Raw genomic sequence first — 288,358 nt, 5'->3', positions numbered from 1 at the left:
GAATAAAAACAATACAGCAAAATTATAAATACAATGGGCTTCCTCACATTTCCAGGCCTCCATGTTCAATGACAAAACCAGGTCTTCAAGACCTTGCAAATGGCCAGCAGAGTTAGGATGTGTCTGATCTCCAGGGTATGATGCTCCAAAGGGCAGGTATCTCAATAGAAAAGACTGTCTTCCTGGATCCTGCCAGATGGTATGGATGGGAGCCAGAGCATGCCTCTTCTGTCAGAAGTAGTAGGATGGGTAGATACAACCAAAGAGAGACGGTTCCATAAATATGACAAAGGCTTGTTTCTTCACTATTATCTTGTTGTTCTTTTGCTACTACACAATAGGATTCTCAGAAATCAGTGGAAAAACAGTGGCACAGTCTTACAAGGAATTTTTGGCAAAATAAAAGTCCTTTGGTAGTCCCTTAGACAGCAGGAAGACTAGTCCTAGTCCTTCTTTTCATTAAACTATACATACCCAATTCCTGCAACCGTTCTTCATGTATTTTAGCCTACAGTCCCCTAGCCATCTTTGTTGCTCATCTCTTACTCTTTCTAGGATCTCAACACCTTTTTTATATCAAGCTTGGTTTTACCAAGACATCATAAAGCTGTAGTAACACTTCATGTGATTTTGATTCTATCCGTCTATTAATGCAGCCTAGGACTGCATTGGCTTTTTTGGTGGCTACAGCACATTGCTGGCTCATATTTAAGTGGTTGTGCCCTAGGACTCGTATGGTAGATTCCCCTCACAGTTACTGCTATTGGGCCAGGTACCACCTAGTTATATCTGTGCCTTTGGTTTTTCTTGCCTAAGTATAAAACCTTACTTTTCTCACCACTGAATTTCCTTTTATTGGGTAGGACCCAGTGTTCAAGGCTGTCGAGATCCTTCTGGATCTTAAGCCTATCTTCTACAGGGAAGTTCTGCATTTCAACAGATTAAGCAAAATCAGAGACATAATCAGTTGCATAGACCCCCCCCCCCTTCACTGCAGGGGAAAATTCAGGGGAAAATTTGACAAAGATTGGAGGGTGGGAGGCGTTTGAAATATTAAAGGAAAAGGAGGTGGGAGGGAGAAATCCCTGGGCAGGCAGAGGGAGCCATTCAGCCCTGCTGACCCAGCTCACCCTCCATGACAAAAGGCAGCCTAGATTGGGAATGGCAGTCACATCTGTTAGGTGGCATCTATGGCCTCTTTTTTCTTTGGAGGAGGGCTGCAGTCACTGCCAAAGAGGTAAAAGGAAGAAGACATCTTTTCCACATCAGCCTCACTCTGTCAATTCTAACGGGTGTCACACGGACACGAATTTAGTGTTCCAATTTAGCTGTACTGCACTTTTTGTAACATTTATTGAAAATGTTACCATCTGTGAGACACTATGCAAAACATAACTTGGTTGTTTCGTGTGTGTGTGCGCGCATGCGTGCGTGCACATGTTTTAATCAGTTGAAATCCGGCATTGCATGTCTTTTGATTGAGCTACTTTCTTCTGATATACGTTTGCACAGATTTCACAGTTCTTTTCTCAGTTCTTTCATCTCCCGCACAACCAACCACACGCAGCCTGTTTGAAAGTTGGCCTTTAGAAATGAGGACTCCAAGCTCCCAGTGGCAAATTATGTGGCTATATACTTTTTCTTTTAGTAGTTGGATTAGGACACTGGTGCGATGATTAAAGTGATTAAATGAGTATCATTAAATCATTAATATCACTTGCTTATAAAATTAACACCAAAGTTAAGTATGTAATGCTTAATGCTGGGCATGGCTAGTCTAGTGAAGAGAAGGACCAGGGGAGACATAATAGCAGTGTTCCAATATTTGAGGGGCTGCCACAGAGAGAAGGGGGTCAATCTATTTTCCAAAGCACCTGAAGGCCAGACAAGGAATAATGGATGGAAACTGACCAAGGAGAGATTCAACCTAGAAATGAGGAGGAACTTTCTGACAGTGAAAACAATCAACCAATGCAACAGTTTGCCTTCAGAAGTTGTGGGAGCTTCATCACTCAAGACTTTCAAGAAAAGATTGGACTGCCATTTGTCAGAAATGGTGTAGGTCTCCTGCTTGAGCGGGGGGGGTGGACTAGATGACCTATAAGGTCCCTTCCAACTCTGTTAATCTGTTAAGAATCACAACCAATACGCTAGGCACAATAAGGACTCCTGCCTTGGGCTGAGGGTTGGTCTAGAAGATATCAGAGATCCCTTCCAGCCTCATGATTCCATGTTCTAGCTTATCTATGCCCTTTTATTGGATTGCACAAACAAGCTCTGAAATTTATACTAAAAGTTGTCTATGGAAATTCTCAGTCATCCAGGTCATGGTTGTCCCAAAGGTGCTTATTCAAGAGGCAACTGGACTTTCTTGTTTTTCTTTGAAGATGTTTCACTTCTCATCCAAGAAGCTTCTTCAGCTCTGACTGAATAGTGGGGAATGGAAGGATTTATATTCCTTGCAGACAGCTGGTCATTTGCATTCTGTTAGAGAGTCACTGAGGCCATTTGGAGGTTTGTCTGTGTCCTCAGGGTCACCTGAGTAGTGCAAATGGGCGTGGAGCTTTCTTGGAACTGCTGAAAGGACTGTGTTGTGGAGCTGAGCATTCTGCAGGATGTTTTCTGCCCTGGGTCCTTTCACTGTTAAACACAGATGTAGGCTGTTGGGGATGAGTTTGTGTGGTCTGCATTACAGACTGAAGCGCAAATGGTTCCTGTAGTCTGCAATTTTTCTGGAAATCTATTCATACTCCTGCACCATTCCAAGGGTGTTCATCCCAAAGCACATGGCTAAATGTCCCCACAACACAGTCCTTTCCACAGTTCCGAGCAATTCACCTTTAAAGTTGGCACCATTCTAAATCCTGTTTCAAAGCTTATTATTACTAGGAAGCCAAAAGTGAGACATGACAACTATTATTCAATCTGATGGGAAACAGATGATATGATTTAGCAATTTATCTAAGTTTAATGTTATATTACGTTTATTTTATATTACTCTATAAGTGAAAGTAGATTTTTTTTCTTTTGTAGCTTTGCCAAGTGGTTTTATAATTTATTGATTTAATCTTAAGTATTAACTTTTTAGCAACTCAGTACTAGTATTTTATGTCTATGTTCCATGTCTTTTCTAATTTAATCAGAATGTTTGATGTATTTCTGTTTGATCTCTGTAATAGCTATTATAAAACTGTATACAGTTCTGATCAGTGATTGTAATAAAGACAATCTGATTCATGTGCCAGTATCTGACTCAAAACCTCTTAAAAATCCTTTTCAAAATAAGATGAAAGAAAGTAAGGTAGCTTCTTCTGACTACTGACTTCTCTAGGAAGTAATTTGCATGCCTTCTGAGCTAGGAAGAATTGAGTATTGCTCAAGTTCCAGCCCCAGATTTGTCACTAAAAGGGTGGATGGATGGATGGATGGATGGATGGATGGATGGATGGATGGATGGATGGTAGGATGGATGGTAGGATGGATGGATGGATGGATGGATGGATGGATGGATGGATGGATGGTAGGATGGATGGATGGATGGATGGATAGAGAGATACAGTCATTTGTCCTCTTGCCTCCTCACTTTCTTTCCACAGAGCACAGAGAGTGTGATTCCACCCTCAAAAGAGAATAGTAATTTCTTCAGTTTGATTGGTTTTCCATCTCCCATGATACTTGCATTTCTTATGAGCAAGAATGAAAAAGTCCAACATTTGACACTGTATATCTGTCTCTAGACTAATTAATCTGGTGTCGTTGATGCTTAAAACTGAACATGATTCTACAAAGCATTTCAACATTTTTGCACAATAACCCTCCTGACACATCACAGAAATGAGCGGAACTCCAAAATAAAACAATAAGCAAATTGGTGACCCATTGACATTTTGGATTTCAACTCCCTATAATTCCAAATAGTAAAGGAAATACCAAGTAGCTTTCTCCTGTGGTTGTGGATCTACTACGGCAACCTTTGGGACACAAAGTTTACAGTAGAGCATTTGCAGAATATAATTTTGACTATGCTTACACAGAGAGCCATTTAGGCCATTTAACTCTCTGCTCTTGGTCAGAAATTAGAGCATCCACAATATGTTACAGGCTGATCTCTTCTTAAATGCAGATAACAAAATTGTCTCTGTGGAACACTGATTTAACTCTTGAACTGTTCTTACCATTATAATGTTTCCCCCTTAATGTTTAGTTGGAATCTACTTTCCTGGAACCTCAACCTATTATCCTGTATCTTGCATATGGGAATGACAGAAAATGGGTCTTGACCTTCTTTTCATCACCAAAAAACTTTGAAGAATACTTTTCTGTAATACTTAACACTCCATTCTTTATTATTTTGATTTCATATTTTCTACAATAAATAATAATTTCTGCGCATCCACTTCAAATACACATTTAATAACATTCTGTAAAAATAATCTAAAATCATAAGTGATCATTTAATAAATGTGCAATCTGACTATAATTAGAAATATACCCTTTTAATACCATGTAGAAAAATGGTAGACAGGATGGGATGGGATGGGATGGGATGGGATGGGATGGGATGGGATGGGATGGGATGGGATGGAATAGAATAGAATAGAATAGAATAGAATAGAATAGAATAGAATAGAATAGAATAGAATAGAATAGAATAGAATAGAATAGAATAGAGAATTTGTCTCTAGTGCATAAGCTCTCAGGTACATACAAACACCAAGGTAATACGATATAATCATAAGATACCATTAGGAGAAGGTAGTAGAAAAGATGAGAATGAAGGATAATAGGTTATAATGAGAAGGGTAGAGATGAGGAAAAAATTAAGAGAAGGCAATAACAATAGATTCAGCATTCCAAATAAAGTTAGACTCAATCTAATATAATGCATTTTTTCTGTTCAAGTAAAATATGCACAGCAATTGTTCTGGGTAAGAAAATCTGAAAGGACATTTTATATCTCCTGATCAGCTATTACCAGGAAAACAGAGACTAAAGATTAAGTTTCATGTATTTGTGGCAAACTAAAATCAATAAAAACTGATCCTTTACTGGAGATGGATGTTTTTTTTCCCTACCACAGTGCAATTATCACAGTTTCTGATGTTAATAGCCTAGCTAGCCAATCAGATAACCATTTTCAAGCTAGAGGCAGTTCTGCTGTAGCTCTGAACTTAGATGTTGAAATAATTGTTTAGTTTTTAACTAAATGAACAATGAAAAATAATTTAACTTCTGAGGAGTGAGAAGTTGAGAATAAGACATCTATTGATGAGCTTCCTAGGGGAAGAGGTATTGAAGCATTGGCACTTTAAGAAATAGTGTTCAGCATGGAAGTGTCCAGTATTACTTTGTGCTGAGAATAATTTTCACCACATCACATGAAGCTGTCTAGCAAATGCCAATGAGGACCAATGAGTTTTTAAAGCTCTGCTCATAAATATCTCTAGTCCTTGATAATCTGATGGATCTTAAAGTGAGATCAGAATTCATTGCTTTCAGGACCAATCTCATATACAGTAGGCGGCCCTTTAAATAATCTCGTCTCATATTATTTACAGATTTAAAAACTGTGTATCAGCACTTCAGCCTGATACTAAAGCTAACTCATCAGCAAGATTGCACTTCCCCAGAATAAGTGTAACAGAAAGAGAAAGAGAGATCCTTGAATGTAGATTGTAGGTTTATGATTTTCTAGCACAAAGAAGTTGACTTCCCAGATTTTCCTATAGGAGGTCAATAATGCAAGATACTGGCATCTGAAGGGTCTACCTGCCTCCTAAAGTGGAAGGCCATTAAAAAAAGAGAAAGAGAAGGAGGGAGGGAGGAAGAGAGAAAAACTGAAAGGGTAACACAAAGGCATGAAACATCTGTGCCTGCTGGACTATCTATCTGGCAATCTAATCTGAGGCATTGTCTCAGCTACTTTATTGTGCAACTTCTTCAGGTTCATTTATATTTTTTGTAAATAACCACAATGTTACAAACATCTCCAGTGATCCTTCTTCAGTTAACCTGTAACTAATTAATCTACAACAGTTGGTGCCAGAACTTGTTAAGTTCTGCTAATGGAACTTCTTACTGTTCAATACATCCCTTAAAGCTGGGCCATGGACCAGCGCCGGGCCACAGCCCGCCAGGAACTGGGCCATGCAACAAAGCAAAGCCCTGTACATGCACATGTAGGATCCAGGCAGTGTGTGAAACCATGCCCCCCCTCCCCAATCTGCGTAAAACTTGCCTTCCAAAGAACTGGTCCCTGGTGCCCAAAAGATTGAGTATCACTGCCTTACAGTAAGACTCACTATGCCCAGTGGCTAATTTGGTTTGTTAGGCTAAACTTCTAAATATACAGGAGTCCATTTTTGATTGAATCTAATAGGATTTTTGTTTCAACTACGGAGAAGAGAAGAACCTTGTAACCTTGTTGCTAGTATCCTTAAGATTTATATTGACTGTTTCCCTATGACTATCATTAAGTGTTGTACCTTATGATTCTTGATGAACATATCTTTTCTTTTATGTACACTGAGAGCATATGCACCAAGACAAATTCCTTGTGTGGCCAATAAAGAATTCTATTCTATTCTATTTATAGACCTGGAGGTCTCAAATGCCTTTTATAGGTTTGGTCCAAGATAGCAATAGCACTTAGACTTTACAGCCCTCTCTAAGCGGTTTTACAGAGTCAGCATATTGCCCCCAACAATCTGGGTCCTCATTTTACTGACCCTGGAAGGGTGGAAGGTTGAGTCAACCTTGAGCCTGGTGAGGATTGAACTGCTGAACTGCTGGCAGCTCTAGTCTCACTCAGTTCCTCTTTTTTCCCACTTGCATTTCCCTCAATGCCAGTTTGTTTTATAAATGTAACTTTTGCTCTTAATTATTTGGCACTGAATTATCTCTCTCATGTCCTCTTCTGGACTGCACATTGACTATAGTTTTACATTGTTGGGAGAAGGAAGGATAAGCAATTTCTCTGGGTCTCTGAATAGGGACCTATGCAATAATGTGGGTATAGGGAGATCCAAATACGCCTAGTGTGATTGTGTCCAGCACAAATGAGTAAAATCCCATCACCAGCTCTTAATCAGTTCCTGCCAATTATGCCCTTCCCATTTGATCCTTGTGACTCAAATCAAACTATATCAATCTGTCTTTCTTTGACAGAGTTTCCAAATGCCAGGCATTGAGGAGAGATTTGTTAATAAGAGTGTACTCTGGCCTACTCGGAATTTGGGAGCTGTGGGGAACCTGTGAGTCATGTTTGCTATTTTATGTTGCCTTTTGGGAGAATTATAGTTGCAAAGTGCTACTAGTCTTAAAGGAGAAAGAAAATTTATAAACCAATATCCGGAGGTTAGACAGCACTAGTGCTTGAGTAAGTCTCTATAACCAACCATAAATCTGGAAGCTGGAATACAAGCAGCATCTCCAACGAAAAATTCAGATTGATTACCAAATTCCACCTGTGCATTCTTCCAATCGCATTTCAACCTGATTTGAAAAAGCAATTGTTATGGATGATTTTCGCCTTACCAGATAATCACACCAAACACGTTCAGATGGCAGTGCTCCCAGAAGAAAGTCAACTTTTGTGGGTGGGGAGGTCTGAATCAAGTTGCCAGAAAGCTAACTTGTGGCTGCCTATAAACCCATGAAAAATCATCCAGGAGGCAGAAGGATGAGTTAATGTCTGGAGTGGATTATCTGTAACTATCACATCTGAAAATGAAACGAAAGGTCTCATTTTCTTTTTCCAAAGGGATTGCATCAGTTTTTGCAAAGCAATAATTTTCCAGGACTTTTCTTCACATCTTTGAAATATCTTGAAAGAGCACTTCAGCATATTTGCTGAGGACACTTGGTGACTCAAATGCAGGTTGTGGAAGGTTGGGGTTTTCATTAAAGATAGAAAAGAATATGAAACCTTGAAGTGTATTGCTGTGCATTGCTAATGTGCAAGGAATGAGTTATGTTCCCTTTAAAAGGTTGGAGGTGGGAATGTAGCTCACATATTTTACAAAATATCTATCTTGCTCTGCAATTGGACATCCTTCTCTATTAGAAGAACCCAGCAGTGCAACACTTCAGAAAAGCTTCTTAGGATTGTAAGCAAAATTAAGATAGCCCCTTTGTATGCGAGGGAATCTTCATTTAATTAGGAAACAGTGCTTTCTTTGAATGTTAAAATATCTCAGATTTGGTCTCTGGCATATAGTGAAAGGTGATGGGAAGGATCCTGGCCTGGGATCTAGAGAATCAAATACCAACCAGAGAGCAGAATACGGAATTAAATAGGCAAACAGACTGATGTTTGCATAAATGTAAAAGCAAAAGATATTGATGACGCAAGGAAAAGGACATAAGCCACCTCATACCTTCCGATCCTTCCTTGCAGGTTCCTTCTTTTCAAGGTAGGATTGCTTCACGTCATTTGAGGGCATTTGCAGTAGAAACTGAAAGCTGAAGATAACTCTGAATCCTCTTCTTATATCCATATGTTTGTTTTCCTCAGCAAGTGCCTCCCCTCGTGCATTAGTATTAAGAGATAAGCACAAAGTAGCTTCAATGGGAGGCAGCTAATCTGCCGGTGAATTCAACCTGTCACCGCTTGTTCTCATTTCTTCTGCTCTTATCCTGCTAGATTCTTCTTTTTCATGATCTGAGTCCACTTCAAATAAGTTATCAGGCAAAAGAGAAGCATGTAGATCTCATTCAGTCACTTGCCTTTACATATATAGTAGGACACCTTTGTTGGAACTAACCACCAACCAACCAAGAAATTTGCCATAGCTTTTAACCAGCAATAGCTACCTTCCTGTATTCTTTTTAGTAAAAATGAATGGTACTCTATCCTGGTTTTTTAACCACATTGTGTAATTAAAGACTATGAACGATGCAAAGCAGAAATGTGAAAGGAGGAACTGCTAAGCTTCTGCTATAATTCTTCATTTTGTCTATAGCTGATGGTCTGTTTAGGTAAGGTGCTCTATAGATTTTTGTGTGTGTTTATGTGTGTGTGCACGCGTGTGCCTTTGAGTAAGTGTTGGCTCGGTGTTGAGAGGTGACTTTGTGCCTAAGGCAAAACTAGAACTCACTGTCTCTTAGTTTCTAACAAGGTGCTTTTAACCATCCCAGTTTGGCTCATAGCTCATTATTGCCAAGCAAATTTATTCATTTCAGAACATTCTCATTAGGGTTTTGTAAGAACTTTTTAAAATGAACAATAATGCTACTGTATCTGCATACAGGATCACATATTTCAACCTGGCATGGAGTACTTTTTCGTTCTCCTTTGTTGGAATAAAGCAGAACAAGAAAAGCACAGAAAATAGACTGAATAAAATATATGACAAAAATAGACCGAATAAAATATATGACAACTATAGTCATTCCCAATTCATTTGCAAGTCATTTCTATATCAGGTCAAGTTGACTCCAGGAATTGACTCAAACTGCCCCAGTTCTGACTCTGAGGTTGCTCTGACCCTTTTTTCCAAGGAAGAATCAAGTTGGGTTAAAATCAGGATTGAGCCAGATTGAATGAAACTGTTTCTCCCATGCACCAGATGAGCAGCCAGCAGAAAATCACAAACCAAAGTCAATTCTCTAAAGCTGGATAAAGCAGGTAACATAAAAGGCCTATAGAATACCTAAATGGAACACCTAGATGGAGAGGCAAAGGGCGGGACTGGAAGACAAGCAAAAGAGATTCATTTGGAGAAATGTGGGACCCTTCCAAAACATAGTGGTGGACCTAGAATATTATACTTTGTTCATCTTTCAGTCACTTTCAATCAGATGAAGATTGTTAAAAACTTAAGACGGTTGAAAACCAGCCTAATTGAGAATACCTTATCTTTACCTTACCAATGCAGCAATAGCAATAAGCACTTAGGATTTATATACCGCTTCACAGTGCTTTACAGCCCTCTCTAAGTGGTTTACAGAGTCACCATATTGCCCCCAATAATCTGGATCCTCATTTTATCGACCTCCAAAGGATGGAAGGCTGAGTCAACCTTGAGCCAGTCAGAATAGAACTGCTGGCCGTCGGCAGAGTTAGCCTGCAATTCTGCATTCTAACCACTGCACCTTACCTAACCTAATGCAACCCAACCGAAACAGAGAGAAGGTAACCCTCTAACCCTGATGGAAATCTTGGTAATTGAAGATGCTTTCATTAGAAAAGGAAAATCATTGCCTAAAAACATTCTCATGTAAACCTAGTTATAAGAAGGAATGCTAGTCGAACTATAAGCCCATTTAGCTCATGACTGTCAGCAGTTTTCCACAGCATGAAACTGTCATATTTCTTAGCCTCTTAATAGGAGATATTTCTAGAAACAGAACAAAGGACTACTGCTTACATGTAAAACATGTGCTGAACCACACAGCTGGGATGTTCCTGCTTCAAGTTGTCGTTCGTACAAGGAAGGATTCTGGCCTCAGTAAAAGCGGTGGCTGTTCATATTATTAATTACATCTTGCAGACAGCCAGTTCAGTGAAGCAGCACAGCAGGTCTCTATCAGTTTTGAACCAATTCAAACAGAATTTTGATTTCAAGAAAAGCTTTCTCCATTCTGCACATCATTTCTTTCAAATTAGCTCTAGATGCAACGGAGAGCTGACGCGTGGAGAGGAAACCTGGAGAAGAGAGAGCTGAGAAGAACAAAGTTTGATATCTTGTTTTAAAAGCACAGATGCACAGCAGGTTGCTGCTTGTTAGATACCGATTTCCACCTGTACCATTTGAGCGTGTGCCAATGGTGGCATGGGAACACACACAAGGAGGGACTATGAAACACAAGTGGCTTCGAATTCATTTACAAAAACTACAAAGAGAAAAGAAAAACAGGACAGCTTTAGGAAAGATCAAGGGTTCTTCTTGCATAGGGTACTATAGCAGCACTTGGGAGGCTTTTCAATTGTCTCATCCCATGTCACTGTGGTAATGTTTGGAAGTTAGAATTATACAAATGGTGCAAAACTGTGATCAGATGCCACTGGCTTTCAAACATTAGTGCAGGGCAGAGGTGGTATTCATCCGGTTCGGACCAGTTCTGGAAAACCGGTAGTGGAAATTTTGAGTTGTTCGGAGAACTGGCAAATGCCACTTTTGGTTGACACCGCCCCCACCTGCCCCTCCCTTTCCAGGAGCCCCCACATGCCCCATTTTGGCTCCCAGGGGGCTGCAGGGAGGCCTAGCCTGTAAGGCTGGGGCATTCAATAGATCTATTTGCTGCCTCCCAGCCAGGGGTGGGTTCTACTTACTTTTACTACTGGTTCACAACGGGGGCACGCGCATGCACAGGAGCTTCTGCACATGCGCAGAAGATTTTCATGACATCAGGGTCAGTGGGTGGAGCCTCCCGCCGGTTTTACTATCGGTGTGAACCGGGAGTAACCCACCACTGCTCCCAGCCTCCCAGGTGATCGGCTGGGTCTTCTTTTGTTGCCCTGCACAGGAGAATGGACCTGGAAAGCGGGTTAGTGGAGTGGGGTGGAAGTGGGGATTTTGTAGTATCCTTCCCCTGCCATGCCCACCAAGCCACACCCACAGAACCAGTAGTAAAAAATTTTGAATCCCACCACTGGTACAGGGATCTTGGTTAGCACTTAGAAAAGTTGGAAGAACAGCTATGTTTTAAGCACAGGTGTCAGGTTAAACAAACTTTGGGTTAGTTTTGTTCTATAGTAAAGGAGATGAGGAAAGCTACTAGTATTGTCTACAGTGAAAGGTTATGGTTCTGAAATCTTCCAGCTTCTCAGAGGTGCTATCACAATACTGTAAAGATGAGAATGCACCTGGTTAGACTCGACTGAACGGCAACAAAGTAGAAGGCATGTCCCATTAAACATTTCAGTTCATCCTGGAGGATATGGAAATTAGGTCAAGTAGAGAATAAAGAATTCATGACCAATTAAATTAGGAATTTGGAACAGGGAATAGTCAATTGTGACTTTGTTTCCCATTGTGAGTCCAGACCAGGGATCAGTAGTCTCAGAATAAAATTCCCAAGCAACTTCAATAAGAGTTCTCTCCCAAATGCATAGTAGCCATTTAACCCAGGAAATGAAGGCACTAGAGTTGCAGTCCTTACCTCTCCACCAAAGTTACAGTTAAAATGTCTCTATTCTCTCCAATATTTATTTTTGAAAGCTTTTACTTTTTACTATTCGAATCTCCATTGTTGACTTGTTTTCCTGGCATAAAAAAGCAAACAACAGGGAATATACCGGTAGCCAATCCACCTTTAACTGGGGACAAACTCCACTGAACACCCAGTGAGACGTTGTGCTCAGATAGTAAGAAGAATGGGTTCTAAATAGCACAGGCATTTAGGTCTTTATAAAGTCTATGAAGAACACAGAGAAATCCATGTTGGGAATATCTCTAAAGAGAGCCAGCAAGGAAAGCTTGTGTTCTGAACCATGCTTGTCCATCTTTGATGTTTCTTCTGTTCCTCTGATAATTGCGGGGAGGCGGGTGGGTGGGTGGGAGAGAGGTAGTAGCCATAACTGAAATCTTAGATCAAGAATTGTGATCTGATTAGTATTTCACTTCAAGCTAACAATTTCAATGCCTGTGAAAAATTATGGCAAACATATCTGAACTGCCTAAAGCCAAGTAACCTTATATGGAGCTTTTTGTGGCTATTTACTACCCTGTTTCCCCAAAAATAAGACATCCCCTGATAATAAGCCCAATCGGGCTTTTGAGAGCATGCACTAAAATAAGCCCTCCCCGAAAATATTTAAACGCAGAGCTGAAAATCAGGTAAGACACAAAGAGGAACCCCATCTTGCTCCACACGCCCCAAAATAATAAGACCTCCCCGAAAATAAGGCCAAGCGCTTATTTCGGGGTTCAAAAAAATATAAGACAGGGTCTTATTTTCAGGGAAACACCGTAATACCTGCTGATCATCCTCCAAATTTTTTTCAGTCAATGTATGGTAGTCCTAGAAAAGTGCTACAAACCTGCTTGGGTTTCCTTCTCATCTCATCATGATACTTTGGGAAAGAAATATTTTCCTCCTTTAGAATGTTTTGTTGAAATGAGACAAAATCAATTGAGAAAATATCCAAAGTAATTTATGTTTTTTTCTTAGATTTATACCTCACAGTTGGAGATCAATGTAATACACCATCCTTCTGATTTGATCATTCGATGACATCTGAAGAATAGCAACTCGTGCATTGAACTGTATAAGTTAGGACTGGGAAGTTCACTGCTATTAGATGCAAACATCAAATTATTGCGTTGAATCACTAAATCCTTTGGTCTGGAAAACTCTTTATGATTACTGGATCGGAACAAAGAGTCTTAGCTTTCTTCATCTCATTCTTCATCTCATTGGGGTTTTGCAGCCCATATCGGTTGGTCTTAATTTAGACATTACATTCAAAACCCTGCAGAGTGTTGGGGTTCAAATTAAAAGATCCCCTACAGATGTCTATCTAGTCTACATTTGCATATCCAGTGAAAAGAAATCTACCACTTTTCTAGGATAAACAGTAAAAGAACAGTTAAACTGCTCTTACTGTTAGGGAACTTTTTCTAACTTTCAGTTGAATCTGCCTTTCTGGAACTGAAGTTATTACATAACTTACATTCTGGATGAATAAGGCTAGGTCTTCTTGGCATTAAGTTAGGCATCTGGACAAATTCATAGAAGACTTAGCTACAAGACTTGATGGATGGCTGCTGTGTCCTTCACAGTCAGAAGCAGCATGCCTTGAATTCCAATTACTATGGAGCAACAGCAGAGGACGATTATCTGAACTCCCTGAAAACAGCTGGTTGTTTCCCACATGCCACAAAATGTTGAACTAAATGGACCATTACCAGGGGTGGGCTTCAAAAATTTTAGCAAGGGGTGTGACCATGGTGGGTGTGGCCTAGTCAGCCTCCTGCACCATAGCAGGGTGGGGGCATTTTTACTCTCCCAGGGCTCTGGAGGCCCACTGGAGGCCAGAAACAGGCCCGTTTCCAGCCTTCCCAAACTTCTGGTAGGCCCATTTTTTGCCTCCCAGAGCCTCCGCACATGCCCTGCATTACCTGCATCCAAAACAGGCCACGTGGGGACTCCTGGGGAGGGGCTGGGTGGGCAGGGCCAGCCAGGAGTGGGATTTGGGGGTTCTCAGAACGGCACTGAATCTTAGCTAAAGGTCTCCTGAACCCCTGCGAACCTCCAGCAGCCCACCCCTGACCATTACCCTGTTCAAGGAGAATTGTATTCTTACAGGAATTTGCCAGCTCTGATTTCCATGCACATGGCAGACTTTCAAGCAATTCCATCTTGCATTGATTCTAGATTATTATCTTCTGTGAATCTGAGTGTTCCAGGCTTGTATAAACCTCATACGGAAGTTTCTGTGACTCTTTCATACCTGAGACAAGCATTCAAAAAAGAATGGGGGTGGGGGCATTCTTCTAAGACTATTACAGAACTAAGTGTCCTCAGGTCAACTCTCCCATTACACATAATGCAGTAACCAGCTCAGGCAGCTGATTTTGAATACCATGAATTGTTAGCAGAGTGCCAATTCATTAATTTCTTACTGTTGTGTTTTATTTCATGTCAGGAAAGGAGAGGGAGAGACACATGCAAGATATCCTATTCAGGTACTCAAATTAGTGTCAAGCTGTGACTTCTATGAATAACCTTGATTTGGGCAGGTGGGTGTGATTTGTTTCTCTACCCCAGGCTGGAATGGCCCTTATTGGGAAAACTAGCATAAATCAGTCCATTCGAGTTTGCACTCTAAAGCCTTTTCAGCTTGCACATTTATTTACCATTATCATGCCTTTCCTTTGCAAGTTGCCTTGGATAAAGAGGTCCATCTAAAGTGGTTAGTCTGCTGATGCTATGTATAGTAGGCACCTACAAGCTGCAGTGCATCAATTATTGAGGCCAAGAGCTGGGCCTTCTGACAGGCCAGCCATCTATAATACATGACGGCAGTAGGAGGGCAGGACAGGCAGAGGCCCTCGGCAGATAAATTAAGCAGTCAAGTCCTGTTTAAGAAGCCACATGAAACAAAAGGCAGAAAAGTTGGAGGAAGAGTTAGATGCTCAAGACAACTCATACAATGCAGAGGGTGAGGAAACTTATTTGCAAAAATAGTGCTTATTGGAATGCCATGAAAAAGAAGAGAGGGATCAGAGTGACAAGAGGAGCGTCAAAATGAGGCAAATCACCAATGAGTTTTTTGGCTCAACACAGTAGACTTCTTTAACTGCTGATCAAGACCATGATTTATTTAGAAGGAAAGACTCCCAGAAAATCGCAGTTCATTATTTGGTAATTCTCCCGCCTGGAAAAGAAGAACAACAGACTTTCTGATAACAGACAGATCTAGTCAATCTTCAAGAGCTGAGAGAAGATAGTGATGGATGGTGCAAACCCACCCATCAGAAAGAATCAAGAACTCTTCATGTTCTGTCTTCAGGTGCACACAACATATGTGTGCATGCACATACACATACACAGTTGCATACATATTTTTGTGACTGTCATGTTTTAGTCAGGCTTCAAATTATTATTATACTGTATAATATCATTCTCTCTCTTATACACACATACACACACATGAAATTTCAACTTTTGGGAGAAATTCTGAATTGAATTCTGAAAAACAGTTGTTTTCATCAAATGATTCATAGCTTCAGTTTATTTCCTTCCACCATTAATTAGTACAATTGGCTTTAATTGGTTTATGGCTTTCATCCAGCATTCTCTTCAAATTGTTAATGATTTTCATACTATTTTATGCATGTTGCTGGAAAAATCAGAGAAGCCTCAGCCAATTCATTTTGTCTACATAATTGCATAGATTTTTTTAAAGAAGAAAAAACAAAGTTTCTTATTCGCATATGTTTCAATGCTCATTAAAATAACTTAGATTTCAGACATTTGACATATTTTCCTTTAGATCCAAATATCTGAAATCCGAGTTATTTTAGTACATATCCATAGCTCCATATCCATTTTCTTGAATACAAATTCTCTATAACTACAGAATCTGAGTGCTATTATATTTGAAATTTTGTAATTCTGTATGTGCTTACTGCAATAAATTCTATTGGGCTTTATTTTTAAATGAGGGAGTATTGGATTACAATTTGCAATCCCAAACCATATATAACTAGATTATGTATTGATTTTGCCTCATGGACTTGTCTTGTCCTGTGGACTTGCCTTGCCTTATGGACCTTGACTCTGGACCTTGCCCTCTGGAGCTTCCACCTTGTCTTTGGACTTCCTCTCTGGTTTTGTGAATTGGTTTTGTTGCTTACTGGGTTTTGTTTGTAGGTCTGTGGGTGGCTGCCTTCAAGGAAGTATGAAGTGGAGACCTATCAGTTTTTGTAGGGCCATTTGTTGGGGAATTTAACAGAGCAATAAAGTACTTTATCAATGTCTGCCTCTGCATAGGCAACCTGGGTCAGAACAATGGAATAAGATAATGTGATCCTGTTCTAAACAGGTGATATTATATTTAAACATGGCTGATAAGCAGCTGAACTTAAATTTGGGGTACCAATTAATTAGGGCTACATTTAATACCATTGAAACTTCTGTACTCTCACAGTTCATCCTCTTGATTTTATTTAAAGGAATGACTCTTGAAAACAATAGAACATATTGTGCCACATATAAATTTATAGAAAACAGAAGTACTCATCCAACCAAATCCAAAATCTAGTTACTTTCCTTCATTACCGATCATCAATTTATGCATATTGAAAAGTTCATCTTTTGATTTGTCAAAACTCACTTCAAGGATGCTAGTAACAAGGCTTAAAGGCAACATTTCCAAAGCATCTGCTGTTTTTGGAACACTCATTAAGAATCATAGAAGCAAGTGCAAAACCACATTGAAAAAAGCTGGTTCGCCAATTTAAATATTGCTATTTATAATTATCATTATAAAGGTGTGAATTCTCATAATCCTGAAGTTTGGCACCAAAAAACGCTCAGGGCCTTCTGGACTTGGCATTGTGATCATTGTGAGGACCTGGTTTGTGGGGGCAATAAGCTGACTTTGTATAAAATATACAAAAGTATGAAGGCTATTGCTTAACGCATTGTAAGCCGCCCTGAGTCTCTGGAGAAGGGCGGCATATAAAAATAAATAAAAATAAAATAAATAAAATAAATAGTGCTTGAAAGAAACGCCTCCATTCAGAGATTTCCTTAGGGGAAAGAGGGAAACAAACAGGTTGAGACTGAAGCCATGACTGTGCAATGGTAGCCCTTTTCTTTTACATGTGTCACATGTGAGATACATGTCAAAGGAGATGGAGCTTTGGTTCCATGGCCATTGATTGCTATCTTGACATTTTCAATCCCACACAAAGGTGCCTCTGTTTCCACTCCAAACATATTCAATTCTTCCCTAGCAGTAAGTGTGTCAATATGCACAATGCTAACATCAAAAGCAGCAGTTCATGTATTTATTTTATTCAATTTGTACACCGCCCACTCCCAACAACTCTGAACAGTTACCACTTCTTCTCTGTAACGTTAATTAAAATCAGACTAGTAGAATGACATGATTGTGTTGGAAAGTTACATGCTCTGAGAAACAGCAGGCTAGAAGAACAACAAAATGTCATCATTCAGCTGAAACTACCATCAAGCTATAACATATTAAGTACATTTCAAACTTATTTAGCTCTAATAGTCTTAAACCTAATCAGACACTATTCATCCTTTTTTATTATTCTAAATCCCACTGTCAGTCAATCATATGGAATTCAGCCTAAACTTTTTTGTTAGACATATCAACTTTTTAAAAACTAATTAGATCAAGTATAATCCTTTGTGTCTCTTTGCCCACAACACACCAAGATACACTTTCATATCTCTCCTGTCCAGGAGTGAAATCCAGCAGGTTCTGACAGGTTCTGGAGAACCAGTAGCGGAAATTTTGAGTAGTTTGGAGAACCAGCAAATATCACCTCTGGTTGGCCCCAGAGTGGGGTGGGAATGGAGATTTTGCAGTATCCTTCCCCTGCCACACCCACCAAGCCACACCATGCCCACCAAGCCACGCCCACAGAACCAGTAGTAAAGAAAAATTGAATTTCACCACTGCTTCTGTCCCTAAATCTGCTTCCCATAAATATCTGTGCAAGGGAATGGCAGAAAGGAGGAGCCTGGTTTAGTTCAACAGACAGAAGCACTCTAATTTAACACTAGCTGTCTGCAATTAAAGTAAGATCGAATCTCGCCAGGCTCAGGGTTGACTCAGCCTTCCATCCTTTCTAAGGTAGGTAAATTGAGGACCCAGTTTGTGGGGGCAATAAGCTGACTTTGTATAAATATACAAAAGTATGAAGGCTATTGCTTAACGCATTGTAAGGCGCCCTGAGTCTCCGGAGAAGGGCGGCATATAAATCAAATTAAAAAAAGAAAGAAACCACTTAATCATACACAGGATTTATGCATCATAATAAACAGTACAAATAATTCATTTTTTGTAAGGTATGCCATATGAAACCAGTGATTATGTTACAAAAGGCTTATATAATGCATTACAATAATTCAACAATAAGTTACAAGGCATGGATTGCTCTTGTGAGGCTATATCTGTTCAAAAGTTGGCACATAACTCGGTCTGATGAACGATGGCTCACGTCACAGAGTTCACATAACACTAATGATAAGGATGACTCCAGAAGCAAACCCGAGCTACGAGCGTGGGAAACCCTAACTATACAGGATTAACTGAACTAAACATACCCCACTTCCGAAAAGAAAACAAAAAATCTAATCAATAAAAAATAGATCCATGCATAACCAGTATAAATGCCTATGGTATATAGAATTAATTCAATTGTGGACTTATCAGTAACCTGGACCAAGCAGCATTAGGTGTGTCATCTTCTCATTTATTAAGCACAAAGGCTTTCTAAAAAGAGAAAACAAACTTATCCTGGATCCATTCCTTACAATAAGAAGAGTGACTTTCTTTCCAGTTGCATTGGGATTATCCTCTTTGCTGTACCTCAAACTTGACAAAGACAAAGCTGTTTGTAACATGACAAGCCCCATAATTCAACCTCATAAGAATCCTTAAATATAATGTTTCGTCCAAAAATGATATTAAAATACAGGCAGTCCTTGACTTATGACTGTAATTGGGACTCGAACCTCCATTGCTAAACAAACAATTGTCGTGCCTGATTTTACCTTTTTTTTTTTTGCTGTGAACATTGAACAAATCATGTGGTTGCTAAATGAATCTGGCTTTCCCCATTCACTTTGCTTGTTGGAAGCCCCCTCGGGAAGGTTGCAAATGGTGATCATATGATCCCATGACATGCAACCATTGCAAATACATTCCAAGCATTCAAATTTTAATCATATGGATCCGTGTATACACTGTGATGGTCGTAAGTATGAGAACCAGTCATAAATCTCTTTTTTCAGCACTGCCATAACTTTGAACAGTTGTTAAACAAATTGTCATAATAAGTCAATTTTCAAATTTCTAACATCACTAACATTATAAATCTAAAATTAATCTCTTTTAAAATATTTGAGGGATCCAATAGACCCAAAATAATATTTCCTGGATGAATTAGTTTCATTTTTAAATCAGAAGGTGTATATTTCACATTTTTGATCCAACAAAGACAACTCAATTTAAGATTCTGGTAAAGTTAATTAATTTTATGTAAAATGCCACAGTAAAATGCACAGGGCCAAGCTAAAATCCCCTATCTTCTGGGGCAATTTTTCAGTTGAGTGGATTCCCTTGAAATAATGTATTTGAAATAGCCTAAACTAATAACAGAACTTCCTAGATACATAAATTGTTTTACCCAGGTATTCGAATATAATCCACCCACATTATTTCTCATCTTTGCTAACAAACATAGTCATGATTTAAGAAAATTGTCAAGTACACAATAAAAATCACTTGTTATTCTCCTCCTCACATCTACTTGTAAAGAGGTGACAAGGACAGAATCATTACAAGTTGCAGCAAAAGAGAAAGTGACTAATCTCTCAATTATATCAAAGGGTTCTTGATAAGATTTCATGAATATTTTTCCATATAGATTAAACTAGATTAAACTAATGCCGTGCCAAAATCAGCTTCATAAATCCCGAAAGATTTTTGTTCCCTGTGAAAGAGGTTTCTGGGTTTGTATCTTATTCTCAAGGTGCTTAAAAATATTTTTTACATTTCTCTCAGTAGTACTTGTCATCACTTTCATTTTGTCTTTAGAGAAGGCTGAGGTTCCAATTACTAGTGTGATTCTTTTCTGAGAGATATTAGGGTACCACCCCTTCCCAACTGAAAAGATGCAATGGGAGGAGCTTTCTTAAGGATTCTGTTGAAGCCTGAGAAGTCAGGAGGAGACCAATCATTGGAGAATTTAATGAAACACAAGGCATCCACAAACGCACCTTGGTTCCCTGCTAAGATTTAGTATTCAACTCAGGAGAGTTTTACCACGATTTTCTGCTCTTTGAAAGACATTTCAGAAACAAGTTATTTTTCATTAAACTGAATAAAAGATGATTGGGGGGGGGGAATGCAAGAAATATGTTCTGCACAGGACAAGATTTCCCAGCAGGAAAATTCCATTATGACTTCTTGAACCTTCTTAGATATTGGCATTCTGCTTCAAACTCTCCGATGGGTTCTACCTGGTCTTATAGTGAAGTTTGAATATGGAATCTTATTATTAAGTGGAAAAGATTGTCATCTATATTTACATGGTTGCTTCACTCACACAGATATCCCCAGTAGAATATGGATTATAAAATGTCACATACTTTGATTAATTGAAAAGAAAGGGTTGGGTGAGTTTGGCAGGTAGGGAAAGAAAACCATTATGCTAAGTCATGGCCCACCAGCAGCCAGCAGAGCTGGCAGCAGATTCGGACAGTGAGGAGATTGGGGAGGAACATGGGCCAATCCTGGAGCCTGGGGAAGGCTCAGATGAGGGCTCTGAGTCGGAGGCAGAGAGGGGGCCAAAGCCATCTGGTAGTTCTTTGCTGCCTCCGGAGTCTCAGGAGTCTGACATCAGCGAGGCAGAAGAACAGCATTAGCCTGTTCCCAGTGTGTGCATGCACAGAGCTGCCAGAAGACAGGAACAATTAAGAAAACAGGGTCGATTTGGGAGTAAGGCTTGGAGATGATTGGCCCCTCCCATAAGACATAAAAGGGAAGCAAATGGGACGCGACCTTTTGCAGGAAGTAATTAGTTCATTTGGTCGGTAAAAGCTCTGTTTGACTCTGTGCTAAGTTTGGCCTTGCCCTGCGTTTGGCAATTAGTTGTCTGGCAGCATTCCAAGAGAGATAAAGTGAGTGTTTGTAAACACTCCCCTGATAGACTGTTTAAGAATCCTTTCAGACTGGGAATGACAATAATTCACAGCCATTTGAATTAAAGAGGTTTGCCGGGACTATGTTTGTGCTGTATACTTTCTAAGGAAGCCTAGGGCAGAACATCAACATTAAAAAATACATTAAATCCTGGTTAAATGCTAAATAAAAGTAGAAGTATCTAGGAATGTATTGGTGGTCAAACAAACACTACCAAGAACTTTGAGCATGACTAATGGAAATCTTTTTAAAAGGCAACATTTCTATCAACATCTGAGATAGCACTTAGAAGTATATGTAACTCTTTGTTACATATTCTATGTTATTCCTAAATAACTTTTGATTTAACACAATACTGGTTATAAGATTAATTGTAGTATGCTGTGCGTTATTCAAAATAATTCAGAAAGAATCTTTTGGACTTCCCATAAGCAACAATAACCTTCTGTTATTTGTTAAAGCAGGCAGGTTTTCAAGCAAGTGTGAAAAAAGATGCCAGTGTCTTAAAATCATTAAAAATGCACTCCTATAATGATTCAGTTCATTAAAGCAGCAACACTTTCCTTCTGGCCCATTCGAAAGACTGAAGAAACATGGGCTTTCATGAATAGCAGAGAGGTGTGCTTAGGGGAAGCCCAAAGCACCAAATAATTTTTAAAAATGTGCTCATAAGAGTCAAACACAAAAATCAGCAGAGATCTGCATACAGCACAGATGTATTATATAACTTGACCAAACTTGGAGTATTATGTCTAATTTTGGTTGCCACTGTTCAACAAAGATGCTGAGGGACTGGAGAGAGTACACAGAAAAGCAACAAAGATTGGAGCATAAGCACAAAGCTTAAAACGCCAATTGCAACATTAGTGGATGGCCAATACAGAATAGCAATTTCTTTAGTGTTAGCTGAGCGGAATTTAGAATTAATATCCTTTTTAAAAAAATTGATGCTTTAAGGCCACCCACAGAATAGAAGCTTACTGGAAATATAGCAGGCCAGTGATGATGCTCTTAACAAAAAATTCTATGGTACTTAAAAGAAACTGACTGCCACGAGGAAGAGAACAAAACATGAAAACAGCACTCTGCCTGACAATGTCAGGAACAAATGCCCTTGATGTATAAAATGGATTTACATTCAGGGATGTAGAAAGAAAGAAGGAACTTTAAAGCCTATTGGAAATTTTTTAGATCTATTGTGTGCTCTAAAAATGTTAATGATGAAAGGTTTGTCTTCAGATAACATCCACAAAAGGAGACCATTAAAAAAATTGTAAAGATTTGAAAGGAAACAGTAAATCTTGAGGCTTTGGTGTGTCAACTAAATTTTTGACCAAAGATCCATATATCTTAGGAATAATAAAAAAAAGAAAAGAAAGAAAGCTCAAGGAGATTTACTTAGAGATTTGAATTTGTCCCTAGAGAATTATATTAACAGAAGCAGAAGAAATGAGTTATTCACAGTTGGAAATTATCATAGTGATGATATTCTAATATTGGCAATCACCCAGGATCAAGACATGGAAGGGAAGAAGACTTAAACTCTATTGAGAAACAAACCTTTGGCCTAATATAAGAACCAGCAATGGGGGTGGGGGAGAGAGCTTGAAAACAGACATGTATGCAAACAATGCAGTTAATGTGGTATGAAACATGGCTATGTCCAGCTTATGTGAGGCAAAGTAACAAATGTAGAAAACATAATGTCATGAGTTAGATGTGAAACTCTCAAAAAGCAATTCAAGAAATAAGTATACATATGACAAAAGATTATAAGCCTAAAGAACAGTATTTCTGATCATCAGATCATCAGAAAGAGAAAGAGAAGCAGAGAAAGTGCCATGACAAGATAAAATCCTGCATGTGGGATGTATCAGTGACAGACATCTGAGGTGAATCCTACCAGTGAATGGAAAAGGCTGACCTAAAAGGCAACATTGAGGGATGGATCATAGCAGCACAAAAACAGGCACCAAGTATCAGATGAATAAAAGTATGGGTCTACCATACTACACAAGACTGAGGTGCAGACTGTATAGAGAGGCCTCAAAGACAGTCCAACAAATAATGGCAGTGTAAGATGTAGGCAGAAATAACATACACTAAACAACATAGTCACAATCTCTGCATTCCAGGCTTCCGGAATGTTAGAAAGGGGAAATTTATTAAAACATTAGGCCCAGACCTTGCCATCTTTAAGGCATGTGGACTTTGGGAATTGAAGTCCATACGTCTTAAAGTTGCCATGGTTGAGAAACACTGCACTAGACTATGTCACAAATGCATGTGCAGGATGCATAAATACTCCGTGCAGAACAGTGACAGGTTGCCCATTTGCCTGAGTTGTTTGCACAACAACATTCAGAAATATCCTTATCTGTGCAATAGAGTGTCAAGACGTTTTCAGTGTAAATGCTGCAAGAACAAATAGGTTCCTTTTTTTTACCTTGTGTATGTTTCTTAATGCAGTCAGAAGGAGCATATTCTTGCATATTCTTAAAGCAACTCAAAACCTATTGAAGACTTGTGGAGGGGATGGGGGCGTTATAGAAGGATGCTATTTCCTGTGGAATATTTGTGTCTGTTACTTGCAAAACTCCAGCCTATGAGAGTGGCGGCCATGTGCTTGCCAGCCAACAATTGTTAGAAGCACACTGGGCTATTTTTACAAAAGCTTGTAATCTCATGCTTGCCTTACAGGAATAACAGCCAAGGTTTTTATTTTGTTAGTTTGTTTTGCTTGAACTCCATATTTACAGACGGGCAGCAATGAAGGACTTGTTTTCTGACAAGGGGTGCAGCATGAAGAGAAACTGGATTTCAAACCTAACTTGCTTCTGTAATCTGAATTGGGTCTCCAACCCGCCCCCCTTTACTCATTGTGCCGCAAAAGCCAAATTGCTGGATGAAAACAGTTTGTTGCTGTGTTATTTGGAAATCTGAGTGTAGAGCAGTTTTAGCTTTCTCTCTTGCAAGAACAGGGCCACTATACAGACACCCCTGGAGTGGAATGAGGGGAGGCAAGAATCCTTCTTTTTTAATTAATTTGCTTTCAAAAATATCTCCCATTAAAAAAGAGATCAAGGACACTGCAACGGACATAGATACAAACAAAAGAGATGGCAGGGTTTGGATATTTTAAAATAAACTGAAAGAATTTTTTGGAGCAGATTTTGATCTGGAGAAGTGCCTTTGTCTCTCATTTACCCATGAGGATAGGGGTCCTTCAAAATTTCCTTGGTGCCATCACTTGGAACTGAGATGCCCATCTTGCTATTGTATGACACTGCATTTTTTTTGTCTTGTTTGTGTATATATACTTTAGGTCAGGGTAATAGGGACTAAGGAGGAGGTTTTTGTTTGCTGGCTTATTAAATTAGTTATTTAACATCCCATCTTTCTGATTCTGCCATCATTCAGAGCTATTTTTAAATTAAATATACATGACAGCCCTGGAACATGATACTCCTGGATCATCAGATGTTTTGGGACTGCAGTTGTTATCATCAGTTTCTCCTGACCCATGATGGGAAGAGCAATGGATATTGGAAGAACAAAAATCTGGGAGGCCACAAATTACCCTCCAGGGCTATCATGTATATTTAATTTAAAAGTAGGTCTGAACTTTGGTAGAATCAGAAAGATGGGATGTTAGATAACATTGTTTCAGCATTTGATTTCAATATATCAAAATCAATAAACATTTAACATGTAAACATGCCACCAGCCTCTTGGGAAGGAAAATAAGTAAACAGCCTACTTCAGTAGAGTAGGGTTTATATTCAGGATTTATATTTTAACTGTGTTTCTCAATTTCCAGTGATATAGTAAAGCGTAGTAGGCAACAAATACTGCTTTTCCCAAGTTGGAGAAAGATTATCTTATCCAATAGGCTAAGATGGATCAATAGCTGTGTTTGAATCAAAACTCAACCATGCGTGTGTTGGCCTTTGGCAAATCACTTTCATAATAAAGTATAAGCTTTATCACTAAAAATCAATAGAGCAGGAACTGCTTTAGATCCTGTCATGTATACAAAGCTAAGTTGAAATGGCATCACACAGTGGTGTTTTTTTTATTATTTCACTTACTCATATATAATCTCTATTACTCTCTTCTGGTGCTAACAGGATGCCATTAGGATGGATTATAATTGAGCAAAGGAATTTGAGTGCAGACACATCAGGAGTTCTTAGGATAAATGTCTAAGAATTTTGAATAACACTCTTCTCTCCACAAAAGCATTAACATTCTATATTTCTGGATAAAAGGGGTGATATCATTGGGGTTGGTTATTATTGTTCAGACAAGAAAAAGAAATAGCAAAGCAGAAGGTTGGTCTCCATCTATACACTGTCAGATTCTGCTTTCTCATTTTATGACATTGATTAATATGATAATTAGAATAAAGTTACAGCTGCTTCATATATTACACTAATATTCAGAATATGATTATTTGTTGTTTTGACTTAGTTGATGTGTGATCTCAGACATTTTATATTATTCAACCAATTGCGGTTTAGAGTTCTAGTGTTTATCATACTGCTGACTGGTTCTATCATTTATATTTTTTATGAATCTCCCAGAATAATTTGTGAGTAGGTGGCATATCTATATAAACAGTGAAAAGATACATACATAAAATCAAGGTATGTGAAAGCAGCCAATATCTGAGCTTGTTCTTTATCTTGAGCTACATGAGAAGATTGTAACAGAATTTGCACAAAAGAGTGTGCTTTGGACAGCCACTCCCAAGATACTGACAATCACTTCTTTGAATGACTTTCTCTGAAAAGCATTTTCGGGAACATAAAGGACAATTACAAATCGAAGATATTACCTGTAACAACATTGCATGAGTGAGGCAGTGAGCTAGCACAAAAAAGAGCATCGTTTGGGCATGAGGAAATATGTTCAACTCTGTAGCCAATAATTCCTACACACACACAATTTTTAAATCATCTTGTTTGCCAGTATTGTGTGGCCTAGCATCTCCTAAACCAGTGATGGCTAACCTTTTTGCCATCGTGTGCCAAAAGCGGGGGTGGGGTGGGGGGTCATGCATGCGCATGCCCACACCCATAATTATATGCACCCCACCCCCCGTGCATGCGTACAACACCCCCCCCCCCCCGCTTTTGGCACGCAATGGCCCGGTAGGCCTGTTTTTTGCTTTCCCCAGGCTCCAGAGCCTGTCCAGGAGTCTGGAGAGGGCGAAAATGGCCTCCCCCCCCCTCCCCGGAGGCCCTCCAGTGGCCAGAAACGGCCCATTTGCCAAATTCTAGTGGGACCCAGAAGGCTCAAAAGTCAGTTGGCTGGCGCGCGCATGCACGCCGGAGCTGAGCTTGCGTGCCCACCAATATAGCTCCGCGAGCCACCTGTGGCACGCGTGCCATAGGTTCGCCATCACGGTCCTAAACCATCCTGTAAAGAAACGTATGCTGTGCATGCAGAACTATAGATCTAATATTAGCCATGGACAGGCTTCCTGCTGTTGTCTTTTAACTTTCCGTTTGCTCTTTTGTAACCTGGATCCCATCAATAAAGGGCTTTGCTTTATTTCCTTTGAATTTCCAAGCCAACCAGCTAGCCATCTCTTGGGATACATACAGATAATGCTTTCTATGAAAGTAATTGCCAGAAAGAGATAGCAAAACATCTTCTAGGAGCAAGGGCAAATCATTTATGGGCCACAATCATATTCAGAAGGGAAGTGTGGAGATACAAGCAAAAGGAGTCTCACTGCACCAGGCAATCCATTGGAATTTGATCATTTTGGAAGCAAACATGTTGGGCTGATATCCTGCGAATAAAGCCTGTTCTAAATAAAACCAGCCCTTTTTTGGGCCCCTGTCAGATTTTCAAGGTATATCAGGTCAGGAAACTAAAGAGTACTACAACTGTATTGTTGTAGGGTATAATAAGAGAATCTTAAAAGTCTGGCAGAGTTTCCGTCTACTAATCCTCATACCAAAGAAAATCAAAGTGATGGTATCTTTTTCACCCCTTCTCCTTTCCATAGCTAAGTTGATGTTTGCTTAACAATTCCTGCATTCCTTTGCCATAATTATCTCTGTCTTCTTTTACAGCTCCAAGCCATTGAGAACAGTGAGGAGCTTCTGGAAAAAAGAAGGTGAGAAAGAGTGATTTTTCCCAGCACCCAGGTGACCTGGGCTGACCTCAAGACCATCATGAAATTCCAGGACTGTACCTTGATAGGAAAAAAGCAGTAGATCTTTCTGTACTGCTGCCAAAAGAAGCCTAAAAGGATGTATTCATGTATTATTGCTTTTTAGTACATCCAGCAAATGCCTCTCTTAAAACATGGGAAAATACAGTGAGTTCTGCGGTGGTTTATTATATTAAGACTAATTTGGCTTAGCCTCAAAGTTCTTATAGGCACTAATTCTAGAGGCACTAACTATGGAAAAAAATCCTCTAGGGCAGGGGTGTCAAACTTGATTTCATTGAGGGCCGCATCAGGGTTGTATTTGACCTTGGGGGCAGAGGGGGCATGGCCAGTTTGATGTCACTTGTGTCAGGGGCACCTGTGGTGGCCCAAGTTCTCTGCCAGCAAAAACGGGCTCCTGAGCTCCGTTTTCGGCTGTGATGGCTTCCTGCAACCCTCTGCCAGTAAAAACAGAGCTCAGGAGGGCTGCCCACAGCCCTCCTGAGCTCTGTTTTTACTGGCAGAGACACCACAGGCTGGTCCTTTGCTGTTTCCAGGACAGCCCCATGAGCCAGATCTAAGCACTCCACGGGCTGAATCCGCCCCACAGGCCTTGAGTTTGACACTCCTGCTCTAGGGAATACAAAATTTCAACTCTGGGTCCTTAAGATTCAAAACCCAATTGTATGAGCAAATTTACCTCCCCACTAGCAGTTTCATTTTCTCATTTACCATAACAGTTCCTTGCAGGATAGGGTAGAAAGGAACAAACCATGAAAACATCTAAGGTAATTTACAAGTTGTGATATACTGAACAAAACACATAATCAAGCCATAAATCATTGTGTACAATCCACATTCCTTGGTTTGGCATGGCATGGGTAAACACCCCTTCCCCAGTTTTCCAGGATCTATTTTCCAGATGGATCCTGGAAAACTGGCATCTTCCTATCCTAAGTCACCAAGACTTAATGGGCAAGTTGCATTCTCTCTTTCCCAATGAATGCTGGCTTCTGAGAGTTGCTTATAACCAACTCCTGTGAATAAATCCAGTCAACAGATACTGCTGAAGGACAATTTATTGTTGGTGAAGTCCCACACTATGACACTGGTTATTCAGCAAGAACTCTAATCATTGAAACCCAGTGAAATTAACAGGGATGTAGGTCCATTGAATTCCTCATAGAACTAGGCTGCTATCTTTGTATAGGAAAGAACAAAATGGCACTGGAAGCTGTCCTGGAAAAGTTGGTACATTTCTGTTCTGGAACTATTCGGAGGGAACAGGCCATTTTTCTTAGCAGCAAGCTCCTCCTCTAAGGTAATAAGTTAATGGTGCTAAAGAAATGCATTAAGTCCTCCTGAGGGAACAAGAGAAAGTGTTGGAGTGTGCTTTGTGTTAGCTAACGAAAGCAGTCACAGCTTATCTGTGATCAGGGAGATGCAAAATTGTAGAAATTGAGAGAAAGATAGGGAAGAATATGCAACCAGACAAATCAATGGGTGGTGAGAAGAATGCTGAAGATTCTAGAGGGAGATTTCCTTTGACATTAATCTTTAAGGGTGAAGGTTTGTTCTCCAAACTTCTGGGTTGGTTTCCAAACATTTCATTACAAGGTTAGGAACATCTTCAATGGAGATTTAGGGGATGTCAGTGTTTCTCTGTTTATAAGGGATTCATGTGGTCAGTAGGTCTTGTCATGGGTTAGGTGTGGGTGTGTCAAGTGAAGGTCTTGTGAAGGGTCTTATGATGAATCAAGTGTGGGTGTGTCAAGTGCGTAATGGGTCTTGTGATGGGTCATCAGTGAGTCTTGTGATGGGTCTTATGATTACATCAGGTCAGGGTAATTAGGAGGTGAACTGATGGGGGAATTGTGTGGGTTGGTTGAGGGTCATTGCTGTCTCTGGTTGGCTGTGTGGTTGATTTGGATTTTGAGGAGTTCATAAGTTGTTGTAGGTCAATGTGTCTGTTGATAGAATTACTTGTGGAGGCTTCAATGAACTCATGAGCATGTTGGATGGTATTGTGGCCAATGATTTTTGTGTTGCTCCAGTCAAACTGGTGCCAGTTGGTGTCAGTATGGGTAGAGATTAAGGATTTGGGATCATGATGTTTGACTGCCATCCAGTGTTTGTGGATCCTGGTTTTTAATTGACATGATGTTTGTTCCAACTGGATTAAAGATGTTAATCTTTAAATATATGCTAAGAATTTCACTTTTTTAAGGGCTACCTGTTTTGCCTTATAGATAGTCCTCAACTTAAATGACTGTTTGAAGTTACAACAAACTTCCCTGGAGTTACTTATGACCCATTTCCAAAGTTACAATAGCTGCAACCACCACCACCCTGCCCATCGTGATATCAAATTTTAGACACTTAAGTACTAGCTCACATTTACAACCATTTGCAGGATCCCAAAGTCATGTGACTGTGATTTATGATATTTTTGCCAGCTCCTGGCATTTACTTCTGGTTTCTGATAAAGACTGTCCAGTGGGGAAAATGGATTTGCTTAACATGGCTGACATTGTGGTGTAATGAAAATAATCTCAAACTTAACACCACAAAAACTAAAGAACTTATAATTGACTTCAGGAGGAAGAGAGATGTACATCTACCATTGTACATAAATGGTGAGGAGGTGGAGAGGGTGGGTAGTTTTATATTTCTGGGCATTTATATCTTGGAGGACCTCTCATGGACTATGAATGCTAACATGCTTGTGAAGAAGGCACAGAAGAGGCTGTACTTCCTGAGAATGCTCAGGAAGATAAATCTATCTCAACATCTACTTCTGTCCTACTATCGCAACACCATTGAGAGTGTCCTGACATACGGCATTCTTGCATGGTAAGGGAGCAGCTCTGTAGCAGACAAAAAACCTCTATAGAGAATCATTAAAACTGCCCAGAATATCATCGGACTCCAGCTACCAGCCCTGGACGACATCTTCGAATCTCGCTGTTTGAGGAAGTTGCATAACATTCTCTTCCCATCCTGCTTACAATCTTTTTGGACTGTTGTCTTCTGGCAGAAGATACAGAACAATTAAAACTCGGACCACACGTTTTCTGAATAGTTTTTATCCCAGAGCTATAATTGCACTCAACAATGAACTAAAGGGCCACCATCAGTGAGCTGTTGGACAGCATTACTTGGTCTCTTGTGTGGATGTTTGGGTGGTTTAGGGGTGGAGAATTGTGGTGGGTGGGAGTGTGTTTGGTGATTGTTATGTGTGTTGGACCTGGTCTTTGGGTGTTAAGTGAATTTCGTTGTATGGGTATTCTGTGTATACACGTACAATGACAATAAAATTATTTATTTAACAACAGCATGTGCCTTTAATGAGCACCATGTTTGCTTAACAACCACCACAAAAAAAGTCAAAAGTTTCTGTCCAGTCACAGGATACCTCACCTTATGACTGCAATGACTTACAGTCATAATTCTGGGCTCAATTTCAGTTGTAAGTTGAGGACTGAAAGCCAGATGGGTGACTTGGGGCCAGTCACTCTCTTTCAGCCTAACTCTCCTCACAGGATTTATTGTTGTGGGGAAAATAAGAGGAGGAAGGTGTGTTGGATATGTTCTCTGCCTTGAGTTATTTGTAAAAATAATAAAGATAGGATATAAATAAATTAGCAAGCTAAGTACTTATATATGCTTTTGGTTTCATAACTACTCATTTGCTACTTCTTTATTATATAATCATTTCCATTCTATCTGGACTCATCAGTTATAGGTTCTTTAGGATTTATCCAGGTCCTGGATCTCAGCAGTTGCATGAAAGGATGTATAGAAGGTATGTGTGTAAGGGAGCTGAGGGGGTGTAAAATTATGTAAAACCCCATAGATAGGGACATGACATAATGTAATATCCCTATCCCTCTGTTCTAAGAAATCAAGGGAAAGTGGATTATATACTCCATTCCCATACCTGCTTTCCAGTACTTGGTTTTTGATTAGGACAAGAGTCCAGAGCTGATGTCACAACTACTAAGAATTAGGATCTAATTTTTCTACAACCTGGAAGCAGAAGCAAAGAATGAGAGCCAGCTTGGTCTAGGCTAGAAACTAGGAGACTGTGAGTTCTAGTCCTACCTCAGGCATGACAGCTAACTTGGGCGACTTTGGGCCAGTCTCGGCCCCACCCATCTCACAGGGTTGTCATTTTGGGAAAATAGAAGGAGGAAAGAGTATTAGGTATGTTCATGGCATTGAGTTATTTATAAAATAATAAAGGCAGGTTAAAAACATCTAATAATATAAATAAAAAATAAAACGTTAAGGTAAATATACCTATAGCTTACTGTTCACTTCAAAGTTTCTCTTGATATAAAGAACATCATGAAAAGCAGCCAACGTTCCTCCAGAGATGAGAGTTCCACCACTGGAGTAGAATTCTAAGAACCAAGTCAGCAGAAGGATTGAATACTGCAGTTTCCAAATCAGCAGCACATCTGGCCTTTCAACACTTCACAGTCATGGTGGTAAGCGATAGGATCATTTAAAGAGGAATGCTTTGATAATAACACTAATAAACCCATTATTTAATGGAGCCAGGGGATTAACAGGATGTTCTCAGGACTCGAAGAGGAGACCTACAATCAAACATTTATATTTTCAGTTGTCTAGTTTACGCAAAGGTTTCTCCATTTCCCTCAGCTCTTCAGACTGTTCCCTCAGTTCCCTCAGCTCTTCAGACTGTTTAGATGGTGAAAAGGAAGTCAGAGGAGAAGAGACAAAAAGGCAAATCTGGGTAGTCTTCGCTGGGTAGTTTTTTTCTTTTAATCTCTTAATAAACACATCAAAAGCCAAATGAACAAAATTGGGTTTCATAGATATGTGCAACATTTTTTGTCTCTTTTAATTGCATGGGGATGGAAAAGGAGATTTTGTTTTGAGATGAATCTGTCTTGTTAGATAACAGCTTTACTAATGAACGTAGATCAAAAAGAGGGTTTGAGTCTGCATTTGAAGAGGAGAGAAATATAAACCAGCAAAAATATAAATGGGGTTTTGTGTTGTGTTGTGTTGTGTTGTGTTTTGTTTTGTTTTGTTTTAGAACTCAGAAACTTTCCAAAGGTTTTCCAAAGGATCATGAGAATGGCACACATAATTTGGAGAATGGCAAGAGTCAGGGTTCTTGTGAAGCTTCAGAAGGCCTCAGAAGCTTTCTTGAAGACTTTTCAAAGCTTTGTGAGAATGGCACACACTATTTGGAGAATGGCATGAGTAGCCTCAGGAAGAAGACTTGGAAGAGCTGTTTTTCATAGGGTCAGGTTGGTAGTAGCAGGAGGAAGATGGCAACATTAGCAGGGCTTGGTGGAGCACAGGGTAGTGAGGGTGGCTGGGGCTTTGTGGGTAGTTGGCCATGGTGTGGGGCCTGAGGCAGTACTAGTTGATGGCAGTGAGACTGAAGAAGATACTTGGGGGATGTTGCAACCAGCTGGGACTGCTAAAAGACTTGGTCATCTACTTCACTCCACTGCTGCCGCCAAGGAGTGTCACTGTGCAGAACAGACAAAAGGACAGAGATTGGGATTAATAGATGAGGGGGGAGTTGATTTAACCCTGTGGTAATAAGTGTAGGTAGACTGCCGAGCACTTAAATTTTGTTCATGTGACCACAGGGGTGCTGCAAAGGCTTTAGCTTGGGGATCGGGCATAAGTACCATTTGCTCAGCCCTGCTGTAATGTTGAAATATCGCTGAATGAATGGTTGCTAAGTGAGGACTACCTGTACTCTCTTGGCATAGACCTTTACTATTCAGCCTTCCTTTTAAGCTCCATGTGCAAAGATTTGTCACAGATAGCCTCTGTCAGGAGCCAATGGCTGATCCTACCAAGGAAATCTTTTCCATATGGCAGCAAGGCAGGCAAGCAGAGAGTTTGTTTGTTTGTTATCCAGCTGTGTGATTCTGTATGAGAGGTCATATAACTATGACCAGCATAACTACACTGCTATAATTCATATGACCATTAAAAGGCAGCAGAGAGATACAGAAAACTCTCCCTCTTTTCTGTATCTAGTGGATATCTAAATTTTTCAGCCCAGATATGGAGCTTTGATGTAATTTGTGTTGTCAAATAAGCCAGGTATTCTACATAGCTCTTCATTCTTGTTTTTAGAAAATGCTACTCAGGCTGATAGCAATCTTTTGCTATGCTTTATCTCACTAACATATTCTGTCTCGCTGTCTTGCAAGATTACTGCTCATCTGTAATACTATGATAATGCTATGAATTTTGCTTTAAACATCTATAAAACTTCAAATTTATCATGCTCTGTGAAGATGACAGGAGTGTATCATGGCAGGGAGCAGTTAAGGCAGACATTCCATAAAGGGATGTCAAAGTAACAGGAAGAGACTCTCTTTAAATTGACTTCATAACTACTTTGGGGATCTGTCATCATTTAGAAAATCTGGGAGTATCTTCTCATTCCATTCCAGTATGTGACAAAAGGAGAACTTGACTTCTGTTTGTGTAAATGATATGGAAGGGAGGAAGGGAAGCTCTTGAGTCTGAAATACTAAAGTCCTAACATCTCACAGCATTTGTGAATAGCACAACTTTATATAACATTATGGGGACACACAACATTTAAGACCGTATCAGAATGCATGATATTTGTACAGAAGATGAGCAGACAAAGAGTGGAAGAGAGAGTAAGGAACCATTAAGGGCAGGATTTAGTCTTCTTACACTATAATATTTCATGGTTTTCACACAAGCCCAGGGAGCAAAAGAAATAACAGCCAAATGTACACCTCCTGCACAGTGTTGGAGCAATATTATTCTCTTGCTGTGATAGACCAGACAGAGGAGCTTGTGAGATGCTGGACTTGTTCGTATCTGTTAGCACTTTAAGAACAACTGCTCACAGCCTACCCCTGCTGACACTCCGAAGCAGCTTTTTAAACTTCATTTTTTAATGTAGGCCCTAAAAATGCCACCTGCTGACATCTTTGCATTAAAAATATTTCACAAGTCTCTTCCTTAAACTTGCAGGAAGTGGGAGATAATCAAGACAGTTGTGCACAGAGAAATCCATAAAACCAAAACTGAATTATTTTTTAATTCACATTGCAATTCAATTCTCCGAGAGCCTTTGGAGCCAATCATGGAAGATGCAGTCTCATGGCTTTGCTATACCATGATCTCCATAATGTAGGTTATTTTGAATTGTTGAGTGAGACAACATTGAAGACAATTACTATATAGACCAAAAAGTTTAGATCAGATGATTTTAAATTAAACCCCTATTGAACAATAAGGGACAAATAACAGTAAGAAGACATCAATAATGGAGCCATTTTTTAAAGGGATCATTCAATAATAGTAATATTCCTAAAGTATGGGATATCTGTATAGAAAAAGAATTAATATAGATCTACTGTCTCTTGCTTCAATATTAAATATTTATTTTCAAGAAGGAGAAAGTGCAGAAAAATTGACCAGGAAGGGACAATTATTTGCATAAATTGCAAAACATAATTATTAAGACAAGGATGAAATATTTCAAGATTCAGATATTGGGTTCAATAGGTAGTATAGTTAAAAAGGAATTACAAAGCAAGTTGGAATATGAAGACGTTTGACTGGACTGACCACATTTATTACACAACATTCAGATTATTGACCCATGGTGGTGCAGCGGTTAGAATGCAGTATTGTGAGCTGACTCTGCATTCCACTGCCAGGAGTTCAAGCCTGACCAGCTCAAGGTTGACTCAGCCTTCCATCCTTCCGAGGTCAGTAAAGATTGTCAGTAAACAATCTGAGAACCCAGATTGTTGGGGGAAATATGCTGATTCTGTAAACTGCTTAGAGAGGTCTGTAAGGCACTATATATATAAGTCTAAGTGCTATTGCTATTTTATTGGGGCTTATTTATAAATTGCTGCTGAAGGTTGACTCACAAAATGAAAAAGTCAAAGACTATGGTTAAATAAATACAGAATTTAAATGGAACAATTGATTGCAACAATGAGAATATCAATGGAAATAAAGTGTCAAATTTACAGTGAATATTTCCCTTGGAGAAAAGTGTGACAAGATGTTCCACGATTGGTATATTACTTCAATATTGATTGTGGAAATAGATAATTAATTTTCTAATGATTGTTGGAAATGTAGTTATTAGGTTGTATCAATTTTGGGCAATATTGTAAAGCTCCACAATTCTGGAAAACAATATATAATAGAGTGAAACAAATTTTAAAGGTGAATTTCTCTTTTCAGGCTGCTAATTTTTCATTAAATATTACTAAACCTTACTAACCCTTACTTCCTAGAAAGTAAACGTAAATTGCTTTGTACATGGTAACAGCTGCTAGGTTTCTTTATGATTCTGAACTGAAAATTACAATCACTGGTAATCCCTTCCATAGAAGAATGACAAATTAAGTTATGGAAGTAAAACATAATGTTCTTGTTTGCTTTTTGGCCCTTTTAAAAATTTCTTCCTTTGTCTTTTATTGTTTTTGCAAAATTAATAAATTATTTTAAGGATAAAAGGAAAAAGAAGCAGAATAAACCCCCCTCCCCCAAACTATCTCTGTTGAAGCAGAGACTGGACAATTATCTATTGGGGCTATTTTAATTTGGATTTATTTAATGAACAGAAGATTAGGTGCTATAGTTTCTTATGATTCTATAACTTTATTGGTTACTCTGTTACTGACTGATGGGAGCTGGTCTCCAATAACATTTGGAGGGTCCCCGATTTAGAAAGCATTGAAAAAACATTGATCTAGTGGTTCTATAATATGCCACAGTGTAAATGCATCTTTTAGCTTTCATAGAAGTATTTGGTGACATTGCAATTCCAGTACTGTACAATCAAACATGAATATTGAGAAGTTTAGCCAAATAAAAGTATTGCTTAATATTTTAGAATTATTAGGAGTTATTATTATAATTTAATTTCCTTAATGCTAGTAAGGCTATTAATAAAGTGCAGTGAAACAGAATTAGGATTCTATGAAGGCAGGAATGCAGAATAGATCAATATATCTTATGAGGTTTTTTCCTTATTAAAATCTCTCTGTGTAATAAACCTCAGGAAATGAACTTAAAATGCATTGAAAGGGTTACTGGTGATCTTCAAAAGATTTGATTTTCAAATTTTCATAGGGATGCCTGAAAGCCTCAGAACGCTTAAATTAGTGCAGAAGTGTCTAAAATACTGGACTAGCATCTGGAAGACCAAGGTTCAAGATCACTTTCAGCCATTCGCTAGTACTGTCCATGGTCCTGATTTGGGGTTCTATCTAAACCAGCCTTGTCCCAATGGATAATATCCACATACGCTTTATTTCAGCTGCCATAATTCCCAGATAACTTGGAAGGATATAAGATTGCCTTTAAAGGGGATTAAAATGTATTGTAGCCTCTATTTCTGCAATATTAATCACTATTTATAGAAATAACTCAAATTGGATTCACACAACACACCAAATCTTATTCATTTAATTCATTGCATTTTGGTGCTACCCAAATCCAGACAAACTATGGGGCTTGCAATATGACAAAACAAAATGTAAAAATGTAATACATGATAAATAATGAACAAGATGGGAAATCTGGCCAAACAACAGAGAAAAACATATGCAAAATGCAACCAATAAATGGTACCATCCACCTTTACAAGACGTATTGAATCAGCTGCATTTTAGCTTAGTATATTCTGTAAATCCAGCATAGAAAGTATCTATGGACAGCCAACCATTTAAGGCTTTCCAGAACACCACTGGGGTAAGAGTCATACAGATCTTGAGATAGTGGGGTTCATTGCAGAGGTGAGGTGCTGCAACAGTCCAGATAAATGACAGTTTAATTGAAAGGACCCTGAGTGTACCCACTCTGTTGGCTTGTAACCTCTGGGAAGAATGCATAGGAGGCCCTCAAACAACTTGGTCCTACACCATGTAAACAAATATCTGTGCTGGATTTTCAGAATATACTGAGCTAAAATGCAGCTGATTCAATATGTCATATAAAAACAAAGAGTAAGGCTGTTGAAAGCTTCAAGGCATATTAATATTCAGGATAAGCGAAATCTCATTTAAACAACACCAACTTATCAGGAATACTCAGAAGAAAACAAAAATGATTGCTGCCCTTATCTGCTTATAGAGTTTCCAAAAGGCAACTGTTGGCCAATGGGGAGAAGAGAATGTTGGAATGATACTTTCTGATTTTTTTTTTAAATGTCATTTTCTGAGGAAGCCTGGCATATTTTTGAAGAAAATATCTGTAGTGTAGTCCTACAAATCCTTAGATTTTTAGCTGTGGGGAACAGGGTGAACTTAGAACAGAGCAGAGAAGAGAAACAAAATGGAAAAAACACGACAGGTATATGTCTATCACTTTTATATGATAAAGAGTTTTAACTTATGTCTTCCTCCAGAATCTGTGTCCCCCAAGAAACAATGCAACCATGATACACTCCCCAACTTTTTGTGATTGCAGCGTGATCTTCTGCAGGTTGCTATAATCATTTTAAAAGGGATACGGTGGCTCAGTGGCTAAGACACTGAGCTTGTCGATTGAAAGTTTGGCAGTTCAGTGGTTCGAATCCCTAGTGCCGCGTAATGGGGTGAGCTCCCATTACTTGTCCCAGCTTCTGCCAGCCTAGCAGTTCTAAAGCACGTAAAAAATGCAAGTAGAAAAATAGGGACCACCTTTGGTGGGAAGGTAATAGCATTCCGTGTACCTTTGGCGTTTAGTCATGCCGGCCATATGACCACAGAGACATCTTCAGACAGCGCTGGCTTCTTGGCTTTGAAACGGAGATGAGCACCACCCCCTAGAGTCAGGAATGACTAGCACATATGTGCGAGGGGAACCTTTACCTTTACCTATAATCATTTTTGTCTTGTTGCTCTTCAAGCAAACAATTGACCTAGCGCTCTGTCCATCTAGAATTTTATCTTATTCTGATTCTTATATGGCAATCTATAGTATTTAAAATCTTATATTAATGCTTGAGTTAAAAACATTTCCCAAGCTATTTGCTTAAGTAGTCTGCTTAAGTAGACTGCTTAAGTAGTCATCCCCCATAAGATTTCTTTTTAATTTCAGGGTTAGATAATGGCCAATGGTCAGATGTTCTGTGTCTTGTACTTCAAAACATGTGCACATTCCAGATTCTCTATTTCTATGTTATGCTGTTGTCTAAAATTAAGCAAAGGAGTGCACAGAACAACTGCTACCTGTTGCCCTTTCCCTAAGGAACACTGTTGTGGATTTGCTTATGCTTCCAATCTGGTTCACATTTTTCAGAGGTTTAACTCAGCATGCACAATTAAGTGTAATGGCAATGGGTTTTTTCATATATACTATAATATCAGAACTCTGAATTTCAGGCAAATGGAAGTCACAGAAGTAGGGTATTAAATAAGGTCAGATCTCCAGCAGTTCACACTTATGTGGACTCCATGCCAGATCACAGGAGTAACTAACAACAGTATTATGATTGAAGTGGAGCGGGAAAAAGTACATCCATCAAGTAGCTAAGTATCTTCGTCTCAAGATTTGGCATTTGCATCAGAAAATCCCTTAAATGCTTTTATTTATTCCAGTGGATAAATCATAATCTTAATAAATTATATAACTAATCATTTGTGGTCAACTCACATGACCTCCTTACTCAGCATAAGGGTACAATCGGTGCAGTATTTCTTATAAGAATATTCAAATTAGATCTAATTAAGATCATTGTTTGTGCTTCGTAGATTCTGCTCATCCATCCCACCGCATATCCTGATGGAAGGTTTTCTGCAGCAAAAGAAAGTCATTTTATTATTCAAGTCCACAGGTGAAAACTACACAAAGGCCAGTTTTTAGATTCTCTTCTTGCCATGACTGCCACATCTCTTCCATGCATTAACTATCTCACGTGTGCATTTATACTGTCAGAGTTTCTTGCAAAAATCAAATCCAGAAGCATACAAAGATAAACTGATTCAGCTGGATTCATTAACTTCTTTATATATATAATAACAGATTCTTCTTCAACATAGTAGCAGTTACAACACAAGACAGGAGAGAACAGTTAGCTTCATTTCAGCAGAGCAGACAAGCATGCACAGACACTGGTTTCAGTTTCTCTTTTACAGACTCAGAAGCTGCAGACTAAGATACGCCCTGGCTCCAGTCTGTCTCAGCTCCCAGTTGGCTGACTTAGTTGCTATGCCTATTCATTGGCTGACCTTGTTACCATGTCTTCCCAGTCATGAATATTCTGACATATACTTACCAGTTGCTCTAGATATCAAGTTCTAGATATCAAGGATCACATTTTGTAAATGCCATTCTATCAGTTTCAGATTGATTAACTTAGACCTGATCCCACCATTCAGGAATGTCAAGCACTGAATTGTGGATGAAATGAAAGGCTAGCCAATGTCCAGTGTTATGGTTATATTTTGACCACAAAGTTGAGTGAAAAATGGATGGGGTTTCCAAGTGCCAGAATAACTTGGCAAACCTTGGTTGTTCTTTCCCTTTATTTGGGGAAGGGTGATGAGTGCCATTTGCTATTCATTATGAGGCAGCCACTGACCTCAATGTGACAGTGGGCACAAGGAATGGGTGTTCCTACAGGATACCATGGAACAAAAGCATGTCAGTTTTAAATATCATCAGGATAAATCAAGCTGTTTGCTATTGGGGTTCTCCAGAGCCTCAAATGGTACCTCAGAAAAGGAGGCAGCCTCCGAAGAGCTGTGCTTGGAAATATATTTTCCTTTCCTTGCGAGCATGAGAATCCTTTGCCAACAATGAACAGAACAATGTGATTTCAGAGTGGGTTAAACTGTCAAGGACTATTAGAGTTGCCGTAGCAACCTGTACCCAACCCTCGCACCACACATTCATTAAGTTCTGAATCAGAAATAGGAGGCAATTGCCTGTATGTTTCCTAGCAATAATTTCAAAATAACTGGGGGAGGGAGACTGCATAAAAAAAGGAGGGGCAATATGGGTGCAGAGTTGCCCCATTAGTAAATCCTGCACCCCGAAGAGGAAGTGACATCTGAGAACTTGAGAAGTCAGATCAGACAAGTTTGGAGACAAAGCCAAGTGATCTTTTGCCAGGACTGAACACAAACGCATAACAATCTAGAGGGAGAACAGGGCAGCCTGCCTTGCCATGAAGCAGACTGCAGGCCCCCCTCACAACAGAGAGGTTCAGTTCAGCCTTCATGCTCCTCATGCGGTTCTTTGACTGCTTCCTTCACTGCTACTGTAACCATCTAAATCAAAAGTTGCAACTCAGCTGGAGGTCAAGCGGAAGACAGATTGTAATGCAAGTTTTTAAAGGAATAATTGGTTACATTTGGTATTTTCTTACAGTATTACTTAATTGCTATACTTGATGATGTTCCTATCCGGATATGAAGGCTTTTTCCTTTGCAATGAACATGCACTGCATATTTCAAAATATGGCTAATCTTTTTTTAAATGAGTTTCGGTTATTTTACGATGAGAGCCAAACTAATGTTAAGAAGAGACTGGGGTCAGGTTTCTGATGAACATCTTAAAAGGAGCAGCCATAGACAATTGGAGGAGAGGAGAAATAAGTAAGGGTGGAAGGCTTAATTGATCCCGCACTTCTCCTCTTGACTCTATTGTTGTAGTGTTTTTTGTTCCAGTCTTGCAAGGAATTATGTTGAAGTAGGATGGTATATAATGGCATAGAACCCTAAACTTTACTACAATCCCGGAAAGGGACACTAATTTTACAAAGGATACTAAAGGACCTGTCAATCTTAGAATTTGTGACAGGGTGTTCTTCAAACTACAACTTCCATGATTATCAGCTGTCCATGGTGCTGGACATATGTCTGGAAAGCATCTAGTTGTGCTTAAGGTTATGTGGTTATAAGGCTATATGTCCAGCACCATGGACAGCTGGGATGAATTTTAAGAGCTTCTAATATCCCGCACAGACTTATACTTATCATTGTCCCAGACCCTAAGCTCTACCAGCTGCCAGTTGATGCAGGTATGTATCTCATTCTCCCTTGTCTGCTTTTACATCTACGCTACCGCCTGGAATTTGCTGTTCTGCTCATGATGAATATGGTTCTGTTTTGACTCATGATGTTGAACAAATCATCCAAATTGTTGTTTGCCAACTGTGCAGAATTTGTATTTTTTCCCCCATTTATATTAGAAGAACACTCTATCCATTTCCCTAAATAGAGAGAACTCCCTAGGCAGAACTACCTTTAGCTTTTCTAGAATGAGAATAAGCACAAAATACTTGCAGGAATCTTTGTATTTCTACTTTTTTATTACTAATACAAAAGATACTGTATAAAAATAAGGGAAGGAAATACAGTCCTAAAAGAGGAAGCAGCAGCTTGTGTCCTGCAACAGATTCCCAGACTGTGTATTCTAAGGCTTCTTCAGGCCCAGCCTTTGTTTTGACCTAAAGTTATTTCAGCTGAAATAACTTCAGCTTTCTTTTCTCTTTCTTTCCCAAACCTAACTCAAGTGCAAGGAAACATCCACAATTATATCTGGCTATTAGCAAGCAATTACTGCACTTCCCAATCCTAGAAAGAATGCATTTTAAATAGTTCTGTAATCCATTTTGGGAAAAGAAGATAAAGTGTACAAAACTAAGACTGGGCAGGGTAATGATGTTTGGATGGGTATTTGTATTTAGATCGTTCTTTTCCTTTTTCCAGATTAAAAAGGTCCATCTTCATAATTAAATTTCCTTTTTCCTGTGTCGGCTGGAAGCATAACCATTAACAAAACTAAAAGGCAATCTTCACCGTACTACACAAAGCTATTTCCCATTTTAAGATACAGTGATGCTGGAAAGAAATCATTTCTTCAGGATCAAACTACATATCTTTAATGCTCTTGTAAATGATCAGCAACATCCCACTCCTTTACCTCATCCCTCATTACCTACCTTGCCAATTTTCTAAGATGAATGGAAAAGCTGCAATATGACTTAGGGGTAGCAATTAATGGGCCACACAGTTACTCTGAAGGAGAGGAAAAAAAATAGTTTCACCTAAGTCAGTAATGGGAAATCTGCCATTTCTATTGCAGAAAACCTATTTCTCAGTATATTTGCTATTAATTATTTATATCTTGGTATCTTCAAGTCAGGGAGAATCTTGTTCTTCAACTCAGGTAGCAAAATGTCTTTTTCTACTTGTTGAGTCCATGCATTTCATAGTATTATCAAAGTTAAGAAGGTATGGCCAGCCTCATGCTGTAATCAGGTGGGAATCTTTATTCATTAACATCTGTCCTCTCATTTTTCTTCTTGTTCTGCAGCTGGTTGGTTAACATCAATGGAGAGTCTACAAAAAGATAAACTGTAGAGAAGAAAATGTTCTGATTTTACAGATTTTAATCTCCAGCCAAATCTTGATAGACCTATTTCTGTCTAAGCAGAGATGAATTCAGGTTTCTAACTAGTAAAGCATCTGGACTCTTCTAGAACCAATGGGAATTTGTTAGAGTTCCTAAAGATAGGAGTCTGAAGTAAAGTGAAGTTTCCAACAATCACCTCAGAAATATCCTGAAACTGCTTGCTGCTGTTTCTCTAATGTTTGGGATAATCTTCCATTTAAATGACATAAAGATGGATGTCTCTTGCTACTATTGGAACATTGTACTTTTTGTTTAACTATGTATTTATCTATCTTACTATGCAATGATGAAATACAAATAATCACAGCTCATTCATCACCTCTATGGAGGTTCATAGCTTCAGTGTTATCCACTATTTATCAGCAGTTCAGCTGTAATCTAATATTAATGTAGCAGTTAATGTAATCAGGAAAAAATTGCTGTCTCAATATAAATAAACCTCAACATTTAAAAAGTCTGTGTATCCTAGAATTATTAAAAGTAGCTGTTTAAGAATATGATCATTAATCTTGAAGGAAGATCCCCTGCCCCCCTGGAAATAGAAAACTTTTAACTTTTAAAAAACTTAATTATTTGTATTCTTTGAGGATAAAAGATTCATGCCACAGGTTATGGCTACTATATCTGGTACATCTTCAAAACCTGGAACGCTGCTAGATGGTAGCAAAGACATGCAGAAAGCTAACTCCATGCTGCCATCTAGCAGCTGTGAGGGCCTTTGCAAATATGGCTTCCTTTATCAGTGTTCCCAAACTTTTTCTTTCATTACCCAAAACCTCTTGTCAGAAACTCATTTTTACCCAATGTAGGTAAAACACTTCCAATCAATTTAAATGTCCTGTTGTGATTGGCTAATGGGTTTCTCTGTCATTACCCAAAGAAAAACCACGTTTACTTGATTTGGGATAATTTGCCAAGGTTTGGGAAACGCTGATTTGCTTCAGTGCTAAGACCATGGAGATAGTCTTTTTTGGGTGGGCATATGATGACATCTCCCAAGGGGGAAGGATTGATTTTTTCTGCCCCGCCCCCCACCTTTTAAAGTCTTTGTGGTTGGTCAGAGTTTTTGAGATGTAAAATTGGCATGCTAATTTAAGAAATCTAATTTGCTTTCCTAATTTTTTTTTAATGATTTCACTGCACTTTCGGATTACAGTTTAATGAGATGTGAGTAGTAGATAAGTGATAAAGAGATCCATGGGTTGTCCACAACTGCAAAGTTTATCTCATTTTTTTTTTAAAAAAATCACCATACAGTTGAAGGCTGTCTATGCTATGTGACATTTTTTTCACCCAAAAAAAGACTATCTCCATGGTCTTAGCACTGAAGCAAATCAGCGCTTTCCAAACTTTGGCAAATTATCCCAAATCGAGTAAACGTGGTTTTTCTTTGGGTAATGACAGAGAAACCCATTAGCCAATCACAACAGGACATTTAAATTGATTGGAAGTGTTTTACATTTCCTAGACTGGGATGCCCTTGCCACGGTCACCCACGCTCTTGTTACTTCTCGGTTGGACTACTGTAACGCCCTCTACATGGGGCTGCCCTTGGGATGAACCCGGAGGCTACAGCTAGTCCAGAATGCGACCGCGTGGGTTGTTACAGGGGCTTCTCGTTACTCCCGTGTAACACCTCTCCTGCGTGAGCTACACTGGCTGCCGGTGGTCCTTTGGGTCTGTTTCAAGGTGCTGGTGCTCACCTATACAGCCCTACATGGCTTAGGCCTGGGGTACTAGCAGGATCATCTCTTGCCATCCTCCCATCGTCCTGTGTGCTCCCACAGAGCGGGCCTCCTCAGGGTGCCGTCAGCCAGACAATGTCGGCTGGTGGCTGTCAGGGGGAGAGCGTTCTCTGTGGGAGCACCGACCCTCTGGAACGGATTGCCCACCAGCCTTAGGACAGCCCCTGACCTCCTCTCTCTTCGCCGCGAACTGAAGATGTGGCTCTTTCATCAAATGGGCTGACACGTTGGGGGATTTTTACATTGAAATAATTTTAATTAATTTTAATTGGATTTTAACTTTTATGTAATTTTCGAATTTGTTGAATGACTCTTTGTAAGCCGCCCTGAGTCCTTTGGGAGAAGGGTGGCATATAAATTACATAAATTACCTACATTGGGTAAAAATGAGTTTCTGACAAGAGGTTTTGGGTAATGAAAGAAAAAGTTTGGGAACACTGATAAAGGAAGCCATATTTGCAAAGGCCCTCACAGCTGCTAGATGGCAGCATGGAGTTAGCTTTCTGCATGTCTTTGCTACCATCTAGCGGTGTTCCAGGTTTTGAAGATGTACCACAGTGTTTCGCAAGGATTTCATGATATACTTAAGGAATAAATTAATTTTATACAGATACTAATGGACATTATATGGATTTTTCTTTCCTTTTTTGAAACTGTTAATTATGACACTTGCGTGCCCCCTCTTTTTTGTCATATTCAGTTTATTTTAATTATCATAACTAGTTTGCTAGTTTTTTTCCCTTCACAGTGTAACTACTATTTATTCTTTCTTTTCTTTTCTGTTGCTGTTGCAGTTTCTCTATTTCATGATTACAAATAAGAAGCACATCTCCAAAATGCCCCCTGCTGCCTTCAAAGCCTGGCTATCCATGAAGGGTAGATCAAGAAGCAAATAAAAATAAACATTCATCATAAAGTGTAAAAGAAAAACTCAACCACAGTGCAGCCCTATTGGCAATTACCTTTGGGGTGGGCTTGCTCAGATGACTTATGGCAGCAGATAAATGCTAAAATATTCCTATTGAAAAGGTGCACATAAGTGTACTGCATGGACACAAACATTTGAAAGGTATGCTATATTCAGTGGTGGGATTCAGCCAGTTCGCACCACTTCGGGAGAACCGGTTGTTAACTTTCTAAGCAGTTTGGTGAACTGGTTGTTGGAAGAAATCATTAGGGCAGAGAACCAGTTGTTAAATTGTTTGAATCCCACCACTGGCTATATTTCTTATGATTTCAGAATGCTTATGTACAACAGGCCTTCTATGCACTTTTTACAAGGACTCCATTTCCAACTGATCAAAAAAATGGAAACAATAGAGATCTATTGAACTGGAAGATGGATTATCCAAAAGCAACTCTCCTTGACCAGAGAAGATTCTGGGTGGCAGAAACTAAATATAAAAGCCCTTCTGCCTAAGTCAAAGTATTTATAGCTTTTGGAAGAGGTAGAAGGCCATGTTATGTATGACATGAGACATCCTGAGAAAATCACTAAACTGAAAAATCTAAAAGGAGTCATTGGGCCAGGAGCATTTGGAAAGGAGATTAATCCTTTTCTCTGTAGTATCAGATACACCATAAACTCAACTTTGCTATAATTTCAGCTGAGGATAATACAATAACAGAGTTGGAAGGAACCTTGGAGGTCTTCTAGTCCAACCCCTTGCTCAGGCAGGAAACCCCATACCAGTGATGGCTAACCTTTTTGCCGTCACGCACCAAAAGCAGGGGGAGTGGGGGGGTCGCGGGTGCGTGTGCCCACATCCAGAATTCAATGCGCCCCACCCTCCCACGCATGCGCACGTGACCCCCACACACTTCCCCCTGCTTTTGGCACATGATGGCATGATGGGCACGGTAGGCCCATTTTTGCCCCTCCCCAGGCTCCAGAGGCTTTCTAGGAGCCTGGGGAGGGCAAAAACAGCCTTCTCCATCCTCCCGGTAGCCTTCCGGAGGCCGGAAACAGCCAGTTTCCCGACTTCCAGTGGGACCGGAAGGCTTGAAAATCAGTTGGCCGGTGCATGCATGCGCGTTGGAGCTGAGCTAGGGCAACACTCGCATGCCCACCAATATGGCTCCGCGTGCCACCTGTGGCACCTGTGCCATAGGTTCGCCATCACAGCCCTGTACCATTTCAGACAGATGGTTATCCAACATCTTCTTTAAAACTTCCAGTGTTGGAGCATTCACTTCTGGAAGCAAGTTGTCCCACTGATTAATTGTTCTAACTGTCAGGAAATTTCTCCTTAGTTCTAGGTTGCTTCTCTCCTTGATTAGGGTGAAATGATATGCCTCTCATTTTACTCTCCAAAAGATTTATTAGCAATGTGGATTAGCAATTGGAAAAACTCCAGGAACACTTCCATCAGCACCATTGTTTTGAGTTTCACAGAGTATCCCCCAGGGGTGCTATTCAGCAGGTTCGGACAGGTTCTGGAGAACCGGTAGTGGAAATTTTGAGTAGTTTGGAGAACCAGCAAATACCACCTCTGGCTGGTCCCAGAGTGGAGTGGGAATGGAGATTTTGCAATATCCTACCCCCAGGAGTGGGGAGGGAATGGGGATTTTGCAATATCCTTCCCCCAGGAGTGGGGTGGGAATGGAGTTTTGCAGTATCCTTCCCCTGCCATCCCCACCAAGCCACCTCCACCAAGCCACACCACCCCCACCAAGCCATGCCCACAGAACCAGTAGTAAAAAAAATTGAATTCCACCACTGGTATCCCCCCATTTTACTGCCTTGTGTGCTCTGTTTTCTGATAGACCCTTGCTTTTCTGCTGAGAATTTCTCCTAATATGTGGCTGAACCAGCCTGCTCAGTATGTTCTTGATCTTGAAACATGCTGCTCCTTCTTGTCCCCATTTGAAAGACCTTTGTTGTCAATAAAGTAATGGCCTTCCTGGAATCAGAGGCAAATCATTAACTTCATCCTCATCAGAGAAACCTGGTTACAGCCAAGCACATTAGGTGATCACTGGGTGAGAGGCTGTCCCCTGTTCTGCAGAAAACAGGGGCAGAAGAGCTGAAGGCCTAGGGCCGTGATGGCAAACCTATAGCATGCGTGCCACAGGTGGCACACGTAGCCATATCGGTGGGCATGCGAGCTCAGCTCTGGTATGCATGCGCATGCCAGCCAGCTGATTTTCAGGCCTTCTAGCCCACCAGAAGTAGGGAAATAGGCTGTTTCCTGCCTCCGGAGGGCCTCGGGGGTGGGGGTGGGGAAGGCCCGTTTTCCTCTCTCCCCAGGCTCCAGAGCCTTTCTAGGAGTCTGGGGAGAGCAAAAAATGGGCCTTCCGGTCCCACTAGAAGTTGGCAAATGGGCCGTTTTCGGCCTCCGGAGGGCCTTTGGGGGTGGGGGGTGGGGAATGCTGTTTTCCCCCTCCCCAGGTTCCTAGAAAGGCTCTGGAGTCTGGGGAGAGCAAAAAACGGGCCTTCCGGTCCCACCGAGCCATCGCATGCGGGGGTGGGGTGCATAGAATTATTGGTGTGAGCACTTGCCCCCCCCCATGCTCCCCCAACTCCTGGCATGCAATGGCAAAAAGGTTAGCCATCTCTGACCTAGGGAGATGGAACCAAGGTAAGTCAGAGAACCTCCAACCGAAACAGTTTCCCTTTGGCTTCCGTCACTATTTTTAACTAAGAACTCCAGAATTATGAATGTGCAAGGAAACAAGAAAATAATCAACAGACTGAACAAGACCACAGCAACAGAATTCATTGTTAGAAAAGAAGTATAAGAAGGGAAGCATTTATGTTCTTAAATATTAGGATGGAGAATCATATCAGGGTAGAAAGAAGGTAGTTAAAACAAACTATACTATTGGATTCCTGCTGTATAAAATATGAATAGAAAGGAGAGGTAGATAAAATGATTCTGGAACCTCACACTATAGAGTACATAAAATTACAGTGTATGTGTTGCCATGATTTTATTGTTACTGAAGTGAAGTTCTGATTTTCACAATATGTCGCACTTCACAATATCTGCTGGCTGCCTATCTGGAAAATGAGGCCAAATTCATGGAGATGGCTGGAACTTTGTAAGGCAAGTACCGGTAGCATTTTGGAACCATAGGATACCTGAGTCAAGAGATAGCTATAAGGGAAGATGCCTTCTCAAAAGTTACACTCAAATCGTATCAGGGAAGCTCTCAAAATAGGCTTTATCCATTCTATGCCCTTCTGTCCCCAGGAAAATGGCTTTCCTATTTTCTCTATCATTTTAAGAAACTATTCTATAGTTATTGGAGACAATTTTGTTGCCGGTTTTATTGTGATTTTTATCTATTCTGTTAAATTTTACTTCTATAATGCTCGTGTTTTTATTTATTTTTCTTTGAAGATTTTCTCCCTAGTAAGATTTTGACTCAAGGATTAGTAGCTTTACTAAGTGTACTGTTTTCACTTTTGCTTGAGAATCTTTATGCCATTGCATTACTGTCTGTAAATGTGTACTGTGTGTATCTATTTTATATTTATATGTGCAAGTATGCATTTGATCGTGCAGGCTGCAATTTGTGCAGATCTAAGAGAAACTAAACTAAACTACTGCTGAGAAGAACAAATAATCTCAACAGGCTTTAGAATGAAAGTCAATAAAAAGCTATATAGCAGCTAGTATGTTTCACAGGGTGGATGAGCTCCAAGTCCCTCCATTAAACCTTGTGATCTTGTGAAACAAGGAAGTATGCTTTGTCTGTTGCAATTTCCATCCTCTGAAACATACTAGTTGCTATATAGCTTTTTACTGACTTTCGTAGTGAATGTTGTGGTCCGCCAGCAGCCTGCAGAGCTGGCAGTGGAGTCAGACAGTGAGGAGGCTGGGGAGGAACATGGGCCAGTCCTGGAGTCTGGGGAAGGCCAGATGAGGGCTCTGAGTTGGAGGCAGAAATGGAGCCAGGGCCATCTCGGAGTTATGCGCGGACTCCAGAGCCTCCAGAGTCGGACAGCAGAGAGGTAGAGGAACAGGAAGACTTGTTCCTAATGCGCACATGCACAGAGCTGCCAGAAGGCAAGAAGAGCTAAAGCAAAAGGGATGACTCAGGAGTAAGACCTAGAGATGATTGGCCCCTCCCATAAGACTTTAAAAAGGAGCAAAGGCACATGGGCACTTTGCAGGAAAGCAACGTTGTTAATTCTGTTCCCATTCAGCATCTCTGTTTGCTTCTGGACTCTGTATGGCTTTGCCAAGTAGGTCTTTGGCAGCGTGTCAAAGAAGATAAAGGCTGGTGATTATCCCAAAGGACTTCTCCCGAAGGACTTTTTGCAACTAATTGGGACTCAGCTGTGAATGAAAGTAATTCATGGGTGTAGCAATAAAAGAGGTTTTTGGGATTACTTGTGTGTTTTAATGACTCAGTAAGCCTAGGTCACAACAGTGAAGCCTGTTGAAATGTTTGCTCTTCTCAGCAGTAGTTTAGCTTAGTTTAGCTTAGATCTGCACAAATTGCAGCCTTCACAATCAAATGCACATATAAATATAAAATAGCACACAATACACATTTAGAGACAGTAATGAAATGGCATAAAGATTCTTAAGCCAAAGTGAAAACTTAATGCGCTCAGAGATACAGAAAGAGCCCTCTATTCTTAGGTTCGGGAAAGCTTCGAAAAGCTGGTTTTGGTTCAGGCCTGTCTGGGGTTGACGTTTGTTATTGGTCTAATGGCCCTGTTTGGTTTTGCTGTTTATTAGATCATTTTAATCTGGGCTGTCCATACATTTTTTTTAGCTGTTTTTACATTGTGTGGGGTTTTTTTTAGTTTTATATGCCACTCAAAGTCCATTGGAGTTGGGCAGCCAATACGTTTTTAAAAATAATAATAGTAACAGCAAACAGATACTGCCTTAGTCTGTTGAGTGAACAATTAATAAACATGCCTGAAAATACAGAAAATTTAATTTCCTTACATTTTAAGGTCCAGTCATCAGTAAGAACTGGAAGATGTTTAAGTCTGTCTTCTTGAAAGATAAATGAGATAAGATTACCATCGCTTCTGTACCATATAAATGTCTGTACCATATAAAGAAAATCTCTATAAAATGTTTTATACGTGGCACTTGCCACCAGCCAGATTGCCAAGAATGTTCCCCGGCACGCCATCAACATGTTGGAAATGCAACCACCACAAAGGCACCTATTACCATATGTGGTGGACCTGCCCAATGGCGAAACAATATTGGCAAAGGATCAAAATACAAATAGAGGAAATAACACACCAAAAGATAGAACTAAGACCAGAAATCTTCCTAATAGGCATAGTGAATGGACACTACGAAAAAGAAACAACATATTTAATTATACATATGATAACAGCAGCACGAATACTATACGCGCAACACTGGAAGAGTAGTGATATACCAACACCAGATAAAGTAATCAATAAAATTATGGAATGTGCGGAATTAGATAGACTCACAAAGGAATTACAAAATAGGGAAGAACATGACTTTTACTTAGTATGGGAAAAGTGGTATAGTTGGTTGAAAGATAGGAAAGAGATGAAGCAATAGGAAGTAAACAAAATGACCAAATATAGTATGATGGAAACAAAGAACAGACATAGGTCAACAAAGATCTATAGTAGATAGACAAAAGGGAACGACCAAATAAGGAAGAGTCAAAATACAAAGAGAAATGTATATTACAGTTGCGACAAACTGGACATATATTGAAATGGGTGTTTATATCTTTTTATGTTTTGTACATTTCATTGTTCTGTTTAGTTTGTACTTATAAATAAAAATTGAAAAAAAAAAGATTACCATCACTTCTATCTTCCTTGAAATTAATGCCCAACGATTTTACTTGAGCCAGTAGGTTTAGCCCAAGCTCCCCCTGGCATTTAGTGATTGAAAGAGATCCATTTTAACTGTACGTTCCAAAGCTGGCCCATTTTTCTCCGTCTGCTTTTCTGCTTTTTAATTATGAGAGTCGTGTGTCATAATTAAAAGCAAAAAGTAGTTTCTTTTTTTATTTTCATGCCAGAATTTTCTAACTATTCCTGTTTAGCCTATCCGTCTCCTAATTTCTCCTTCTACCTTGGTAATCAAAAGAGTTGAGCTTTTTTGGGCTCCTAGTGAGCAATATACAAACATCAATCCCAGATAGGGCTAAATGGTTTCATCACCCACTGAGTCCTACGCCCTTCATCCTGGCTCCTGAGGAGAAAGTAATCTATATGTTAAATACATTTGTCCTATAGAACAGAGAGATGAGGCACTTGGCTGATGAATGGAGGCATTGCGCTTCCTTAGATTCAGTGGGTCCTAGATGTAGCTTTCTCCCGTTAATCCATATAATTTCTTATGATGTCTTTATCTTTGCTTGATTCCCCTGGGAGATATATATTTTGTTTTTATTAAATATTTTATTAAATATAAAGTTCTCTATTATTTCTTCCTACATAATATCAGTTAGCCCTAGAGCACACTGCTATCATCAAAGCCCGTTTACTAAAACTGATCCTCTTCTGCTAAATGCGGCTTCAGTTTAAACCCTCCTTGTTTCCTATTCTGATTAAAGATTATGAAATTTAAATCCGACATCAGATCAGAGAAGCTAAAGTCTTAAACTTGAAATGCCCACACCACACCTCTATGTCACTTGTTCTTTATAAACATATTTCCATACTGCTTCTGATGCATTCACATAACAATTTGCAATAGAAGCTTAAAATATAAAAATAATAAATTGAAGCAATGTGATCTTATTATATTCTAATTTGATAGTATTTAAACAGATGAGTGGAATGGAAACCCCCCCCCCAAAAATGGAACCATTCTTCCGACCTGGAAGTGAACATCTGGGTAAACAAATAGACTTCTAATTATCCCCTTTTGGAGTGGGAGAACATTCTAGAATGCAGAGGCCAGGACAGAGATGGTCCACCCATGAGTAATCACATTATGACACACAGTAAATTTCATTACCTTTCATAACCAAGGGTGATCATCTTTGACTGAAATAACCACATGTAACAAGTATTGCAGGTCTTTTAATCCATTTTTAAAAGCGTGCTATTTGTGCCAGAGTAAAATATTTGATAAAGTTCAAGGAACAAGCCGACACTGGAACTTAAATCTGTTGAATTGTCACGAACTGTTTGCTTAGTGCTATGGTCTCTGCACCAATGGGTTAAAATTGCACAGGGCACTGTTAATTTAAAAGCAATAAATGCAGAAATAATATTGTAAGAAGATAAAATTAATATAACAAGCAAACATTAAACATCCTTTTCAGCAGTCTCAAATTATTTTTGATTCTTACTGAAATGTATTATTAATGAAAGTTCAAAATATGTATCTCTATTTTGTTTTTTTTACAGTGCTGGCACTTTAGTTTAAGTATATGCAACTTAAACTAAAGTGTGCAGTATGCTGATGTATAAAGATATGTACCCTTGCCATATGATAATTTTGTGAACACCCTGTTAGCATTTTTGTGTGTACTTTTTGACTTGCAAAGTGCATCACCAAATCAGAAAAAGTGTGGATTTTGGCACATCATTGTTTTCCTGTTTGAATACACATTTGGGACGTGTGAATTGAGTATGTTCACGCTGAAATGTGCACTGAACAATTTCTCACCCGTTCTTAGTTTTAAACAGAAAGCAGAATCATTCTGTTATTGTTCCAGTTAATTACCTCCAGGGGAATAATCTGTCTCTTAAATAGCTTCCATTTTGTTGAAAGCAATATATATTATGTTCGATCACACATCCAGGATGCCAAGTACTTTGTAGAGAGACAGGCACTGAAGCAAGGGAGGAGAACATGAGCGTCTTTTGAAACCCAGTTAAATAGGCTAAGTTGTTCTTTGGGCATCAGGAACATCAAGCTTTAAATGGTGATAGCACAGCCCTGGTTTTGCATTTTAAGGACTTAGAGCTATTTTTTAAAAAGGACATAAAGCATATATTACAGTAATCTGAAATCTCCAAACTGACCAAATTCCATAAACGCATCAAAAGAAACGTATCTTCTGCTCAAAAAAACCCATATATTTGTTGAATCTTCCAATAATTTCAACACCTATTGTTTGTCAATTATTCAATTTGTATGCCACTACAATCAATCAGACTTTGTGATTCAGTAAAGCAAAAATAAATAAATAAACTATAATTCAAGTTAAACCATTAATAAATATATATCACAACAGTCAGTGGCATCATCTCACTTTTCTTATACTCTTCTGTTTCCAATCATTTTTAGCAAGCACATAATTTATCAAGCTTGATAACTACTGAGATTCTATTGTAGAGCACAGGCAGCCCCTTTTTACGACAGGTGGGGAGGTGGGTAAAAAGACAAAATACAATGGTATGGTCATTGTTGCCATATTGAGGCTTTTTACCTTCTCTGTGGATGTCTCTGTCCCTTTAGTTCTTAAAACTGGGGTGACTACAGAAGTTTGTCCCAGGATAGTTCAATTCTGGTTAGAAAAGGTAGGTCTTAGTGCCAAACCACTATGGCGTTATGGATTAAAATTATAACTCTGAATCACTCCAAGAAGCCAATACATCACCAGTACACAGAATATCCAATCTAATGTACTTATGACAATAAACACTGGCCAATAACTGGGCTTCTGCATTCTGGACCAAGTATTGCTTCCAAGTGGTCTTGGGGGAAAAAACTCCATATAGATCACAATCCAATAATTAAGCCAAACAGTGATAAGAATGGAAGTAAGCATCTCACAAATGGGCCTTCATCAAATCCCCAAAAGACCCAGTCCAGCAGGAGCTCCTCCATAACAGACAAAGAAAAGAACAATAAATGAAGCAATGTTGTCATTCCATATGTTGCAGGAATATTTGAAAAGCTCAGCAGGATCTTCAGCCAACACAACATATGTGCACACTTTAAACCCAAGAATACACTAAGGCAGAAGATTGTCCACACCAAGGATAAAACACCCAGACACAAACCAAGCAACGTGGTATATTCAATACAATGGAGTGAGATGTGCAAATCTGTACATTGGGGAAACAAAACAACCATTTCATAAACACATAGCACAACATAGGAGAACAAACCAATCAGGACAAGATTCAGCAATCCATCTGCATTTCAAAGACAAAGGCCACTCTTTTTAAGACAGCAAAGTCCACATTTTGGACCGAGAGGACTACTGGTTTGAAAGAGGGGTCAAAGAAGTCATCTATGCCAAAATTGAACAGCCCTCTCTCAACAGAGGGGGAGGGATATGACATCGTCTATCTCCAGTCTACAATACTCTCCTTTCAGCAGTTCCAAGAAGGCTCCACACTCTGCACTACTTCAGGTGACCTTGAAGACATAGATAAACCTCCAAGTGGCCTCAATGATCCTCTAAAAGAATGCAAGTGACCAGCTGTCTGCAAGGAGTATAAATTCTTCCATTCCCCACCATCCAGTCAGAACTGAAGAAGCTTCTTGGATGAGAAGAGAAACAACTTCAAAGAAAAACAGGGAAGTCCAGTTGCCTCATGAAAAAGCACATTTCGGACAACCATGACCTGGATGACTGAGAATCTCCATTGACATTTAACTATCTCACAGTTCCTACCATTTCAGTTACAGCTGCACCAGCAAGATCTGGGCGAAGAGCTTCCTTGCCATGGCTTCCAGGCATCCATATAGCAATAGCCACAAGTCCAGAAGGTTCTCTAAATTATAGACCTACTCCTTAAGGGGCAGTCCTATCAAAAAAGAACACCAGAGCTGACAAAATACCAACAAAGTAACTTTGTGGTATTTGAGTCCAGATTCAGTCTGTTTCATTCCAACCAGATCCTAATCATCTCTAAACACTGGGACAAGATGTCAACAGTATTCCTGCATTACCTGGAGTAGTAACATATAACTGAATATCATCAGCATAATAATCATACTATGCCCTCAACTAAACCAATGGATGGCCTTTTCCCAACATCTTCATATAAATTTGACAATCAGAGCCAAGTCCTGAGTTACCCACAAAGAAGTAGCACTAATCCAACCTCACGTCCTCTGAAGTCACCAAATGGAACTCCCACTAAGGAAGGAGCCAAATCACTACAGATAGTGCTATCCATCTCCAGTCTCCAGATGTGATCCAGAAGGCTACCTTGAAGAATGCTTTCAAAGGCCACTGAGAGATCTGAACAAACCAAAAAGGATCTGCCAGGTGTTAGTATTTTACCATAGATCGGGATTTACCTTGTTGTTTTTACAGAATTTATTTATTGGAGTTTTAATATTTATTTTGTATGGTGTTTTTATATTATAGCCACTCAGAGTTGCTACATTGAGATGTGCAGCCCTATAAATCAAATTCATAATAAGCACAATCTTAACACTTAAAATGTGACAAATGCTATCCATAGGAGCAATCAACACATCTTTATCCTATGCCCTGGCCTTGACTGAAAATAATCCAGATCAAGGGTGTCAAACTCAAGGCCTGGGAGCTGGATCCAGCCCACGGGGTGCTTAGATCTGGCCTGTGGGGCCGCCCTGGAAACAGTAAAGGACCAGTAAAGGGCCAGCCTGAGGTGCCTCTGCCAGTGAAAATGGAGCTTGTGAGGGCCACATGTGGCTCTCCCGAGTTCCGTTTTCACTGGCAGTGGGTTGCAGGTGCCCGTCATAGCCAAAAATGGTGCTCGAGAGCCCATTTTCGCTGGCAGAGATCTCGGGCCACCAACATGAGTGATGTCGAGCTGGCCATGCCCACTCTGGCCATGCCACGCCCCGGCTCCCCCGAGGTCAAACACATGAAACACAGATATTCCACTTCTTTTAGGAAACACTGTTAGGTGAACCTCAAATATTCCCTCAATTTTTTCCTGTCAGGAGAAGTTTAAAGATTGAATGAGAATTGTCAAGAACAGCTGGGTCAAGCCAGACATTATGTAGATGGATTGGGTTCATGGTCACCATTATTCTTATTACCACAATTTAACATGCCTTTATTTCTTGAAATGATCTGCCTACCTTAATACAGCCCCCACCCTCTACATAAAATAGGGAAAATAAGTTTTAAAAATGCTTGCCTTAGATCTGGATTGGAATATATCCACATGGCCCTAATTCGGGGCTGTCAGCCAGCAAGGTAGGAAAGGATGAATCAATCTCAAGAATACCCAATATTCTTGATACCCAATATCAAGAATATTGGATAAGCACTGAAATTTGTTAGTTTTTATTATGTGGACTAACTTTGGGTGATTTTCGGTTGGATTTCAAGTTGTGCCTGGTGTCTCTGGGATTGAAGTTAGTTTCTCAGTTATATACACTGACTTTTCAAGTCAGGAGCCATTCCAAGCATGGACTTCTAATTGCAAACAAATCACCTCACAAACATCTATTAAAACTGGATATTCTGGCTGGCTGCTACATGATCTATTAACACAGCAGTAATGGGGTCATCTATTATATATGCCTTTTACATTACCACTGATCATTTTGTGAGAAGCACCGAGACAATGTGGGGAAAGAACATTTTGCAGTGGTTTCATTTAGAAGATACTACTGCACTGGTATTAGTAAAAAAAAAAAAAAGTTGAACTATTTTTTAAAATGCTTCTGTCCAAAACTGCTTGTATGAAGTCCTTTCCATGCCATATAACAACCTGGTGACATCTTCTTTTATATATCACAACCCCAGAAGAAGAGCTTCTGTCTAGATCATGCACAAGAAATTTTCCAGTTTCTCAGTGGTTATGGTTACAGTTCTCATTATCTGGAAATCACCTGAAAATATTTAGTTTTCCTGACATTTGCAGCAGTACCTATTACACTTGCCTTTTGAGATGATTTCATCAATGCTCCTTACGAAACATTCACATTTAACTTTCAACTTACTTAATGATGTCATCATATAGCTAAAAATAATTGTTCAGTATCATGATGTCCTCCTAGGCACCACGTGATATTAGATGGGTGAGATGACATGCAATTCATCAAAACATGAATTTCTTTCAATGTTATCATTGTATTTCAAATTCCAAATTGACTGAGGATTCCATCATAAAATTAATCCAAAAAGGAAGTATCATTGCTGTATGCACACCTGGATGACACCAAAACAAGGAAAGCTAAGAAAACTGATTATACTTAACAACACTCAATCATTCATAAAATAAAATAAAATGTTACATTGGATATTAATTATCTGAACATCCTTATAATGGATAGGAAGTCGAGAGACAGCATGAAATCTGCTTGTTAGAGCATTAGAAGTGGATTTTTGCAGTTCTCTTTTTTTATTGCTAATTTAAATTACAGTTGGTCTTTTGGCGGGCTTTTTTTTAAGGTATTCTTACTTTAAATTAGTAATGATAAGCATTGTGCCTCTTGCAACAAACTGATGTCAGAAAATCTTTTTTCACATTGTCAACTTCAGTGCCTGCATTACATTTCATTCCCAAAAAGTAGGCGATGTCTAAGTGATTGTAGTATTTATATCATTCTGCAATCACTCTTAAATGAACTGTATTCTAAGGATAATTAATTTTAGGCCTTTGACCCATTCTGAGTTGGCCAGAGGTGCCAGTAGATGGATGCATGGTCTTTTCTAATATTTATTTTTATTGAAATACTGGTTTATTTCTATTATTATAGGCTGTATCAAACATTTACAAAGAAGTCATTATCTGCTTCTTTGCATCTGATTTCCTTTTCTTGTAGTTATGTAAATGTTACTTGCAGAAAACAACGGGTTTCATTTTAAGACACATTTATCTCGTTCTAAAGGTGCAGCTAAAGCATGGTGAAAGGAACCCAGATTTTTAAGAAAAAAGTAAAAAATGATCTTCAAGTTATAACTGGGCAATCTAATCTGGTCTCACATTTTCCCAATTTAAGATTGAAACAGAAAATATATATATATTTGTGTAGTCTTTCATCATGGCATGTCACACTGCTAGGCAGCCATTTCTTTAAAAAAAATTGCTAGTCTGCCACATTTGAGTGTTAAATAGTACACAACATGAGGTTGTACAAGAAAAGATGGTAGGTGGGTTACACACACACACACACACACACACAAAGGATTCTCACTACAGACCTACCTGCTCCACAGATATGAAAACCTGAAGAAAGAGACTGTTTTGATGAACCAAAGTCTCTTCTTCTAGCTTGTTGCCTGCACTTTAGATATGGGGTTTGTCAGTGTAGAACCATCCCTTTCAAAAGCCATGTCTACACAAGCAGAGATGTTGTGTTCCTAGTATAATAATGGCAAAAAGAAAATGAGCTATACTAATCTCAAAGTGCCAGTTAGATTCCTTGACCAGCTCACAGGTAGACTCAAAAACATATTTTAAGCTAATTGCCTTATACCTACCAAGCTCCAAAGACTTGGGGCTGCGTTTACTTGAATGCTAGGGTCAATGTGCAAGAAACTATATTTTGCATGCAACTCTCTGGTTTAGATAGAATTTAAATATTTGTTCTGATAGCTATCACCAAGTGGCATATGCACACTTTTTTCTTTCCAGTATGAAAACCTATTTCAGCTATTGATATTTGTTACTGAGGTTGGCAAAAGGATAAAGCTTCTTTTGATGTATTCCATGGACTCTGAACAACCCATTGGAGATAGAACACCACAACCATTTTTAAATTGAGAACCTAGTAAATTAGTGCCACCCTTCCCTGTGAAGTAAATTAAAACTACTCTAAATTGATCTATCCTAGCTGAGATTAGAATTTGTGCTGAGTTTGGGAAACAACTATAATTACATACTGGAGAATATATAGTTCCAGTCAACTACAGGAAATTATCTGAAATCCCACCAAGCAATTATTGCCTTTATTCTTTCTGGTATTAATCTGCTGTAACCAATGTAACATTTGTTAAAGATACACACACAAAAAAGAACAATGTTTTAATGTTTGGAAAATATCTAAAGAAAATTTGGTTCCACTGATCCTTCAGCCAAACATCAAAAAAAACATTTCTCTCACTTTATTTACAAAACCAGGAACAAATGCTAAATGAATCTGGCTTTCTATATTAGAACTGCCCCAACCTGAGTTCTGCAGACTCAGCAGAATATACTACAGAAGTATAGGGAAATAATTGTTAACCTGAGTTGCCTCTTGAATGTATTGCAGCACCTGAATCAGTGCTACATAAAAAACCAGCTTTTATCTGGATTTGCGTATTATCCCCCAGGATAATTTTCACAAGGATTGGGATGGATAGAACTTGAGATGAAATCTATAATTGCTGTGCTACATGAGAAAAATATAAAGAACCAAACGATAACATCAAATCCAAAAATCTTTTTCATGATGAGAGACAAGCTATGGTATCTTATAAATACAAATTGAAACTCCAGAAATTATAGTACTTAATTTATGAAGCACCAATTGCTTTTGTCAGGTTGCTTATAAGCCTCAGTGGAAAATGAAGTTTCAAAATAAATTGATGGGAAGAAAGAAATATTCTGTCCATTTTGGAGAGCAAACACTGGAGAACACCAAAAAAGGTACTTTGTGGAGAATTCGGCTAATGGGCAATAAACAATTGTGTGGCTGGGAGATTTGTAGCATATTCTAAGTTGGGTGCACAAAAGCTGAGAAATCTGTTCCAAACAGCAGCTAGTGAGTCATATATGAAGCCCCATGGGATTATTCTGCTGCAGTGAAGGGGGAATTTGAAGGCCGTGAAATCACAGTCACCATATCAACTGGATAGATTTGAAAAACGCAAAAGTTGGGGGTGGGGGAATAGTCAGCATTAGAATTTCCACATAGTATTTCTGAACTAGTATGTCCCTTAGGGACCATTTTCCTGATGCACAAAAAAAATGTAAGCATACCACCGATTTGGTGAACAGCGTGCCTTATTTTCACTTCATTTCTGTTTCACCGACTCTGCAGCTTGCCGCATCTAGCAGCTTTCTTTCTCCCCAGTTCTAAGATTGTTGAACACTGAAGCTGAATTATGGCTGCTCATGCATTTTTAATCCTCAACCAGCCAGCCATCCTGCCTGCTCATTTTCTTCACCTCATTATCAACTATTCTGGCCTCAATATACTTTGGACTATAGCGGTGTACTATCCAGACAAGCAAACCGACAGCCATGCATATTTTCATGTAAATCAGACTTCATGAACCTGGTACCTTTCAAATGTGTTATGTGTTATTCAAATCTGGTACCTTTCAAATGAGCCATGGTGGCGCAATGGTTAGAGTGCAGTGTTGCAGGCTACTTCTGCCAGCTGCATGCAATTTGGCAGTTCAAACCTCACCAGGTTCAAGATTGACTCAGCCTTCCATCCTTCTGAGGTTGATAAAATGAGGGCTCAAATTGTTGGAGGCAATATGCTGACTCTGTAAACTGCTTAGAAAGGGCTGAAAAGCACTGTAAAGCGGTATATAAGTCTAAGCGCTATTGCTATTGCTATAATTCTGTACATCTAGAAGAATTATCGTGTAAATCTATAGCTTGGTGATACACACTCTCTAACACATACTCTCCAACTCAGAGAATGTAGGTATTTGATGGTTTAAGTGTAAAGATGTAGCTTAGATCAAGGAAACAGTATTCTCGTGAATAAAGGTTTATTTAATTTTAGGGGCTGTCTCTATCGGCTCCCTGAAACTATTCCTCTTGGCAGGTTGTCTCTGGAATCCAGCTATGGACACTGAATTAGATTCAATATGCTTACTGCTACTTGAACCCTGTGTCTGAACTCTGCCCTAGACTGCCTGAGAGTTACAGGTTGCTATCTCTAGAATTCCCAGCAAAGATGACCATAAGCCATATTCAGTGGCAATTCTTGGATGAATAAATGAACACATCAAGGACACTAGATTAGGGATGCCTGACATCAATCTTCAGCGATATTGATTATAAAACTTGGAAAGAAGTCCAATCAATGCTTTAACTATAGAGAAAGGAATGGTAGTTGAGTGGCTGGAAAGACCTAAATTTTTTTTTTAATTTTAATTTTTTATTTTATTTTCAATTTATATACCGCCCTTCTCCCTGAGGACTCAGGGCGGTGCACAGCCAGAATTAAAAACATGAAATACAAATATTAAAAACAATTAAAATCTATATAAATTTGGCCCAAAAATTTAAAAAAATCACAAACCAATTAAACATTTAAAAAATTTAAAAAATTTCTTCCTAGGCCAGCCCGGCTTGCTGGAAAAAGTGGGTTTTCAGGGCACGGTGGAAGGCACTGAGGTCTTGGATTCTCCTTATCTCTGGGGGCAGCTGATTCCAGAGGGTAGGTGCCCCCACAGAGAAGGCTCTCCCCCTGGGGGTCACCAGCCTACATTGTTTGGCTGATGGCACCCCGAGGAGGCCCTCTCTGTGGGAGCGCACAGGTCGCTGGGAGGTCGTCGGTAGCAGCAGGTGGTCTCGAAGATAGCTAGGCCCTATGCCATGGAGCACTTTAAAGGTGATAACCAACACCTTGAAGCACACCCGGAAGACCACCGGGAGCCAGTGCAGCTCGCGCAGGAGCAGTGTTACATGGGAGCGCCATGCTGCTCCCATCACTACCCGCGCTGCTGCGTTCTGGACCAGCTGGAGCCTCCGGGTGCTCTTCAAGGGGAGCCCCATGTAGAGAGCATTGCAGTAGTCAAGGCGAGAGGTGACGAGGGCGTGAGTGACTGTCCACAGGGAATCCCGATCAAGAAAGGGCCGCAACTGGTGAATCAGGCGAACCTGGTAAAAGGTCCCCCTGGTTACAGCCGTCAGATGTTCCTCCAAGGACAGCTGCATATCCAGGAGGACTCCCAGATTGCGAGCCTTTTCTGTGGGGGCCAAGGATTCGCCCCCAATAGTCAGTGATGGAGTCAACTGACTATATCAGGATGCCGGGAGCCACAGCCACTCAGTCTTGGAAGGGTTGAGCCTGAGTCTGTTCCTCCCCATCCAGATCTGCACAGCCTCCAGGCACTGAGACATCACTTCAAGGGCATCGTTGGGGTGGCCTGGGATGGAGATGTACAGCTGGGTGTCATCAGCGTACTGATGGTATCTCACCCCGAAGCCACGGATGATCTCGCCCAGCGGCTTCACATAAATGTTGAACAGAAGGGGCGAGAGGACTGATCCCTGCAGCACTCCACAGACGAGAGGCCTCGAGGTCGACCTCTGCCCCCCTGCCAACACAAACTGCGACTGGTCGGAGAGAAAGGAGGAGAACCACCGCAATACGGTGCCTCCCACCCCCAACTCTTCCAGCCGGTGCAGCATGATACCATGGTCGATGGTATCAAAAGCCGCTGAGAGATCTAACAGGACCAGAACAGAGGAGCAACCCCTGTCCCGAGCCCTCCAGAGATCATCAACCAACGCGACCAATGCCATTTCCATGCTGTGCCCAGACCTGAAACCCGACTGGAATGGATCTAGATAAGATGTTTCCTCCAGGAATTGTGGAAACTGTCACGCGACCACACTCTCAACAACCTTCGCCATAAAGCGAAGGTTGGAGACAGGACGATAGTTGGCCAATATTGCCGGATCCAGGGACGGCTTCTTGAGGAGAGGCCTCACCACCGCCTCTTTCAAGGCAGTGGGGAAGTAACCCTCACTCAACGAAGCGTTGATAGCACCCTGGAGCCAGCCTCGTGTAACCTCCCGGGAAGCCAGTACCAACCAGGAGGGACACGGGTCCAGTAAACATGTGGCCGCTAGATGGCCACTAAATAACCGCTAGATGGCTTGTAGGAGTTAAGCATTTTCTGCTTTTCTTTGCTCCCATCTAGTCATCCGAATCTTTGAATGTGTTTTATTTAAAGATAAAGTAGGTTAAAATGAAGGAAAGTATACAGATGATGTAAAAAATAGTTGGGTTGTTTCACTTCCAGTTTATACTAGATCAGAATATTTTCTTTTTAAAAAAATATTAAAGAATTTATTTACAAAGTAAAAGCAATGCAAATTTAAAGGGAAAAAAAGAAGACGAAAGGAAAAGTGATAATAAGAAGGAAAGTAAAAAGAGAAAAAAAGTGTGTGTGTATCTATGTGTGTGTACCCATATACATAAACATATACATATATAAATTATGAATATAATTTATCAAATTATAAATCAAGGATCCCTTAAATTTCAGCATATACTGAAACAAATACTAAAAACAAATATGTTTTTAATCTCATAGTCAAGAATATATGCATCTTCTTACAGCAGTTATAAATCAAAACAGGAAATATCACCCATCAATGCCCAAGAACAGACAGACAGGCCCAGCCAGTATCTGCTGCATGAATAATTATACGTATGCAGATTAGAAAAATAATGTAGCAAATACCACAAAGTCCAAATGCAGCCAAAGAAGAGCAACTGCTTCACAACTTCTCCCAGCCTTCTGGGATAGTTTTATGCATATCACTGCAGAATACCGCAGGCAATTGTGGCATTACTTATGGCAATAGGTTTTTAGCCAGAACTTTGCTAGCATCCAGGTAAAGAATCCATCAATTTTTGTATAACCAGGCTGAATCTGAGGGCAGGGTCAAATGCACCATTAGTTTGGAGTCTCTGTGTCCCAGGGTTGAAATCCAGCAGGTTCTGGAGAACTAGTAGCAGAAATTTTGAGTAGTTTGGAGAACCGGCAAATACCACCTCTGGCTGGCCCCAGAGTGGGGTGGGAATGGAGATTTTGCAATATCCTTTCCCCAGGAGTGGGGAGGGAATGGGGATTTTGCAAAATCCTTCCCCTGGAATGGGGTGGGAATGGAGATTTTGCAGTATTCTTCCCCTGTCACACCCACCAAGCCACACCACACCCACCAAGCCACGCCCACAGAACCAGTAGTAAAAAAATTTTGGATTTCACCATTGCTGTGTCCCATAAGAGACCTAAGTCTAGCCCCCCCCCCCTCCAAAGTCCATTGACTCTTCTCTGGCGCCAATTTGCCTTGACCTTTAGTAGATCAGATCCTGGTGAATAGGTAGCATGAAACAAACTTGTAGTATTGTATTTCCTGATTTCTTGCCCCTGACATCTTCCCATGTTTTTTTTCCATTAGTAAGAGCTGATCTACTGCTTAAGATTTTTCTCTGCATCCATCTCCTAGTCCTACTTTTCTATCCATTCAGTTACTAGACTTCCTCCTTGGACGCAGGCCTTACTTTTACTCTGACAGGTTTTACTTGATCCTTAAAATGGCTTTAATAGGATTATTAATATTTGACAACAGCTTGAGCTTTTCACAGAACTAGATCTTTAGAACATTTAGAGCATTATAGGAACTGTTCAGAGAAATAGGCTACCCTAAAGGTGGGGAAGAGCCAAGAAGGGGAAGGACAGGGCCAGGTCAGAGAAAGAACAGATCTTGCTGGCATTAAGATTTGCTCTGCTAGATCAAAATAAAGCCAACTAAATTCTATATTCTATATATAGTAGTGGCTCAATAGAAATCCTGATGAAACCCCTAGGCAAAGAAGGAGAGACAGGTACTAGTTTCTGGTAACCAAAGATTAATCACATGACTATTGTGTTGTAACCAATATTAGATACATCTTTATTCAATGGATCTGTGAAGTGTGTGTGATATATATGTGTATATATATGTGTATATATGTATACACACACACACACACACACACACACACATACATACATACATACATACATACATACATACACACACAATATTAGGGGTCTGACTTGCTTTTGCAGTCTCCTCCATACAATATATAGTAAAAATTTCTAATCTTTGTCATTACAATTCCATTCAGTTTGGTCAAAGATCCCCTTAAGTTTCAGCATGTTTGAAACAAATATGTTTTCTAATCTCATAATCAATTTCTAGAACCCTACTTTTACCGGGAGTCTTTCTCATGACTCAGTCTTCTACCTTCTCCATTCTAGTTCTCAACCAAAATCGTGCAGAATTGGAGCAGCATAAACATAAATGAACTAGAAAGCATTGAAAGAGTCATCATAATGTTATGGGATTGTCACTTTAAATCAAAAACTGAATCAGTTTGATGCATTAAACACATTGAGTTCCATCACATTCACATTCAAAACAGTTTTGTTTTTCAGGCACATCAACTTTTTATCAAATAAACAATTTGAATCAAATGCATCTGAAGGGTTAATTTGAATATAGTTTATATTCTTAGTATCTGTTCCCAGTCTTAAAAGAATATTGACATCTGAAAATGCTAAAATGTATTTCAGAGAAAAATAAATATGTGTAATTACTTGTTCCCAAACAGAACAACTTTAGAACTTTGTGAAAACGTATGTTTTAATGATGTGTAATTGCATCTCCAACATCACAAAGATGTAAATACCTGTTTTAAATAAATTCAAAGGGGCTCCATTAATTCTAAAATATTATTTTTGTTGAACAAGCTAAGATTTACTGAATTATTTTATAAGGATGTTAAACATTCCAATTCCTTATTCCATTCAGTATTTTACATTTGCATGTCAAATTAATTTATCAATAACAAATATTTACATAGAATAGTTAAAGGGAATGTCTCATATTTACTGATCACTTCTAATGAGCTGAAAACACCCCCAGCCAAATGAAGATGTTAATTATGGTAATGATGTTGTAAATATTGCCAATGGGCAGCAACAAATATTTACCTTTAGAATAGGAATGATAAAAACTCACAATTATCATAATTGGTTTAAAGGAAAAATCCTAGCATCATCCAAATATACCATATAACAGTGGTTTTTAAAATCAATTATAAAATTTATTTTACTCTATAGCAGGGGTGTCAAACTCAAGGCCGGGGGGGCGGATACTGCCCATGGGGTGCTTAGATCTGGCCTGTGATGCCCCCTTGGAAACAGTGAAGGGCACTGGCACAGGGTTGCAGGAAGCTGTCGTAGCTGGAAACGGAGCTCAGGAGGGCTGTGTGTGGGTCTCCAAGCTCTGTTTTCTCTGGCAGAGGGTTGCAGGAGCTCATTGCAACCGGAAACAGAGCTCGGGAGCCTGTTTTCACTGGCAGAGTGCTCGGGCCACCACAGGCGCACCCAACACATATGATATCGAGCTGGCCATGCCCCCTGTACCTCCCCCCTCCGAGGTCAAACACAACCCTGATGCGATCCTCAATAAAATTGAGTTTGACACCCCTGCCCTATAACATCTGAGATGAGAAGATTTAAAAAGCAATTTTCAAGTAATAATGTCGATAGCAATTTTTGAATAGATACAATAACAAGAGGAGAGACATCTAAGCTACTATATTTTGAATCCAATTAACTGAAGAACCTATGTGGGAATATTCCAAAAGGGGTCCTTGGAGGAAGTCTCAGGTATGTTATTCTGCATGGTTGAAAAGTAGGATCTAAGTAAACAAACACTGAAATTCCCTTGCCTATCCATCCATCCATCCATCCATCCATCATGCATCCATCCATCCATCCATCACCCATCCATCCATCCATCTATCCATCCATCCATCCAGGAGGAATATGTCTTTAAAATGTTGAACAAAGTACTGTGGTAAGAAAGGCTGAATTTTTTAAGACCAAAATGTTCTCTAAAATGTAATGGAACCTAATCCACAGGACATGGAATCTGGCATGATTTGTAACCTATACTGAACTGGCTTGGGGAATCACTACTTCCTTTTACTATTAAGTGTCACTTGAACACACTGAGACTGTACAGAAAGCTCTGACAAGGAATATAAGCAAATTTATCATTTGAACCTTGATTTACCTGGAGAATATATTAAGGATTCCAGTTGCTGCTTTGTCTCAGGCAGTGGTATGTCTTGGGCTGGCCAGGTCATAAGCTTAAATAAAAGCAGTAGGAATGATGACTAATATACCTTGAACCAACTCCCATAATTCTTGAACTATCATGGTCAATGGATGAGAGATTGTGAAGAATGAAGTTCAGCTCATCTAAAGGGACCAGTCTGAGATTTAAACTGAGTTTCAACCAACTTCAAAGTTGCAGTTTAAAATGACCAGTCAGAAACCAACCTAAATAAAGGACTAATCAGAAATCAACACTATCAAAATGACCAATCAGGATCAGGTACAAACAAAGAACCAACCAGAAACCAGCCCTTGTCAACCAGCATCAATCAAAAACCAGATTGGCTAAAGACCAAAAAGCAGTCAAGATATTTGGCTATAATGACAGGAGCTCAGTTAGTTCCAGTTCAGTTGCCTGAGGCTTGCATAGCAGACCACCTTACCTCTGAAGATACCATCCATAGTTGCTGGCAAAACATCAAGACATATGTTGTCTAGACCATGGTCACTAATCCTAAAGCCCAACCCCCCCCAACAAATATCTGTCATGAAAGCCTACGCTATTATATTGCCAATTACACTTTTCTAGTCTGATATGGAGATACTATGGCTGATCCCAGTGCCCTTTCACTAAAATATGTGTTCTAATACTGTGCAGATCTACGGACCCTTCTCTATCACAGTGCACATATATCCAATTCTCCTAAAATTATACTTGCCCTAAGGATTCCTTCAATGAAAAAGAGGTGAAATTACATAATTGAATCTAGGATGGGCCTCTGAGCTTTTAATTTTTAAGTTGTAAGAGTTAAATGTAAAGCTGTGGTGAATTTGAATGAAACAGAATATTTTCAAGATCAAAGATCTTAGGTTATCATGATAGCAACAACAAGGAATGTCTCAAACTTCACTATGTACAGTATATGTATATAATATGTGTATGTATGTATGTATGTATATACACACACACACTTACACTAAGTCTCTTATTGCTTCAACATCCAATACCTTTGGTTCTGTTGCTTAACCTTGACTTTGTCACAACACACAAATCTGTATTTCTGAATCTTCCTGGTGTCTCACTTTGGATGGTCTATAGATACCCCTTTTTAAATATTACTTTTTTTACTTCCTTCCTCAACCTCAGTGATTCTAGATTCTTTACGAGCTTGCAGTTGCTTCTGCTGAGGTCTTAATATCAGCTTCAGCCATGAAAGTGACACAACTCCTCCTCTCCATTTGCAGGAACACTTTAATTTTGGCACTAAATGAAGTCTCTTGAAAGTCCATAGACAATCATGCAACTTACAGCAAGCATGACTGACAGGTAACTCCGTTCTCCTGAAATGGAGAGAGGTTTAATCTTTTTACAACTGAGACACCAGGATAAGACAATGAAAATTTATCTCTTGATTAATGCTACCAGAGTCTTCAGATGTTTTTCAGTATTCTAAAGCTGCAGTTCTGGAATATCAAATTAGGGTCAATCAATTTTTTCCTTGGCATTATTTTAACCAAGAATGTGGTTTGCATCAGTCATGACATCTGACAGCTGAACAAGGCTCAATCAGAACTACCATAAGGTTAAAAATGATGTGGCATCATCAGTAACAATGCATTCATTTCTAAAATGCTACAGAAATGACTTCATGTGACTATTGACCTATTGCTTCAAAGCCCTCAAGTGGTTTCTAACTCAATTCCTCTGCATGTTGCTTGTGCCCGTGTTTTGACCAAAAATAACCCTTATTTGCATCAATTGGGGCTCAGTTCCCAAAGGCAAAATCTCCCATAGGATGAATATTAATAAAAATACCTTTCTTGGCAGCTCTTGATATATTTGCATTTGTATGCTTTTTGAACTCTGCTTTTTCCTTCTCATACCCACTTTATTAGAACTCAGTTGGCTGGAAATAAATCTAAGAACACATTCAGAGAGTAAATTCCTTGGACCAGAAAATACACAAAATACAATTGTGGCCTGTGTGTTGAAGTGACCCAGTTACACCCAAAGAAAAAATCCCTCCTAGAGCAAGAAGAGAAAACTTGTATGTTCTCATTAAAAGGTGCTAATTCAACAGCATTTTCAAAATAGATGCATACAAGTGAATTTGAGAGGGAAGAAAGTGGCCTTTAAAAGAGGAACCATATCTACAAATCATTCAAGATTTTCTGGAAACAAGTACCAGAAAGGCCAATAAACTGAGAGCAAAAGACAGACTCGGGAAAGCCAGTGCATGAGGAGATTGGTAAACCTAACCACCTAACCACACACGTTGTCCCCAAGTTAATTATTGTTAAATTATTATTTACTAATTCGTGCTCTAAGCTTGCAATTAATTAAGGCACATTTGTAAAACTTTAATTAATCATATTGGGTTAAGGCTTCTATTAAATCCACATGTCTGTTAAATCCAAATATGTGTCCTTTTCATCAATTGACAACATTTGTGCAATTGGAGAATTGATATAAATGATTGCATTTGCAGGACTTGACTGTAATGACAGGAGATGTGAGATCTGTTTAACAGATTTGACTCTATTTGACCTCCTCATAAATAAATTTTGGTCCATTCACTTTTGGAGTGCTGCATTTGACTACCCTTGAATTGATGGAAATTGTTCAGTTGTCAGACCTGCCTCAATCTGATCCCTTAGGAAAGAGAGATCCTCGACTCCATTGGGTTGAAGCAAAAGGTTCTTTTACTAAAAAGACATTGGCTACAGTAAGATCAGACTTTGGATTTCACACACTCAAAAGATACAGAAAGGTTTCCCCTAATTCCAACCTTTCCCCCCAATGACCAGTCCATCTTTAGCCAGTCAGAACTCACCAAGATGTTTTGAGAACACTAAAATGTTTTGGGGCAATAGGCATTCTTTCTCAGGGTGTCTGGCCTTGAATTCTGGTACAAACTGGTGCCAAGCTTCTTGGGTTTTCATCACCTGTCATTCCTCCCTCCCTATTTCCAATCACACACACAGAGAGATACATACAGAGCTTTACTGCCCATTTATCCCACCATCATCACCCTTTCTGATGCCATCCTCTGATGGCAGGATGCCTGTAAGGCACCAAGCTGTGCCTGGCAGACCTGAAAACAGCTCTTGTGTACTCTGCTCAAAGTAGCCACCTATATCATCTAACTTTCTTAACTAGAGATAATCCTTCTGCATACAAATTTTCTGTCTGCCAACTGAGCTATGGGCATTTCTCTAAAAGACTTGTGGAGGGTGTAAATAAGTGAGTTCCCATGTTTTCTATCATTAAAAGGATTATACAGATTTGCTATTAGGTAACATGGCTCACAACTAGTAGAAAATTCACAGTCAATAGAAAGCAATGGTGTAAAAAATACTGATTGAACAATTCATCTCTCCTTGATTGGTGGCCCCTTCTGTAGTTCTTCAAGAAGTTCATATAGTAAAGTAATATAATTGATCTTAGCCATAGCAGTAGGTGTTATCTACAGATCGCTCAAGCCAGGGAAGAATTTCATGTGAAATTCTGAATTAGTAAAGTGGCCCTGCCAAAACTTTTTAGCATCTGGCTTTCTGTGAGGATCATGGTGAACTAGACATTTCTGAAGGAGATGACATTTGATAAAATACAGCAGCCAAGAGCTGAATGCTGGCTGCCAAAGCCTCTCCAGATATAGGAAATATTATAAAATTACCCATTTGTACTCCATACTGCTGCTCCTCATGAGTAAACTGCAGAAATGAAGGTATTCGCAGTTGATTCATGCATTGAATGATTGTGAGTTAAGGGATTCCATCTAAGCTCACAACCGTAGTATATCCTATATGGACACAAAGTTCAATGAAACCTCATTTATTAATCACTTTGGATTCAATTAATTTATAGCTAAAGAAGGATTTTTTTTGAGCAGCAATAAAAGATTGTATTTGGTGAGTTATCACTTTTTCTGGATTGCAAAGCAATAAAAGAAAAAATGGCTTTAAAGAATGAAGAACTAGCAAAAAAAACTTAATCATGAATTGAATAAGAAAGTTTTAAAAGGTTAAAGGATATCGTTATCTGAAAGATTACTTTTTAGTAAAGTACTTTTGAACCAATTAAGGTAAATTAAATTAGACAAAAGAATGAGATCTTTATGGTAATGCTTCTTTCTTGCTGTTAAACAGTGCAGACAATTGGTGGATTTAAAAAAATGAAAGATAAGTTTGTTAAAATGAATAAGCAAGTATCAGTACGATTATTATGATTATAATAAAATGAATATCAATGTAATGAACATTGTTGTAAACACTTTGATGATCATTTCCTAAAACTATTTGTACCCACACAACATACTGTTTAACCAAAAATGGAATTTTTATATGTTATAAAATAAAAAAACTTTATGCAAGAAAAAAAAAGAAAGATAAACATTGAGATAAGCCAGAGTCTGATGTTGATCATATGTATGGAAACATGAATTATGATCTTGAGTGCAATAGAGATGAAAGTTTTAAAGGCACAGGGACACCTGAATTGTGCTGTTTATTATAACTATGGAATGCCACAAGAGAGTAACGTTTTAAAGGCACTGAAAGACAAAAGATGGGGTGGGGAGTTTGCTTTTCTTTTTCCCTTAATTTGAAATTTATAATGGCAACTATTCAAAGGTGGCAAGAATGGAGGGGAAAGGGAATCAATAGAGCAATCTGCAGAGAGAAAAATTATATCAGATTTGCTGCAGAAATTATTTGATCAAAGAAATAATAAATTAGAAGCAGTTAGTTAGAAAGAGAATTAGACAACCTGGTTCTATTGGAATTGAGATAGAAGGAATTGTGTTGAGATTTAGAGCAATTCTAAAGACTCCTGATGAAGAAAAGATTATTAATGTCTTGACAATATTTTTTGAATTGGAAGAAGGAGGATATAGAGGTAGAAATTGATAATGTATAGAAAAATATGTTCAAGATTTTCAACTACAAGAAATATTCCAATGATTGTTTTGGTACACTTTGCCAAGGCTCAAAGTTGACTCAGCCTTCCATCCTTTCAAAGGTAGGCGAAATGAGGACCCGGTTTGTGGGGGCAATAAGCTGACTTTGTATAAAATATACAAAAGTATGAAGGCTATTGCTTAATGCATTGTAAGCCGCCCTGAGTCTCCGGAGAAGGGCGGCATATAAATTAAAGCAAAAAAAAAATCCATCTTAAAAATAAATATTTTAAAAACAAATATACAAACCTTAGGCAAAAGAGAAAAGAAGAGCCTCCTCAGTGGAGCCATCAAACTATGTATCTGGTTCCCTGGGAGAGCCAAGTCTGATAAGGTAACCAGGCCTTGCGGATTTTTGGGATATCAAAGACATGAGCTAGTCTAATCTCAGGAAGAAGAATGTTCCATTAGGTAAGCACCACAGCAAAAAAGGCATGTCTTTTGGGACACAACAGATGTAGGTCCTTAGTGGGTGATACATGCAGCATACCTTTGCGCTGGATCTAATAGGGTGGGCTAGGCTGATGTAACCAGGAAGAGATGCCCCAGTCCCATGACATGAAGGGCTTTATGGGTAATTCTAAACTTGCAGCCAAATGCTTAATGATTGTTTGAAATTACAATGGACTTCAAAAAAGCTATTTGCAGCACATCCTCGAAGTTGTGACTGCCACATTCCATCCTCCACCATCATGTAACTGCATTTTGGATGTTTGCCATTGGCTTGCATTTGTCACCAGCTGTAGCAACCCACAGACACAAAACCATGATTTGCAAGTTACTTATTAGATTTGTGTGCTGCCCATCTCATCTAGAGGCAACTCTAGAAACTGGCAAAAAATACCCATTCCAAAGAATGGATTTGCTTAACAACCATAGAATTTATTTAAAGGCCACATGACTCACTTAACAATCATGATGACTTGCTTTGTGACCATTGTGAAAACAGTCATGAAATCAAGTCTGCTCATGTGGTGACTCAACATGTGACTTTAACAACTTACAACCAAAATTTCAGGCTCCATTGTGATTGTAAGTTGAGGAATACCTGTAAAAGTTAAAACTAGCCTTGTCCAAAAAAAAAATGGAAAGACCAGCCTCTATTTAAACTAGGCAAAATGACCTAATCTAAGAACAAGAAGCAATGGGTGGAAACTAATCAAGGAGAGAAGCAACGTAGAACTAAGAAGAAATTTTCTCACAGTTAGAACAATTAATCAGTAGGACAACTTGCCTCCAGAAGTTGTGAATGCTCCAACACTGGAAGTTTTTAAGAAGAGATTGAACAACAATTTGTTTGAAGTGGTGTAGGGTTTACTGCCTAAGCAGGAAGGGGGTTGGAGTAGAAGACCTCCAAGATCCCTTCCAACTCTGTTTTTCTGTTCTGTTCTGTTCTGTTCTGTTCTACTCTACTCTAATCTTACAGGATTTCCTCTGTTCTATTCCTAAATTTTTATGTTAATTAACTTGAGTCACATATCTTACTGTATGTTCATTATGAGGAATACTGTTTGATGGGTTTCTGTAACAATATTTGTCTTTACTTTTTCATATAAAATTCCAGTTATTTCAAATTTAGAGTGAAACATATTTTTCATGAAGCATAACTTCCAAGTCAGGTATTTTAGGATTTAAAATACTGTAATTACATCAGGAGATTTCAAACATTACTCTTAGTGTATTATTTTCTACATTTTTTAAAGAAGGGGAGTTAAGTGCTTCATCTAAAGGTACAAATGACTTTTCTCCCAGTGTAATATATAATAGTTCATACCAGCAATTGAGGGTGTTGGAATGATTCTCTTGTATGTATCTAGTGCTGGTGGACTGTTTTATCGGTAGTTGGGAGGTATATTGTATAATTTTTATTATGATGCTGTTGTGTACACTACCCAGAGGCCTGTGATGGGGATACTATAAAAGAATTCTGCTAAAAATAAATATTTTCTTTTCTGGTTCAGTTCAGGTTCAGCAGGCATGGTAAAATTATAGCAGAGGCTTGGCTTAAATTTGAGTGAACAATGAACTTCCATTCCAGAATTAATTTCCATTTGATTTCGCTTGTTGGAGGAAAGAGGAATAAAGATGTGCTTTGTGATTGGCAGGAGGGTTTTTTTAAAACAAAACAAAACAAAGCAAAGGAAATATTTCTATTGCCGTGTCATTTCTCCTGCTAATGCCCTACCCATGCATCAGGGCAGCTTGTATAAATGAACTGACATGTTAAGAATAAAGCGGAAAATGATAAGCATTAAAGAAGTTGGACAATTGCCTCTATGCACATATACACACTGACAACCTGCAACAGAGGTGACTTTTTAGATGTGCTGAATTCCCCTGAATAGGCTTATTGCGTATTATGAATTTCTCCCAGAATTCCACTTGTCATAACCCGCAGGAAGAACACACAGAATAATTTCTTCAAAGGGCACCTTATGCATTTGAATGTCCCCTTTGTATGTCAGTTATTGCAATAAATCAACACAAATTGGCCTTTATTTTGGTTGCCACTTGCTTAGGAAGCATGGGAAATCTGGCTCTCAGTGCCAGATAATAAATAAATAAATAATAAATAAATAAATAAATAAATAAATAAATAAATAAACCAGGAAGGGCTCTCTATTCACACATATTAGCAATCTAGCCCAATTTCCATTTGATGCGAATCAGCCTACAACAACTTACCACGGCCAATTCACCACAGTTAAGTTGCTGCAGCTAACTCACTGCAGCCAATGTAGCGCAGGACAACTCACCATGACCAATTTGCCATGGGACAACTTGCCAATGCCATGGGACAAGAGTTACAGTAATATCAAAGAAATAGTGGAATAGAATCATTAAAGAAAAGATGCCAAAGGAGGGACAAAATGAAATGTGAATGACAAAAAACAAAATGATTTTTTAAAATGATTTTAAATAATTAAATTGAATTGTTGAATTGTCCTGCAGCAAGTTGTCATATGGTGAGTTCGCCATGTTGAGTTGTCCCAGAGTGAGTTGGCTATGGTGAGTTGACCATGGTGAACTGGCTGTGACAAGTTGATCATGGTAAATTGGCCACAGTCAGTTGACTGTGGCGAGTTGTCCCATTCCGATCAGACTATTGTTATAACGCTACACAAAGAAAATGAACTTGATCCTACAACTATTAGTTTACTAAACATGATTTAAACAAACTCTATATCAGATCTTTAACTCTAAAACCAGTGGTTTGGGTACAAAATAATAATACTGTTGCTGAAGAGTAGGCTGGATATAGAGGGGAATGATCAACATTAGATCATTATTTGGTTCTCCATTGTTCTGCACCCAAGGTTTTCTTTTGGCAACATTTGTTGATTTTAAATCCTTTGACCTAATACCAAGGGAGAGACTGTGGGGGCACTCCGAGACATTCTGCTAAAAGTTATCAATAAACTATTGGAAAACCAAAATTTTGCTTTTTGTCCGACATTCTCATATAATTCACAAATGGCAAATATTAGGGACACAAACTGTGCAGGTGGGCATCTACAAATACCTTGACGTGTAATTCCATGCTTCCCTATTCTGGAATGCTTTTTTTTTTTAACCAGATGAGTGTCACATAGAGTATTTCTACTGGTATCATAACAATTTGCCGCTAAAGGAGCCCATTATATCCCTGCAGCTTGCAAACTAAGGCAGTCCCCTCAGCTTCTTTACAGCTCCCAAATTTGCTCTTCTTCAAAGTTTCATATTCTTGAAATAATTCAAAATAAATTGCTTCCACAATCTATCAAAATGCTATCTTATAAGTAGAGATTTGTTGGATGCTAGAGCACGATTTCTTTCTATTACCTTTTGATTAAAGTTAACCCTACTTTCCATATACTGTACAGTATGTGATCCCATATATATTTAGAGGTAATTTTTTATCTTTAAAAAGCCATTGATAAAATTAATTTAGTTGGCTTCTTTATGAAAAGTGGGCTCATTTGGTTTTGATAATGCTAGAACTGCCCTCAAAAGATGAATTTGATATGTAGATCTTCAAACAAATTTAAGCAAGATGTCCCATTCCATTATTTATCAGATTCTCCCAAAGGAATTCACTCCAGCCAGTTATTTATCATACATCATGATTCTGAAATTTCGTAAGCTCTTCACTTTAGCCAGGTTGGATGCATTGCCCTTAGCAGTCCTTTTGGGGTGTATTAAGAGAACTCCCATGTCTCTTCAATTATGTTCATGTGATGATGGCTCAGTAGAAACTCTAAGCCATATGCTACTATGCTGTGTCCTATATAAGAACATGAAACAGACCTTCATTTATACAATTTTGTCCAGGCAGGTAGTATGATTTCTACTTATTGTTGTTTCTTTTGGACAAGGACTCAATAATATGCTCCCAGGTTGCCAGGTTTTAAACCACCATCTATACTATAAATTGCACCATTATTTAACTGTGGAATTCTTGATTTAGCACTGATGATATTATCTGGTTTGGTAATGAAGCATCTACAAGCAAAGAACCAGACTCAGAGAGTACCAAGGATTTCACAATTCAACCCTGAGCTACAGATATTCTCTTTTGTTGGAGCCACATATAGTCATCAACAGTGGTGGGTTGCCCCCGGTTCGGACCAATTCACAAGAACCGGTAGTAAAACTGGCAGGAGGCTCTGCCCACTGCCTCGGATATCTTCATAGGTGATCTGCACATGTGCAGAAGCTTGGCGGACATTCGAGCGAAGCAAGCGCATGTACACGATCTGTCGCGAACCAGTAGTAAAAGTAAGTAGAACCTACCCGTGCATCAAATCCTTCAGAAAGCATGAAAAAGGGAGAAACATCCATATATGTAGGCAAGCCACTACCAAGGAGCACCTATTCTTTCTGCATGAATGCCTATAACACCGTGTCCTGCCTGCCAATTTCAGATACAAACCTCCAGTAAGCTGCACAACCAAGACCAAAGGAGCTGATAAACTCCAGGATGCAGAGAGGCCCACACACAGCCAGTTCATCTTACCAGGGTTCAGCTGAATTTTTTTGTTCCCCATCCAGGGAAATTCCAGGCAGCACCAAAGAGTATCCACAGCATCGCTCATTTTACCCGGATGGAGATATATAACTGATATTATCCACATACTGATGATATCTCGCCCCACGGTGATGGATGATCTCACCCAGTGTTTCCATGTAGATGTTAAAAATGAGTGGAGTAAATACCAAGCCCTGAGCCACACCACAATGCAGGGGCTGTGAGCTGGACCTCTCACTCCCTATCAACATCGATTGGGACCATTCTTAAAAGAAAGAGTTGAACCAGCACAAAACTGTGCCACCCACCTCCAACTGCCTAAATCAGTTCAAAGGGATACCACAGTCGATGATATAGAAAGCTGCCAAGATATACAAACATACACAAACCCATGTCAGTTACTTTATAAGTTTCTCATTCTTTTGCTATGTAAACAGCCTTTTAATGCCATACATGAAACTTGAATTATCTCAGAGAAAGGTGTGCCCCATGTAGAGGTGTTTGAACACTTCCCAATATAGCTATCTTCTCATTCTATGAATTCATTTTGTTCTCGCTTGGCTTAAACAAACTGTGACTGAATCGAGACCTCCTGGCTTAAAGATGAGGGCGGGGTGGGATTAGGGAGTGAAAAATCATTCACATGCATGAACAGAAATGACATTTTAAGATCACACATTCTGATAGTGCTAGCACATTTGCCCAACCAGAGAACAAGAGACAAACGCCTTGGCATCTCAAACCAGTCAAAGCTGAGAACACAATTCACACACAAGCAGTCAGGGTTCCTAAGAATCTAAATGTTATCCCCTGAATAAACAAGAACTAGGACAGAGGCCAAGGAAATGTGACTAGCCATCAGAGACACCAGGGACAAAGATACAACTACGAAAGTCTTTCTTTCCTATCTCAGGCCTGGGATCAGAAAGGCAGAAGCTAAACACAGCATAAAATTGTCCCACCTAAAATGAGTCAGATTCCGGTTAACAAAGATGCCACGTATTCTTAGGATCATATGGCTCTTATTTTAAATGCGGAGCCTAATTTCAGAATCTTGCAAGTCCAAAGCGTAGCACAGACACAGGTATGAACATAGAACCCTATTGAGCTTTTCAGTTGAAATGATTAGCATTTAACAGACTCCCACTGCTTCTCACAGAGTAGGTACTGCCTTTCAGTAACATAAAGAATTTTTTTAAAAAACCTGTTTCACAGAATAACATTGCCTAGTTATTCTTGGTGTGTGTCTAGTTTAATAAAAGAAGGACTAGGGGTGTCATGATAGCAGAGTTCCGATATCTCAGGGGCTGCCACAAAAAAGAGGGAGTCAAGCTGTTCTCCAAAGCACCTGAGGGTAGAACAAGAAGCAATGGGTGGAAACTAATCAAGGAGAGAAGCAACCTGGAACTAAGGAGAAATTTCCTGACAGTGAGAACAATTAATCAGTGGAACCACTTGCCTCCAGAAGTTGTGAATGCTCCAACACTGGAAGTTTTTAAGAAGAATTTGGACAACCATTTGTCTGAAATGGTATAGGGTTTACTGCCTAAGGAGGGGTTTGGACTAGAACACCTCCAAGGTCCCTTCAAACTCTGTTATTCTATTTTATTCTATTCTATTTACTTTTAAATAAATCAGCATAATAGATTATGTGTCTCAATTGGATTTCTTGATAGAATTGTGATTTGATGAAACAATATTCTCTAGGCTTGAAGACCATAAGTTAGCATCAGTGCTCATTTTTCTTAAACATCCTGTCCCATTTAAATTACTATATTTTTTTTTAATGATTGTAAATATTGGAACATTTTGACATTCTGCAAAGCAAAGGTCCAACTTTCAACAATATGTTGAAATATATGTATGAATATGTACTCAGGATCCCTTGCACACAGACTAACCTCATAAACCTAAGAAATGTCTTCATACAAGTATAAATATATACAGTATATACACAGTCTTCTTAGTCCAAAAAAATGACAAGCAGGGAAGATAAGGAGACGATGACAAATAGCCTTAGAATAAGATGTGCGGTGACTGAGGTTTTAGAATTTTGCAACCCCGCCCCCACAAAAAATCAGGCTCTTAAAATTCTAACTATGCCTACCTAGCCCAAAAGATTGCAGAATATGCTCTGGGTATGTCACAGAATAAAACAGATCAAGACAAACAGCTTGGTAAAAATGCAAAACAAATGTGAGGTTGTCAAATACCTGGTATGCTGATAAGCAGAATATAAGGACAATAATTCTTTTCCACTGTTGCTCACTAACACCAGGATTATTAAGGTAACCTGCTTTTCATGTTTGGAGCAAATTAGGACCTTGGACAGCTCCATCAGAATACAAATTTGGCTTCTCCATATAATACCGTTTCCCCCAAAACAAGACATCCCCTGACAATAAGGCCAATCAGGCTTTTGAATGCATGGCAATAAGGCCAAGCACTTATTTCAGGGTTCAAAAAAACATAAGACAGGGTCTTATTTTCGGGGAAACACAGTAGTTATACAGTAATAGTTATATTTCATATCTCAATTTATCCACAACATACCCTGAACATGTTTTCAGTATCAGGGTTACTTTATACATCTTCCTTTCCCCTTCCCTCCTCTCCCTCTTTTAAAATATAATTATTTGGTATCATAATGGGACTGGCAAATACTTGTATGTGCTTCTATACATTTATCGTCTGTTTTAGTATACCTTTGACACTAAATGCATTTATTTAACCTGCAGAGAGTAATATATATGGTCCTTTCAAATTAGAATCAGAGCAAGCATAAAGCAGATGCCCAGCAAAAACATATCAAATATATCTTGGTGCATACTGAAATTAGGCAAACCGTTAGTTGTATTGTATGCTTGTCTCGTAAACATGAATGCAGTATGTCCTTTCATATATGAATAGAAGCATGAGCACAGAGATTCTGGACACCAGTATGTGTGCAACTGTATAATCTGCTATGATTCCATTATACTGGAAGTGTACTATCACAATTTCTTAAGCAATATAACCTGGAATATAGGTTAAATATAAAGGTTTCTCATCCAGTCCTCCTCGCTTTCTTTTTATGTATCTTGGGTCTCTGATTCTCTGCCCCTTTATCTCTTCTGAAACACAGACTGTCCCCCTTTTAATTCACCTCAGAATTAAATTGCTTAAACTATCTTAATTCCAATCAGCTACTGATCAGAGCTTAGCATATAAAAATACAGTAAAGGATAAGTATAAAATCAGAATTGGCCTAGGACTTGGACTTCTGAAGAAATTTGCTTTGACATCATCTGGATTGGATGGGACAATCTTGTCCTCAAATCTGAATTGCTTCCCTGACTTAAAACTGAGGAGGGGTGGGGAGAGAGAGAGAGAGAGAGAGAGAGTTTATTTTGGTCAGTGAGCTGCTTAAAACAAGATATAACAAAATCCAGCCATGGAGGTCTAACACACTTAGATATAAATAAAATAATGAAGCACTACACTCTATTGAGTATGGTATGTGTCAAAACATAGACTAGTAAAGCATACTTAGGTTGCTCTTATAACTGATTCTGATTTTATTCCCCATTCAGAACTTCATTCTTACCCACTGATGTTGAAATGCCCTAAATGTCTCTCTGATCAATTGCTGATGTTTGATCCTCATCAGACACTGATCAAACATTCCTGCTGATTATAAAATGTTGGCATAATGAATTCAACTACTCCACATTAAAAACACATGAGTGATTATTTCCTATCCTCTTCTCCTGCCTCTTTTCCCTGGGCTTGAACAGGATATTCAGCCCATTATCTTCAAGTTTATTCTTAGACAGCTGGAATAAGCTGCATTTGTCACTAATACTACCTGAATACAGAGAGTCAAGTATGGCTTCTCTGACAATCCAAGAAAATTAAGCTGGCAAAGGCAGATTAGCCACACAGATGTATTTTTTTAAATTCCCTATGTCTGGTCAGAAGAGAAAGAAAGCTAGGGAGATTCCTTAACCAAGGCCCAGTTCACAATGAAATCATGTTTATTCTTCAAGGTGTTGAGTATAAAAGACCTGTGGGATAATTTTTCAGTCCTCTCCTTTAGGGGAATAAAATTTACAATCCAACACGTAACTCAGAAACAAACCCATTGCTTCAGATTCTGGAGGAATTTTTTTTTTTTAAAGAATTATCTCTTGTAGACACCATTACCAGGAGAATCAAGATGGAACTCTGCCGGGGGCACAAAGAGGAGGGATAGCAATAGCAATAGCACTTAGACTTATATACTGCTTTACAGTCCTTTACAGCAGGGGTCTCCAACCTTGGCAACTTTAAGACATGTGGACTTGAACTCCCAGAATTCCTTAGCCAGCTTTGCTAAGGAAAGCTTTGCTGGCTGAGGAACTCTGGGAGTTGAAGTCCACAAGTCTTAAAGTTGCCAAGATTGGAGAGCCCTGCTATACAGCTCTTTCTAAGTGGTTTACAGAGTCAGCATATTGCCTCCAACAAACTGGATCCTCATTTTACCGACCTCCAAAGGATGGAAGGTTGAGTCAACCTTGAGCCTGGTGAGATCCAAATGGCCAAATTGCAGGCAGCTGCCAGTCAGCAGAAATAGCCTGCAGTACTCTGTTCTAACCACTGTGCCACCAGGGCTCAGGAATGCAAAATGTTTGGATGGATTCCTGTCATTGTGTCTAAAAACTATATATACTCTAAACTATAAATCACTGTGCAGAATTCAGGTTGATGAAAAATTATTCAAATTCACAGAGCTAGACGTGGAAAGTGAGGATTAATCAGACCAGATCTGAAGTCATCTAGAAGAGGGGGGGTCAAACTGAAGGACCAGGAGCCAGAGCCAGAGCTGGAGCCGGAGCCAGCCCGCGGGGTGCTTAAAACTGGCCCACGGAGCTGACCTGAAAATAGCACGTGCGGTCCCCCCTATTAGCTAATAGGTAGCCCTATTTTGGCTACCAGAGGCACCGCAGGCCAGTCTTTTGCTAACCCCACCCCACCCCATTTTGGCCGGCAAGGTGCCACAGGAGGCGTCTGTTCCATCTCCCCCCACCCCACCCCACCCCGGCCTGGCCCGTGGAGGAAAACCACAATGCTGATCCAGCCCTCGAAAAATCCACCCCTGATCTAAAACAATCTGAATGCTATATCCTTTAACTGAACTTGATGTTATGGACAGTCATGGCATCAGTTAAATTATTTTTTATTCTTTATTCTTTCTTTCTTTCTTTCTTTCTTTCATTTGTATCCTGCCTCTATTGTTTTACAAACAATTCAAAGCAGTGAACATATGCAACATACCTTCCTCCTCCTGTGTTTTCCCCACAACCACCACCCTGTGATGTGAGTTGGGCTGAAAGAGAGTGACTGGCTCAAAATCATCCAGTTGGCTTTCATGGCAAAGGTGAGACTAGAGCTCATAGTATCCCACTTTCTAGCCTGGTACCCTAACCACTAGACCAAACTGGCTCTCTAATTATACTTTATTTAATATATTTCGATATCCCTTCCTATGCCAAAGTGTAATGAAGCAATTAAAATATCAGTAAAATATTTAAACAATATATTATATAAATATAAAACATTAGCCAATTAAAATATATTCATTGAAAAAATGGAGTGGAAGCATCTTCTCCTATACTGGAAAAGCCTGGGTAATGAGATGGTCTTCAAAAGATGCCTACAAGGTTTTCTCTTTAGTGGCTCCTGAAAGTCAGAGGCGAGAGCATTCCATAGGGGAGATGTCATCACAGAGAAGGCCAATCCGCAACAGATACCAGATATGTAACAGGATTACTCCTGATTATCTCAGGGAATCACTGGGTCTTTTACAGTGAATAGGATCTATCTAGGGCCTAACATGTGATGACCCAAACCTTGAACTTGGCCTGATAGTTATTTGATGGCCAGTATAGACACCTCAAGGGATGCGGTGGCTCAGTGGCTAAGACACTGAGCTTGTCGATCGAAAGGTTGGCAGTTCAGTGGTTTGAATCCCTAGTGCCGTGTAACGGGGTGAGCTCCCGTTACTTGTCCCAGCTTCTGCCAACCTAGTAATTTGAAAGCACATAAAAAATGCAAGTAGAAAAATAGAAACCACCTTTGGTGGGAAGATAACAGCGTTCTGTGCACCTTTGGCATTTAGTCATGCCGGCCACATGACCACAGAGACATCTTCAGACAGCACTGGCTCTTCGGCTTTGAAACAGAGATGAGCACCGCCCCCTAGAGTCGGGAACAACTAGCACATATGTGCGAGGGGAACCTTTAATTTTACCTTTTTTATAGTCACTTCAATTAAAGTTTGACATATTGATTACATGCCATCAATTCATTGCTAACTCTTAGCAACTAGATAAATTTTCTCCACAATGATCAGTCCCTAATCATTATGTGTTTTCAATGGATATGTCTTTATGACAACATCTTTATGGGAAACTTTTCCATTTCACTTCCATACCTGTCTTAGAATTTATCCTCTACTATTATGATGTCACTCTGACCTATCCATGAGCTAGGACATCACTATGACAACCTAGTTCCTATATTCTGTACTGATAGAATTTCTTCCATCACTTTGAGGCTGCAGGACTGGTATCTAAGTGTTCAGTCATATCTTGGTATGGTGAGAATATAAAAAGTCCCATTACAATGAGCCACCACAAAAAACCTGGTAGCCCTGGTCCTGCAGGACACAGGCCTAGTTCAAGGGCTGCTGCCTCAACTTCCAAATCAAGCCCATCACATAAGTACAAGGACTATGCTGCTGTTGTGATCGATACAGGTACTGGCTACACCAAGAGTGGTCTTGCTGGAGATGAAAAGCCAAGATCCATTGTGCCAAGTATTGTGGGAGTACCCAGGTTCAGGACGAAGGAAAGTCCATTGTACTACATTGGAAAGAACATTCCACAACGGCGTGCAGAGGTGAGCACACATTTGGTAATGACTCATGGCGTGGTCACTGATTGGGATGCTCTAGAGATGCTGTGGCACCATATATTTTACACTGAACTCAGTGTATGCCCTGAAGAGCTGGCTGTGCTGGTTACAGATGCTCCTATGTCTCCAACTACCAACCGTGAAAAGATGGCTGAACTGTTGTTTGAGAACTTTGACGTTCCAGCCATGTTTGTTGCTCATCAGTCACTTTTGTCAGTTTATTCATATGGACGCACTGGTGGGCTGGTGATTGGTTCTGGCTATGGAACTTCCTACACTGCTCCTGTCCATGATGGATATATCTTGCCACATGCTACCTATCGCCTGGACATAGCAGGCAATGCTCTGACAGAATATTTGGCCAAGATTATGGGAGAATCTGGGAACCCTTTTCAAAAGGAAGAAATGGAAGTGGTGTGCCAGATCAAGGAGAAGTGCTGTTACGTCCCTGAAGAGTATGAGGCTGAGCTAAATGCAGATGAGAAAAAATATCTCATGGACTACACTCTTCCTGACAGACAGGTCATTTCCATTGGCAGTGAACGCTTTCGCTGTCCAGAAGTCCTCTTCAATCCTACCATGCTAGGCTACCCAGAAGTCGGACTTCATGTCCAAGCACTAAACAGTGTTAATAAATGTAAGCCAGAAAGACAGGCAGACCTGCTTTCCAATGTCCTACTGGCTGGTGGCACCACCATGCTCCGTGGCTTCTCTGAAAGAATTAAGAAGGAACTGCAAAACATGGAGCCCAAGAGCAAAGTGGGCATCTTAGCTTCTCCCAACCGCAGCTTCTCTGCCTGGCTGGGTGGCTCCATTGTAGCTTCACTCAATGCTTTCCAAAATGTGTGGATCAATCGACAGGCCTACGATGAGAAGGGACCTTTCATTGTCCATCGCCACTGTTTCTGACCAAGGGGATGAGCCAGACAGCTGAGACAGGCTGAGCAAAGATGAGGGTTCAAGGGGCATCTCCTCAACAACATGCTGCTTTTGACTACACAGCTTCTGAGTCTGTCTTATCATTACTTCTGGAAATGGGTATGAACAGGGGAATCGCGCTCAGAGCTATCAGTTCATTTGCTTGTGACTAAGTGTAAAGGCATTGTAATTAACATACATCAGAAAGCACTGGACTGGAAAAGCCTGCATCAGGAATTTGTTAAAATCCCTTTCAAGTACAAGAAAACTTCAATAGACTAACATACAGTTATGTACACTACTGATGATTAGAGATAAAACCTTTCCATTCTAGAAGGCATGATTTTTTTACATACATTAATGTAAAAAAGGTGTCAGATACAATACATACCACGCTTACATTTTCTCATACAGATAATTGAACCCGGTAAGGAAATAAAACTCTCATCACCCATTCTGCACATTGGCTATATTACTAAAGCTTAGCATGTTGCACTGATACACCAGAATTGGAGAAAAAGAGATGAAAATAAAGGACTATTTAAATTATGTGGCTGTTGCTTATAAATACTATAATTAGTGAATACTGTACTGTCACTCCTAATAAATGCTACTGCTAGATACAGGATCTCATTCTGAGAATATGAGCCTATGGCATACATATGGAACTGCCCAGAGTCATAAGTTAATAAATAATACCAGTAAGGGAAACTGAGATTGAAATTTGTGCTATTATCAAGGGACAATAATAAAGAAGTAGCAAATAGGTACCATCTGTTGATAATGAGGGCATTCCTCCTCTATCAGCAGGTCACTGGGTTTGGTGCCCGACAGTGCAAGAAAGTAGCTTGTCCAAAGTCTTTTTCTTACATAGCTCATGTATGAACATAGATATCTCCTTTGTCTTCTCCCCTTAAGCAACACTACAGCTGAGATATATTTATAATTATCTCACAGCTACAGAGTGTAGGAGCCTCAGTCTAGCTCTCTGCCCAGAAGCATGTTTTTAGAGTGGGGAGCAGAGATTGATGATGTAGTCTCTTCTCTCATGTCTCCGGAGCCAATGTGCCAGGAACTTTAGAGATGGTCTTACTCCCCAAAGACCTGTGGATTCATTCTGCATCTTTTGCCCTGTCTCCATGACAATCTATGTAATTACCACTGGCGGACTATTTGTTGCCATGGCAAATTTAAATGCATACTGATCTTTGTGTGTTACACTCTGAGTCATTGGCTAAGCTGCTAGTCACCCAGCTGGGTCTGAGCATAATGTTGCTTGTTTAGCTCCACAAGAAAGGAACCAAACAGCTGGGGCTGATCAGGAAGGATTGCTCTACTGAAGGAACATTAAGGGTCTTAAGACATCTTAGGATCTTGAACCTTAAATGAGACCATCTATCAGTGAATAAATTGTCTTCTCCCTATTATTCCCAACATAAACATTCCTAACATTGCTGGCAGTTTAAAACAACCTGTGGACTCGTTCTTTGTAATCTGAGCAGTTTTGACCTAAAGGTGGGTAGCCTCTTTTTGACTTATGGCTCTATGAATGAGCATCAGAAAAAAGCAGCTGTTTAAACCTGACTAGATCACTGCAGGCCTCCAATACACAGGGAAGAAAAACAGCAGGAATGATGTCATGGTGGGAAGAAAAAAATATTCAAGAGCTAAAGCTGTTCCATACATCATTCCCCCCTCCCTTTTTGGAAATAGTTTAGGATTCTCAAACAAAACCCAATTCCTTTTAGGAAGCTTTTAAAAATTCTGCAATAATCCATTTAATATATGCACACATACCAACATATATGGAACAAATATACACTTATTTATCTACTTATTGTCCTGTTGCCTGCATAATACAGGTATACCTGATATGGGCCACTTCTATATAACCTAAGAAAAGTTCTATGCCCCATGAAATAAGCAAAGAAAAATAGCCATAGTTTTCTTAGCATTGAATGTGAGATGTTAAGGCTGTGTTCTAGGTAATAAGAGTAATATGTAAAGCAAACGGATCAACTATTTGGGCAAACTCTGGATGCAGAATGGGACAACTCACCACAGCTAACCTGTTGTGGCCAATTTGCTGTGGCCAACTTGCCAGGGCCAACTTACTGAGGAACAACTCTCTACGGGACAAAGTGCCGCAGGATTCACTTACCGATACTTTATTTTGTTGACCACGTTTTCATCATCTTATTTCTTGTATCAAAGGAAACAATTTATGAAACAGACTTCAATGGATAATTAGAACTGCAGAAAAAACAATTGGTACCAAGCTACCTTTCATTGAGGACCTGTATGCTGCATGAGTCAGAAAGAAGGCTGTGAAAATATCTACAGACCCCTCACATCCTGGACATAAATTGTTTCAACTTCTACCCTCAAAACTACGTGATAGGGTTCTGCGCACCAGAACAACAAGACACAAGGACAGTTTTTTCCTGAATGCCATCAGTCTGCTAAACAACTAATTCCCACAACACTGTCAAATCAATTACTAAGACTGTATTACTATTCTTCTTCTCCTCCTTACTAGTACCTATCTCTTCCCACTTATGGCTATATCCATGTTGCTTGTATCTTTACAACTTATATTATTTTTATTGTTTCCTAGTATGATTTGATTACTTATTAGTATCCTATGACTATCATTAAATATTGTATCTTATGATTCTTGATGAGTATATTTTATTTTTTTTTATGTACACTGAGAGCACATGCACCAAAGACAAATTCCTTGTGTGTCCAATCACACTTGACCAATAAAGAATTCTATTCTATTTTTTAAAAAAATCATTCCTATGGCTGCCAACTTTTGTAATGGTTTGATGAATAATAAAAGGAACTAATCCCGTCTTGAATTGTCCTGTGGAGAGTTGTTCTGTGGCAATTTGGTCATGGCAAGTTGTCCCGTGGTGAGTAGGCCATGGCGAGTTGGCTGCAGCAAGTTGGCAGTGGCAAATTGGCCACGTTGAGTTCTCCTCGATCTCTCTGCATGGGCATTCTGAGAAAAAGCATAGACCGGAAAAAATGAATGTGTTGGTAGTACTTCAGTAATACTTTCTGCCAGGCACTCTTTCAGGCAATCACAAAAGGTGTCTGGAGATTGGAAGAGCACAACCCAGGCTTAAGTTCAGCTGAATCCCATCAATGCATAAGCAATAGCTCTCTATAATCACTTTAACTCTATCAATTAGACATGTTGTAAATATTGAGCCATGTCTGCCTCCTGCTGATTAATTGGGAGTTATACTTGAGGTTACAACACAGTGCAAAGATTAATAACTGTGTATCTTGCTGTTTTCAGGCTGTATGATTAAACTCTTGATTCAAAGCTGAATCTACAGTGCTGTGCTAATTCCCTCAGGCTTACACAGCAGTTAATTACAGACAGAGGTGGTCGGCATTTAGTATGATCATAGCTCTTGCTTTGGAAGTGCAGCCCCTCTCAGCCTTGGCTGGAATGCACCCAACCATTTCGCCTTTCTATTGTGGCACAGGTTTGGCTATGTAGCCACACTATCAAGGTCACTGTTGAACTGGTCAGTAGCTAGAGAATTTCATTAGAAGCTTGAGAAATCTGTTTCTTCTCATGTCCCAGGTCTCGGTTTTGCTGCAAGACTTTATAAAGTTGGTCTTTGCAGTCAGAAATATCATGAAGTTTCCAAATGGGCCATGACAGTAGTCTGGTCTCCTTTGATCTGACTACCAGAGCAATCCCTATTACCAGCTGTACTTCAAATCCCACTTCCTGTCATGCTGATTGTATTGTCCAAGCACAAAGCAAAAAGATCCAGAGTTGGACAATTCACTTTAGAATCCAGATGTTAGCATAGATGCCTTTGATTTCCATTCCATTTAACTCAAGACAATTCCACATATGTATGTAGTTAATTCATCCAAAGTAGAAAATTGCTGGTGTGCTATCTTCTAAGAGCAAAGGGCAGCACATTAAAACAAATATTGTTATGCCTTTGGGCTGTTTCTGGAAATCCTTAAATGGGTATTATTTTGTACTGGTTTTTGCAACTTCCCAGAGCTCACATCTGCATCACTTTTTGAAGGAGTTTCCATGTGTCTTTCTCATTATATCCAATTTCTTCTCAATAGAAGAAACCTTAAATAATCACTGGATTATTCAAAATCTTGACACATTTTGCATTTTAAATAGATACTAAAATAAATCATATATTTAATCCTCAATGTACACTAATAACATTTATTGTGCTTCTGTTTCTCAAAGGAAGAAAAATAGACTTCCTCACATCAGATTCAACTCTTGCTAACTACATGAATATATTCCTGTAGGGTTTTTTGGCAAAATGATGAACTGGTTTGACATTATTTTTCCAGGAGATGATAGATGATAGATGATAGACAATAGACGATTGTTGTGGCCCGTCAGCGGCCTGTGCAGTTAGTAGCTGATTCCGACAGTGAGGAGGCTGGTGTGGTGCTGCGCCAGCAGCCTGTGCAGCTGGCGCTTGAGTCAGACAATAAGGAGGCTGGAGAAGATGTGGTGCCAGAGGCAGAGATTCAGCCAGGTGTGATGCCAGAGGCGGAGATTCAGCCAGGGCCTTCAGAACCTCCAGAAGCTCCCATAAGTGAAGAGGAAGAAGAGAAGGAGCCTCTTCTCGATGCATGAGTGTGCAGAGCTATTAAAAGGCAGGAGTGGCTCCTCAGGAGGAGGTCTCCTCAAGACTAAGGCTTGGGGCTAATTGGCCACTCCCCTAGCCTATTTAAGGAAGGACGACGACTGATGCAATTTGCAGGAAACAACTTCATTCATATTCCTTCGCGTCTTGATTCCAGAAACATTTGATTCAGCTCTTGTTTTTCTCTTGTCAGTTTTCCTGCAAATTGCTTCTGGGCATTCTGCCAACCACAGTCAGATTACAGTTATCTGAAATACTGTACCTCAGAATTGAGTTATTATTCTTTGGATTCTTGTTGGCTGTTAATGAAGTTAAATTAACAGCCCTTGTTCAGAAAAGACTGATTTAAACTGTACTTGTGTTCGAACAGCTACTAAGAAAGCATTAGTAGTCTTTAATTAGTAAACTAAGGTTTGTACGGACTTCGTGTGTGCTGCGTTCTTTGGGTCTGTAGCTGGGGCAGAACAATGGTAGACGATAGACGATAGACGATAGACGTGATAGATGATAGATAGATAGATAGATAGATAGATAGATAGATAGATAGATAGATATAGATTTTAACTCTGTTGTCTACAGCCCTGGGGTGTCTAGTGTCATCTATCCAATTTCTAAAGCTCTGAATCTGCTTAATATTTCTATGGTCAATCTTTATGAAGTGATAGATAATTTTATATAACTTAGATCTCCCTGGAAAAAACTTCAAATTTAATATTTCAGAAAAAAGAAGTAGTTTCCATTAAAATATGCCTGTGTTTTGTACATGACCCAGAGGATGACACTGTTGCATCCCTGGTCCCAAAATAATGGACTTGGCTAGGCAATCTCCCACTTAGACAATTTGCATAAATATCCCAGAAAGAACTGAAGTCCTGTCAGAAGCTGAGGTAGTAAGTTCCAATGCAGAAGATATTAGGTATTATATAGGAAGTGAGCCACTGATAGGATATCTGTTCAGAAATATGGCCTATCTTCTTGACAAAGTCTCATATTCCCTCTCAAATAGCTTTTCAAAATATATATATAAGTCTTTGTCTAAAAACCAGAGTCTAATCCTAACCCTAAGAGTCCAATTTCTTCTCCAGAAAAGTCAGGGCTTGTACTTACATCTCCCCAAAATAAGCTGCATGTTTGACTTATCTGTAATCTTGGAGGTTTTTCAATGTCCTTTCTATATCTTTCATAGTCAGTAGCAAATTAAGCTTTGTTCACATGTAACTAATCTACTATTAATGCATTATGGTTCACTGAAGTAACTGAACTGCCTGGATTCAATCAGTGCACTGAATCATAAGCTACCAACCACACCAACAGTATTCTCACAACAGAATGAGCTGTAAACTACCCAATTACAGTTTAGACTAGTGTTTTGCGCAACCCCAACTCTTCTTCTACATGATCTGCAGCTATTTGGTTCATATTCCCTGTTCATCTCTATAGAAATTAAAGTTTTGCAGGGATTCATTTGATCAGACAAGATAAGATATCATTAAAGACAGTTTTTAACTCCATAGAGTTCCAGGTTCATTATCATACCCTTCAGTCATTATAACTGGAAATGATGAGATCTATACTCCAATAGTTCATGTGGAGCAGGTTAGAGAAAAACTGGCTTATTTTATTTATCAAATTTATATGCTGCCCAATTGCTAATGATGCTGGGAAGCTCACAACCATCTCAGAAAACAAGCAAATAAATAAAACAATTTAAAAGGAAGAAGAAAAAGATAAAAGATTGGAAGAACGGTTTAGGATCTAGTAACCCATAGGTTAAAAAAATAAACATATGAAATGAGAGTTGATATTATAAAATGGCAATGAAAGAAAGTTGAGATGAGCAGCAAAAAATGGACATGGAGAATGAAAAAGGATGTGGCCCAGGGGTGAAATGCTACCGGTTCGGACTGCTTCACCCGAACCAGTAGTAAAAAAATGCTAAAAAAAGTTTTTAAAAAGTCCCATTGATCACGCAGCACAGCTGATTGTCACACAGCTGATCATTGGAACTTTTTTTTTTTTTTTACTTTTTAAGCATTTTTTTTTTTACTGCTGGAACCGTAGTAAAAAAATGCTAAAAAAAGTTTTAAAAAAGTTCCGTTGACCATGCGGCACAGCTGATTGTCGCACAACTGATCGTTGGAACTTTTTTTTTTTTTTTTACTTTTTAAGCATTTTTTTACTGCCAGAACCGGTAGTAAAAAAATGCTTTAAAAAGTAAAAAAAAAAAAGTTCCAACGATCAGCTGTGCAACAATCAGCTGTGCAGTGCAATTTATATTCACTAGACAGCAGGAAATCCTGCTTTCTAGCAAATCTAAATTGCGTGGCACAGCTGTTCACCCCCCCACACACTGTTCTACTTACCTTTGCAGGTTCAGAAAAGGCTTCTTAGCGCCTGCAGTGCGCATGCGCGCAAAGCATGCAGGCACGCACAAAGTGAACCAGTAGTAGACTTCAGAGCATTTCACCCCTGATGTGGGCCATCATCATCCTAGTTAGATTTGCAGATCTTACTTATTGCTACCCATCTTACCTTGGATGGTTGAAATACTAAGGTAATTGCTACTTAAGATGACCTGTTATCCAAAGCAGAACATCCAGTTTCAGCCACAGTTTTGTTCCATACAATATCAACCTTGTGAACTCACTTAACAAATGTCTCACTTAACAACAGAAATTTTGGGCTCAGTTGTGGCCATAAGTCCAGGATTACCTGTTCTCCATAACCGGGCACAGGACATCTCTGTGATGAAATCCTTTTTAGCAGAGTTTAAATATCTCCTACAAACATTGACAGGATTGAGGTTTAAAATAATACAGGTAGTCCTCGACAATTAAGCCCAACATTTATGTTATTAAGTGAGAATTTGTTAGAATACTGTGTGTGTATAGCAAAATCGCCTTGCAGTCTTGTTTGACATAACCATTATTAATCTGAAACTCAATGAACAGTTATTTATGTAACTTATTGAATTTTAATTTCATTATTTATTTATTTAAGTTTGCAAGTTTAGTTTCATTTTGTTTATGAATATATAAATTCATTGCTTATGTATATTGTTTCATTATTGTTTATGTACTAATGTGTATTATTGTTTTTATTATCTTTTACAGAAGTACCTGTCTTCTTTTTAATATATTTACAAGTATGTTTGAATGTAATTAATAAATGTACAGTTATGACGTTATTGATTTATCTGTCCATGTGTAAGTGAGGCCCATAATAGTCTTGTTCCAGCACTTAATAATTCTCTCGGTGGCCCTGTAATTATGGTTGTGCCATGTAGGATCAATGTTCAATTTAACAATCTTTGTCCAACCCAGTACTATATGTTATACAGTATTATAAATATACAATATGTATTTTACATCATTGCTACATCGAAATTAGTATTGAAAGCTTTAAGCACATTTGTGACTTGCAATTAGGAAAGCTCGTCAGATTTATTTAGTATCTGTTTTATACAGACAAGTATAACCCATTGTATCTGATTGGAATAAGGAAGTGTGGGCTAAGTTCTACCATAAAAGAAATTGCTTTCTGAAAGCATATTAATGCTGTTTAAATATGTAGAAAAGAAGCAAGCTCTGCACATTAGTTGAGGCTGTAATTAGTTAGAGATGTAATCCAAGTATTCTGGAGGCTGCTAAACCACCAAGTGTAATTAATAATGGAGGCTGTGGTCATTCTGCGCATGCAGGAACCATGAAGGATCTACCAAAGTGATGTTTGTATGCACTGAGTTCAGCTCACGGTTGATCACTATCAATCCATGCTTATAAGTCAGTGCACGATAACTAGTATAGGGTCTACTGTGTTTGAAATCATTCCCATATCTAGAAAGACTATGAGAAGATTCATATGACCTTTCTCCAAGTTATTTCAAATGCAAGCATCTCAGCCAAAACAAAAACAAAAACCCAACATGGTCTGAAGTCCCAGGCAAGCTCTGTCAGCAGGGATTCAAACTAGGAACCTTTGGGCACTAAGTCCTCCTCAAAAGCAGGTCTGCTGTCCTGCAGCCTTCCCATTTACCAGCTTAGGACTTGTTTGCTTGCTTCCAGCATCCAAGAAAAAGGAAGCAGTTTCTCTTCCTATGCATCTCCTATGCATAGCTACTGTCAAGCCAAATAAACCACGCTGATGATAACCCAAAGGGCAGGTGCTGGAGAAGTCAGGATAGGGTAAATTTCATTAAGTCCAACAAAATAAGCAGATTCAAGTGGGCAAGCATGGTAATTTCAAATGAGAAAATCATGACAGTCGTAGGCATCCAGTTCTGGGAAAGAACAGATCATTGAAAGGTCATCATTGCTGATGACCTTTCCACATTGCTCATCAACTTAATCTGTTTTAACATAGTGCTTCTCCCAGATTATCTGATATCCCACAACTTTAGAAGTATCAGGACTCTGTTGGCTACTGCAGGGGAAATGTATGCAAGATCTTTCTGGCTTAAAAAGAAGGAATTCTCCGTAGGCTGTGATTTGGGGCAAGGAGGGAGGGTGTTTAATACTTTCACCTTTATAGCTAGATGTTTTCCTTTTCTTCCGTAGGTGAAAATGCACCATTGGGAAGAAGCAGCGTGTGGAATAGAAAAAGAACCTCATAATTAGTCTCTATTGCTTGCTACTCTTCGCCACTCTCATACAGAAATGGTGAGAAGAAGGAACTATCAAAGAACTTCCAGAACTCAGACTCCGGTTTGCAAAAGTCCTTTATAACTGGATCATAACTGAAGCAGTTAGCATTGCTGAATGAGTTTCAAAAGTTATTCTTGCTATTCAGTGTTATGAGGAGGTAGAACTTTTACCTCCCTGAAAGGACATTAGATAAAAATCTCAGGTTCAATCAAAACCATTTTACATGAATGCAGGCAAATATATGTCTCCCCAAATAATGTTGCAGGATCCAATCTGAGTTGGTCGCTGGGACCAGAGATTTTATTTCCAAGCATTTGGACTTCTGCTGGAGCCACTCAGGGAACTTCTCAGTCTCCAGGGTGTGTGCAGGGGGATGTTCTATGCATAGTATTTATGTGGTGCATGGTTGTATGTGGCTTTTAGCTGTTGATTGGGGTGTTTATGGCCAGCTATTAAGTTGTTGATGGTTGTTTCCTTGTGCTGCTTTGCTGTCAGTTCCTAAGTACCTGGTAAAATGGTGGCAAAATCAGCACTCCTATTGATTGACATGTGTCTTGTTTCCTAGGCTTCAATAATTTTTCTGGCTATTTTTGTCCCTGCTCAGCCAACAATCTTAGTAGCTATGAAATTGAATGCATGTCCTTGTTCATTGCAATGTGAGGCTATCAATGAGTTGCCTAACCACTTACTCATCTTTTTGTAATTTGGTGGTTAGCTTCCTGCCCTTCTGTCCTACATAATCACAGGGGCAACTCATGCAGGGAATCCAGTAAATTACATTAGGAGTTTCTTCCACCTCCAATCAATCTTTGTACTGCATGATTTAATACTACGTATAGAATAGCCCAGTGCACATAAAGCTCCTTGTGATTTATCTAACAGCCCGTTTTTAATTCCTTACATTTGGCACTGAGCCAGCAAGCAAGCCAGAGCACCATATGCATATGCAAGGGATAAAAGATATCATTCTTCTTCCTTACTAAGCAAATCTTGAATTGACAGCATTGCACAATATTGATACAGTCAGGATAGTTCAGAAGCAGCATTTCTGTCATTAGTTAACTGACTGTAAGTTTTTTGTCTTCATTATTCTTTTGTTTTCTTTCTGCAAGCAGGAATATGATATCAATATTGCCTTCCACTTTCAGCAGACTCACTACTTTCAAGGGCAGATTATTTTAATGACCAGGGATTTCTTTTGGCCATCTATGTCCACCTGTCCCAGATACAGGGGATTCCAGATATTAACAAAAAACACTGACATTTCTTCATCCCAGATGTTACGGTTTGCTCCCTTCTTAAGCACAACATAGCTTTCCTAGGTTGCAGCATACATTCAGCAAGGGTAATTTGATTAAGTTGCATCATATGCCATAGGATAGGCTTCTCTGAGCTAGTGCCCTCCAGATGTGTTGGTTTTCAATAAATCCCAGCCAGCCAGCGTGTTCCATGCTGGCTGAGTTTTATGAGACTTGAAGTACAATATATCTGGAAGGGAAACCTTGAACAGTACAGAAGATTGCTCTAAGGAAATACAGGGGGGAAATGTATCTTGTCAGGAGCAGGAATTTATTCTTCACCATGAATTACCTATGATATCAAGCCAGTAAGCACATTTCAAACAGTGAAGAACATGACCGCTCTTTAAATAAAAGGCTAGATAAGCTGTTAGACTTGCCCAGCAAGGGCCTTATAGTATGTTTTTAAATGACAGTGAAAATAAACTCTGATAAAATCAGTGAACATGAAGTTCTGATGAAGATTAACTTTGGTTTTTTTTAATTTGATTTAATTTGATTTATATGCCGCCCTTCTCCAGAGACTCAGGGCGGCTTACAATGCATTAAGCAATAGCCTTCATACTTTTGTATGAAGTTTTATTCTGTTTCTGTTTATTCTGTTCTGTTATTCTGTTTCATACAACCAGCCAGCGCTATCTAAAATGTTTAAAAGATTTCCAGCTGGGATATTTGCCCCTTCGGGTTTCTCCGCCTCCCAACTCTTCCCAAACAATGGCAATCTCATGAAACTCTTGGAGGGACTCTCCTGCAAAGACTAAGGAAGGTTCAAGAACTCACTAGCCAAGGTTCATTGCAGGAAATAGTACAGTGGCATTTCTACAGCAGAGACACCCCTCCCTCCCCACAGGCTAAAAGCTGAGTCATTGCTGCACCCACCCACCCCCAGAAGTACAGGCTCATGAAAATTCAGAGATAGCAGAGAGCGGTTTGCTCATTTGCAGGAAAGGACTCTTTGGGGAGAACTTGCTTGCATGTGGTCCTTTTGGCCAGTTAGTTTCTATAGATTTGCATTCGTGAGGAATACATAAGATAAGATAACCTTTATTATAATTCTGATGCCTGTTCTCAAAAAAAAGTGTACATGTGCTATATATATATATACACACACACCTATACCTATACACACACACACACACACACACACACACACGGTATATGACACAAAGCTATTACACAATCTTGTTCTGTTTCGATACCACGAAGCCTCCTCCCAGAAGGCAACAAAGAAAACCCATCATGGAGAAGATGTGTAGCATCCCAGACAATACTGTGGACCCTGGTCAAGCAGCAGCTCTTATATGCCATGTCTTGGACAGAAGAAAATGAAATTCCAATAACAGAAGAACCAAAGCTTTCAGTTTACAGCATGCCAGTGCTTAACTATCCCTGGCAACAATCTAGACCAGAATTCCCCAACCTTTCCGGCTTTGCAGACTGATGGGAGGGGGAGAGGGGATGATTTCACGTGCACGGCCAGCAAGTGTGTGCATGCGCAGCTCCATTTGCACAAGCAACATGCACGCATGCACGCTACTCATACAAATGGAGGGTGCTTGCACACGCTGCTTGTGCAAATGGGGATGTGCATGCACTCACCTGCCATTTCTGCAGCCCAGTTGCAAATAGGTTAAGGCCCACTAGTGGGCCGTAGCCCAGAGGTTGGGGTCCCCTGATCTAGACATGGTTCGGGGCTACCATAATTGGCTTGCAAAAATCCAGATGACCACAAACTATTTGCAAAGAATTAGAGTTTTCTGCATCTCTTTGCTGCTTTTTAGAATTCAGTTGAATTGTTGCCACCTCAGATATGGTAGCCTTACTATGGCTGGTCAGTTTTAATGCCAGGCTTTGGCCAGGCCTGACACTTCAGATATCTCTGAAAAAATCTTTTGATTTATTGGTTCCTAACTGACATCTTATGTGCTTGTCAGTTTGTTCTGCTTGTCATCCTGAACTCTGTAGAACAAAAGCCAGATGACACAAGGCATCCCATTATTACCCTACTCTGTGCATGAACATGATACATGAAATCCTTCTGGGGATTATCTATGGTGTACCTTTGAATTCATTTGCTTCCCTCAGTACTTTTCAGTTATTTCATTTGAATTCTCAAGTTTGCTGCATGTTTCTTACTGAGCAAAACTGTGGGATAACAACAACTTGCCTAATGAGATTGAAGGATCAAACTGCCTATAGAGTACCATGATGTTAGATTACAAATACTTATTTTGCCTCTGGAATTTCACACAATCATAAATCAGGTAGACTCTGAGATTACTTTTATTAATCTTCTTGTGAGACACACACATATGTTTACGTGTATATGTACGTGTACGAATATATAACAGAAGCAAGCATCCATTGTCACTTGCAACTTTCTTACAACCCCTGGTGCCCACCAGGATTCAAACAATTAAATTATATAACAGATTGCCAAACTGTAACAGCCCTATTTCCCATTTTGCTAGCACAAATAAGCAGGAAAGGAGGCACATTATGCCACTGGTGGGTCTTACAATATGACTGTTCAAGCTTTAAAGGTGATTCAAAAGATGTGTGAAGGCAACACAACATGGACTTTGTAATACCAACAACATGGATTTTGTAGTACTGCTATACTTGCTAATTAATGTAGTTATTTTGTGTTTTAATTTGATTTATTTTTTTTATTTTTTTACCAGACCATTACAGACTGGAATGTAGAATGGATTGATAACTTCTTACATTCCTAAACTTCAAGATAAAAAACTGTCTTTGCTCTCCAGATCATAATGTTTCCTGAAAAAAGAGGGCTTGTTGATATTAATTGGGGATCTGGTTTGTCTCTTTGTGAAGTCCAAACAACTTTTTCTCATTAACATCTTAAATTTTATGCCCCTGCTTTCGCCAGATCTCATTTAAATGGACATGTGTGCTGTTACATGTAATATGTTTAACTCCATGTAACTGATTTTCTATGCAATGGAGGGGTTACTTTTGTCCTGTCCAATCAACTTTTCTTTTTTATTCTCCTTTGATGTCTTAACTATAAAAGAGACTGAAAGCTAAAGATCAAGGTTCCCTCTTTGAATGAGAGGAATCCTTTTTGAATTCAATTGAATTCAGAATAGAGCTGGAAGGAATCTAGCCCAACCCTCTGCTCAACCAGGGAACCTTATACCATTTCAGACAAGTGGCTGTCCAGTCTCTTCTTAAAAACCTCCAGTGATGAAGCACCCACAACTTCTGAGGGCAAGCTCTTCCACTGGTTAATTGTCCTCACTGTTAGGGAGTTTCTCCTTCATTCCAGACTGCTTCTCTCCTTGATTAGTTTCCATCCATATTTCTTGTCTTGCCTTCTGATGCGTTGGAAAATAGGTTGACTCCCTCTTCTTTGTGGCAGTCCCTCAAACATTGGACTACTGCTATTTTTAATCAGAACATTCTGAATAAATAATAAAATGATCACTTTGTTTCATTGGAAAAACATGCCGAGCCATATTTGGCCCTCAGATAATAATAATAATAATAATAATAATAATAATAATAATAATAATAATAATAACAACAACAACAACAACAACAACAACAACAACAACAACCCTCTCTGTGGGAGCAGACTGGCCGGTAGGAGGCTATTGGTGGCAGAAGTCAGTCTCGAAGGTACCCGGTCCTGGAGCGCTTTAAAGGTGGTGACCAGTACCTTGAATCACACCCGGAAGACCACTGGGAGCCAATGCAGCTCGCGCAGGAGGGGTGTCACGTGGGCACAATGAGTTGCGCCCATGACCACCCGCGCGGCTGCATTCTGGACCAGTTGGAGCCTCCGAGTGCTCTTCAAGGGGAGCCCCATGTAGAGAGCATTACAATAGTCCAGCCGGGAGGTGACAAGGGTGTAAGTGACCATGCGCAAGGCGTCCCGGTCCAGAAAGGGCTGCAACTGGCGAATCAGGCAAACCTGATAAAAAGCCCTCCTGGCCACGGTCGTCATATGCTCTTCTAAAGACAGCCCTGCGTCCAGGAGGACACCCAGATTGCAAGCCCTCTCTGTGGGGGGTAGAGATTCACCCTCAATAGTCAGCGATGGCACCAGCTGACTATATCAGGATGCCAGGATATATTGGGATGCTTCCAATGTTTTTTAAAAGCAACACCATTTTGTTCTTTGTTAAAGAAGGGATATCAGATGTTTGTGTCAAAAATCCAGATAGTCACTAATGGCATCAAAGAAGACTCTTTGGTGCTATTTCATGATGATCTGGTTATTTGCAGATCATTCAAAGGCCTAATTCCACAAAAGCCTGGAAACAAGATGATGTTACTTTAAGGAATCCACTAACAAAATAATCCCCTGTCTGTACTCTGAAGTGGTATAGCCACACTTAGATTAAGCAATGTGATTGTTGTCCTTGTGTTTCTGCTGACAAGGTATACTTTGATTGCTGTGTAAGGACTTTTTTTCATGATACTCCAATTATGCAATTAGTCTTATACTAATCCATTATTAAATGGATTAATAGCTAGATAATTAACAGATCTTAGAAAATGCTTGTTAATGAAGCAATGCACGAATTTTTCTAGTGGAGTCCATCAGGGATCTCCCTCTGCCCAGAGCTAATTTATATGATTAGCAGCTATTTTAAAGAAAAGAAAGAAAGTCATAATAGAAAGTTTCAAGGAGATAAACATGGGTGGATGATAGGGCCATTATTGAAGTAAAGTCTCCTGATTGTTGGATGGATTTCAGCAGTGTGCTAGTTAGAAAATGCAATGCAGTGCTACAGTTAGGTACATTTTCTAACTGTACTTTCTCCCAATAGCAAACAGCACTTCTTTTCCAACATGGCACTCACTTATTAAGTACCGGCATACTGCCCTGGTCAGCATGGTGGGCCATCAAGTCGGGAAATGTACTCCATCATCTTATGACATCAGGTTGGGGAAGTCTGTGGCAACAGGTCAGGCGATGGGGACTGTTTGGATAGACATGGTAACAGGTAAGCCAATGGGGACTGTTTGGAAACTGAAACATAATATTTGTTTGTATGGGGCCATAAGAGACAGTTTGGAGCAGTGGTGAAATGTAAAATTTGTTACTATTGGTTCTGTGGGCGTGGCTTGGTGGAGGGGTAATGTGACTGGGTAGGCGTGGCCAACTTTTTTTTTTTAAGCATTTTTTCTACAACTTCTTCAGCTGAAAAGGTTTTTTAAAAAAATGCTTTTAAAAATTAAAAAATAGCCTCTGATGATCACGCAGCTCAGCTGGGCATGGGGGGGGGCAGGGATTTTTGCTACTTGTTCTCCGATCTGGCGATCTGGTCCGAACCAGGAGCATTTCATTTTTTACTACCGGTTCTGTGGGTGTGGCTTGGTGGGCGTGGTGTGGCTTGGTGGGTGTGGCTTGGTGGGCATGGCAGGGGAAGGATACTGCAAAATCTCCATTTCCACCCCACTCCAGGGGAAGGATACTGCAAAATCCCCATTCCCACCCCACTCTGGAGCCAGCCAGAGGATGTATTTGCTAGTTTTCCGAACTGCTCAAAATTTCCAATACCGATTCTCCAGAACCTGTCAGAAATTGCTGGATTTTTTTTTTTTTAATTTGATTTATATGCCGCCCTTCTCCGGAGACTCAGGGCGGCTTACAGTGCGTTAAGCAATAGCCTTCATACTTTTGTATATTTATACAAAGTCAGCTTATTGCCCCCACAAACTGGGTCCTCATTTAACCTTCCTTAGAAAGGATGGAAGGCTGAGTCAACCTTGAGCCTTGGAGAGATTCGAACCAGCAGTAAATTGCAGGCAGCTGTGTTAATAACAGGGTGCTTTAAACTACTGTAGTACCAAGGATTTCACCCCTGCTCTGTATCTCTCTACTCTGTAATGACTTGCTTCTATGAATATTGTTTCTGTGTTCCTGATATTGTATGCTGAATTCTGCTGTATGGAATTGTATATAAAGACGTTTTTATATAATTTGAATCCTGCTGAATTGTCTGATTGTGTGTGCTGCGACAAACTCTGACAAAGTCTACTTCACAAATGAAACTGCACAAAGTCATGGGCAGTGTCCATGAAATAAGGAGGAAGAAAGAAAGGCATCTGAACTGGTCAGTCCCCTACTTAAGTTGCCAAAGCCTGTTTCTTACAAATACAGTAGGCATCATGTTGTGCCAACAAACTTTCCTGGACTCCTAAAGAAACCTTCTTCCTATGATTCTTCCAGATAGTCAAAGAAGAGTGGGAACTCTGAGTCCTGCCTAACTGCCATAGTTAAGATGACAAAGCCTGAAGACTTTCTATACCAGCAGTACAAGCTAACACTGTTTTGATTTTGAATCATTAATATCTGCTTATATTCTGCTCTCTGTTCTTTTTCATCACTTTTTTTTTCATTCTGCCTGTCTGCCTCAAAACATCCTTAATAGAGCATCTTTGTCAATAACAGTAGTTCTAAGTCCCATTAAAGGACTTTTGTCAGTGCAGTATTTTTGTCACTGGATGCCTTCAAAATTCTTCTGTGTTTTTCTTCCAATTCCAGTCTTTAATCCCTTAACTTTCTATGCTCATCATTTGGTATTCATTTGATATCATATCGTATTGTATTGTATTGCATTGGTAATTGTAGTGATACGGCTTTGTTTGAGGTCAATATTCTGAGAAATCATTAGCTGTTTTATCATTTTGGAATGAAAGCAGAGCTGCGCAAAGTGCTGCTGGTCTTGGTAAAACTGAAAATAGGATTTTTAACCAAAAATTGTGGTTTCCAAGTGAAGTTTGTCATCACATCCTACAGTCTCTACTGGTTAGGCCAGAGGTCAGCAACCTGCGGCTCCAGAGCCACATGCGGCTCTTTGGGCCCTCTGCTGTGGCTCCCTGTCGGGTGATCCCACCAATGACTGGCCCCACCCCTCACCCTCCCCTCCCAGTCACTCCTTGCCTAGCCTGAGAAGGTAAGGGTGACGGGGGATGGAGAAGCGGCCAGGGCAGAAATGACCAACTGGGTAGGCATGGCTAGGGGGGGTCATGTGACTGGTGGAAGTGAGTGACATCAAGTTGGTCACACCCACCAGGTTTTGTGGCTCCTGGTGTTTTCTTTTCTGTGGGAAACGGGTCCAAATGGCTCTTTGAGTGCTTAAAGTTGCCTTAACCCCCTGGGTTAAGCTGTTGGTTTGAGCTCCGAACTTGGCAATTTGGTTGCAAACGTTTCATCACCATCGATGTCTCCTCAAAGGGTGACGAAACGTTTACAACCAAATTGACGGAGCTCAAACCAACAGCCTAACTACCAACCTGAGCTACTAATATTTAAACACATTTCAGTCTCTACTGGTGACTAAAACTCAATACCTCACTCCCTCTGTTCAACCAATGTCCTGCATGCAATGTGTGAGTTTGTCATGAGTTTGTCATGAGTATCTCCCAATACCAGGTTGAAACAATGCCTAAATAATTGACATGAAAATGATGACCTTTAATTTAAAAATATGAGAATGCCTGCTTAGGGAGAAAAAAAAGTATTTTTCAATTCAAAATATCTGACTAGTATCAGGTACAAGAAACCAAGACCGACATGAGAAGTTAATTCACAGTACAGGTAGTCCTCGACTTACAACAGTTCATTTAGTGACTGTTCAAAGTTACAATGGCACTGAAAAAGTAAGTTATGACCTTTTTTCACATTTATGACCATTGCAGCATTCCCATGGTCATGTGATCAAAATTTGAATGCTTAGCAACTGCTTCATATTTATGACAGTTGCACTGTCCCAGGGTCATGTGATCCCTTTTTATGACCTTCTGAGAAGTAAAGTCAATGAGGAAGCCAGATTCACTTAAAAACCATGTTACCAATTTAACAACTGTAGTGCTTCACTTAACAACTGTAGCAAATAAAGGTCGTAAAATGGGGCAAAATTCACTTAACAAATGTTTCAATTGTGATCATAAGCAAAGACTACCTGTAGTTTCTTTCTTGTTATTTGCCTATAGGCAGGAATCTTGCCAGACTAAAGCACAGATCTGCATAACTATTTGATATACCTTGTGAAAAGAGAGGTAGGGGCTGCCCTGCCTTTTTTTCCTGCATACTAAGGATTCCACACTGAGTTGCCACTTCGCTCTTTGGAAAAGACCTCCTTCCTCCTGTGTCTCTGTACTACATTCCATCACACTGGTAATTTCATAAACATGTGTATTTCATTTTCTTGTTAGCAGTATAAAAATGGTTTGCCATTGGTTTCTTCCAGAATATTTATCCAACTTTCCAGTTTAGCCTCCTGTTTTGGTATTACATGGAGGTCTCTTATCTGAGTATAACCAGGCCTATTTAGCTTCCAAGCCCAGCCAAGGTTGCTGTATTGCAACACAAACTGAAGTCACTTATGTTGCAATACAACAGGTTTTGTTTTTTTTTTAATTTGATTTATATGCCGCCCTTCTCCGGAGACTCAGGGCGGCTTACAATGCATTAAGCAAAAGTTCTGCATCTTGTTTGCTTTTCCATTAAAAAACACTTCACCCACAACTGCAAAGTCCTTTTACCTGCCCAACTGCCCACCCTAACCTGACCTCTATTCTTTGTTCATATTATAGTTTGGCAACAGGTATGCCCATTTTGATTTTTCCATTTGGGTACTATACATGCTAAAATGTATGTAAAAGCTTTACGGATATGAACCAAACTATCAAGGTGTTCCAAAGCATCCTGTGACTCCTCCCTTACTGCTTACCTGACCCTCCTATCTTTTCTTCTGCTTACTTGCACAGACATCAACCAGCTGCAGGCTGCCTCCTATTTTCCTGCCTTTCACACCCAGGCTGCAGTCACTTCCCAGTTCTTACCAAGAGTGTGATTTTCACAGCAGGGAATCATCACCCAGTTATTTACAGAGTGCAAGACTGGCAGTTCCTCCTTTCCTCTCAGCATTACGTTGCTGCAAGTTGCAGCAAGCAGGGTTATTAATACCATGGAGGTGAGGGGTGATACAGAAAAACTGTTAAGACAGAAGGAATTCTGATGGACACTGTACAGGAACTGCACGGAAGAGCTTCTGTGGAAGTCCAAAGAAGAAGGAGATGTATAAGCATCCTGTTCAGGAAGCTCCTAAAAGTACCCACTGAACATCATTTCTCATAGCTGTCCAGCGCTGAATATAAAAGCTTCACATTTGCCCTGCCAGAGCCAGCCCTGCTATTTAATGGCATGGTGTGAAGTGTGACACCACAAAAACTAAAGAACTTATAATTGACTTCAGGAGGAAGAGAGATGTACATTTACCATTGTACATAAATGGTGAGGAGGTGGAGAGGGTAGGTAGTTTTAAATTTCTGGGCACTTATATCTCAGAGGACCTCTCATGGACTATGAATGCTAACATGCTTGTGAAGAAGGCACAGAAGAGGCTGTACTTCCTGAGAATGCTCAGGAAGATAAATCTATCTCAACACCTACTTCTGTCCTACTATCGCAACACCATTGAGAGTGTCCTGACATACGGCATTCTTGCATGGTATGGGAGCAGCTCTGTAGCGGACAAAAACGCTCTACAGAGAATCATTAAAACTGCCCAGAATATTATCGGACTCCAGCTACCAGCCCTGGACAATATCTTCGAATCTCGCTGTTTGAGGAAGTTGCATAACATTCTCAGAGATTCTTCTCATCCTGCTTACAATCTTTTTGGACTGTTGCCTTCTGGCAGAGATACAGAACAATTAAAACTCAGACCACACGTTTTCTGAATAGTTTTTATCCCAGAGCTATAATTGCACTCAACAATGAACTAAAGGGCCACCATCAGTGAGCTGTTGGACAGTATTACTTGGTCTGTTGTGTGGATATTTGGGTGGTTTAGGGATAGGGAATTGTGGTGGGTGGGAGTATGTTTGGGGATTATGTGTGTTGGACCTGGTCTTTGGGTGTTAAGTGAATTTCGTTGTATGTGTATACTGTGTATACACATACAATGACAATAAAGTTTATTTATTATTTATTTATTTATTTATTATTATGAAGCAGGTGGCCTCACGTAGCAAATGAGAGCAGATAGGGAGCTGCAGCCAGGTACTAGAATACTGAGCTGTGTGTCCCTCAGCCTACTCCACATTTCTTGGAAAAACTTGCTATCTTCACATGCAATGAAATTATCAACACAACCAACAGATATGCACATGCCATTCCTGTTGGTTTCTGTAGAAAGAATGGGCAGCAAACATCACCTCACTCTTCAGCTGAAACAGAAAAATGTCTTTGAGCCATCCTTTGCCTAAGCAAAATCTTTGCTTAGATTTTCTCTTTCTAGAATCTATTATTATTATTTCTCTCTTCAATGTTTACATATTTCTAAAATGAAAAAAAAAACCCGCAACATGGCAGGAGCCTGATTTGCCTTGTTTTTTTCCCCTTCCAAACACCCATTTATTTATATTCTTTGTACTGGTGTAATGGATTGCAACAAATCCAGGATAACCAAATCCAAATGAGGCAGCAAAAAAAAAAAAAGAACTTGCCAACGTTGGAGAACAGGCAATAAACTATGTCTTTAAATTTTATTCTTGCTTATTTCCCTTGTTTTTATTTTATTTTGCTTTCATGGATTGCAACCCACCACAAGAACCTCTGGATAGCATGTGGGCTACAGATTTTAAATAAAAAATAAATGCACTTTCCTATTGATAGATACAAATTGGCAGGTATATGGGAGAAATGTTATTTGACTATACATTTACAATAGAGATTTATTCTTAAGATGAAGAAGTCAAAGAAGTATTCTTCCCATTGTGGAGAATAGTCATGCATGTCATTGGACCTATATTCTGACGGAGCCCTTTAGAACCTGGAAAATACATTAGCTGCTTCCACTTGAGAGAAAGACCTTGACAGCAATCTAAGAGACACGCCATGAATAGGATGGAACATAATAATTAAAATATCTTGTCTCTATGGAAATCCATAGAGAAAAAAAGAGAAAGAGAGTCATACTTGTGCTCATATTTTCAGAGCTATGAATTGCTGTGATCACCATAATCTAAAAGAGGATACAATATACAAATATAAGCAGCAGAGCAGGAACAAATTGTCCGGGGACATTTGTATAAAGTCAATATACTAAAACTAAAATAAACTAAAAACCTTTAGGTCCGAGCTGCTGAGGAACTGACTATTTGAGGGACCTTCTGTTGCAGTTGGTCAAGTAAGGTCATTAAGCTCTGCAGAAGGGGTCTTCTGAAAAAGCCCCTGCTGCTACTAGCAGCATCTATTGAGCATCCGTAATTTCTCTGGCGTTGCATTCAAGCTATGGAATGTTCTCCTGATAGCTGTGCTTCACCTATTCTCTCAGCTTTTGGAAAACTTCTACAAAAGCCTCTCTTTTCTCAGGCTTTTTTAACTGTTAATTAATTATAGCATAAATTTTATGTGTTAACTTTTTAATTTTGTTCTTAATTTTGGGGGGCCCTTGAGCTCTCTTCAGGCCAAAAGGTAGAGCGTACTATAAATTGCTCAAATGTAAATGTAAGTAAGATTAATCATACTTTTACACACAAACCCAGTGGTGGGATTCAGCCAGTTCGCACCACTTCAGGAGAACCGGTTGTTAACTTTCTGAGCAGTTTGGTGAACTGGTTATTGGAAGAAATCATTAGGGCAGAGAACCTATTGTTAAATTATTTGAATCCCACCACTGCACAAACCTATACCCTAGAAATAAAACTAACTATAACCCAGTGCTTTTCTTAAAAGAGTACCTGCCTGCCTGCCTGCACAAAAGGATAAGGCTAAACTGGGGTTACTAAAAAGCATCCCAGAGATCCTGAATTGCCTTCTCATAAAGGAATGTTGGGTGTCTGCTCACATCATCCAGGGCAACTGTTCAATGTGGCCATTTTGTGAAAGCATCAGTGTCATGCTTTCCAGTGTATACAACACTCTCTAGAGGTTGCTGACTTACAGGGTGGTGCCATCTCTGACCTTATTCAACTCCCTGAACCTACATTTTCTACAGAACCTTTGGCCTAACTGTCTCCAATTATAAACAACCTTACAGTACACCCTGGTTATCTTTTCTTTGTACCTTCTCTCCGTTTATCTGTTGCCTTTTTTCCCCCTTCTGTCCTGTTCCCTCCTCTGTTGTCTTCATCCAGTGTAACATTTAATGTTATAGGCATTAATGCCGGGATCGCTGTACTGTACCAATTAAGAAGATGAGAACGCCTATATCACAGATCACAAAAATTAGCCTGTTTCCATGAAGTATTGGGAGCTAACTATGTGGATGATGACAATGCCACAAGCTATAAAAGTTAATGTATAATTTTAAAATGTTAGAATCCCACGTATTTGGGCAGAGCTGCTTACTGATTATTAGTGCCGAGAATGCTATTTTTATTCCTACATCTGCACACCACATATTTTGCTTTCCCCCCCACAAAGCTCCAGGACGGAGCTCCTTGGCAATAGGAAAAAACAAGGGTCGTGCTAAAGCAAGGCTTGCCTAATGCCTGTTTTAGACTCCCTCAGAGCTTATGCATAGAAAAATAAAATGTCTCCATCCTTGTCTTAGAATTTTCTCCTCAAAACATCCCTGCAAGTTCCCTTCCTCACAAACACGAAGCCAAAGAACAGGCAGATAGAATTCGTGACACAATGATGTCATCCTGCAGATTTGATCTTATTTAGTGTTTGGGAGCAATTCATTCTTCATATTATTTGGAGTTCTGCCTTTAAAGGTTGGCAGATTTAAAAAAAAAAGACTGAACAGATCTCCCTTTTCCTGAGGGGTCTTATGCTCCTGTTCTAGTCTCTTTCATTTAAAAAAAAAATTCTCCCAAATCAAGACAAGAATTTGAAAAAACTCAAGTTGACAGTGAATATTTGATTCTTCACAACTAGAAATATATCAGAACTCTGGATTTTCACAGTCAAAAGAGAAGAGCGGGGGTTGGGGGCAGGGGGGGAGGAGCACATAACATAAAATGAGTTGCTAGACTTCTCCTTAGAGACTCCAATAAGGAAGTAAAGAGTTAGATATGGCTAGTTGCCAGGGTGATGCTTTCCTTTTTAAAATTGGGGGAGGGAAAAAAAAACCCCTCACAGACTATTTAAAACAAAATCTTTTACGTTGCCCCTGAGAAGCTTACTCAATATTAAGAAAAGTACATAGAATGGTACGTTTTTTTAAAATCCCCATCCAGTACAGCTGTGGAGTTAGAACTTCTGGAGAAGACATGTACATGACACATCCAAACTCCCAAGGCACATTTCATGTGCATTATTAGAACATGTTCCAAGGCTCCAGACATTTTGATCTCTTCTGTTTATTTCAATAAAGACTGTATTAAATCTGTAGAGGAACCTACCACAATATTCTCAACATTCTGTTTCCTAATTAATACATCATCTTATTTATTTGTTTGTTTGTTTGTTTGTTTGTTTGTTTGTTTGTTTATTATATTTCTATATCGCCCTTCTCCCAAAGGACTCAGGGCAGTGTACAGCCATGATAAAATAATACCAACACAAAAATTAAAAAACAATTTTAAATAATTTAAAGCATTGGCCGTATTTAAAACCCCTAGCTAAAACCCCTTTAAAACCATTAAAGCCCACTTAAATTAATTCATTCGGTCAGGCCGGCTTGCTGAAACAATAAAGTCTTCAGCGCATGACGGAAGATGCGGAGGTCGGGGATCCTCCTTATGTCCGGGGGCAGCTCATTCCATAGGGCAGGAGCCCCCAAAGAGAAGGCTCGCGCCCTGGGGGTCACCAGCTGACATTGTTTGGCCGATGGCACCCACCTCTCTGTGGGAGTGTATCGGGCGGTGGGTGGCATGCAGTGTCAGAAGGCGGTCCTGTAAGTATCCCGGTCCTAAGCCACGGAACGCTTTGAAGATGGTGACTAGCACCTTGAAACGCACCCGGAAGACCACTGGGAGCCAGTGCAGCTCCCAGTGCATTGTAACCTTATGCATTGTAACCTAAGGCAGTGCCACATCTACTAAGGAAAACATTTAGGAAACCAGTGGGCATAAGGAATTAGTTTAAATTCAATTCCTAATCTATAATTTCCAATCATTCCAACGGTACTTTTCAAAAGGCAACTGGACTTTCTTTGTTTTTTCCTTGAAGACGTTTTGCTTCTCAGTCAAGAAGCTTCCTCAGTTCTGACTGAATGGTGAGGAATGGAAGGATTTATATTCCTTGCAGTCATCTGGTCATTAGCACTCTGAAGGTCAGTTATTAGCTCTCTGAGAGTCTTTGAGATCAAGAACAAAAACACATCAAGGAAGGCCTCAGAACTTGTGACTATCCCAATTGGACCTTCATCAAATCCAGAAAAAGGTCCAGCAGGAACTCCTCCATAATAGACAAAGAAAACAACAAACAAGCCAACATTGTTATTCCATACATTTCAGGAATATCTGAAAAGCTCAGGAGGATTTTCACACTTGAAACCCAACAATACACTGAAGCAGAAGCTTGTCCATCCCAAGGATAAAATACCCAGACACAAACTGAGCAATGTGCTATATGCAGTACAATAGTAAAACATGTGTAGATCTGTACAATGGAGAAACAAAACAACCATTTCACAAATGTATGGCGCGTGATCCCGTTGCGAACTGGTAGTAAAGATAGAACCCATCCCTGTAATGGATGCTTTAAAGCAGGGGTCTCCAACCCTGGCAACTTTAAGACTTGGAAAGTCTGGAAGTGTTCTTCTGTCTGCATTTGCTGAGATGACGGGTGGAGGCTCTATGTTTTCAGAAGGGCTGAATTGATGGATGACGCCTTCTGCTCACATTGGCATGGTATATTAAATTTGATTTTGTATAATTCTCATGATTGCTTTATTATAGTCATCAACCTGAGTGGCCTTCTTTTGTGTATTGTTGCTGGGATTTTTTTTTTATCTTTTACTTTTTAGAAATGGCAATAATTTTTAAAAATATCCCGTTGACCAATCAACCATTGATGTAAATAAATAAGAATGTAAGCTATATTTATAGACTAATATGGTAACTGAGAAGTTGGACAGAGAAGTTGTTAAGAGAGGAAAAAAAACTGTGAAATTGGTTTGATTACCCAGTCATCAGCACTCCCATCTGATTCCAAGATGATTTATCATTTGAAATAATTGGAATCCTTTTAGAGAGTCACTCAAGATGTTGCCCAGAGGGATTCTGCTTTATACCTGATCTAATGTGATTTCAACCCATCAATCAATATTTAGTTATTTTATTTAGCTGTTGATTAGATTTATAGCCTGCCTTTTATTCAGGAATTCAACATAGTGCTCCCTCCTCTTACTTTCTCTACAGCAACCCAGTAGAAAGATTCTCAGTTCCTTCTCAAAAATATTACTCCTAAGCCATGTACCACTTATTTTGTACCTATACAGTTCATTGTTCTTGCCTAAGTGCAAAGGCTTACATTTCTCTCCACTGAACATTTTGTTGGTTAGGGCCCAATGTTCAAATCCATCACAATCCTTATGATTATTGAGGCTCTCTTCCCAGTGTGGCAGAGCTAATCTATATAAGAAGACCTTGGAAGGTTTTAATTCCATTTTCTTCACCTTCACTTAGTGCTCACTGTGGTATAGGTCTTCACCTATTTTGGGTGTCTGCAACCTGCCGCTCCGGAGCCGCATGTGGCTCTTTCGTCCCCCTACTGTGGCTCCCTGTCCGCTGAACCCACCACTGGCTGGCTCCGCCCCTTGCCCTTCCCTCCCAGTCAGTCTTGCCTGGCCTAAGAAGGTAAGGATGATTACCTAAGGTAACACCAGGAGGCATAAAACCTGGGTAAGCGTGGCTGGGGGGGGGTGTCATGTGACTGGGTGGGAGTGAGTGATGTCAAATTGGCCACACCCACCCAAGTTTTGTGGCTCCCGGTGATTTCTTTTCTGTGGGAAACGGGTCCAAATGGCTCTTTGAGTGTTTAAGGTTGCAGACCCCTGACCTATTCTATAGAAACATCAATATCTGAAATTAAAATGTGATGCTTATTTTATTTTGTTCATTCATTAAATTTGCATGCCACCCATCTCGCCTGAGGGGATTCTAGGCAACTTACAGACATTCAATTAAAATGCATTATAAAACATTAAAACAATAAATATGGATCATACATTTAAAATTCAATTCATATAAAACTAACCAGGATAGAAAAGGTGGGAGTAAAGTGTACACAGGAAGGAGGTGGGGTATTATCTACTCCATTAGCCACCTCCAATGTGCCACACCCCCATTGGGGCCCCAGGCTAGTTGGCATAGCCATGTCTTCAAGGCTATGATGTTCCAGGAGGTGGGAACCATACAGAAAAGGCTCTTTTTCTGGACCCCACCGGTCAAAATTCCTTGGCTGGTAGCATGTCTCTTCTGCCATGTGGTTGGGGTGGGCTAATCCCATCAGGATGAGCTGGTTTCTCAGATACCCTGAGAAATGCAGAGCTCTGCCATGCAGAGCTCTAAAGATGATAACCAGCACCTTGAATTGGACCCAGAATCAAATTGGCAGCCAGTGAAGCTTGCAGAACAGTGGTGTAACATGAGCTACTCTAGGGGTTCCAAGAACTGCCCATGTAACTGTGTTCTGCACCAGTTGAAGCTGCTGGATACTCTTCAGGGGTAACCCCATGTAGAGCACATTGCAGTAGCCCAACCATGAGATGACCAGGGCTTGAATAACTGAGGGACTCCTGATCCAGGAAAGGGTGCAACTGGAACAAAAAAGAATGAATTTGTGCAAAGGATCTTCTAGCCACAACTTCTACTTGCTCATTGAGCAGGAGTCACAAGTCTAGGAGAAGCCCCAAATTGAGCACCAGGGTCTGTCTGGAGTAATGTAACCCCATCCAGAGGTAAAGATGTTAAAATCCCAGAGCAGTTCCACATATGCAAAGCCACGCAGATTTATGAAAGTTCAGCCAAAGTTTGTTGTTCCCCATCCGGGCTCCCTCAACTCCCACAGGTTCCCTCTATTCTGTAACTCTACAATTATAATTATTAATTATCCAATACTGAAATTCAGTTTAGATACTATGCATGCCAATTGCATACTTGTCTTTAAGTTGCATTTCTTTCCATTATCGCTTCAATTTTTTTTTAAAAAAATGTTTTGTATAATAAAAACAGCCTCTATTTACAGCTAAAACTAAGTATATCACTAGCACCTTTGATTGCTCATTAATAATAATAACTGAATGATGTCCTTAATAAATAAAGTTATTTTCAAACTTTTTGACATTTCCCTGGGTTAATTATGATTGGATGGATGGATGGATGGATGGATGGATATGCTGACTTGTGAATGAAAAACAGAAATGGGTAAATGCTACAGTGGTTTATTCCCCCTCCTTCTTTCCTGCCAATCTTCTCCGGTTTCCCCATCAGGTGTACAACTGACTGATAACTCTGTATCTAAAGATAAAACTATTATCATTTTGCCATAAGCCTATTAGAAATCTATGCTAGCGGTGTTTTATATTAAAAATTGTTTCAGAATCTTGCACCTTTCTTAGAGTGGTGCTAAACGGCCTGATACAGTTAATATCATTCCATATGAAAACACTTGATATAAGTATTCTAAAAATACTTGTATGCATGATATATGTGTGCCCTTTGAAACAGATCCCAGTTTAAATCACAGTGAAATGTGATTATTACAAAAATGTCCTGTGTTCACTCCTGATATTGGCAGCCTCCTCTCCAAAACTATAACAGCACTGATGCCATTTCCACTCCAAGATGCAAAGCTCCAAAGGTTGATTTTGATTGTTGGGCATTAAATGCCCACATAGTTAATTCTTGATGTTCAAAGCAACGTGAATTGTAGCCCCAGATAGGCATCTGAATATGCATGTGCTCTTTGTAGTTAGTCTGAGATCTAGGAGGCACTGATTTTTTACATCGTGAGAGAGTCTGCAAAAGATCTAGTGGAGGAAGCCATGGTCATTCTGAAAACCAGTTGACAAGTAAAATAATTTGAGTCCCACAGGGTGGATCTGAATAAATTAATGTGCTCCTTTAGGCAGATGGGAAAGTAGCTTATCCGCTGCACTGAAAAATGACAAAGAACATACTGTACCAAAAACATTTTGCCACATACTCACAAAACAATGTAACTTAGATCACTAATTAGATCATTAATGAATTAATTAGATCATTTTTATTCATATTCCTTTTAACTAGAGTGGAAATATTTAACTTTTAACCTAATTTTAATGGCTACTAACTTGAATGCTTAACCAGTTGACAAGAGGAAGGCAATCGAGCCAGTCCGTGGCTTTTGCAATCCAAGCCAGCGCTTCTTCTCCTGCTCCCCTTTCCTCTCCCCTGGAGCCGAAGCAGAGAACAAAAAGATGGCTGGGAAGAGTTTAAAAGAGAGAATCCAAGGTGCTGGTTTTCAAGTTATACACCGCTGGGGTGGGGGGGGGAGGAAAAGGGAGTAAGAGAAGAAGCGCTGGCTTGGATTGCAAAAGCCACAGACTGGCTTGATTGCCTTCCTCTTGAAGAGCCTGCAGGGCAAATAGGAGATCTGGGGTTTGGGCAAGTGGCAGAATTCTCACTTCTCCACCTCCCCACCCCTCCCCACCTGCCACTCCCCCTCACGGGCCGAGATTGCCAAGCCTGATTCGGGGAGCTGAACATGCTGCTGCCGCCCAGGAGGAGAAGAACATCAGAAATGGGCTCTCTTGCAGCGCCTCCTCTCTCTCTTCTCCTGAGTGGCAGCGGTTCATCCAGCTCACCAAATCTGGCCTGATGATCTCAGATGACAGTGGCAGTGGCTCTGACCTGATCCGATCCTCATTGGCAATGCTGTGGGCAAGAACTGGCCACGCTGATCCCGCTTCATGGCTATGCAGACAGCCCGCACCGCCCACTGCTCGGAGCTCCGGTGCCAGTACCCCTCCCCCCAGGTTGTCAGGGTTAGGGCTGGCAAGAGTTTCTTTGCGGCCACTTTTTGCGGCCGACACTAAGAGAAGGGGCGTGCAAGCTATGGTTTGCGGGAGCGACCTCCGCGAGGACGTTCCGGGTGGATGGCAGGTGTGCATGGGGCATCTTCTCCCCCCCACACCTTGCCTCCTCACCTCATGCTGTTTGCACGGCAGCTGCGCATGCATATAAGTTTTTTGGGGGGCTTATTTTCAGTGGGGGCTTATTATAGCACATGCACTCAAAAGCCCAATCGGGCTTATTATCGGGACATGTCTTATTTTCCGGGAAACATGGTATGTACCTCTGTCATCCAGGTCATGGTTGTGTTGTGACCTAGGCTTCCTGAGTCATTAAAACACACAAGTAGTCCCAAAAACCTCTTTTATTGCAACAGCTGTGAATTACTTTCATTCACAGCTGAGTCCCAATTAGTTGCAAAAAGTCCTTCGGGAGAAGTCCTTCGGGATAATCGCCAACCTTTATCTACCTTGACACTCTGCCAAAGACCTACTTGACAAAGCTACGTGGATTCCAGAATCAAACAGATATGCCAAATGGGAACAGAATTAACAATGTTGCTTTCCTGCAAAGTGCTCACGTGCCTTTGCTCTTCTTTTAAGCCTTATGGGAGGGGTCAATCATCTCCAGGCCTTACTCCCGAGTCATCCCTTTTACTTTAACTGTTCGTGCCTTTTGGCAGCTCTGCGCATGCGCACACTAGGAACAGACTCCTCCTGTTCCTCTGCCTCTCTGCTACCTGACTCTGGAGGCCCCGGAGTCCACACATCACTCCCAGATGGCCTTGGCTCCATCTCTGCCTCCGACGCAGAGCCCTCATCCAGGCCTTCCCCAGACTCCAGAACTGGCCCATGTTCCTCCCCAGCCTCCTCACTCTGCAGACTGCTGGCAGACCACAACAGGTTGTCCCAAAGGTGCTTTTTCAAAAGGCAACTGGGCTTCGTTTTTCCTAGGAAAGGAAGAAAGGAGGAAAAACAAAAACAGTTGCCTTTTGAAAAAGTACCTTTGGGACAGCTGACTATATAGTTTAGGAACACACCAAGAGACAAGGCAATCAGCTGCACATTTTCCAGCCTTCCCTAACTAAGATGCCAGTCAACTGCTCATTCCTACCTGCCCCTTTCTGCTCTAATGGATGGGTGACACAGTTGCTTAGCTTGGAAGTTCAGGGCAAGCTGCAGGACAGCTCTAACATGGCAGATGCCAGGATTCAGTCAGGCATTGCACTTTCTAAAGGCAAGTTGCAAGTGAGGTCATTATTCTTAAGAGCACTGACTATGCGGAAAAGGAGCAGGAAAATCTTTCCCTCACCCCTACATCCCAAAAATGATTAATCAAAGAACAAAAGGAAGAAAGAAAGCAATGGCCAGCTGGATTCCTCTTCAGTTGCTAGAAACTCTGGACAAACATGGTTGGACTCAGTTGGACTTCTGTAGATGTTAGCCGTCAGTAAAGCTCCAAGCACAATCTAGCTGTTTCCCCCTTTTGAATGCACTCATATTTTCAAATGGTGCTCACAGGTTGCTATGCCACTCTTCTCTTGGAGAAGCTTTCACTACCAGTGCTCAGCAGACTCTTAGGAGGGGGGGTTGCAGCATACACAGTGAAAAACAGAGAGAGGCTGCAGCGTTCTTAGAAAACAATGATGCCAAAAGCAATAGGCATATATGTAAAACAGCCTTCTGACAGCGCCATTCCTGTGTCCCACCTTGCTACAACAAGCATTCAACAATATTTTTATTTCAATACCAAACACAAATTCTTGATATAGTGTCTGAACCAAGGGAGAGCCAAGAAAGTTCCACTGTTGAGCTCAGTCGATCAAATGGGGGGAATCAGTGGTGGGTTGCCCCCAGTTCCCACCGGTTCTATAGAACCAGTAGTAAAACCGGTGGGAGGCTCCGCCCACTGACCCTGATGTCATCAAAACGCTTCTGTGCATGCAGGGGGGAATATCCATTCTCTTCTTCTTTCCAAGCCAACAAAATGAGCTCATTGACATCTTCAGTAGTATAAGGCCACAAAAAGAGAATGGAATGGGGCAAATATGACATAGGGGGAGAAGACCTACCAAAGATCAGGCTCAAAATTGGGCTGGATCCAGCAAGGGGCTGAGTAGGGGGGGGATTTTAATGGAGCCCTCTCAACAGCACTTCAGAATGCAGCTGATTGTTAAACCACCTCCTGCCTCTCTTCTGATCATGTGACCCTGAATTAGGGAATTGGAAAAGACTCCAAAAGCCAGGTTTGGAATGTGTATCTTACAGGCAAGGGTGGGTTCTAAAAATTTTTACTATCGGTTCTGTGGGCGTGGCTTATTTTGAGGGCGTGGCTTGATGGTCATGTGACAATTCTTTAGGATTTAGCAGAGGTACTGGTCTACCAGGCTTTTAACTGCTTGCAGAGCTGTACCAGTCTACCCATTTATTTTTGCAGGCACCGGTCTACTCATGTATTTTTGCAGGCACCAGTCTACCACCAAACTGCCTTTTACCACTGATCAGCTGTAGGGCAGCCCTTTGAAGCCCTGCGGCAAGAGTTTAAACAGTTTTTTTCCTTATAGCCCATCAGCTGGGACTCAGGAGGCAGCAATAGATTGGGGGTGGGGCCAAATAAAAGGTAAGAATAACATGGGGGGTGGGGGCAGGGGGGCAGAACCAGTTTGGTGACGTCATATCGTCACCGTTACCGGCTCGGCCAAACCGGGCCAAACCGGGAGGAACCCACCACTGCTTACAGGGGTGGGTTCTACTTACCTTTACTACCGGTTCACAACAGGGCCACTCACACACACGCACGCTCTTCTGCACATGCGCAGAAACGTTTTGATGATATCAGGGTCAGTGGGTGGAGCCTCACTCCGGTTTTACTACCAGTTCTATAGAACCGATGCGACCTGGGGGCAACCCACAATGGGTACCTTACCTTCTCTCACTTAGCATCATTTCTTATTTAATCTACCTGATTTATCTGTTAAAAGGTGATCAACCTTATGGTTGGTTAATATTTGCAAAAACTCTAGCTTGCTTCTGCAAACGATTGGGTGTGCAAACACAAAAAGCTGTTGCTGGCACCAGAAAAACCAAGGTGTTCATTGTGTACGTTGATGTCCTTGATGACTTTGAGCTTGGCTGTTGCTTTACAAATGTTTCTTTACCCAACTAGGTAACATCATCAGCATTCGTACTGCTGACATTACCTTGTTGAGTAAAAAAACATCTGCAGGCAAACAACCAAACTCAGAAAGCATCAAGGGCTCTCCATATATCCTCTTCTATTGTTCATGTTTTGTATCTTTGCAAGCCTACAAATCTGGGAGCAACTGTGTGCACAAATTATCCCTGTTGTGATCAGCAGCTTGCATTTATTTCTATGTGTAAGAACGGAAGGCAAATTGGAAACTAGAAAGTTCTCTCTAATTTGTACCAAAAATAAACAAACAAACATATGCAGAAACGTTCCTAAAATAATTTGCCGGGTACAATTTAAAAAACACTGTTGAAAAAAGAATGTATGCAATTGATGCAGCTCAAGGAGGCATAACCTCAGGGAAACTTTAGGAATTCTCTGCTGTATACATAAAAATTAAGAAATTGCATAAATATACTACATCACAAAGCAACAAATATAGGTGACATACGTTATAGGGCAGTGATGGCTACTTTTTTCTTGTTGTGTGGCGAAAGAGTGCCCGCTGCCAGCAGCCTTAATGCAATGCGTGCCCCCCTGCACATGCATGCACAACCCCCCCATGCTCGCCCCGCATGCACACATGACCCCCCTTGCTCCCCCTGACCCCTGCACATGTGCACGTGACCCCCCACCCCCCATTTGTGGCCTAGCAGGCTTCCCTGCAGCCTCCTGGGCCCAAAAATGGGCCATGGGGGGCGGGTAGCACCCCCCATGCCCGTTTTGGGCCTAGTAGGCCTCCCTGCAGCCTCCTGGGCCCAAAAACGGGCTGTGGGGGGGCTGAAGACACACACACCCCACGCTCCACCCCACCCCCCGTGCAAGTGCATGCGCCCCCCGCCCCCCACACATGCACGCAACCCCCCCTGCGCATGTGCACATGTCTCCCATATGTGCCCCGCCCCCCGTGCATGCATGCTGGCCAGTGGGAAGCGCGCGCGCATGCATGGTGGAACTCAGCTGGGCAATAGCTCGTGTGCCTGCAGAGAGGGCTCTGTGTGCCAGCTGTGGCACACATGCCATAAGTTCACCATCACGGTTATAGGGGATTTATAAGGAAAGATAACATACTATATAGTACATATAAAAGAAAAAAAGCAGTAAAAGAGCAGAGGGCTTCAGATTTTATGTTACCGGAATGTAATCTCTCTCCAGTACAAACAATATGATTCACATACTGTAGCTCCATTGACACATAATACTATTTTTTAATTTATTTTACAAAGTATTACAATTTATAAAGGACTGTTTTAATTCAAGTTTGTTGAAGAAGCCATTGTGGATTGGCTGCAATAATCCTAACCTGCTAAAACAAATACAAAGAGTATGTTGACTCTGAATTTTCTCAGGGTTGATTTTTCCCAGGGAATTCATGAGCAATGCAAAATCTGATCAAAATGAACTAAGAGGTAACATGAAAGAATTCACAACGGTACTCCAGGCAAAGAACTAATTGCCAAACTGTTAACAAACTAGGGAGGGAGGATCAATTTGTTTGTTTATGTTGTTCTCTTATTTCTGGGCCAATCGCCAAAAAGCCAAGACTGCAAAGGTTTTGATTTTGTGAATATGTTTTAACTGCACATTAAAAGGCAACTGCAAAATATGTTTTTTTTTCTATTGATGTGCATGGACAACAACTGACTGCAATGGTGGGTAGCAGAATAAACTTCCAAATGCCAGAGGGCTTCCAAATGAAGGATTTATGGGGAAATTAAAATGGCAGTGAGATCCTACAACTCTGGAGCACTAACAACTTTCTGAGAATGGCCCCTTGGGCATTTCACCAGCCTCTGTCCCACTCCACTAGCAATTATTGCAGGGAGCAGCTGCAAACCTACCTTCACATCCAATGTTCGGGGTTTCCATTATCAGATTCCACTGAGATATCAGGAAAAAAAGAATTGCAATTGCTGACAATTCTATTGATGCTTGCTATTCGTTATGCCGTTGTGGTCTAGGGCTTACCATACGTGGCTTGCAAAAGTTCAGATGACCACTAAATGCCACATGCTGGCCATCTGGATTGCTGCTGTGTAAATCTGGTAGCCTATAGCTTTGTCCATGTTGCATAGTAGAGCCATACGGAGCAGCTGCAAGAGGGTAAGATGAGCAACTTCCCAACTGTTTCATCAACTGCTTGTTGGCTTTCCAAAGCAACTCTTGGCCACTGGGAGAAACAAGAAAGCCCTTTGGGCTTTGACTCATGCATTCAGATTTACTGCAGATTTAGACTTTTAAATGGAATAAAACCTAATTTATTAACTGTCTGATTCGTGCTTATCTACCACCACTACCATTCCTCTTTTCTATGTAAACTGGGAAGCTGACGAATTGAACATAAAAAAAAGAACAGACTGCAACAGTTATTATTTATTTAATAAACTCCCCTGAGCAGCAAACATTGACGATAACAAGGCTATAAAATATGGACAGTGTGCCAGAGCATAAGACACTATAACCCAATCTCAAGCAAATGTCAAACACCACTTCCTTTTCTTCTCTTTTTTCATCAGAGAATGGATGTGAACTCTCAGCAATCCCAGTTCAAATTTTTATGTGCTGGGTCCATTTATTTTTGTGCTGTAGCTTTCTGCACTCTGTAACAATCCTGCCACATACTGTTAATACTTTCTCCGTTTGCATTTCATTAGTGTTATTTGCAGTGTTGCGCAGAAAAGAAGAATTGCCTTTTTATTAAAACCACATACTAAACCAAAGAGCTAAAAATTCCCTTATAATGTACCATGTTGTCTTTTTGCTATCTGAGATCAATCAAAGTTTGTTGCCATCATAGTCCCACTTATATTTGCTGTGAGCAAAGATCAAATGTTGACTGATCATTTCTCCCCAACTTCCCTCCTGACTGGACAATGAGAATTGCAATCCGCCATGTCTAGAGAGCACCAGGTTGCAACAAAGTTGTTCCCAAACAAAAACTTATAGACATCTTCTATAAATGAGAAGTGAATAAGAAGCAATAAGTAAATATAAAGATACAGGCAGGGATGAAATTCAGCGAAGCGAGCATGCATACGCAGAAGCATTTTGATGACATCAAGGTCAGTGGGCAGAGCCTCCTACTGGTTTTACTACCGGTTCTATAGAACCGGTGCGAACCGGGGGCAACCCACCACTGATTTTAAGCCTCTGCACATGCACAGAAGGTTTTGCGCATGTGGAGATGATGGCATGCGCGAGCGAAGCGAGCGTGCGCGCAGCACACACATTTGTGAACTGATAGGGAAGATAAGTGAATTTCAACCCTGGATACAGGTATTCCTTGAATTATGATCACAACTGAACCCAAAATTTCCATCGCTAAGTGAGACAATTGTTAAGACAATTGTTAAGTTTTGCCCATTTTACAATATTTTTGCCAGTTGTTAAGTGAATCACTACAGTTGTTAAGCAAATCATGCAGTCGTTATTCAAATCTGGCTGCCCCCGGCTGGGAAGGTGACAAATGATGATCACATAAACCCAGGACAGTGCAACTGTCATAAATATACATAACAGTTGCCTGAATTTTGATCAAGTAACCATGGGGAGGCTGCAACAGTTGTAAGTGTGAAAACTGGTCATAAGTCACTTTTTCCAGTGCCATTGAAATTTCAAACGATCACTAAATGGATGGTTCTAAGTCAAGCACTACCTGTTTTTCTATTCAAGTAATTTGTTACTTCTGGTAGGAAAGCAAACAACACAAAACGATATCAGTAGCCAGTATCTCACAGACAGTTGTGCAAGAAAATATATATATACCTGTATATATAAATAAAACCAAGGAAAACTAGCAAACTGAATTATTCAACCACACTACATTATAACAGATTAAAGCTGTACTACGTTAAATGGCTTCTATTCATCTCAGTAAAAAATGATTCCCTTTCCCGCTTAGCTTTCCTGTTTGCAATCCTGTTCATATCTATCCTGAAATGCATCTGTTTGATCAGTAGACATTTTTCCAAAGTAAGTAGCAATGGGATTGCATCATTGACCATCACTGCAGGCTTTACCTAATTTGGGAGGTTTTTATTTGGTTGCAGTTTGTAGTTTCACAATATCTTCCAAAAAGATTATGTAGCCCTTCAACTGTGGCAGAAATTACCATAGCTGAATGTCTACGGAGTTTCTCAGTGATCCAGGTCATGGTTGTCCCAAAGGTGCTTTTTCAAGAGGCAACTGGACTTTCTGGTTTTTCTTTGAAGACCTTTCGCTTCTCATCCAAGAAGCTTCTTCAAGTTTCAGCAGTCCATCTGCATTTAAAAGACAAAGGCCACTCTTTCAAAGACAGCAAAGTCCACATTTTGGACAGAGAGAACCACTGATGTGAAAGAAGGGTCAAAGAGACCATCTATGTCAAAATTGAACAGCCCTCTCTCAACAGAGGGGGGGGGATATGACATTATCCATCTCCAGTCTACAACCCAGTCCTTTCAGCAGTTCCAAGAAGGCTCCACACCCATTTGCACTACTCAGGTGACCCTGAGAACACAGATAAACCACCAGGTGGCCTCAATGACTCTCTAAAAGAAAGCTGGCTGCAAGGAGTATAAATCCTTCCATTCCCCGCCATCCAGTCAGAGCTGAAAAAGCTTCTTGGATGAGAAGCGAAATGCCTTCAAAGAAAAACGGGAATTGCCTCTTGAAAAAGCACCTTTGGAATAGCATAGCTGAAGCTCAACACAGTCTGGGGAAGCTGATGCAGATATTATCTATAGTAATTCTATGACTGTGTTCACTCAATATAGCCAAAATCAATATATCACATAGCCAATCACACATAGTGCATAATGTGCAAATCAACTGTTTTTGGTTAATTTCTACCTTAATGCATTGTATAATCCCAGAACTGCACAACTATTCAAGAAACCATAATTCAATTCAAGAAACCATAATTCATTAAATATGCTGAAAGACCTGAAGTTAGTAAGGTGGTAACCAATAATTCAGGCCAAATAGAATTACTGGATAAAAGTCTCAAATTCTCAAAGCTCAAAAAAATTGTGTTGATTCAATATAGCAAGAGCAAATAGTTTAGGACAAACAGATGGATAAGACAGTAGGCAAATCTTCTGCATATATATGACTTTTTTTAAAGCAACTTATCTATCCATGTTCAGTTTATGTAGCTACTGCTATTCACTAGTTTCTGAGTGTGACTTCTGGAAAATCAAGATTTACTACTTTGCCTGCTGTGAAGTTTGACAATGGATAATATATATATATCAATCAATCAATCAATCAATTACATACATACATACATACATACATACATACATACATACATACATACCAGAGATGGATTTCAGTGGGTTCTGACCAGTTCTGGAGAACCGGTAGTGGAAATTTTGAGTAGTTTGGAGAACCGGTAAATACCACGTCTGACTGGCCCCGCCCCCATCTATTCTCTGCCTCCCGAGTCCCAGCTGATCGGGAGGATATGGGGATTTTGCAGTAACCTTCCCCTGGAATGGAGTGGGAATGGAGATTTTACAGTATCCTTCCCCTGCCACGCCCACCAAGCCATGCCCACCAAGCTACACCCACAGAACCGGTAGTAAAAATTTTTGAAACCCATCACAGATATGTACATACATAAATGAATGAATAAATGAAAATAAATAAATAAATAAATAAATAAATAGCTTGAGGCCTTGTTAGTTCAAAACAAGTTAACCATAAAATATTTCCCTCTCAAATGAAATCCTGCTCTGGACAGAAGACAATTCTCCTCATAATTTCTTAAATAAATGTATAAAGCCTCTAAGATGAAGTTTTGGGATGGAAGTTTCATTTATATCAATTGTATTTAACTAACAACCTATTTTATAATTTTCCAAATTAGGAAACATGAACATGGATTTAATTATTTATTTGTCAAACTCAAATTTTATTATGTTGCTTTTTAAAAATTACATAAATGAAGAAATCTGTCTACTTGCAGAACACGGAGACAAAGTTCAGCAGAAATGCCATGCAGATAGATGAATATCTGTGAGCACATGAATGTGGGTGTAGCATTCTCCAATCATATCGTTGCCTCTTTCCATAAACAAGACAATTTTAACAAGCTAGGTCATGGGTTGAAACCGAAAATAATACCAAGTCCCTATACAGTAAGTTCAAAGGTATACCTACAATAACCTTAATAATTGCTTTATTGCTTTGCATATGATGAGTAGTAGGCCTCGCATACACATCTTTCCCACATCTAATTTACTGTATATATATTTTCTGAATTAAAAGATCCACTGCAGCAATATGTCTTAACTATAAATATGTTATTTTTAACTGGGTCACTATATTCTTACAATATGTTGATTTAATAAGAGGAACTGTTGGGACTCTTTTATTAGAACAGAAGGGGAGGACCTTATGTGAATATTATGAGGATAAAGATATCACAAATCCACAGCTTTCTTGGCAATGGAATCTCAAATATGTTAAAGTAATGTCTCTGAGCCCCGTTATGTCTCTTCCCCTGCTGGAATGTGAAATAATTGCCTCTGTTTGGGAGACAGAAAAGGTGAGAATTCAGTGACAGAAACTCTGCAGGTCATGCAGCAGCTTCCCAGTTCAATTCTGGGCAACACCAGTGTTTGGTGGAAAAAGTCAGACTTCGAGATGAGATGGTCTTCCTGGATTCTAGGAAGGAGTCATAACTCAGCAATATAAAGATGCTTTGCGTGCACAACATTCCGGGAACCGTTCTTTGTATTGTTGGAAGAAATATCCATCTGGTTCAGTTCCAAGCCAGGAGAAAGACACTGGAAACATGGAGGCTGATTGGAAAGATGGATTAATGATGAAGCAGAACTACATGGGTTCTGGGCAGCTGACCACATGGAGTTGAGAGTGGGGGGGTTATACCTTCTCTTGGGCTTTGTACTTGAGCTTCCTGTTCCTGGGCAAGGACATGTATTCTATTGGCTGTTGTCAGACTCCAATGGGGCCATCAGTGGTAGGTTTCAAAAAATTTTACTACCAGTTCTGTGGGTATGGCTTGGTGAGCATGGCATGGCTTGGTGGCCGTGGCATGGTAGGCATGACAGGGGAAGGTTACTGCAAAATCCTTATTTCCTCCTGATCAGCTGGGACTTGGGAGGCAGAGAATAGATGGGGACGGGGCCAGTCAGAATTTTTACTACTGGTTCTCCGAATTACTCAAAATTTCCACTACCGGTTCTCCAGAACTGGTCAGAACCTGCTGAAACCCACCTCTGGGGGCCATGTAGGGGGTTATGTAGGGGTCATAGCTGGCTCTATAGGCAAAATACAAATCCTAGGTGTTTGTCTGAGCTAAGTTTGGTTGAAGTTTCTGAGGGTGATGCAATGACTGAAATACCCTTAGGAGATTTTGCAATGTAGAGAGTTCTGTGTCTTATGCTAAATGGTAGTGGGTTAATCCTATTATGTCCTGAAGGATAATCCCATCATCCTGGAGCTGAATGTCTTTTGTTTTGTAGATAGGTTGGCCCAGTCTTTCTTAATGGGCACAAAATATCTGTTGAGGGGTGAGGGAGACTGAGTCTGCTTTCTGTCTCTAAAAAAAACCATGTTTCTCCATTTCTCATTTTAGGGAAATATAATATTCTGTCTTTTTAATATTCCTCAGAATATTTCATTCTTCTGAGAGGGAGGGTTTCCCACAATATCTTGAAATAAAAGTGAAAAATCCCTGCCTGAAACTAGAGAGATACATTGATTATTACTGTAGACCAGAAAATTATCACATCAGAGAAATCAGTAGTCTGATATGGTATCTTGCTGCTTATGCTGTTCCTGACTCTGCCTTTCTAGTAGGGAAGTCACTTCTCAGCAAGGATAGAGAGCCAGTTTGGTCTAATGGTTGAAGTGCTGGCCTAGAAACCAGGAGATTGTGGGTTCTAGTCCCGCTTTCGGCAAAAAAGCTGGCTGGGTAATCATAGGCCACTCACATTCTCTCAGCTCAACACCTCACCCCTCTCAACCCTTCCTCACCTGCTGTGGGGAAAATAGGAGGAGGGAGGCGTATTAGGCATGTTCATCGCCTTGAGTTATTTATTAAAAAATTATATATAGGGGAGACTTGCAAGTCAGTTGCTTCCCAAGACAAGATGAGGTAGAATGGCAATAGATAAATAATAAAGGAAACCAAGGGACAAAACCCAAACACGGATCTTATTTGCAGACCAAAAATTATCACAAATAATGAATGAAACTCAGTTGGTGGCAGGATTCAACTCAAAACAACAACAACAACAATGGATAACAACATTTCTCTAAAGAACAGTGACCGATAGACCTCTTTTCCTTCCTTCAAAGCAAGTTTGTGGTTCAAGCTTTTTGAAAAGACATCACATGAAACTTAAGTCCTTTTAAAAATAACAGCATTTGACAGAGAGAAGCAATGTAAGCTCTGGTGCTTTTTTAGAACTGCAGCACCAAGCATAAGAACAAACGGAAATAAATCCTTCCTTTGACAGCTTGTCTGCAACTGCTCATCCCAGCAACTGTTAATGGGGTGGCAGGTACAGCAGACAACTCCCCTTCTGTTAAGCAACAGGTCCACTTATCAAAGCATCCACCAGTTCATTACAAGTTCAAACACCTCTTTACTGTAGACCCAAGGCATGCAGGCAGGATGTGGAGACCAAACATTTTCCTCGCATGTTCAGGATCTATAGGAAAATGAAGGGAGCAAGCCATTTGCAATCCTTCATTGTAAAGCCAGTTGACTATACAGCTCTAGAAATTGCTGCCATTGGTAATGTATGGAAAAAGCAAGACTGCATTCCATCCTACAGATCTGAGAAGAGCCACACTGAGTGCTGACATCTTTCTTCACCATTGGCACTGGAGTTCAGCTCTTTCTTCTGATACTTCATCATTCATCACTTCATCCTCTGCCTTTGGTTCCTGAGATGGCAGTCCCACTCCACCTAATGGCAGGTGCCTAATGTTGGAATGAAGCCACATTTAACATTTCCTGTCTCAATTTGCAATTTAGAATGTTTTGACATGATGGATGGATGGATGGATGGATGGATGGATGGATGGATTGATGGAAGGATGGAAGGATGGAAGGATGGATGGAAGGAAGGAAGGAAGGAAGGAAGGAAGGAAGGAAGGAAGGAAGGAAAGAAGGAAGGACATTTATTTATAACATAATGGTGATGACCTCTACGCAAGATGAGAAAGCTCTTTTCTGCCTCCTGTTGAAAATACATATTGTTATATGGGTACCAGTCTATAATGAATATGAAAATATATAAATCGGTTTTCAAACTCCCAAGAAATTGTGAAAAGAACATATAGTAGTAGGTAGCTAGATAGGCAGGACAGAGAGAAGGAGGGGAGAAATAGAGAAAAAGGAATGAACTTACGTTAGTTTTGTTTGATGCAATGCTTAAGAGAAACCAACATCTTTAATGAGTCCATCTAAATGAAGAATGGTTAGATTTGTTATCAGTTTTGTTCTTTAAGAATCTGCCAACAGGATCTTTTTTTCATTTAGAAATAAAAAATATACAGATAGTATAAGCCACCAATATTATCTCATCCCTGAAAATTGCTTCTACATTTCTCTGTGTCTGTTCCTCAAGCACACATTTTTATTTTATTTTTAACAGCATTAATATGCCCTGCCATCTCATTTATCCGTTCACAATTTTTGCAGTTCTAAGATAGATTTTATTTCGATACTTCCCTTTTTAAAAGAAAAAAGAAAAGAAAAGGCAGTGATGACAGAATTGTACTATTGGTCTTAAATATTCTGCACAAAAATAACTGCAGCATTTTATTTCAGATCAGTACTTTTTGTACCCAAACTGATTAATGGATTTTTTGTTTAACGTGAAAAGCATTAGCGTTCATATATTTCTACTGATGAATGTGTTTGAACTGAGAAAAGGAGTAAAATATATTCCACAATTTGGAGGGATTTGTTACCAAAAATGTAAATATATATGTACTTATATGATTTGCGTGAGAGTGAATGTCTTCAAGTCAGCATTGACTTCTGGCAATCCTTGCAGTTTTCTTGACAAGATTTTAAGAAATGGCTTACCTAGCCTACAAGACACAGTTCAGTGGTCAGAAAAGTAAGGCCTGCACTTAGGCAGGGAAAATCAGATGCACAGATATAGTATAGGCAGTACCTAACTCAACAATAGTGCCTATGAGAAGAATCTAGGTTTCCTGGTGGACCATGAGTAAGTATCATTCAGCAGTGTGTTGCAGCCGCCATAAAAGCTGACGCAGTCTGGGTTGCATCAAAGGAGGGATTGTATAAAGATCACAGGAAATGTTAGTATCGCACCATACCACACTGGTGAAGCCACCTTTGAAATATTGCATCCAGTTCTGGTCATCACAATATAAGGGTTCTGGAGGCTGAATCCTATGAATGACTAAGGGAACTAGGTATGTTTAGCCTAAAGAGGAGACAACTGAATGGACACTTGATAGTAGTCTTCCAAGATTTGAAGGGCTGCCACAGGGAAGAGGGTGTTGACTTATTCTCCATAGCACCTGAGAATAAGACAGGAGATAATGGATGGAAGCTTGCAAGAAGGAGATCCAACCTTGAAATAAGGAGGAATTTCCTGATAGTGAGAACTAGCAGTGGGACACCTTGCCTCCCAAATGTAGGTGCTCCATCATTAGAGGTTTTCAAAAACAAAATTGGACAATCTTGGACAGGAAATTGGATTAGAAGATCTCTAAGGTCCCTTCCAGTCCTAAGATTCTCTTCCTAGGGCTGAGAAAAAGAGTGAGTGGCCCAAGATCATCCAGTTGACTTCATGCCTAAGGTGGAACTGCATCTCAAAGTCTCCTGGTCTGTCACCTGGTGCCTTAGCCACTATATCTAACTATCTCTCCTGTCTGTCTGTCTGTCTGTCTGTCTGTTTGTCTGTATCTATCTATCTATCTATCTATCTATCTATCTATCTATCTATCTATGTTTATGAATATCAGAAATATTCTTAAAAATTAAATACTTATTTTTAAATAGCAGAGCAGCTCCTGAAAAACAGCTCCTGAAATCATTTCCATCGAAATTGTAATAAAAAAAATGAAACAGGAGAAATTGTTAAATTACAATCCTACAATACTTTGGTCAGTGTCCTCTGGGGCACAAAGGAGCCTTTGGGATTTCTGCACACTTCTCTGAAATTAGAAACTGTATTCCCAACCTGAGGAAAATTACAGTTGTTCAGACTCAAAAGGGAGTGGGGCAGGGGTGGGTTCTACTTACCTTTACTACCGGTTCACATTGTGCCCACGCGCACTCTTCTGCGCATGCACAGATCACCTAAGATGACATCTGGGTCAGTGGGTGGAGCCTCCCACCGGTTTTACTACCGGTTCTTGTGAACCGGTCTGAACCCGGGGCAACCCACCACTGGAGTAGGGATTTGGACAGTAGTACAGTCAACCTCTCATTTCTAGAATGTTATCAATTCAGTCTTGGGGAAATTGAACTCAGCTTTAAAATATTATTTTTTAAAAAACAGAAAAGACAGAGGTACAAATGCATCTTCATCCATATTTCCATTCCACTGGAGTGGCACTATGTTAGCCTGGCATAGATATGACTGAAGCTCCAGTGCTCGTCATAATATTTGACCTCTCGACCTCATTTCTTTCCTTGCAAAACAAATAAATTCTACAATACATTTGTTATGTGTTATATACAATACTGATGTTTTTAAAATATGGATATTTGACATAGAATGATCAAGCTCAGAAATCATATTATAATCCCTGAAGGTACTGAAAACGGACTGAAGGAAAGCAAGTAAAGCATCAGTAATGTTGCGATCTTTAGGCACAGTCTCATGGCTGGGTTGCTTCTGATGGCCGCCCGTCATCCTTTTCTTCCCTGCTTCCTGTTTACCAGGCTCTTTACCATATTGTTCCTAATCTGTAAGCAACCCAAACAACAGAAGGTATCTTTTCTGTTACAAGCTCCTCATAATGACAGTCTTTCACACCTGAAGCAAAAACTCAAAATGACACTGGTTCCTTGTTCTTTTTTATTTTCATTTTGAACATCACTTATTGAGAGAACAATTAATGGATAAGGAAAATATGTCCAAAGGATCTGTTTCATATTATCTTATGGCAAGGCCAACCTTTTTTCCCTCAATGCCTAGCAATTGTTCTGAGTGAAATACAGCATATAATAACAGGGATAATTATAGGTTAATATTCAGTTAATTGATAATCTAAAAATGCCTTTTGGCCCTTTTAGAGTTGTTTTCTTTTGGTGTAAATCAGTACTATTTGGAATCAGTGGCATTCCAGATGTTGCAGCAGCATGACCAAAAGTAAGGAAGGCTTGAAATTGTAATTCAACAACATCGGGAGAAGTATAGATGTTCCTAGCCTGGTTTGGTGTTTTTGTTTTCAACTTATATTTTGAAAGAACATTGAGGTTTCACAGAAACCTGTTTTTTATTCTCCAAAGGCCAAATAAAATTTTCTGGAAGAAATTTCATCCGCTACCATGCATCTTTCTCTACCATGTTCAGTCACAAAATGGTACTGAATATGTTCCAAATGTTGTTCTTTGTTGACCCTAACCTCACAGACATGGTGAGTATGAAACCTTCCTTCAGTTCTGTATAATATACTGGTTTGAGAAATTGGAAAGATTCTTTGGCACTTGAGTTGATTTGGAATAAGCTCCTTCAGAAGAGAGTTTAAAAGTCACTGGTATAAATAAACCCCAGCACTGATTTCAAGTCTCAACACACTAAGTTAATGCTCAGCAAAATGGCCCCCATATCAGTGGTGAATTGCTCGGGCGAACAGGTAGCAGCGGTGGCAGGAAGCTCCGCCCACCTGCCCAGACATAATCAAATATGCTCTGCGCATGCGCAGAAGTGGCACATGCGCAAGCATAGCAAGCAAACCGGTAGCAAAGGTTATGAAAGGTTATGTAGATGAATGCCAGGCCTCCAGCTAAAGCATGAGTTGTGTCCCACAAGCCTGCAATAAGTAACCTATAAGGTACAGGTAGTTGATCACTCTTCTATATAGTACTGTGTTTATGGTGTGTTTACAACTACAAAATATATATTCTATTTTGCCTTCCTTAAGACAAATTTGACAAATATTGTCAGGCTCCACTGTAAGATTCTGAGGACATCTATTCAGAAGGCGAATAGATATAATACGAGAAAGGAGACCCCTTCATAACAAGTATCGTATTCATTAAGGTAATCAGGTCATCCCCACCACACAAAGAATGGCCTGAGCAAGGCAAAAAGATCTGAAAGAAGAGCTTCTTCCTGCCTCTAGACACAGTTAACATAACCACATTGAGATACATACAAGAATACATTTGCCAAGGGGAAAAAATGTACAAAAAAATCTTCTGACTGGAAGCTCATCTCCACTGGTAGCTGTCTTTGATGCCTCCTAGGCAATAAAAAATAGAATATACCATTATAACCTAGTGCTGGAACTTCAAACTAAGACACAGCCTTAGGCAATATCTCTTATATTCATCTAGCTGTATTAAGGAAAGAAAGAGAGAGAGTGAGAGAGGCCAGACAAGGTTATACATACTACAAAGGAAATATAAGAACATGTGAAGAGATGTGCAGATCAGACCCAAAGGCATATGTATTCCAGCATGCTATCCCCACTGTAGGCAACCTGTGGGAAATCCACCAGTGAGACATGAAAGCGATAACACCTTCCTACTCATGTTCCCCAGCAACTGGGATTCAGAGAGACATCTTGGAAACAGGCTGTTCTTATTATATGTACATCTCTGTTGGTTAGAAAGCAGAGCACCCCTTAGGATTGGTAATGTAAACATTCCTTCAGCACAAGCCCATAAAGGATAGGGAAGATTGATATTGGCAAAGAGATGGATCTAATAAAAAATAATCGTGCCACTTTTTAAAGCCATGCATCTTACAGATCTGTGAGATTACGTATTTTATGGTGATTCTAAAAGTAATGAGTTTGTTTTTCTTTTCTTTTCTTTTTGTAATGCGATGTATTCACAGGAAGTGCTTATCAAAAGCATGTTTGCGTTGCCTTCGGGTTGAAGGACATAGATCACCAAAGTGGTTGTTGTGGCACTGATGCCAATACTGCTTGAGTCTCAGAACTATTAATCATAAATGTTTCATGAACATCAAGTGGGTCCCTTCCACTGCAAATCAAAACCTTTTAGATACATCCTGAAGTGTTTGTTTGCTTGTTTGTTTGCTTGTTTATTATCAGGAACTTTGATTCAGAGCAGGGGTGAAATCCAGCAGGTTCTGACAGGTTCTGGAGAACCGGTAGCGCCGGTAGCGGAAATTTTGAGCAGTTTGGAGAACCGATAGCGGAAATTTTGAGTAGTTCGGAGAACTGGCAAATACCACCTCTGACTGGTCCCAGAGTGGGGTGGGAATGGAGATTTTGCAATATCCTTCCCCCAGGAGTGGGGAGGGAATGGAGATTTTGCAGTATCCTTCTCCAAGCCATGCCCACCAAGCCACACCACGCCCATCAAGCCACGCCCACAGAACCGGTAGTAAAAAAAAAAATTGGATTTCACCACTGGTTCAGAGATCATCTTTTCAAGATCTGCCTCCAAATCACTATAGCAGAAATATACTGGGACTTCTGATTTCAAAATAAAAATATAGAATCCCATGCCCCCACCCCATCACACTGAAAAATAGAATGCCATTAGAATCACAACACTGTACCTACACTTTTTTGTTCAATGCAATTTTAGTGACATTCTATTAAAGGGTATATTCCTCTCCACAGTAAAATTTAAAGGCTAAGTGATCCTGTGCAAGCTTCCTTAAAAAGTGACTATTTTTGAATTCTGTGGGGCTGTAATCCTGTGGCCCTGCTATACCAACTGAAGCACTTTAGGATCAAAAGATAATCTCCTCTTCTCAGAGGTTTTAGAGGCATGCTGCTGTCACTCTCAAATGGGGTCATGAGAATATGCAGAGAACCAAAATAGGGTGATTCTGTCCTTCTATATTCTACTGTAAATTTGCTCAGTCCCATTTTATTAAACGCTGAAAAAAGAGGGTCCACGTTTAATTCCATGAATGACTCTCTGATTTATGAAACTCACAAAGCAAAATGGAGGGAAAGACTTCATCTTGTGGTTATTATAAACATCTTCTAGGTCTCTCTGTCTCAGTCTCAGTCTCTGTCTCTGTCTCTATTTCAACATGGATCTCCAAAGCAGAGCAGCAATGAGGGGAAAACAGTAAACATATTGGAGGGAAAATATATACAGTATATAAATGGTCCCATAAATGTTCACTTACTAGCCCCATATCACCTGTTGAGATCTGATCGTAGAGGTGATCTTTTGCACCTGTCCTCTTGTCAGAGGAGCATAACATGCTGCCTTATCAGACACATCAGACTTGTGGTCCATAAGACAAGGATTTTGTACAGACAGTGGTAATGCCCACTATTTTGAAGCCTTTTGACAAATCTTGTAGCCAACTTTAGCAGGACTTTTTTTTCCCCAATCAATTCATTCATGATACAAATCGCTATCTTTTTTTCTAACACAATTTTTTGCTGTCTCTCTTGTTTTTATTATTCTTTGCTGCTTGATGTTCCTGCTGCTACTGAAATATGTATCTGTTCCCATATAATGGTACTATAGCATTTACTAGTGGAAGTGTATTCTAAACTACTGAGTTAGTTTCTCAAGATGTTCAAAATTTTATGTGCAAAAAAGAATTTTTTTTAAAGAAAAAGAATATAATTTCTCTCTTCTAGCAAAGAGCTTGTGCTCTTGCTATAAATATAAATCAAAACACAAAATGATGGCTTAAACTTCTATGTTTCTTAGAATTTCAACAATATAAACTGAAGAAAGCCACTTGCTCACGTTAGAAACATAGTGGATATTGCACCATATTCTTTAACAGGTGATCACAAAATAACAAAATGTACTAGCACTATAGTGTCTTGGAAACAAACAAGAGTTCCTAGGCAAAATCTAACCAAAATACATTCAATCACAGCCTCAATCTCATAAGCTTCTGAAGCTGTTTGATTCTCAATTCAATATTGCTGAAGAGCAAAGTAGAGAAAACACTGATATTTCTTTCATTTGACAGTACACTTTCAGAGATACAGGAAGCTTTGATGGAGAATCAAGTCCATAACCCATCTGCCTTTCTTTTAAAATTATTCTCTTTACTGATAGCAATGAAAAAATGTTTTTCCTCTTCTACAGTTCTAAACCTATGTATTGGTCGTGATAAATGTAAAGAACATGGAGGCTATGGAATTTTTCAGAACTTTTTCTTTTGCTGGTATAATTTAGATTCAGCATCCTGTTATTTATTTTCTTAATATTAATGTTAAATAGATTACATGATTCTTCTGGTTCCATTGGTCCTATACGGCATGCTGTATATTATTCATTATATTGCTAGCATATTTTCAGAACTTTACCTTTACTTCTGCTTTATATGGACAGTAATTTGAACAGCCGATATTATATTTAGTTTGCTATGGTTTTATTGTGCAGTCGAGCTACAGTGCTGTAATTACAGCTGAACAGTTTCTTTTCTATGGATCAGTTTAAGTACCGTGTATTTGTGAAAAATGTGTCTATAAATAAACTGGCTCTGCCTGTGACTGCAAGATGCTGACACTGTTGGGAAAAGGCTCTGCTGCTTGCTTTGGGTGACGTTGTTGCATCAGGGTGCTAGCCAACAGCCCACGATGCAACTCTTTTGTGGTATTGAGATTCACTACTTCTCAAGAAATGAGACCTTTTGCATTGACTAGAGCAGTGTTTCCCAACCTTGGTCACTTGAGGATGGCTGGGAGTAAAGGCCACACATCTTCAAACAGCCATGGTTGGGAAATACTGCACAAGAAGGATAGCACAGAAACCAGAGGAAAACCCATAGCATCATCTTCCAACTCCTCTCTGATTACTAAAGAGGTCCTGTCTTTAAGGGAAGTGTGCTTTACTGTTTCAGCCTGCTGAAGCAGGGCATGCAGATCAACAGGTCCCAGCTCAAATAAGTACCAATTTCCTACCCAGAAGGTTCCTGGAATAGGTAGGTTCCACTCCCATGATGGATCACTGAGTATATTTAATTTGCTCCAGAGTAGAAAAAAAAATGCATTATAGAAACAAGTGTATTCCATTGACAGACATCTATTTCCAGTGTACGTAAGCAAGTCACAACCCCCCTAAAATTCCCCGAGTGCTACTGAAGTAGACATATTAGCAAAAGGGTCTTTCTTGAGATTTGGAAAAATGTGATGACTTGAGGCTCTGAAGTAATGTTGTAATTTAGTAATTAGCTTACAAGTCCTTCTGGGGTTCAATTCCATCTTCGGCTATAAATCATAAAACATAACGAGTGGCTGCAGATGATCGATGTTACCCCTTGTGCTTTACTTTGCAATATATAGCTAACGTTGGTACACCCCAAGGATTTTCTGCAAGCAAGCCTATAACCCCAGTTTCAATCTTTATTTTCCCTGTTTTCTGAACACAAAGCAGCTGCTAGGCCCCAGCCCTATAAGAACACTCAGTACAGCAGTCTCAGCCTGTGCCTGTTGTGTCAGTACAATGACTCATTTGGACTATGTAATAATAGGAAATATGTGCATTCACATAAAAGGTATGGGGACAACTCAGTGATGTATATGAATATTAAAGAAGTGTCGGAAGAAATATCCATCTGGTTCAGTTCTAAGCCGGGAGAAAGACACCGGAAACATGGAGGCTAATTGGAAAGATGGTTTAATGATGAACAGAACCACGTGGGTTCTGATGCAGCTGAACACATGGGGTTGAGAGTGGGGGGGGATTTATACCTTCTCTTGGGCTTTGCACTTGAGCTTCCTGTTCAAGAACATGTATTCTATTGGCTGTTGTAGGGGTCATAGGTTGTCTGTAGGTTGTCTGAGCTACGTTTGGTTGAAGTTTGGAGGGTGATGCAATGAAGGGGCTTGTTGGGCAATTCCTATTGTGGCTGAGGGCTAACCCTACCTTTGTTCAGATCTTACTGCAGGGAATTTGTTTATTAATAGAGCTAGCTATCTCTTTATCTCTTAAGTGCTGACATCTGCTGAGGGCTATTAAGAAAGGTGGGGGCTATTAAGAGTGAGTCTGCTTCCTGCCTCTAAAAAACATGTTTCCAGGGAAATATAATATACTGCGTTTTTAATATTTCTCAAAATATTTCATTGTTCTAGGAGAGAAGTGGGTACTAACTTTCTACAGAAGTAACTTGAAATGTAAAACAAACAAACAAACAAACAAACAAACGTATCAGTAAACTTGGGTGAAGCTTCCAAAGCCCTTCCAAAACACTTGGCAGTAAATTGTATTTTTAATGTCACAAGAGAATTAAATGCATGACAAGTATGTGATATTCATAGCAACTACATTTAAATAATGTAACTGCAATTGGATTAAAATTGCCGTAAATCCATGTTACTTTTTTGCACTCATATTTTGGAAGGTAGTCCTAGCGTACTCTTCAAAGGCCTAATAAGTTCTCTGTAAAAATGGCTTGACTCAGCTTTCCAATAAACCTCACCAGGCATGATGTTGGGTGTTATACAAGGAAATTCATTGTTAATGGAGCCTGGCTTTCGATAGCTCCTACCTGCCCATCTCAGAAGGCTGACTTCATCAGGATTATGCCATGAAGTTGGTGCACAGTACAGCACAGTGTTATCACGCTCCTCCCAAAAAGTTATTTTGCAAAAAAAAAAAAAAAAAAAAAAAACCAAACACCCCATACACCTCTAATATTCCATCTGTTGTTATTGTGGCTGAAGTGTTTAATGAAAAGTCATAATGCAAACCAGCCAAACTATTTTTGACAGCAAAGAGGCAGCGTACAGCCAGGTCACCAAAAACCTGTGCATAAATACACACTACAGCTCTGGGATCTAAGTCCATTATGGTGGTGGGATTTAATAGTATAAATGCCATGAAATTTATAATATTATAAACAACGTCTCCAGTCCCGTTTTACAACTCCTAAACTGAAAAGATTTGCATCGTTCCAGCTTCCATTACTGAAAATGGCTTATTATCGGGAAGAAATATCTTTTATTCCTAAACCAAAAAAACAAAAAAAAAGATAATTATGCACAGGACCATCAACAATCTTGAAAAAGGCGGTAGGCGGGGCTTAAAAGTTTCCGGGTGGCATTGTTGGACGCTGGCCCCGCCTTTCCTGGGCGGGATTTTGTCAGTTTCGTCTTTCGTAACTTTCCTACTTGGAACTCAACTGAGATGCTCAACTTGCGAGGAGCCGCGGAGCACCGAGCGCTCTCGGTTCCCTCCTCAGTCGACGGGATCCTACGGCGGACTGGGGCGCAACCCCTCCTCCTTTGCAACCCCGCAGTGCCCCTGGCCCGGGGAATAGCCAAGCGGGCTCTGGTGGAGTTTTGATTCCATCACCAGGAAGGCTCCAGAACCGGAGCAGAGGGCTCCAAAGGACCGGAGGAAAGAACCGGGAGGGAGCGCGTAAGAAAGAAAAAAAAAAAAAACCCGGACGTTTCCATCCCTCGGATCCCACCGTCGGCCGGAGCAGATTTGCAAGTAAGTCCCCGGGGCAGCGCTTGCTTGGTGCAGTCTGGAGCTGGGAGCGAGGAGCGGGGCTGGAGCTTTTCGGCGATTGAGCGCGGCTGCTGACCGGCGCGTCTGCCTTGAGCCCGGGCCGGGAAGGAATTCTTCCTCGGAGCGTCGGGTTGCTGCCTGACGCGCGGTGCGCTTTGGAGAGCAGCCTCTTTTGGCGAAGATGGGGAGGCACGGGGCTTCGCCGCGGCCGTTCCATGTGTGATGTATGGCGGCGTGCGTTTGTCATTCTCTCCGCCCGGGCTAAGATTGCCCCGAACCTTTACTTTGGGAAAGTAACTCTTGAGCTCAACCCTGTGAAGAGAAATCTAAAAACAGAAGTCCCTCCCTCCCGCTTTTTATTTATTATCCCCCCCCTCTCCTATGCGCTTCTGCCGCTACTACTAAGGGGGTCCACCGTGCGCTGGTAAACGGAACGGGCAATCGGGCGCGGGGTTCTGACGGGGCGACCACCGGGGCTCCTAAAGGCTAATTGGATGGTGGTGGCCGGGATTTTAAGAAAAACCGGTCCCGGATCGGACCTCGCGAAAGTTGATCTGCGGCCAAAACGGCGTTTGCAGAACCCGGCAGCTCTCCTGCTAGGCGCGCGCACCCGACGTTGCGCGCAGCAATTGGGGAAGAGGGGAGTGAGCCCCTTCTATAGTCCGCAGCGCCACGGCACCCCCTCTTTGCTCGGGTGCTGCTGGATGGGAGGGAAGGGGAAAGAGGAGAGGGGTCTGGAGCCTCCTCATCTCCTCCTCCTCCTCTTCCTCCTCTTCCGGAGAGCCTCGGATCGAGGCGCCCCTCTCCGCTGTAGGAAGAAAGGGGTTGGGGCAGCTGAGTTGCGAGTCGGTCTCCTGCTCCCACGGTATCGCGCTGTACCCCTTGCGGGGCGGGGATCTACTCTCACACTTACACCGTCCCGTTCGCCATCTCCGCCGTCGATTCCCGCGGAGTCAGAGCGCACGCATCTTCCCTAAGGAGCGGGGCGAAAAGGCCCTTGCTGAACCGGAGCAGCGTCCAGGGGGAGGTGAGGGAAGGCTGGCTGCTGAGGATGGGACGATCCACTCACGGATCGACCGGAGTCGGTGCCCACCCCCACCCCCCCCCCCACTGGCATTAGCAAGTGTGACTTCTCACCACCATCCGCTCTCTCTCGCCTCCCCCTTTCCGTCGAAGCACCTGCTATTTTGATTTCCTTTCAACTCGCACTCTCGCGCTCATTTCCATGACAACAAGGAATGTCACAACTAAAGATTCCGTCTTAATTGGGGGTGGGGGATGGGGAAGAGAAGACCTGATCCGAATCAAAGTTTGAAGCCTGGGATGAGGGGTTCAGAGCTCTATCGCAGTTGGATCTTATATAGCGGGGAGTGGGGGGGAGAGAATCTAAACTTAGCCTGGGCTGGACAGTCGTCTGGATGTGGGTCTCGACCTGCGCTTTCTCCCCCTCCCTAATCCCGATCCCCGAGACACCCGCGAATGGAGCCGAGTGTCATCAACTTGGCTGCAGTGGCTAAAGTGGGCCCGCAGGGTTGCTTTAACATGGGAAGTTAACAGCAGAAGAGGAGGGTTAATAAGTGCGTACATGTCCGGAAGCTTAAATCATCTGGTGAACTAAGAAGGGACGGTTGCTGAGAACGAGAGATAAAGATCTCAATTCCATCTGATCCCGATAGATCTGGTCACATCTGCATAGGGCTGCATCGTACCTTCGCTGGGTGAAGGAGGTCCTTACACAGGGCTTTTCTGACAACCGTCTTGACACAGGGACAAAAGCAGTGACCTAAAAATAAAAAAAAAATGTAAAAATGCCTTTGATTGACATCATTGGGATCATCTACCTATTTGATCATCATAAATGTGGTGGCAAATCTACAGCAAGTGTTCACAGTTTTAAAACAAATCTCAAACCACTGCTTGCCTATGCAGATGAATTAAGTGACAGATTTGCACTAACCAGTGGGCAAAAAAGTGTTCATAGAGGCTTGCCTGTGGACAGTATTTTTTTTTCAGTATACATCGGCGTATGTCGGAATCGTATTCTTCATTCCATGTATATGCTTCAGTGCTTATTTAATGCCATGAGATATTGGAAGGAAAGCATATAGATTAATGGTATGTGAAAAAAGGAGCAGAATATGAAATCAAATTCCAAAATCATTCCCTTCCATATGGAAACCAGATGATTTCAAATAGCAAATTCCTGACTGTTCTCAAGTCATGAAATATTAGTGCCTATTGACTTAAATGGGGGGGGGAATCCAGAGGAGTCCGAATCTTCCAATCTGTCCAGCAACCTTTGGCCTGCTAAATGATGGAGTACAAATTCCATCGTTCCCAGCTTTGGATACAAAATCAAGCCATATTGTAAACAGATGTACAAGAATTCTCTTTGGGCTCAACCATGTGGTCTCTGTCTCCTCAAAACTGACAGTGACAAATGCTGTTCTAATAAAAAGAGCTGTGAACCATATATTTTAAAAAGGACGGGGCATCGTTATCTGCAGTGTTAATATTGGATTAAGAAGTTAAACATACTGTAAACATGTATTTATAAATTATCAAAACATAAAAATATCAAAAAAGAATTAGCCAGACACAATTGAAAAGACCTTTTTTTTTCATTCCTGATTTTGTGGTGCTCTAGAATCAAAATATTCTCTTTTTAAAATACAGGCATACGTCGGAGATATTGCGGGTTCAGTTCACGGCCGTTGCAATAAAGCGAATATTGCAAACCACACACATTTTTATTTTAATTTGTGGTGCATATCAGAGTTATGTTTACCCTGTAGTCTATTAAGTGTGCAATATCATTATCTTTAAAAATCAATGTACATGCCTTCATTAAAAAATATTTTATTACTAAAAATGCCAATCATCATCTGAGCCTTCAATGACTTATAATTTTTTTGCTAGTGGAGGGTCTTGTAAACAAATTGCAGTCATCTGTGAAGCACAGTAAAATGAAGCACAATAATAACAAGGTATGCCTGTATAAATAAATGTGCCCTTAATTGGAAGTCCATTTATTACAATTTAATCTCACGGTGAAAATATATATGCCTCTTCAAATTTTAATTCAAGAGTAAGGTATTCATTGACCATCATATAGCCTTCAACAAACTTTTGAGGGCATTACATCCCTGTCAAATTCTTTTTCTAGTTGAAAGTTGTGGTTGTTTTTGCTTACTAAGATAAGGTTGGAAAAAACAAAGTTGTAAGGAGACCCCACAAAGCCTTATGCATCCATTTCACTCATTATAGTCTACCATAAATCCTGGGAAAGGACCCAAAATGTTCAGTCTCACCAATTCTAATGATTTAATTTTTACCTGTGTTTCCTGTGGGCTCTTGACTGTCACAAAATGTAAATGTAATCAAAATTTTGCCCATTCCAACTGTAGTTGATTGATCTGATCATATAGCATGTGACCTATCCTGCCTCAGGTTCCCATGGGTTGACAATTCCACATATCTAGACTCCATTATGATACCTGGGGAGACTGTGTTCCATTTGTAGGGTCAGGGGCTGATGAAATATTGGGTTTTTTCTTCCCTAGAGACTCTAACCCATATGATTACCAGCCCAACTTACTACTGTAACAGATCGTGTACTATATAAATAAAATATTAACACTCATCTCCTTAATATGTATTAATTCTCTTATGCTCAGCTCCATGACCTTTTTATTGATTTCCTTGCTTTATCATCCTAGCGTATGAATGGAGTGGATTTCCAATCTATGTCAGTTTCACATGTTTGCAGTGAGAATCCTATCTTCTTTCCGTATGAGAGTGCAATTTAAGAAATGTAATGAATTGCCTATTAAGTGCTGAGCTTAGAGGCCCCCAGACAGTCAAACAATAATGTAAGCTATGCTTTTCAGAAACATAAAACAACTGTTTAAGAGGTCATATGTTTATGTATAATTAAAAGCCAGTAGGGCTTTTCTTCCAGATAAAGTGATATTAGGCCTACAATCTCCAAATACTAATCTGATACTGTAAACATCTCCTCCCAGAGTATGTGGATATTGCTCCACAATTAGAACTCACCCCAAAGGCTTCCCCACCATACACCCACTATATGCAATAGATGCTCCTTCAGTAGGTTTGCAATGATGGAAAGCTGATACAAGAACCAGCTGTCCCTTTGAACAGTTTCTTCCCTCTTTCATCCTGAAAGAAAAGACCATCTATATTCTACTGTGGGTTAAATAAAGAATAGATGCAAATTGCCCATGAAAAACAAATGAGGCAAATAAAAATAAAATAAATGAAGACTTGTCATGAATTCAGTACAGTATGTTAGGGGTGGCTCTTTTTAAACAAAGTCACATCATTTAATGCACAAATGCATACATAAAACTCGGTAAAGATCGGTGTTTTCCTTTGGACTCTTTCAATGAACAACTTTGGTTTGCCAGAACTAAAATTCCACAAAGTCCCTTCCAAGATGCATGGAAAATTATAATTAATTGCATATGGTAAAAGAAATAATGTAATCTCTCAGAATTTCCACACACTTTCTAGACAAGCTCCTTGAAGCAGAGTAGAAAGATGTATTGTTTTTATAGAACAAAAACTATTATAGCAGAATGGATATTATAGTAGAATGTTTTATTATTTCTCTAGCAGTTTCAGGTGGGTCTCTTTACTCCTTTCACTCTTCCCTGCCATATCCTTGTGTGCTAGATTGGGATGTGAGAGACCATAAATGATCCTAACGTCTCCCAGTGGAGTTTCTATGGCTGAAAGTGGACTTGAATCTGTCTCTAGTCTTAACCACTACTCTTAGTCTAACACTAAGTTGCTACTCTACTCAATGAGTCTCAACTGTGGCAACTTTAAAGTGCATGGACTTCAATACTTAGAATTCCCCAGTCAAGACTGCTGGAAAATTCTGGAAACAGAAGTCCATTCATTGAACTGTAACATTCTGTTAGTGAAATTACATATGGTATCCTCAGACTGAGTCATCTCAACTAATGAAGCCAAAGAACTTGATGCTGAAGACTTAGCAGTAACTTTGGGGTCCAGACTTGGATTCATCACTGATCTTTTAAAGCTAGATAAGATTTTTTTATCAATTTGCAATAATTGCCACATAACATTTCACGAGAACAAACAAATGATTTCATCAGATCTGCCTCAATTTTGTTCAACTACCCATTCTTTTATATTCATAACCTGGAGCTTTTCAGTAAATTTCATTTTCTCCACATCTTGTCTATTTCCAATCAATGTCAGATTTGATTTTTTCGCCCCAGTTGTCTCATGTTTTCAATCTCGGGGGGGGGGGGGAATCCAGATAAATATTAACATTTAATCTGAACACCCTCCCTCCCTCCCACTCATATATATATATATATATATATAACCATTTGGTATAAAATGGTTTGTCATGAATGCGACTGCTTAAGAGCTCTTGGATTGGAGCTGAAAGGCAAAAGGGAAGCAATATGCTCTCTCCCATATTGGGGTAGACTAGGTGCTTCGACAGAAAAGCATTATATATATATATATATATATATATATATATATATATATACTGTGTATGTCTTTGGTTATTCGGGTCTTCTCCCACGTAAAATTGGAAGTGTCTTGGCGACGTTTCGACGAAGTCTCATTCGTCATCTTCAGGCTGGTGTTCTCGGCTTCATGCTTCGTGAAGCATGAAGCCGAGAACACCAGCCTGAAGATGACGAATGAGACTTCGTCGAAACGTCGCCAAGACACTTCCAATTTTACGTGGGAGAAGACCCGAATAACCAAAGACCTACATACAAACACCTGCGAAAACCTGAGAAAACATATATATACTGTATATATATATATATTGTGTATATATATATATATATATATATATATATATATATATATATATACTGTATACATATATATATATAGCATGTGTGTGTTTGTGTTCATTTTTTAGTATAATTACTTTTTAAAGGTGAGAACATTGTAGAAACAATCAGAAAAGTACACTGTCCAATAGTAACACTGTTCTAATTTGTATATTCACAGATTGCAAATTAAATTAAAAATGTGGCGTGAATTAAAACTTTGTGCATCTATAATTGTCGGTCGTTGAACTGTGCACAGGTAGATGGTTGATGTTGTTGCATATTAACTAAAGCCATCTTAGATTAAAGGAGGTTTTTTTTTAACTTTTGAAAACCATGGAACAGCAAACAATTATTAAAATGAGAAAGAACTTTACAGTAGCTGTTTCTTTTAAAAAAAGAATATTAAATAAAACACATTTTAATGATACTGGTTATTTTCCTTTGCATACTACATTCATTATATATCTTAAAGTAATGTATGAGGTTGCTTATGACTGCATTTTTCATCAGTCCAAAATGATTTTTTTTTAAAAAAAACTCATATGCTTAGTTCAAGTCTATATTGATACTTGCATTTGGTTAAGAATGCTGAAAATTTGCTTTCACAAAAATACATTGAAGAAAAAAAATAGAAAACATTTCATTGCTTTTCACCTATAAACTCATACTCCCTGGGAATTTTTCCATCAAGAAGTCATAATTTTTCTGACAATATGACATATGAGAAGTGATCTGCCAACATTTCATCATTTATAGCTAGAGGCATTTGTTTTGCTAGAGAAATTAAATGGATCCAAAACCAGCATGAAAAAAACCCCTTCTGATGGATATAGAGACCAATGCATGGAACACCTTCAAGCTTGGGGCAATGCATGCAACATAGTTTAAGATCCACTGATTTTAAAGCGGACTTTGTAAATCCAGGAATTTCCTACTGCAGAAGTAATAGAACATGCTGCTTCCTCTCTTATCAAGTTAAAAGTCCACATTTTTAATTCCACTTTACAAAGTTGTTTTATTTTTATACAGTGCTGGGGTATTTTTCCCCAGGGCCCAAGAAAAATACTGCACGTTCTTAATGCATCCAGAGATATTCTTCTTGCGCTGCAGCTTAGAAACAGATTCATGCTAGAGATTTTAAAAATAATTGCTTTCAGGCTTTTGGAAATGATCTGAAGTAGCAAGCAGTATTAATGTCTCTTCTGGCAGCAAACAGGTTTTGTAAGTTCTTGCTTTGACTAAGTAGGAAAGTGACTAGATAAAGCATACATATGCTGTAGTTTCTGCGGTTAAAATCCTCAAACCTCTAAAAGGCACCAGATTGGCAAAAGAGAGTAGAGAACATAGCTAGAATAATGCTTCTCTGGAACTATCCTATTTTGAAAGATTTTTTTCCTGCCTCTATCAGTGATGGACCAGAAAATTTGGTTGCTTGGGAACAGTGCTGGAATTCTCATTGTTACCAGACTTTTTCTGATTTTTTTTTTCTGCTGCCATAGACTAGCATAGCTCACCTCCTACAATTGTTAGATGGGTGCATTTTGTTCAAATAGATGCCAGCATTTCAGCTTTTTAGGAAAACATGCCGTGTCTGTTCCTCTCATAACAATTTGGGGTGAAGTTTAAGAGATGGGCTGTATTGACTGAGCCAGGCAACAAAGAAAGTCTTGTTTAATAGTCTCATCTATTGATTATGAAGCTGTATCTCATTATTGTATAGCATTTGCTTTTTCTACACATTGACTCCAATTCTGACCATTCTTACTTCAGTTGTCACTTATCTTGCTTTAGTTTCACTTTGCTCTTCCATGTTCGCACATCCATCTTTAGGAAAGTATTGTTTTTACTGTACAATTAAAAAAAACAATTTAATAACTGGACTTACGCTGTAGCAAAGTTCCTATTCAGAGCCAATCTTACTCTGAGGCAGGGTAACACAGATTTGGGGTTTACTATTAAATAGTAATCATTTTATTGATCAGATTTTTTTTTCTACAATGAGAATGACATTTCTAATAAACAGCCAAATATATTTTATTTAGGACTATTTATACCAACCAGTTCAGCGGAAGCTTAATAAAATTCTAGAATCTTTTTACCACAGTATGATGTAATTGCAAATACTGTAATGTTATAAATCTTTGCATTTCATCCAGAAGCTGCTGAAGGATCTTCATGAGTTGTTCATTAGCTACAAAGCAAGGTTCATGAACTTGCCCGTGACATATACAACCTGAAAGATTTCAAAATGGTATGCAGTGAATGAAAGGCATATTTTGTTTCAAAATTCTAGTGAGGACAACCCTATTAATTTGTTAACACAAAATCAGATTTGTCTTTCCTGATATCTTTACCCAACAGAAAAACAAGTTGTTGTTTGCCCCCCAATTATTACTGTACAGCCGTGTTACCATCATTAAGAATAGAAATCCCATTGAAAATAAGCAGATGGAGGGCATTGCAAATTGCTATAGATATCCCTGCAAAAAGCTCTGAATGCCTTTAAAGATACCATTGCTTCCAAGAAGTTGGTTGCCCAGAGAACTTAATCCTTTTTGTGACACCTGAACATGGCTTCCCAGTTTCTTTCCAGTCCAGTTACCTTGTAATATATAGATGAGGGAAATGAGAGTGAGGGGAGGGAGAGGGATGCTGCCTAGGAAACAGCCAGACAAGATAGGCAGAATGGTCAGAGAAAGGACCATTAAGCCATTGGAGCTTCTGACTCTCGTCTGATTGATTCCTAGGCAGCCTCTCTCCCTCTGCTTTCCCCAAAGTCATCCCCACATTCCATTACACCTTTTCTCTTTACCTCACCTCTGCCCAGTTTTATCCCCTCCTTTCTTTTTCTTCCCCTCCCCATTCCACCAATGTTGCTACTTCTTTCTCCGTTTTTCAACTCCATCCTGTTTTTGTTCTTTTCCTTTGCTGCTAAAAGAGAGAGGGGAAATTGTACATAATTATAAACTTCTGTGTAAGGAAGTGTGGGAGAAATCAGAAGCAGATGGGGCTCAATTAATTTTATAAATAGGCTATCTTATTAGTAATATCTATGGGTGTGTAATTGTCTGGGTCTCACCCCTTTTTGTGTGGTTTCTGATTGTACATGCATGCACACTATAAGTGTGTGCATATGTAGAAGTGCATTCGGTATATATTTTTATTGGGTAAGAGAAATCTCCACGGCTGGATTTGCTTGAAATGGAAGTTGGAGTTGATAAGCTAGGTGGACAGCTTGGGACAGATAAACATTATATAGGATTTTTCATTTGCTCTTGTAATTTTTTTCCTTCCTTGGGAGAAGATCCTGTTAAATACCTGGTACTCAGGACAAAAATAATTCACTGTAATTCACACAATACTTCATTTTGATTCAGAGCCAATTGGCGTAATGATTAAGAGACCAGGCTGAAAACAGAGAGAATGTTAATCCATTAATCAAACTTCAGATGCAACAAATAGAATTGTTTTGAGACTGCACTTCTGTTGTTTCTGAAGCAGTCCAGACAATTAATGTAATTTATGTCATTTGCATAATTATGCAATTGATGTTTTTAAATCCTTTGCACCAGTATAGTCTTTTGTACCATATTTGGATTTAACGGAGAGCCCTTAACTCCCAAATAATCTATTAAATCAAGATTCTACCATAATTATAATTGCCACCATGGATTTCTTAAAGGAAATGAGGAAGACAAATGTTCATTTTGAATAGTTACTAACATTTCATAAATTCTCACCTATTGAGATAAAATCTTACAGCAAAGTGGAAAATTCGAAACTAGATCTAAACCTCATATTTGTTGAACTTTTCCTGACATCTTTGCTTATTTGCAGCAATATATACCGATATATTCCTGGGTTTGTATTCAGAGATTGCGTGATGCGATCTACGGTGCTGTATCGTACCTAAGTGCTATCAACTACATTAAAAATCATATTGAAGAAAGCAATTGAGACCTCTGGTTACTGGCCAGATTAAAATTACTGTAAACCTTAATTACTTCAATGAAGTTATCATATCCATGTGCAGTTTATGCTTTTTTTTTCAAAAAAGATTTTATTTTTATTTCTCATATACATATTCACATGTACAGTCATTATCCACCATTTTCCATTCATCTTATCTTTTAACTTTCAATTTTTGCTTATTCGGGGCTGCTCTTTTACCATTTACCCTTCTTTATTTTGCTACAACTTTTCTTCTTCTCCTCCCCTTCTCTTCCTTCCTCTCTCTCCTCCTACTTTCTTTGTTCTTCCTCTCCTTCTCTTTCCTACTTCCCCTTCCCTTCCCCCCTTCCTCTCTTCTTCCCCCTTTGTAACCTTCTCTCTTCATGTGCTATGACCACAGTGGCCAATCTTATAGAGACTATAGCCCTTTCTTTTGCTATGATTGTTCATCAACACACTGACAAGAAGTCTGGCTAAACAAAGTAGCTGCAATAAACAAATAAGGTAGAAAACAAAACTTCAGTTCCATTTTCTCCAAATGTTTCCAAAAGGATGTAAACCCCAAATGCGCTAGAAACGCCCATGTTCCATGAACGAGGGAGAAGAAATGCCACATAGCACACACAAATTATCTATAACTCAAATGCCAACCTTACATTTCATATTCCATGCAAGTTCCAATTCCAATGGTATACTCAGCCCCACCCCACCCCAGAATGAGCTGAGTATACCAATAAGGGAATCAGCTAATTTAATAGTTCATTTTTGCCTGTGCTGTGGGGCAAAATAACCTGAATATGCCTTTCCTACAGTGGCGGCATTGTTCTTTATGAATGTTATTGTATCTACCAATATTGCTCTGATTGTTCTTAACACTCCTATTGCCTTCTTTCAACTTGTTCTCTCATTGCTAAACCCAAGAGAACAGTAATTAAACACCATATTTGAAGCAAGAACAAGTACCAAATGTAAGGACAGCTAGCAAATGCATAGAAGAGCATATTTTCTGCTATCATTCTCTTACATTCTGCCCAAAATCCAAGTTCATTTTTGTGTTTGTATTGCTGCTAGATAGCAATGTTGTTAATTTGGAGAGGGGGGGAGGGGGGGAAGGGGTTCAGCCATATCTTGCTATTTTCAACTGATCTCAAAAGCAAAGCAGCAATATATGGGCAGAAGTCCAGCAAGAAGAATCCGTTCAAAGAACACAGAGAATTCTAAAATAACTCTTTGGTTCATCTAGAGACTGGATCCATACTTCTGCCTTTTTCCTTGTAATCAAAAATGAGCAATCTTCCCACATGAGCAACTTTGGACAATTAATGAAGATTACTTTCACTCTTCTTGCACATCATCAATTAATTTTCTCTTGAAATTAGCCATTCTCAGAGATATTTAATTTTTCCCGGATTCAAGAGAGAGTATTCTGTTTCAGGAGAAAAACATGATCTTTTCTCAAGTGAGTGCATTCATTAATTCTCAATGTTATATCACAGGCATTACTGGACTGATTAAGGTTTCCCAATCTCATTCCCACACAAAGCATATTTTTTAATATTAGAAAGCCGTTGTTAAGATTGTAGTTTTATTCCATCATTTCCATCCAACTATTCATATGCAGACACTGAAATAAATATCAGTAACCCCATTAAACCACTATTAGAGCACTTATCTGACCAGCTTTTATTTGTTTTTATGGTTAAGAGACAGGGGCGGGGGAAGACTCACTAAAATAACTCATATACTGTAGCAAGTCAATTCAATCAGAGGAATTACATGAAGTACCAAGAGCAACAATTGGAGGATACCTGGACAATTCAGCAACAAGTCGCAAGCAGACTTAGCCCAACATTCCTGGAGTAATATTGATGAACTGCAGCTTCTCATATTTCTGATGGAAAATGTCTATGTTAGCAAAATTACAATGGCTATTAAAACCATATTTCATCCTTAGAAGCATAGGCAGAGGCTTTTTTTAAAAACAAAACAAAACATAGTAAGCAAAACCTGGCAGTTATGATCATGTTGCCGCCCTGCCGGTGAAAGGGGGACAGTTGGAAGGACAATCTAGGATTTCAAAGAAAGTCAGACATATGATACAGGACCAGTGGGGCTAAGAAATCAGCGGTGACAGTGTGAATTTCTTGTAAGTTGGTCTTGCATGGTTTACAAGTATCCCTTGTTTAACTACAGTATAGTAATTGGGACAGGCAATTCCATTGCTAAGAGATATGGTCGTAAAGCGCAACATCAGGGAACCCATCCAAGTTGTGGGGAGTTCCAGGGAACTCACTCCATTGTTAAGTGAATCCCACACAGTTGTTTCTATGATTAGCATTATTTAGTTTAGAAAACTAGCATATATTCACACGAAGCCTTAATAATTAATGTTTATATAGTCTATGTTAATCCTAAATATGCTGTCTTTGTTCAGACCACTAGTGTCTTGCTAGGTCAGATCCATATCCACCTAATTTAGTCAGAATTGGTCACCCACCTGAATTTGACCATTAGTGCACCTTATTTGCAGGCTTTTATAGAACTGAATTCCTCAGCTTGTGAGAATTTTGAGACCTGCAGATTCTTATCAGTATTAACCAACCCTCCCATTTTTTATAACTGTTCCTACCCTCCCCAGTTTTTGCTAATCCTTATCTCCACTAATTGCCTGCCATTATGGCCAAGTACAAGTTATATCTCATATTGATAGTTACATAAGCATACTTTAGTTTCACAGTACCTGTCATGACTCAGAAATCAGATGATGGCACTCAATGTGAAGCTGTTCCAGCAAGACCATAGAATGGTAACCTCAGGAGACACAAAGATAAGCATCACCTGAGGCTGATTAAAGACAAGCACCATGTGAGCAGCTGGAGAAGTCAAATGATGATGAGGTAAGGCCTCCCAGCCCTTGCACCTGGTGAGTAGATAGCAGAGCAGAGACTTCTATGAGGCTCCTTGCCAAGCAAAGGAGTAGATCTCTTGATTAGAGACAGTTGGCTGAGGTTGATTTAAAAGGCAGCCCTGAGCCATGATCCCTCATTAGTAACAACTGTCTGATCTCTCGCTCTGATTCTATTTTGATCTCTGGACTTGCTAATAACCGTGATCTAGAGCAGGGCTGTCAAACTCCTGGCTCACAGGCCAGTTGCACCCACACCTGGTTTAGCAAAGGTGGGGGGAAGTCCTGATACATCACGTGATGCTGCCATGACGATGTGAGTTTGACACCCCTGATCTAGATCTTGGAACTCTTGAATTAGATTTGGACTGTTCTTCTATGTGTTCCTGTTAAGGAAAATCCATTCAGGCAAGTTTCAGAGACACAGTTTTAGTTTGCACTCTTTGCTGCTATCTTTTGGCTTTCAGTATATTGCTAATTTCCATAGCAGCTATGTGAATGAGCATATAATTGGAACCACAAGCAGGAGAGTACCATGTAGACCTGTCGGACTCCTATTTTCTTCCCTAAGGACAATGATTGCCTGTCTCCCATCCTCAAATATTGGAATACAATTCCAGTCAACCACATCAAGCAACAATATCTAAATGGCAAGGTTGTGAACCATTTGCCCAGATGATTCTTCCAGCACTCCTCTAGGAAGTCTTATTTTGAATCTTGGGATATTTTATTCCTGCTACTTCCTGTACATTTAGGTTTGCTTTTTGCTACAAAAGTTTTTTTTTTTTTTGTGCCACTCATGGCTGCCTCCAGAGAATTAATGAAGATGTTATTGACCCTGGAACTTAACCATTAACCTGTTTTCCCTGCATCAATAATCATGTGACTTTGGTTTGCTTTGGAGAAACTCCTAAAACCACTTGCAAAAATCTTTACCTGAAAACTGATGTTCAGAACATGCTGCATCTGGAGGAGATGGTCCAAGACAAGCTGATCAAATTCTACAAGCAAAGCCCACCTTAGGTACACTCCAAATGCCACAATCAAGTTCTGGTTATTTGGTTATACATTACATTAATCCAGTTTATGCTGAGCCACTTATTCTATCATTACAGAAAAATAAAGGCTGTCAAATTTTCTTTCAAGACTTATTCTCAGTAATCTCCTTGTGCTAGTTTTGGCATAGAGTATTGCTGTCCTTTTAATTTCATTTGGTTTCTCCCTTCTCCATGGTTTTGGTAGGTTTAGTATCTTAGATTGGCAGGACAGTATTGCCCAAGGATCTATTGTATCCGTAGCTTGGAAATTAATTCTAGGTTAGACTTTATATTTAATTCCTAATTGGCTCTCACTGAAAACAAAGCACTGCTTGTTGAAAAATAATGGTTCCCTGAATAAAACTTCAAAGCCATCACTGTATGTAACAGAATACTTGGCACCCAACATACACTTAATGATTGAGGCCAACTTCAAGTGAATCTAGAAGCATAAATGGGGAAAATGAAAAACACTGTCATTTGGGCAGAGATCAAAATATAAAATGAATAATATGGGTGCAGTTCATTTTAATATTTTCTTATTGACTAATGTATAGACTAGAAGAAAAAGATCCATATATATTGGGCATAGAATCCTCCATATAGTAGGCTACTGAAAACTTTGGGCCATTTAATACATTACACTTTTAAGCATTAAAAAAAATGTTTTCCTAGTTCAAAGCAAAAGTTGTGAATGGAACAAGTAATGCCACCATGAAATAATTAGTAAGGTGCATTTAGCCCAAATATTTTTTGTTTATTGTAAGAGTACTGTAATTGGAAGTGTATACAAATAGAGCCTAATAGGATAACCCAACTCTATCATGTAATGTGTGAAATAAGTATTTCACTATCTACAAAAATTGTAACATGTTTAACGTACGCTGTGCTTGAAAACCATCAGTAAATTGTAGTTGGTGCACATGAAAGTGCCAGAACTCCTGTTTGGGCTGTAGTCACTATTCAAAATAATAAAGCTGTTTTGGGCACAATAAAGGTCATTACCAGACCATTTTGACACATTTTTCCTAAAAGCTTCAAATAATTTTTAGTTGCATTTTGAACATTTTTTTTCCCATTACACTTTGAGTCAGCATCTGCCGCTTATTTTCATGGTTCTTGATCTTTGAAAGAAAAGTGTAGACCAGAGCTGAAAGACGTGGACCCGGGGTCAAAGGGTACCATGATCCCTGACTGATCTGAATGACAATAAATAGATAGGGTTCCTGAGCACTGGCTTGTATAAGAAAGGAGCAGAGTGGGTGGGGAAATGATGAAATAGTTATATTATGATGCACAGTCTTCCCCTTTTGTGCATGCATCCCAACATTTTCATTGTCCACAAAGACATAATGGGTAGAACTTACGTTGGGATATCACAATACATGTTTTATCATTCTGATGAAATCTCAGCTTGTTGTGCACCTCACTGCTCCACTTGAGAACTTTCCTGAAATTCCACAGTCCTATCATATTCTGCTCTTAGGAATTCCTTGTTCCACGGAGGAAGAAAAGAGGAATGCTATCTCCGTCTTTGTAGAGATATGTGCAGGCAGGCAATGATGTTTGCTTCTTCTGTGTATAGAATTGCTCTTGGTGTGGAGGAATAAGTGAAGATTGCTTCCCACCTCCTTTTGCATTTAAAGGGATTAGAGTTAGTGGGATTATATGTATTTGAGTTTCATCTTCAGGACCTGGCTTTCTAAAGAGCAGTCAGGGTTGATCTCCTCTAGGACTGACCTGTTTGATCGCCTTGCAGTCCAAGTGACTCACAGGAGTCTCCTTCAGCACCATAGTTCAAAGGCCTCAATTCTTTGGCGCTCAGCCTTCCTTATGGTCCAACTTTCACAGCCATACATTGCAACTGGGAAAACCATAGCCTTGACTATACGCACTTTTGTTGGCAGATGATGAAGCTAGAGATATATGAAGTTAGAGATGAGCAAATCTTTGCAAGGAGCAAATTTGATTCACGACCTCACAGTAGACCAGTGTTTAGCCACCTAGGTGTTTCAGATGTACTGGGACTATTAGAACTACAGGAATTCCCAGACAGCATGGCTAATAGTCATGTTGGTTAGGAATTCTACAGATTAAAGTACCAATACATCTAGAGACTATCAAGATGAGGAAGGCTACTCTAGACCTGTGCACTTCTAACAATGATCCATGCTGTCTTTTTTGTAATGCTGTCCTGAACTTGCTCCTCAGAAAATCCATGTAATAGAAACCAGGCATTCTTCTAACATTAGCTCCTCTCTATTGGTAGTGCCAGTGACTTTAATGACTTTCCCATCTTATATACAGGTAGTCTTCGCCTTACGACCTCAATTGGGACTGGTATTACAGTCATAAGTCATTTATTTATTTATTTATTTCATGTATTTATATGCCGCCCTTCTCCAGAAGGACTCAGGGTGGTGAGCACAAGTTAAAAACATGTACAACAAAATCCCATTTTAAACCAAATTAACTAATAAATAATAAATAATAAAACCTAGAATCAGAGTCAGCCTATTTGCTTGAGCAGGCAAGTCTTCAGGTCCCGACGGAAGGAGCGGAGATCAGGAGCCGTCCGGAGCTCAGTAGGCAACTCATTCCAGAGGGTGGGAGCACCCACAGAGAACACCCTACCCCTGGGCGCCGCCAGACGACATTGGCTCGCCGTCAGAATCCTGAGGAGAACAGCCCTATGTGAGCGAACAGGACGGTGAGAGGCAGGCAGGAGAAGGTCCTGCAAATATCCCAGACCTAAGTCATGTAGGGCCTTATAGGTGAGAACCAGCACCTTGAAGCGGACCCAGAGAACCACTGGTAACCAGTGCAGCTCACGCAGGAGAGGTGTTATATGGGAGTAACGAAGGGCTCCCGTAACAACCTGTGCAGCTGCATTCTGGATCAGCTGGAGTCTCCGGGTGCATCTCAGGGGCAGGCCCATCTAGAGGGAATTGCAGTAATCCAAGCGGGAAGTAACCAGGGTATGAGTGACAGTGCGAAAGTCATCTCGGTCCAGGAAAGGGCGCAACTGGCGCACCAGGCGAACCTGTGCGAAGGCCCCCCTGGTCACGGCCGTCAGGTCGTCTAGGGACAGCCGAGCATCCAGGAGGACACCCAAGTCATTCTGGTTGTAAATTGAGGCACCACGTAACTTTGTTTTCCATTTTTACGCAGAAGTTAAGAGTTATAAGTCTGAATCCACTCTCCCAAATGGAACTGACAAAAATCATCACAAATCCTGTGACAGTAGAACCCTACAATTTTAAATTAAAACACTGCAGTTTTAAATGTGAGCCAATTGCCAAGCACCCAAAATGCAGTCACATGACCACGGGGAGGGAGACCGCAATATTTTATGTCAGCCAGAAATGCTTTTCACGCTATACAAGTAGTCCTCAACCTACGACCACCATTGAGTCCAAAATTTATGTTGCTAAATAAGAAATTTGTTAAGTGAATTTTGCCCCATTTTACGACTTTTCTTGCCACATTTGTCAAGTGAATCACTGCAGGTGTTAAATTATTAATATGGTTAAGTGAATCTGGTTTCCCCATTGACTTTGCTCGTCAGAAGGTTGCAAAAAGGGATCATATGACCCCAGGACACTGCAATCATCATAGATATGAGTGAGTTGTCAAGCATCCAAATGAAAATCACGACTGTGGGAATGCTGCAATGGTCACAAGTGTGAAAAATGCTTTTTTTATAAATGTTGTGATACAAAGCAGAAAGTTCCATGGATTTTCCAAGGCATGGCAGAAGGTTGTGTCCCTTCTCCTCCTCATTTCATTTTCGGTTCTATGATGCATAGGCCATTATCCAGGTAGCTTTGTCCTAGGTATATGTGAGGGGTTGCATATGTTTTATTCAAGATGAAAATCTGATGAAGTGGACTGATGGTGAAGGCAGATTGTGAAGCCACAGAACTTCCTGGAACTAGCTGTTATCCTCAAAGGACATCAAGGAATATGAGGCAACTTCTTCCCAGCTTGCAATTTACAAAACAGAGAGTTGGGGTCTCAATCTTCCTTCACTGCTGCAGATGTATCAGGAGATGATAGGATGTATTCATTACTTAAAAGTAGCTATACTCACCTGTACAAGTGATGCATATCTACATTCCCTTTATATACATATAAATAAGTATGTATATATTTATTTATAAATATATATTTATAAATATACTTATTTATTTATTTAGCATATGGCATATCATACATGTTCTAGCAATATACTATATCTCATCTACTCTGGGCAGTTTTTCCTGGCCAAAAAGAAGAACAAATCTGGATTAGAAAGAAAAATTACTACTATGAATTGCAGTGATCATTTATGGAAGAGAAATAAATCTAACAATAGATACTAATTGTGATGGCTATATGAAAACTCCAGAATCAGTTATCAAATGCTGAGGCAATGGAACAATAATGTAAGGATATAACTTTGTTCATAATTTATATTCCAATTTTCAAAATACCTTGCAATGCCTGTTTAAACCACTAGCTTGACAGTTACTGGATGCAAAGGGTTTTTTTTAAAAAAAAACAACAAACCAATAAACTTAGAACTGGGAGCACTTTTTAAACTGATTTCACCATAAACCTCCCTCCCTCAAATTGTACCCTAGGACAGTGTTTCCCAAACTTGACTCTTTGAAGATGTATGGACTTCAACTCCCAGAATTCCTCAACCAGGCATACTGGTTGGGGAATTCTGGGAATTGAAGTCCATGCATCTTAAAATAGCCAAGTTTGGGAAACACTGCCCTAGGACTTTGGTTTCACCGGGATTTTAAATAAAACTCCAGCCTGCTTTCTCATGAAATCATTTGCAGAAAATTGTGGTACTTAGAACACTACCAGATTATTTATCCATCTATTTATCCTTCTTTACATTCATGAATTCATGGCAGCATTACATATTCATCCTTCCTCTTGTTTTCCCCCACAACCACCCTGTAAGGAAAGTTGCGTTGACAGATAGTGATTGGCCCAAAGTCACATCCTGCTCAGTGGTGGGTTCCTCCCAGTTTGGTCCGGTTCGGCCGAGCCGGTAGCGGTGACGATATGACATCACCGAACCGGTTCTCCCCCCCGCCCCCCACCCACGTTATTCTTACCTTTTATTTGGCCCTACCCGCAATCTATTGCTGCCTCCTGAGTCCCAGCTGATGACTAGAGGGAAAAAAACTGTTTAAACGCTTGCCGCAGGGCTTCAAAAGGCCATCCTACAGCTGATCAGTTTTAAAAGCAAACAAATGAGTCGGGTCATAAGTGCGAGGACTGGTCGTAAGTGTGAGGACCTTCCAGAAATGACTGACCAGCTAGCCACGCCCACTTAGTCACATGACCTCCAAGCCACACCCACAAAATAAGCCACGCCCACAGAACCGGTAGTAAAAAAAATTAGAACCCACCCCTGATCCTGCTTCTAGTCCTTAACCATCACATCATTTTGGCTATGTAGTCCAATTAGTGTGGAAATGACCAAGCAGGAAAAGAGTGTCTTAAAATATTTAGACTAATCATTTTTTTCAGTTCTTAGTACAGCTTGCACCATAAGACAGCAATAAAACTTGCGATAATATAAAGAAAATTCAAATATAGTTGTGAATCACCCACACCTATTTCAGGGTAGCTATATCTGGGAACATAACCTTTTGCTCTGAGAAAGCTGACATTGCTGGCAATCATTCTATTTTTGTTCAGAGAAATGCAAAATGTGTGTCTGTGTGTGTGAGTGAGTGAGAGAGAGAGAGAGAGAGCATAAATGATATATATCTTGACAATCAGTTTAAATTGATCTGTCAATATCCTCTTTTATGATTTATGCATAATGAGTTCACTGGGATTTTTCTTAATGGTAACCAAATACAAGACAGGTTTTTTTTAATTGCTATTTTATATATTACCATTGTTATTTATAGCAAGTTTGCTTGCAGTGATCAAAGTCGGAAGTGGATTGCGCTGTATGTGATGGAAAATGCACACATTTCTCTTTCTATCTAGTAGGTGAATCTGCTGGCTTCGTTCCCATGCTCTCAATATTTGCTGCATGAGTCACCCTTGATGACAAATACATGAGCCGCATCTCTGAACCCTGTTTCCAACTATCCTTTCTTTGTGCAAAATTCAGCATGTTGTTAGCCAGAGCAGCTGTAGTATGCTTTGCGCTATACAAATCAGTTGCAAATTAACTCTTTTAAAACATCATGGCTCCAAGCCAGAACACTTCCCACAAACAATGTGATTTTATACCAGCAGGCATCCTGTTGCATGCATGCATTCATCTCGGGCAGCTTGAAGACTTGTGGCAGTGATGAATTAGATTAATAAAAAGCACTTTCTTGCCCTGAACTCCCAAAAGAGATCAATGCATTCGTCCCATTGTCTACAGCAGGGTTGTCAAACTCCGGGCCAAATGCATCACGTACTGGCATGCCCATGCCCTGTTTAGCGAAGGGGGGGGAAGTCCCGATTCATCACGTGACGCTGCTGTAACAACATGAGTTTGACACCCCTGGTCTACAGGGTTCCCCACCCTGTCCTTAACAAAGAGGTGGTGCTTTTTTTCCCTTAGCTGAGGGATAAACCAGAGATTGCATTTTAGTCCCAGTTAATTCAGCATGAGCATCTGCTCCTGGATGGTAAACCAGGAGTGATTTTCAAGCACATTAGATTTCACAATCTCCAAAATACCATGTATAAAGCAAAATAAAGAAAAATCTGTTTCACAAGGATAAATTTTAAAAACAGTGTTCTTTCATACAATAATGAAAGTATGTATTTCTTGATTCTAAAAGGGCAGATGACTTCTAATGGCATGCATTACCGGTATAAGAACAAAAATGAAGGAAGATAGTGCATAGATTGCAGAATCTATGCTACCTATTTACATTTATAAAATGATTATAGGGGTGTTGTAAAATTTTATTCATACAACGTGCCTACTCCTGTTTCCTTATCAGATGTTTATTTACTTACATAGCTGCACATCTCACTCATGTAACTTTGGGAGACTTGCAATAAAACCCATCTAATACAAAAAATAAAAACACATAGCAACCATTAACACAGCCAGGGTATAGGCTCTGTCTCACACCCAGGGTTCCAGCCTTAAGTACAAAATCAAGTTTTCAAAGACTTGCAAGAACACGGTGTAGGGGAAGGCTGTTCCATGTGATAGGGAGCTATCAAATAGCATTTAGCCAAACATTTATTGTTGTAAATTTTAAGCTGTTTTAATTTATTGGGTTTTTTTTTCTTTTATTCCTTGTTACTGGACTCTTTTTCCCAAGTGGTTGCATTACTGTACTGTACAAAATACCTACTGTATTTTGTGATGGAAGTTCCCTTAGTCAAAATACAAGTTTTGTAATTAACAAATTCATAATTCAGCCCCTCAAAAACCTTTCCACAAAAACTTTCCTCCTTCTTGGCCTTTTTAAAATGTCTCCCACTTGTCATCGTAGCAGTTAAAAACAAACATAAAAAGATATATATTTTTTTCTGGAACACCTCGATTGATTGGCTGTATATTGATGGAATTTTAAAGCCCATGTGTTGAGATTTTCAAGGCTTTTCTTTTTCCCTTGATGGGGAAGAGTTAGAATAAGTACACCCTAGCTTTATAATGAGGCAGTTAGACAGCTTTGTAAAACTGATATACCAGTGGTGAATTCCTATTTTTTTTACTACCGGTTCTGTGGGCGTGGCTTGGTGGGCATGGCAGGGGAAGGATACTGCAAAATCTCCATTCCCACTCCACTCCAGGGGAAGGATACTGCAAAATCCCCATTCCCACCCCACTCCTAGGGGAAGGAAATTGCAAAATCTCAACACCCACTCCACTCTGGGGCCAGCCAGAGGTGGTATTTGCCAGTTCTCCGAACTACTCAAAATTTCCGCTACTGGTTCTCCAGAACCTGCTGGATTTCACCTCTGTGATATACAAAATAAACTCATTTCATAGCATATTCTAGGAATGTAAGTTATGCCATTTTCTTTTGCTAACAGTGAATTTTCAGAGCATCTCAATTCCGTTTGCTTTGGCTCTGAACTGTTGATATTCAAACTTATTCTCACTCAAAAACCATCTAGTAATTACTCCAGAATTGACATTCATACACTGTAGATATATTTGAAAAGCTGTTGGCTTTCTTTTTCACTTGAGTTCCTAGCAGAGTATTGAGTTAACTCTCTTTACTGTTCATTCCTAAACTGGTTTAAATAATCACTATTTCCTACCCAATTGACATAAACTGGAAGCTTGGCACGGCAATCCTTCTTCTAGTGAATTTGTTTTTAAAAATGATTTGCAGTGAGAGAGAAATTGTGAAAGGAACAAAAATTGCTTATATCGCTGTTCAACTGCCTGGGCTCTAGTTTAAGATTGCTACAGCAAATGCAGAGGCACTACATTCTCAAAAGAGGGCAAGAATCAGGAGAAAAACAGAGTCCAAAGACTTTAAAAGTACAGCCAGGGGCAATTTTGACTAAAAGGTAACTGCACTTCAATAAGGCAAGCCATCATTTAGCAGAATCCTGGATTCACTGGTGTGAGTTGGATGAAAGACTTGCAATTATTTTGCAGCTGAGGCACATTTCTTTCTAGTTTTTTTAGGCAGCCAAACAAGCCAACGCCTGCATGGGGTATGCATGCAATCCAAGAGTAGGCAGTGATGCAATCCAAGAGTAGGCAGAATTTCATACACACACACACACACATATATTTTGGGGTTGTTTGTTTGTTTTTTTCCTTCCCAAGTAAATCAGAAAATTAAGATGATCAGAAATTGCACTGGTATTTTTTGTATTGCTGCTAAATTTTGGCACGATGAACTTGGAATACTTCAGAAGCTGTCTATCTATGGGCTACAGATTGCCCACCCTGAGGAATACTAGGGGGAAAAACAACATTTCACCAATGAGAGAGAAGCAGAAGGAGAACAGCCTGTGACTTTTACTAAGCCTGTCCCAGCTGTCCAGAGGATTCCAACTGCTTGCAAGTCCTAGGGATGATATTAGCTGCCTCTTCTCTTAATAAAGATACCTTGACATAATTGCTGAAGGGACATATTTCCATCCTTTGTCAGTCAGAGTCAGGTCCTAGCCTTCAGTCTTCTTCTTGTCAATGTGGTACTACACTGGCACATATTTTGATATATCTAGACTTTCCTTCCAGAAGCACATCCTTTTCTATTCCATCCAAGAAATAGTTAATAATACCCAACATTCATTTTATTTCAGTGTCCTCTGGAAATATTAATTCTCCCAGATTTCAATGAAGCATAATGATTTCTACTCACATTCCATATGCTTGTCTGTTTTGCTGTCCACCCTGAACTTTCTCCGCAGTTCAGCTTCCCTGTGATTCTGGGTGCATTTTCAGCAATATATTTGATGCTAGTTGTCATCTTCTGCCAATTATTTCTCTATTTGATATCGTCCAATCCTTTTCTAGAGTTGAAGTTTCCACTTAAGAAATCTCCAAAACAGAAGAATTTGAAGAAAATAAATATTTCCTATAGTGTTCATGAATGATCTGTGGAATTTAAACTCAAGGTCCTCAGAACTTGACCTTTTTTTTAATCTTAAAGCATATTTCTGTTAGCAGAATTCAGTAGTTCCATTTTTAAAATAACAATTTGATCCCATTTCACGTATATGGCAGTCTTGGGGTTGACAATTCTTTGTTCAATGAAATGGGTGGATTGACTCAGTGATGCAAAGAAATGCTTCTCAGAGATCCTTTGTCTTTTTTTTTTTTTTTTTTTTTGAATGAACCGGATCTGCAAACCGATCAGCTATAACAATTCATCGTGTTCAATTATGATGTGAATTTTATGCAGAGGCAAACTAGATCAATATATTAGCTAAACATTTTCAACACTGCGCCAAAATACTCTGGAATATAAAGCTGAATTTGACTGCATTTTTCCCCAGTTTTCAGATGCTTTTGAAAAAGTTGATCCCAGCAACTTTTTATTTTTACCGTCTTTTAGGTTAAGCTTATTTGTAGTAGCTTAGATGGGGCAAGCAGGAACATAAACAATGCACCTATAATGACACTTATTTTTCTCAGATCTCACTCTCCAAAGAATGTTTAAAATTGTAAATGTGATTGTCTTATATTACCTTCATAATAATGACACAAAGTAGGTTGCAAAATCAACTAGTACAACCATAGTTTAGTATCCCTTACAAATCTAAATTTCCACATTTCACGTGTCATCATGCTGGATTTTATTGAATGTACAGTATTTCTTTTAATGCCAGCCCCAGAGCTTCTAGGAATATTATTTGATTCCCCTGTTATGCCTGGCTTTGAAAATGTAGATAGGCTGCAGGTTTCAAGGGGTGCCCTAAAGTAAAACTATTTCAGGAACCCCCTGTACCATTGCAGTTGATATACATTTTGGCATACTTGATAAGAGAGCTTTATTAGCAGTGTCAGAACATAATGCAGGCACAGTCCTCAATGCCTGCAGTTTTAGAACATTTTTTTACATTTAAAATATGTTTTAGGGCTTTTCATGAGAGTAAAAATTAAGTAGTATACAAAAAGTTGAGCACCAGTTCTGCCTGTCCCAGTGACACTCTGCCATTTGAGTGGTTTCTTTCTTTATTTCAAGTGAAATTGAATAAACCACAAGCTACATGAAGCTCAATCAAGTTAATTTAGTCCACTGAAAACTAGGACACTGAGAAACAGAGTAATTAGGAATGACAATAAAAGCCAACAGACATTTTGATCAGAGTAAGACTTTCTGTATGATTATCATGGTATCAGTGGTGTATCAGAGCTTGTATCACAATACTATAGGTAGTCCTTGACTTACAACAGTTCATTTAGTGACCATTCAAAGTTACAACGGCACTGAAGAAAGTGACTTATGTCCATTTTTCATACTTATGACCATTGCAGCATCCCCTTGGTCACGTGATTTTACATTCAGATGCTTGACAACTGGTTCCTATTTATGACGGTTGCAGTGTCCCAGGGCCATGCGACCATCTTTTTGACAAACAAAGTCAATGGGAAGGCCAGATTACCTTAACAACCACATTACATTAATTTATAAAATGTAACTCCCACATTTTCATTTTTTTTCCCCTTTGAATCAATCTTGGTACATTTTACATCAAGCCAGCCCCATCTTGGCATACAATTGCAGTGATTCAGTTAACAAATATGGCAAGAAAAGTAGTAAAAATGGGCAAGACTCACTTAACAAATTTTCCACTTAGCAACATAAATTTTGGGCTCAGTTGCGGTCATAAGTTAAGGACAACCTGTATTAAGAGAGTGGCTATTTCCTTTCATCCTTAAAAGACATCACATCATATAACCCCTGACATTTAACCTCCGTTGTGCCACAAATGCAAAAGCAAAGCAGATGTCAAAGAATATATATGATTAAAGGTATGCTCATTAAAGGTATGCTCTCTCATTAATCAGGGCTTATGGCTTTGGCTATTCCAACCATGCCAACCTCTACTCTTTCTTCTTGAATAGTCGGTGCAAGTCAAATTGATATTACGTTTGTGCAAATGGCCAGTCACGTGGAACAAATTTCAAGCTTTTGTTTCATAGAGATACATGGGAAAAAAACACAAGAGAAATTCCAATTATGGAAGAAATTCCAAGTAGATGGAATTCCAACTCCCCAAGAACTCCCACTGAACATTTGGAGAGGGAGTTAAAAGGGGAAAATAAGTTTTCCCAAGCAATCCAAAGACTTATTTTCTGGGTAACAGAGGAGCCTTTAGAAATCATGGGAGATTTTAATAAATTGCCCTATAAAGCTATCCATCAGAAACTCCAAATTTTAACTAACTTTCTAATTAAATTTATTTTTCTTTTTCTTCCTCTGGTTTATAAGTCACAGCTTTTCCTAGAGGATCCTCAGCAGTTTAAAATTTAAAAGTAATGATTGGCCTATATCATAAAATTGTTTTTTTCCACTCTCTCTGAACGTCTCAAATTGTGTACATTTTGTCCTACTTTTTGCTCTGCAGGTTGTTTGTCTTTGTCACTATCAAATGCAGAATCCATTTTCCTTTTTCTTTAACAGACATCAGATGGAAGAGGACCCTGAGAAATGTGAATGAAACTAAGATTATTTCAGAGAAATTTTTCTTATTTCTGCACTTGGTGAGAGAAACAGCATCTGATTATATACACTTGAGTGCCACCCAGAGTTGCCAGATGAGATGGGCAGCTATATAAATTTGATTAATAAATAAATACTGGATTGGTGCAGATTTGTCTGATTCAGAATGGTGTCTCTTAAATTATATTCCAACATTAGCTCAACAGATTCTGGGCTATGAGAACACCATTGTCATTTGGGTGACTATTCCTTAGAATACTTTCAAGAAATGTTTCTTTTTAATGATTTCACCAGGAAAAAAAATATTGGCAGAGGACTTTAAATATTGCTACATTATTGGATCAATATTTGTGTATTCAAGCTTCTGCCAAGTCAGGAGGTAGTGAGAATCTGATGACAATTTCTTTTAGAATTAGCAACTGTGGTTTGTGCATATCCAAATCACATTTAACTTTGACTAAATCATTTAAGCTGTGTTCCACCTATGGCTTTGGCTTTTTTATTATTATTATTCTTTTCCAGTGTTTATTGTATTTTGTTATTTTATATAAATTATTTGGTTTTTGTTTAGAAAAATAGCTTATAAAAATTTAGAAGACTGAGTGGTCGAATGAATGAAATGGCATGATAGGTTGGGACTCAAACCAAGGTCTTATTCATTTTAGAGGTTAAAGTTAGTAGACTAGTAAACTGCAAAGGTCATAAATTGTCCACATCTAAGTTGTCCACATCTAGTATGCTACTATATGACTTGCAGGAGGGGCCCTCCTCTATGAGAAAGTCTTCTGCAAGGACCTTGCTATCGAGTCTTCTCAATGATACCTCTCCTCTGTTACCTCAGATATTTGGAGCACTCCCTCTTTATTAAGCTTTCAAAGAGCCATGGAAACTGAACCATGGAAAGCAATTGGGAATGAGAAGGAAGGTCTTGGTACTGTGGAGTCAGGGAATATTGGCTCGATGTTATTAGCTGTTGGTGTTTGATTTTTTTTTTCCTATTGCATTACCCCTGCTTTCTATTTAGTTATTGTAAGCCAATCGGAGTGGCATATAAACTGCAGTAAGTAAGTATGTGAATAAATAGTTTTGAATTTTGAAAGCCAAAGCTAACATTTGGATTGGCCCTGGTATTTGAATTAGAACAATATATTCTGACCCATTCGACCATAATGAATACCTAAGTAAACATTAGAATATTTTCAAGTTGGCTTTAATAAAGCCCATGCAGAATGCAGCACGGCAGTTCCATCTGTGTTATTATATTGTACTGCTATTATTACATGCTGCCTAAAGTATTTGTATTATAGAGTGATATCCAAATGTTGTGAATATAGGTAGTCCTCAACATGCAACCCAGAGGTGGGCTCCAGCTGGTTCAGACCGGTTCTGGCGAACCTGTTGTTAAATTTTTGCGCAGTTCGGAGAACCGGCTAACCACCACTGGCTGTCCCCGCCCCGCCCAGTCACTCCTTATCTCACCTTGCCGGCCTTGGCTGCAGCATAGCGGTTACTGTTCTCTGGCTCCCTCGCTCACTTGCCTTGACCATATGCCCCTGCGGCCCAGCCCACTTGCCTGCCTTCACCCCGGCCTCCCACATGGCCCATCTACCTGCCAAGACTTCCTTCGCCATTCTCCACTGCCTCCCACATGGCCCATCTACCTGCCAAGACTTCCTTCGCCATTCTCCACTGCCTCCCACATGGCCCAGCTACCTGCCTGTCTGGTGAGCCTTCCTTTGCCTGTTTGCTGGCATAAACAGCCTGTTACAGGGCCTTCCTCGGGCTCCCCTGGCTTGTTATAGGCTGAAATAGAGGGTCCCTGGGCCCGATCCGCTCGTCTGGGCCCCGTCCAGGCTTTCCTAGAGCTCCCCCAGGCTCTTACAGGCCGAAGTGGAGGGCCCCTGGGCCTGATCCACCCTCCCCACCCCGTTTCCCATGGCTCTACTGGACTTACTTTTCAAAGAGCCGCAGAAGAGCTGACCCATGTGGCAGAGAAGCCGAAATCTTTTATTCAGAAGCCGCCGGTGAAGCTGTAAGAATGTGAGAGGTAAGGAAAACAACTTTCCCCATCTGAATAAAAGACTTCGGCTTCTCTGCCATGTGGGCCTGTAGGCTTAGTTTTTACCCAGTCAGGGCCCAGTCTGCATTCTGCTGACTGGCTAGTTCGAATGAGCAGCTTCAGGGATTGGGGTGTGGTAGCCAGTCAACAAGGACCCTGCAGTTCAGCCCAATGGGACAAAGGAAGCAACCTCCCCTTTTTTTGGCTACTGCTGTTGCTGCCTCAATTTCTGAAGCAGGAGGCTGCTGTGGCCAGTCCAGGCCTAGGCCTCCTGGTTATATGGCTCCAGCCAAAGTCTTTTACTCAGAAGCTGGTGAAAATGTTTTCCTTAGATTTCACGTTCTTACAGCTTCACCATCATCTGAATAAAGCCCTTTGGCTTCTCTGCCAGTGGGTCAGTCTCTTCTAGACCGCTGGAGATCTCCAAAAAAGCAAGATCTTCAAAAAGTAAGTAATAAAATAAATGGCATAACATTTCTATTATTTTCAGTGGGAAGTAAAGGTAATTAAGTTAGCATGAATGGAACCCAGTGGTGGATTTTACTTACCTCTGCTACCAGTTTGCTCGCATGTGCACAGAGCATATTTGATGACTTCTGGGTGGGTGGGTGGAGCCTCCCCACCGCTGCTACTACCGGTTCTCCCAAACCGGTGCGAACCGGGAGCAACCCAGCACTGATGTAACCTATTAAGATTATGTTTAAAAATATAAAAGAACTATATGTTAAAAATATCCCTGATTTGCAACTAAATCATTTATGTACATCCTTTGATTTTTGTAGCAAATTGTACATTTTTGTTTTGATAAAAGCAAAGTGAATGTTCATTGAGAATCATTCTGTTTCTTTATAGTTCCTCTCTCACCATCCTCTAAAGCTCTACTCCTTAACTGATTTTTCTTAATAACTCGTCTATTTAGAGCAACATAAAGGAAGCAGAAAAAAAGGTAACAGAATTCCTAAGGGAGCAGAATCCCTACAGCTATATAGAGACCCTACAGTGGTCTCTAAAGTGGTCTTATTACCACTGTAAAAAACTAGTACAATGACTTTAAAATACAGCTATTACTGTTTTCAAAAAATATATACCAAAATTGCTAAAATTTTAGAAGGTATCTATGTTAACAGATGGCTACTTCCATTAGCAGAAGAACAGCTTCCAATATAAGAGGGAATAATCACAAATCCAGCAAGTTTTTATCTTTGCTTGAGAGTCGGTGAGAAACCTTTTGCTAATGTTAGAATGAGACTTCACTGAACAACTAATGTAGTTTTGTCTTCTTGTAGTTCTTGAAATCCATGTCACAAAATTCAATGTTTCAAAGGTATTCATTTTAGCCATTTTTTACATAAAATTGCCAGATTTAAAAATTCTGAGTGTATAAACATTTCATGAAAAAGTCTTTTTATAATGCTACTATCAAGCATTGTACATTAGGCTTGTCAATTTTCTTGTTTCTGATCAGATTGCATTTCACAATGCTTCAAGTGTATAATGGCTTATTTAGTTATATTAATAGAAAAGATATCATTAAAAATTTACCTTTATAGCAAAAAAAAAAAAAAAAGGTAAGTAATCCATGGGAAATGGGGTGGGGAGGAGTTAGTGGAATCTGAGATGCTAGCAAAGCAGGCTTAGTCTGTGGAGACCTGTGGATCAGGTGGGGGAAGTAATTGTGGGGACCCCAGGGGAGCATGAGGTATCTCAGTGGATTGGGGGAGGCCTTGGAATGTCTGCACCACATGATATTCCCCAGCCTGAGATACCTCATATGCATTTAAAGACCTGCACATTTGATTAACAAATGCATTGGGGAAAGCAGGGAGCGATCATGTTAATTTAAGATTTTCCTTCCAACTGCAACCTGAGAGAGCATAATATTGTGTCTCCTAAGTCCTGCTCAATGCATTCAGTCATGTTGAATCAATCATAGCAAAAGACCTCAATGGTTTAATTGTTATACTTTCTCTCAAGTAAAGTTGGCAAAGCCATCTACTCAAATTTCCAAGGCTCCTTTTACCCCAGATTCTATCCTGAATGCCGATTATCATGAAGCCATATAATTACCATATTTTTCGGACTATAAGATGCACTCCCCCCCCCCACCAGAAGTGGGTAGAAATGCCTGTGCATCTTATAGAGCAAATATTGCAGCGGGGGAGGGGGTTGGTGCGGTGCCAATCAGCTGTTCTAGGCAGCAGGGATTGCTGCCTCTCACCGCCGCTGCCCATTCGCCACCAATTGCAGTGATTACTGGCAAATGCACCACAGTAGCTCAGCTCAGCTGACCGGTGGTGGGCGCAACAGAGCAGAGACCTGACAAGCCACATGCTGGGGCTGCGATAACGTGCTGAAGCTGACCAGGCTGATAGTGCAAGGACGGTAGCCAGATGAATTCCAGATGGATGCTGGGAGGCAGAGGCAGATTTTTTTTTCTTGTTTTCCTCCTCTAAAGCTAATGTGCGTCTTATAGTCTGGAGCGTTTTATAGTCCAAAAAATACGGCAATTTCTTCTAAAAATGATGTAGATTTAAAATCCACCCACCCTTCAACTTACTTCAACATCTTGTTTAGAAAATGTAGAAACAGAGCAGTAATTTCCCTTGAACATACAAAACAAAATGGGGAGAATGGGATGGATAGGACTACCTCTTTAAGGGAAGCAGAAGCAATCCATTTCCAAGGATCACTGATTAATTTTGATGTCTATTATCCTTTCCCTAGACAATGATCCCCAAAGGACTAATGGAAGATTTTAATCCTTAAAGTAGTTTGACGCATAGTATAGCCCATTTGCAATAATCTCTGGGTCTGTTAAAATTATGGCATTCATTAGTGAAGGCTGAGTAGCTTTATTCATGAAAAGAAAATCAAATTAAAGGGGTCTTTGAAGTTCTAGCTTTTGATCTGTTCCAAAACAGTCTGCTCACCATCAGCTCCAGGAGACAATATTGGATGGTTGTGAAGACACCATTGGAACAGTCATCCCAAATCTCACATGTGGATACCACGTACAGTCACAGATGACATTCTAAGTTAAGCATAACTACAGAGACCTATTTGAATGTGTTCCCTTCCTGATTTATTTTGCTTGAGATATACAACCCATGGGACTTCTAATTGCCACCCTTCATGTATAACCCTCAAAATCCCCACCCACCCATTCCGATTGGGCTGCCAAAATTCAGCATCAAACTGCAAGGCAGGTTTTTTTTTACTGATTTTCAGAAATAGGAGGTAAATTAAAATGTTAAGCCTTACACAGGCTTTCACATATCTTGATTTTTTTTTTTTATGTTCTACCTCTTTTTCTGAAAAAGTTTTAAAAGAGTCCAATTTCTACCTGATTTTTTCTGGTAATGTAATTATATTACTGCTGGCCGTAGTAAACTCACTTACTCTATAAATGAATCTTGTTCTTTCTATGTAACATTTTTATGTCCGAAACAATAAATATGCTTTCCGAATCAAATCACCAATCTGAGATCCAGTATTTTAAAAATCATTTAGTAACATTTTTAAATAGGATGCTTTTAGGTGCATTTTTTATTATGCAATTTAGAAATTAGTTGGTGGAAAGAAAGATAAACCTATCTTATCCACATAAGAGATGGAAGATGATGTGGCATGTTATTGGTAATCTCCCATATCTTTCTCCATCATTTTCTTTATCATCAAAAACCTTCTAAGAAGGGGAAACCAGAATAACTGCATAACATCTTTTGACTGGGAATACAAAAGTATCTATCTGAAGTGATGGCCCCAGTTCAGGGACCAATTTCCTGTTATCTTGGGAGTGCTTTGAATGCTAGTTCCTAATTCAGAACTTGGCAAAGTAGAACACTAGTTGAGTTTTTAATTTTGCATAGCATATGTCACTTTGCATTTACCAACATTTAATTTCATCTGCCATTTCATTGCCCTTTCTTCCGACACTGTGAAATCCTTCTGTAAATCTTTTCAGTCTGCTTTATACTTAACTGTGTTGAATAATTTAGCACCATTTGAAAATTTAGTCATTTTGTTATTCATTCCTTTTTTCAGCTCATTAATGATTTAAAAAACAAGTATCACATTAATGTGGAGACCTCTTTTCTTCTTCGTTCCTGAAATGAGGCTTGGCCATTTGTGTCTGCCATGTTTGATATAATTCTTGTTATAGTTGACACAGTTTGCTTGTCAAAGGAAGGTATTACTTTTTTTACATTTAAAGCAAGATTTGGATAAAGTTTTATGAAACTTTGATTCAATCAAACATGACGTGAAAGTTCCATCAGCTGTTCTTGATATCAATTTTTGTCTAAAACTAGTCTGCAGTTGTAAGATATCAATTACAGCAGGGGTCCCCAACCCCTGGTCCATGGATCAGCACAGGGCCATAGCATGCCAGCAACTGGGCCGCGCAAACAAGTGAAGCCCCATCCGCGGGATGCAGGTAGCACACAAAACCAGCCCGCCTCTGGTTCGCAGAAAAACCTTTCACCATGGAACTTGTCTCTGTTGCCCAAAAGGTTGGGGGCTGTTGAATTACAGCATATAGAAAGAGTTAACCTTTAACCTGGTGCAGCTTTCTCAGTGCAATCCCACAATGACTATTTTAGCAAGGCAGCATAAAAACATAATAGATTATTTAGATATGTGATTTGCATTATGGAATTGACAAATTAAATATTTCAAACCTGATCTGTTTCCTTTCAATGCCTTCTTTCTTGTTGGAGGGTGGCAAACCCCCCTCCCCAAATTCCAATCGATACCATGTATCTTCTCTATTTTTATCTTCATTATAATAAGTGGGTCAAAAGAGAGAAGCACATGACATCATATAGAAGGCTAGAAAATGTTACTGATTTTGGTTCTCTTCTCTCATACAAAAAGCTGAATCAAATGACAGTCAGTACTACTCGGGTAAAATATATATTATGGAATGGATGCAATTCTGTTTCTCTGATCACAGCTAGCTAGAAATAATTAGTATAAAGGGGAACTGATCCATTTAGCTTCATGAGCCACTAATCTTACTAAATTAGTTGTTAACATAATTTCTTCAGGACTATTGATTTCAATGGGTCCCCAAAGCTCTTAGCTTTAGCTAGTCGGTACTCAATAGACGCTGACCAGTTAATTTTAACAGTTTATGGGTTTTGTACGAATTATAGACTTTTATTTTTGCCATGTGTGCTTTTCAATTATCTGTGGGTTTTTTTAAAATACTGAGGGTTGGATATCAAAACAATAGCAAATGCTCAAAGTGAGGATTTTTGTTTGTTTATTTATTTGTCTGCTGTTATTCAAAGGGTACAGATCTCATCCCTTTTCATTTTTTTTTAGCACAAAAGAACATGGGAAAGAAAGTAAAAGGGTTTGGGACTCAGACAGACAAGGTAGCCAGAGTTCCAAGGCCCCTTATGTAACTTCCCCAAAACTGAACAAAATAATCCCAGGTAAATAGTTTACAAAACAAAGACTGCATCACCAAATGGGTCAGGTTTGGCTGGGGGCTGCAGAAAGAAAAAAATCCCCCAGGTATTCTTATAGGAGAGGCAGCTGAACAGCAGGTTGGAATGCCCCCACCCCAGGGGTGAAATCCACTTTAAAATGAGTAACTTTACTAGGTTCAAAATAGGCCTCAAAGATAATTGAAATAACAAAAGTTGGGGATTGGTCAAAGAACTGAGTCAAAGTATGACATTCGCTGCAGTGTTTACTTTGATACCTTTGATAAGTTTTTGACTGACCCCCAATTTATTTTGGGAATTCCTCCAATTCCTCTACTGATGCTCTTTTGCAGATGCACTGTTGTTATTTCTTGTCAGATTTTTTAAAAAATCTCGATATAGATTAGTCCAGTAATGTGTCAGCTCATTTAGGGAATCTTGGAAAACTGACAACTTTCTCAAATATATTCTCTCCTAAAATGTCAACTTAGATTGTTATAGCCTTTCTGATTTTACTTGACAGGTAATTCAAATGAATAGGGGTGCTGTTTCAATGCATAACTCTAAAAGACACAAAATATAAATAGAGGAATTGATTGTTAATTCATCAATTTGGAAAGCATCCCTTTGTGATGAAAGCATCACGAAGCCCAACAAACCTCTTAAGCAACAACTAGAAATCTTCATTGTTGTTTGCAAGAAACCTTCAGTTCCATCCAATGAGCCCATTTTTCCACTTTTTGGAATCACTTTTTGGAGATTGAATTTGCTATCTACAACCCATTTTTAGTTGATAAAAATCTCTCTCTTTCTTTTCTATTTATTACTTGGGTTCATTCTGATACATTGTTTCTGATCATTCCACTTCTGATGTCCATTTGAAAAAAGCCCGGAGATGTAATGACATGCTTGTGAAAAACAGATCTGGGTTGGAATGACAACCATTTCTATTTAGCTCTTTGACTCCATTTTTAAAGAAAGAAATGTCCTGTCTTTGGGGTCACTAAGTTACCTGATCTCACAGAGGAAATCAGACATGACAGGAGAGATTAAAGCAAAGGGGCCTTAGATTAAGAGAGCAATAGGTACAGCAGAAAGAGAAGGCAGAGTCCCACCGAGGAGCTGCAAGAGGGCTCAGGACCATGGATAGCTCCACACAAAAATGTCCTTACTTCCATACCTGCTAGGATGCAGAAATAAAAAGAGATTGTCATTGCAAAAGCTTCTGAAACTAACTGACGCCTCAAATAAATTGCCAGTATCCATGTTGTGATCAACTCCATTCCCTCAGCAGCAGCTTTCTGCATCTTAAAGAAGCCTGCTTTATTTTATACTTTGTAATATTGGAGAAATAGAAGTTCTGCTAGGGATTCCTCCTCTAGCATTAAAACCAAATGCAAAGCTGAGTTGCCTGCCTGGAAGGGACTGAACTGATCTCACCCAGAGGACTGTAAAGGACTGGAAGCCATGACAATAGGGAGTTCAGTACAATCTTGCATTAACAACACCTTTTGCAGCTCTCACTGACATTGCTCTGTTTCTATTTTAATGCTTTCTATATTAGCAGACTAGCATGGGCCCATCATAGGAATTCATCATTGTAGTTCTGTCTCTCTTAATATACGTAGAAGTATCTTAAGATTTGGCTGATTGAGTTAAATAGTACTTAGAACGATAGATAACAAACAAAGTTTACTGTGTAAAACTTTGCTACCGAATGGCAAATTTTTCAACTTGTTTCTTCTGCTTTCTGATATTGCAATATGATGACAGATGCAGTCTTCACTCTGTAAAAGAAAGGGTGGCACTATGGAGTCATAACTGCACAGACAGCGTCAATACGATGGAACCAATACATTATCCCCATCAAAGTAGAAAACCTGTGATTCTCTAGCTATTCCTGAATTTAAATTCCCAGCAATTCCAGCACACATAGCCAACAGCAAGTGATATTATGAATAGCCACATCTCAAGACCTATAGGTTTCCTCAACACTGATTTTCAGATACAGATATATGCAATATGTAGGGATTGGATATGGAAAGTATCATGGTTACAGAGATTGCTGGTTACATCTGAGGCAGGGTGTGTGTCTCACAATAAAAATTATAATCAAAATTACAATTCCTAATAGTGGAAAATGATCAAAACTGAAAGGGAAACGTATTAAAGTTCTCAACAAAATTTTATACAGAAACTATTATTTTGCCTTGTCTGTGGTTTGTTTGTAAGCAAACAAGGTAGCATATAAATAAATATTGAAGAATGGAAAATCAAATCTATTGTCATAATATTAATTTTTTTTTAAACTGCATTGTACTGGCAACTTTTTTTTGTTGTTTTGTTTTTTGCAGATGGATGCCTGACTTGTGCCCAGAATTCCCAGTATTGAATATGCATGTTCTGCTTATTGCTCTGAGGGATGTAGATATTATCGTATTTTATTGCTATAATTTTTCTTCCCAAACAATGTTTTATATTTTGTGTAATTTGCATAATGTTTCCATATCCACAGCTATCCAATTTTAAAGCTTCTCAGAATCCATAAATGCTGGTATACTAATATGTTTTCATGTAGAAGGATACTTCTTCAGTCTGAAATAACCTTCATCTTTAACTTCCCTACTTGCATCTTTGGCAAGCACAATTCCTCTGTAGCACGAACCTTTATTATTTGTATTCTTCCTGTGGATTCTTTCACAGACATTTCTTCCCTGAGGTGATCCCATATTGCAACCATTCTCCTCTGTTTCCTAGCATGGGATCACAAATGAGACACATAAATACATTTATTTCCACAAGTCAATAAAGTTCCTGTTGCTCCTTTATTTTATTTTATTTTTATTTATTTTTTTGGCCAATAGTTTGTATTACAGCGCCCTCTGGTGCCTTGAGGTTCCCTTTAGTCTTGAGCTGGGCCCTATCTTCTCTCTATAAGGAATGTTTCTTTCAGGTCAAACTCAATTCTTGGATCCACCGAGTCTTCTTAGTAGCAAAACAGAAAGGTTTTGCCATTGCCACCTTCTAGGATTCATATGGATTCCTATTTTAGCCTTTAGTCCTAGCATTTCATATACAAGTATTACCAAAGACCAATTTTCTTTGACTTTGAGGCTCACATGAAGATGACCAGGGGTTATCCTGCCTTGTTGAGACAGGCCACACTAATGATTAGACAGAGCTGCGTGTAATATTCCATAGAGATTGTATTATTTATAAAATACAAAATGTAGCTGTACAATGCCAGCTCTCATCTTTTTTCTGCTTAAAAACTGTTCCCTTCCCAGCAGTTTCTCTTGTATTTTTCCCTGTGTTTGGGAAGTCAAGTGGGAATGTGGAATGAATTAAGAATTTTCTCCCCTATATGGTAATTCTCTGTTCAGACTGAAAAGTCCCATGACTAATTTGTAAGTTGTTTTTGTAATGGATGGTATCTAAAAAGCATCTGAATATAACATGATATTTTGTCAGAGATTTAGGATGTCAACTCCCAGAGTTCCCACAATGTGATTTGTGTGCATCATGGTGAGGTTTTGCTGCCTTAACTACTAATTTGATTTTTTTATGTTATTATGTGTCAGATAAAATATGGTAGACTTGTGGTTGAGATGTCTTGGTCACATTTTTAGATCTGGCACTCAAGATACAAAAATAGGTAAAATTTGCAGGATGCAGGATGAATTAGAAAGCAACAAAAGACAGGAATATGTAAAATATGCTAAACATAATCCAGAGTTTGAAATAACAATCAGAGAAATAAAAAATCTGGACCTGGAACAACGAAGAGTAAGAGAACTAACTGCAGCTCTAAAAACAAAAAGTTCCACAATTTAAGACACAGAGGCCATCGCTCCAGCCTCTCAATGAGGTACTACATTGCTTGTTTCAACTCTTTTGAAACAGTTTTCTAATCTCAGATGTAGCAACAGTCTTATTACCAAAGCATAAATATATTCAAAATTAATGAAATACAATTGATAAAATAATATTCTATTCCAGCCCAATTTCTTTCAATATGTGGGATTGTCATAAATGTTTTGTATTTTGCCTCCTACAACAAAAACAGACTTTACACATCATAAACCATAACTGAATAGATTCACAAATGTTAAGGCATAAATTGTGGTTATAAATCACAAAGCATGAGTTTATATAATTCAGCAAACAAAGTCATATTAGGCTTAATAAGATGTATGAAATCAGTCAAAACAGTTGGGATATCACATCTGTGACAAAAGCCACTTTTTTTTTAAGTTTGGGAGTAAGGGTCAGGTGACATATTGAATCAAGGTCTCCATGGAGCAAATTGGAATCTACAACCTCTCTATTCAAGAAAGTTAAATAAATATCAGTTTCTGGTTTTGGGGTACTGAGTTATCCATAGGGTGGGCTCTCATAATCTGTTAAACCACAAAAAAGATAAAACATGGTTTAAAGCTACAATATTCTTTACTGGTTAAGCATATTGTATGACAGAGCCTAGGAGGTGCAGTGGGTCAGCAGTTAAAGATGCTGAGCTTGTCAGCTGGGATGCTGACAGTCTGAGACCCGAGCATTGCTCAACAGGGTGGGCTCCCATTACTTGCCCCAGCTCCTACCCACCTAGTAGTTTGAAAGCATGCAAATGCGAGTAGATAAATAGGTACCACTTCAGTGGGAAGGTGACAGCATTCTGTGTGCCTCAGCATATAATCATGATGGCCACATGACCATGGAAATGTCTTCAGACAATGCTGACTCCCTCAGCTAAGAAACAAGAGTTGGGCATGACTGGACTGGACTGGACAGGGAAACCTTTACCTTTATGACAGCGCAAATTGTGCCTTATCAGTGAAAACCACAATCTTTGGCATCTGTGCTCATTCTTTCCTTTAATGAGTTTCTGATTTGGTGCAAACCATATTGCTGCTTTATTCAAAAGCATCCGGACAAACCTCATTATTTGAAGTAACATAAGTAACACAAGTTCAAAATTCATTTCTGAGAGTTGAAGGGAAAGGAATGATTGTATTATTCAAGTAATACTCAAGCCCCAGTCATCTCAGAGCTCCAAGGCTTCAGCAACTCTCCTGAATAGTCAAAGGCAAACTTGTCTTTCATCTTGGGCACATTAATGATCCTATGCAGAAACACTAGGCATCACTTCTGGGAAAATGTTCTCTGAATGGGAACGGAGAGAAGAATTTCAAACTCCCTTTTTTCAGATTGCTGACCAGCTTTTTTTTTTCATTAGCTAGCATAGTACAACCTTTTGCATTTACTGGGTTCTGTACTGTACTAAAATTTCTTGGAACTGCAAATTTTGCATCTGAGTGCACATTTAATCAAATAAAATTCTGGCAAGCAGCATTATCTACTAGAAATTGGTATACTGAGTCAACTCTTTTTCAAAGGGCAAACCTATGATACAAACTATCCCTTTTCATTTCTGGATAAAATATTAAAGAGTTGAAATTCAAAGCTTGGACTCAATATAAGGGCTTCAGATCAAACGGTAAAATGATGTTCTGAATTAACTGGATGAAGGAAAACTAGCTGTTCTTAATGTAGTGTAGACAGTGACAATCCTGCACAATCAAAAGAGAGATCAAGAAATCGGGTGCCATTCTGGAGTCAATCAGTTGAAATGAAGAAAAGTTCCAAGACAACACTACTACAATTATGTAACTGTAATGCCATGAGTTATCTATATTCATAAAAGCGAAAACCACTCATACTGTAATCATGAAATCTCCAGAACCATAAGGGCTACAAACTTGAAATTTGCCACGTATGTTCCTCTTGGCTTCTAGGTGCTCACTAAGAAAGGATTTTTTGAAATTACCATCAGAGCATTAGTATTTCCTATATTATGATTAACACGCTCTGATGCTAAGGAGTTCTACTTCCCCTCCCCACCTGAAAAGAAATCTGTTCCAAATGCAAAACACAAGCAGAGGAGAGGAGTTTCACTTTCAGTTTTACTTTCACAGCAGCAAGCAGCTTTACTACAGAACAGTTGAGCTAAGCCATGCCCAGCCTCCTTTCTTTCTCCTTCTTGCTCACACAGCAAATACTGTTTGAGTTTCCAAACACCCTTCAACTCTCTCACATACTGACAGGATGCTAGCCAGATGAATACCGATGGATGCTGGTAGGTAGAGGCAGATTTTTAAGAAAGGATTTTTTTAAATGACCATCAAATCATTAGTATTTCATATACAGTATTATATTTACATGCTCTGATGCTAAGGAGCTAGACATTCTATTCCCCTTCCCCACCTGAAAGGAACTCTGATCCAACCGCCAGTTGCTTTATATTAACATGCTCTGATGTTAAACCTTCGCTAAACCAGGCATGTGCGTGGCCAGCACGTGACTCATCTGGCTGCGGGCTGGGACATTCTCCTCCCCCTCCCCCTCTGTTCCAACTGCGAGTTGCATTATATTAACACACTCTGATGCTACGGCGTTACGCATTCTACATTAAGTTTCAGGCTGTAAGTGACAGTTTATCAAGCCTGATCACATAGTTTCATAGCGAAGCACGGGCGTCCAGCTAGTGTACTTATATTAGATGTCATGACAGAGCTAAAAACTGATATCAGTGTGATGTCACAGTTGGTTACAGGCACCCACTGCTTGGAAGTAAAAGTAGTATATATATATATATTTAATAAATATTTTCCTTGGCTTCCTTCAACTAGCTAATGACATCTGAGATAGCCAGCAGTCTTTTGCCAGACTCTGTTCCCCAGAGAACATAGAAGAGATCAAGTATTTTCTCAGTGGATGCTGTTTTGACAATACCTATGATCAATGTGTTAAACAAAGTGACAACAATAGTGAAAACAAGAATTCTTGGAAGATATTGATATTTTAACTTGTGAACTCCAGAGTCATTGGGAGTTACAGTATGTGGCATATAAATTTAACATATTATTATAGTTGTTTGCATAGGTAGCCACAGATTTAGACTGGATTTGGGTTTTGTCCATTTATTGAGCATTTCCAGCATTTTGGGATAGACAGATGTTGTTTGAGGGTGTTAAAGGTATTGCTGCAGGATGTCAGCTATTCCAAGTAAAGCTGCCTCTTGCAACCAACTGATAGTGATTTTGTCAATGCTGATGGTGTTGAAGTGGTGCTCCAGATTTTTGAGATTGCACCAAGTCATCTATTATGTAGATGCTATCGTTGCTTTATTTTGCCAGTCATTTTACTTCTATTTCTATTTTGTTATTTTCTCCAGTTCTTTCTCTTCTATTCTGTCTGAAACATCCACTATTCAGACTTTTTTTTGTCTTTGTATTTCTAGCAGACGCTCAAATGCACCATTGTTGCTACTTTGTCATGCCATCGTTTGTAGTCAGTCTGTGTGATTTTCTTGCAGCAGATAACTAGATGACCCATTCTTTCTTCAGTTGCTTTGTAGAGGTGGCACTTGCTGTCTGTTGCTGTCTTCTCAATTCTGGCTTTGTAGCAATTTTTTCTTAAGACTTGGTCTTGTGTGGTCTGAATTAGTCCCTCTGACTCTTTCTTCAGCTTCTCTGCTGTTAGCCAGTCTCTCCGATGTTCATTAAGCCTTCCTAGTATACTAACTGTAGTGCATCTTCTTTACCATCCTTCAAATATTCTTCCAATGTCCTTTTTTCTTCTTCAATTGTCTGGTGTAATTGCAACATTCCACACTCACCTATTATTGTTAATAAGTAATGAACATCACTGTGTGGATGAAGGACATGATTTGTTGTCATTATTTTTCTGATCTTTCTATCCAGGGCTTTTAATTTTCCTTGAGTCCAGTCCACTATTCTGACTGTATATCTAATGACTAGAACTGCACAACTGTTAATTGCCTTGATAATATTTCCTCCACTGAGTTTTGGACTTCAGTCTTATGAAGTATTCGCTTCTAACCTTCTTCTTGACTTCAGTGTGCTTGATGTTGGCAGCTTGAAGGACGCCTAGGTATTTCTAGTGATCTTCTTTAACCAGACTCTTGTTATTTTCATAGGGCATCTCAATTCCTTCAGTTTTCATTATTTTCCTCTGCTGATGGTAAGAGTGGCACATTTATCCAGTCCAAACTCTGTTGCCATATCTTGGTTGTATATACGGCCAGTATTGACCAGCAATTCTATTTCAGATGACGTTTTTCCATGTCAGATCACCCCTGTAAAGGAGGTGGGATACCCTGGCTGATGCTTTTGATGTTTGATAGCCATGGCCTGACTTGTTGACAGATGAATTAATGCAGTAAGAAGCAGTAGTGGTGATAGTGAGTCTCCTTGAAAGATTCCTCTCTTTATATTAACCTCTCCTCCTCTATCACCCACTGACCAGCAACTGTGTCTTCCGTTGTACCATTGATTTTTGTACAATAAGTTTCTGTTATTTTTACTGACTCCTGTTTTTTCTAGGCACTTGATTATCCAAACAGGTGGCAGGGAGTCAAATGCCTTCTTGTAATCAATAGAAGCTACTCTCAAGTTGTTCTTCCTTCTCTTGCAGTTTTCAAAACTCACGTTGTCAATTAGGAGCTGCTTTTCTGTTCCTCTATTGTTCGGGCAGTTTCTTTCTGCTCTGATGGGGGAAAAATTGTTTATTTATTTATTTATTTATTTAATCAAATTTCTATACCGCCCTACTCCCGAAGGACTCAGGGCGGTGAACAGCCAAGATAAAATACAGATAATACAAATATTAAAAATCCCTTAAAATTATTAAATATTTTGGCCGAAACACAGATTAAAACACCCAATTTATAAAATCACGAATTAAAAAATTTAAAAAATTTAAAAGAGGGGAGTTAGGCCAGGCCAGCTTGCTGAAATAAAAAAGTTTTGAGAGCACGGCGAAACATGCGCAGGTCCGGGATCTTCCGTATCTCTGGGGGGAGCTCGTTCCAGATGGTAGGTGCCCCCACAGAGAAGGCTCTCCCCCTGGGGGCCACCAGTCGACACTGTTTGGCCAACGGCACCCTGAGGAGCCCCTCTCTATGGGAGCGTACTGGTCGGTGAGAGGCTATTGGTAGCAGAAGGCGGTCTCGTAGATACCCCGGTCCGATGCCATGGAGCACTCTAAAGGTGGTAACCAAAACCTTGAAGCGCACCCGGAAGACCACCGGGAGCCAGTGCAGCTCGCGCAGGAGGGGGGTCACATGGGAGCGCCACGTCGCTCCCATAAACACCCGCGCGGCCGCATTCTGGACCAGCTGGAGCCTCCGGGTGCTCCTCAAGGGGAGCCCCATGTAGAGAGCATTGCAGTAGTCCAAGTGGGAAGTAACGAGAGCATGAGTGACCATATTTAACGAGTCCCGATCCAGAAAGGGACGCAACTGGCGAATCAGGCGGACCTGATAAAAAGTCCCCCTGGCCACAGCCATCATGTGCTCTTCTAAAGACAGCCGTGAGTCCAGGAGGACACCCAAGTTGCGAACCCTCTCCGTGGGGGCCAATGACTCACCCCCAATAGTCAGTGATGGCACCAACTGACTATATCGGGATGTCGGAAACCACAGCCACTCGGTCTTGGATGGGTTGAGCCTGAGTCTGTTTCTCCCCATCCAGATCCGCACGGCCTCCAGGCACCGGGACATCACTTCAAGGGCATCATTGGGGTGGTCCGGGGTGGAGATGTACAGCTGAGTATCATCAGCGTACTGATGGTACTTCACCCCGAAACCACGGATGATCTCACCCAGCGGCTTCACATAAATGTTGAACAGAAGGGACGAGAGGACCGACCCTTGTGGCACCCCACATACAAGGGGCCTCGGGGTTGACCTCTGCCCCCCTGTCAACACAGACTGCGACCGGTCAGAGAGAAAGGAGGAGAACCACCGTAGGACGGTGCCCCCCACCCCTAACTCCTCTAGCCGGCGCAGCATGATACCATGATACCATGGTCGATGGTATCAAAAGCCGCTGAGAGGTCTAATAGGACCAGGACAGAGGAACAACCCCTGTCCCGAGCCCTCCAGAGATCATCAACCAACGCGACCAATGCCGTACCCAATGCCGTACCCAGGCCTGAAGCCCAACTGGAATGGATCCAGATACGACGATTCATCCAGGTACTGGGGGAGCTGTCGCGCTACCACACTCTCAACAACCTTTGCAACGAAGCGAAGGTTGGAGACTGGACGATAATTTGCCAACACTGCCGGGTCCAGGGAAGGCTTCTTGAGGAGAGGCCTCACCACCGCCTCTTTCAAGGCGGCAGGGAAGACACCCTCACTCAAGGAAGCATTTATAATCCCCTGGAGCCAGCCTCATGTAACCTCCCGAGAGGCCAGCACCAACCAGGAGGGACACGGGTCCAGTAAACATGTGGCTGCGCTCAGTCTGCCCAGTATCCTGTCCACGTCTTCGGGCATCACAGAATCAAACTCTTCCCAGATAATACTCACAAGACCTGCCTCTGTCCTCCCCGCTGAATCTACCCAGTCAGAGTCCAGGTGTTCCCGAATCTGAGCGATTTTGTCATACAGATACTGTACAAAATCCTTGGCTCTTCCCTCCAAGGGGTCCTCCCGCGCTTCCTGGTGGAGCAGGGAGCGGGTCACCCTAAACAGGGCGGCCGGGCGATTATCTGATGATGCAATAAGAGTGGCAAAATAGTTATACTTCGCCACTTTTATCGCCACCAGGTAGGTCTTAATATGAGACCTTACCAGTGTTTGGTCAGATTCAGAATGGCTGGTCCTCCAACCACTCTCCAGGCGTCTTTTCCGGCGCTTCATCTCCCTCAGCTCCTCGGTGAACCAAGGAGCCAGGCGAGATCAACGCCGGGTCAGAGGCCGCAAAGGCACGACCCGATCCAAAGCTCCAGTGGCCGCCCTATCCCAGGCGGCCACCAGCTCCTCAGTCGAGCCGTGTGCCAGAGCCTCAGGAAATGGCCCAAGCTCCGTCTGGAACCTATCAGGATCCATCAGGCGCCTGGGGCGGTACCACCTCAATGGTTCCGCCTCCCTGCGGCAGGGTGCGGCGGTTTGAAGGTCAAAGCGAAGGAGGGAGTGATCTGACCATGACAAGGGCTTGATCACTATATCCCCTATCTCAAGATCACTCAACCACTGACCAGAGACAAAAACCAGGTCTAGCGTGTTTCCCCCCGTGTGAGTAGGGCCATGAACTAACTGGGTCAGGTCCATGGCCGTCATGGAAGCTTACAGTTTACAAGTAGTAACTGTTAGACTGCATCAGCTACCACACCAGTTAATAATTTGAAAGTTGTTGATAAGCAGGTAATTGCCCTGCACCTGCCTTGTGCTGCCCCTTTTGTTGGATCTTTCATTATCAGGTAGGTTTTGCCAAATGTTAACCAATCTGTAATTTTACCTCCTTGCACCATATTGTTAAACTGCATGGCAGTGAGTGAGTGTAATAGACAAGTCAGAGGTTTCAACCAAAAACTATGCAGTTCATCTGCTCCTGCTGCTGACCAATTCTTGATCTTCCTTGCCTCTTTCTTCATCATTTCTGCTGTTATTACTAGTTCTTTCACTTCAGCTTCTTTATTATTCTTATCCACCTCCTTTATCCAAGGTGAATTCTTGTTGTGTTTCTTTGGGTTGTCCCATAGCTGCACCCAGAACTACACTGTTTCTCCTTTGTTAGGTGTTGATTGACAGTCACTCTCCATTATTAGATCGGTAGGATTTTTTCTCATTGAACTAAAATTGGAGATTCTGCCTATAGTATGCGATTCTCAAGCTTCATATCTACTGATCTTCTTGGTTACAACTGTTATTTGTTACTTGATATTTCTAGTATTTCCTTAATCTCCCTTGTTTCCAGTTGATATTTCTTGATCAGGTATTCTTTGATCTCCTTGTTTTTCAGCTTCTTTTCTTTCACCTGTTCTAATTTGCTTGCATATGATCTTATCATGCTTATTTTCCAAAGCCCCCAATGATGTTATAGGTATGAAACCACAGGTGTGATTGATTTTTCTGTAACATCTGAATCAGGAGAGACTAAGTGCATCTGACTCCCAATGCTGGAGTTCCATGGTGATCTTGATGTAAGGTCAGTAAGCTGAAACCTGATTATAGAAGCACAGTTAAATCTTCCCAAATCTAGAACTACTGTTAGTACAGATTGCAGCAGTTAAGCTACTAATTGGGATAACATCCCTAGACATAAATTATACTTCTTCTAAAAGTTCTGCATTAATTGGCAGTCTGTTGCTTAGATTCAAGATGTTGAAATTAATATACAAAGCCCTCAACAACTTGGCATAAGACAATGACTCTATTTACACCCACTTCCCAGATACCTACAGTAAGAACTTAGCAGGAGGAAAAATCCAGAGGCTGACCTTCTCTGAGGAACAACTTTGAGTTGGGAAAGATCTTTTCTTTATAGTATGCCAAGCCCCAACAATTTACTTTAAGCATCTTTTTAAAAGCCTACCTTCGGCCTTTCTTGGACATAAATCCTTCCTGAGGTTTTCATCTGATAAATCATTTGAATTCAGCTTTTATTTTATTTTATTCTTTTGGTTGTTGGGGGGTGTTTTTAGAATGAACTACAGATTTTGCAAACAAGGGATATAATATTACTAATTCCTGAGATGCCATTCATTGCAAAACAGCTGAATGCCAACTTATCTCAATACTAAATCCTGTTCTAAGAGAGGAGAAGTACCCCACTGAAAAGGGAACAAAAAGAAAAACTGGCAACCTTTATAATACACTCTTTGTACATATATCACAAACTTTTCAAGAACTCCACAAATAGCACTAGTACAATCCAATCTGTATGCCCACTATATTTCTCTAAAAGAAAATATAGATATAGATATATAGATATATAAAATATAGATATAGATATTCCTCAATTTAGGACCACAATGGCACCCCAAATTTCTGTTGCTAGGCAAGACAGTTGAGTTGTGCTCCATTTTCCAACATTTTTGCTACAGTTGTTCAGCAGATCTGGATCCCCCCATTGATGTTGCTTGTCAAAAGCCCCCTGGGAAGTTTACAAATGGCGATTACATGACTCTGAGACAATGCAACTGTCACAAATACATGCCAGTTGTCAAACACCTGAGTTTTGATCAGGTGACTATAGGAATGCTTCAACAATCGTTAAGTGTGAAAACTGGTCATAAATCAATTTTTTCAGTGCCGTTGTAACTTTGGATGGTCACTGAATGAATGATTCTAAGCCGAGGATTTCCTGTATACTAGAGCACTGTATCATGTATAATAAACCATCCTGCCCCACAGACAGGTCTAACAATACTGTATTACCTTATAGCAATATCTCTTTTTTTAAAAGGGGGGGGGAAGCTGACCTGTTTTTTATATGGAAGCAATTACTATCCATCAGGGAAGAGTTTTAGAAAATAATATGTACCAGAATCTTCCTGCTCCAGACAGTATGCATGTCAATCGCAGTTAGGACTACTCATTAATAGGCTTAATGTGGCCACAGGCTGCAGATTCTCTCCCCCCCCCCATGTAGATAATCTTACTTTATAGTTAATAGGACAGAAGGATAACCTATACTCCAAGATAATGTGGCAGGTAAGCGGGCAGAGCTTTGATCACCTCCACTTTATGGGATGTTATTTTTGTGACTGTTCGGGGAATTGCCACTGAGCTAGGATGCCTGCAACACATTCCTGATGGCATTTCAGGCCAATTATGGGAAAAGTCACAAGCCTGAATATAATATTCTCAGTCGTGAGATTTTTCGGCTTGCTTTGCCTTGCCTAGCTGTGTTGATTTTCTTTTTCCCCCTGTCAAAAGGGCCAGCTGCAATTTTCTATAAAGGGCCTTGAGAGTCTGATTAGTTTTAAAACTTTTTTAAAGCAGAAAAATTAAATTTGTCAAGCCCCAATTTCAAGAGAGAGGAATGCAATCCCTTAACATTTCTGTTCATGACATTGTAGTGTGATGTGCTTGTGACCAATTATGCTTGTTTAAAAAGTGCTAATGATACACCTGTCACTATTGCTGTGTGACACCTGAGAAAGCAGCTGCCTGATGAGTAATCCCAGCCTTGACCTAGGTCCTAGGGTATGTCACCTGAATACAATTTTTCCTCTCTCAAATTAGCTTTCCAAAATTCCTAGAGCCAGACTAAGAAGTGGCCTTCTATATAACAAAAAGAGTTTAACCATTGTGACCTCACTGCCTGCCCAAGGTGTTATTTTGTGCAAAATGAATAATGCCTACTGTACTTGGTAATAGTTCTATTCGTGTCAGCTTTAAATAGGACAAAAAGAAAAAAAAGCTGTGTGCATGTTATATGTAAATGATGAGATATTCTGCATACATATTTAAGTGCCTACCGTTGGCTACCATCTTAAAATTCTGTTCAACCTCCATGGATTGAATGGAGTTTTTGAATTGTTATGTAGGCTGTGCCTACATATTCACTTATTGCCTACTGAAAACCTCAGCCTGTAGTCGTGATTAATTTGCACACTGAATTCAATGATACTAGAGTTTAGACCATAACCCAGGTCTCCTCTTTATGCTTATCAATAGGAGGAAAGATAATGACCATAATTCATTATCTTTGCAAGGATTATTGGGACAATCTTGCAAAGTAGGGCCTATGGAAATTTTCATTCTTTGGATTTAATTTTATTCTTCTCAAAACACTATTTTACTATGAGATGTTGAAGAACACCACTTCCCTGAACAATGGCTTTTGCACACAGAAATGTGCCTAAATAATTGTTTATAATGTTTACTGGGGAGCCAATTTGGTGTAGTGGTGTAGTGGTTAAAGCATTATGTTAGAAACCATGTTAGAAAATGTATGAGGTCTAGTCCCATTTTTTGGCATAAAACCTATTGTGTGATTTGGGGGCTGGTTACTTTCTCTCCGGCCTAGGAAGGAGGCAAGGGGAAACCTTTTAGAAACATTTGGCAATAAAACTGTGAGGATTAGTCTAAGTAGTCACAAGGAGCTTATCAACTTTTATTGCTGATTTAAAGCTTCTTATGGACTTTTTGAATAAAAATGATTTATGGTTTTGATGATTAGACAGGATAGATTACAGGAGGAAGAATATGATGTAACTTTAGAGAGGGGGTTAAAATATTTATTTTATATATTATACTTATATAAATACATTTATACTTAGAACTGCTGTAAAAATATCAGAAGCCACTTCTTTATACTTCCTTCTCTACTATTTCTTTCACTTGTTTTCATCTTCATACACTGTCTGCTTTTTCTTTTATTTCTTCTTTCTTCCTTACTTTCTATTAGTTTGTGTCAGTTTTTACCTTCTTATTTAAAAATTTTAACAAAAATTATACACGCAAAAAAGAGAAGTGAAACAATTGTTACCTATAAAGGAGAGTATTGATCAAAGATGCTGTTCTGAATTTTTTTATAGAAAATCAGATTAAAAATATTTTTAAAAATAAACAACCTTCATGCCAGATATTTTGAATTTAATTCATCTCATCAGTTTTCCCAAGTACAGGCAGTTAGGCCAGTGCATCTGTTATAGGTTTGCTCACTGGAAGAATCAATCTATTTTATCTATCTGTCTATCTATCATCTGTCTGTCTGTCTGCCTGCCTGCCTGCCTGTCTAATTTTTATGGCTGCCCCACTGGGGCAGCTTACAATAATTAGATATAAAACAATGTATATATCAACAATCATTAAAAAATGAAATATAAATATAAAAAGTTAAATAAAAATATAGAAACCCCAACAGAAAGAGAACTAGTATATTCCACTTCCCTGGGACTCTCAGGTCTGGTGACATAGCCAGGACTTGAGAGGCTTCCAGAATATCATGAGGGATGGAACTAACCTAATGTTGGGGAGATGCAGGGCAGAGGATGTCTCATAAGACAGTTGCCATGGCAGAGAAGGCTCACTTCCTAGGATCCACTAAATATAAGTTCCTGGCAGAGGGTATCCACAGCACTCCCTCTCTACCCGATCTGATGGAGCAGGCTGATGTAATCAGATAATCTGGTTTTATGCCATGAAGGGCTTTAAAGATTAAAACCAGCATCTTGAATTGTATCCAGATGTGAACTGGCAAGCAGTGCAGCTCGGGGACCAGAAGTATAACATACTCTCTTCTAGAAGCGCACGTAATTGCCCATGCTGTCGCATTTTGCACCAGTTGAAGCTTCCAGATACTTTTCAAGTGCAACCCCATGTTGAGCGCATTACAGTAGTCTAATCTGGAGGTGACTAGGGCATGAGTGATTGTGAGCGGAGCCTGCTGATAAAGAAATGGGCGCAACTGGCACACCACACAAAGCTGTGCAAAAACCCTCCTAGCCATGGCTGTCACTTGCTCTTTGAGCAGGAGTCGAGAGTCTAGGAGGACCTCCAGATTGTTCACCAGGTCTGTCTGCGACAGCACAGCTCCATAACATCCTAGAAACAGTTGGCTCCAAAACCCAGAGTCACTCAGATTTCTCAGACAGCCTAAGCCTGTTGTTCCCTATCAGATCCCCATAGCCTATAAGTAGATATGATGTTCACAGTATTGTTTAATTATTAAACTAAATTAAACTACACTCCATCTCATGTTACTAAACTTCAGTTCCCCAGCAATCTCATCCATGATGGACAATATTGAAGATGGTGTCATCCCTGTAGCCATCCCCACCACCACCACCCCACCACCACCAGCACTTTCAGGGCTGCCACAGTGAAGCAAGTCAAGCTGTGGGAACAGGAGCAGGGAGGAAGAGATAGTTAGGGGATTGTGGCCATAATAAAATTATTTCTTCTGAGAATCAAGAATTTTCCCACCAGGTGCAAGGAGGTGGGATCTGAGACCAAGTGACCCTTTGGCTGTGGCCTGATTGGACCATGTGATGGATTACATGGGCAGGGGAAAGAAAATTCTACTTTTAACTAGGGGGAAACCCGAGGGGGGTTTAGAGTCGGGTTTCCCCAGATGTGCCAATATGACATGCCTAATAATTCTATACTTTGAGGAACATGCCTTGGAGTACTGATTCCATTGGGTGTGTTACTTGGAACCCTAACAGATGCACTGCAAGGAGTTGTAGTTCAACAACCACTTTTTTGTGATGGATTATACTCTCTGGGATTGCTATCTGGCGAATGCTGATAAAAGCCGCCACAACATATTCTCAAATTTTAGGTTAGCTGGTTATGCATGCCAGCTAAACTAAAAAAAAAAAAACTTGTAATATTGTCTTATTGAGGATCTCCTTTTTGATCATTTTGACAGCATGCACATTTTCCAGCAATACCATTTATGATCTAAGGTTTATAATTATCATTCCAAACGGGACTGTCTCCCTAACTTTTATAAAAACATTACAATATGGAAGTCTTATTTTCCATTCTGTTTTGAATCATCATCAACATGGAATCTCTTTCACTGGAGCTTGGACAGTGGGTTAATCTTTTCACGGAGCAATGCACCCCAAATGCTTCCCAGCCTGTCACTGCAAGCCACATCTGAGTATATGTGACTGTCTAACTGCACCTGCTCACATTCAGCTTGCTCAGTGATGCAGTGGTGAGTGGATGTCCCTAGATGCCCAATCAAGATCCTGGGGTGCTTCAAATTATCTGTACTCATGAATGATGACTCAGAGCCTTCCATACACTTATTTTTCAGTATCAGGCTTGGCAATGCCGTTTGGATGTGTTACCTTGGGAGATAAGAAGGATTATAACCAGCCATCTGAGGTGACTGACAGATATGATCTGGGACAGGTAATCAAAACGTAAGTGTTCTACTATTCTACGCCGTTTTCATACATTTCCCAGAATGATGTTCTCTGCAATGTTCTTAAGGAATGATGGAGAGGTTGAGTGATAATTCAGTATTGGTGACTTTGGATAAAAGTCTAGACTAGCAAGAACTACTATTATATTTCATGGATGAGAAAATAATATAATGATTATCAGGTTTTACGCGTATATTTAGTCACCAGGGATCCAAATGACAATTTAGAACAGATGGACAGACTGACAGAATGACCTCCCAGAGTCATAATCTCTCTTCTGTGCCAAAAAAAAGAGCTGTGGTCACACATTCCAGACAACTCAAACATCCCTTCCTTTGGGTATAGACTCACCTATGCACAGGCAACAATATAAACAACTTGCAGCACTTTAAAGGAGGATAGTAGGGAAAATACCATTTCTTGATTGTAGCACATTAAGCTTTCCTCAGGCTATCTCAGAAGATATGGCGAGACACATGCAGATGTGTTTGGCGGAGTCTGTCATACACTGGTATTAATCTTCCCAACCATACAAAAAGGATCTGGGAACCTGGGGTTTTTTTTTCCCCATTCACAGCCTTTTTCTTTTTATTTCCCAACCCAATGTAATGTTGGTAAGAGGTCCAGGACTTTTGCTTATTCATCTGTCTATCAATGGGATACCTCTCCAAAACCCAAGGAGAACGACCAGATGTGTTAGGAAAAACTAGCAAAAAATAGTTTTAAAAATGTACTACAATTGGCAGCTGTGGAGGAAGTGTTTTTTTTTTTTTTTTACTCCATCCAATGCATTCTTATGGACAAGATAGTTGGGTAGGAGCTCATAATGTTTCTGGCTATTCTAGTCTAAGCCCTTCTCCCTCATCTTCCTGTCATGTGACCTAGAGCAGAGATTATGCTGCCAGCCCCATTCACACAAACTATATATAGTACATAGTTTCTAAGGAAAAGACAGGCAGGCAGGCAGACAGATACACACACACACACACACACACACACACACACCCAGAGCGGGAGAGAGAAAGTGTGTTATGGGTTAGTTGATTACACAGAAGAAAATGCAAATATTTCCTATAGCCACTTCTGGTAAAAGGCTTGGAAGCAATTCCATAAATCATTCTTTGTATGTTTTACCTACCTTGTTTTATTTTATTCCCCCTTGGAGAAAGGTTTAAAAAAACACAGAAGTGCAACTGAAGTAGGCACCACCATGAGTGAACTCAAAGGATGGCTTTACCTACTCCTTTCTACTCCTTTGTCACATGTGTTCTATGCGGCTGGAGAGCAGTATGAAAGCTACACAGGAGGTAGAGGTGCTTTGGGGGAAGAGCAGAGGTGGTATTCAGCAGGTTCTGACCAGTTCTAGAGAACCAGTAGCAGAAATATTGAGTAGTTCAGAGAACTGGTAAATACCACCTCTGACTGGCCCTGCCCCTATCTATCCTCTGCCTCCGGAGTCCCAGCTGATCGGGAAGGAGTAGAGATTTTACAGTATCCTTCCCCTGTCACACCCACCAAGCAGTCCCACAGAACCGGTAGTAAAAAAATTTGAATCCCCCCATGAGGGAGAGGGATCTCTGATGAGTCTCATCTCAGGAGTGAAGAGAGTTTATTAACTCCTTAATCACTAGCTTGCTTAACACAGTATTAGCTGAGTGAGGGGATTTAGTTTAGCCTGAAACAAGATAGGCCTTCTGAGGGCTAAATCTAACCCTCTCTTAATAAATCTATTTATTAAATAGATCATAAATCTATTTAGGTTAGAACATATGAGTGACACTCTTCCCCTTCCCTGAATTCCATCTCCCCCCCAACTTTTGTTTTATATCTTGTCAACAAGCAACACAATTGACAACATGAAAGCACATGTAAATGCAAATATAGAGCTAATTTTAAAGGTCACCCAAAGTTTGCAAATAATAGGTACTTTAACAAAACACAGTTAGAATGTTGTCCAGGTATAATACGTTCAATGGACAAATGTTTTTTTCCTCTGCTTTTCATATCCTTTCCCCTTTGTGGTCAATCCTCAGTCAATATGCACTTAATAACATTTTTCTGAGGGAACACACGATGTATCTTCTGTCTCTTTTGGGAAGTGGATGATTCATAAGGTTAAGCTATTTACCGTCTCTGCTGCAGAATTATGTTGCTTCAGCAAATGGATACAATCTCTTTACACTTAAAGATGGGTGTTCTTTTCCTAGAGAGGAGTTTTGTGAGATATTCCGTGCCAAAGAGAAATCGACAGGCAAGCTTTATACTTGCAAGAAGTTTCTGAAAAGAGATGGGCGCAAAGTGCGAAAGGCAGCCAAGAATGAGATCATCATCCTGAAGATGTGAGTGGAGAAGGTTGATTCCAATAGATCCCAGAATCTGTGCTTCCTCAGCTGCTTTATTGCTGTGCATGCTTAGCCCTTGAAGCTACAAATGTTCAATTTAATTGTTTTCCTAAATGGAATGCAGCTACAGTTAACTGTAATAGTTATTCAGGAACAGTGATTGCAGTTCAGTTAAGGTGCCAGCCAAAACCGTATCAGCAGGATATAGATACTGTCCTATACTGTCAATTCCTATCCTGCCTCTATAGACTCTCTCCTGCTTCCACCCCACCCCACCCCCCACCCCCACAGATGGTGGCATCCTGATTTTAGGTGCATAAAGCATGTTCACCATTGGTCAGAACTATTCTGACCTATGGCATTGCTATTCATCCCCATTCTAAACATCACCACGAAGAAACACATTAACCTTAGAAATATAAGAGAAATACTAGTTCACAATCTGTAATATTTCAGAATAGATGTTGATGAACTGAAGATTCCAAAAACAAACGCAAAGATAAGAAAAAATACTTGAAAGCTAATACTATAAAGCAGAATTAAAGGAACCGACATGCTCCAGAAATATAAAATATACTTTTCAGGAAGGGGAAGCAGTTTCTGCAAGGATGAGAGGGAGGAGGGAATGTCAGCTTGATGAAAGTAACATTGCAATATCACAATGCAATTCCCTTTCATTTTGCATATGATGAAAGCAACAGAATTCTACAGTATTCATTGTATCCATTAATAATGGAACAAGTAGTATGGCTTCAGCTATGGCAAAACAGATTTAGGTGAGATATAACATCCTAATTAAAATGCAGTAAATGAATACAAGGTGACTTGACAAATTTCTTGAGAAGACTGAGCAGATATCTGGCTTTGGCTGTATGTTTCTGCCTGATAGCAGACCCTCAAACTAGCTTTTCTCTTTTCCTACAGGGTAAAGCACCCCAACATTCTACAACTGGTGGATGTGTATGTTACCCGGAAAGAGTATTTCCTCTTCTTGGAGCTGTAAGTAGGTGTTGCGTGAATCTACACAACTAAAATGACCCATTGGGTTCTCTTCTCATGCTGCCAGGGCCATAGCATTATGATGCTAAGCCTTGCCCTTCCCTCCCCCCATCCCAAAATACAGCATGGTTTCTCAGGCACTTATCAGAAATTCCTTAAATGTTCATGACACCATCTAGAAGGGGAGAGGGAAGCTTCCTTCTCATTATGCTATAATTTCTTTTTTCTGCAGGAAAAGGCTATCGCTAGTTGTACTGTTTTTTGTTTTTTTTTCTGGGGGAGGAAAAAAACCCTTTCTGATTCAATCCCTGGCATATTTAAATAATGCTGGGAAAGATTCTATTGTGATGACAATTAACATGTACCAAATCAGATGGATTCAGACAAAGGAGGCTATTTTGTTCCATTCTCTATTGTAAAGCTAATTTGTAGTGATGTGAAATGAGAAAGCCGTTTTTTAGGTTACATCCATTGTAGCTTGTAATACTAGTTGGCATTAACTAGTATTTTGGTTATCCAATTTCCCTGTTGCTTTTGTCTGTTTCCTTATTTATAGGGCCACTGGTCGAGAGGTATTTGATTGGATCTTGGACCAAGGGTACTACTCTGAGCGTGACACTAGTAATGTCATCAGGCAGGTCTTGGAGGCTGTGGCATACCTGCATTCACTGAAGATTGTACACAGGAATCTCAAGGCAAGTAGGATCATTTCCCTCTAGCCCAGTGGTCATCAACTAGTGGTCCGTGGACCACTGGTGGTCCGTGAGAAAATTTTGGTGGTCTCCTGAAAAATTATTTGCATTTTTTATATTGCACTAAATCAGGGGTCCTCAAACTATGGCCCCTGGGCCAAATACATGCAATGAACATTTGTGTTGCTGCAGAGAGTCTCCCCCTTTGGGATCTTTTTGTGTGGGTCGGAGGGGGGCAGAAATTCCAATTTGGGGTCTGCTTCAGCCTCCTGGTGCAGGGCTTTGGATGAAGGCTGGAGGGAATTGCTGCTACTGGTGAAGAGCCAGAGGACCTTGTGCCGGTGGGATTGCATCATGGCCTGGAACTGGCTGACCATCTCAGCCCGCTGAGTCTCCAGGCACCAGTACCTGGCCTTGCACTCCTGCAGGTCTTCCCTCTGTTTGGAAAACCTATGCTCGTAGTCCTCAGTGAGGTGCTTATGCTGAGCCTCCTTCTCGGTCAGATCCAATTTGAACTGAGCCAGCTGTTTTGCCAACTCTTTCTCATGGTGGCTGCTTAGCTCCAGCAACTGCTTCCTGTTGCGGGCTTTAAAGAGCCCGGGTGGGCAGGCGAGGTGTAGTGAGTAGAGGTTGGCAAGGTGCCCCTCGATGTGAGTGGCATTTGAGTTGGCCACGCCCACCCAGTCACAGATCATATTAGTGGTCCGCGGGATTTAAAATTATGAATTTAGTGGTCCCTGAGGTCCAAAAGGTTGTTGACCCCTGCTCTAGCCTGTATCTCTCATTGGTGCTACATTCTTGGCCCATGTCCTCTTCCTTCTATTTATAAATTGATTTAAGCAATTGCAATGCCTTCTTTTTCTCCTCCCCACCCCCCCCACCCCAGATTTTAGAAGGACGCCCTATGTATGGTGATATATATACATATGATAGTTGAAGGAATGGATAGAAACATCCATTTCAAATATCATGCCTTTTACTTTTCCCAGAAGCTTGAAGTGATTGCATGGATGTATAAGCATGCATATAAACTAACACAAACATCTAGAAGGAAATAATGCTCCCATTCAGCAGTTTTATCCTCTTGCCTTCATTCCGTCATCCATATATTCATTCTCTTTTCAACTGTTTCTGCAGCTAGAAAATTTAGTATATTACAACCGCCTGAAGAATTCTAAGATTGTGATCAGTGACTTTCACCTAGCCAAGTTGGAGAATGGGCTCATCAAAGAACCTTGTGGAACTCCTGAATATCTAGGTAAGAAACAGCATAGGAATCAGGGCAACATTACAATGAATAAACTATAGGAACAGAAAATAACCTTCCTGTATCTAGCATAGACTTATTTCCAAACAGATGCCTATAAAAAACTCATAAGCATAAAACTCCTTCCCTATTATTGGTCTATAGCAATTTACATATATGTATTACTTTCTGCCTTGCTGTTTGACCATGAGTTCCCCATTTTTACCATAGATATTTTGTGCGGAAAGGAAAAACTGTAATCTTTGATAGTGTTGCATGCCAGTGACAAGCACTGTGGTCCCTATAGATTCTTTCAGTGGGAATGCAGCCTATGACACAAAAATATTTTTCTAAATATGGTTGATTCAGCGCAAATGACATTTTTCAACATAGGGAGCAACTTCCATATATTCCAAACCATTATGTACAGAAATTTACTCATATACTATGGTTCAATTATATACACTCTAAACGGGCAACTTGTAAGCTATAAAAAAGGGAGAGATTTGAGTGCAAATGACTCCTAACATGGATTTTAAATATTTCTAAAATAATTAACTGCTTAAGGACATGATTTTACCTCTATATCACAATTCCATCTCCGCCCCACAAAATGTTTATATATGGAAACTTAAAATACTACAAAGGAAGCTTTTAATGCACCTTGTTCATTATGCTCATTCTATAAATTCTCACAATAACATTTTGAAATAGAATTAAGAGCACAACGCCAAAGCATTCTGTACTTAGCTCTGCCAAGATACATTTCCTGGAATGTTATCTACTGAAATTGTGATTGTAATGTGTAATGTGTTCAGAGAAACATGTGCCTGTCCTCTGGATAGTCCTCATCTTCTACAATTGTCCTTTCAGCACCTGAAGTGGTGGGGCGCCAACGATATGGGCGGCCTGTGGACTGTTGGGCTATTGGTGTGATCATGTATATTCTGTAAGTAAAGAGGGATCATACTGATGATGGGGAGGGAAAGGAGGAAGGTCCAAACATAGAACGGACATCAGGAGAGAAATATGGCTGCAGAAAAAGTAGTAGGAAGTTCTTATGAAATAAGTCTGCAGGTGTATGCTACAGCAGCTGAGCCTTTCTCAAATGTGCTGGGATTGCAGTTTTTAGAATTACCAATGAGTAGCTACAACGCTACATTGACCATGCTGGCTGGGAATTTGAAGAGGAATATTCAGAATCTAAACTTCCATTTCTACGCTGTAGCTTGTCGGGAAACCCACCCTTCTATGAGGAAATGGATGAGGATGATTATGAGAATCATGACAAGAACCTATTTCGCAAGATCTTGGCTGGAGACTATGAGTTTGATCCTCCTTATTGGGATGATATCTCACAGGCAGGTAAGGTTGTGAGAATGGGGGAAGCAAGAAAAAGAGGTTGCACACTGTAACCCAAAATGTTAAGGGCAAATACAAGTTCACTGAGATTTTTAGCACAGCCTTCCCAATCATTGCATCCTCTTGAATATAATTTCCAATACTCCCAAGTCACTACCTTTCTGGCAATTTTTAACAGAAGGATTGTGACCTCCCAAGGCTGATTTTTATATACAAAAGGAGTCAGTCCTACTAAATTACTTCTGTGTAGAATCTGTTTTGGCCTGAAAGACACATGTAATTTTTTTATGAACTGGTAGCCCTTTCAGAATTTCTGTGTTGCAAAGCCATTGCAGCATTTGCTGTGACCTTCACTCCCACAGATGGCATTTAAAAGTAATCTTCCTTTTTTTTTTTTTCTTTAGCTAAGGACTTAGTAGCCCGTCTGATGGAGGTGGATCAAGACCAGAGAATTACAGCAGAAGAAGCTATCTCTCATGAATGGTGAGAGCCCTATAGTTGCTCCATAAGGAAAAAAGAGTTCTAAAAACAAGTACACAATGCCAAGAAACATGAACAGGGACAATATAAAGTCCACTTCTCCATGTTCAAAAGGAACAGCTCAAGATATTCAGATTTCATAAGATTTACAATTTGAATTGTTTTGTACTGAGAGCTAATCGCTGCCTCTAGCCTTCCTATTCAAGACCTACAATCTAGGCCAGTAAACAAAGCAAAGCAAGATATTTAGACCAGTGGTGGGATTCAAAAAATTTTACTACCGGTTCTGTGGGCGTGCTTGGTGAGCGTGCCATGGCTTGGTGAGCATGGCAGGGGAAGGATACTGTAAAATCTCCATTTCCTCCCCACTCCAGGGGTAGGTTACTGCAAAATCCCCATTTCCTCCCGATCAGCTGGAACTCGGGAGGCAGAGAATAGATGGGGGCGGGGCCAGTCAGAGGTAGTATTTACCGGTTCGCTGGACTACTCAAAATTTCTGCTACCGGTTCTCCAGAACTGGTCAGAACCTGCTGAATACCACTTCTGATTTAGACTAAGGAGGGGCTATGATGAAGTGATATAACTGACTAGTTTTTTGGGGGGGGGTTTTGTCCCTAGGATTTCTGGCAATGCAGCTTCAGACAAGAATATAAAAGATGGAGTATGTGCTCAGATTGAAAAGAACTTTGCCAGGGCAAAATGGAAGGTAATGTATTGCTAGCAAAGGCCCTCTATTGCAAAGCTTAAGACGGATTCACTATGAATGTGAGGAAATGCATCCAGAAGCTTTTCTTTCAGTCTCTATGAAAATCTATGTGTTGATTTTCTTTCACAGGGCTAAATCTAGATGAAAGAATTAGCCTTCACCACAGATAAATAAGAAATCAAAATAATTTTGTCCATTTCTCACAATACTTATAATAGCTGGACAATACAGGTCATCCTCAACCTATAACAGTACATTTAGTGACCATTCAAAGTTACAGCGATGCTGAAAAAAGAGATTTATGACTGTTTTTCACACTTACAACCATTGCAGCATCCCTGTAGTCACATAATCAAAATTCAGATACTTGGCAACTGGTTCATATTTATGACACTACAGTGTCCTGCTGTCAACCCTAACCCCAATCCTTTTGCAACTTTCTGACAAGTCAATAGGGAATCCAGATTCACTTAACAACCAAGTTACTAAATTAACAACTGCACTGGTTCACTTAACAATTGTGGCAAGAAAGGTTGTAAAATGAAGCAAAGCTCATTTAACAAATGTTTCACTTAGCAACATAAATTTTGGGCTCAATTGTGATCGTAAGTTGAGGACCACCTGTAGTGTGATAATATGTAATGGAAAGCTATAGTTTGATTAGCTGGAAACGCCTAGTTGACTTTGGCTGATCTGGAAAAGCTAAGCAGGCTCAAACTTCCTTACGATCTGATTGGAGATTATTAAGAAATACCAGGTATGAACCCTGCTGAAAAAGATCTATATATTCTGCTCCATCTAGGATAGTCTGCAAGTGCAGCTCTACAACATTTTCCACAACCTTCTGCAAAAAGAGGTTAGAGAATAGTGTCTAGAAAATCCTTGTGTTATGGTATCAATGTTCTAAAGACTACTAGGTTCAAGAATGCTGGAATTTTGCAAACTCTGCCCAATAATTATCAGTTAATTATTTATTAATTAATTGTCTAATCAACTAGATATTGATAGTTGATAGTCTAATCAATCATTAGACTAATTGATAGTCTAATTGATAGTCTAATCAATTAAATATTATATCTTGTTTACCTGTTTTTATAGCTTTTTAATGTTTGTAACATTTTCAATAATAATATTTATTGTTTTAGTTGCAGTTGTACCCAGAATCACTTACTTGTGAGAGGGACAGCTAAATAAATTAGATAAATAAAACAAAATATACTGCATTTCACAGCTTAACTTCTATATCACAAAGTGCAGTACAAATACGCTGCCTTGAAGTTATAACAGGAAATGCTAAATATCTTTGATGTTTAGATTATCAAGTTAATGTCAATTCTTAGCAACTATAGATATAGCCATTATAGCAATAGCACTTAGACTTATATACTGCTTCACAGTGCTTTACTGCCCTCTCTAAGTGGTTTAAAGAGTCAGCATATTACCCCCAACAATCTGGGTCCTCATTTTACTGACCTCAGAAGGATGGAAGGCTGAGACAACCTTGAGCCTGATGAGATTTGATCTGCCAAATTGCAGGCAGCCAGCAGTCAGCAGAAGTAGCCTGCAGTACTGCATTCTAACCACTGTATCACCGCAGCTCCTATAGTCATTATAGCTATATTTTTCATAATATACCCAAAATATTATTATTTGAGCCAGATCATTTGTGCCTCAAATAAGAAATTGATTTTTTCCCCATGTTTCATTTGCTTGTTTTCTTGGCCACCTATGGTATTCTTAGGAGTCTTGTCCAACATCACAGTTCAAAAGCATCAATACTCTTTCTAACTCTCAAAGTTCTTTAAAGTACAACTTTCACACTATTAGAATATTACAGGAAAAAACATTGCCTGCATTGTTCCATATAGGCATGCCATGGCATCTGAATATTTCTTCATTGTTACCCCACCACATGCTAATCTGTGATGTATTTCTTGACTGCTGGTTTCTTTATTTTATCCTAAAAGGCAGAAGCTATCCACTATTTCAGTTTCTTCATTGTCATTCTGCAGTCATTAATCTAGTCTTTTTTATGTTTATTCTTAGTCTCATTTTTTTTCCACTGTGCTCTTTGACTTTCATTATTCGAGCTTGCAATCATTTGGATGTCAGGCTATTAGCATAGTGTCTTCACTATATATAACACAAGAAATTAATGTTTCTTCCTCCAATTTTAAAAACCATTCTTAACTTTTTCTTTACCAATCCAGAGCCATCTAGTTTGCTATGTTTTATCAGGACTATGACTTCCTGTGCTATTGTGATAATGGATGCTCTAGCTTTACATCATCAATGGCTTTTATAAACAATGAGGCTCATACTCACTTTTGAGAAATATGCTTTTAATTTTTCAATTATTGAGTGGGCATCAGCAATAATATTTGATCTTTATTTTTTACTAAAACTATCTCAAATACCTGGCATCTCTCTTTCCATGTAATTGGTGTTAGATAATCCTAAAATTTCTTTTACTAGCAAGTGAAAATAAGGAAAATGTATGATAGTTTCCACACACAGTTAAATCTTCTTTCTTTACAATTGGTTTGTAGACTGACTTTTTTTCCCTGATCATGAAAGCAACGTTGCTCTGTCTTTGTTTTTATGTTCTGAGTAGCAAACAGTATGATTTTCTGAGTAAAAGTGTAAATCTTGCTTCATTCAGTTTGCTGGTGCCAAAGATGTCAATTGTAGCTGATTCATTTCATCTTTCATTGTATTGAGCTTTTCCATGTTTATGCTTATGTTTCATGTTTTCACATATAATTCTTTCCAGCTTTTGATTTTCTTTTTTTTTCTTCTTCTTCTTCTTCTTCTTCTTTTCCTTTTTTTGAATGGCAGCCTCAGCCATTTATACAATCTGAAGACTTTGATCTAAAAGAGTCATAAAATAACAGTTGTATTCTGGAAGATCCTCAGCTCTTCCTCAATAGTAGATTGAAGGGCCCATCAATCTGCATTACATTAACACTCCCTTTATCATGTCTACCCATGTGGTTTCCTTGGCAAAATACAGGAATCATTTAGTTTTGCCTTCTCCCATGATTATTATCCATATTTTAATTGTTTTTCTCTGTTATCACATTAAAAATGAAAATTACAACCTGCTGGGGGATACATCCAAGGTTTTCAGGAATCATATGTAATTCTGGAGTCTCCTTTACTTTTTTAAACAAGTCATTCATATTTTATATCAATTCATTAACCACTGGGATAATTTCTGAAGAGAATATTCCCTGGAAATCACTGATGTCATAGACATTGTACAAAACTTTCTAAAATAAATTGTTTCGCATCTGAATGGTATGAAGAATATATTGTTAGATCAAGCATTTCTATTAACCTAGTATTGATAAAATACTAATACTTTTTATATTACAAATATGCATTTAAATATTTTATAGTAATTGCATGTTCTATATACATTTATTTCTCACTATGCCTTGTCTGATTTTTATTAACCTCAATAAATCAATATTTAATCCCTCTATTAATATTAATTTTCCTGTCTCTTTCCTTTATGGGTTTAAAAATGGCATGATTAAAAAACAGTATCTAACAAACTTAAATTGAATGACAGCCATAAATTGCCATTTCTAAAGACTGCTACTTGGATTAATCATCATCAGATAAAGTACAAATCACAATACATTAGTCGTACCTTGTTATTTGCTTTCTGATGCTTTTATCCTTGAGGATCTATTATAAACCCATTCTTTTCTCAAGTGTTTATCTGCAGTCACGGACTCTGACAGCACATTTAAAAATAAAATGTGGAACTTCCAATTTGAATACATCAAGGTTACTTTTTTAAAAAAGCCAAGAGGTCTGTGGGATTGTGTATTCTGAACTGGGTTTATGAAACATTAAGGAGACATTAGATCTCAAAACCATGTTTCTCCTGGCAACCCACAGAAAGCTGTCCGAGTGACCACAATGATGAAGAGACTCCGAGCGCCAGAACACACAGATGCAGCCAAGCCAACCCTTCCCACTGCTGCCACAACAGATGGTGCTGCTACAACACAGCCCAACAACACCCCACAGGCTAAACCTGAAGCAGATAACACAGCTCCAACAACTGAAGCTGCCCGGGTGGCCACAATGGTATCAGCCCCTGCAGAAGAAAACCCAGAGGGAAAAACATCCACAGCTCCAGCAACTAAAGCAGAAACATCAACAATGACATCACCAGGTCCAGCGACATGCAACGGGGAAGGAACCACTGCCCCCAGTGCCACCCCCGAGTCCTGGAATGAGGAGACTGGCTGAGTCAGAGAGGAGCCAAGCAGGGGCAGGATTGTACCTCTCTGTGTTGTATCTCTCTTGTAAATAATCACCGGCATGGTCCCTCCAATGTCCTGGCTTCCCAATCATTCCCTCTGTGTGTGGCTGTCAGTTTGTCTCACTCTGTGTTTCTCCAGCAGATTTTCTATTTTTTATGTGACACGATCCAGAGTGACCCTGATGGGCTCCAATAAACAGATGCTGTGGAGGCCCAAACCACTGCATGAAATTCTCTCGTTTCTCTCCCCCCACCCTTTGTCCTTTTCTTCTCTTGCTTTCTTTTTCTTTGTGGATTTTATTTGTTTTGTAAGTACAACTGTCCTAAAGGTACTTTTATTTATTTTATGCATTCCTGAGACCACTTTCAAGACTGCCATCTTCCCAGACATTCAGTCACTCACTCACTATCCAATTTCTCGGCTCTTTGAGCATCACTAGAAGAAGCTGAGGCAAGCAGATGAAACATAGAAATCACATTTTTCAGCTGACCCATCTGTTGTACCATAGGGACATAGTAAATCAAAAGTCCTTGCAAAACTGCTAACTTTAATTGGGTATTACATAAGTCCATACAATACCATCGTTACTCAGTAGAAAACGTATGTAGAACTTGTATGTTCAGCTGCTATTTAGAACTTCTACTGTATTTTTGCACTCTCACTCTCTCGCTCTGTGTGTGTGAGAGAGAGAGAGAAAGAGAGAGAGAGATTTCATAGATTGATTATTTGAGTCTTTCCTTTGGACAGATGAAATTTTTAAATATCACTTATGAGTAGGCTGAGGTAATGAAGATGAAAGGCAGTTATGATATGACTTTAGATTTACTACCTACGGAGTAAGGATAAGCAATTATGTTGCATGATTATAGATTATGTAAATCTGGAATACAGAAGTCCAGATTATTAACAATAGTTGTTGGACTAAGAGCAACTTTAGGATACATGTAACATGAATTGACACCAATTAGCATCGCAGCAAAGACAGATGGGTCACAATTCGACCAAATTTTAGTAATAATTTTCATAGGGGTTCCATCTGAATGAACATTTATGTAAGCCTTTTTTATACTATGAAAGAATCATAATCACTTGCAAATAGGCTGGTCAGTGTTAGGTAGAGAGACCAAATGCAAGTGAGAATGCATTGCTAATATTGCTCTCTACATTTATTGTATGAATGAATAATTTCTGTAATCACAATTTTTTTTTGCACCTACCTAAATTCCTTCAGTAAACTACCTTTTTACGACATTGTAATTCCTTAATTCAGGGTAGAGTAGGGGCGACCAGATGGACCTGAATACCTTCAGTGACACAACTTAAATATTTCATTTGGTGGAAATACAGCTTTCTATGGAACTGAGTTTCAAAAACCAAATTGATGATAGTTTACAGGAGCAGACAACTTTGTAGGGCAGAACATATAAAAGGGGAAAAAAGGGATCAGGAGATACATGCAGTGTTAGTACAAAAGGTTACACTCATACATGCTAATCACAGAGAAAAACTCCTAAACTGCAACAGACAAAGAACTAATTTGCCAATAGGTAATAGCAAATGAATATGCTCCTTTTCCTTTTTTTCTTCATCCTGAAACAGAAACAACGTATTCCAAAAACTAATATTCCCAAAACAGAATAAATATTGCAACTGCATTTTTTGTAATTTCTATTATTTCTCATTTAACACAATATTCAAACATATTGTGAATTTATATAAAATATTACTAATTTTATACAGAATTCCTGTCCATAAACTAATATTTTTTCAGCTGTAAACAAATGAGTATGGCATGGACATAGCATCTGTCCAAGAGTCTAACGGCTTTGCCCTATGTGTATCATTAAGTCATATTGAGAAACACAACAACAAGTGTACAAAATGTAAACCCTTTGAAAAGTCTAATAAATTTTGTGATTTTAATGGGAAAAGCATGCCGTTTTTCTCAACAGGGATACTCTGATATTCTTGCAAGCAAAACTGCCCTCTTCAAAACATGTCATTTTTCAGTTTATCCTAAACCTATTCATAGGCAAAGAAGAAACTAGAGTTTTGTGATATTTAGCATGTCACACATTTGGCATCTCTATATCACCGAATCCCATGTCATGGATTTGTTCCTTCCTGGAAGGAGGAATCTAACATTTGTAAGGTGACTTTTAACATTATAAGAAATTGCAAGTGTATGATATGATTTCCCCCTTAAAAGTCTTCTCCTAATTTTTGATACATGGGTAGCTTGTGGGCCTGTTTGGCAATACATGGAACACCTGATTCAGCCCTGAGCATGGAACCAGCATCCTGCACCGTCATTGCTTCTGCTAATTCCAGACGTTTGTTGAGGTCAGTCCCAGAAAACTGGCTTAAGGCTTTTATGCATATTTACCTCTGGAAATGGACCCCACATGAATTTTTTTTGATATCATATTTATTTGTTTGGTTATTTTTCATATTTTTAACTGCCCATCTCTCTTGGAGAGGGGTTCTAGGTGATGTACAATATAATCAATAAAATTAAACATTAAAATCATAATAAGTTAGGATTAAAAGTTTTAAAATTATAAAACAGAAAATTTTCAGAAGGTGAAGAATTCCAAAATAGTGATTAACAGCTGTTCATACAGCAGTGGGGGGGAGAAGTTCTCATGGGACCAGCCAGCCCCATGGTTGTTTGGGCCTCTATATCCCCTCACAAGGCTACACAGCCAAGTTTTGACCCTTTTGAGGAAGGCCAGTGTTCTCCATCTACAGGCAGAATGGGACAACTCACCACACCCAACTTGCCATGGTCAACTTGCTGCAGCCTATTCGCCACGGCCAATTCACCATAGGACAATTTGCCATGTCCAACTCGCCACAGGACAATTCACTATGGCACAATTCAACAATTCAATATAATATTTAAAATAGTTTTTAAAATATTTTAATTTTTGTCATTCACATTTCATTCTGTCTCTCCTTTGGCATCCTTTTTTAAATGATTCTAGTCTACTGTTTCTTCAATATTAGTGTAACTCTTGTCCCGTGGTGTGTTGTTCCATAGTGAATTGGCCATGCCAAATTGTCCCACAGCGAGTTGGCTGTGGCGAGTTGGCCATGATGAGTTGGCTGTGGCGAGTTGTCATAGACCCTATGTGGAGTGGAGTAGGCTATAGTTCCTGTTGTAGAATTCAATGAAGTCTCAAAGTTTCTCCTACTGTAAAATTTAGACAAAATCTGATTCACTTACATAGTAATTAATTACTGAGTTTAAGCATCAAGTTATACCAACATAAAGAGTTTTTTAGGTTAGCATGTTGTGTGGAACCCGTTACTGTGCTTTGTAAAATATGATTCATGGCTTACCATATCAAAGTTAGCCAACTGGGATTTATTCACAAAAACACAGCTTAGTGCCAGTGCAAACCCAATCCTTATGTTAAAAAAATACAATTCTATAACATCAACCATCTCAAAGTTGTTAGGTTTTCATAACACACAATTCCTGAAACCATATTAAAGCATTAGCAGTGACTATTTGGAATTTGATATTTCATTTGTGAACAAAAATAGGTTTCTAACACCATATCTCAATTTAGAACTATCTTGATTTCCAACTGAGACAGTACCTCTGATAATTATTTGGGGTATAGAGATACAAGCTTTGGGGAGCTTGTAATGCCAGAAATTACGTTTCCCAGAAATTTAAGCACCTATTATATATGAAAAGCTTAACTCCAGAATAATATTTTTGTAATGCTGCAGCCAATGGCTGACAATGTTATGTAACAACCAAAAATCTGCTGGAAGCTACATGGGCTGATATACAGTGGAAGGAACAGTCCAAAGAAGTCTCACCAGTTTGTCTTCTAGGCTTTCATAATGGCATAACCCACCAATAGTCAAGCACTATAAACATTCGTTCCTGCTTCAAGTTAGTTCCTGAGCCCCCATAGGTATTTCTTTTCTCCGAAAGAAACTGTGAGTGCCATATGACTGCTGAAGTGAGCAGCCAAAATGGTTTTTCTGACTAAAATAATAGCTTTGGAAAAAGAAATGCCTAGAAATTGATCATTTCATTTATGTATGATTTGTGTATGGACACATCTAGTATGGCTTCACATTACATGCACTTGAGAAATAGAGTCTTATGATTTGTCATAGGTATATATATCTTCATTTTTTGGTATACATATCCATGTCTCCCATTCTCTCTCTCTCCCTCTCTCTCTCTCTTTCTCTGTATTACAGATGCAACATTAAAAGACAGCCTTACATCTATGTTGTTATCACCTTTTAGAAAAATATCTAAGGAAAAAACAGGTTATGGTCTTCATTGTTTGTTGTAAGACTTGTTAGATGTAAGACAGATTCTTAGATCTGCTGTGGTGTTCTATTGTACCTAGTTCTACCTTTGAATGTGAAACAGAGGTGTTTAACTTATGATGAGTCTCAACATTGGCTCTCTTGTAAAAACTACTGCCAATATTGACAATGGAACCTACGGTAGACATGGTCATAATTTGTCCAGTGTGTGACCATTTTGAAAATGGAAATGGTATAGAGTACTCAGAAATGTACTTCAGCTACTGAACTATAAAATTCTTATTCAAGGCTAAAGCAGTTTCACTATTTTTTCACACAGCTTGTTTCCCATATCTTGAGTGGTTTTTTATATATATAATTTTGTATTGAGTAAATATTTATCTTTATTTAGAAAAGTATGCTTTCTATTCATTATTTTAAAAATGCATTATAGTATAAACAAGATTGCTGTAAATTAGAGTATAGATTGAGCAATATCTAGTTTGCTGTACATACAGAAATTCATATAAACCCAATCCTCATTTAGATATTTCAAACTGATTGATCAATAATTCTCATTAATTTCAGGGAAGACTGTAAAGGATTTTTAGTTCTATCATCTCCACTTAGTATTATTTAATTGAGCTTTCTTTTGAATAATAGCTGGTGGACTACTCTGTCAATTCATGAGATATTAGATTGGATTAAATTTCATTTTAAATGGGAATTATTATCTTACACTTGGCTGATTTTAGCATTAGGCTGTTTTGTAGTTTAGATTAGGGCCTGGGCAAGTCAGATAGGAATATATGTATAAATACTGTGGGATCATTTCAAAACAAGAAATATAAGACTTGTGGCATAATACTTTCAGAAGTATGGGTAACTACAGTACCAATTCTCTAAGTTGTACATCCCTTATATATTGCTTAGCAGTGCTATATCAAGGCTGATTACAGATAATAAGGGAGTGCTTTTGAAGACACCAGGTTAGCAGTGGGTGTGGGGTTGGCCCACTGCTGCCCACACATGATCAGCTCTTTGTGATCAGTGGTGGTATAGAAACAATGGAGGAAAAAATATTTATTCAAGTCAACTTTGATTTCTGATGACTGCCCTCTAGTGTTTTCTTGGCAGCCTTTTTTGGGAAGGAGTTTGCCCCTTGCATTCTTCTGAGAGAGAAGGACTGGCCCAAGATCATCCAGCTGGCTTTGTGCTCAAGATGGGACTAGAACTTGCTAGTTACACAATCCCTGCTTAGCATTAGTCAATTGCTGGGAGGCTCACTAATTATATGCAAAGATAAGTATGAGTCCAGCTGTCATTTCTTAATATAAATATATGTTTAAGAATAACATGAAGTTGTATGCTTGCCTTTCATTTGAAAGGTAATGGAAGCTGTTTCTATAAAGTTTGCTTATTGCAGATCTATTAAAAGTTTTCCTATCTCAGGAGAACAAGTGACATCCTATATATGACATAGATACACCCCCGTTCCACATAAGGCACACAAAAGGGAGTTTGGTTTTATTGAACAGTCTATGGAGTTGATCTCCCCAAGTTAAGGCCTTCTCCACCACCTGCCAGCCTCGGTTCCTGCTTCAGTATTTTTCCTTTTTCCTCCTTTCACAAGTAGCTGCATGTTTGTATGTTTGAGTTCAGTCTATGAAACCGTTTTATTTCAACTACAGCCACCCAGAAATTCCTGTGTAATTGCTGCACTGTACCACTGAAAAAATAAAGTCCCTAAAAACAATAAACTTGAGAGAACTTCTGCTTTTGCACTGTTTCTGTTTCTGTTTCCATATTATCCTATGTGTTTCCACTCGTTGGAACATGTCAAAACAGAGTTTTGCTCAAAATCCTCCTGGCAAAATATAATTTATTCTGAATTTCCCCCTCCTTTACAGTTCCAGACTTACTGTTTCCCAACTCCTAGAACAGATTTTCAGGAATACAGAAAACTCCACTGAAAGGGGAAGAGCAACAACAAAAAAAAGGGTAAATCCACATGTTCTGCATGCTGTGGCATAATTTCCCCCACTAACTGTAAAGGTCATTTCCTTATGACAGAGCCTTCACCGCGTTGCCAACTCACCTCTGAGTCAGCTACTGGATACATGTCACCTTTTGGCATGTCCAGATTGAAAGGGTATTGATATCACAGGAGAGAACAACACTCCCCATCTTCCCCAACCCATGGCTTTGCTGCCACAACACCAAAACCACAGGAGATATTCTAGACAGCTGTTCTGGATTTTCCACTGAATACCCATGAAAATCTCATGCACACACTTTCAGTATTGCAGCACCTACGCCATGGAAGTGAAATGGGCAGCTGTACCATAGAAGAACCCAGTTTGAAACATCTCTGCTGCCAGTATCCCTGTAAGGGATGTCAGCTGCAAAATCACCTTCCTTTTGAAAGGGAAGTCAGGAGAGCTCTACAGCCAATGGTCTCATTCAGTATCTGCGGAGCTACTCTCCCAGCATCCTTTCCTACAGAAAGAAAACAGGAAGCAGCTGGGGACACAGGAGCAACATTATCAACATGTGACTTTCTGTAGTTCACTTGTTATTTACCTGCCCACACGTTTTACTGCCACTTCTTTAATTCAACCCTGTCAAGTTGTCTGTTTCTTCAGCATGTTGTTTTTAATTCACCTATTATTATGTGCAGCATTGCTAATATGCATAAAAGCTTCCTGAAGAGGGAGAAAGAGCAAAAAAGCCCACATAAAATTGACATAGTTTCTGTTTTCTTTCTATAAGGGTAGAAATAACAAAAAAAATGGGAATTCTAGGGAGCAGATAAAACAACATTTTGTGACGCTTATAAAGTGGATTCTTGTCCATAAAATCTTATCCTGTGTTACATTTATAAATGTTACAATATACCGGTTAGGAGCAAGAAAGCGAATTCTGATAAATAACTTGAAGCTCCTATTCTACAGTGAACTGTGAATATTTATTGCCGCTGAGAAAGAAGCTATATCTATGAATAAATGCAACTAACACCAACTCAGAATCCTGCCTTCTGTATATGTTAGTTCCCAGGTTTAAATCCTGGGCCGCCTCTTCAGCCTTTTTGAGTCAAGTCTCACACACACTTGCTAATTTACCAGGTTTGAATGTTTCTATCGTATCTCTTCCTTACAAAATGATTTTCAGTGGCATAAGAATTAGAAAAGATTTCAACACTTACAATGATAAGAGATGAAACTAAAAGGAGACTTTTCCTCCGTCCCATAATACTAGATTGGCAGTGGATTTAAAATGTGTATTTATATAATGCATTAATCAATGGGCTCTGTTACTACAAAATACAACGGTGGCCATTGATTTACAAGGCAATAGAGACAATTTGACTATCACAGATGATACTAGCCTCTACAGATTTATAATGTAAATTGCCACTGAACACGACTTGTTTGGAAAAAGATCCTGGGAAGGGAGGAGACCTTTTACTTTTATGGTATATTGGTGAACTACCCATATGTATTTTTCTCATCATTATAGAACAGAATATTGACTATCTGAAGCCTTTTTTATTTTTCAGTGCTCTCTCTAATTATGACCAGAGTCACTTCAATGCACAGATATTTTTAATAGCTACATATTTCTAACTGTGTAGAACTGGTAAGAGAACAATTGTGTAGAATTTTTTTTAGAGAGAATTAAGTAGATTTTTAGGTGAAATAAATAATGCAAGGAGATTGAAATGCAAAAGTATATACACCTTTTCAAAATTCTTATACTGAAAATTCTTAAAATTTTACACCACCAAAATTTGGCCCAAGCACTTTACATTTTTCTTTAAAATAACAATAGAGACTAAAAATACCTTATGAGGTGTATATATAAATGAGGTATATATAAACAATACTCTACTAATTTTAAAAGTCCAGCTCAAAGTCCAGCTTATTATGCAAGACTGATGCCAGATTTCTCTTGGCAATCAGTTGTGCAGATAGTAAATATTCTGCAAAACCATGTTGGATTATAATCCTATACAGACACTGTTGAGAGTAATTCCCATTAAACATAGTAGGGCTTCTTTCTGATAAGATACAAATTGGATTGTAAAGTTCTTGTTTTTATTCAGCATATATGACACAGCAAGAAAGAAGCCATCAGCATCCACAATTTTCAAGTATTACCACAATTGTTTTTCTTTTCCAAATTGTATTCTGAAATGTCAAGTTTTATATCACTTTCTGATCATTTCCACTACATCATATACATTTCGCTGTGTATTCACCGTGTATTTCGCTGTATTTTGCTGTGCCCTCAAGACCCTGCTGTTCCACCAGGCCGGGCTATCAATGTAATGATTTTAAATTAGGTGTTTTAAATTGGGGGTTTTAAATTTGAGCCAAAACTATTTAATAATTTTAATTATTTTTAATTGATGTTTGTCTTTGTGCTTTTAATAGGCTGTACACCGCCCTGAGTCCTCCAGGAGAAGGGCGGTATAGAATTATTATGATTATGATTATTATTATTATTATTATTATTATTATTATTATTATTATTATTTATTTATTTATTATTTGTAATTTAGGTCTCCAGAGGAACTATTCTCTAGCTAATTTTTAATTATTTGTTTAATTTTTATTAATTAGATTTGTATGCTGCCCATCTCATCTAGATAAATTTATCAGATTCATTTATTTTCTGCAAAATGTTAGATTCAGATATACAGCAAAGCTGAAGATTTCCCAAGAGTTTTGTCCGGATGTTATTTTTAGATTGACACAGATGGGATGTAGATTTATTCCCTCTCAAGTGTTGGGGAAAAAAGCACCTGGTCCAACTATTATTGCATTCATTCAAATCATTGCTCCTCTGATAAATTTGCAGAGGCATTAAATATACTTAGATGTTGTTATAATTAGTCCACTTAGAGATGGCTCCAATTGGTCTGCACCAACCCTAAACCAAAGAAAAAAGAAAAAAAAAGAAAATCCTAAAAATTGCCAGTCAAAAACTTTTATCTTGGATAGTTAGAGGAAATGTCTTAATAGGGGGTTAAAAACATGGAAACAATTCTATTTCTCAGGAAAAATAGTTTTATGGCACTTTAATGATTAATCAATTTTATTATCAAATAAACTCTATGGATTATGTCAGCTTCTTCAGATGAGTTGTCTAATGAAAGCATAAACTGAAAAAGGATTTTGTTGTTAAAGCAACAGTCTGAGACAAAATATGTACGTGATCATTTTTGCATTGAAGAATCTAAACCATGTATGTCAAACTCGATCACATCATGTGACCTATCACGTTTTTTGCCTTTGCGGAGCCGGGGTGGGCATGGCCTATGAGTGACACATCTGGCTCGTGGGCTACCAGCTTCACAGGCCTGATCTATGATCTATGCTGCTGTGGAACTAAATAGCTCTTTCTCCACTATCTTTCTCCCCTTGTGGCCTCACATCTGCTACGTTGCTATGTAGGATAACACAGTCCCCTAATTTGATGGAAATTTGAAATCACATTTATTTTCTGCTAAATTGTATAGGCTGCTAATTGGAAACAATTTTAATCTCAATTGCTGCATGTCAGATGTCAGTCTTCATGTTTTAGTTCATTCTTATCTATTATTTATTTTTAATTTTGTATTATTAACATCTTATAAAATACTGGAAGCCTGAAAGGCAGCTGGTATATTTTTGAAATAAATAATAAACAATTTCTGTATAGACTAAACTTGCTTAGGACTATTCTGCCGAAATTTAACTCTCCATACTTACCTTAGTACAAGCACATGCCACTAAAATAATTTATTTCCAAATAAATGTGATTAAGCTGTGATGTAAACTCTACACATACATTTATAGTAAATTCCATTAAATTAAACACAGTGGATAAAACACATATAAACTGAGGCTACAGAAACTATAACATTAAAAAAACTAATAAAGTTTATTCTGAGGTACAAAACAGTAATGTTATTGGGCACAGGTAGTGAAGCAGCTGGGAATTCTATTACATTATTAAATATGCATATTGGTAAATATTTGTGGTTTGTTATATTCTGATCTATTTCATGTTGGGTCTCTTGACTGTAATAAACTTTCTACCAGTAGTTCATTACATTTCTTATTGAACAGTTTGGAATTTTGAGGTAAATAAGAAATAGAGAATTAATAATCAGCTTCAATAACATATAAAATAACATAGACCAAATCATCTATACAGTTTCTAGTCATTACTAATTTTGAAGCATTAAGCTCTAATAGTAAAAAACTGCATTATGTCAAACATAAATACATGTCTGCTTTAGTAGGTTACACTGAATCACATTATTTAAATAGATTAGGCCATCACTAGATTTACATGATTTTGACTGCAAAATTCCAAATGATCATTAGATAGTAGCAGGGTTGTTATTTTCTATATTGTTTTTCTATTTACCTCAGCTGGTACTCATTTGGGTTTATGGAGGTCTGATCACATTCTTGAAAAAAAATAGAATAGACTATATCAGGACAAATCTTTTATAAGGTAGTGAAAATGTTTATGTTCAGTCCTTGTAAGAATTGTATTTTTCCTTGTAAGAATTGTATTTTTCTCCATTACCATAATACCACCAAATCTATAAACAAATAGGGGCTGAAGAGTCTACAGTCCACTTCTTTACATATAACCATGGTAGATTCATGATTTCTTCCAAATTGTCAATTTGTCACGAATGATGCAACCTTTGTGTTTAAGGGATATATATTGTTGCTGCTTCGGTGTTGCCACACTGCTGCACCACCGCACTATAAAGATCAGCTGCAGTCCACTCCTCTGCTCGCAACAAAATACCTTATGCCACCAGACTTGAAATTCTGGGCCTAGAAAACTTAGAACTACGCAGTCTTCAGTATGACCTAAGCGTAGCTCATAAAATTATCTGCTACAATGTCCTACCTGCCAATGACTACTTCAGCTTCAATCACAATACACAAGCACACAATAGATACAAACTTAAAGTGAACCGCTCCAGACTCCATTGCAGAAAATATGACTTCAGCAAGAGTGGTCAATGCCTGGAATACACTACCTGACTCTGTGGTTTCATCCCAAAATCCCCAAAATGTTAACCTAAGACTGTCTACTGTTGACCTCACCCCATTCCTAAGAGGTCTGTAAGGGGCGTGCATAAGAGCACCAGCGTGCCTACCATCCCTGTCCTAATGTTTTCTTTTATTCGTATCCTTTTCATGTATTCAATTCATGCTTATAATTATATAAACTACCTAAAACTTTCTTGACAAATAAATAAATAAATAAACATATACATATATATATACATATATATATATATATATATATAAGCAAATATGTATGTATGTATGTATGTATGTATGTATGTATATAATTTCCAACTTCCTACAAGAAAAGTCAATAGGGAAGCTGGCTGGCTCACTTACTTACAATGTTGGCCGGCTGGGGAATTCTGGGAGTCGAGAGAGAGAGAGTCGAGTTGGCCAGGTTGAGAAATACTGACCCTACTTCCTCCACCCGTCCCAATTCACACTAGCCCAGAAAAACAAGAGTTCACCTAATACGGAAGGGAGAGAGTGTAGCGTTACACCTGGGATATCTAATTCTCACTAGTCATCCCCTGTGCGTTAAAACCAGCCTTGTTCTGGAGGTGGGGGGGGGGGGGAGAGAGCTATATAAATTGGAAATTAAATTAAATTAAATTAAATTAAAAGGGCTAAAACAGACAAAGCAGCTACATTGGTTTAGCACACTCAGTTTACACGTAGGGCGCAGAACTGCAGTAAGAACATTGACGGGAGGGGCCCCTGCACCTCAAATGCCTCTTAGCCACGCCCCCTCCGACTTCTGCCAAATACCCGGAGGGGCAGGAACGTCGCCCTCGCGCTCCTAGAACAATCGCGTCTGTTTTGCGTGCGTCATTTCCGTCCCCAGCCGGAAGAAGGTGAAAGGAGCCAAATTTGATTTTTGCAACTTAATAAGTACCGTAAGTTTGAGCCGGGATAGTTTTTATTTTATTTTATTTTATATTATTATCGAAGGAGTGGAAGCCGGCTGGGGTGCAGAAAGCGCCGTTTACCTCCCTCCCGCCACCCAGATCCCCGGGAGGGTGGAGAGAAAAATATATATATATATATATATATGGTGGAACCGTGTTGGGTTGTATAGGAGGGATAACTTGAAAATCCAGCGGAAGGAACTTTCCCCATATTCCACTTGGTAACCAGAGAAACATTGCGGAGGCGGGATGTGTGATGTCTCTTTCAAGTCCTAAATCCAGGAAAGCCAAAGCACTTCGATCTGGTTTTTGCAGAGTCCTTTTCAGAGATGCTGCCTTTACTAAATGCTATACGTCTCTGTTTCTTTACTAGCGTTTTCCATCTTCCTAAAGGAAGTGCTGGCTTAGTGGAACAATTTGCCTCCCGAAGTTGTGAATGCTCCAACACTAGAATAACAGAGTTGAAAAGGGACCTTGGAGGTCTTCTAGCCCAACCCCCTGCTCAAGCAGGACAGCCAGCCCAATACCATTCCAGACAACGTCCTCTTAAAAATTTCCAGTGTTGGAGGATTCACAACTTCTGGAGGCAAATTGTCCCATTGGTTAATTATTCTAACTGTCAGGAAATTTCTCCTTAGTTCTAAGTTGCTTCTTTCCTTGATTAGTTTCTATCCATTACTTCTTGTTCTACCTTCAGGTGCTTTGGAGAATAGCTTGACTCCCTCTTCTTTGAGGTAACCCCTTAGATATCGAACACTGCTATCATGTCACCCCTAGTCTTTCTTTTCATTAAACTAGACATGCCCAATTCCAGCAACTGTTTTTTATATGTTTTAGGTTCCAGTCCCTTAATAATTTTTGTTGCTCTTCTCTGCACTCTTTCAACATATTTTTTACATTGTGGCAACTAAAACTGGATGCAGTATTCCAAGTGTAACCTTACCAAGGCATTATAAAGTGGTATTAACACTTCACTTGATTTTGATTCTATCTCTCTTGTTTATGTAGCCTAGAACTGTGTAGACTTTTTTGGTAGCTGCAGCATTCTGCTGGCGCATATATAAGTGATTGTTCACTAGGACTCCAAGATTCCTCTCATAGTTACTACTATTGAGTGAGGTACCACCTAAACTGTACCTGTGCATTTGGTTTTTCTTGCCTAAATGTAGAACCTTACTTTTCCACCATTTCACTGGAAGTTTTTAAGAAGAGATTGGACAACCATTTGTCTGAAATGGCATAGGTTTACCTGCCTGAGCAGGGGGTTGATCTATAGAAGATCTCCAAGGCCCCTTCCAACTCTGTTATTCCGCTTTGTTTCTCATTATCTGGGTGACAGAGAGTCTGTACTTCCAATGGAGAAATGCCCCTGACTTGTTTGCAAAGTAGTCAGTACTCCTGCTACCAAGCATCTGCATTATGAACTGCACAGACTTCTATTCTGCTTTATAAGTTGCCCAGTTAGGAAATTGGATGCAGTGGTGTAATAATGCCAGATGGGAGTATGATAGGATGTTTTGTATATCAGTTGCAGTTTGGAAGAAGAGGAAGACATTTTTGAGAAGTGACTTTCTTATTGACTTTAAGTACATATCACATCTTATGTTCTGATTTGTAAAAAGCCCTTGTGAAGTTGATAAATCAATACAAAATAATGCTGAGCTTTGATATTTGTATTTGTTCTCCAGTCATCAAACACAACTTAATGTTCTGAATCATTGATATGGGCTGTTCTATTCTGGATATTCAACGTATATATGTGTGATAGAAGTTCTAGATAATCTATGGAGATTCTCAGTCATCCAGGTCATGGTTGTGAACTGAAGAAGTTTCTTGGATGAGAAGCGAAATGTTTTTGAGGAAAAACAAAGTCCAGCTACCCTTTGAAAAAGCACCTTTGGAACAAGTTCTAGACAGATTTTCCTGTGGGACCGTTTATTTAAAATCCTTAAAAAGTGGTGTTTTCCTTTGTAGAAGATAGTCTTCCATGCTTGATCCTTACATTGTTCTTTTGAAATTATAGATCATGCCTATCCGTGCCCATTGTACCATCTGTTCTGATTTCTTTGACAATAAGACTGATGTTGCAGCTATTCACTGTGGACATACTTTCCACCATTTGTGGTGAGTATGTGAATAAAAATGGTGTTAGATGTTCTTAAAGAACATAAGTACCTTTCTTGAGTCTTATGTTTTACTACATTGTTTTTCACCTTATTTCTGCATATATAATGCAGTTGAAATCTTGTTTTTTATTAGGATTGATCGATGACATTGAGGCATATTGAATAGTTTTGTTTAGGAAAGATAAATTGATAGATGGCTAAGTTTTTAAGTGTTGTTATCAAAAATGTGCTTATGAAGGGTTATGACAAATTGTGTATGTAAATAAAAATATCCACATTTGGGGGTTTATTGATGCAAATCTATAATAGCTTTCTTTTGGCAATTTGTGACTTTTATTCTCTTGTGTCAGAAATATTAAGTCCTGATCAAGACTTTAAATTCTATAAGAGCTGATATTAACATAGGCTCATTACTGAGTTATTTCAAAGCTAATTTTTATAGTGACACAATTACATATTTTTGTATGTACAATTTATGCATAAGATCTGTCAGAAATAACATTTCCATGCAACTTACCGGTACATATATTCCAAAAACATATTCGTATCTATCTTAAAATAATACACATTTTAACACAATTTCAGAAGTACTTTACATTTGCATCCCCCAAAATCTAGCATGCCCTGCTACTGTTATTGGCAAACTGTCCACTGCTGTGATACTTTAAGGTGTGGTTTCAACTAAACTTGAACAACTTTGAAAGCTATAGTGTACATAAGGGTGCTGTAGTTTAACTATGTGGAAATACTTGTGGTTTAACTTTGAACTCATTAGGAGTCATAACAATAAATATGTGTTCTATTTGCCACACTGTGGATTGTTCAAAGATTTATATCCTGCAATCTAGTTAATTTTTAAAAAGTATATCTGCCTCTGGAAACAATGTGTACAGTGTCTCCATGGATATATACTTACTTTTTTCAGTTTGCACAATGCTCCAAACATAAAATAACATCATACGCTAAATATTTACACTGAGCTTGGTTGTTTTCTTGCAGATGGTTTATTACCCAAACTAGGTAACATCGCAAATGTAGCAAGTCTACCAAGCTCAGAGCACCAAGGATCCCTCGTTTCAACCCTGAGCCAAAAATATTCTCCTTTATTGAGTATACCAATACCCTAAACTAAAATGTGGTTGCCTAGCTTGTGCTATATTGTACTATGCAAACACAATCATGGTATTACTTGTTTGGCTTTGATTATTTTTTCTATTTAATATTTTTAACAAAACCCTGTATTTTTTTTATCCATTCACTCTGTCATTTGCCCTAGTCTCATCCAGTGGTTTGATACTGCACCAAGTCGGACCTGTCCACAGTGCAGAATCCAGGTAGGTCTTGCAGTGTCTGCTAGTAGAAAAAAAGTTTGGTTTTTAAATTTACAAAGTATTTAGTTGTACAGCTTGCCAGTTGTTTGGGAAAGACATAAAAATAGTCTTGAATATCAGAGAGGACAAGTTACACATTAAGATCTGAAGGCCTTGTTAAGAGGTGTGCCCCCTTTCAAAAGCTGTTTGAGGTTTCCTAATTGGGATGAATTCTCCTAGAAGTTTCAGATTCATCTTCCTTTAGGAATAAAATAATACATTTGGCTTTTGAATTCTCTTCGTTACAATTTTAAATACGAATGTTAATATTTTAATTTAATGTTAGCAATCATGAGTGTTCTTGTTGGGCAGAATGGCAGGTTCTAAATCTAAAGTATTTTTTTTAATCTTCTGGCAGTGCTGCTTTTATAAGTAGTCCTCAACTTACAACCATTCATTCAAATTACAATGGTGCTGAAAAAATGAACTTACAACTTGTGCCCAGAGTTACAGCCGTTGCAGCACCCTGTGATCAATGAACAAAATTTAGGTGCTTGATGCTCTCTTACTTCAGTTCTCCCCAGTCACCTCTCTCCCCCTTTTAGTCCATTGTTACCCTGCCTTATAGTGCAGCAAACAGCTCGAGGAAGCCTCAGTCACTCCATCCTGACTCAGCAAATACTAGCAAGCATTCACTCATCTAAGTGCCTTCTTTAAACCAGCACCACATGGCTGCTCAGCTGAACAGCACCAGCAAGTATTTACCCAGCTGCCTGGGTAAATACTTGCCCAGGACTAGGAGTGAGACGATAGCAGTGTTCAAATATTTCAGGGGCTGCCACAAAAAAGAGGGAGTCAGGCTATTCTCCAAAGCATCAGAAAGCAAGACAAGAAACAATGGATGGAAATTAATTAAGGAGAGAAGCAACCTAGAACTAAGGAGAAATTTCCTAACTGATTCACCAGTGATTCACAGCTTGCCTTCAGAAGTTGTGGGTGCTCAGTCACTGAAGGCTTTTAAGAAGACATGGACAGCCACTTTCTGGAATAGTATAAGGAGGGTGTCAGCAACCCTTGGCTCCAGAACCACATGCGGCTCTTTTGCCTCCTCTGCTGCAGCTCCCTGTTGAGTGATCCCACTACTGGCTGGCCCCGCCCCACTCCGTCCCAGTCACTCTTCACCTGGCCTGAAAAGGTAAGAGTGATGCCAGGGGATGGAGACTTGCTCCATATTCCAGAGCAGGAGCGAAGCACCTCTGTAGTTGCTGGGTCTTGCAGGCGCTTCTGGCGGCTCGTTCTTGCCTCCCGGATGTCAGTTGCTGTGATGCCTCGTCTCCTATCTGATCGTCGGCACGCTGCTAATCTGCCATCCTTAGTGGGCTCCGCAGTAGCAGCAGCAGCGCCAGAGCAACTGGCATGCATTGATTCAAGATGTGCACGTTTCTCCCAGCCTCCTGTGGCGGGCCTTGGATGGAAGGGGAAGACTCCACAGTTGCCAGCACACTCCTTGGTTGCCCTGCACCTGATCTGCTTCAGAGATGCTGCGGCTCTTGTCGCTCCATTCGTGCATTGGCTCATCCTGGAGACCGAGTACTGGACAAGTGTAACGATCTGTCTCTATCTGTGCCTGGCCCACCAGACCTTGCCAGGCACATAAGAATTGTTCATGTGCCTGATTTGTCCCCTGCATGGACAAGTTACATTATTCTATCTGTTCTTGTGCAAACACACACACACACACACACACACACACACACACACACACACACACACAGATTCAATGGGGAAGAGCTGTTTTTTATACCCGAACATGTATTCTTGCAGCAACCTGCTCTTGCACATGAATGCAGAATGGCTGGGAAGGGGGCTACTTTACAAACATGCACTCGCTTGTGGGGGGAGGGGGGAGGGTTATTAGAGCAGATCTTTCACATCTGTTCTCTCTCTCTCTCTCATTGGATGTCAGATTCCCAGCACCCTGAGAGAGAGAAGAGACACAGTGAAAGAGAGAAGAGACAGAAAGAAAGAGAGAGAGAAGAGACCCGTTTCCCACAGAAAAGAAAACATTTTGCGGGAGCCACAAAACATGGGTAGGTGTGGCTGTGGGACATGTGACTGGGTGGGAGTGACATTGATTGGATCATGCCCACCCAGGTTTTGTGGCTCCCGGTGTTTTCTGTGGGAAACAGGTCCAAATGGCTCTTAGAATGTTTAAGGTTGCAGACCCCTAGAATGTTTAAGGTCTCCTGCTTGAATAGGAGGTTGGACTAATCTGTTATTCTGTTCTGATTGCTTTTAATAGACATCCCATTAGTCATGTATTTCTCAGGCATAAACTTTTTATAGGCATATGAATTTACAGATTATTATACTGTAAGGTTTGTTATGGAGTTGAATGTTGCTTCTCTTGTGCTAAGATTGATGCACTCTGTCGAAAAATGATTTGTTACTATTGATCAATGGTAGATTGCCTGAGTATTACAAAACTGATGGCCCACATATTAGGAGAGAATTCGGTAGGGAATAGCTGCATTAAATTGCAGGTTTAGTTAAAGATTTACTGGTCTAATTCTGACCCAATTTTAATATTTTGAAATCAAGATTCAGTTGACGGTTATTCTTCAGGCGAAGATGCTCAAATCTAGAGTAATCTAATTGAAATTAAGATTCACTTGAATAACAGCTCAGTTGCAACTATTTTTTAATTTCATTCAGTGCAATTTTGAATGTGAATTATTTTATTAATTTTAGGAGAGTTTTTGAAGTTCTTTTCATACTGAAATTACTAAATTTAAGTTCCAGTTAAATCAGTTATGTAATATGTTCCATTCAGCTTTCCACTTATGTTTTGAAAGCTTCAATCAGGATCTTTGGTGTTTTCCCTCTGCAACACAGAATGAAGTACAAAGTTTCAAATGATAATCAATTGTCAAGTGCTGAGCAGTGTGTTCTTATTTAATTGTGTTTCCACCTTTTTCTGTCCTTGTCAGGGTATGGCCCTTATTGCTCTTCTGACTTGTTGGTTTCCTCTATTGTTCCCCACCTCTTGCATCTCCGGTTACCATGCAGCAAGAACAAAATAACATTTTGTGAAAGAGTAACTATGCAATTAGCGAGTGTCATGATTGTATATAATACTTAGAACACAAAGCTGTAGCTTGCACGGGGGAGGTGGGGGATAGCTATCACATTCAATTTCTTTTTTTTTTTTTTATAAAGCAAATAGCACATATTTGGATTTGGCACAGCATGAGCTCAGCCTCAGCTGTTATGCTGAAAGTGCCAGAGAACAAATTGCACTGACTTTCCAAAGGTGTGTGAGCTATTTTGTCAACATTCCAAAACTCTGTGCTGGAAGGATGACTGCAAATTTGGGAAGGAGTGGAGAGTAACAGAAATGGGAAATGTGTCATTTTAGGGTTAGTCCCATGTGTTTGGTAGGTTACATTAATATCCCTGCTGTCCTTGAATCCTTAAATATACTGCTCAAAAAAATAAAGGGAACACAAGCAGAAGATATCCGAGATCTGAATGAATGAAATAGCCTTATTAAATACTTTGTTCGTTACATACAGTAGTTTATACACTGCTCAAACAACTAAAGGGAACACAAAACTACTGTATGTAACAAACAAAGTATTTAATAAGGCTATTTCATTCATTCAGATCTCGGAAGTCTTCTGCTTGTGTTCCCTTTATTTTTTTGAGCAGTGTATATGTTTCCAATCTTGCAGGATTTACAGTTGCAAGAAAAAGTATGTGAACCCCTTGGGATTACGTGGAGTTTTGCATGAATTGGTCATAAAATGTGAACTTCATCTAAGTCACAACAATAGAAAAACACAGTCTGCGTAAAATAATACTACACAAACATTAGATGTTGCCATGGTTTAATTGAACATAACATGTAAACATTTACAGTGCAGGGAGGAAAAAGTATGTGAACCTTTGGATTTAATAACTGGTTGACCCTCCTTTGGCAGCAATAACCTCAACCAAACGTTTCCTGTAGTTGCAGATCAGACCTGCACAACGATCTGGAGTAATTTTGGACCACTCCTCTTCACAAAACTGTTTCAGTGTAGCAATATTCTTGGGATGTCTGGTGTGAATTGCTCTCTTAAGGTCATGCCACAGCATTTCAATCGGGTTGAGGTCAGGACTCTGACTGGGCCACTCCAGAAGGCGTATACTGTGCTGTTGAAGCCATTTTTTTGTTGAATTACTTGTATGCTTTGGATCATTGTCCTGTTGCATCACCATCCTCTGCAGAGCTTCAGTTGGCAGACAAATGGTCGTACGTTTTCCTGCAAAATGTCTTGATAAACTCTGGAATTCATTTTCCTATCAATGACAACAATCCGTCCAGGCCCTGAGGCAGCAAAGCAGTCCCAAACCATGATGCTCCTTCCACCATGTTTTACAGTGGGGATGAGGTTTTGATGTTGGTGTACTGTGCCTTTTTTTCTCCACACATAGTGTTGTGTGTTCTTCACAGACAACTCAATTTTGGTTTCATCTGTCCACAGTATATTTTGCCAGTAGTGCTGTGGAACATCCAGGTGCTCTTTTACAAACTTCAAACGTGCTGCAATATTTTTTTTGGACAGCAATGGCTTCCTCCATGGTGTCCTCCCATGTACTCCATTTTTGTTTAATGTTTTCCTTATTGTAGCTGTGTCAACAAAAATGTTAGCATGTGCCAGAGATTTCTGTAGGTCTAGGATTCTTCTTTACCTCATGAAGCATTCTGCGCTGTGCTCTTGCAATCATTTTTACAGGACGACCACGCCTAGGGAGAGTAGCAACAGTGCTAAACTTTCTCCATTTGTAGACAGTCTATTACCATGGACACATGAACATCAAGGCTTTTGGAGATACTTTTGTAACCCTTTCCAGCTTCATGCAAGTCAACAATTCTTGATCGTAGGTCTTCTGACAGCTCTTTTCTATGAGGCATGGTTCACATCAAGACAGTGCTTCTTGAAACCAGAAAACCCAAAACAGGTGTGTATTTTTAAAGGGCAGGACAGCTGTCAGCAACAAATCCAATATCATCACACTGATTGGAGTCAAGGTTGGCTCACTCCTGACTCCAATTAGCTCTTGGAGAAATCATTAGGCTAGGGGCTCACTTACTTTTTCCTCCCTGCACTGTGAATGTTTACATGTTATGTTCAATTAAACCATGGCAACATCTAATGTTTGTGTAGTATTATTTTAAGCAGACTGTGTTTTTCTATTGTTGTGACTTAGATGAAGTTCAGAGCACATTTTATTATCAATTCATGCAAAACTCCATGTAATCCCAAGGGGTTCACATACTTTTTCTTGCAACTGTAGATGTCCAGTGGATATACAAATGTATATTATGTTAATGTTGGGGAAAGCTTCATTTTATTTTTTATGTTCTGAGATAACTTTATTGTATTGTGTTGCAATAAAATACAAAATATTGTTTTAGAAACAATTGTTCACATTTATTAACTGGGTTTTTTTTTTTTACATGTTTTCTGTAGGTTGGGAAAAGACACATAATCAACAAATTGTTTTTTGATGTTGCCCTAGAGGAGCAGTCCGAACTGGATGCAGAAAGTTTACAGGTAGGAAAATTGGACTTACCATGCAAAAGTTAACACCTATTGCAGGTGGTCCCCTTTAGTGACCACAATTGAGGCAGGTGATTCAGTCGTTAAGTGAAGCAGTCACTAAGTAAAACTGCAAGCGTGCTTATGATCTTACTTCATTTTTCCTTTGCTTTACAGACCTGAAAGGTTGTAAATGCAAGGATTGGTCACAGAGTTACTTTTTTGACATCGGCCATAACTGCAAATGGTCACTGTACAAGGTAGCCCCTAAACAATGTACTTGGAATAAAATTACTATTTCCAGTAAATAGTTAACTCTTACAAGTTCTAGGGTGAATCTGCTTCTGCATTCCTTTGTTATTTCAAACTTCACACAGGTGACATGGCCCTTTCCTTTTTACCTTGACTTTACTTTGAGTCTACTGCTAACTCTTTAAACATTATGTTTAAACTGGAGTTAAGTGAGTTCTGCTATTGGTGTATTTTTAATGATTGAGATGCATTGTTTACCCTGAGGTATCATAACTCTTTGCTTGTAGCAGTTTTAATTATTGCATACTGACCAGAGTCAGACCAGAGTCAGTGGGCAGCTATTTAAATTATTTAACTAAATAAAGCCTGAGAAGAATCTTTGCTTTCTCTTCTCTTAGTTAACATCTACATGAGAATTGTGGGCCAGATCATCCAATGGCATGGAAGTAAGTTTCATAAGTATGCTGATGAGGCACAGTTGTATATTCCAGCTGACCAAATGAAGCTGTTGAGGCGCTGTCGTAGTGTTTGGAAGCTTTTAGGATCTCAGTAGAAAAGAACAGGTTCAACCCTGGCAAGACTGAGGGATTGGTCATGTTCAGGAATTTCTCATCTTTAATTCTTGATAGGATTGCTTTTCTCCAGGTGATACTCATGTTTAATTTGACAGTCCACTTGGGCTCATGACACTCACTGAAAAAGTAGCAAATCTGTCTAGGACAGCTTTTTGCATAGATCTATAGATCCATTATGTTTGGATTAGACCCTTTCTAATTGGTTCACATATAAATCGAACCAATAAATAAATAAATATTTTAGACCCTTTCCTTGGCCAACAGATTATTCTCAGTCATTCATGCTATAGTCGCCTCCCATTTGAACTGTTGCTATGCACTGTACAAGGGACCCAGAATATATTTTTCTATACCTCTACTTCACAATGGCACTGGAAACTAGTGAACTACTAGTTGTAATTCAAAGTGCTGATTGTTCATGGATCAGGAACTAGATAATTTCAATCTTGCCTACTAGTCCTATAAGATAAGGTATGATCCAAGTCCAGTCTACAAAACAATGTCATTTTGTGAAACACTAGAGATATGCTTCTCTATAATTGCTCCTGGCCTCTGGGATAGCATTTTTCCTGAGGTCCCTTTGGCCCCAACTTCGCTGACCTTTAGGAAAGCAATAGAGAGTTGCCTTTTCCTGAATCAAGGCAAACTGTGAATTGCTTGAATAGTGGCTGTTTGATTTTTGTGTATTTCCCAGTGCACGATTATTGCTATATTTGGTCTTGTTTATTTAAAGATATTTAAATCCACTGTTGCTGCCTTGCATCATTTTGCTCGAAGAAACCCTATACATTGAGAGAATGAATTATAAAATATTCAAGTTGCTGTTGTAAACTTGAGAAAAGGGAATAATTTGCAGTTTTTGAAAGTTATTATAAGAAAACAGTTAAATGTGGACGTGCAGCACTTCAGATAGGAAGATAAAAAGGTGCTTAATATTATCACCTCTGTATAAAGATGTGTCTGTTTTACAGACACACTGATAGATAGAGTGTGTATGCTCACAACCTCTCTGAAGCATTTTTATTTTTTTGGCTTTGGATCTGAAACATTATACATCTCCACTGTTAAATTTTATATTGTAATCCAGTGGGTTTTTTTTTTTTATAAATTCACTTTTTCATGCAGTTGGACTCATTAAGGTATCTAATTGTAGAGAGCTATTCTAGAATAATTTTTTTAAAAAGCTAATATATGTAGAATGTGCCAATTCAAACATGCCGAGGTTTGGTCTCTGCAGATGTTTTACTGTAATAAATTGGCAGGGGTACAAAATGGCTTGTAGCATTCCAAATATATAGAGAACTAGGATATAGTAGCCTACCCTCCCTGCCTACATAAATACATACATATATGTAGGTATATCTATATGAATGATATGCTTGGTATATTTTGTGTGAGCATGGCAAGCATGAAATGAAGATGATGATACTTTAAAGTTGATGGAAAGTAAAAAAAAACTTGGACAGAGAAAAGAGGGACGTGTCCTTCAAAGCACCTGTGGCCAGGACAGGAAAATGGAAACTTATCAAACCATTTGTCCACAATGGTATAGGGCCATGATGGTGAACCTACGGCACATGTGCCAGAAGTGGCATGCAGAGCCATATCTCCGGGCACTTGGAGCCATCGCTCCCTCCCTGCCCAAGCAGGCTTCTTGCGCGGCCCCAGCCCTCCAGCCCACGGCGACGCATTTCCGCAGTCCGGAGCACCTGGCTGGCTCTGGCACCCCAGAAGAGCAGCAGCAGCAGTCTTGCTTGTTCTCAGTGGTGGGCGAGGTGAGGGTGGCAGTTCTCCTTCAGAATCCCGGTCACAAGCGGAGGGTGAGAACCGCTGCCCCCCCCTCACCAGCCATCAAGAACAAGCAGCGCTGCCTCTGCTACTTTCCTAGTGCAGCAGTTCTCACGCTGCTGCTTGCGCCCGGGATTCTGGAGGAGAACCGCCGCCCCTCCCTTGCCAGCCACTGAGAACAAGCAGTGCTGCCGCAGGAGCAGAGTCCGTGCCGAAAGAACATCTGTCCGGCGCCAGGGTAAGAGACGCGCCAGCCGGGAAGTGGGTGCAGTCTCTTGGAAGAAGGGGCGGAGGGGCTACACTGGCTTGTTCTTGGTGGCAGGCAGGGAGGCACTCCATTGATACACTTCCGGGTTCTGCCCCCCTCCCCACCCCCCCGCAGCCCATTTTTGATCTCAGGAGACTTCAGGGAGGCTTGCCAGGCCCAAAATGGGCAGCGGTGTGGCGCGCATGTACGGGGGGGAGGGTCGTGCGTGCATGTGCAGTGGGAGCAGGGTTACGCATGCGTGGATGTGTAGGGTCATGTACAGGAGGCGGGGCGCGGCAGGGGGCATTGCATTATGAGTGTGGGCACGTGCGCGCTCGACCCGCCCGCACTCCCCCCCACTTTTGGCACGCGATGGCAAAAAGGTTTGCCATCACTGGGTCTCCTGCTTGAGCAGGGGGTTGGACTAGAAGACCTCCAACTCTGTTATTCTGTATCCTATTCTGTATTCGATATATTTTCTCTTTTTTTAAATTGAAAAGTGCCAATTGCTCCAAAGACCTCTTCAGTGTTCAGTTAATGAAATTTCCTCCAAATTGGTGCCAGTTTACTGCTGTCTGTTTCATCCAGCTGCTAATCTGCATCAGTAACATCCAAGCTCATTTGAATGAGCAGTAAACAATGCTTTAATTGTACTTAAGTGTAAGTGTATCCATATGCCATTGCAAATTGTTCTTTTTTTTGGACTTCATTAAAATAATAGATTTTGCAGATGCTGTTATACTTGAGTGTGTATTGAATGGGTCCGTTTTAATGGGTTTTAATATTAGTTAAAATAGGTTAATATATTTTGCTGGACAGAATATTTGCCTGATTGCCTTGTTAAATTAAAATATGAAAAAGTTTTCTTCTGTGTGTCTTCTGAAATTGTTTAACCATTGAAAAATGAAACTGAAAGATACTTAACAAGATGATAATTTTTCTGATATTAATTCTTCAAGATCTTTTTTTTTTTAAGCATTCCTGTAGTTCTAAAGTAGTGATTGTCATAACTGTGATCCATGGAACTCTGGTGGTCCATGGAGGTTCTTGCACTTTCCCTGCATCGGTCATCTGATTTGTGATAATAAATTAGTAGCTGAAAGCAGATTAACTGACAATTATAAGTGATCCGACAAGTAACAACATGAGTTATATAACATTCAGAAAATGAACAACAGTGAATATATCACACATGTTTTGCTCAGACAGAGCCTGCCTGGCCTTAGCATACATTACCTATACGTACATTTTTTTTAAAGTTATGATGATGTCTTGGACTTCGTTCTTTAACCTGATTTGATTCTCTTTGTGTTTCAGAATGAACTAGATAGGGTGAAAGCTCAGCTATCCATGAAAGGTAAGTTGAAAAATGAGTGGCCTGAGATAATAAAATATAAGCTGAGGACCTAATTGTTGTTATGCCTTTGTCCTAGTTTTTTTACACAAGTATATAAAATTTCTTCTGCCTCCAAATTTGAGGAATGACATTTCTTCTGCCTGCACATGATTAAGAGTAAATGAAATATGGACTACTTGATGCTGGGTAGTTTGCTTGCAGACATTTTGTTATCTAGTAACATCTTCAGTGCTAGAAGGGAGTAGGGTTTGTCCTGTTTATATTGGTTCAGGTAGTCCTTGACTTACAAAAGTTTGCTTTGCAAGTGTTCAAAGTTACAATGGCACTGAAAAAATTACTTACAACCACTTTTCACACTTATCACCATTGCAGCTTTCTCTTGGTCATGTGATCAAAATTTTGCTGCTTGGCAGCTGACTCATATTTAGACAGTTGCAGTATCCCGGGGTCATGTGATCACTTTTTCTGATCTGACAAGCAAAATCAATGGGGAAGCCAGATTCACTTAATCATGTTACTAATTTAACAACTGCAGTGATTCACTTAACAACTGTGGCAGCAAAGGATGTAATATGGGGATAAACTTAACAAATTTCTCACTTAGCTACAGAAATTCTGGGCTCAGTTGTCGTAAGTCGTAGACTACCTATGGTTCCTTGATTAACCTGTTGTTTACTGCTGAATTGTTTGTGTAATGTTAATCCTGCTGTTTATCTTGGTGTTGATCGCTAGTGAGGAGGTGTTGTGGTCTTTTTGTTTTCTTTTTAGCTTTTTTATTGTCTCTTTTGAATGGTGTATAAATGTTGTTTATTTATTTATTTATTATTTATTTCTTATACTTATATGCCGCCCTTCTCCCGAAGGACTCGGGGCGGCCCACAAAAATTAAAACGAAGAAAACAATAAAGATAACTACTAAAATAATCAAATAAAATCTCCCAATTAAAAATCGCCCATCAGATCAGCAAATTTGTTGGAAAAGCCATGTCTTCAGGTTACGGCGGAAAGAGCGGAGGTCGGGGGCCATCCGGAGCCCCGTAGGTAACCCATTCCAGAGGGTCAGTGCGCCCACAGAGAACGCCCTCATCCTGGGCGCCACCAGCCAACATTGTCTGGCCGATGGCACCCGGAGGAGGGCAGTCCTATGTGAGCGCACAGGGCGGTGGGAGGCAGGCAGAAGGTGGTCCTGCAAGTATCCCGGGCCCATGCCATGTAGGGCTTTATAAGTAAGTACCAGCTTATCTCTATGTGCCTGTTGATTTGTCTGAGTGCCAAGCTTCCAAGAATCCCCTGGTTGTTTTGGGTTTTAGCTTGGTCTAGGATGCTTACTGTTTCCAAACTACAGTTAAATCTATCCACGTGTTGTGAAATTAAGGAGTTTTTATGATGTCTTCTGACTCCTAACTGTTGTTCATGGGTGCAATCCAAAAACACTAAGCAGGGATTAAACAGTAAACAATAGTCTAATCAAGGAGCTACCAGGGAGAAAAAAAATACTCCCACTAACACTGACAGACAAGCTACTGTATATAAACAGAAAGCAAATCCCAGGCCTTCTAGGATTGAACATGTTACCTAGTTGAATAATGAAACGTCTGCAAGCACTCAGCCAAGCTCTGAGAGACTCCACAGTTCAATTCTGAGCTACGTATATTCTCTTTTGTTGGCAGTAAACGAAATGCCATGAACCACCATATTTTACCACAAACAAACAAACAAATCAATAAGAGCCACTGGTTGACTATAGGCCAAATCTTGTTTGGCCATAGATTTTCCATGATAAAATTGAGCTTGATGACATCCAAACATTCCAACTTTTAATAATTATTTTGGGAAATACTGTATTTATCTGCTAATGTCCAGGGTTGTGCAATAGAAACATTATAGGCTTGATTCATTGAACTGAAAATAAGAAACTTATGAAGGGAGGAGGATGTTCTCTGAGTCTAATTAATCATTCCCTTCCATTTCCACAATTTTAAGAATATTAACTTTTTTATTATTTTCTATAGATGGTTATGAGTCATAAAGAGTGAAGAAAATGTCATTTAATTTGAAAGACAAAGGTCTTAAAATATCAGAATGCAGTAAAAGATAAAAGTTTTATAAGAGCAGCCAGGAAGAGTCATTGTTTCTAAAACATTCATTCTTACTGGATGATTTTCTTTCCCATATATGTACTGTGATGGTAAAATGGACATCTCCCCACCCATACACTGTGTTCACTAATTGATCCTGAGCAGTGAAAGGAAGAAGAATCAGTAGGAGCCTGTAGCCCACTAAATGAAATAATTTGCATTCATTGCCTATATCTCAGACATAGTATTGCTGACATGCTGAACTAATAGGAAGACATCTATATATATAAAAGCGAAATATCACTCACACATCATCACAAAATCTCCAGAATCGTAAAGCCTACAAACTTGAAATTTGGCACATATGTTCCTCTCGGCTTCTAGGTGCTCACTAAGAAAGGATTTTTCGAAATGACCATCAGCTCATTAGTATTTCTTATATTATTATTAACACACCTTGATGCTAAAGAGTTAGACATTCTACTCCCTCTCCCCACCTGAAAAGAACTCTGTTCCAACTGCCACTTGGGTGTGGGCATAGCCAACACGTCATTCATCTGGCCTGCTGGGAGTTTAGACATTCTACTCCCCGCCTGAAAGGGACAGAAGGAGATAAGATATGAGAGGCTTCTGTGGGGCATGCCTGAGGGAGAGAAGGGGATAGGAGAGGATCAGTGGGGCCAGCCTGAGGGAGAAAAGGGGGAGAGGAGAGGAGAGGCTTCTGTGGGGCAAACCTGAGGGAGAGGAGAGGAAAGGCTTCTGTAGGGCAAGTCTGACGGAGAGAAGGGGAGAGGAGAGGCCGATCTTAACGACTCATTAATTTTCAAGCTGTAAGTGTTGATTTATCAAGACTGATCACATAGTTTCGTAGTGGAGTATGGGTATCCAGCTAGTACATAATAAGGTCACCCAGGGAGATTATCCAAAAACACTCCGAGGTCATGCTTTACAGTAATTTCCATTGTGTCTGTCTTTTTGGTTGCCTTATCTTTGCAATCTAATAGGCCAAGAGTATATAAGCTCTGGTTTTGCATTTGATCAGGGTTGTCCAGCAAAGTGCTCATGCTTTGCTGGGATGCCCAGTAGATGCTGCTTTATTGTTTGCCTGCTAGTAAAATTACGTTGTATCTTCAAAGTGATTTGGTTGCTTGCTTTAGATGAGTCAGGTTTTGGCCAGCATAGTTTTGTACTGTAATTCAGACTGAAAGAATAGAAGGAAGGCAGTCAATTACTTGCAGCACCTCCTGCCATTTTGCAGACTTGTGCTTTCTGCCACTTCCCTTGTCCTTTCCGATTCTGAACCCGTTTGAGGAAATTGTAGTTTGGCCAGCAAATTTTGTTTTGGAAAAAACCATACAAGGTATGGGTACCAGTGGAAAGCACCATGAGATGCAGTATGAATCCAAGTATAAGGAAAACTGCATGGTCGAAGTTGAATTTTTGCTGGCTGACTCTGCAAGTGATAGACAGTTTCAATGTTATGTTTTGGATTCTGCTGATTGACTCAGTGAGGGGAGTGAATATGAACAATATTCAAAGTGAGTACTTGTTTTTTGTTTGTAAGCATTTGTGTAAAATTATGCATGTATTTGTCAAGGAAGTAGATGATGTGCAGGTTGCTTTACCTTCCTTTCAGTTATATGGTGCACTAGTCTGTGTGCTTGTATAGGTTTATATACAGTAAATCTCCTCTGCTGATTACTATTGTCTGTCTGATTTCCTAGCTGCAAGAGAGGAATGGGAGATAGATTACAGATACAAATTACATTGTATCTTCAAAGTAATTTAATGATTGCTCTAAGTGAGCCAGGTTTTGACCACAAGAGTACAAATTCAGGACTCAGTAATGTAATTTTATCCAATTTACCTTTTTATATTGAGACTCCAGCAATTGAAATAATATGTATCAGAATACTTTGCTGACTTGTAGATTTCTAAAATCGGTTATACATTGCATCAGAAGCATTTTTGGGCAAGGTTTTTGAAAAGTAATGGTTGAGGCTCTCAGTGGTGGTTGAAACTAACAGTCTTTAAGTTGGGAGCTAAGCAGAGTACCACTATGAATACCAGGGACAGATAATAAACATCCCCAAAAAAGAAAAGGGCAAACCATTTCCATACTTCAAGAAAATTGTAGTCCCCAGGAATCAAGTTCATCTACAGATGTTTCTACCTTTACCTGTGAGCGTGAGACAGTTTCATAGATCTTCCTTCCTTGAACGTACCATTTGCGTCTTATGAGATCTTAAAGGATGATAATATTTACAACTATACAAACTGGGCCAGGAGTTTTGTTTTCCTCAACCGAAAGCACAAGCTGTAGTGAAAGTGAATGACAAGACAGCAGTGTAATAGTTCAGCAAACCAGCCCTGCCCTCTTGTTTCACTGTACTTTTTCTCAATATGTATTGCTCTACAAGAATCCTCATCAAGAAAACAAAATATAATACTACTACAATTGGTCTTCAAAGCTTCATCATTACACCATTCTATAACTGTTAGTTCATGGATTTCAGTGACTCCTTGCAAGGCATTACCCCTGTGCTGGAGTACATTCTGATCCTGAAGAAAAGGGATGGCTATGTGTGTATTGCCTCAGCCCACTGAACAAGCTCTGAAGGGATATAAAAGAGGCTTTGAAATCTGGTGAAGTTTTTAACAAGGATTATTTCTAGTACTTTTTATCCAGTGCTATTGATACAATGGTTTTGGCAAATTTCCAAACAATTTTTAGAACAGATTAACAGAATCGTTAATCTACAAAAAAAGTCCTTGAGGACTGTAGAAGATTGTAATTGGCCCTGAATGAGATAGTGGATGATGTCGAAACCAAAAGGAGATGGAGAGTTCAGCTTGAATCTCCACAGTATGTCAACCCATCCTTTTTCCACCCTCTTTCTTTACAACTGTCTCTCCTTGTATATTTGTACATACATAATACAAAAACAAAGCTGAAAAGGAAGCGATTCCCAGGGGAGTGTTCCAAAAAAATAGATATGCCCACAGCTTTTGGAGAACCAGATAAAGACAGCGACTTTATTGCGTTCTATGGCAAAGTGACTAAATTAGTGGAGCAGTTTTGGTCAATACGATGCAAAAAAGATTCTGAGACTCTAGAACCGTGATGGCGAACCTATGGCACACGTGCCACAGGTGGCACGCAGAGCCATATTAGTGGGCAAGCCAGCTCAGCTCTGGGGCGCATGTGCGTGCCAGCCAGCTGATTTTTGGGCCTTCTGGACCCACCAGAAGTAGGGAAACAGGCTGTTTCCTGCCTCTGGAGGGCCTGGGGGGGTGGGGAAGACCCGTTTTTCTTTTTTACCTGGCTCCAGATCCTCTCTATTTATCTGGGAAGGGCGAAAACAGCCTTTCCCACTCCCTTGGAGGCCCTACGGAGGCTGAAAGGGCCCATTTCCCAACTCCCGGTGGGACAGGAAGTGACTTTTTTGCTGTCCCTAGCCTCCAGAGACTCCTAGAGACTTCTAGAGAGGCTCCTAGAGAGGCTCTGGAGGCTGGGGACAGCAAAAAATGTCACTTCCTGTCCCACCGGGAGTTGGGAAATGGGCCGTTTCAGATCTTTGGAGGGCCTCTGAGAGAGTGAGAAAGGCTGTTTTCGCCCTTCCCAGATAAATAGAGAGGATCTGGAACCAGGTAAGAAAGAAAAACGGGCCTACCAGGCCATCATGTACCAGGAGCGGGGGGTTGCGCCCGCATGCGCGTGGGCATGTGTGCACATGACCCTCCCCTGCCCCCCTCTCTCCTGGCATGCGATGGCAAAAAGGTTAGCCATCACTGCTCTAGAAAGAGTGCAGAGAAGAAGAACAAAGGTGATTTGTGGGCTGGAGGCTAAGCCATGCAATAAGCACTTGCGGGAACTGAGAATGTCTAGTCTAACGAAGACAAGGACTGGGAATGACGTAATAGCAGTCTTCCAATATTTGAGAGACTGTCACAGAGAGTAGGTGATCAACCTATTCTCCAAAGCACCCAAGGGCAAGGCAAGAAGTAAAAGATGGAAGTTTAGCAAAGATCCAACCTAGAATTAAGGAGACATTTCCTCAGTGAGAACAATTCATCAGTGGAATGACTTGACTCCAGAAGTTGTGGGTGCTCCACAGGGGCGAAATGCTACCGGTTTGCACCGGTTCAGGCAAACCGGTAGTGATAAAAACTACTGGTAGTTTAAAAAAGCTACTGGCTCACCCAAACCGGTATTTCCAATGATCAGCTGTGCCGCGCGGTTTATATTCACTAGAAACCAGGAAATCCTGCTTTCTAGCTAAGCTAAATCAGACGACACATCTGTTCCCACCCCTTGCTGTTCTACTTACCTTGTGAAGTCTTATTTTTCTGTGCGAAGTGCGCATTTGGCATGCACTGTACATGCAAGCGCAGCTTGCTTTTGGTACACATGCGCAGTGTGCATTTGGCAAACACTGTGCATGCACACATCAAAAGCATGCTGCACGCGCACCATGCATTCACAGGCAAGCAAACCGGTAGCAATCCACGGAGGATTTCACTGGTGCTCCATCACTGGAGGTTTTTAAGAAGTGAAGGGACAACCATTTGTCCAGAATGGTATAGACTCCTGCTTGAGAAGGGGTTGGACTAGAAGACCTCCAAGATTCCTTCCAACTCTGCTATACTATACTCTGTTGCATGTAATGCCTCTGGCTAAATTTCTTCCCTTTCTCAATCAATTCTAGATCTCTGCTATGTGTGTTAAAAATTATTACTTCACTAAATATAAAAATTTATAAAATTCAGGTGGGCCCTTACTTCCATTATAATTTTTTGCTTCAGACAAAGAAAAACGAGATTGTCAATGTATTGTAAATTCATTGAGAGAGACACTGGATCTACGAAATGCCACTATAGAATCACTCCAGAAAGCTATTTCTGACATGGAAATGCTGTGTTCTACACTCAAGGTATGTTGAAAGTTATCGAGTTTATATTATGATTGTCATCTCTAAAGTTGAAAGTTAAGGTGCAGTCTGCTCATTGTTTATCTTGGACTAATCTTGCTGGGATAAAAAGAATTGGCTAATAAGGTAATCTTAAGTGAATGGGAGAAAGCTACTTGCTTCAGCAATGTTCCATAGTTTACCAAAATAGTTCAAATGTTGCACAAAGGTAGAGAGCAATTGGTCCAACACATATAATTGGATTTCAATCCAATCAGACTTATAAGCATCAATAATTAAAGTGAAAGGGTTATACTGCAATAACATCTATATGGCCACAAAGTTCTCATGTCTATTATAACTCAATCCTGAATGTATCATTAAACTGGTGGGGAGGTGTTTGAGATTATGTCTTATGTCATTGCTTGGAAATATATTTCGTAAAGCTAAAGTCCTGCATTAAAAGTTTGTTTAGACTTGTAAGGATTGGCTTTTTATTCATAAATGTTGATTATGGTCCCTAAGAAAAGAAAAAACAAAATACGTAAGTAAACTGCACTCCATCATAAACTCCCTGATAAGGAAGTTGGAAGCAATAGTGATCTTCAGCAAGTAAAAAGTCCTCATATCCTCACAAGGGACATTAGTTTAGGCTTCCCACTGGAGAGGTCTTGTTTTTTCTTCCCCTTACGTCCAGTGAAAAGTTGTTCTGAAGGGTTGTGCAGAAATGAAGAACAGTAGGAAAAGAAGAAAATGCCTCTTTCCACCTTCTAGCGGAGAACTCTTTGAATAGATTTCCATTGATGGGAAGCCAAGTTGGTAGTGAGATAAGCAGTAGAGCTATAGATCCAACATCACATTTTTTAAAAAGGAGAGTCTTAACTAAGAATATCATTTGATTGTTCAACAGTTAGAGACATTTAGGTGAGTGATTTTTATTTCGTAATTGTTTTCTGCGACTGATGTAGATTAGTTACAAGTTCTTATTCCCGCCATTAGATTTTTCTGTGAATGCTCTTTAAAAGATTGGGTGGTGTTCAACTGATTCTTGTTTAAAGTTGTATTTGAATATACATATATTCATAATAAGTATACTGTTTAATATAAGTATATTTGCAGCACTAAGTCTGTTATTTAATTTGAAATATTCTTGCAACACATCCAATGTGTTTATCTTAAAATTGCTTTTCAGGTTTTCTGTACATCCTTTTATTTAACTTTTAATCCCATCATTGCAATATAGAACTATAAATTAAGCTGATTAGAACTTTCTTTTGCCTGTTGCGTATAATTAACCAATTACTCTAGTGTTTCTGAGATTTGAGGATATTTTTCTCTGAAATCAAATCAAATAGTCTATTCTCCCTATTTAGTTTCAAAAAGCTTTTGAAATCTGCCTCAAACAATCCAAAACTAAAAAAAAATAATTACTCTGAGCTATTCTTTTCCTGTTAAGACAGCAGTGTGAACTTTTAATGCCCACTGCATTGAACCCGTGTAGCTTATTCCTGTTCATGGAAATGTCCATTTTAATGGACAATTTTCTTATTTTGGATTTATAAAAGAGATATATTATGAAAAAATTCCTAAGAAAAGATAAAGACAGAAAGAAAAGAAATCAGCTTTGGAGACTTTACTTAAAAGGAAGAAACATCAAAACTCTTAAAAGTAAAAGAAAGATTTACAAAGTTAGTTTATTCGTACAAGGTTAAAATATATGTGATTCTCTTTTTTTTTTTTCCTAGCAGCTTTTAATTATTTTTTTTTGACTAGGACAAAATCATGAGGCTTTAAAAAGGTACGATATGGAGAAAAGAGAGTTTTCTTGCATTTTTAGAGAAAGTGATGAGCTACAGTATTAAAATTGAGAACAGATGAAGAAAAGCTGATAAGAATTCAATTTGTATGTCATCATTTGAAGGAATTAAAGAATAAGATGTACAATATATTTCTTTTAGTAACAACTAATGGAATTTTTCTTGATTAACTTTGAATTATGAGGTTTTAAAGATGTTAGATAAGATACAGGAAGAAGAGAGGTTTTTTTTTCTTTGTATCTAGGGAAATTGACAAGATACTGTGTAAAGAAATGTAAAATTGTAAGTATATAGTTACTGAAAATGTTTGTACTTGTCCTAATGAAATGGGAAGTCATTTCTTTCTATATTTTTTCCTCTGTAAAATTATTTTAAAATGCATTTTAAATCAAGCTTTCAATAATGGTCAATTTATGTGAAAAATGAATGTCAAAAAAATAATATAGTGTCACGGTTTATCTTTGATGAGGCAAAGATATATGCTCTCCTATCATTTTGTTACATTATGCATTCTATTGGAAGTATTTAATTAATAGTCATCTGTTAAATTTTTAAAACATTTTGTTTGATTAGAAATACTGTGATAAAAATATTATGGCACACTGATAGCTGATTGATTGATCGTATGTCATCAAATCAGTGTCAATTTTTAGCAATCATGTACCGGTAGTCCTCACTTAGCCACTCATTCAGTGACCATTCGGAATTATGACAATGCTGAACAAGTGGTAGATACATCCAGTCCTCAAAGTTCCAATGATTCCAACACTCCTATAGTTACATGATTGTGATGTGGGTGCTTGACAAACAGCTTGTACCTACAGGGTATGCAGTTTCCCATAGTCATCTGATCATGATTGGTAACTGTCCTTGCCTGCTTCCCTCAAGCAAACACAAGTAAAAGCCAATATGTTTCACAATGTTCTGCCCGTTCTGTGGCTTCCTGACATATATTGATTTAATGTAAAGACAATGAAATGCTCTGGGATTCCCGTTTTTCTAAGCACATTCCATAGCTTGACATGATCAAAGGTTTTTCTATAATCAATGAAGCATGTATTAACTTCTTTTGGGTTTTCTTTGCCTTTTTCAGTCACTCAGTGTGTAGAATTTATAATAAACTTTGATTTCCAGGGTTCCAAAATGTGGATTGTGAACTAAAGTATTTGAGATAGATTGATGTTAGGTCTGTGTTGCTGTTATGAATTGTTTTCCAAACATTAATAGTTCTTTTCTTTTTTTTCAGAAACAAATGAGATATTTAGAACAGGAGCAAGAAGAAACAAAGAGTGCAAAAGAAGAAACTCAAAAATTGCGAAGGAAGGTGAAATCTATGGAGAGGTTAGAGAAGCTTTATGTTATAGGCCACGGGTGTCAAATTGGTGGCACAGGCCAGGCCCACCCCAGCTCCATGAAGGAAAAAAACATCGCAATACGTAACATGACGGCAACTTGACGTGGCGAGTTTGACACTTGTGTTATAGACAATATTCTAGAAAATATGTAATCCAAATTTCATGTACAAAAGAGATTATTCTCTTTTCAATACTGAATATCTGAGCAAACATGGTAACAATAATTATTTGAATTTTCTGAATCCAGAAAATTGCAGCGATTATAATGAAGGATGTATTTTTAACTATGTTTTCATTGCTAATGCTACGATTGCCATTCTGAATTATTATAGATTTGCTTAGTCCAGCAAGAAAATGTAATTCTAAATAAAACATTTCTTTTCAAGGGCTATGTATATTCAGGTAATCCTCGAGTTACAACAGTTCATTTAGTGACCTTCAAATTATGACATTGAAAAAAGTGATTTAGGACTATTTTTCACACTTACAACCATTGCAGGATGCCCATGATCACATGATCAAAATTCAGATGCTTGGCAACTGACTCATGTTTTTATGATGTTTGCAGCGTCCTGGAGTCATGTGATCAGCTTTTGTGACCTTCTGACAAGTAAATCAATGGGGAAGCCAGATTTACTTAACAAACATGTTACTGACTTAACTCTTGCAGTGATTCACTTAAAAAGTGTGTGAAGAAAGGTTGTAAAATGGAGCAAAAATCACTTAACAAATGTCTCGCTTAGCAGCAGAATTGTTGGGCTCAATTGTGGTTGTAAGTCGAGTACTACCTGTATTCCCAGTCCCTCATCCTATTTTTATTCATGGATGTGATTGAAAATGGTCCAGATTAATAAAATGAACAGAACTCTAGTACTCCTAGGTTCTGATGGGCCTTCATTTTTCAAGATGTACCGGTATATACTGTATTTTTCGGAGTATAGGACGCACCGGAGTATAAGACGCACCTTAGTTTTTGGGGAGGAAAATAAGAAGAAAGCTGATTGGCAGGTGGATCAGCTTCCTGGAATACCCCCAATCAGCTGTTCCCAGAGGTGAATTTTAGCAACAGGTTCCTTGGTTGTGAGCTCTGTGCCTTGCTTTTTTCTTCTGCCTCTGAAACTTCTGAAACTCTGTTTCAGAAAAAACTTTTTTCTCTGCCTCTGACAGCCTCCAAAGCACAGCTTCAGAAAAAAAGCCTCTGAAGGTCTGTTTGGGGGCTTCTTTTCTGAAGCTCTATTTGGGGTTTTTTCTTCTGAAGCTCTGTTTGGGGGCTTCTTTTCTGAAGCTTCGTTTCTGATGCTTTTTTCAGCCTCTGAAACCTCCGTTTGAGAAGCTGGGCGGGGCTACAGTCAGAGTATAAGACGCACCCAGATTTTCACCCTCTTTTGGGGAAAAAAGGTGTGTCTTATACTCCGAAAAATACGGTAATAAATACGAGAAATGATATGTGAATGACATCTATTGTTCATATTTCTCAGTGTAATAGGCTGTTTATTAACAAAGAACAAACAATCTAATTGACCCTAAACTACTTAGAAATGATCAGATTACTGAGCTCATTATTGATGGTTCATTTTGTATAACTTCTAATCTAGTAGCAGTGCAAATTGCATATTGCAAGGCTAAAATATCCTAGTAGATGTTTGAGAAAAGCTTTGGGCTGAGGGAGGGTGGGTGGGGGTTGGAATTTCTACCATTCTGAAATACAGAATAAGCTATTTCTTGGTTTTTTTATGTTATACTACAACTAGCAGAGGCAGAAAACTCCTAACCTACCGATCTCCTTTCCAGAATTGAGACACTGTTACACAGTCAGCGTTCCGAAGTAGAGGAGATGATCCGTGAAATGGGAGCAGGGCAAGCAGCAGTGGAACAGCTTGCAGTCTATTGCATCTCACTAAAAAAGTACGTTAGAAAGTGTCCTGGCTTAGGCATTTTGCATAGCACCTTCTAAAGAAACAGGGAATAAGAAATAAGAATAATGTTGAGACTCTAGCTACAAACTGGGATTCAAATAATATATTTATTTATTTAGCAAATGCTGCCCACTCCCTTAAGGGCTCCAGGAGGATTACAGAAATATTATAAAATTTAGTTTTTTCACAATTAAAAAGCAAATCATTTTAAAAGCTATAAAAGCTATAAAAATTTTGGAGCTATTAAAAGATCTGGATGAATAAACAAATTTTGAGCCCTTTTCCCACTGGCAGTTTGTTCTATAACATGAGCCCTGCTGCTACCAAGGTGGCATAAGTGGTAGATTTTCAACACAGCAAGCACACTATTGTTGTATTAGTGACACATCATTGCTATGGAAACTGCTTTTAGAGGTTTGCCAGGGTTTTTAGGAGGTGATTGTTTGATGGGAATGGAAGAGATGGATGATTGTAATGATTCTGAGTAATGCGGCACGGCCTCTGAATATCTCCCCTGTGCAGGGCAAAGCACTTTGCATTGCTGTGGCACAATAAGTACAGTGTACTTGTTGGTCCCTACAGGGTGTGTGAGAGGTCTTTCTATTTATACCATGTTTAATTTGCAGCTTGTGCAGGCAACATTAGCAAATGGATAATCACAACTTTTAATAATGAGCTACATCATGAAGTATCTGCATTGTAACCAATAGCTTCAGCACTGTTTTATAATACTGCTGAAATGATTTCACAACCTAAACTTTTTTAAAAAACCAAAATGAGTTACATATCATTTCAGCGAGGTGTAAATTCAGTAGAATATAAAACATTGCATATAAGTAAAGATAGTTCGCTCTGGGTTTTGATATATGCTTTTCTGCCATTTTAATACCTATTCCAAACCTAACAGTGCTCCCTTGTGAAAGTGTGTTTTCTCACCTTCTCAGTGGTGTCAGTCTGTTAACACTGTGCAAATCAGTGTTGGCCTGTTCAACACTGAAACTGCTTGTTTATATGTAACAGGAACTTTTGCAGCCGCTTAAATCATGAATTGCTGATTTGTTTACTGGCTTTATTCTGCCAGTCTAAGTACTTGCTTACAAGCAAACTCCATTGATCGACTGACTAGTTGTGGCTCTTTCAGGGAGTATGAAAGTCTGAAGGAATCTCAGAAAGCATCAAATGATACAGTGGAAAAGCTGAGAAAGGAGTTGTTTTCTGCTAATCATAAGGTAAAGGTTTCATTAATATTCCTGCAGATACATGCAGAGCATCTATTTAAAATTCATTCTCTGTACTTTCACTTAAATACATTTTTGTTTGGCCAATGGCATAGTCAATTTGGTAACTACTTATTAACTGGAAAGTTAAGTTCAGCTGAACCCTTCTAATTAAAATTGTCACAGTTTCATCCATCAGTTTGCCCATGTAACTATGCAACGCGCCCAATACTGGCAAATAGTTCATCAATTTCTGCCAACACACAAAAAGAGAAAAGTCTAATGAAGTGTGATTTATACCAATCAATTCTTGCTTATTAAAATCTGTGTCGCCAGTGAGCACACCATTTTCAGAGGTCAGCCAAAAGGGGTCAGCAACTATTAGTTAGTAGTGATTTCAAGTTATCATATAGCTGCTCCTTTCCTACCCTCTTTAATTAAGCACTGACTGCCCTGAAATATTCACAATAACACTATCTCAGTGGAATAAAGAGAGGCACATGTCCTAATTAGGATGTGCCTTAATGCCCTGTTCTGAGGATACTCAGAATTAATACAAGGAATGTGAGCCCAAAAGATTAACTAAGAATGGCCGATGGAACAGAATTATTTAATGATGCTGAGCAATAGTCATCCATTTGCACCCTTCCTCTATATCACATAATTGGGTAAAAGTCATTTGTAATTGGTTTCTTGGTAATTATTCTGTGAAAAGCTATAGGGAAAAAAATCACTCTTTAAATTCCTGTTTTTTGTGCCTATTTGTTCCTGTTCAGGAATGATTAAAGTAGCAACATATATTACATAATACATCCCAAGAGCAGGTATAGGAAATATTGATAGCCAATCAAGCTCCCAATTCACTGAGATAAAGATATCAACTACCAGAGGGAGCAGAGTACATGCCTTTTAATATATAGGCTACTGAAATATATTGAAATAATGCCAATTATTCTGGTACAATATTGATACATAGTACAGGCACATCTCAATAATGTATAGTATATACAATTGCATAAGTACATTTGGTTGGTGGTTAAAGTGTTCAACTGGAATTGGAGAACAAGTTAGGGTTAGGGTTAGGGTTAGCTTACACACAAGATTGAAAATAACTTTTGGGTCATTCTCTTTCTGCCCATCCTACCACATAAACTATCTGGAGGATATTATGGCAAGATATAGAACAGAAGGCTGATTTTTTAAAAAAATGAGCACATGCTGGGGATCACAAAAACTCATTATACATTTACAAGTAATAAAGTAGTGCTTCAGAATGCATTAATAGCTTCTCATGAGCCTCCCTGAAATTCCTTCTGCAGGTACTTTGATAGGACAAGAAATTATTCTTTCATAGGTGAGCTGTTCGCATTCAAGATAGCTCTTTCAGGTTTCTGTTATAATGTGATAAATTTTAAAACATTGCATTTGGGAATGTGCTTTTATTAAGCACAATTACTGTAATTTTGGGATACATAAAACTATGTGTCATTTTATTCCACATTGAATTCTGTTTTTCTGATACATAGTTTTTAATCTATAGCTCCAGAAAGCTGTTCTAGAGTTGGAGAAAACAACTGAAGAATTGAAAAATACACAAACAGATCTAAGAAATGCAGATAAGGAGATTACAGTAAGACTTTCCTTTCAACCTTTATTCAATACATTATTTGTGTTCCGTATTCATAACATTCATTTCAAAAAAAATTTCCCATTGAAATGAAAGCATGCAGATTTCTCTTCCTAAATATCAACACAGAATCAATATAAAAGAGAAAATATATATCTTGACTTTAATAAATTTTCTTTTTTTAAAATTTCTACTTTTTTTCCAGAGTTTGAAAAAAAAGATAGGAGTCCTACAAGATACTATAAAAGTACCATCATTAACCAGTGAAGCACTTAGTCGGCTTGTCTCTGAAAGGTTAGCAATGGGAGAACATTAACATTTGAAACAATGAAGATATTGTGCCTAAACTGCATAATAAATGCAGACATTTGTAAAATGTTGAGCCAAGTTCTTCATAACTATGAAGTTTCTTCTTACATCACATCAGTTAACTTGGCCATTTATTCCAGTAATGATCTGAGGGGCAATGGTATTCCAATATTTGGGGAGGAGAGTTTTCCTTTCAAGAGAGTTTGACCCTTTTAATAAACATCAGTATTTTTCCATTTACCATACCAATATCTATATAATCCTAACAAAATTGCAGTGGTAATGTAGAACCTCTTATAGTAGGATATGTTTGATTATCAGTCATCAAATTGGTATCAACTCTTAGCAACCACTTAAACAGAGCTTCTCTATGGTTTATTTGTACCCAACCTGGTTCTTCAACATTTGCAGTGGTGCACCCATTGCTACTTTAATCAAGTCCTTGCTGCTGGCTCTCTCTTTCCATCTTTCTCAATATTAGACTTGTCAACAGGTCTTTGCACAATATTCCTAAAATATGATAATTTGAGCCAGTCATTTATGCATCAAATGAGATCTGGGTTGTTAGTAATATATTCTACTATATGGAGTATCTTGTCTGGATGTATGGAATCTTTTTTATTGTTTTCTACTTTTAATATAATTTGAATGAATCATTCTATATTTGGGCAGCCTTAAAAAATACAGTAATGAGAGAGAGAGAGAGAGAGAGAGAGAGAGAGAGAGAGAGAGAGAGAGAGAATATACAAATGGAAAGTAAGTGGCTGACAAATCAGAGAACATATTATTTCTGACAGCCAATGGACTCACACACAATTCCATATTATGATTAATATTAGCAAACATCAGGGAAAATATTTAAAAATGATTCACAGTTAGCATTATACTCCTATATAAGTAGGTAAAATCACTGAAAAAGGGTCCTATAAATGTTGGATATGTGGCGAAGCAAATGGCACATATGTATAATATTTAGAGAGATTAATTGTATAGTTGTAGGAAAATTTTAATATTCTATGTTTATTAACATTATGAGTGAGGCAACTCAACTAAAAATCATAACTTTCATTTCTTCAATTTCTTCTGATACTCTTCTGAGTATACTGTATACTCTTACTGAATACCTCCAGTATTTTTTGCTCATCCCTCCCAGGAACACTGCCCTACCCTGATGAAGCAGGGTAGCAATATCTGTTGGATATGTTGTGTTGGATAAGTTTGCCACCTTTAGTTATTTGTAACAATAAAAGTGGGAGGGGGGGATGGATGGATGTGTTTTCCAGAACATTAAAGATACACATAGCCAGGATCCAAAGTATGAACACATAATACTTGTTCATTGTTTTATTTTTCAATGGGATTTCACTTATTCTTTTTCATGGCCTTTTCCTTTTGATATTAGTACTAACATTTAGGATGATTGCATGTGAAATAGGCTAGAAGTAGAGAAGGATGCACTCATGTTGTTATCCACTTGATCATGTTACCCTGTTGTGATATTTGCATAATTGATCCTTACAGCCCTGCTCCTGCACAGTTTTTGAACCCAAAGTTTCATCAACCTGCTTACAATGATGAGATTGACCTTAATGCTACTTTTGATGTAGAGACTCCAAAGCTTCATAAGACAGCTGTTGCTCCTGCCAAAAAAATCAAGCTAGATAAAAACCCGTAAGTACAATTTCTTTACTTTTATTATCCCTATATTTGCTCAATCTGTCTCATATTCCATTTTATGCAAATGCCACGAACAATTTTTTCTATCATCTTAAATGCTATGGCTAAGCTTTAGAAATAAAATGTAATTTAGTAGTTCTTGAGCCCTGCAGAAACATGCCTCAAATATAACTGAATTTATAAACACTATTGCCCTTATTTTTCTGATTTCTATAAATGTCTTACAAAAGCCATCTCAATTGTTTCACATCAAAGAGTTCTGAAATAGCAATTTATAACTTGCAAGTCCACTATTTAAAGGTAATTGAAGCCCAACAGAAACAATAAGGAGTTATACACGGAAGAAGGATACAAATATCCTTTAAATTTCATACTAAATAATCTATGACTCATAAATTTGCTATACTAAACTAGTTTACTAATATATTACTAACCAGACTTTTATCTATACAGTATTTCAGCTAAACACTGAAGGCAAAAGCAGGAATGCATTTTCTCCCCTATGTTAAGAATTAGTTTGATCTAGTAGTTAAGACACCAGGCTAGAAATGAGGAAACTGTCCCACTTTAGGCATGAAAGCTGGCTAGGTGACTTTGAGCCAGTCACTCACTCTAAGCTCATTACGTCAGGCTCTGGCAACAAGCCAGTCAATCAATTCCTGTCACAACAAATGAATCAACAGGAAGGGGGGAAAATTAAGTTAGACTTCAGCCAAAGAATGAAGACTAGCTGTAATGCAGAAACAATAGATGTTCTGAATCCTTTGTTGTTGTTCAGATTATATGTTGTTCTGTTCTGAGCTTCTTGCAGTAACATTTATTTTCTCTATGAGTCCTAGGTACTCCTGCTTTCTATGATTCTTTTCAACCAGCTAATAGTTTTTATTGAAGATCACATTATAGAGATAAAACTAATACAATCTACATAGCATAGAAATATATACAAAAGAAAAGAAAAAGGTTTTATAGAAATGCAAAAAAATAAAATAATAAGAAATCCCTCCTTCATCCACAGAAAGTATAATCAACATGAGCAACTCATTACTATCTCCTATAGTAAAATCAAACATCTCTTCATCCCATACTTCACTCTATTCTCTATAAACCAATATCTAAATCTTCCTCTCTCCATATTAATCAAAAAGTTTGTTAAGGGTTTTCACAAATAACAATATGCTAAACTCAGTCTGAATTCTTCCTTTTCTATTTATATCTCCTTTTCTATTTAAACAAATCTCCCTGATTCCTCTCTTCATATAAACAAAATCTTTAAAGCATTATTATCCAGTCCCAAACAATAAGCTATTAAACATTCCTAGAAAGAGCAACTCATGTGTTTTAACTTTGATCAAATAAATCAATTATATATTTTTTCTTCTTTCTTCCAACAATCTTTAGCTTCCTCAGACAAAGTTCTGACATCTGCTTTTTCGTATTCTTCTTGACTCTTCTCTCAGAATCCTTGGCATTTTTATCAAAACTCCCTTTGTAACTGTAATAGAAAAAAAATCATCCATGTCACTTCATATTCTCACTGTCACTTCTCAGAAAATCTTTGATAGCTTTGTAAACTTACTTGTAAATTCCAATGCAGAGAAATTATCCATATCACTCTTCTGGCTTAATATCTGTGTCTTTTTTAATTATTAAATAATCATTTAGTTTCATTTGTAAGTCCATTATTTCCATCCCTTTCTTATAGGCTCATCATTTTTGAGTCCACATTCAATTTAATTTCATTTTTATTCAATGGGGCTTATTCCTCTTCTATGTCTTCTAATTTTTTTGACATTGTAAATCTATATATATAAAAGCGAAAACCACTCACGCCGTAATCACGAAATCTCCAGAACTGTAAAGCCTACAATTGAAATTTGCCACATATGTTCCTCTTGGTTTCTAGGTGCTCACTAAGAAAGGATTTTTTGAAATGACCATTAGAACATTAGTATTTCCTACATTATGATTAACACACTCTGATGCTAAGAGGTTCTACTCCCCCTCCTCACCTGAAAAGAAATCTGTTCCAAATGCAAAACATAAGCGGAGGAGAGGAGTTTCAGTTTCAGTTTTACTTTCACAGCAGCAAGCAGGGGATAGGATAAGGGAGGCTTCTGTGGGACAAGGCTGAGGGAGAGAAGGGGAGAGGAGAGGCCGATCGTAACTACTCATTAATTTTCAACCTGTGTCGATTTATCAAGCCCGATCACAGAGTTTTGTAGCGGAGCATGGGTATTCAGCTAGTAACTTTATAATTTTCTGAGCCCATTCATAGTAGATCTCTCTTAAGGTAGCCATTGATCCATTTTTTGTGCCTTCTAGTGTTCAACGTTCAAGGTTATATTATCAGTTGTTTTTAAATATAAACATATTTTCCCCAAGGGAAAGATTCTTTCAGTTAACTTCAAAAATTTTAAATCAAGTCCATCCTTAATCCATTTAAAACTTTCTAAAGCCAATGATCCTTTTGCTGCATGTGCTCTCACAATTATTTTTTACAAATCTTTAAACTTGTAGTTAAAACTTATTTTTTAAATGCTTGAAGAAAATTCACCCTGTGTTTTCAATACGGCTTGCCAACCTAAAGGTTCTCAATCTTTTAAGAAGGAGCAAAAAAAAAAAAAAAATTCAAATTATTAAGAGGTGAGCTTTGACCAAACCTAGTGTGCATATAGACTGCATTAGCAGCTTTAAGCTAGGTGAAATCCTGCAGCTTCCAGCCAATTGCAAGCTGACCACAAAAACAGTTCTGCCATCTGCTGAGCAAAAATAAATAAATAAAATAAGCTGTTTGGAGTAGATGTGGGTAATCTAGAGATCTCTTCTTTCTCCAGAATAATTTCAACTGTCTGAATCCAGCATTCAGATGTTGTTTTCAACTGCTATGTTGTCCCTCTGTTCTAGGGAGGTTAGTTCACCAGGGCATTCCTTGGAAGTCTTCAGCTGGCTTATTTTTAGGTGAAAGCTTAGAATGAGATGTCTATGGAGATTCTCAGTCATCCCGGTCATGGTTGTCCCAAAGGTGCTTTTTCAAGAGGCAACTGGACTTTCCGGACTTAGAATAAAACTCATTTAGGACATCTAAGTGGCAACTATTAACATTGTGCTCTTTGTATTTGTTTGTTTTAGGGCATCTGTGACAAATTTATCAAGAGTTCTGAAAGGAACAATGGAGGTACTGTAATTAATACATTTATTCATTCAGCTTGTTTATAATTGCTTCAATCCATTCTCCTTCAAGACTGTATTGAATACTTTCATTCAAACAATGATTGACCTCACTACAACACATGTTTTAGGTGGTATATCTATTAATGCTATGATTGAGGCCTGAGGTCTGTGCTGTGAGCCAGCTTTGAATTTATTTATTTATTTATTCATTCATTCATTCATTCATTTCTGTGTTCTGTGATCTATTTGCTGGGACCAGAACTGCTGACTTTGAAAACTTTAAAACTGTTATTTAAAGAAAAATGATGTTCTCAAAGAATATTAGAAGAAGCTGGTTTCTTTGCCACAACACTGGACTTGCCGCAGACTCATTGCCTATTAAATATTGTACTTGGAAATAGATTAATTTTAATTTTACATTAATTTTAGTTTTAAGTATTAATACATTAACTTTAACTTCTTAAAACTCAGAACTGTTCTACTGACACAGATGATGAGCATCTAGAAGATCTTTTACCTTCTTTTATAAGGAAGTCAGTCCTGACTAAGAAAACTGTTCTAAACAGCATATCCCAGAAAAGTACAGGAATTGTAAGTATCATTCAAATGTGATTAACATAAAAGGGCATAGTTTTTTTGATCAATACTATGGTTAAATTATGAGGATCTTGGATCTTAGAATTTTAATTTTTCTCTTAATATTTTAATACCTACAAATCTTGAAATTCTGTTAACCTTACTGGTATCACAATGTTGATTTAGTAATAATCTTGTCAATGCTCAGTTTCCTATTAGAGTGGACAACAAAAGAATCTAATTGTAGCTGTCATTCCTGGTGCTTCTTTCATTATTTGAAAAGAAATAATCTTTCTTTCTTCCAGTGCTATCTGTATATCAACATTTGTCATTTTAATATGATTGGTTCTGCTTGATACATCTTTATGAGGTTTGAAAATATCGCCATTTTGCATTTAGAGTAAACCATATCATCCTAATGCCATTTTTACTCACTATTAATTTCCTCTGGAACACAATTATTTTATTTTTATTTATTTATTAAATTTATTTGCCACCCATCTAGATGTTCAAGGTGACTCTGAGCAGCCTGTCTGATGTTGGACTTTGAAGCCCTTACAAGTGATGCTGTGCCCATAAATGATGTCTTCATCCATACATTTTTATTCAGTTTATGAGTTTAGAATCTTTTCACAGTCCCACCCAAGTTCAGATGTTCTGGAGAGAAATTTTTAGTGTTGTTTTCCACATTATAGAATCATCTGTTCAAAATAGTATTTGACTCTTTTTTTAACATCTTCCTCAAAATAATTACTAAATTCTCTCTTTTCTAGGTAAGAATTGGGTATGATGGCTTAGGAGGCAGAACCAAGTTCATTCAGCCTGTATCCTTTATGCTAATTAGAAGTTAAGTCTGATTTTCAATTTTGCTTTTTTTTTTCTTTAAGAGACAACTGGACTTTCTGGTTTTTCTTTGAAGACAGTTTACTTCTCATCCAAGAAACTTCTTCAGCTCTGACTGGATGGTGGGGAATGGAAGGATTTATACTCCTTGCAGACAGCTAGTCATTTCCATTCTTTTAGCAGGTCATTAAGGTCACCTGGCAGTTTATCTGTGTCATCAGGATCACCTGAGTGGTGCAAATTGATGGGGAGCCCTTTTGGAACTATTGAAACGACTGTGTTGCAGATTGGAGATAGATTATGTTGTATCCTTCCCCCTCTGTTGAGAGAGGGCTGTTCAATGTTGACATAGACATAGGGAGCCAAGGTGGCGCAGTGGTTAGAGTGCAGTACTGCAGCTACTTCAGCTGACTGCTAGTTCAGCAGATCAGCGGATCAAATCTCACCGGCTCAAGGTTGACTCAGCCTTTCATCCTTCCAAGGTGGGTAAAATGAGGACCCAGATTGTTGGGGGCAATATGCTATTTAGTATACTGTCGATTGTTGTAAGCCGCCCAGAGTCCTTGGAGAGTGGGCAGCATAGAAATATGAATAATAAATAATAATAATAATATAGATGGCTTCTTTAACCCCTCTTTGAAACATCTTCAAAGAAAAAACATAAAGTCCAGTTGCCTCTTGGGGGGAAAAAAAGCACCCTTGGGACAATCATGACCTGGGTGACTGAGAATCTCCACAGAAATTTAGAGAACACATTTTATTCAAAATAGTTTTGTCCTGCAGTTTATTCAGCATCAGGAGCAGCTGGGAAAATGGAATTTACTGAGGAGAAAATTATCTCTATGTAATAATTACTTTGAATTCATTCAAATGGTCTTGCTATAAATATCTATAGTTAATGGGAGAAGATAAATCTAGAGAAAATTTACTGCAGTTCTTTCTTTGAATTTATTAAGCTCCGAGACTCTGAGAACACTAGAGATCATAAGAAAACATTGCTTTATTTACATAAACAATGTGTTCTCTGTTTGAGTGGAGTATGTGACCTATGTAAATGTGTTGGGCATTCTAGACTGGAAGGTTAAAACATTTGATCTTACTATTGTTACCTAGAATTAAAACAATCTAATTAGTTCCCATTTGAAATATTCTAGATCAGCTTGGTGCTTTCCTAGATATCCTAAATATCATAGATATTTTAAACATCTGAAAAACACTGATTTGTGATGTTTTCTATTAGATGGATGGATGGATGGATGGATGGATGGATGGATGGATGGATGGATTCTCTCTCTCTCTCTCTCTTTATATATATATTTGTTTTCTCAGGTTTTCGCGGGTGTTTGTATGTAGGTCTTTGGTTATTCGGGTCTTCTCCCACGTAAAATTGGAAGTGTCTTGGCGACGTTTCGACGAAGTCTCATTCGTCATCTTCAGGCTGGTGTTCTCGGCTTCGTGCTTCCAGGAAGCACGAAGCCGAGAACACCAGCCTGAAGATGACGAATGAGACTTCGTCGAAACGTCGCCAAGACACTTCCAATTTTACGTGGGAGAAGACCCGAATAACCAAAGACCTACATATATATATACACACACACATACATACACACACACACATAGATATAGAAATAGATACACACACACACACACACACACACACACATATTTGGCTCTTTTCCTTGACTTGTTTTAGACTTTTCCAACAGAGATTCGACCCCTGACTATGAAGAGCAAGAAAAGAACTCTTTCAAAGCAAACTGGAATAATGCCTTCTGCTTCTGGCATCAATCAGACTAAACTAGACAACTTCCTTAAGTAAATATGGATCTCCTCAGATTAAACACAGAACCTGGATCATCTTCTACATTAGGTGGATGTTGTCAGCACATGTGCACAGTGAATCTCCTCAGATTAAGCACATTATGGATCTCCTCAAATTAAGCACAGAACTGGATCATCTTCTACATTAGGTAGATGATGTTGATGATAACCATCTTCATTAGGTAGATGTTTGTCAGCACAAGTGCACAGTGAAGACTGCTGGTCTCCCTATTGTTCTTTGGTCATCAGATGATTTATTATGCTGATATATTATTTATTATGTTGCCAATCCTTGGGACAGGACGGAATTGAAGTTTCAGTTCTAAAATCCTTTAGCCAGTTTTTCTAGGTTACTGCTCTAATCCTCATAAATTATGATTTGGGAGTATTAATTTATACTAAAGACACCAATAGCTCTGCTTGCAAATGAATTATCCACATCTTCATACTTCATATTAGAAGAGAGTTCTCTCTGCAGCTGTCAAGCTGTGTTAGTGTCTTGAATGATGAAATAAGTATTCAAGAAAAGAACTTCATTTATATCTTTTGCTTACAGATATGAAGGATTGGGGGAAAGAGCAATGGGCTTAGGGGTTTTTTTTTCCTGATCCATATTTCTGTTTCACTGCCTATACTCCAACACACAATCCAATGTGGTTCATAGTCTTAATTCCTATTTTCGAAAGGGCTTTGGAGCATGAATGTAGCATCTGTTTAACTAATTTACAGCAGCTGTGACTATTTCCTGGGCCTGTTCAGTTGCACAATCCAAAGAAAAGATGGAACTGCTTTAAGGTGTTGCAAATGAAGCTACATTTTATACTTCAGGGCTCTCCGAAGCACATTTGGAGATCAAATTCAAAGTGTTTCACTCTCTTATTAGGAACTATACAAAATATACAGGGATGTGTTTGGAGATATTTGTTTTCACTATTTGGGCCTTTTGTTTTTTGTTTCCTTATGAAACTGACTGTAAAAGATGGTGTTACTTTTACCACAATGTTTTCTTTTGCCTTCATTCAGTCTAATGAACAGAATAATTCCAGGGTAAATTTGAACAAGAACATTCAGATGTATATTGCTCAATATAAGAAAGGACTAGATTCTTTGTAATTAATGTTGCTTAATGCTTTAACATTTGGAGCAAATCCCTTGGAATCTACAAACTTTTTTTCCAGATAAAGAGATATTGCTAGTCTGAGGCAAATGTTCGGTTTTCTTTGATACTGTATTGGCAGGAGGCGTCTTTTAACTAAGAGTGAATTCAAACTTGATTCTAGAAGGGAAAAAATGTCTACATTAGCCCAAAATTAAATCACATTCCACATGGCACTGATGTACCTGACCCTTCAATAAATTAATGAAGAGTACTTTTGTTTGAAACTTCTAACTAAGCATATGACCATATTGAATAAATGTTGGATGTGTTCTGGGCTAAATTGGGGTTGGTTAATGTGTGGTTTAGCTTACTGTGTGTGACAGACAGTTAATAGACCAAAGGTCTATTTAAATGAATTTTTGACCTAGCTCTTCCTGTTCCAAGTAAAGATCTGTTTTTGTTATACAACATATCATCAGTTCTCCAGCTATTGTACCAGGAAACCCAAAAGGAGAAACATCAGAACTAGCTACTACTGCCCAGTTTCCCCCAAAATAAGATATCCTGATAATAAGCCCAATCAGGCTTTTGAGCGCATGGCAATAAGGCCAAGCGCTTATTTCAGGGTTCAGAAAAATATAAGACAGGGTCTTATTTTCAGGGAAACATGGTAAATATTTTATCCCACAAAGCAAAACCATTTGAATCCAAGAATCCCCTCAGAGCTCCATTCATAATTCTAGCTAAGATTGTTTAACTCTGAGAAACTTTAATGAGAGTTCTATTAATTTATTAAATTTTGTACACTAAATGCAAACATGTTCCAGGAAAACGATAGAGACAGAGACAAATTCTCATCAACTTTTTCCCAAAATAAGGTCCCTTTCATCTTCACTGGCACTTCAGTTGAAAATGTGGTATAGCTAGCTGTCGACTTACAACCACAATTGAGTGCAAAATTTATGTTGCTAAGTGATACATTTGTTAAGTGAATTTAGCCCCATTTTACAACCTTTCTTGCTACAGTTGTTAAGTGAATTGCTGGAGTTGTTAAGTTAGTAACGCGGTTGTTAAATCTGGCTTCCCCATTGAATTTGCTTGTCAGAAGGTCACAAAAAGGGATCACATGATCCTAGGACATTGCAACCGTCATAAATATGAGTCAGTTGCCAAGTGTCTGAATTTTGATCATGTGACCATGAGGATGCTGCAATGGCTATAAGTGTGAAAATTAGTCATGAGTCACTTTTTTCAGTGATGCTGTAATTTTCAAGTGTCACTAAATGAACTGTTGTAAGTCGAGGACTACCTGTAGTTGAATCTTGGTAACTTACTTGTTTCCTCCAATTAGTAAGTTGAGTTTCTTTTCAGTTGACATTTTCCCTGTACATGTATGCTTTCTACCAGTAGGTAATCCCAAAGATGCGTTTTCAAAAGGCAACTGGACTTTGTTTTTTCCTTGAAGAAGTTTCACTTCTTATCCAAGAAGCTTCTTCAATTCTAACTAAATGGTTGGGGATGGAAGGCTTTATGTTCTTTGCAGTCAACTGGTCATTAGCACCCTGAGCGTCCTTGAGGTTACTTGGAGGTTTATCTGTGCCCTCAGGGTCACCGGAATAGTGCAAATTGGTGCTGAACCTTCTTAGAAGTATTGGAAGGACTGTGTTGTAAACAGGAGATAGGTGATATCATATCCCTCCCCCTCTGTTGAGAAAGGGCTGTTCAGTCTTAAGGTTGATGGCCTCTTTGACCCCTCTTTCAAACCAGCGATCCTCTCTGTCCAGAATGTCAACTGCGAGGAATATAAATCCTTCCATCCTCCACCAGTCAGAACTGAAGAACCTTCTTGGATGAGAAGCAAAACATCTTCAAGGAAAAAACAAAGTCCAGTTGCCTTTTGAAAAAGCACCTTTGGGAGAACCATGACTAAGAATTTCCATAGATATTCCTATAGATAAGTATTACACCTAGAACAAAACTCTTCTCCCTATTTAGAACTGGGGTTAAATTCTTAACTATACCAGCCTGATCTTTATAAGAAACCTACTGAGTTAATGAATGAGTCCCTTAATTGTATTCATGACTTTCTGAACAAATGATATTTGGCTGAGATGAGATAAGCCAAGCCAGAGCAAACTGTTGTAAGTCAGCATAAAGTATGCCCACAATCATTGTGACTATTTTGAGGAATGTCCTAAACTCTCTTTCCCCAATTGGTTGAAGAGAGACCCTTCTACACTGACCGTGTTATTATTAAATAACTTGCTTTAATATTTTAAATCTCCCAAACATTCTAAGAGTAATCCAATTATATAAATGATACAATTTAAATATCGGGAATTGTCATTTCTGATACTTTTTCTTAAGCTTTCTGTGTTCTGGTTTTCTTTGTTTTGCTACTAATAATACATAATGTTTCAGAGCAGTTAGTTGAAAAGAAGTTGTGCTCCTTATGGTCTATATGTGTGACTGAATAACCAGTTTAGGGAGGAGATTTTTGTTCATCCACATCAACTATAATTTTGTTGGATAAGCTTTAGATATATACTCTGTTCACCATATAGTCCCTTTTCCTTCAGTTATTGCATAGAACAGAAGGTAAATTGTAATCTAAAGATGATTACAATAAATGAGTCATGAGTACAGTAAAATAATCAGGATATAGATTCACAGGTAAATAACCAGAGATATTGTTATTGTGACACTATTATTGACACAAGAACAGGCCTAGTTTTATTTTCAATATCATCCATCTTCAGGAAATATTAAAATACCATTGTTGGACTCAGCCATATTGGACCATTTTCTTTCTGTCTCCAACTTTCCCTTTCCAAGGAGGATTGTTGACAAGATAGTTGCGCTGAAGAGAAAACCTTGAAGAAGTGGATTATCTGGACCCTTTCAGTCAGGTTTCAGATCTAGATATGGGACGAAAACAGCATTGCTCATGCGTGTGGATGACTTCTAGAAAAGGAAGTGCTGTGGCCTCCATAGTACTCCTTAATATCTCAGCAGCTTTCAATAGCAGTATCCTTTTGGACCAGCTCAGGATGATAGGAGTAATGAGCACATGAAGCTGCTGGATGAGGTCATTTACTAGCCCAGAGTAAAGTATTTTCAATATTCTGATGATATTGTTATCCAGCCCAAGCTAAACAAGTGATATGTCTGAGGTGATTTTTCAATGTCCAGAGGCTGGAGGGAGACTGGATAGAGAAGAACAAGCTTCAGCTCAACTGGAAGATTCACTGGCTTAGTGTTTTCCATCTTCTAGGCTCCAATGTCAGTTCTGTATTTTATTTTTAGAAGGAAGGAAAATCTTACATCCAGGAAATGACCATAATGCTCATTAAAGGTCTAGGGAGGGAAACAGAATTAGTAATAGTACAAGTAGAGGGAGGCTGTATGAAGCAATGTTTAATAGCATGTTTAATATGCTATGCTATGTTTAATACCAATGAGGAGGAAATGGAAGATCTAACAAAGGGGAAACTGGTGAAAAAAATTATTTCTGTCCTGTGATCTTTATATATTGAAAAATACAAAAAAAAAAAAAACAGTATAAAATAGTATGTAAAGAACATTCTAGAAATTGTAGAGAATATCCGTAGTTCAGATTGTCGATTTAGGCAAAACATCCTATTTCTGTGAAATAGAACATCCTGCTTTTGTGTTTCACTAACAAACTGTACGAAGTAGCTTTTTATGGCTTTTCAAACCCAATTCTCTGAATAAATTCTGAATCTTGTTATAATCATATTTCCTTTAAAATATATATATATAGTTGTGCTAATACCCTGTTTAAATTCTGGGTCCTATTATGTCCAGCAATGAATGAGGCAACTTTCCAGTCTGCAGAACTGAATCCAAGTAAAAATCTAAAAATTTAAATAACTAAAGTTGCCACCCCCACCTAGCCACCCATGCATTATGATCTTCAAATGAGATCTGAGAATTTTTCCACTTCTGCTATCAAAGGACAGTTTCTGTATGGATACCCTGTTGAGAATTTCTAGAACTACAGAAGGCTTTTTTCCACTCATGCATATTAAAAGGTTTTATATTTTAGTTTTCATCTCTCAGTTCTATTATTTATGCGAAGGTAGTTAATACTTGCCTGAAATTGAATTGGCTAAAATGTAACTTATGTCCATGACGATATTGATTCTGTTTTGATCAAAAGAAATTTAGATATTTTTAAAGTAAAATGTCTCCAGTGATAGAAAATGTATCATAACTCTATTCCACCTCATCAGCTTCTTTTAAAGTTAGTAACTGACTATCACAGCCAGCTATTATTCAACTTGTATCTCCTGAATGTGATTGTTCTGTATATTCGCAAGTAATCCTGCCTACTTTTCAAAAACTGATGAGAACAGAACCAACTTTGCCAGCAGGAAGTGGAAGATGCTAGTAAAAGAAGGATCAAGTTTAGAAGAAACTTCCTGAAGACATAGCTGGGTTCGGTGTTGCCAACTCTCCCATTCTTAGCCTCCTCTCCTTTTTTCCTGGTCATGTGATTCCAGAAACCACACCGCATCCTTTCCCTACCATATGCTAAGTATAGCATAAGCAGTACCATTAGCCCTTGACTTAAGACTGGTTGCTTAGTGCCCATTCAGTTTTGACAGATTCTCAAAAGGTACTTATGATCTGATTCCAAAATTCCAATGGCTGCTGTGCCTCTGGTCACATGACTACATTTTGGGCACTCAACAACTAGACTACACTGATGGCCATTTGTGGTTCTCCAGTCATGTGGCCATGATTTATGATGTTTGCCAAAAATAGGCATTTCTGGCTTTTAGCAAAAACACCCCACAATGGGTTTAACACTGCAAAAGTTGTAAAATTGGGTTGGTCACGATGACCTGCTTTACAACCATAATTTGCAGACTCCGTTGTGGTTGTAAATCAAGGTCTATAACAGTGGAAACATTAAAGGAAATGTTCCTTTATTTTGTTAACTACATGTGGTAGGTATATTGTACTTATGCTCCCTGACAAAATAATTATTTTGAGCTCATGCAACTAATTTCTATTATGTTCATGCTATTTGCCATCTGAAAGATTTTCATCAGTTGCCAACTTCAGATTCAAATGCTAGACCATAGATATGCTGAATTTTTACCTGAAGCTAATATCAAGTAACCTACAAAATGTAAATTAGCAGAACTTTGCTCAAAGAAATAATATACCCATACTTTAAGGCAAGAGTGATCATAATGTTTTGAGAAAGAAAAAAGGACAATTTGATGGTAGCTTGTAATTTTAGTTCATTTTGAAATGTTCCCAACTTGCATGGGGGGAGGCAGATTCTATAACCGTGCCTATTAAATGATGGGTCAGGGAAAAGCAGTCTGAAAATTAGTAGAAAAGTGGGGTGACTTGATTAGTGGAAAAAGCTGAAAAGCAGCAGCTAATTCATTCAGCACTTCTATGGGGATCTTCTATGCTAAAAGATGTGTGTACAGAGCAGAAAAAGGAATTTAAAAAGCCTTTTCTTGCTTACACTTATATTTTGGTTTGCCCTTCCGTTAAAATAGTTTCTGTATATGTGTGTTTTAAACTTAGTACACCCAGCAGGGGAAAAGTTTTTAATAGCATTGCATTTTCTCATGATCTCATGTCTGCTGACTCCTTAAATGATTGAAAAATCCCATTCTCCATCATTTTACCGTAAACATATTGCTGCTTGTCATTTTTTTCTTTAGTTAAGCCCAAAATCCCTTAAACTTTCCTTATAGGAAAGTGTTTTGTGTTTCCAATCATGACTCTCCTTCATTTCACATTCTTTAATGATACAAACATAGCCATACATAATTATTATACCATGCATTTTTATTAACTTTATAGCAGTATTTCTTCTCTCCTCACTTGTACATAAAACATCGGTGCTTTTCATTTTCCTTTTTTTATGTTTCATTATTTGTTTAGATTTCATCTCTTTCACTTGTTTTATATACACAGTAAAACCAATGTGAGAATGTGTTTACCATCCTCATTTTGGAATTGTTTCCTAATACTATATAATCATCCTTTTAAGCATCCATAAAATGAGTTAACATTTTTATACAATTGTAACAGGATTGAGTCTCAAGTATAAATCTAGCATAGTGTTCACTAATTAGCCTTAACCAATACTGGAAAATGGACAAACATCCCCAAAGGAAATATCTTCCCTATTTGTGCCAAGAAACTATGGACATATTCAAAAAGTCATCAAAGTCAATGTTTTTATTCTTTATTTTAGATTATCCAGTGTCCTTAGTTTGTGGCTAATCAACCCCATAGTGTGAGCTCCTCTCAATGGCTCCAGCAAAGAACCTTAATCAAAGTGTAACTATTAAGTAGTGAGCATCTTTTATCTCATCTGTTTCGGGAACTGGCATTCTCAAAGGAATACACGGCCTAGAAAAGAAAGATCTGGCACATAAAATATGGCCTTTTAAATGAAGTGTTAGTGCCCTCCAGTGGCCTATCTTAGAAACATTAATTACATCATATTGTAACAAATGTTTTGATGTGGCAAGTTCTTGCCAAAACAGTATCACATAAGAAGTAGGAAGTGCTGAGGAAAAATAATATAGGAACGTAAATAGTTAATTTTTTATTACTTCAAAGTGTTTTTTGATCTCAGTTCTTGGAAGCTTCATGACACATCCATGTCATTTTCCTTGGATTCTAATAGGTTAGGATTTATTTCTTTTAAAAAATCTTTCTGGTCCAACCCACAGCCCTGGCACTTCTCTGAAATTTCCCCTCTCTAATCAGGCCCAGTCCTGTTAATGTTCAAACACAAATGAGGTCATTCAACTTTTTAGTTCCTCCTTGCATCTTGCCCATTGACATTATTCATCAATACCCTTTTCATTCTTCAGTAGAAGGAAAAATTAAAACCCCAAAAAGCTCTTAACTACTGTTAAGGAATAGAAAATGCTTATTATGTTTTAACTCGAAGACTGGAATAGCCTGTGAAGATGATTCAGGAATTGCAGATCTGAGAGAGCAAGTAGGTTTTTGATAGATAGATAGATAGATAGATAGATAGATAGATAGATAGATAGATAGATAGATAGATAGATCATCATGTACTGGAAAAATTATACCTATTAGTAAGTTTCTCTGGGACTCAATTCAAAATACTTACTATGGAGTATAAAACTTCATATATTTTAGGCCCAAGTTGTTTCCAGGATTTACCAATTATTAGGACCTCCAGTTGATCCTACCATGGATATGTTTAATAGTAATTTCTAGTTCTTTCTCTCTGATGGCTCTGTATTATGAAAGAATTTCAAATGAAGCTGAACATAGCCTTCCTACTGTAATAAATTTAAGAGATTTAAAATCTCTTTAAGTCCTTTGGGAGTAGGGCAGTATACAAATTCAATAAATAATAATAAATAATAATAATCTACATAGGCCCTTTATAGACTTTTTTATGCTACAAATTTTAATAGATACGACACTGAATTTTAGTTAAGGATATTTATACACCTACATCAAACAACAACAGCAAGGTTGAAAAGACAACTGCAAGACCAAAAGAGAGTTGCTTTAATATTGTTCATTTTACATTAATAGATCCTAATATGAAAGTAAAATGTACTAGAAAACATCTTAAATAGGTAAATCAATTACTTAAGAAAATGGTAGGTTCCCACATAGCTGAATGTAGTAAACAGAGGCAGAATAGTTTTCTAATGTATACTGTGTTTCTTGCAGTAAACAATGCTAAAATTTAATAAAATAAATGTTCCTTTCCAACTTAGTGATTTGTGAAGCTTATATGCCCTAAAGCAATCATCCTCAACTATGTAATTCCTGTGTACTATACTGAAAAACTGTATGATCCAACCTGGCAAAAGAGAAAACTTACAATATAGGTAACAGATAGAGCTTATGTTAGAAGCAAATTAAGAGTTTTTAAAAGACATACTAAGAATATTAGCATTAACAGCCAGTAGATAAACCCTATACCCGTGGGGGGGAAATTTGCCCTGTAACAATAGCATCCGCTGGCAAAAGCCGAAAGTCAAGTGTGTTGCAGCAATATGATTTACATAGGAACAGAACTGCAACCAGGCTATCACAACTTTTGTCATGAACCTATTTAACACACCCTTCTAGGTGCTGCTGTCTTCTAAAATCTTGAACATGTTAAATGCCAATGTTATTCCCTTGAGCTTGTTTTAAAAAATAGCCGAAAAATCCTTGATAAGAGCTTTTATCTAAAGTTTTTTAAAATCTTCAGTGAAAACTGTTCTCTGCATATAGTTGAGATAGATCTTTGTGATTCCATAGAAAGTCCATCTTTCACTCTTCACATTTGTATTCTAGTTGGGTTAAATGTCTTTAATAATCTGATGTGCTTAATTTTCTACTATTATTCTTTTAATATCTGCTAGTTCTGAGCTTTTAAAAATTGTTGTAAGCCATCTGAACATTGTCATGAAAGAATATAAATTAATAATTTAGTACTTATATTATTTCACTAATTCATTTGGTAGAAACCAAATTCCTCTGGCTATAAAGTTAGTTCCATACAATCTCTTCTGTTTTGATATTTCAGTCATGTTCATACCACAAAACTAAGAAGCATCTGAGTAAAATACCTAATCTATTAGTTCTCTACGGACATCCTCATTGCCATGCTTCATCTATTATTGCCATACAAAAATCTGATTGCAGTAGAATTACAACGTGCATATATAGACAAAGTTATATACTCATCCATGCTATTAATATTCTCATGAAATAATTTATAAAAGAAAGCAATTGAAATTGTAGAAAATTTCTTGTACTTAGATTTGCATCCCTTCTTTCCTCCAGAAGCATAAGGCAATATACATAGGTCTCCAATTTTTCCTAAGCCATGTGAGATAGATCACACTCAAATCTACTGGCTCAAAGCATAGTTATTCTATGAGGGAAATGGACGGTTCCTAAACATGATAAATACTTCCAAGGAGTTTTCATGGCTGGATCTGGATCTGGATCTGGATCTGGATCTGACCAGCTCTAATCCAATACCTTCACTACTACATCAGAGTGGCTGTGTAAAAAGAACAGGGATCTCTCTATGACTGCAGGAGTCCTCTTATCATTGTAATGTTTCCATCAGGTTTTGCATACATACTATATAATCTTGTCCTCTGTTTGCATAACTGGTTATTTGAATATTTAAGCCAATATTAAAACAGACCAATGTGCCATAGAGGAAAATGTCTTACAATGTACACTGCACACCGGTTCTTATGAGACCCCAAACAGTACAAATTGTGTTAATCAGTTACAATGGAGATCCCCAAATTCTTCAACTCATCAACTCCCCTCATGAAGTGTCAGATTGCTCATTAACCCCTGAACATTTATTATATGAAAATATAATTTTTAAAATACTACTTTAATTTATAGCACTACAAATATTATCAATCCCTTGGATAAGTCCCATTGAACTTTGAAGGTTGATATTAGTCATACCAGGGAGCCCCCATGTAAAAGAAAAAAAAAACCTTGAACTTTGAAATTTACACTTTCCTGTCACGCATCTACGATTACAATTTTAGAGAAAGTCGTATAAAGATATTTAGATACGGAAGTCTTCCTGGCCCCTTCTTCCCGGCTTGGGCAATCGTCAACAGGTGTCTGACCCCGCCTAGCCCTGCCCTGCTTTATTTTTGTCGAACAACTTCCCGCTTGACTCGCTTTGTCCAAACAAAAAATAATAATTTATTACGGCTCCGCAAGATAAGAGGCAACTTAACCTGGCCTTGAGTCCTACTTTACACGTAAACACAAAGACACACACACACAATTATCCGCGGACCCCACCCGCCACCTCCTCACGCTGCCGAGAAAGTTACAGAGTGTTCACAAATAGATTGCGGGCTTTTATAGCGCCTTTTCCCAGCAGCCTCCGCGCCGCCGCCGCTGATTGGCTGCTCGGCTGCACAGGGGGGTGGGAACGCGCACGTCGCGTTTTGTATGAGACCGTGGACGCGCTTTCCTCCTTCACCCGCCCCGCCGGTTTCCGTTCTTAGCTGCCGCCGGAGTTTGGGCCCGTGGACGGATAAGGAGGCGGCGCCGGGGAGACGCAGGAGAAGCCCCCCCCTCAGGTAGCGGGTTGGACGGGGCTGCGGGGCTTCCCTCGCACGGCGAGCGGGCTCCGTCAAAGAGAAACCCCAGAAGTGGAACGGAGCGGAAGCTTGGCCGTCTGCGGCCGCTCCCAGTGCGGCCTGCCCCACCCGCCAACAGCGGCCGCTCCGGGAGCCTCCTCTCTTCTCTTCCGGAGAGGCGGTTGGGATAGGAAGCCCCCCTCCCCGACTCGGCACTCGCGCGCACGCTCCTTTGGGCGGGGGTTGAGAAGCCAGGGGAGGGGAGGGGAGGGGGCGCCGAGGCTCCCTCCACTCTGTTGCTGGGCGAGGGCGGCGGGGCGAGTGGGGGGCGGGGGGGAGGGGAGGCTCACGTCTCCCTCGACTTCAGGGCGCGACAGGCTGCTCTCCCCTTTGGCGGAGTTAAGCGGAGGGGTCTCGAAGAGGCGGAAACAAAACGGTCTCTCGGTGGGGCCTCGGTCCTATCAGGGCGTCTTCCTCCCTCCCCCGCCACTCCTCCTCTTCCTCCTCCTCCTCCTCCTCTTCTGAATATGGATAATTCGCCTGGAGAAGGGGCGGCGGATCCCTCCCCACCCTCCCAGGTTCTTCCTCATATGTGTTTAAAAGTCAAATTAAAACGCAAAAAACATAAGCGAAAGAAGTTAAGTGAACTAGGTTTTGTTTTTTTTTTGTTTTTTTAGACTTCACTAAAATCCTCGGGGTGCTTTGGATGGCACATCTTCTGCTGAATCCTTGCAGAGTAAGAGTGTCATTAACAGTCCATTTGGCCCTAACGTTTGAAAGAAACTTTTGCTTTTAGAAGCCTGCTTTTTTTTTCTTTTTTCTTTTTTTTTTTTGGTAGTTTTTGGGGTTAGTATTTCTAGGCCTTCCTGCCCTAAGAGCATCCCACTTATTTAAGGAGAATGCTGTTTTGAAGTGGGCTGTTTGATAACAGTTACGAAATAAGTAGCTCAGCTAAAATAATGTGAGAAAATTAATATTATTCGATGAAAATTGATTTCATCTCTGATTGGCTATCTTCTTTAAGGTAAGTAAGCATAAAAACAAAGCATTTCCTGAGTATTCCCATTAATTACTTAGTGTAAGTTCATAAGTTCTAACTACCATATATGTTGTGAGGTAACTTTTGCTAAAATTATTCTTAGTACATATTTTGATATTTTTTAGGTTACTTTATAAGCAATATTTCAATAACACTACAATATATCTGCTTTTCCAATTTTAGGTGGTGCTGAAAGTGAAAGAACAGTGTTTTGCCTGAAACTATTTAGAGACTTTGTGGCTGAGGTGAGATCTCTGTCTTTGTGCTTTATGAATTCTAACACACGTGTTAATTTTATGTAGAACAAATAAGATATAGTGGCACAACATTGTATCCTGGTGAGACCTGGGTACAGTGTTAAATTATGCCATGAAACTCATTAGATGACTTTGAGGCAGCAGAACAGTAAAAATACGATTTTTTTTTACTACTAAAATAGCAACATAGTAGCCAAGGCTGCCACAGTGGTTTCCTTTGTCTGTTCATAGTCTGTGATTTGTGCCTTATAAATGAAGAATTCTGGCCTGAATAAGGAGAGAATGTAGTGTAAAATCAGTAATAAAACCATCATAATTAATATTTTTGAGAATTATACACAGAAAAATATTTTTCTAGGAGACTTTTCTAGACTAACATTCATGTTAGTCTCATGAATGTTGCAGATTTTTGGATTTTGTCTTACTCTTACACAATGTAACATCAGGGAAGGATAAATTAATTATGACGGCTATAACCAATCACAGCATGCTATGACTAATAAAAGTAGCAGCAAGATCTATCATGCTTCATTGCTCTAAAACTAGCAGGCAATTAGTGATAAACATTAATATTTCCATACTGCAAATTCAGTAGCCAGAATAGTTAATCTCTATTAAAATCAGTAGTTTTTCTCCTATCAAACACCTGTCAAATAATGAAGGCCTATCAATATGCTATTGTGATTACCATAGCAACCACACTAATATTGTGTGTTGAACACTGCAGTAGAAGAGAAGGCTGTGTAATCAGAGTAAGGAAGTATTTATGCAATGTTCTGTGTTTCAAAAAATATGAACAATGGTACTTTTTGTTCTGAAACATTGTGTTTTGGTTAATTTAGTCAGTTTAATAAATTATGCAACCTAATTTTGAATTCTTGTCCAGTGGACAGAGGATTTATGACCATATTCTTTTCCATCTTGATTATTTACAAGCTGACAGGAATTGAAATTAAAATGAACTCCAAGAAGCAGAATTTTTAACATCTATTATCACATTGGTAACGTATTTTTGAGGATTGATCATGAGAATAATAATGGATCCAGATGCTTTTGGAGAAAACATTCCTCAGGGATAGGTAACCTGGTACCCTTCAGATATTTTGGAATACAACAGCTGGTACAATTGGCTGTGTTTTCCTGAAAGCTGTACATAAAACATCGGAATCTCCATTGCTAATCAGCATTGCTGAACGGGTTCAGAACTGTGGTTGTCAAGTAGCCCTGATCACCTTGACAAATAATATAGAATATGCCAGAAAAAGAACCAGTTGTAACAATGTTAAGTTTCTCTAGTTTTTTTAATGACTTCTGATACTATAAGCTATGATATACTTCTTGATCAGGTATGTGATCTAGGCATTGGAAACAAGATGGATGGTGATTGTTTTTTCTTATAGGATTTGGTTCCTACGCAGTTTTAAAGCATCTATCTTGTGGAGAGCCGTATGTGCTTTTTAACAGGGGCAGTAAGGTCACTTTAATATTTGTAGTGAGGTCATTGGTAATCAGATAACATTTCATTCTCTCTGTCTCTCAATTGACATTGTATCAGTGCTGCATTAATATCTGGATTTGATAATAGAATTTTCTGTATAAAGATCACTAACTTGAAGTTGAGTTCCCACAAGACTATCCTTTTGATAAGTAGGTGGTCTCCAAATTTGAGAATCAAATGTACAATTACATATGCTGTTATGAACCATAGTTCATTTCAAATGATACATGAAATATAATTTTGAAGAATGGTAAATATATAACTATCTTATTGGGAATAGTCTAGAGAAAACAGAACCAATAAGGCAAAGGAAATAAAATGCAAACAAGCCAGACAGTGGCAATTACAGTTGTACTCATAAGTTTACATACCCCTTGCAGAATTTGTGATGAGAGCTTGTAGTTTTTTGTGATAATTGTGAATTGAACTCTTTATTTTCTCCTGTGTTAAAGCTGTCCATCCCTCTTGACAAAACTCCTCCAGGTCCTGTATATCCTTTGGTTGTCTAGCATGAATGAATTGCATGTTTGAGATCTCACCAAAGTTGTTGAGATCAAGAAACTGTGATGGCCACTCTAGAACCTTCTCTTTGTTTTGCCGCAGCCACTGAAGGGTAAATTTGACCTTATGTTTCAGATCATTGTCATGTTGGAAAGCCCAAGTCTGTTTCATGTGCAGTTTGCAGGCTGATGAATGCATATTTTCCTCCATTAATTTCTGATAATACTCTGCATTCATCTTGCCATCAGTTTTGACTAAATTTCCATGCCACTGTACCTTACACATACACAGACACACCCCAAAAAACTAAACAGCAGAGATCCACCTCCATGCTTCATAGTAGGAATGGTGTGTTCCTCTGTATAGGTTCCTCTCCAAACAGTGTTTATTCTTATGACCATAAAGTTTGGTTTTGGTTTCATTACTCCAAATGATTTTGTTCTGCTAATTTTGAGGTTTCTCTAGGTGCTGTCTGTCATATTGTGAGTGGGTTCTTTTGTGGTATTGATGAACCAATCCGCAATGGCTTTTTTTCTGGCAACTTTACCATGCGGCTCATTTTTGTTCAAGTATCTCTTTATTGTGCATGCTGAAATAGCCATACCACTTTCTTTTTTTTCTTCTTTTTTTTTTATTGAAAAAGTTTTACAAACAACAATTTTTCCCCCATTTCCCCCCCATCCCTCCCTAACCCCCCCCAAACCCTCCCTCCCCATGACTTCCCCAAGGTGAAATCCATCCACATTGTATTATATCATACTTTACCACCCCTCTATTCTCCTCCCTGTGCACTATAAATTTCTACATCACAATAAGCTATTTTGCCCCTTATAAACTATACATTTCTACACAACATTTAGCTAAAAACTATCTGGTACTTCCTGGTTTGGTATTTATTCTGCACATAATCTATCCAATTCTTCTACTCCCATACATAAGTCTCTTGAGTCCGGTCTTTTAAGTATGCTGATATCTTCGCCATTTCTGCGAAACTGGCCATCTTCAAGGTCCATTCTTGAATTGTAGGCACATCAACCCTTTTCCAATATTGACCAATCAGTAACCTGGCTGCTGTCACCATATACAATATCAATTTTGTTTCACCCACTGAAAAACCCTTAACTATACCCAGTAAAAACAAATGTGGAGAAAATTGAATTTTTTTCTTTAAAACATTTTGCATAACCCACCAAATCTTTATCCAAAAAGCCTTGACTTTCTTGCATGTCCACCATATATGATAATACGTAGCATCTAAACAATCACATCTCCAACATTTAGGTTGAACATTAGGATACATACATGACAGTATGTATGACTTTCTTTAAGAGAAGCGTGTATTTCAGTAGAGGTTAACTATGGATTTTTTCTTTGCATCCCAACTAATTTTCCTGGCAGTTGTGCCTGACATCTTTCTTGATATTAACAGAACCCCTAATTTTCCAGTTCTTGATGAGCATTTGAACAATACTGATTGGCATTTTCAAACATTTGGATATCTTTTTATGTCCTTTTCCTTATCTGTAAAGTTGAAACTATTTTTTTTCACAGAGCTTTTGACAGTTCTTTTGTTTTCTCCATGGTTCATTAACCAGTGCTGCTCTGGATGAATTGCACAAAGGTTTTTCAAGAACTAAGAAACTTAATGACTATTTATACATAGATGTTAAGTACAATCAAATAAGGCACTGATGTGGTTACTTATCTTTCATTGCCTTCTCAACCTTTGTGAGTTAATTATACTTATAAAATACTGGTTATTCACAAAACTCCTCACTGTTCAGTGTGATAATGTACCATCATCAATCAGAAGTGACTTATTGCAGGGGGTTTCAAATTGTTCAGGCTGAAGAACTTGTTCATTTTTTAAAAAAAATCCAAGATTAAAAGGCAAAGTTCTAGTGATAGAAAATTGGCTGTGGTTTGTTTGTTTGTTTGTTTGTTTTGCCTTTAATCTCATAGAACCTCCCCAAGCTTTCCTGGAACTATAGTTTCATGAAATACATTTTGAAAAATTCTGCCTTTTTCCACTTTGTTAGGAATAAAGAAATCTCTGCAAGAGAATATTTGCACCCACATTGAATGTCAGAAATATCCAGTAAGGGAGTATTTTAACTCCTCAAATGCTTTGTCACTGTCTTCAACATTTGTCCTTGTGAAAAAATGAATCATAAAGGTCAATTTAAGTATAAGAAGACTGAGCTGAAAGTCACATAGAGATTTAATACTACTTTTGAGGAATATACCAATCATCCCATCAAAATATCTACCGGTATGTCAAAACCAGCAAGTATTTTTTGAGTGGTCACCATCTGCAAATATTTGTTACTGTTTTTCTTTTGTACAATATTAAAATACAGTACTACTTTAGTTCTCTCCTGTGCTTTTAGTATTCTCTTACAAAAATAATTTAATAAATATATATATATATTGTGAGATGATAATGTAATTGATGAAGTAGACTGTGGTCCATAGAAGTCTATTATGTGGTAATGGTTAGCTTTCTGGTAGCAAAAGAGAATTTCTGCTGCTTTTATTACCCCCAAAAGAGCAAGAATGTGCTTTGGATCCAAGATGGAGTTTGTAGCACCTAACCCCATCTGTCTCAGAAGTTTGGGATTCTTGCAAAGCAGAATTGGGGCAGATGCTGCAGAGACAAGTAGAAAATTCTTTTCATAAGCAATATTTATATTCAGAATTATTTATAAATCTTTGCAGCTATATATTAGAATTTGAAATTAGTCCGGCACAGAATTCTAGCATATGGATACAAACTTGGCATTAAGTCTAACTATAGATTAAAATTGAGCAAAATATGCTTTTCAATAAATCTAAGATAGAATGAATTAGGACTAAATGCAACGGTAGAGACTTCAAAATGGCTAGAAGAAACACTTTTCAGAACACATTTTCAGTCACTACATAGACAAGAACAGTCTCAGTTTAATTTTTTGTATGTATGTAAAAAGTTTTTGAAAATACAGACAATATGCAGTAAACTTTGAAATTAGTAGACCAAAGAGAAAGTAAGAAATTTCTACTAAAACAGAATGAAAATTAATATGCAAAAGCATATGCAGATAGTCTTCGACTTACAATTATTAGTTTAGCGACTGAAGTTATAACAGTACTGAAAAAATGACACAACCATTTTTCACATTTATGATCCTTGAAGCATCCCTATGGACATGTGATCAAAAATTTGGATGCTTGGCAACTGATTCATATTTATAATGGTTTCAGTGATTCACTTAACAATTGTGGCAAGGAAGGTCATAAAATGGAGCAAAACTCATTTAACTGACTCATTTAGCAATAAAAAATTTTTGCCTCAATGTGGTCATAAGTCGAGGACTACCTGTATATGAAACGACTGTATCCATTACATAAATATCTACTAACCCAAGGTCTATTTTATGTACATGACTGGTGGCACAATTCCCTGTAGAAATGGTCTGCTTAAAAGGATTCTGATCTAAAACTCATGAGATTTGAAGAGTTTCCTGAATGAGTTCTGAGTTCTTGTTTTGTGGTGGTAGTGTTAAAATATTGGCTGCTCCGTAAAATATGAAAATGGCTTAGACAGACTCAGATTTAAATTGGAAACAATAAATAGGAGATTAACAGACCAAAACTGGATACAGATCACACTGAAAATGGACTAGAGTGCAGTTAGAGATAATTTGTGGTTGCAAGAGCAGCAAAGAAAACTTCCCTGTCAGCACTGTGTTCACTCAGTGGATTGTTAAATTGCTGAGACATACTTCACTAAGCTGTTGGTAGGGAAAATTGGGGCGACTGGTGGTCCACTTTGATGGCACTCTTTACAGGCAGGCTCACCTGTATCTACTTCCTTAAATTTACAGTATTGAGGAAATCGATAGTGTGGATGTAACTATTTTATTTTGGACTCTTCTCAGCTTACAAATTCTGGATATAGTTGGGATATCTCAAACAGCAAAAGCTGCTATCACTCTTGTCTTTCTTGACTGAATAAACCAGCTTCTCTATGAGTTGATTCTATGGAGTCATTGGATGCCTATTTGTGAGGACGATTTTCTTTTCCACAAAAAAGCCTCTTCTGAACCTGTCCTTGATTTAGTTTTGGGTAATTATCATAATGGGCCAATTTTAATTACAGTTTACTACTTTAACCAATGTGATTAAAAAGGTTGTGGCATCACAACTTCAGATGCATGTAAATTATGCTGAATATCTTGAGGGTTAGAATTTGTAGCTTCACATGCCCTGTGGAACAGCACCCCCCCACCCCAGGATTGTACAGTCTTGATCTTGTTCAGTTGTAAAGCAAGCCTTGAGATAGAGTGTAGTAGCTTATTCTAATAGTTTAATTCTTGGTTGGGTGGGTTAGCCTCCATAATATATGGTTATGTAGGGTTACCTGTTTTTGTCACTTTACTTTACTCTCTTTATTATTGTTTTGATCTAGCGTGTTTGCCATGTGGAATTTCTTTGGTGACCAAAAAAGCATTTGAGCAAATAATCTTTTGAAATTTGTTGATATTTGGTATCATTGACCGTGGTAAACATATCTGGCACTTTTGGATCATATTCCAGTAGTTATTCTCTTTGATGGTATTTGTCATGACACTATGGTGGCAGGGGTGGGTTTCACTTACCTTTGCTACTGGTTCACTCGCGCACGCCCCGTCTGCGGATGCGCAGGTTGTATTTGATGATGTCCAGGCAGGTGGGCGGAGCCCCCACTGCTGCTGCTACCGGTTCGCCCAAACCAGGGCCAACCGGTAGCAATCCACCACTGTATGGTGGAGAAAATTATTAATCATCTTTTTTTTTAATCTCTTGCAAAGGAAATATGTTTGCTTTGAGATCTTCCCATCCAACCAGCTGTAGCCTTGTTAAAGAGCTTTCTCAGAACTTCAGTCTTTTGGATTAAGGATCTATTCCTCTCTCCAGAAAACTACTTTCAGTGCATATAGAAAGTTTCAATGATCTCTTTTTCAAAATTCCCCCAGTCTGACCTGTAGTATCTCAGGTCTCCCAGTGTCATTGTATATCTCTGGTCTGTAATATTTGTCTTGTTAAAGGATCATTTCTCTCTAGATTTAATATCTACATAAAATTGCTATAATAAGGAATATTACTGATTAACAGGCTGGATGAAGACAAATGAGTTCAGGTTAATTCCAGATGGTGATGTTTTGGTCAGAGGTAATGAAGTTTGTAGCTTGAGAGTTAATCTTGGCTGTATACTTTTCCTGGATATTCTGGTTATGGTAACAAGTATGTTTGCTTTATTTCATTTGGGGTGCCACCTTTGTCCTTTCCAGGACATTTAACGTCTTTCCTGACAAGAGAATGAATATTATTTGGATTGAGTTTTGCAGGACACAATAAAAATGTTTTGTCCTGCTTCTGACTGCCCCTGCAGAGTAAATATTGTCTCATTTAAGTCTGGCACAGACAAAAACTTTGGGCAGAAGTAGTCAGTAGTAGAGTATCACTATGGAATTGATCTAATAGATGTATTTTGCATAAGCATTGGTCACCTAACTATTTTTAGATAAATTTTCTTTGCAAAATCATGATAGGGTACCAGTAAAATATGTTAGATTTTAATATAATATTACAGTATATCCACATCATTTAAGATTGAGGAAACTTCTTAAATACTATACAAATATACTCTGGAATGAATTAAGAAGAGGACTTGTTATTGCAAATTAGTGAGTCAGCCTGGAACTCTTTGTTAAAGAACATTGGCTAAAGGGATAATAAATGATGATACATATTCTTAATGTCAGTGGAAGCTTTTCTAGTGTATTGCCCATTTTTCCATTTGGTACAGCATACTCCATATGATGCAAAATAAGAAATGTTTATGTTGTCCTTTGGATTTAACAAAACATTTTTAAAATCTGAGATAGCATTTGCTAAAATATCAAATTGACTGAGAATCTTGAATTATTTAATGATTGTTTTATTTACACTGGTTTTGTTTTTACTTAATTAGAAAAGTAACTTATAATAAACTGTCTCCATCTATAAACATGTCTATCTGGACAGAACTGTTGAACATGGGTGTCTAAAATTGTGTCACTTGCAATAAAACTATTCAAACTTTTTTTATTTTTGTTTTTCTTGTACTGTTCTTTATTTTCATATCATTTCATATTTTAAAATAAATTTAAAAGTTTGTTTAGGCTAATATGTGGTAGGAAGGAAAGGTAGAAAAAAGCTCAGTTGTGGCTATATAGAGGTAATTGGAAGCTTTCACATCTATTTTAAATGAATTGCATTTTGTCATATCAGAAACCCAAATAAACATTTGTGGTTTATTAAAACAAGCAAACTTCATAAATTATAAATTATGAATTAACATCAACACTGATGCTGTTTCTTCAAATAACAAAATACTTTTCATCAAATATTTTCACAATTTCTCTCAGAGCTCTCTCAGAGCTCTAGTGGCTCAGCAGACTAATTAACATCCACTTACATCTGCTGCCTGCAATTACTGCAAGTTCAAATCTCACCAGGCTCAAGGTTGACTCAGCCTTCCATCCTTTCTAAGGTAGGTAAAATGAGGACCCAGATTATGGGGGCAATAAGATGACTTTGTATAAATATACAAAAGTATGAAGGCTATTGCTTAACGCATTATAAGCCGCTCTGAGTCTCCGGAGAAGGGCAGCATATAAATCAAATTTTATATAGATAGATAGATAGATAGATAGATAGATAGATAGATAGATAGATGTCATTCTTAGTCTTAATCCTAAACTATTTTTGTCTAATAGTTTGTCTTGCTGACAGTCATTTCAATACAGATTTGATATCCTAAATTTTTGACATCCTGTGAAATATTATTATAGTTACAATGTACAACCAATGTGTATGTTTGGAAAAAAAAAAACCTGTAGATTAAATAAACGGGGGTTGATTGCCCTAGTTTTTTTACCCTTATCGTAAAGTAAGATAATTTTTCAATTATCCTTCTTCTAAAATAATAGCATTAAATGTTAGTACACTGCCATACTCCTTCCAGATTTTCATCTATATATTTACATAATTCTAATCAAATAGGTCTTTCTTACACTGTTCACAGATAATCATACTATGCCAAAAGTAAGCACTAACTTCTGTGTGACTCAAATAATAGACTTGAAATATAATCTTAAATATTTTTCAGCACTTTTCCTTAAAAGCTCATGACTCCAGAGCTTGTTCAAAAATGCGGAAAGATTTTATTTACAAATCCTAAATGTTAACAAAACACATTCCTGTATTCATTTAACATACAGCCAACAAAATATATTATGATTTAATGTGATGACCTGGTTTATACAGCATGTTAATACAGTGACTGGATTATTACAACATGCTAAATCCCATTTTCTCTTAGACTAGCATATTTTATGAATCCTTTCATAGGAAAAGAATGGCATCAATTGACAAGTTTTGAATATACTCTGATATTTAACACTTAAGTCAACTGATGCATAACTTTTACTTTTAGACCAGGATAGTGATTTATGCTTTTTCCCCTTTCATGCTACGTACATTTTCTAAATTCTATTACATTTGTGAAAAAACCATTTTACTTAGTTGGGATTAAACTAATGTTTGCATTTATTTATTATTATAGATGGGTCATATATCATATTAGATTCATTTTTCCACATGTTCCATTTTTATTTATAAATCATTTATGGGCAAGTGACCTTTAGTTAGACTTTCTGCATGCTCAGCCATTCTTTTATCATTAGTTTATTAACCATCAACTGGGAACAGAGCAACAATTTTTTCCTTCTAATAGAGGAACAAAAACTAGAATTTTGATAAGCTGCTCACTACCCTCCACATTCCAGCCTTATCTTTCTACTGAATGATTTTACTAATCCTCTCAGTGGGAACAGGTGAGCTGGGTACTTTTCTGTATAGTGAAACAGTCTGAGCTTAATAGCCAAGAGCAAACCAATTCTTACAATGGAAGAGAAATAAGATTTGACAGCACACATGTAAACACACAACAAAACATGCTGAATAAACCAGATTGTTTTTGAAAAATATATATCCCTTCCACTGCTTTTATGGATTGTTTTACACATACATATAAACCATAATGTAATTTGGCCTAGTTTACTGTACTATACCATTTCAGCTCTTATGGCTTCATATTATGTGTGGGCCCTGTCATAATGACTTGTTAAAAAAAATAATGATTTTTTAAAGATCATACTTTATAAGTAAACCAAATCAATACATATAAACATATTTTAGACAGTTAAAGATACTTTTCTTTATTATTAATTATTTGGGATATGTACATGGCAACCAACTCATACACTGACACTGGGTGGCATACAAAAACTATTAAACAAAGATATAAAAGAAAAATAACATATACCATTAAAACAAACAGAGCAAACAATGATCAGAATTAAATATGCTAAGTCTTACTAATTGGGAATTTTGCTCATTCTGAGCCAAGTATCCAGAGAAAGAGCCAAGTCCTAACTGTCTTTCTCAAGGCCTGTAGTGTCAGGGCCAACTATAACTATGAGTGTTTAATAAGAATTGATTGCAGCTACTAGGATACTGGAAAACCTTGTATTCTAAAACACTCACTTTTCTTGTCGGCCACCCCTCTCTGGCTCTTCAGGAGGTAGTCCAACAGTTTTCCAGAAATCCTCTGGAATAGACTGTTTCCTGTTTCAGAAATGTATTTCTGGAAAAAATTTCTGACCAATGCAAATAATCAGATCAGCATAACTGGAGAAAAAAAGAACATTCCAGAGTTTCCCAGAATGTTCTATCCTTGGAATGGAACACTTTGCACATCCTTACCAATTACCTTGCTGTAGAAAGTACATGAGAGCCATGTTTAATTCACTTCTGAATTAAAATCTTCTCATTTCAAAAAAATGCAAGCTGTATGAAACATCTATTCATGGGATTTATTTTAATAAATATATATTTCTTTTATATACTACTTAAAGCATTTTTTAAAACACATATCACTGGAAAGGCTAGGAATTAAGATTCAGTCCTCACTTAACAATACTAATTCAGACTGGAAACTCTTTTTAAGTAATACATTGTAAGTTGAAAAACTACATCACTGTGCTTAGTAATGGCAATTCCCACAATCCAAGTTACCATTATTCAGTCAGAACCTCATGTGACTGCAACTTCTAACTTCCTACAGCTTCCTTGTGACTTTGCTTGTTGGAAGTCTGCAGGGAATGTTGCAAAGCCTGATTACATGGCTATAGGATGCTGTAATGGCCATATGTATGGGGACCTCTCATACATAGCACTTGTTCAGTACCATTGTAAATTTGAATGACTGGTGAACCAGAGTCCCTTAAACAAAGACCATCTCTAATACTATTCTGATAGCAATGTTATTGCCTCTGACCAAGTTACTAAGCAAGCAGTATTCTTGGAAATAGATGTTGCCTAAGTATTTCCAAATTTTGCAAAAGTAAAATTTGATAAAATGCATATATTTTTTAAATTTCTCAAATAAATTGAGAGTTGTACCTTGGAAGTTCTTACTTTATGTCCCTAATAAGGCTTCTAAGGCAGCAAATAAATACATTGGAGGAACTGGGGAGATTACTTCTATCTTTTTTGCCTCTTTAAAAGCCCTCTGAGCTTCATGACAGATCTTTTTCCCAAGGTTGTAGGGATGGGAAGAGGAAGGAAATAAAAGGCTGCACAAAGAAGATCTTTAAAGAATTGAATGTATTGTCTCATGAATAGATAATGTCAGTTTACAAAATAGCTATGTTGGACTGAGGCAACAAAAATAATATATCCTGTGGCACATTAAAGCAAGTCAGTATTATGCACTGAAGTAATCATTTTGGATTGCTTAAAGAAAGTTAGTTGTATTCCAGGTTACTGTTTTGAATCTGGTACTCGTCTACATTTTTGTGAATGAGTTATGAAACTATGGAGGGCAGTCTGCAACTGCAAGCCACATGCAGTTCTTGTACTGATGAATTTTAGCAGTGAAATCACCCAAAATTAATGTTAGTATTCCCCATGTTTTGAGTCATAAAATAAGTTGTATACACTTTATAACATCACCCGGGCAATTCTGACAGTCACCCATGCCCTAGTCACTTCTCTGCTCCATTACTATATGGGGCTGTCCTTGAAAACCACTTGGAAGTTGGATTATGGTTGGATCACTTCTATTGAGGGAGCAGCATTCCTAGATAGACCACATATAAAATATCTTTGGATTGATACACTTGATTGGGTTCCGAGTCTTAAAATAAATAGTATCTCTTTAAAAGAATTGAAAAGACTTTGAACTGTAATTGTTCAAAAGAAAAGAATTTAAGCAAAGGACAAAGTTGGAAAAAAAATCATGAGTACAAGGAAACAGAAAGGGCAAAGGGATTGTGATTCAGTAAATATATCTGTTAAGCAACATGGCTATTCAAATATTTCTAAAACTGAAATCATTTTACTTACTTAAAACATTAAGGATTGATAATGTACATATAAATAATACTTGCAATGCCACTTTAGGTTTATATTCATTATATCATATTTTTTATTTATACACATACACACAGATACACATTCTGTTTGAGCACAATCATTGCAACCAAAAGGAAGCCAACTAAACTTTATCTGGCTGCCTTCCAGAGCCTTCTGGACAAATGGGATGGGTAAATAAGAAGATAGACTGATGTGATCATGCTGTTTTTATTTATAGCATGACCTCAGACTTAAGACTCCATTTGGATTAGCTCACTTGAATTTCCAATCCGTCCATTGTATAGTGAATGAATTATCTGCAGGAGTAGGAAATAATATTTAATATTTTTGTTATGGCAAAGAATCAAAAATAGCTATTAATAATGTGCCCATTATTTCCTTTCTATTTCCTTATGCTGTTAAGAATACAATAAAGAAAGACAGTGATACGATGCTGTAGATTGAAGTAGAACAACATCTGCAGTGTTTCAGCTGAGGAGAAGATGGCGAAGATCCAAGAAACGCAGTGTTGTATATACAAAAAGAGGAGTTGAGAGGAGAGCCAGTGCCTTGTAAAAAAAACTATTATGTTAGACAAAGAAACAACTGGGTCACTTGGTAGAACTCTATATAACGAGAGCATTATGTGATTTCCAGTTGTTTGACAGCAACAGAATCACTCTCAGTTAATCTGAAATTTTGGGTAGACTTTTTTTAAAGGCGATTTGTGAAGTCTCTTCTATTCTGGACCCTAAACATATGCTCTAGTTCTGTATTCTTTAATTCTATATATGTGTGTATTTTGCACCAGACTACAATGCATATTGGGCTCTAAAAAAATCAAACTAAATTCTACTCTGCAGTCTTAGATTTCGCTGTTGTATTTAAGCCTAGAACAAGAAATGAATTGATAGATGCAGTTTAATTTATATTTAGTGAGGAATGGGACCTCAGAAACTTTCTCGATGCAGGAAATAGCAATAGAAAGTTAACTTTCAGTAATTTTACTATCATTTTCCTTGTCTCCCTTATTCAATGAAATAAGTTTTAAAAAAAACCTCTTGTATGTTTTAATAATCAATTTGTTTGTTTTTCTCACAGCTATGGCAGCCATTCGGAAAAAACTGGTTATAGTTGGTGATGGTGCCTGTGGCAAGACATGTCTGCTAATTGTATTTAGTAAAGACCAGTTTCCTGAAGTTTATGTTCCTACAGTATTTGAAAACTATGTAGCAGATATTGAAGTTGATGGAAAGCAGGTATGTTTTTCTGCCACTGTCAATTTCTGTTTTAAAAACTTTATAGACTACCATACGTAAACTAAAGTTTTGTGCCATATGTTGGATCCAGAATGCTTTTCTCACAATGGTAAAATCTCTTTCATTCATAAATGGTCCTGCTGAAGATAGGAAGGTGAGATGTGATTCCAGGAGATGCACTACTTTAGCATCATTTCTGAAACCTTGAAAAGGTGGTGTGTAGTTTTTTGTAGATCTCTAAGTTATATTTTTGTTTTACAGAAGCTTTTGCAATGGCACATAAACGAAGTGGAAAGTAACCCATAATTTAATATAGGATTTATTTCTTATAAATAATTTGCAAATTAGAACGGGCCTGAATATTTGGAATTATTTAAACTTACTTATGCTCTGCTATTAATATCCATAAGACAGTCACATTTAGTAATAATGAACACACTAAATATTTGAAGATGTAAATGGATTTTAACAGGTGGTTTCAACAAGCCAGCAAAAAACTTGAAGCGCCCCTTCAAGTCAGCATCAAAAACAAGGAATTACAGGTAGTCCTCAACTTACAACCACAATTGAGCCCAAAATTTATGTTGCTAAGTGAGAAATTTGTTAAGTGAGTCTTGCCCCATTTTACAACTTTTCTTGCCATATTTGTTAAGTTAATCACTTCAGTTGTTAAATTAGTAACTCGATTGTTAAGTGAATCCCCATCGACTTTGCTTGTCAGAAGGTTTCCAAAAGTGATCGTTTGACCCAGAGAGACTGCATCCGTCATAAATGTGAGTCAGTGGTCAAGCATCCGAATGTAAATCACGTGACCATGAGGATTCTGCATCGGTCATAAGTCTGAAAAAATGTCATAAATCACTTTTTTCAATGCCGTTGTAACTTTGAACGGTCACTAAGCTAATTGTTGTAAGTCGAAGACTAGCTGTACTCCCATAGCTTTGTTATCACAACTGAAGATCATACTTTGCACAGGATGCCTATATGGATGAGGAGAAGTGGCAGCCTATGAAATGAATCTTGAGTAGCTATGTTTTGTCACATTACATTTTTCCTTTTCCAATATGAATGTACTTATTATTCCTGTAGGTGGAGCTGGCCTTATGGGATACAGCTGGACAAGAAGATTATGATCGACTTAGGCCACTTTCATATCCAGACACCGATGTTATACTAATGTGTTTTTCAATTGATAGTCCAGATAGTTTAGGTAAGTAGGTAAAATTGAAACACATGCCATATTATGTAAATTACTATACAGGTAGCCCTTATTGCATAACAACTTCTTCAGTGACTGTTCAAAGTTACAATGGCACTGAATGAGGGAGTTTTACAATAAGTCCTTGTAGTTGTGGCCATCACAATGTCCCCAGGACCATGTGATGGCAATTCAAGAGCTTGGCAACCACTTTGCAATTAGGATAGCCACAGCATCCTGCGGTCATATCATTGCCATTTGCTATCTTCATTGCCAGCGACTAGCAACCAGAGTCAACAGGGAAGCTAGCAGAAGATCTCAGATGGTGATTACTTAACCACAGGATGCTCTGATCATGCAGGATTTGCCTAACGATGGCAGCTGGGACTGCTGCAACTACCTCTGTAAATCAGCGTAGTCAGTGGTATCTTGTTTTACCATCACATTGCTTACTGAGGGAGCCTACCAGTTCTAATTACCATCATTAAGCAAGGACTACCTGTATTATCAGCATCCTGTACAACATATAAATGAGATAAAACTGTGAGGCAATAGTACAATCACAACATAATTTCTCTCTCTTGTAATAGAAATTCATCTTTATAAAATCATGCCCTTGCCTGAAAGAAAAGTAAAGTGTTATTTTAAATACACAATTGACTGCAATTGAGCCAAACATTTCTGTTGCTAAATAAGACGGTTGTTAAATGAATTTTGCTCCATTCTATAACCTTTTTTGCTACAGTTGTTAAGTTAGTAACATGGTTGTTAAATAAACTTTGCTTCCCCATTGACTTTGCTTGCCAGAAGGTCACAAAAAGTGATTATATCACTCCAGGACATTGCAATGTTCATAAATATGAGCAAGTTGCTTAATGTCTGAATTTTGATCGTGTGACTGTGGGGATTCTACAATGATTATAAGTGTGAAAAAGGGTCATAAATCACTTTTTTTCAGTGCCATTGTAATTTCAAAGAGTTACTAAATGGTTGTGAATCAAGAACTGCCTGTACTTTTCTTTGCTTAGAAAAGCTGTGACTTTTAACTGTTCATATATGTTTTACCTAAGTTTACTTAGCTAATATTTAATTTAAATATTAAATGTTTTAATAACATATTTTCCAACACAGGCCTCCATTACTTGTCAAGACTGCTATGTTAAATAGACACTGGAGAACTCATCCTGTGAGGCAGCTGCTCTATGATATAAAAAGATATGGGGAAACTAATTCTCATGACTATTTTTGGATAAAGAAATCACTGATATTATTTTTAGTTTAATATTGATTGAAGAGTTGATCTCTGATATTTGCATCTCAGAAAACATTCCAGAGAAGTGGACTCCAGAGGTGAAACACTTCTGTCCCAATGTACCCATCATTCTGGTAGGAAATAAGAAGGATTTGAGGAATGATGAACACACAAGACGGGAGTTGGCTAAAATGAAGCAGGCAAGTCATCTTTTTTATTATTGTTGTTAGCCTTGTCAAATAAACTATGCCAGTTTTGATTAGACAGATAGTCCTTGTTTAGTAACTGCCTCAGACAGCACCCATTTGCAATTATAGCAGTGATGAAAAAGTAAGTTTGTAACCAATTCCTGCATTTGCAACTTTCATAGCAGCTTTTTCTCTGTCACATGTTTGCCATTACAGTCAGTACACGTTATCTTGTGCCTGACCCATTTTTTCCCTTTTTCTTGCCCCTTTGCAGGGCAAAGATAATTAAACTGAGTTGCTATTTTCCACAGTCCAGGAGGTCCCTGAAAAGTTAACAAGCTCCCTCTTCAGCCTTAATTACCTGATTAGGACCTTGGGCCAGCTCCCAGCAGCTGTCTGAAATTGATAACACCTTAATCAAGTTCACATTAAAGGCTTTTATTTGCCTCCTAGACTACTCCCTAGGGCAGTGATGGCTAACCTTTTCCGAGTGCCCAAAGCGTGTTTGTGTGTGCGAATCTGCGTGTGCATGCCCGAACCCCCCAAAATGCAATGCACATGCGGCCCCTTGAGTGTGTTCTGTGCACGCTCACACAGCCCCCCATATGTGCCCAATAGAACAATGTTAAATTGTTAGAACATTATGATGGGATGAAGATAGTTTTAAGTTGTACTTCTTTACCATTTGGGTTACTAAGGTTTCTAAATTTGTGTTTTCACCAGAAATAAGGTTCCTTACAGAAAAGCTAGATCATTATGAATCATGCCAAACTGCATAAAAATTAGTGTGGTAGCTTTCAAGATGCCCAGTATTGATTGTAGCAAGCCTTTAAGTAACTTCCCCAACATTCCAAATATTATTTTGCTAATGTGGCTAAACTGATATCTCCTTCCTGATGTTCAGTCCTTTTGCTCTCAGAGCATATGCACCAAATGCAAATGCAACAAAAATAAATAATACTGCAATTTATGTCAAGGTGAGCACATCAAGAAAAATAGCAGTAAATGTTTGAAGATTTGAACTTTTGCTGGTTTAATTATATTGTTCTGTACTTAAATCTAAGAGGTCTGCAAACTCTTGTGACTTTTCTGGGGGGAAAAATAGACCGATTCAAATAGAAGACCTGCCATCATATTACATAGATTATGAAACATACTTAAAATTTTGAAGTTACTAAATCAGATTAAGAATACCCAACATATGTGCTCCCCAGAGCTATGTGCATGAAAATAAAATGATTGTTGTAATGTGTATTTATCTTGAATTTTTAAAAATCGTTTTACTATTGATATGTAAAACTGCCATCAAAACTCTGGATAATATTATAATCACATTAATTTTAAAAAGTTTCCATGTTCTAGAAAAGAATAGTCCCAAATTATTCTAGTCACTATAGAATCTGAACTGCATCGGAACTGGAAATATATATATGTATGTATATATTAAATAAATTCCTTGCCTTCAAATTAATTAGCTTTTTTGTTTAATAGGAACCAGTCAAACCTGAAGAAGGTAGAGATATGGCAAATCGCATTGGTGCTTTTGGATACATGGAATGCAGTGCAAAGACCAAAGACGGTGTGAGGGAAGTTTTTGAAATGGCTACTAGAGCTGCTTTACAAGCCCGACGTGGCAAGAAAAAATCTGGGTGCCTTCTGTTGTAAGCACAGCCAAGGGAAGATGGCTGAAGCAGTGCCCTGCACTCAATGAATTTTTGAAGTGCTGTTTATTAATCTTAGTGTATGATTACCAGCCTTTTTCATTTATCTATAATTTACTTAAGAGATTTAAAATTGAGTCTTGCTACCAGTATTTAGAAGCCAACCATGATTTTTTTATAATGGTCTGCATCAAATACATCTGTGCACATAAGGGTTAACTTCAACATTCCTTTAACAAAACTTTTTTCTGCATTTGCAGAGTATGCCATGCAGAATATGCCAGGCACTAATTCAAGACAATTCTCTAACTTCTTGCTTTTTTTTACAAATGGGAAAAAGCTGGCGACACTGAGAATTGGGCTGTAACTACTCCATAACTAACATGTTCTAGCCTATTCAGGTACAGCACACATAGCTGTGGAAAGGTCCTGAATAAGTTCAGTGTTTTCACTTTAAAAGAAGGATTTTTTTCTCCTCCTTCTGTTTGAAAGCTCTGAAGCATAAAATAATAATTGGAAAATTATTTCTCTGAAACACCAAAAGTCCCACCCAGCTATGAAGTGACAGTTCTGTGATTTCATGTTAGTTACCTTATAGTTACTATGTAATTAGTGCCACTTTGTGTGTTACCAAAAAATAAATCTATATGCCCCAGTTAGATGTAGTATTTTTTGTATAATTGGATTTCCTAATACTGTTGCTTGTAACTTCTGCGTAAAGTGTTCTGGGTTTTTTTAAGAGTGTACTTTCAAATAAAGTCAAATGAAGAATGGTGCCCTTCCCACATTTGTAACTATCCAGGTCATTTTTATGACTTAAACACACCCAGAAAAGTCATCTTTAATACCTCCTTCAGGAGTAAGGGAAAGGCCATTATTTTTACATTAAAGGTCACTGAATGTTCCAGAAGCTTTAAGTTAACCCCTGCTGAATCTGGTTCCAGTCTGAACATAAACTTTTGCTTATCATCCGCTGGCCAAATTCCCATCCTGTGAATGTCCTGCTGTTCTGCAGCAAACTAAACTCTTCTCTATTTCTTGTTTCCAACAACTAATAGAATAAAGGCAGTTTTCTAAGCTCCCTGTATTGTGGTTGTTTATATTTCTCACTCTTGTTCTTCAAATATAAATTTTGACATAGCGTTTGAATTATCTGATCCAAAAGAAAATATAAAGAAAATGTTTCCGTATTAGTATATTTCCTAGTAATGCTGCATCCACAAAGCCATAGTAACACTTTTGCTTCTGAATATCTGTTGGCTAATCTTGTGCCTAAAGGCAGAGGTGAGTATCAGCAATTAGTAACCCTGAAGTTGCTACCTAAGTGACACAGGAGAACAGCTCCTTTCTTTCAGGAAAGAATTATAACTCTTGATAGATTAAGTATACATAAACAAAATACTTTAATTACATAGAATTTCTAGAACATGGTGATTAATAATAAAGTACAGTACAGATAGTCCTCAACACTTACAACAGTTCACTTAGTGACCGTTCAAAGTTATAATAGCACTGAAAAAAGTAACGTCCATTTTTTTTAACTTATGACTGTTGGAACATCCCCATACTGACTCAGATTTATGACAGCTGCAGTGCCCTGGGGCCATGTGATCACCTTTAATAACATTCTGACAAGCAAAGTTAATAGGGAAGCCAGATTCACTTAACTACTGTGTTACTAACAACTGCAATGATTCACTTAACTGAGGCAAGAAAGGTGGTAAAATGGGGCACAATACACTTAACAAATGTCTCACTTAGCAACAGAAATTTTTGGCTCAATTGTGGTCGTAAGTCAAGGACTACCTGTAAGACATACAGTTTGCCAATGTGCATTTTTGTATATGGACATGTCCATATACAGATGTAACATACATGTACATAAAGTAATATTAAATCTTGGTAGTTAAGAATTCTATGTAGCAGGGATGCCCAGCTATCGGGCAGGCTGCATATACTGTGTTTTTAATATACTGTATATCATTAAAATTAACAGTAAACCCATAGACTGTTAGAACCATAGCTTCAGATCACATTGCTGAAAGATTTTTCTAAACTTCCAGCTTCCACCACCATATTGCAACCAGTGATGACGGGAGGAGGAGGGGGAACAATGGCAAATTAAAAGTGTCTCTGACAAATTGTTTTTCTTTGTATAAATTTAACACAGCATTCTTGATTGTAGTATATCCTGGCACAGAAGAAAGTTGTCTAACCAGTTAGACTACTCTCTTCTCCTTCCTTTTTATGGTCGAAGACTTGACCTTTGCAGTAAAATGAGAGAAGTTTGGATTTACAGAAGTTAATATATGTACCCATTTGTGACCAGGTTTTGTTATTCAATGTTTATATATACACACAGAAGTTAACATCTAAAATCAGTATATTTATTTGCAAAGAAATATTTTGCCTTGTGTTCCATTTCTGTCATTATACACTTACTGTATTTTTATATTCCCACACTTTATGAGGCGTTACGGAAGTAAAGTAAAGGCAAAATTTAAAAATCACACATCAGCATGTAGCAAAAATCAGTAACCAAGTTTTATTTTATACTAACAACTATATCTCACATTATTTTCATAGATTTTCTGAAACTCAACATAAACCTTCCATTTGTCATTCTGCTCCAATCTCATAAGGAGGGAACCCTCGGGCACTTGCACATGGTACCAAGTGCCAAATCATAAAATATTTTATAAGTCAGAAACAACACTTTGAACTGTATCCATAGATAGTCAGTGCTGCATTCACAAGTATTTGTGTATTGTGATTTGTTTGCTAACACAGCTGCTGCATTTTAAAGCAATTGCAGTTTCTAAGTAGTCTTCAAAGGCAATTCCAAGCAGAGCACATTGCAGTAATTCAACAGAAAATGACAAGCTTATGAATCTCTGGCCAGGATCTCTTTCAAGAAAGGCCACAACTGGAACACTAGTTGAAACTGATTAGTGTCCCTAGCTACAGCTTCTACCTGCCTATCTAGTAGTAGCTGTGAACTAGGGGGACCTGAAATTGCTGATCCATTCCTTCAGGGAAAATGCTGCTTCATCCAGTGCAATCACTGGAACAATTGCAGTGAAAGATGGTTTCTGGACAGTTTGAACCATCCTGGGATTCATTTCAACTTGTTTATCTCCAACCAGATCTTTATAGTCTTCTGACACTGCCAAGACTTCCACTACATCACTGTCCTAGCCCCAAATGATGTATATCTAAGAGTCTTCAACATATTGCTATTTCACCCCAAATTGACAGATCTCTCCAGATTTCATATAAATGCTGAACACTAGGGAAGAAAAACAATCCTATGGCACCCCCAACACTGAAGTAGCTAACAGACGCATTCTAACCATGGCAGACTCCCAGCAATACTAGCAGCCAAGAAGGATATATTGATTAATTATACTGCATGCCATTGAGATCTAAGAGGATAGGAGAGGTACACACCCTCAATTGAATCCTCAAGTTAACCAAAAGTGTAACCAATATAGTTTTCACTTTATGCCCAGGTCTAAATTCTGACTAAAAATCAGATAATCCAGTGGCAGAGCCAGACTCCTAAGGAAGGATACGAGGTGAGGATAGTCCTTATCACAGAGAGTAGAATGTTCCAAAGGATGGCACTGTGTCAGAGAAGGCTCTTCTGGATCCCCATTGTTGGAATTCATTTAAAACACTTAATTCACATATGTCAAGTATGTTTGCTAACTATGGCTTAAATAACCTACAACTGGTTAGATTCACACAATACAGCCACAGTTTGCAAACCGCAAAATCTCTTGGTCTAGAAACATCTTAAAAGAAAGACATTAAGCATGTATAAACCCTTGGATATTATTCACCTAAAATTGCTCTTTGCAGACTAGCAAAAATCTGCTTTATACTTTCTAACATTAGTATTTTTAATTTGCCATTTCTTCAAACACAATCCCAAAATAACATTATGCCTCAGCAGTGATGCCAGGGAGACTTACAACATGATTAGTGGGTAAGAAAAGTTTCCATTTCAGTGAGTGACTCATTAATCCTGTTTCTCCTGCACTGATGAGAGGTGGGGTGCTACTGGAGAGGGAAACAGGATGATTTACCATAATTACAGTCAGTAACTTATCCAACAAAATTAGTAAAGCAGTCCTCTAGCATACCATTTGAGCAAGAAAATGATGGGTGTCTGTTCTTATTTGCCAGATTTGCAGTATTGGGTCATTTTTCAGTCTTTCCTTGCCTACAGGACAAGTGGCAGCTAGTAAGTTTCAGTTCTTTCCCCTTACAGTGGGGGTGGGGGGGGGTAGGGGGTTCCCATGTTTTTCAGTTTAAAAAACTCCCAGGAGACTTGATCAAGAAGCAAAGTTCTACAGTAGTGATAGAAAATTGGCTGTGTCTGATTAATCTTATTCTGGCAGAGAATCCCATCAAGTTCTCAAGAGACTCTAGGGATCTGCAAACCCAGTTTGAAAAAAACTGTTTGAGAGGAGCAGCTCAATGCCCAATTATGGCAAGCTCTGCTTCCTCCTTTCTGGAGCTATCTCTGTTTTGGCATCTTTTCCTTATGTTTTTTAATTCTCATTATTTGGGGAAATAGATTATTGGAGGAAAAGCAGAGGAAACAAACAGAGTCCTGAAGTCTTACCCGTCCTGGTCTTCCTGCATTACCTCGATTAGTGGATGTTTTCCTCCAGTTGTTGGTGTGTTGAAAGGAGATAACAGCAAAGCTGGAGGAGAAAAACAATAATTATGGCATTAATCAGAGACACGGCATCTGAGCATGAATTGGAACAATGCCCTAAGAGGCTGGCTAGACACTGACAATAGGGACAGTTTTGTGCCAGCTTTATTTTCTGCCAATTCAAGGATGGATGTTTAACATTTTTACAAAGTGCAGAAAGACCCTTAGAATAAAGTCCGTTTCCCATTGCTAGACCTTACTAAAACAGACACACAGAAAAATCTCTGCGTTAAAAATCTTTGCATTTACAATTGCAAAGCTACATTTGAGAATTTAACTACTTTTTCCAGTTTAAATTTCTCATAAAACTGTTCAAAACATGTCCTATAATTTTCAACCAGTTTTGCAAACCAGAAAATGGAACCATTTAGAACCCCTGGCAAATCCTCTTTTCTAAGAATTCCCAGTAAAAGAAAATTAAAGGTCAGACTCAGTTTTCTGACATGCCCAGACATGGTTAATTGGGGAGTTCTTGCCTGTTTATTAAGGGATCTCTTCTTTCAACCCAGCTCTAGGAAAATTAGAAAGGAAACTGACACGTTTAGGATTCATAGACACCCCCCCTCATGCTTCGGTGCTCACAGCAGACCCTACTTGCTCCTTTAAAGTGATCCCATTCCACCCTTCCTTTTCTGGAGCACTCACTATTCCATTCCCTCCCCCCAATTCTCCATCTCCCCCCCCCTCATATCCCAATTTATCTCACTTCCTTTTCTGGAGCACTAGTCTTGGTTTATACAATGTGGAATATAATTAAAAACCAGTCTCTCTAGGGGGGGATTGACCATTAGTTTCTCCAAAGAACATGTTCCATTTCCAATGTCTTGAATATAGCCAACAAATCAGCAATTAAGAGGTTAAGAAGATAGACTGCACCAGAATTTGGTGAAATTATAAAATGAATGTATTTTCCACTGCGTTAATCATTATATTCTGGGAGGGGCTTTAGGAATAATCAAAAACTCCCTCTGTTTAAACCAGGAGTGTCCAACTTTGGCAACTTAAAGACCTGAAGACTTCAACTTCCAGAATTTTCAAGCCATCCATTCTGGCTAGGCAATTCTGGAACTTGAAGTCTACAAGTCTTAAAGTTGCCAAAATTGGATACTTCTGGTTTAGACTTCAGCACAGGATCAACCTATCAGATCCTTTACTGCGTACTGTTGTGCCACACCAAAAGTTAGGGTTTTGCCACATGGGACCAGGAAGATGGAGCAAGAATTGTGCAGGAAGTCCTCCATATAGTTTATGAAAATTTAAACCATGGGTGGATAAACTGTTGCCAGGACACTACTTGCTGCTGTTGGCACAGTTTCAAAAGTATTTAGCACATAATCAAATAGAAATCTTGCAGTTTTATTATTTCAGCTCTTAAAGAGAAGGACAAATATTTGCAGTAAAAAGGAAGGACAAACAGGCATACAATACTTTTTAACTGGGAGTTCACAATTGACCTTTGGGCAATTATTTCAACAGTGGTTGGATTGCAATAAGAGAAGTGTTGTGGTGCAAGAACAAAAGCCTGAGAAAATTACATTAACAACAATTTTCATCAACGTTCCATTTGTTCATCAATCCTTTAAAAATATCATCTAAATTAATTACCATCCCTGTGCCTTCCCTATAGCTACCAGACCAGGAAAAAAAAAGACTCTTGACTATTACTAGACAGCAGAAAAAATATATAGAAAATATTACCCATTTACACCATCCAGGGGCTGTCCAAATTTAGCAGCTAATTTAGTAGCCCTAACCTTCCAACATCCTAATAAAATATAGCTCTGTATCTTGTAGCAGGACTTATCTGGTATTTCAGTGCCATTATTTTTGAAACCCACAAATTACCCCTTTTAAAATTAAAGCTACTAGCAGCAAAGCAGTTACCAGGAAGAAGCTAAAAACACTCTTTGTTTTAGAAACAAGTATTGGTAGGCAAATGACACTGCAGAAAGTATTCTGTGGTTACAATACAACACTGGAAACAACACAAGTTGAACCCTATTGCTGCTTGACCAAACTTGCTTTCTTTGATACTTATCAGTGAGACTGTAGCTTCACTCTCCTTCCTCTCTACCCTCCACTACTGTGCTAGCAAGATTTGTTGTTTGTAACCTAAAGGACAGATGTAACTGATTCTTTGAGTCCTTGTATGCTTGTCCTTGTCTCATTAATATCAAGCATCTTGTTTATTGTTGGTCTGCTGTTCAACTATCCTTGATTTTTCCAAGCATTGCGTTCTTCTCCAACAACACTTGCTTGTGCATCATTTGTTCAAAAATTGTAAGTTTTCGCTTCATTATAGTATTATCATTTCCAGTGAGTACTTTGGTTTTACTTCATTTATTATTGATTTATTGTTCTGAGTTCTCAACAATTTTCTTCAGCATTACAATTCAAAGGCATCCGTTTGTCTGATCAGTACAATTTGCGATTATCAGTTTTTACATTCACACATTATAATACAAGAACATGTCCTTGATAATACATATCTTTGTTGTCAGTGTGATATCTCTGTGCTTTAATATTCCATCCAATCTGTCATAATATTTATCCAATATGACAAATGTATTTTTATTTAATTGATATAGTCACCATCTCTGCTAGATAAATCATTATCATTTTATCTACTTGCATTGGCATTGCCTTTTGAAAGATACTTAGTTTTTGAAGTAACAGAAAAAAACTTGCATTCCTTTTTTCATTATCCAACAAGAAATTCTTTGAGTTTTTCTCGCTTCTAGCCAATCAATAATATGTGGATATCATCCACATATCGGTGTTCCTCCCAGTAGCTTTAATTCCATTTTCAACTTCTGGTTCATCATTTCTCATGATATATTCAGCATATAAGTTAAGTAAATAAATCAGGTGACCATTTGCAATCATAGTGCTCTCCTTTCCAGTGTTGGATCATTTAGTTGCTCAATTGTTCATTCTATCTGCTGTTGCTGGTTATCATATAATAGGTAGATGAGGAAACTCTAACCCTTGAGTTTTCCATTACTGTATACATTGCTCATAGTATGAACTCAGGAGTGCCTACATCTTCTAAATCCATTTTGTATACCTGAGCTGGCATATACTTGCTCATAAATGACATTCAACTGGAAGTGAGAAAGTGGGAGGCATTCACATATAACTGTGACAGGCAAAAAAAGCATTTATTTAACCAACAGTGAGCAGATGCTTATGAAATAATCAATTCCCCAACCTTACAAAAAAAAATGGCAAGAGGAACTAAATGTTAATTTTTAGCAAAATACAAGGCAGGCCTTTCTTTCAGATCCTTTCTAAGGTACAGTTACAACAGCACACAGATAAAATGAGTGACACATTTAAACTTCTTCCGTTTTCCACTTCCCCATTTTTAACCAGTAGTGTATGTATCTCAAGATTATATTTCAGTTTGAATTTCTACTTAAATAAAAACAAGCCAGTTTGGAGGCTGAAAACAGGGCACAGGACAAAAACAGGACACGGGGAGGCCGAAAATGGGGCAGGCGGAGACTGAAAACGGCCGAAGGATGGGGGCTGGTGGGTGGGCGGGGCT

At 38.9% G+C, this 288,358-nt stretch overlaps 3 protein-coding genes and 1 pseudogene across 9 annotated transcripts; all 4 read left to right on the top strand.

Annotated features, from left to right (window-relative positions):
- Nucleotides 1-83,871: 83,871 nt before the first annotated feature.
- On the top strand, nt 83,872-85,747 carry LOC117679214 (actin, cytoplasmic pseudogene; annotated as a pseudogene). Its single transcript, XR_015732618.1, has one exon. The product of XR_015732618.1 is annotated as an actin, cytoplasmic pseudogene (transcript).
- A 51,400-nt stretch (nt 85,748-137,147) lies between these two features.
- Nucleotides 137,148-206,739, top strand: CAMKV (CaM kinase like vesicle associated). The gene is made up of 11 exons (XM_034440960.3): nt 137,148-137,498; nt 188,460-188,568; nt 190,779-190,910; nt 191,838-191,912; nt 192,469-192,607; nt 193,742-193,862; nt 194,724-194,799; nt 195,079-195,215; nt 195,617-195,695; nt 196,311-196,398; nt 200,311-206,739. Exons 2-11 carry the CDS (start codon nt 188,474-188,476, stop codon nt 200,665-200,667), a joined length of 1,299 nt encoding a protein of 432 aa, XP_034296851.1. The 5' UTR covers nt 137,148-137,498; nt 188,460-188,473; the 3' UTR covers nt 200,668-206,739.
- A 6,066-nt stretch (nt 206,740-212,805) lies between these two features.
- Nucleotides 212,806-250,889, top strand: TRAIP (TRAF interacting protein). Of its 4 annotated transcripts, XM_060688440.2 has the most exons (17): nt 212,863-212,949; nt 214,985-215,085; nt 216,364-216,421; nt 217,517-217,592; nt 221,917-222,000; nt 226,165-226,204; nt 233,089-233,216; nt 236,256-236,350; nt 238,156-238,269; nt 239,422-239,509; nt 241,038-241,127; nt 241,330-241,418; nt 242,955-243,104; nt 246,240-246,285; nt 246,753-246,872; nt 247,631-247,681; nt 249,394-250,889. In XM_060688440.2, exons 2-17 carry the CDS (start codon nt 215,043-215,045, stop codon nt 249,517-249,519), a joined length of 1,398 nt encoding a protein of 465 aa, XP_060544423.2. In that variant the 5' UTR covers nt 212,863-212,949; nt 214,985-215,042; the 3' UTR covers nt 249,520-250,889. The 4 variants fall into 4 exon arrangements, 3 of the variants coding, with proteins under 3 accessions (XP_034296881.2, XP_060544423.2, XP_087743793.1); XM_034440990.3 differs by lacking the exon at nt 217,517-217,592 and having other exon boundaries at nt 212,806-212,949; XR_015732617.1 differs by lacking the exon at nt 217,517-217,592 and having other exon boundaries at nt 212,869-212,949; nt 247,631-248,005.
- A 9,634-nt stretch (nt 250,890-260,523) lies between these two features.
- On the top strand, nt 260,524-281,160 carry RHOA (ras homolog family member A). Of its 3 annotated transcripts, XM_034441013.3 has the most exons (7): nt 260,524-260,741; nt 261,964-262,025; nt 266,076-266,308; nt 275,623-275,780; nt 276,870-276,990; nt 278,300-278,430; nt 279,910-281,160. In XM_034441013.3, the coding sequence occupies exons 4-7, from the start codon at nt 275,625-275,627 to the stop codon at nt 280,081-280,083; spliced, it is 582 nt and encodes a 193-aa protein (XP_034296904.1). In that variant the 5' UTR covers nt 260,524-260,741; nt 261,964-262,025; nt 266,076-266,308; nt 275,623-275,624; the 3' UTR covers nt 280,084-281,160. The 3 variants fall into 3 exon arrangements, with proteins under 3 accessions (XP_034296904.1, XP_034296894.1, XP_087743794.1); XM_034441003.3 differs by lacking the exon at nt 266,076-266,308 and having other exon boundaries at nt 260,545-260,741; XM_087887668.1 differs by lacking the exons at nt 260,524-260,741; nt 261,964-262,025 and adding an exon at nt 263,986-264,148.
- The last annotated feature ends 7,198 nt before the right edge of the window (nt 281,161-288,358 follow it).

This window comes from Pantherophis guttatus, chromosome 2 (assembly GCF_059756535.1).
Source record: "Pantherophis guttatus breed Tessera chromosome 2, ASM5975653v1, whole genome shotgun sequence".
Classification (NCBI taxonomy): Eukaryota; Metazoa; Chordata; class Lepidosauria; order Squamata; family Colubridae; genus Pantherophis; species Pantherophis guttatus.
The sequence above is the reverse complement of the archived record's forward strand: the minus strand, read 5'-3'. Positions and strand labels throughout refer to the sequence as shown.

Coding starts and splice junctions, on each gene's coding strand:
- TRAIP (XM_060688440.2), top strand. CDS start 215,043: ATGTTGCAGCTATTCACTGTGGACATACTTTCCACCATTTGTG. Junction 233,217..236,255: donor TGCTGTGTTCTACACTCAAG/GTATGTTGAAAG, acceptor CTTTTTTTTCAG/AAACAAATGAGATATTTAGA. Junction 246,286..246,752: donor TTCTGAAAGGAACAATGGAG/GTACTGTAATTA, acceptor CTTAAAACTCAG/AACTGTTCTACTGACACAGA.
- CAMKV (XM_034440960.3), top strand. CDS start 188,474: ATGCCGTTTGGATGTGTTACCTTGGGAGATAAGAAGGATTATAACCAG. Junction 190,911..191,837: donor GAGATCATCATCCTGAAGAT/GTGAGTGGAGAA, acceptor CTTTTCCTACAG/GGTAAAGCACCCCAACATTC. Junction 193,863..194,723: donor TGGAACTCCTGAATATCTAG/GTAAGAAACAGC, acceptor TTGTCCTTTCAG/CACCTGAAGTGGTGGGGCGC.
- RHOA (XM_034441013.3), top strand. CDS start 275,625: ATGGCAGCCATTCGGAAAAAACTGGTTATAGTTGGTGATGGTGCCTGT. Junction 276,991..278,299: donor TGATAGTCCAGATAGTTTAG/GTAAGTAGGTAA, acceptor TTTGCATCTCAG/AAAACATTCCAGAGAAGTGG. Junction 278,431..279,909: donor AGTTGGCTAAAATGAAGCAG/GCAAGTCATCTT, acceptor TTTGTTTAATAG/GAACCAGTCAAACCTGAAGA.